This window comes from Puma concolor, chromosome B2 (assembly GCF_028749965.1).
Source record: "Puma concolor isolate L17-30 chromosome B2, mPumCon1.1.hap2, whole genome shotgun sequence".
NCBI classification, from domain to species: domain Eukaryota; kingdom Metazoa; phylum Chordata; class Mammalia; order Carnivora; family Felidae; genus Puma; species Puma concolor.
This window is the reverse complement of record NC_141671.1, coordinates 120,259,763-120,548,120: the sequence shown is the minus strand read 5'-3', so window position 1 is coordinate 120,548,120 and position 288,358 is coordinate 120,259,763. Positions and strand designations below refer to the sequence as shown.

At 39.8% G+C, this 288,358-nt stretch overlaps 2 protein-coding genes and 1 pseudogene across 30 annotated transcripts in view; 1 reads left to right on the top strand and 2 right to left on the bottom strand.

Moving 5' to 3' along the window:
- Positions 1-72,904: 72,904 nt before the first annotated feature.
- Positions 72,905-226,365, bottom strand: AKAP7 (A-kinase anchoring protein 7). Of its 10 annotated transcripts, none has more exons than XM_086707850.1 (9): positions 226,094-226,364; positions 219,840-219,977; positions 203,977-204,116; positions 190,904-191,040; positions 184,521-184,681; positions 167,548-167,660; positions 138,280-138,427; positions 112,930-112,998; positions 72,905-74,044 (listed from the first exon to the last, which is right to left on the bottom strand). In XM_086707850.1, exons 1-9 carry the CDS (start codon positions 226,347-226,349, stop codon positions 73,839-73,841), a joined length of 1,368 nt encoding a protein of 455 aa, XP_086563976.1. In that variant the 5' UTR covers positions 226,350-226,364; the 3' UTR covers positions 72,905-73,838. The 10 variants fall into 10 exon arrangements, with proteins under 10 accessions (XP_086563976.1, XP_086563980.1, XP_086563978.1 ...); XM_086707854.1 differs by lacking the exon at positions 226,094-226,364 and adding an exon at positions 221,641-221,810; XM_086707851.1 differs by having other exon boundaries at positions 73,905-74,928.
- A 42,149-nt stretch (positions 226,366-268,514) lies between these two features.
- Positions 268,515-288,358, top strand: part of EPB41L2 (erythrocyte membrane protein band 4.1 like 2) — a 221,547-nt gene continuing 201,703 nt past the window's right edge. For 18 of the 20 annotated variants that reach the window (XM_086707835.1, XM_086707848.1, XM_086707847.1 and 15 more), the window contains exon 1: positions 268,515-268,666. The gene's annotated coding sequence lies outside the window, so the exon portion shown is untranslated. Of the gene's footprint in view, positions 268,667-269,402; positions 269,523-288,358 lie in introns of those variants that run through there. The other 2 variants (XM_086707826.1, XM_086707830.1) reach the window with 2 other exon arrangements.
- On the bottom strand, positions 274,525-274,652 carry LOC147581206 (U4 spliceosomal RNA; annotated as a pseudogene).

Sequence of the window (288,358 nt, the reverse complement as noted above, 5' to 3'; positions counted from 1 at the left end):
GAAAATAAGTCAGAGAGAGACATCAGGCTGTCCTCGAACCAGTTTGGCTCTTCCTTCCCCTAGTGGGTGTTCTTTTCCAAGAGGACCTGCGGTCCCCCTGGTCAAATACACTCCCAAAGATCCCACTGCACTAGGCTTACATAGACGTTCCCAAGGATGGAATGGAGGGGACAAAGGAAAGCCATGGGACAGTGGCATGCCACCCACAGCAGTGATAGGTGATGCAGCATGTGCCGTGGACTGGGAGTGTGGGCTCCAGACTTGGCTGGCTGAGCTCTGATCCTGAGGTGCCACTTAACAGCTCTGCAGCAAGTTATATGATCTTTCTATGCCTCAGTTTCCTCATCTGTAAAACCAGCATAACAATAGCACCTACCGTGCAGGGTTGCTGCAAGAGCCAAATGACTTGAGGGGCGCCTGGGTGGCTCAATCGGCTACGCATCTGACTCGGGATTTCGGTTCAGGTCATGACCTCACAGTTCATGAGATGGAGCAAAAACAATCATAAAGGAAAATTTTAAACATCCAAAAAGATACAGAACGAAGAGAACCATCCATTTTCCCTAGTCTCCGGCCAGGGAGATCTCCCCAGATGCCGTGTTACCGGTTGCCGGTGCACCCTCCTGGGTACACTGTGTGAATACATGCATCTGTGAGATTATGCAGTGCAGGTTTCACTTGTTAGCGGATTCCAGCTTTAGAAAGGTGACGGCCAGGACAGTGACCAGCACTGCTACAACCAGCCCTGAGGGAACTGGCCATCTGGGGGACGAACAGATTAACAACAAAACGCAAGGGAAGAATTCTACTCTGGGGAGCCCAGAGAAAGTGAAGTGGAGGGAAGCAGAAGGAATTCTGCCTGGGTGAAACAGCTAGCGGGCATTACGGCAGAGGCTCAAAGAGCAATTTGGAGCCTCTTATCTGTGCATCCGTACTTCTGATGACTCTAATTCTAAAGGTGTAAACTTTGCAAAGACACTTTAGGTAACCAGGATGATTCTGCTCTATAATGTTGGATATGTGCCAATCTCATTATTTTCTTTTTCTAAACTAAATTAAATTGAGCTTTGAGCCTGGAGGATGATGCCGGAGATCTGTCATTGTCACAAGACCCTTCTTCACAGAATGCTTGACAATACTCGACAAAGACTTTCTGGTCTTCAGGCTGCCATGGCCCCATGGGGCTGCTCTCTGTCCTAGCCCATTAGTCCATGTACCTAGGGCAACCCTGCTCCTTCCAGGCCCTGGCCATAAGGATCTTGTTCAAGTACATAGACTGACTGAGGACTTAGTGCTCAGGACCCAAGCCTTCCCATCCGGGGTTCTCCCTGCACACAGAACGTGAGTCCCCCCACCTACACACACACTAAAACCTTCTGTCCCTTCCAGTGAAGGGTTGCATCTCCAGTGTTGGCTCCTTGCAACTGTTCTCCCCACAGGAGCCAGAATGAGCCTTCTCATTTTTGTTCGTCGTTTGTTTGCTCTTTACCAACATATATATATACATATATAACCATGCTTTCAGAAAAACATCCATGTTGGTTAATTCAATGCAATTTATTTTAACTTACCCTTTGCAAATTTGAACCAAAAGTTGTCCAGAACTTAAGTTTAAAATAAATAAACAAGGGGCATCTGGTGGTCCAGTCAGTTAAACGTCAGACTTCGGCTCAGGTCATGATCTCTCGGTTGGACGGTCCAAGGGTTCAAGCCCCGCATGGGGCTCTGTGCTGGCAGCTCAGAACCTGGAGCCTGCTTCACATTCTGTGCCTCCCTCTCTCTCTGCCCCTCCCCTGCTCATGCTCTGTCTCTCTCTCCAAAACAAATAAGCATTAAATTTTTTTTTAATAAAATAAAATAAATAAACAAGATTTATTTTGCTTTTAAAAATCTATTACAATAGATTAAAATCTAAGTATTATTTTATGCTGCTAAAGCAGGCAGCAAGAACCATGAGCATTTACTGTTGGTTTACCTTTTTGAAAAATGGGAAAAGAAAACCAAGTGCAAAACTTGGTGCAACAAAGCACTTTTGTAATGTGTCAGCGCCAGCTGGAAATTTTTCAGGAACCACAGTATAATTTGGGAGGGTAGGAAGCCTGTTTGCACCCATGTATTAGTTTCCTAGGGCTGTCATAACAAATTACCACAAAATGGGTGGTTTAAAACAGCAGAAATGTATTCTCTCACAATTCTGGAGGCCAAGTGTCCAAGATCAAGGTGTTGGCAGGTCTTCTGCCCCCCGAAAGGCTCTAGAGGAGGCTCTTTCCTTACCTCCTTCAGCTTCTGGAACCTTCTGGCATTTCTTGGCTTGTGGCAACCTAACGTCTGCCTCTGTCTTTGCATGCCCTTCTTTTTTCTGTGTCTCTGTAGCTGAATCTCCCTTTCCTTTCTCCCTCTCTCTCTTTTTTTTTTTCCAAGTTTATTTATTTTGAGAGAGAGAGAGAGCGTGTGCGCAAGCATGAGCACAAGAACGGGAGGAACAGAGAGAAAGGGAGAGACAGAATCCTAAGCAGGCTCTGCCCTGCCAGCCCAGAGCCCTCCTGGTGCAGAGACCAGTGCAGGGCTTGAACCCACCAACCATGAGATCATGACCTGAGCCAAGATCAAGAGTTGCACGCTTAACCTGCTGAGCCACCTAGCCACCCCATCCCTTTACTCTCTGTTAAAAGACACCAATCCCTGGATTTCAGTCCCCCTTAAACCCAGGATGATTTCGTCTGGAGATCCTTAAATATATCTGCAAAGATTCTATTTCCATTAAGGTCACATTCTGAGGTTCTGGGTAGACATGAATGCTGGGAGGACACTGCTCAACCCACTACAACCCATGAAACACCTTCATTAGTTTGTGTATTTAGTTATTATGGCCTGTAGAGTATAAACATACACAAACCAAGATCCAAGTAATTTCCTGAATCTGAGTTAACAGCTTCATTCATCTGCTGAGATTAACAAGAGAACTCGACTTATTGGCTGATTTTTATTTTTAAAAGGACATTTGTGGGGCGCCTGGGTGGCGCAGTCGGTTAAGCGTCCGACTTCAGCCAGGTCACGATCTCGCGGTCCGGGAGTTCGAGCCCCGCGTCGGGCTCTGGGCTGATGGCTCAGAGCCTGGAGCCTGTTTCCGATTCTGTGTCTCCCTCTCTCTCTGCCCCTCCCCCGTTCATGCTCTGTCTCTCTCTGTCCCCAAAATAAATAAACGTTGAAAAAAAAAAAAATTAAAAAAAAAAAAAAGGACATTTGTACCATACTTTTCCCAAGTCCAGGGAGGTAAATTAACTATAGCTTTAATAAGAACGCCAGAATGCATTCTGCATTCAAGCATGAGTCAGATAGCATGCTGCGAAATCTACCTGGGTTTCAGTTCATAAGCACGAAGTGATCAAAAACAAATCTGATTTTATCACATACTTAGTAAACCCATCGGTAATACGCTCATTACTCATAGACAAAGACCTAACACTAAATGCAAACTTCTGTTGTCTAACCCCTGTTGTGGCCAAATACCCAACAAGGCCCTCCTGCAGTTCCATGACCCCCCCTTTTATGGCCCCCTCACCCCTTACACCTATTTTAATGATTATCTAAATAATGCCAGTGAGCCCAACGTAGGTGGATATGAAGTCTATTTGCCATTGTGTCTCCAGCATCCAACACAGAGTACGGCATGGAATCGATATTCAGTATACGTATTTGTTAAACGAGTTACCAAATGAAGTTATGACCTTGACCATCTGTACATTCTCATCCTTCTTTGTTGGGTGGTATAAATATATACAATCCCGGCAGACCCGAATTAAAGTCAGAGCAAAAATCCCTCGGTAATCAGCAGCCTCGTTCCCTTTGAGAAAATGATAAAGCTGAACAAAAGCTAAGGCTGGAGGAGCGAGAACAAACACTGCTTTCACACAGTCAACAGAGATTTTCACAGCATGCTATCACTTTTTCCCCTTTGGAAAATTAGCCATCTTCTATTGCCTGAGCAGGAGGTGTGCAGTGGAGAGAATCGACCGGGAACTGGGCAGGGGACCCCGCGGAGTAGCAGCGTATGATATCAGTTGACAATTGGGGAGCCCATCCTCGGGGTCCCCCTGCCAGGTTGTATTTGAGGTGGTCACATCTTCCCCGAGAGCAGGTGCCCCCTCCTGTGGGAGAAGCTGACAGCCTGGTGCTCTACACCTGCCTGCCAACTCCCGCCGGAGGCTTTGTTGGCCGAAGCACCAGGGAATTTGGTCTCTTAAAGGCAAGCGACCCACTGTTTAAATTTATGTTGGCCTTCACCTGCCACAAAGAAAATCTGCTGAAAAGTTTATGTCAAGTTGAAATGAAAAGGAAACATCTTAAATGAATCCAGCTGTTTGTTTCAGGAATCCTTTTTAACTAGTGGAGCCAACCACATTGATTTTCAAGGGGGAAAAGGGCTGCAGATGTGTATCAGCCCAGGGTATTGATTTGCACAGGAGGGAGATTCAGTCAAATAACCCAAACGGCATTTCTGGGTAAGAGTCTCCATCTTTTTGGATTTTAATTGGGAAACAATGAAACCCTCCTCCTGACTGAGGAGGAAATGGGAAATGATTTTCCTCCTTCTCATGAGCAAGTGGTGGTCCATTAGAAACTGGATGGAGAGAAACCCCCGAGGGAAACATGTTTTTAAGGACATCCTTCTGTATAGCTGTCACAAAGCTTCCCCAAACTTGTTTATGTCATGGCACACATTAACAATGATCGCCATTGCACAACACACTGTAATAAACAGAAGGGGTCATTTTCTTTTTTTTTTTTTTTTTAATTTTTTAAAAAATGTTTTTTATTTTTGAGAGACAGAGCATGAGTGGGGGAGGGGCAGAGAGAGAGAGGGGGGAACACAGAATCTGAGGCAGGCTCCAGGTTCTGAGCTGTCAGCACAGAGCCCGATGCGGGACTCGAACTCACGAACCACGAAATCATGACCTGAGTCATGATGTTTAACCAACTGAGCCACCCAGGCACCCCGAAAGGGGTCATTTTCTGAGGTTAACTGAAGTAAAAAGAAAAAGAAAGTTCCTGATTATCACAGTAAATTTTACTAATAATTAACTGAATTCTCCAGAGAATGAAGCAAATATGGACTTTGCTAGAGACTAGGGAGCTACCCACTTTGCCACCTACTCCCTCAAAGGCATCTACACCCACAACCACCACCACCCAAGTTCTCCAAAATTACTGGGTGATTCTTCACTAGGGCAGGGTGGACTGGGGGTGGATCCCCCAGCAGAGGTGATAGCCAATGAACTATATGTAGACCAAGAGCCCCTTCATATCACTGTACATCATGATTCTCAACCAGAAGTGATTTTGTTCCTCCACCCCCAACCCATGCCAGGGGGACATTTGGCAATGTCTGGAGACATTTTGACCGTTCCCAGTAATTTAGTAAAGACCAAAGGTGCTATTAAACATCCTACCGTGTACAGACCAACACCCCACAAGTAAAAATTATCTGGTACAAATGGCCATCATAAAAGGTTGAGAAACTCTGCCTTCCCTAAACATGGAGGAGAGAGATGTCCAAAAGAATGGTCTGTTTCTGTGAATGACCATGTCTGGCCAAAGAGACCATGCTTTGTTAAGAAGTCTGCAAAGCAGTACACATGCACCGATACTTACATAGTGGGTCAAGTTTAATGCTGCTGTTAATTGTTTGGACCTCTATGTGGGTGATTCTGACGATCTAACTGCAGACCATCCCCACCAGGACCTGGGAACATCAGCCCTTAGCACACAACGCAGAACCACAGAAGCAAGAGGTAGTAGTGGAATGACTGGGTTTTGTTTTTTTGTTTTTTGAAACAGCAGCATTTTGCCTTTCATAGGAAATAAGCACTAAATCTGGTTGGACAAAAATGTATTATTTTTTCCCATTTTATTGAGATACAATTGTATAATTGACATATTGTGTTAGTTGAAGGTGTAGAACATAATGATTTGACACACGTATACACTGCAGAGTGGTCACCACAATGTCTAGTTAACGTCCATCACCACATTATAGTTAACACATTTTTTTTTTTACCTTGTGATGAGACCTTCTAATATCTACCCCCTAAACAACTTTCAAATGTGCAATGCAGTATTGTTGACCCTCGTCTCCATGGTGTACATTACACCGTCAGGATTTACTTATCTCACAACTGGAAGTTGGTACGTTTTGACCACCTCCACCCATTTTACCCACCCCCATTCACCCCATCTGCCCCCCACCTCTGGCAACCACCAATCTGTTCTCTGTTTCTATGGGTTTGTTTTTCTAGATTCCATGTATAATTGAGGCGATACAGTATTTGTCTTAAGGATGTGTGTTCCTTACACAGGCTTAACACCTAAAAATTTTTCCATGCTAGTTGATGCTTCTGAAGGACATTATGAAATTCCTTACTTTCAGAGTGAAGAGATAATGTCCTCAAAATAAATTTGTAAAAGAAGACCCTAGTTGCTAACTAAATTCACTAACAAAAAGAGAAAGGGATTTTGGGGCCCCTGGGTGGCTCAGCTGGTTGAGTGTTCAACTCTTGATTTTGGCTCGGGTCATGATTCCAAGGTCATGGGATTGAGCCCCATGTCGGGCTCTACACTGAGCTTGGAGCCTGCTTGGGATTCTCTCTTTCTCTCCCTCTGTCTTTCCCTCTCATACTCTCTCTCTTTCTCTCTCTCAAATAAAAAATAAAAAAGAAACCAGAAATGTATTTTCACAAGGGAAAGCAAAAGCATTCAGTTACACTTACAATTTCCAAATCTACATCTCCACCTCTGACCCCCTGTGTATCTTCTGGGTCCTTCTGTCCCTCTGGAGTCCTCAATTTTGGGGACAGTAGCAAATTCCCAGCCAGGCCTCTCTCCCTTGGCAACTCAAGGCACTCAGGGTTGTCAAACGAGGTCCCTTCATCTGCTTAACCATGCCCTGCACCCAGGTTTTGATAGGACTACTCAGGATGGGGCTGGGCCAGCTCAGGGGACACTGCCTTCCAGTCTGAACACAAAGGAGGCAGAAGACCTCTGTTGTTGAATTTATGCCTGAGAAGGTGAAAAAAGAAAACTAAAACTCTGCATCTGCTCTTTTCCTCCCCTTTCATTCCCTGTTATTACCCTTCACACCAGGAGTTTCCAGCTGCACTTTTCCTTCCCAGTTCATGGATAGGTTCTTCCTCTATCAGGCTCACAGCCCCAAGGATAGGCTGTGGCCCTTCCTTCTTCTTCCCCACCCCAGCCTCAAGGCTAAACTAAAAGAGGTCTGGAGAGAGGCAGAGGGAACCCATAAGAGAACATAAGAAGAGAGGCGATATTAGCATTATTCCATTACATTAGATACGATTATTGCTTCTTTACATCTGAGAAAAGGAGGGTCAAAAGGATATGGTTACAGAGTTAGTGGGCGGTAGAGTTAAGATTCAAATTCAGTTCTCTCTCAGAGAATATGTGCTTCTCTGGTAATATCTATAACAAAACATAGTGAGCCCACCTCTAGTGAGCTCTGTGATCTCTTTGTGCCTCAGTTTTCTTATCCATAAAAATGTTGGTGATTACAATAACGCCCGCTTTCTGGGAATGTGATAAAGATCAACTGAGAACTGAGTTAATATATGACAGCATAAAGCATGAGGCAGGTGTCAGAAGGAGTTATTGTTGTGATTAATGCCTCACCCACCACGATGGTGATAAGAGAGTTGGCTCTCAAAAACAGGTAACGCTGGTGTTCTGCTCCTCCATTGTTTGCAGAAATTAGGTTGCATAATTAACATCTCCATTCACTGTATGAGTGATTAGTCTCTGAAGTCATTATCTAAAGAGATGCTGCTATTAGAGCTCTACCTTTTAGACTCCAGACTAAGTGACCGTTCAGAAGCATAATCTCATTCCTAAGAGCTGCAAGTTGGGCTGGTCTAGTCACTGAAATTACTCCTAAAAGCATACGTCATAAAAATTTATTTGTCTCTTTGAGTATAGTGTGAGTTTTCTTAAAAGGAGATTTACTTTCCAATTAGACCTGGTTTAGTCTATTATTAACAGAATTGTATATTACCCCAGCATGTGTCATCCCCTGTCTTCTCAGAGAAACTTGTACTAGGAGCCCCATTATTATTCCTTTCTCTCCTTCTGTATTTATCATCTATATTACATGGTTAATACCCAGGTCACTGGCACTACCTCCCACAGTGGTCACGTGATGAGCATCCTCCCTCCCCCTTCTGCCAATACTTCAACCATTAACGGGACACCTCTTCACTAAGAGTGAAGCACTAAGGGTGCTTTTCACGTGGCCGGGATGGTATTGAACCTCCGACAAGCCAGATTCCCTTACAACATTGACTGGCTCAGGGACAGGCACACGGTAGAGCCTGGACAATCAGGGTCTTCCCAGGGTCTTTTCTGCTAGAGATTTCCAAGGAAACACCTCCAGGGGGTTCCTAAACAGTAGGTGTGAGCCTTGATTTCTGGCAGCCATTTTGCCACTTATCTGGGGAACACCTGCCCAAGGAATGAATCCAAGCAGGGACAAAGGGAAAAATAGACTGAATAAGCCTTGAAAATATCTGAGTTCTTAGAACCTGGCCAATCTTAAAGCCTGCTACACCCCAGTTATGTTTCACTAAATTCCTTCTCGGGGCACCTGGGTGGCTCAGTCGGTTAAGGGTCCCATTTCAGCTCAGGTCAGGATCTTGCAGTTCGTGAGTTCGAGTCCCATGTTGGGCTCTGTGCTGACAGCTCAGAGCCTGGAGACTGCTTAGGATTCTGTGTCCCTCTCTCTCTCTCTCTCTCTCTCTCTCTCTGCCCTACTCCCACTTGTGCTCTGTCTCTGTCTCTCTCTCTCAAAAATAAACAAACAGTAAACAAAAATTTTAATAAAAATAAATAAATAAATTCCTCCTCTACTTCTACTTTATTTATTTTGTTGTGAGTTGAGTTGGGTCCCTGTCAGCTGCAATTGAAAACATCCTAATTCTCAGCCCAACTGACCAATCATCATAAGGTCAGCAGTAGCCTAACATTGCACCGTAGCACCTACATCATTGCACCCCTTCATCTCATCATGTAGGCATTCGTGATACTAGAAAAATCACTTCTCATTTAGCTTCTTTTCCTTCATGTGTCAAATCAGAGTGATGGACTAATCTCAGAACATCACTATTACTCTTATGAAATCGCTATGACTCTTATGTCTTGCTTGTTCCCTACATTTGGCTCATTCTCCCACAGAAATCATAAGCTCTTTCTGTACAGAAATAACACTTGCAACTTCTTTTGTGTCCTCAGCATGTGTGGTTTATATCATTCAGAATATTTTGGTTGGCCAGATGGAAATTTTTTGAAATAAAATTACTCCTTTGTTGTTTTTTTTTTTACTTAACAAAGCAAATGAAAATAGAGTAGTGAGAAAGTAGAGCGGTCTTTCAGTTCTCTGAGAAAAGGGGGATGAGGACCTCAGAAGCTTCATTATTAGAGTAAAATCTCCCAGATTGACCAATAGTTGGAGCAGAGACTCTGCCAAAAATATAAAAGCATAAACTGCAGAATGATAATCAGAGATAGTAACTTCTCAGCACAAGATCACTTAATATAAATCTTATTACAACAGTTTTTCCTCATTACAGAGTTAAGTTCTGGAAATTTATTTCAGAAAGAAAACTTTTTTTGTAATAATTTCATCCATAAAATAATACAATATTATAACTTGATCTATTCTTTTTGGTCTTTTGGGGAAGGACTATTATTTTTTTTTTCAGCCCCAAATAGGGAGCAAATGGCATGCCCTGCAATTTTTTTCACTTAATATTATGAACACTTTTTCATATCATTTGTTTTGAAGTCATTTTTGATGGTTACAAAATATTCCGCCCTGTGGTCAGACCGTAGTTTGGTTTTCCCCACCATTGAGAGACATTCAGAGTCATTTCTGGTTTTTTCTTATGAAAAATAATACCTCAATGAGCATTCTAGAGTGTAAATCTTCATAAATATCTCTTATTTCCTTAGTTGGTATTAATTAATTAATTAACTCATAACGTAATGCCCGTGATCATCATGGATGATAATGAACGAATTGATTTATTCATATGGAAAAAAAAATGAGATATTTAGGTTCTTGAAAAGGGTTTCCCAGCAAATGCAGAAGCAGTTTTTATGCTGCTTCTTGTAGGGACCCTACAATTTAAAGCTGAGTGTAGAACATTCACGTGCAATGTGGCTCAGGCAATTTTGAGAGAGGCATCAGTGATGAATCCCTTGTCATATACCTGCAGAATCTGGCAGAAATATCCTCAAGATTAAATCTCAGGATGCCCCTGATGCTCAGAAGTGTGCTGTCCACCCAATATCCACCCTCACCAGAGTTTCATCATCTGGTGTTATTATCATGTGACATTAATAATATTTCACATCTACATTTTGCTGCACAATTTACCAGGCACTTTCACAGACACCATTTGATTCCTACAATACATGTTATATCAGGAATACTTCACCTTGTTCCTAGGTGAAGAAAAAGAGGATCAGCATTCTCTCTTACAAAAATAAATCTATGTCAAGCTCCATTTCTCTCTTTTTGAAAGTCTCTGTGATGGGACGTTGTATTACATATATTTTTACTTTCATGGTAGAATCCTCCATGGTAGAAGTACTCCTCGATGTGTGGCCTAAGACCCTTCCACGCCGACCCCAGTCTCCCTCTCCACCCTCTTTTCCCACCTCATCTTCTCTCCTGACCCACCATGGTCTCTGCACACCTCCCCATGGACGCTTCCCCATCCTTTGAAGCCTCTCCCTCCATTGCCTGATAAACCACTCTCATCCTCATAGACCACTTCAAATGGTACTTTTTCAAGAACTTCTTTTGAACTCTTGAAGATACAAGTTTTTTATTTAGAGCCCAGAGTCCTGTATTAGAGCACTTATTGTCTCATCTTTGTATTGTGTCTGATTACATGTGCTTTTCTCCAATAAATGAAACCCCTTTTGCAAAAAATAATTTCTTATTTACCTCTGTAATTCCAGTACCTGGCATCCTGCCCAGCACACACTGGGTGCCTTGTTGAATAAATGAGTTTGGGGACTGGACCTCGGATGCTCAGTGTGCACTGATGTGGTCTAGGAATCCCACGGAGGCTCCCAAATCACCACAAGAACAAAAATGTTTGGAAAAGCAGTGATGTACGAATACAAGCATCTGAGTTCTGTTGGTATGTTCCTGCCCTCCATCAAAAGTTTTATAATTTGGAGCAAAACTGAATTTTTATAAAGCGAATTCTTAACGGAATAAAGGAAAAAGCTAAAAGTATTGAGGAATAATTTCATGTGGCGTGTGATAGAAAGAGTCCCGGGCAGGAAGCCATGATGCTTGGTTTTTGTCTTGATCTGGCCACTGTCTAGCGATTAATGAATTAATTGGCAAGCATAGTACTTTTCTAGGCTCAGTTTCATCATCTAAGAACAAAGAGACCAGATTAGGTGACTCTAACACGCTCCCAAGTCTATTAACGAACTGTGAAAACACTCTGATGTGTTCCACGTAAAATTGATTAGTTTATATTATTTTATGATTTGGTTTTCTAATAATTTTTTGTCACTGTCAATTTTCACTGAAATTACCTAATCTATGTTTGTTAAAGGTTTTTCTATATCTGAGAGGAAAACATAAAGTATTGTTTCTCAGTGTCTCCTTCTGAATTCTCTAAAGCATTTCCTTCTGCCCAGGCCAGGAGTTTAGATGTGTAAGAAATGGATCAGATAAGGCTGGAGTTCAGAGACCCTCCTCCTCAGAGAAAGCACAGACCATCTTTCAGGCAAGAATCACCTTTCCCTGTATTTTAGCCAGACTTGCCAACCTAGTATATTGTAACAAAGTCCAGTTGCTGGCCATGGGGACGCTGCCCAGGACACTGATCTATAAATGACATTAAATCATTGCAAAATCACTTTCAATATGCATTGCCAATCACCTCAGCCTCCACACATGCCTCCCCGAATACCTGAAGAAATGAACATTGGCTCCATCAGAACTGAAGCGGACGGTGCATTTATGTGAGGACAAAGAAAATCGCACATCGGGTATCTTTGCACTGTGTCCGAGAGACAAGCTGTGGCCCCACCATCACACTAAGCCAACCAGTCAACACTTAAGTGACATCAGCAGAGCTAGATGGTTGAACTTCTCAAAGATAATACCACATGATGTGGTACTGTTTGTGGAAATGAATCACGTATTTTAATATTCCAACTTTGGACAATTTACCATGCCCCCAAGAAGTTGCCTGGTTTAGAAGAATTGCTTAGAAACCCTGCCTGAGTTTCCAGCCTGCAGATTTTAGACTCGAGACTGCAATCCCAACTCTTTGAATTTCCAACCTACCGGCTTGCTTTACAGATTTCAGACTTGCCAGCTCCCACATTAGCCCGAGCCAATTACTGAAAATAAATCTCTCTCTCCTTCATATAAATGTGTGTGTGTGTGTGTATACACACACATATATAAAATGTGTTTTTATATATAATGTATATATAATGTGTGTATGTATATGTGAAGTACTGTGAGATTTATATACAGATATAGATAGGTATAGATATGTAGATACAGATATATAGATATAGATGATATAGATATAGATAAATATATATATACACAGTGTATGTATATTGTATTATATGCACTGTGTTGTATATATACAATAATGCATCCTACTGGTTCTGTTTCTCTGGAGAAACCTAAATACACTATACCACTGCCAAATTCAATTTGAACTAATATTCAAAGAGTGCCTGCCTTCCAGGACATTAAGGAAGGCCCTGTGCCACTGGAAGAGTGTGGGGTGCAAGGTGGCGAAGGCAAGATTTGAAAGCAGCAACTATACTAGAGGATCAGGGACCAAGGTGAATTTTCTTGAGAAGAGGTAGCTCCTAGGTACAGCCCCAGCAACAAGGTAATCTGTACATCTGTGTCCAACAAATAACTACAATCCCTGCTGAGCGCTTTTCCAAGGCCAGGCACAGTTCTAAGCTCTTTACATATAATAAATCATTCATCAGAACAGCACCTCTAATGGAGGTAGGCAATTGTGTTATCTTAGGACACAGATGAGGAAAGTGAGCTTCTAGGAGACCAAGTAAATTGCCGCCTAATTGTGGGCCCAGGGTCTAGACCTAGACCGCCTGACTCCAGAAATTAGCTTCTTAACCATGATGCTAAAACTCTCCCCAGAAGGAAAGAATGTCTGCCGAAAAATCAGGTGTAAGAAAATAAACATTTTAAGTGCAAAGAAATTAGAAAGCCGTAACGGATCTTCTGGTATTTGGGGCCAAAGCTCGGCTAATCTTGTCCAAAGAAAGGCTTTTACATTCTGAGCTTACTGAAGCTCATGAGCTTCTCATTGGTTGAGAGGGCTCAAGGGTATGGAAGAAAAAGAAAATAACATATACTGAGTACCTGCTCTGTGCTAAGTGCCTTACATATATTTTCTCGTTAAATCCTGACAATAGTTCCCTGGGGCTTCGGGAGGCATATTATTATCCCATTTTTTCAGATAACAGATCTGAAATTCAAAGAGATTCAGTAATTTGTTCCAGGATGAACGTGTTGGAGTAGCAGATCCTAGGTTCAAACCCCAGTCCCCTGACTTTACACATTTTCTAAACATTACAATGCTCCCCAACTACAAAAGGACACCATCCATCATCTACTAGTTGTAGTTATGATTCAGATGTCTGACTATGACTTGGTGTGTATTTCTTTGAGTTTAGCCTGCTTGAAGTTTACTCAGTTTCTGAAACCTATAGAGTTATGCCTTTTACCAAATATGGGGACTTTTCAGCCATTATTTCTTTGAGTATTATTCTGACCCCACTTTCTCCTCTTCTTCCTGACTTCTAAGGAAACAAATGTTAAGTCTTTTGTTCTAGTCCCACAGGTGCCTGAGGAATATTTTGTTTTTTCCAGTCTATTTTTTCTCTGTCATTCAGATTAGGTAATTTCTATTGTTCTGTCTTCCAGTTCATGAGATTCGTTCTTCTGTGCCCTCCGTTCTGCTGATGAACTCATCTGCTGAGTTTTCATTTTGTTTATTATATTTTTCAGTTCTATAGTTTTCAGCTGGTTCTTCTTTATATCCCCTAAAAGCTTTGCTGAGACTTTTATTTCTTTGCTGAGACTTTTTTTCATTCGTTTCAAGTGTGTTCATAATTTCTCACTGGAGCACTTTTATGATGCTACATTATAATTTTTGTCAATAATTCTAAGATTTCTGACATCTTGATGTTGACGTTTATTATGGGGCGAGTTGTATCCCCCCCCCTCAAATTGATTTATTGAAGTCCCAACTTCCAAAACTTCAGAATATAACCATATTTGGAAATAAGTCCCTTAAGGAGGTAATTAAGGTTGAATGAAGTCATATGGGTGGGGCCTGATTTATGTGACTATGGAGCCTTCAAAGCAGTGATTAAGTCAAAATAAGGCTACTAGGATGGGACCCTGATCCAATATGATGGTGTCTTTGAAAGAGGAGAAAGAGATACCCAGCATGCGGATGCACAGAGGAAAGGCTGTATGAGAGAGGCCTCAGTGAGAGGGTATCCAACTGCAAGCCAAAGAGGGAGGCCTCAGGAGAAACCAAACCTACCAACACCTTGACCATGGACTATCAGTCTCCAGAACTTTGAGAAATAAATTTTCTTTGTGCAAGCCATCCACTGTCTAGAGTTTTGTTGTGGCAGCTCTAACATACCAAATACAGCATCTATTGTTGTCTTTTTTCATTAAGTTTGAGGTCTTCCTAGTTCTTAGTATAATGAGCGAATATCAGTTAAAACCTATACATTTTAGAAGTTATGTTATGAGACTCTAGAAATTATTTAAACTTTCTGTTTTAGCTGGCTTTTCAGACACCACTCCAATATGGGAAAGGAAGGCACCACCTTATTACTGCAGGTCGGGGAATAAGTCCAAGTTTTCCATTTGGCTTCCATTGATACCTGAGGTATCTTCTTCACTACTATTCACTACTTCACTGCTACTGGCCGGGGTTGGGAGATCCAGCTCCTCACTAGGCGTCCACTAATACTTCCCCAGTTGGTAGGGTCAGAATGTCTTGTTATTACTCCCCACGCAGCTGGACAGTAGTAAAGGCCTGCCTCTCCATTAGGTCTCCTCTGTCACCATTCTAGCATGGAGAGGGTAGAGTGGGTCTTCACTACTGGGTTTGGGTGGAAATCTAGGCTCTCCGCATGGTCTTCGCAGAAACCATGGGAGGAGTCGTTCTTGTTAGCAACCAGTGGGGATGAAAGCCTTAGTGTCCTAATCAGCATTTTCTGACACCATCTTGGTGAGGAGATTTGGGTGTTATAGCCTATCAAGGGTGAATGTCTAGACTTCCCACTCAAACTGCAGGATGGGCCAGGGTGAGGCTATAGCACAGAAATTATTGCCTAAAACTTTTCTGTTTTGCTAGGCTGCCCCTTTCCTGGTTCGTGGACTAGAGAGAGCAGGCTTTCATCAGGGTTGCTTTTTTGTTGTTTTTTTCTTTTTTTGTTGTTGTTGTTGTTTGTTTGTTTGTTTGTACTCACGGACATTCCAGGGTGATGGCTTCTTCAGCTCCCAGTCCTGGGTATAAGCTAAAAGAAAACTCAAAGAACTCACCACTGTATCTATTGTGCCTTGTGTTCTGAAGTCTCCAAGAAGTCTGCTTTCTTCTCTCCACCTCTCAGGGTCTGCTTATATTGTTGTTGTTGTTTAATGTTATTTAGTTTTGAAAGAGGAGAGACAGAGAGAAGGAGGGAGGGGTCAGAGAGCTAGGGGGACAGAGGATCCAAAGTGGGCTCTCTGCACTGACAGCAGTGAGCCCAATGTGGGGCTCAAACACAAATCATGAGATCATGACCCGAGCGGAAATCAGATGCTCAACCGACCGAGCCACCCAGGCACCCCTCCTTGTATTTATTTTATATATAATGTCCAGAGCTTTTAGTTGTACTTAGCAGGAGGAATAGGAGGAAATGTGTTCACACCATCCTCCTGGAAATAAAAGGTTTGACCCATTTTGAGTACTCAGAAAGCCAATTTGTCAAACCATTTTATAAAGAATCTTAAGTGGAAGAGTTGTCTCCACAAGTTTCAAAAATATTTTCAACTCCTTGGTGGGCATTTTCACATAATCTAGTCTCAGCCTAAAACCATCTTTTTTTTTTTAAATTTCTCTTTCCCTTTCCCCTTTTCAGTTACAGAAAATTCAACAAATTATCTTGCCCACCTTTCCCTGAAATCTTTATAGTCTGTTGTGTGTCCATTATAGTCTGTTGTGTGTGATTATTTCAAACTCATTTCACATTATCTTCTAAAACGTGTCCATTTTTGAAGAAGACACTCTAAAAGATTAGCCACTCAAAGTCATCTTTAGAAAAATAGCAACAGAATGAGATAAAGGTCTTCAGATTTGTGCTTGGTGCCTGCTTTGCTTAAGTACTGTAATTGAACTAATGGATTAAACTTTGAAATCCTCAATAATACATCTTGTTACTGAAAGTCATGGCTATTAGTACCTTTTAATCTATTTGGAACATATTTAATATATTTTTCCTCTAAAATAAGTAGAGAAGCTGGCATAACAGTGATTAAATCTATAATAGAATCTTCTAAATTATATATTTATTATATATATAAATTACATAATACTTCTGCATCATTTCTTATGTACCACAAGGAGGGTTGTCTCGTTTTTAAAATAACAAATTCAGAAAGATGTATTTGGTGAAACTCAAGAGCCAATATTCAAGTCCTTACATTTGGGCATTTTAAAAAGAAAAACACTTCAGAATTCTTACATGAAAAAATCAAATAAGAGTTTTAGAAAACAAGTGATTAAGTACCCTTTAAAAACAATTGAGGTAAAAGTGTAAAGCATTTCAATTAAATTTCCCATAAAGAGAGGTCAATTTGGGAAGTGAGGGAAATAGGAAGTGAAATGTACTTGCAGAAATTCTGGATGTTATATGTTTTAAAATCTCAGTCCAACGTGTGCAAACAAGTGTTCCTGGGTGGTCTCCTCAGTGCCAGCCCAGTATTACCAGGACAGAGAGCTCCTGCCTTGATAGTGGGGAAGACTGAAGATACACATATAAACAAATAAGTAAGATCATTTCAAGCATTGCTAAGTACTATGAAGAAAATAAAAGAGAGTGGTGTTTTGGAGCACAACTAGAGGGAGAGAGGCACCTTCAGAGAGGGTGGTCAGGGAAGGCATCTTGGAGGAGGTGGCTTCAAAGCTGGGGCCTGAGGGGTGTGATAACTCTTCCAAGCAGAGGGAGGAGCAGGTACAGGGCCTTTGGAAGGAACAAGCATGACATGTTTGGGAACCTGAAAGATACCAGTGCCCTAGAGCCTAATGAGAGAGGTAGGAGTAAAAGAAGATGGTCGAGAGAGGGGAGCAGGTGAGAATGACTCTTCACACAACAGCAAGTACTTTGCATATCATACCGCACACCAATAAGAATACACTGGGAATTGGGGCACCTGGGTGCTTCAGTCACCTGAGCGTCTGACTCTTGATTTCATCTCAGATCATGATCCTAGGGTCATGTGATCGAGCCCCATGTCAGGCTTTGTGCTGGGCCTGGAGCCTGCTTAAGATTCTCTCTCTCCCATTCTGCCCCTCTCCCTCCCTTGTGCTCTCTCTTTCTCTCTCTCAACTAACAATAAAGGGGTGCCTGGGTGGCTCAGTCAGTTAAGCATCGGACTTTAGCTCAGGTCTTGATCTCACAGTTCATAAGTTCAAACCCTACTTCTGGTGAGCTTGAACCCTGCTCCAGGTGAGCCCCACTTCTCTCATTCTCTCTCTCTCTCTCTCTCTCTCTCTCTCTCTCCCTCCCTCCCTCTCTGTCCCTCATGGGATCTTCTCTCTCTCTCCCATTCTCTCTGCCTCTCACTCACTTGAGCACTCTCTCTCTAAAAAAAATTAATTTAGTTTAATAATTTAATTCAATAATTTAAAAATACACCAGGAATAACTTGGAGAGAAACAGGTTAAAGAGATTCCAAGCTTTCTGGTATCCCCTGTTCAGGTTGAACTGTTTGTAAGCATTTAAATACACATTCAATCAGGAAGTTGGTTACATGAATCAGGAGTTCAGTGGAGAAGTCTGGGCTGGAGACACTGATCAGTGACCTGCGTATATAGTTCCTACTTGTCTTAAGGTAGGTTCTGCCAGAAATAGACCCTGAGACAGGCACTTGGATACAAATAGATTATTTGGGAAGTTCAGGAAAGAGTAGTAGGGAAAGTGTGAAGTGGTTTAGGCAAGGGAAGGTAGCCCCTCAAAAAGGCGGTAGTGGGGCACCTGGGTGTGTTTGACTCTTGATTTCAGCTCAGGTCATGATCTCATGGTTTGTGAGTTTGAGCCCTGAGTCGGACTCTGAGCTGACAGCGTGGAGCCTGCTTGAGATTCTCTCTCTCCTTGTCTCTCTGCCCCTCCCCTGACTCAAAATAAATAAATAAACTTAAAAGAGAGAGAGAGAGAGAGAGACAGTAGTAGGCCAGTTACCCAAGTCAGTGGTGACAAGGAAAGTCTGTGTAAAAGTTCAAAACAGTGCCCAGAATTCTCCCATCTAAAGGCTAATTCCCAAAAGTCATTGGTCAAGGATATCCTCCCGGTCTGCTACATGCATAAGGAGAACAGACTTCATGGTGTAAGACCCGAAGTTGCAGGTACTGGCAGGTGGAAGGTGGCCAAGCTTTGCTAAAAGGTTCAAGGAATGTAGGAGGATCAGTGACAATTCCTGCAACATCCTTTTAAGACCATGGAAGCTGGAGCATCCACACGTTAATCCCAGCTTTACCACTTACCACTTACGTGACCTCAGACACGGTCACATGTAACTGAATCTCTCTGAGCTTCCTCATCTGTCATATTGGAATTGTATTACCCAGGGCTCGCCAAAACACCAGAACCAATAAGAGAGAGAGAGAGAGGGAGAGAGAGATGATAGGTAGATAGATAGATAGATAGATAGATAGATAGATAATAGGTGATAGATAGATAATAGGTGATAGATAGATGATAGATAGATAGATAGATAAGAGAGAGAGATTATGAATAATTGGCTCACATGGTTATGGAGACCAAAAAGTCCCAGGATCTGCCAGATGCAAGCTGAAGATCCAGAAAAGCCAGTGGTGTGATATAGTCCAAGGGCATAGGCCTGAGAACCAGAGTTGCTAATGGTATAATTCCCAGTCCAAGGATAGGAGAAGACCAATGTCCCAGCTCAAGCAAGCAGACAGGAAGAAAAAATGGGGCAAATTCTTCTTTCCTCCTCCTTTTGTTCTATTCAGGACCTCAACAAATTGGATGATGCCCACCATGCCTCACCATGATGCCTCACCACGTGTGTGGCCCACATGGGGGCGGGCCCTCTGCTTTACTGAGTCCACCAATCCAAATGCTAACCTTGTCCAGAAACACCCTCATGGACACACCCAGAAATAATGTTTAATCAGGGTATCCCATGGCCAGTCAAGCTGACACAAAATTAACCATCACAAGGATAAAAGTACCTACCTCACAGGGGCTGTGGTATATTAAATTACTTAATATAGAGAGAGTGCTTACAACAGTACTTAGCATATAATGCTAGAAAAGTATTTTCTATCATTATCACGACCATCTTCATTATCATTGCTATTACTACTACATTATTTATGATTTGGGGATTGATTAAGATTACCCAGATCATTCATTTGAGAACATAAATAAAGATGAAGGCTCAGGTATGAGAGCACTTCAACACTTAGAAGAGCAAAAGCTACAAAGAAGAGTGAGAAAGAGGGAATGTGAAAGAATGAGAAAGAGGGAGAAACCAGACAGGTCTGAAGACATGACCCATGGGAAAAACAGCTTTTCAAGAATGAGCAAGATTCCCACATGCTGAATGATGCTGAGAGTTGAAGCAACATGAGGACGGAGATGTGGACACCAGAACTTAGACTGAATGCTTGTACACTAGGAGCAGCAGGCTTCCATCTGCTGTGGAAGTGTAAACCTTACTTTAAAATATCTCTGTTAGTTGACAAGATCTTGTGTAGATACCTCCTGCTTTCAACTGTCTGGTGTCCCTTCTTCTTTCTTCTGGTACCAGCATCCTACTCTTCTTGTGAGATTCACATGCCAAACTTAGTATATGGGCCATTATGGTGCTCTACCCTCTTCCACCAAAGATGTGGCCCAGCTCAACAGAATCCTCCCCAGAGTGGTCTATTTCAGAGTTGGGGGGATATACTGTACTTTTGTTGTTATGCCAGTAGGATCTTAGTCTGGGGTTATCCACAGACAACGATCTTAGCTGGCAAATGGAGAGACCCACTAAGGGAGACAAAGGCAGAGCCCTGATTACACTGTTGGAGTGTAATACTACATATTATATGTTATATATATACATATATATATATGTATGTATATATGTGTATATATATATATATATATATGTATATATATATAGGTAACACTACCTTAAGACTGGATCAAGTGGATCATAGGCTCATTAAGAAGGAATGAAAATACAGGTTAAAGACTTAGCATAGTGTCTGGCACACAGTAATGCTCCATACATTGTAGCTGCTATTGTTATCAGAACTGGATTAGAAATCCAGAGAATGACTTACAGCAAGAGTGATATGATGTCCGTAGTCTCTTGAGCTGTTTATTGAATTAGAATTTTGTAAAAGCCTCTGAGGGAGAATAGGATTGATGCCAGATCTTGAAGCAAGGTTGAGCTGCATCTGCTGGTAGACAACTGCAATTCCCTCATCCTTGCCTTCCACCTCCCAACCAGAAGGCAAAAACTTCTTGTTATGAGTTTAACTGTCCTCCTTAGGGTGAGGACGTCCATATGTTGAAGCCCTCACCCCCAGCACCTCAGAGTGTGCCTGTGTTTGGAGACGGGGCCTTCAAAGTAGTGATTAAGGTAAAATGAGGTCATTTGGTCATTAGGGTGGGCTCTAATCCAATAGCATTGAAAGAAGAAGAAATTAGGTCATGGGAAGACAGGTATAGACAGTGAAGCACATCAAGGCATCCATCTACAATCCAAGGAAAAAGACCCTCAGAAGAAACTAACCCTATCAACACCTTGACCTTGGACTTCTGGCCTCCAGAACCACGAGGAAATAAGTTTCTGTTGCTTACACCATCCATCTTGGTACTTTCTTATGGCAGCCGTAACAAACTAATACACCTCTGAATCGACATCAAAGTTCAGCGCATCATCAGCGAGCTACCGTTGTACTTGGTGTGTGAGCTAATGAGCCAGAGTGCAGGAGGTCAGTCAGTCCTGGAGATATTATCCATGCCAGTAAGGAAATGATCTTCTGGAAACTGTGAAATGATAGAAATGAGTTTGGCAATGCTCACAGATAATCATAATCACCGAACAATATTAAAATTTATGATGCAGAGAGTACATCCTTTTTTTAAGTTATTAAACAAGAATTAATCATAGCCAATACCTACTGAAGGTGCTGTTATTTTGCTATATTAAACACATTTAATGCTGACAACAACCTTATCAATATTAAAATATAAAAAAATGCATTGTTAATATGAATATAAACAGCATTCTAATTATATCCTTAACATAAAACCCCTTGCACATGGGGCAACTGGGTGGCTCAGCTGGTTGAGTGTCTGACTTTTGACTTCAGCTCAGGTCATGATCCCAGGGTCATGAAATCAAGCCCTACATCAGGCTGTGCTGAGTGTGGAGCCCAGTTGATATTCTGTGTGTGTGTGTGTGTGTGTGTGTGTCCCTCTCCCCTGCTCACACACACTATCTCTCAAACAAAATAAAACAATTAAGAAGAAAACCCTTGCACAGATAAATAGATGAGGCACAGGAGGCAAGGTAATTTTCCCAAGGCCACACAGCCAGTAACTGTCAGATTTAGAACTATGAATCCTGCTCCCACATCTGCTCTCTTACCCATCATTCCACACCGCCTTGCCATACAATGTGTTTATCACAAAATATTTAGAAAACACTGAGAAAAACATTTTAAAAAGTGAAAAGTATTAAGAGAGTCTCTGAGTACGTATGTGTATACTTGAGGAATCTTGGTAAATGGAAGTAAACCTCCTACCTTCTGCCACTTGAATTCTTTACCAATCACAAGTCCATCTTTTGCCCTAATTAATATCAATGTGACTTTTGTTTGACCAAAAAGACGTTGACGTGACTATTCCTTTCAAGAATGGTCGATGGTCAGGAAAGAGAAATCATCCTGTGCTGAGTTTCAGTGACCCTCCCACATAATCAACTTCTTGGTCATCCTTTCCTCAATATTAAAATCTTCATCATTAACGTGACTATGATTAACATTCTAATTATGTATTTACATAAAGACTCCATTTTTCCTTTTTTTTTTCCCCTATCCCCAGTTTTCAGTATTTGGCAGTCTTGGTGCTGAGGGTCAAGGTTTGAAAGCTGCTCTGGGCCCCCCACCAGCTTTATTTACAACCTCACACAGTTCCCACATAACTATACATGGGTCCTTAGGCCCTAGTCTAGCACAGATTTCTTTCTGTAATGCATGAGGAGTGACCCAGATTTTTTAAATGCTTACAATCTCTTCTGAAATAGCAGCTGCTTCAAAGGAAGCATTTATTATAAGGAATACAAACAAACTATTTCAGCTGGGAACTACTCAGAGATTTTATAATTTGCCATTAAATGAGATTCTTTGCATTGGCAACTAGAAGGCATTCCACCAACAGTGAACCATTTCAATTGATCAGAGCCACTGTCACATGGCTAAGAAGGTAGAAATAATCTAACTGTCCAATCTAGCTAAGCAGATCAGCCAGAACACTTTATGATTACAACTCCAGACTGCTAAGCAGGCTGTGATAGAAGATAAGGCCCTGGTACCAACCGAAAACACTTAATTTTTCCAAGTCCAAGCTTGGTCAAATCATTATTTTCCAGGCACTGTCTTAGAGCAAAAGCCCTATTTCTAAATTTCTTCCAAAGTGTGATATAAAAAATACCCATCTTACTGGAAATTTCCAGAACACTGATTTACAACAGTGCAATATACCTCTAAGACAAATCAAATTGATAGATTATGACTTTTTCACCTTTATCTACACAACTGTATTGGAAATGAAAGCTCAAATTCATTTTGATTTCAAATTAAAGTTCACAAATTCCTCATGCATCCCATGCAAACCTGTCTACGCCATAATACTTGCCTATTAAATATTTACACTGTGATTGCTGGGAATCACAAGAGGCAAGGTTGTTGCTCTTGACTACTACAGGCTTTTAAAGTGAAAAACATATTCCCTTTCTGGAACCCAAGTTCACTGTTGGTATACAGACTACATTAAAATCAACATCAGAACCATCTTTAGTGTAAGCACCTTCAAATTGTATTTCGTATTTTACATAACTTTCAATGTTCCTGACAGTTTCACTGGGGGAAAAAAATCTTTCCCATGATCTGGCAGCAGCAGATATAAACATCTGAAAGATGCTTTTGAGATGTCTCCCGCCTGACTCTGCCTTAGAATTCTGCTATGTGAACACAGTGCCTACATCTCCCACTCAGCCTGGCCTTCTCCTTCCTGGCTCCCTCCTTAGCTTGGCATTTCCCCCACCTGCCCTCCCTCCCCACCTCCCTAAGCTAGGCTTAGCCTGGCTCACATCATAAGCCTCTGGTAGGAATATGCAGGCAACCTCTATACCCCAACCTCTAAACCCCAACAGTCCCTGTGAGAATTCTCTGCCCTTTCCCGCTCAGCACGACTGCCTCCGCTGCCCTCTCCCAGGTCCCCCTCCTCATGCTGTCAACCTTCCACTGAGGAGACAAAAGTCTTGGAGACCAACAAAGGAGCACTTTGTAAATTATTTTTAATGTTTATTCATTTTTGAGAGAGAGAGAGAGCACGAGCAAGGGAGGGGCAGAAAAAGATCGTGACACAGAATCCAAAGTGGGCTCCAGGCTCTGAGCTGTCAGCACAGAGCTTGATGCAGGGCTTGAACCCACGAAGTGTGAGATCATAACCTGAGCCGAAGCCAGACACCTAACTGATTGAGCCACCCAGGCGTCCCTCAAGACTTTGGATTAGAGAAGGAGATGATCAGAAATCACCGGTGTACATTTTGTGACTTGGGCATCAGGGGCGAGTTGTTGAATCATTCATATTCCACAGTTCATGGTACAACCATCTATACAAGGGTCCCCTAACATATTGTTTAAAACAATTAATTAAATCATGACACACCTGAGTAGCTTAGTCAGTTGAGTGTCCAACTCTTGACTTCAGCTCAGGTCATGATCTCACTGTCATGGGATCGAGCTCCGTGTTGGGATCCATGCTAGATATGGAGCCTACTTGGGATTCTCTCCTTCCCTCTCTCTCTGCCCCTGCCCCACTCATGCATGTTTCCTCACACTCTTTCTCAAAATAAACAAATAAACTTTAAAAATTTTTAATTGAATCATTTATTTATTTTTTTATTTTATCTTTTTTTTTTTTTTTTTTTTACTGTCTTATTCTCAAAACCAATTCCACTTCCTGGACGCCCCTCTATAAAACTATTCTGATATGTTTGTGTATATTATTTTGATTAAGCGTGTTGCTATAAAATGCTCATTGGTCGGGGTGTGTGTGTGTGTGTGTGTGTTACAGATCTCATTGTGTTTGTCCTCTCACTCTGGATTATTCTGAAGATTCATGATGTAGCTGTATAACCCAATCTGTTATTTTTAACTACTGCGTAATATTCCCTGTGCCCATTCTCCACATTGTGTCTATTTACTCTCCTAGTGATTATCTCTAACTTGCCCAGAACTTCCTGACATCACAATTAATGTTGCAAAAGAACATTCTCATACATGCTTCCTCTGGAACTTTGTGATCAGTCCTTTAGGCTTATACTTGGGAATGGAATTTTGAGTCATCCTCATGACAGCCTCTATGAGTGCCATACCCGTATCTCCTTGGCCTTACCATTGTGTTTGCACACACACACACACACACACACACACACACAGGCCCACTGCCAGCATCTGCATCAACCTGCCTGTGAGCTCTTTCAGCAGCCCTCAACCAAGTGAAATCCCTCAGGTGGGCAAACTGTGAGGCTCTTATTCTACACTGGCTCCTGGAATCCCCCAGTCAAGCTCCGTTAACCCTGTGTGGTAACTTGCTTAAAAACATACCCTTTATTGAGTGCCTGCTCTATCTTACTTCTCCCCTCCCCTACCAGGGTTTCCTGGGCTCATCTCTCACATAAACCACGTCGCTTCGAATCCTTATCTTGGCATCTGTTTCTGGAAGAACCCAAGCTAAGACATAGTGGGGGGGAGTGTTTATTTACCTTGACTAAGTAGTGGCTAGTTGCTCACCAGAATGACTGCACAGCTCTCACTCCCAACAGCCGTGGTGAGGGTGGTACCCATGTTCTGTGTCTTCCCCAACACTGGCCTTACCCAGCTCTCTCATTTGTGCTTGTCTAATTTGTTTAAAGTCATATCTTGTTGTTATTTTCATTTCTAGTTCTCTGGCTATAAATCTTTGCGAGCTGTTCTTTATTTGGGGTATTTCCATCTCTAACTTGTCTTCACCTCTGCAACAAAGATTAATGATACAGCTAACTCTGGATCATCTGTGCATATTCTGAGGCCACATTTCAAGAACTCTCTGTATATTAAATCACTAAATCATGACACCAACCCTAGATACTGTTCTTGCCACCTGCATTTTGAAGATAAACCAAAACACAGAGATGTTAAGTAACTTTCCCAAGGTCACATAGCTAGTAGGTAATCAAGTCTGAGTTTAAAGCCAGACTCAGGCTGAGAATCTGTGCTGTTAATTTCCTTACTCTGCTGCCTTTCCTCCTTCAACATTTCAAGAAACCTTCCCCCCTTCCATTCTACAGAGTTTCCTCTGAGTCCCCTTCCAAGCAAGTCAATAATGCAGGGACTGAGTCTTAGAAATGGTGGGGATTCACTATGTGAAGAACTGTACACGAAGCATCTTCAATGGCACTGTTCAAAGAACACTTGGTGAGCACAATCATTACAAAGTGAAATATTCTACTTAATAAAATAGTCCGGTCAACTGAGGATGATACGGCCACCACATTAAAATATTCAAAAATAAGGGGCACCTGGGTGGCTCAGCCAGTTAAGTGTCCGACTTCGGCTCAGGTCATGATCTCACGGTTCGTGAGTTTGAGCCCCGTGTCCGGCTCTGGGCTGACAGCTTGGAGCCTGGAGCCTGCTTTAGATTCTGTCTCTCCCTCCCTCTCTCTGCCTCCACCCCCACTGCTCACACTGTCTCTCTCTGCCTCTCAAAAATAAATGAACATTTAAAAAATGAATTAAAAAAAATAAAAATAAAGAATATTTAAAAATAGTACCCTAAAATGATACCATTTAGTTTGCAGCTGTAAAAATTACCACAAACTTAGTGGCTTCTAGCAATGCACATGTACTATCCCACCCTTGCTTAGGCCAGTTCACATGAGTTCAACTGGTTCCTCTGCTCTGGATCCCTGAAGGCCAGCCCAAGCACTCATCCGAAGCTCTCACCTGAAACTCCCTGAATTAGAAGGAGAACCTGCCTCCAGACTCGCCCAGGTAGGTGGCATAGTTCTTTCTATTCCTTGTGGCTGCAGGTCTGAGTTTCTAGTTACTTCACTCGTCGTCAACTGGGAGCCCCTTTCAGCAACGTAAGGCCAGCTGCATTACTCATGCGGCGACCTCCATCCTAGGACCAGCAACTCTGTGCAAGTCCCCCTCCTGCTTCTCATCCCTGACTTCTTCTTCTGCATCCCTTTGCCTCAGTCAGAGAAAGTTCTTTGCTTGTAAGAGCTGATAGGGATAGATTGGACCCACGTCAAAAATCCAGGATAGACACTCAACTTTAAAGTCTATAATGTTAATTACGTGTACAAAGACCCTTTGCTATGCAATATAACATTTTCCTAGGTTTCAGGGAGTTGGGCATGGGCATCTTTTGAAGGAGTGGTCTTGGTCACAAGATTCTAGCGGGAACCTGGGGTACCATTCCAAATTTCAATGTGCGAAAGAGCAATCCCAACTTTACAAGGTGATCGTGAGAATTAAATGAGTTAATATTTGAGAAGGGCTTAGAACAGTATCTGGAAAGTGCTATATAAGCACTTGCTGAACAAACCAATGAATGAATGAATGAATGAATGAATGAAATAAAATTCTGACTGCACTTGAAAGATTGGAAGTTATTGGTGGGTGGGAGGGGCGGGAAGGAAGACTTTAAAAATCCCTGCTGGCAGCTTTGTTTCATTGCCATTTGCAATAGGCAATAGTAGCTGTTATTTGGGATATTCCGGTTATATGAGAGGTTACTGAGAAGGTAAAAAGGTGAATACGGGTCCTTATATGACTATTTTATTTTAAGACCAGTTAGTCAAAAAAATCTCTGCCCTGGCTGGGTCTTGACAACAGACAATCCTATGTGTTGCATCACACCCTGTGATGTTGTTAGAGAGCCCCGACGCCCTTGCCTTGGTATCCCTAGAAACACAGATTTCCCGGCACAAGACCATCACCCTGGAAGTTGAGAAGTAAATACAGGCTTTTTCCTACACTCAATGGCACCTCTTAATCTCCATATTGCCATTACTCTCTCCAGTCCCTTTTGCTGTACCCAGGATATGAGTAAAGAACAGAGACCATTTGGAGTAATAAACACTTGGGTATTCTCCAATTCAAAATGGGTTCATTAACTAAAGAACCAGTGTGATATGGTGGAGTGGAATCTTAGCTCTGCTATTTATGGACTAAGTTTGGAAATTTGATTTTGGAAAACTTCCACATCCTAGATGCAAAGTGGGGTTAGTAATTACTGCCTTCAGCCACTGTTAGGATGATAGTCAGTGTAACTGAAGTACCTAGAAGTGCCCACCACATGAAAAGCGGTGATCAAATGGCTACTACCATCACATATTATTTCTAGGAATGACAGAAAAATATAGGATGCCAGGTGAATTTTAATTTCAGATAAGTAATAAATAATGTTTTAGTATTAGCATGTTCCAAATATTGCATGGGCACAATTGTATTGGCATTATTTTTATTTGCTAAATCTGGAGACCCTCGTTATATCATTTGATCCTAGGACAACCATCAAAGTAGACATTGTTTCCATTTTGCAGGTGAGAAAACTGAGGCTCAGAAAAAGTAATTGATGTGAAAGGACCACAAGCAAATTAAATGGTAGAGCTTATCTTATCTTTAACACAGGTTTGGGTGGTTTTATTTTCTCTCTCTCTCTCTCTCTCAAAAAGAACGCTCTTTTGTGTCTATTACTTTCTTTTCTCTTTACTCTCATCTCGCTCCCCAAATGCTTACCACAGTCACCTCAACATGGGTGCTCCATGCACGGGCTGTTGACATGAACGGAGAATAAGGGCTGGCGTAGAATTGCTGTGCTGAGTACACGTGGGTCCTCTCTCACTCCAAACAGGAGAACGGACTTTATTTTTTTTATTTTTTTTTTACGTTTATTTATTTTTGAGACAGAGAGAGACAGAGCATGAATGGGGGAGGGTCAGAGAGAGGGAGCAGAGAATCTGAAACAGACTCCAGGCTCTGAGCCATCACCCCAGAGCCCGACACGGGGCTCGAACTCACGGACTGCGAGATCATGACCTGAGCCGAAGTCGGCCGCCTAACTGACTGAGCCTCCCAGGCGCTCCTGGGAGAACTGACTTTAAACACATGGATTGAGATGAGATGGATTAAAAGGAAAGATGGATAGTAAGTCTATTACTACTTACTACTGATAGAGTACATTTGACTTCCAGGCAATATTTAGTAAGGGTCTACTATGTGTACCCAGCAACAAGCTCAGTGTGGATATGAAGTGGGATGATGGGGAAATACCTTAGGTACATCATTAAGATCCTCAAGGTCAAAAAATAGGATTTTTTTGTATCTTATCCACCCACCTCTTTTTAGTTGTAGCTTGTTCCTCAGGGCTTATCAGCATCCTCATCAAAGAGTGAATAGAGAAGATAAAGTTCAAACTAGCTATTGACTGTTAACAAGTCAATACAGCTTAGGTCTAGGTGTCTGTGAGATTTTACTAAGCCAGATGAGAGTTGATCTTCCAGTAACCATTAAGAGTTGGTGTTCCAAAAAAAAAAAAACAAAAGAGTTGGTGTTCCAGTAATGATATTGATACCGGATGGTGGGTTATTGACTCCTCAGGCCATGTCTTCTCAAAGGAAAAAATTCAGCTGAGAGGCTCCATAGAGAGTTAAAGTAGCAAAGTGTTTTTATTTAGCAAAAAGGGACACTACACTCCAGAGACAGAGGAGAGGCCGACGGGAAGATGGGTGGAAGGCCACTGAGTTTCCACTGTGTTCCTTTAAGGGGGGTTATTGGGTCTCCTCCCATCTTATTATAGCTCCACACTTGGATCCTTGGTTTCTTCCCCTCCAACCCTTTACACAAGTTTGTGTTAGTCATCGTCCCATGAGTGCCTAAGTACAACCCAACCAACCCACGGAGGGCCCAAACCACAATGCAAGTAGCATTATAATGATATTAAAATAGCCTTGGGGTTTCTAGCAGACACAGTGTTTCTTAAGTGCACATGCTGCAAAGTTGGGGACGTCCCTGTACCGTGATCTTCTATTTATCAGTCTGTGCTAAACCGCAAGACGGGTTGGTTGGTGTAAGGGACGTGGGGCCGTCTCTGGGCAGAGAGCGGGTAGTCCCCAGCAATTGTCCACCTTATCCCTTCTCCTCACCTGCTCATGTCTTAACTGCTTACTCTAACAATATTAGAAGGAGGGGAGAGAAGAGCTTTAAAATCAGGTGTAAATTGCCTTGCTTTGGGGACATGCCATTTTGAAAACATTCGCCATAAACCCAGAGGCGAGAACACATCTCCTTGATTCCCATTGTAGGGAAGCTGCAGAAGTATGATGAAAAATATTCTGCCTCGGATCCTTTTATCTTCTCTTCAGAAGAGCTAGAATTTCTTATTTCTGCAAGCACACCAAAGAACTTTTCTCTTGATTTTAAGTACATACTCGGAAGAAAATGAGCACACTAGTACTTATATATGGTGTTAACCCGAGTGGCTAAAACAGGAATTTACCTGTGGAGAAAACGGAGTCCTATGGACCTTCGGATTACCCCTGTGCCTAGAAGGTTGACCCTTCTTTTTCTACAGTGCACTTTGCTGACATTATCATTATTCCCAAAGCCTCTTTTTACTGTACAGTGGTAATCTTTTCTGCCTCCTTTAGATTTTATTTTCATCGGTTTACTCGGTTTGGTAGAGAGACTAAACTTGGCGCATTATTTTTAATGTGCATGAAAAATTCTCCTTTTTTCCCTTTCCATATTTATACCAGTCTGATTTAGCATCTCCAAGAAGGAAACCACTAGAGGGGATGAAAACTTCTTACAGCAGCCTGAAGAGTGACAGGCCAACCGGGCCAAAAAACAAAAAACAACCTGCTTCTTGACAGCACCCATATCCCAGCTCATTTCTACACACATAGACTGGCAATATCTGCCATGAAATGCCCATTGTTTACTCTCTAATAAATCTGCAAGTTGCTTAGCTTAGGAACCAGAGTTTCCTTAAAGCACCATGTCTCAAATTATGGGCCATGGACCACCTGTATTGGATTCACTTGAGATTCTGGTGTAAAAGGCTAATTTCTGGGTCCCACTGCAGACCTACTACTGAATTGAAATCTATAATTAACAACTGTGGGTCTTTAAGACCTTGCCTTAGAGGATGGATAAATGTAATTCACATTGAACTCTATGACTTCTTTCCTCAACTGATTAACTAACGTGGTCTGGCTAATAACCGCCTGTGATTTCATCCCTTTCCTATATTCTCTGCCCCAGGCACCTAGGTCAAGAATGGACGAGGCAGCTTCCCAGTGAGCGAACGCATTTGAGGACTACTGGGCAGTGCTGAGGACCCAGTTTGGGTGAGGCCAGAGGACTGTGGTAGCACCGATGTGCATGATTCTGTGATTTCTCTATAATGAGTTCAGTATCTGCAGGACATTCTCAACTGAGAGCCTCCATTTGATCTCCTTCTGAGGAGGGAGATACAAAGGCATAATTCCACACAAAAATGGAGAATTACATAAAGCTCATTTGAAGAGTAACCCAAGCATGAATATATATGCTAATATATTAAAACTACAGATTAAATACCCCGTGGTTTTTCTATTAACTTTTAATCCCTTCTCACTGGGAATCAGGAAAATCAGTAGTCTGATACGGTTAACGGAATTATCCTTCTTCTGGTCTGATCTGGATGGTTTTTCTTTGTCTGGCAATTGCATTGTGCCCTGTCCATCTTCCCGTTTAGGCTGGTCTCATCGGAATGGTCATTTCCTCATTATAGAACGCTTGAACGTTTTCAGGCGTCCTGTACTTGCCCCAAGTCTGGATCTTACACACCGAAACTGCATCATTGGATTTCTGCACTCCAGCTCACTCCCTAATTACACAGAATTCGAGTAGTCCCCTCTGGGCTGCAACCTCTCTGAAAAACGTCTGTCCCCAGAGAAGAATGTGCCGTTCACACTCTGCCCCTTGGCTCTGAGCCTCCTACGGGCTGCCTGTCACTGTCACGAGAGGGCTGCACGTCTCCTCATTCTGGCAGGTGTGAAGACCTTCTAAATTAAGCCCCTCTCGGGGCGCCTGGGGGGCTCAGTCAGTTGAGCCTCCGACTTTGGCTCAGGTCATGATCTCACGGTCCGTGAGTTCGAGCCCCGCGTCGGGCTCTGTGCTGGCAGCTCAGAGCCTGCAGCCTGTTTCAGATTCTGTGTTGCCTTCTCTTGCTACCCCTCCCCTGTTCATGCTCTGTCTCTCTCTGTCTCAAAAATAAATAAACGTTAAAAAAAATTTTTTTTAATAAAAACAAATTTAAAGATAAATAAATTAAGCCCTTCTCCCTGGAAACATTCCCTATCTACACACAAAAACCTTGCATTTTATCATATGTCCTGTTACCAAACCCTCTCTAAGCCACCAGAGTTACACGACTGTGGCCTGCATGACCCTCTCAACCAGTCTGCAAGTGGGAGAAGAGAGTGAACCCTCTCTACCCTAAGGGTCACAGGCTTTTTGCAGCAGACCCAGACCAGGACAGGTACACAGAAATGGGGAAGCAGAAGTTTATGGGATGTTTCTTCGGTGGGTTCTGCCTTCACGGAGCAGCCTAGGAGAAGAGGCACAGATTCTGCTCCTTGCTGGGCGAGTGATAAAGAACTCATGATCCGGGGACATTAGTAATAGGCACTGTGGGTGCATAAGGAAGAGGCAATGATGTTGAAGGAGGCACCCTGCCCCTCCTCCCTTAAGAATGAGTATAGTTAGGGTGCCTGTGTGGCTCAGTCAGTTAAGCTTCCCACTTAAGCTCAGGTCATCATCTCACTGCTCTTGGGTTCAAGCCCCGCGTTGGGCTCTGTGCTGACAACTCAGAGCCTGGAGCCTGCTTCAGATTCTGTCTCTTTCTCTCTGCCCCTCCCCCTGCTCTCTCTCTCTCTCTCTAATATAAAACAAAACACTAAAAAAATAATAATGAGTATAGTTAGTAACCACCAGATAATAAAGATAATCAAGGTGGGTGGAAAAAACTAAATTTTTCATCAAAAACTCAACCATTGTTGTAATCAGATGATAAAAATAACACAATGAGTAGAAACATAGACTTTTACTGGGTACATGGTAAGTATTGATGGATCCTCCAAAGCAGGAAATTGAATTTTAAACTGTTCTTGGAATTTGTTCGAATTCAATTTTCAAAAAAGATGAGGTGGTATAATTTTTTTAATCACTGCAGAAAATTAGGCTTTCTCAAAAATGGTCTATTCCTTAAGGAAAACATTCTATAATGAAAAGCAATAAAGATCTATAATTGCATGAAATGAGAATTTTCTAGTTAATCTGAGCAGACAACTGAATCAGGTTGAAAAATCTATGCCACAAATCTTTGATTGTCTAAATACAGGAGCAGCAGAGCCATTTACATTTATTCTCTGTGTTTTTTGTTTTGCTAGAATGATTTTGACAATACTACATAGGCCTGAATTGTCAAAATAGAAACTCGATTTACTGGAATAAACTTCCTCATGGGAAGAACAGAAAGTATTGTCACTATGATTTAAAAAAAAAAAAAAAAGGATTTAAATGTAGAAATTCCAGGCTCCCTCTAAGCAGGAAACAGACTTACATAAGTGAAAGGATGGGTCCAAGATATTCATTTATTCATTCAACAGATATTTATTTGCACCAGGAGCTAAGTTAGCCAACACGTGTCATGGCCATTCCTTTCCTTTAGTCTTTTGGATCCGACAGCAATACATGCTTCCAGAGACATTTCCAAAGATAAAGATGTTTATAAAGGAAAATTGTTTTCCTTCCTGTCTCCCTAAATGGGCGTTAACAAGCCTTTGTTAATCCCACTAACAATTTTAAATGAGTCCCTTTATACATCCTTTTTAAAAAATGTTTTAATGTTTGTTTATTTTTAAGAGAGACAGAGACATAGAGCAAATGGGGGAGGGGCAGAGAGAGAGAGGGAGACACAGAATCTGAAGCAGGCTCCAGGCTCTGAGTTGTCAGCACAGAGCCCGACCCAGGGCTCGAGATCATGACCTGAGCCAAAGTCGGATGCTTAACCAACTGAGCCACCCAGGTGCCCCTTTATACATCCTTTATTTAATTAATCATATTCACATATATTTATCATTTTCTTTACACTGTGCATGTTACAAACTAAAGAACAGATATACACATCATATTACTCTGTAACTTTTTTACTTTATGATATGCATATATGTTTAAGACATACATAGAGATACGCCTCATTATTTTACTTGATTGCATAGTAGTTTATAGACTACAATTCCAAAATTTAAAAAATCCAATCACTGCCTTATTGACAAGCCTTCAGTTTTTTTCTAGTTTTTATAAATAAGAAAATTGTCATACTAAACATTCCTTAAATATATATTAAATTTAAGATGTAAATACTTTTTTCTGCTGAATGTATTCTCAAAGGTGTACATCGCTGTGTTAAAGATACACGCATTTTCTTTTCAAATTTAATAAAAATACTCAGGACACCTGAGTGGCTTAGTCAGTTAAAGTGTCTGACTCTTGATTGCAGCTCAGGTCATGATCTCAGGGTTCATGTGTTCAAGCCCCTCATAGGGCTCTGCCCCGATGGTGCAGAACCTGCTTGGGACTCTCTCCGTTGCTCACTCTGCCCATCCCCTGTTTTCTCTCTCTCTCTCAAAATATAAACTTTAAGAAATAATTTTAAAAATACCGGATTACTTTTGTACAAGTTCTGGCAATTCATAATCACACCAAAAATGCATGTGAGTTCCTCACACTCTAGCCAGCACTTGCTACTGTCATTATTATTTAATTTTGGAATCTAATCGTTGAAAATGGTAGCTCATCTTTGTTTTAATTTGTATTTCCCCAGATGACAAAGTTTCATACGTTTGTTGTAATATAAATATCTTTCCTTTTCTTTTCTGTGGACTGCCTGTTGATACCTAGGCCATATTTTTGCTGGATTGTTTATAATCTGCCTACACATTTGCTAGAAGCTCTTTGAAATATAATCCTTTGTTATGTGTACCGCATTTTTTCTCCAGCCTGTTTGATTTTCTTTCGACTTTTTAATGTTTACTTTGGTCATACTTCAGTTTTGAATTTCTGTAGAAAGAAGGCCTCTCAAATTGTGTTATTCTTTTCCCCTGTCTAAGAAGTTTACCCCCACTGTCATCTGCACCCCAAACGTATACAGATAGTCTCTGCATTTTGTAACCTTGCCACTGTAGGTTCCTATGACATCTTGAAGAGCCAGACTTTGGCTATTGTTTTTTCCCAAAACATTTTCTCCATCTTTCTACCTACTCTCTTCCTATGCTCCATTCTCTAAGTCACCCTGGATTTTGTGGGGAGTTTGTTCTGTTTTTGTCTTTTTTGTTTGCACACTTGATCTGTTTTGTCAAAGAAGAAAATACTATGGGAATTTTATTAGCAAGGGCACTTTTGTTTTACAAAAGAGCTAGAGAGAAGAAAGGGCATAATGCAGGGAGGGCAAATCCATGACACCGGCCCAAAGGCTCCCCCGCTCCTGCCACACACACCCACTGCCACACCTTCCAGCACGCCAGCTCTCCCAAGCACCATGCGCGTGGCCTGGAATTCTTCTCAATAAAACACCTTCGGTAGGTGGTGTTTCTCAAAGATGGCCACAACTGTATCTTTCTTCCCAGGAGCCTTCCTTCTAGCACCTTGTTGCTCTCCAACAGAGAGGTGGAGGCTAATTTCCCTCCTCTTGAGTCGGGACAGATTTGTGGCTCACTGGTAACCGACAGAACGTAGCAGACGCAACTGCACTGGCCTTTCAAGGTTAAGTCATTAGAGATGATGCAGCTTCTGCCTTCTTAGCAGAAATGCTAGGCGTGAAAGGGGAAATACCTGTCCTTGAAGTCTGCAGCCATTCAATTACCCTGAGGCCACCATGCTGCAAGGAAGCCTTGCCGAGAGACTATCTATGGATAAATCAGTTGGTCAATCGATAGGCATAGACAGATATATAAAGAGAGATCTGTGGCCTGTAAGTCCACAGCCACTCCAGGTCCCAGCTGCCCCAGTCACTGTCTGTCCTTTATGGAAGACACTCACATGAGCCCTTCCTGAATTCCTGACCTACAGAAACCAAGTCATAATAAAATGTCTATTGTTGTTTTAAGCCACTAAATTCTGGAATGGTTTAGTATACAGCAATAAATAATTATAATGGCACACTAGACAGAGACAACCAATGGAATGGAGATGCCCATGAATTGAAACCTATTTACTATCCCTGACCTAGCAAAAAGTGAAATTTTGGGCATTTACAAGGAATTTTTTTTTTTATGTTTTATTTATTTTTGAGAGAGAGAGGGAGGGAGGGTGGGAGGAGGGGCAGAGAGAGAGAGAATGAGGATCCGAAGCAGCGAGCCCAATGCAAGGCTAGAACTCGTGAACTGTGATATCATGACCTGAGTTGAAGTCAGAAGCTCAACTGACTGAGCCAATCAAGCACCCACAAGTTAAGTTTTTTGGTTTTGTTTTGTTTTTTTTTTCTTTTTGAGAGACAGAAAGGGCACAAGGGAGCACGGAGCAGAGCAGAGAAAGAGAGTGAGAGGAAGAAAGAGAGAGATAGAGAGGGAGGGAGAAAGGGGGTGGGGAGAGGGAGAGAAGCTGGGTTTACCTGAAGCAGGGCTCAAGCTCACCCAGAATGAGGCTCCAACTCACGAACTGTGAGATCATAACCTGAGCCGAAGTCCAATGCTTAACGCAGTGAGCCACCCAGGTGCCCCACATGTAAGATGTTTTTAAACAGAGAGCTTATATAGGTTCCTCAAATCACTCAGTGCTGTTTCTTTGTTTTCACCTTTAGGTATAATCCTGGCCCAGCTACCTTTCCAGGAAATTACCTCACCAAGGTTTCCCTATCTTACCATCATGCCCCACCCCACCCCCAACCCCCTAGAAAAAGCGTAAGAAAACTGTGGGAAAAGAATCTACAACCGAGTACTGGGGCAGCCTTAGAACAGCCTACCTACCGTCCCCCTGGTCTGTATCAGCCCGCACTTGACATGCCCAGGCACAACACCTTTCAGCAAGTGCAAGTGCTAAGTAAGCCCCTCCAAAGTCTGAAGGAGAGTTCATTGCTTCCTACATCTTTTTATACTCTTAGAGACATTCAAATCTGTGATCACATACATGCTTCATCTTATTTTTTCTTGGCTCCCAAGTGCCTCTCTCCTCTCCCCCCCCCCCCACACCCCATCTCCAAGGTAACCCCTGTTAACTGCTTACATGTATCCAAGCATCCTTCCATATTTCCATCTGTGCTCAAATAACACTATAGGGCCAGAAGCACATGTACATTACCATATAGAAAGCTAATGCTTTAAACTTGTTAGTCACACAGGCTGTAACTGCCACATAGCCAACGGCAAGCCACACCTCCATGCCTTTTTCTCTTCCTCATTTACCCTTTGATGCAATCCCACTCCCTTTCTCTCCCTGTCAGAGGGCTTACTTAAATTCAGATCATTTGGAAAAGCCATGACAATGCTACTTATGTTTTCATCTCTCCGTTCCTCTTTCTTTCTTTCCAGCATGCTCTCCCTAGCAAGGCTTGTTGTTATTCTTTTCATTTCTTCTCAAGGAATTCGGGCAGTAAACCAGGTGAAATGCTGGTCACTTAAGCAGAAACTGGAGAGGAATGGTTAGCAGAGGTTCTTGTCCTTCCTGATCTGGAGAAGAGACAATGCTCCCTGGATGGTCTCATCACTGACCTCGCCCTTCAGGAATGCTTTGCTGCTGCTTTCGTGTCTGCTACACATTCCAGAAGGCAAGTTAGAAAAACACCATTAGCTTTTCCAGCTATCACTGTCCTATTGTCACCATAGCGACAGATGTTTTGTGAAATCCACCCCTTTATTGTGAAAACAATGTAGGTTGAAAACTAGCCTTGGGGAAGTTACAAAGAACTTGAGATTTAATCTGATCTACTCCCCTGTGGGCTCTTTCCTATATTAGCTTTTCTTTTAAATAAACTTTATTGCACAACAATAATGTAAACTAAAGTGAAAAGTCAAAGGGTCATCTTTTGAATTTCTACAATGACTATTTGATTCAGTCGTATGAGAACGGATCTTGGTGGCAGACACAAAAGCAAAATCAAATATGTACAAATCTGAAGAACTTCAAAGCAGCCAAAGAAACCGTAATGGTTCATGTGTCATGTACTGAACATTGGCTGAAGTCATTTTATTCTTCTGAACATTAAATTCTATTTCTGGACCAAAATTAGGAATAAACATACATACACTTGTAATTTGATACCGTCCAATTAACTAATTAGAATCCTGATTCATCACAAATGAGGTCATTCAGAATCCAAATGGCTGCTGATAAATCAAACTAAATCATGGCACAATCAAATTTTTAATCCCAAAGAAGATACATCCATACACAGGATGGAATAATGGAATGGGGTGAAAAGCAAAGAGTAAGAAAGCCGTGTTATCCTCATCTGTTTGTGCCAACAATGAATTCAGGAGGCATATTATCTAAAGAGCATGTTTCTGCAACTGGTTGGGGCGTGTCATGCATTGAATAAGCCATCAAGATCAGAAGGACTTTGTTTTTTTTTTTTTTTAATTTTTTTTTTTCAACGTTTATTTATTTTTGGGAGAGAGAGAGACAGAGCATGAACGGGGGAGGGGCAGAGAGAGAGGGAGACACAGAATCGGAAACAGGCTCCAGGCTCCGAGCCATCAGCCCAGAGCCCGACGCGGGGCTCGAACTCACGGACCGCGAGATCGTGACCTGGCTGAAGTCGGACGCTTAACCGACTGCGCCACCCAGGCGCCCCGAGATCAGAAGGACTTTGAACTAGATCTTACTTCAACGACATGAAAAATGCCTGGGTTTTTGCACAAAATTACCCAGGAAAAAGTTAGGCATGAGACAAAGATACTTATACCATCTGGAAATGTGGCATTAGAAAACAAATTAATTAGGTAGTAGGTAGACACAAGTATAATTTCAGTATCTATTCATGCTGTTACAACCACAAATTCGAATTTAGGTATATTGTGGGGCAGCTGGGTGGCTCAGCTGGTTGAGTCCAGCATCAGCTCAGGTCATGATCTACCGGTTCATGAGTTCGAGCCCTGCATCCCACTCTGTGCTGACAGCTCAGAGCCTGGAGCCTGCTTCTGATTCTGTGTCTCCCTCTCTCTGCCCCTCCCCCTCCACTCGCACTATGTCTCTCTCTCTCTCTCTCAAAAATAAATATTAAAAAAAAAAGAATTTACGTTTATTGCAAAGACAAATTTTATGAACTTCTTTCCAGTCTTTTTTTAAGTTATTTATTTATTTGCAATCTCTACACCCAGTGTGGGACCCCAACTTATAACCCCGAGATCAAGAGTCACATCTCTTCAGACTAAGCCACGCAGAAGCCCCTTCCTGAACTTCTTTAAACAGTTACAGATAGGTTGAGCACTCACACCACCTATCAGCATATTTCCTTGACGCTAAATAGCATCACATACGGGAATTCGTAGATACAAAATTTCAAAGTTAGAAATCAAAAAATGTTGAAAACCAAAGAAGGAGATCTAATGAATCTGAAGGAAAGGTAGGACTACGTTTCCATATGTAGGATAAGGAGACTTTCTAGGAGTATGAGGCATTGGTACCAAAACCTGAGTCCAGACCTTGAATCTGCTCCCTATTAGATGAGTGATTGAGATAAATTGCTTAATTTCTAAACATCAGTTTCCGTACTTGTAACACCCACTTCCCAGTGCATTGTAGGGATTATATTAAAGAATGCTTGCAAAGAGCTTATTCTAACTCAGAACTTTTAATTGTTATTGTTGGCATTCAGCTGTGCAATCTACCTAACAATTTCAATAGCTTTTTTCAAACCTTAGGGGCTCATAGCTAATAATGTACATTTTAAAGCTAACTTTATTAGGGTTTTCTTTGGAAACGGCATAAAAGACGTGTCCGCTGGTCTTCACATTTACATATGGTGCCAAACAGGGCCTGAAACCTATATATTTCATCTGGTATTTCAGACCAGAATTAGAAATCATCACAGAAAACACAAATCTGAAAAGAGTTTTTTTTAAGAAGTCTGCAATAACCTGGAGATACCAGACTAAAAATAAGAAATGATGAGAAGAAAGGACATTGGAAATAAGCCCATGTGCTTGAAATACTTATTTCCATGATAAATAGTAGCCTTACATTTGCAGTATCATATTAAAAGAATATAAATGTCAATTTATTTGGAAACTAGGTTGCCTAGGATTTAGATCAACAAGCTAATGTCATGGATAAGTGTGCTCCTTCAGCCGTCAGAGGCAGAAGAAGAAACAGGAAATAGTGAAGAATTATGCAATTATATTACATTTGCTTAATTTGTGAAGCTGACAGACAGCTATTTACCTCCGAAATTGGTTTCTGAGAAATGAAAAGAACACAGGAATTTGCAGAAAAATCAAATTAGGTTCAGTTAAGAGCTTTTCAAAAGGCAGGGTACTTCTATTCAGAAAGCCTTTCCTACCCTGAGCCTTGTTATTGCCCAACCATGACTTGCAGGATCCCAAGTAACATGATTTGGAAACAGTGGGTCTCAGGCTTTTTAAATATCAGTTTTCTAAAGATGTCCCCAAATGTCCTCTGGATCCAGCCCTCCACTCATGAGAAAACATTTTGACACTCTCTTCTGATTCTCACATCAGATCTTAGAAGTTTGAAGAGAAGACGTTGGTCCGGAGATGAAGGTCTGTCTCCAGTTCCTGTTACCGGAGATTCATGGCTGCCTCTGCAGGTCATGGAGTGAGGTCAACTTCACCTGCTGGCACTGACCCGGAGCGCTCTTCTGTGACTCCTGAGGACTCTCGAGCGCCCACACCCCTCAGCCAGAGTGCTCTTCTCCAGCAGTCCCAATCAGAAAAGTGCCATGTACCTCCCAGTTTCCATCCTCACACTTGTCTTCTCTATTACCCGAGAGGCAGAAAAGTGTAATGCAACCATGAAATTAAGTAATTGTCCAACTGTCTAAGGGTGAAGTTAAATCTGATGTCTGACCTAGGAGAACGCATACTCAGATACTTGTTTTGAAACAAACCATCTCAACTTTTACCACCTCGCTCACAGAACTAAATCCTGCTCTTAACTAATCCTGGGACAAATAACTATTATTTCCAATACCCACAGGGTACAAACACATTATGATTTCAGGAGTCTGGATTGGCCCATTGTTTCCTCTAAAGTGTCTCTTCTTGGGGTGCCTGGCTGGCTCCGTCAATAGAGCGCGTGACTCTTGAATTCAGGGTTGTGAGTTCAAGCCCCACATTGGGTGTAAAGATTACTTAAAAATAAAATCTTAAAAAAAAATAAACGGTGTCTTTTCTCATGGCTATCCTACAATTCTGCTTCAGCCTGGTACAATAGCAATACCCAGCAGATCCCAAACTGTGGCAGCTCTAGGATTTCTCTGGGCCCTCCAAGGCTTGTCATACCTGGACTGGAACACAAGACTGGTCTTTGGGCGTAGAGAAGCAAGGAGTGTCATATCAGGCAGATTCTGGTGAACACTGAACTTCACAGAAAACAGATTTCCCCAAAGACATCAGCCAGAGAAGCTTGGGGAAACCATTAGACTATACCCTCTTTCTTCAGTGAAAACATTTTTCATGGGACTATAGTCATGCAGGGTACTTGCAATTAGCATATCGTAGAAAGTATGAATTCTAAAGATCAATGCATATTTATCACTGACATAGTCTGTTCATTGCATTAAAGCTACTCTTGGGGCGCCTGGGTGGCGCAGTCGGTTAAGCGTCCGACTTCAGCCAGGTCACGATCTCGCGGTCCGTGAGTTCGAGCCCCGCGTCGGGCTCTGGGCTGATGGCTCAGAGCCTGGAGCCTGTTTCTGATTCTGTGTCTCCCTCTCTCTCTGCCCCTCCCCCGTTCATGCTCTGTCTCTCTCTGTCCCAAAAATAAATAAAAAACTTTGAAAAAAAAAAAAAAAAGCTACTCTCATGTGTCCTAAAACTATATTCTAGAGTTGGCAGAAAAACTCAATGTTTCAAATTCCACCCTTGCTCTGGACTCCATTTTAATTTGTCTTTTTATCTTGAAAATGTCTCAGTTAGAAATCAGTCTTTAATTTCTCAGGCCTGAGGTCTGGTCCTTTTGTCAAAGAGGATATTCTTGAACTAATTTCCAAGAAAGCCTTTCTAGCAACACCCATAACCTGTGCCAGAGTGGTCTGGCTCATTAGCAACATTTTCTGGTAAACATCCCCCCACATCTGGATAGTTGATCACAGAGGTTAACAACTTTGGCAACCCTTTTGTTGTTTTTCACCTCAATGGCTATGAAAACCTGGGCGGTATTTAAGGACCAGAAAGGGATAAGTGCTTTCAGCGGAAATTCAGTAAACACACAAAAGAAGAATAACATGTAGTTCCTGGAATAACATGCTGAGAATGGTTTTTTCAAACTCAGGCCTGGTACCAGGTTAGCAATTTGGTGAGATGTGAGCACTGTTCCCTGTAATCTCTGATTCTCAAGTGATCACCTGCTTGTCTTCTCCTCCTCTTTCTGCATGGTTCTTGCCTCCCTGGGGAATCTCAGAGACTAGGGCAAAGGCTGTCTACTTTACCATCAGACTCTCAGGTTTGCTCATGTTCAAGCTCGAGTCTATCAATGACTTTAAATTAGTTAATATATATATATTTCCCTCCCAACTCCAGACTACTCTGGGGATAAATGGGAAGCTGTGAGGTGCTCAAGACAAATTGCCAATGCTTTCACTCTATTAGAAGTTCTTTGGGGGGCGCCTGGGTGGCTCAGTCAGTTGAGCATCCGACTTTGGCTGAGGTCATGAGCCCGCATCGGGCTCTGTGCTGACAGCTCAGAGCCTGGAGCCCACTTCAGATTCTGTGTCTACCTCTCTCTCTGCCCCTCTCCTGCTCATGTTCTGTCTCTTTCTGTCTCAAAAATAAATTAAAACATTTTTTAAAAATTAAAAAAAAAAAAGAAATTCTTTGGTAGCAAGAAAACAACACATTTAACTTGTTTCTGGAAGCACTGGATTATCTTCCTTGCATCTGCCCCTATTCCTCCTCTGAGTCCTTTGAGCCCTAAATAGATTTCCAGCAACCCGCTCTGTGTCTGGGCTTAGTGACATCACTCACTAAATATTAAAACAAATATTCATGAAGCACTGAAAGTTTGCAAAACGAGTAGTAGTGAGAGCAATATTATGATGATGGGACTTGCTCTCACAGTTAACTTTAAGAAACCACAAGGTTAAAGAATTTACATTTCTGATGTCTTGAAAATAGACAAGTTCTCAATAGATAAGATAGTGGAAATTGCCATGTTTTATATCCTTCAAAACATGTATGTACTAAAATCTTTTTAAAATGCTTAGTTTTTTTTCCTTTTTATTTAACTTGAGGAAATAAGTTTTAACTTCCACTATAAAAATAGATTACACTTATGGGAAGGAAACAGTATGGCTTAAAGTTAGGTATTCTCTAGGTTATTTGGACAAGGCCATACATAATTAGGGGTTCACACTGAAATTACTGTTGTCCTACTCCATATAAAAATTTGCTTTTATTACCCATTGTTTTGTAGAGCATCTAGATATGTTTTGTGGGGGGCGGGGGAGGAAGAGAGGGAGGGAGGGAGGGAGGGAGGGAGGGAGGGAGGGAGGGAGGGAGGGAAAGAAGGAAGAGAAAATAAAGGAGAGAGGAAAAGAAGATTCTGTCTATAAATAATCCATTGCCCTATTTCCAGGCAGCCATCTAGGTACATAACTTACATATTGTCAAACCTACTCCGTTGATTCTCAAATCATAGAATTTGCCCTTAATGCATAATGCAGCAAATTGTCCCCAACTTTAAGTCTTCTTTCTTCAAAATGTTAGTCATACATTTTCATCAATCCCTGCTTTTTTATTACATGTATGAGTCACTCCTGTTGGGAATCATTAGGGAAAAAGAGATGTGCAAAATGAAAGTGGATATTTTCATATTTTGTTGAAATATAAACTGGCGCAAACTCTCTGGAAGGCAACTGAATACTGTGTGCCAGAAGTCCTTAAAATGTGGATAATGTGGGCCTAGAAATTTCATTTGTACAGTTGTAAGTGAACAAATGCAAATGTTTAGCCACTAAATGTTTAATATATATATTTTTTCTTTTTTCTTTTTTTTTTTAGCATTTTTTTTCTTAAAAGGAAAAATATTAGAAGCAACTTCTGTACCCTACAATGGGAGAATCCATTAAATAAATTGGTTGAAGTCCACAATCATCAAGAAGTTAGAATGCAACACACCCAGGGCTGAGAGTAGGATTTTCAAAGGGTTAAAAAAGTGATTATGTCACGGGTTTTATTTAAATCATTAGTTAATGAAGAAACAGTAAGATGATAAAACTGGTCCAGGGGCTTAGTCAGTTAAGTGTCCAAGTTCGGTAGCAAGCTGTGAGTTCAAGCCCCACATAGGGTGGGGTCATGATTTCACCATTTGTGGGTTCGAGCCCCTCGTCGGGCTCTGTGCTGACAGCTCAGTCCGGAGCCTGCTTTGGATTCTGTGCTTCCCTCTCTCTGCTGCTCTCTGCCTCTCCCTCTCTCTCACGCACACTCTCTCTCTCAAAAATAAATAAACATTCAAAAAAATTTTAAAAACTAGTCCAAAAAACATTTGAGAAGGTAAGGATTTATAGGCAATGCAGTAAACAAATGTCCAGATAAGAATGCGGGGCTAGAAACAAAATTAGTTAATGTCCAAGAGGGCAATGAACCATAACCTTTGGGATCACCACTCAGCCCCTCCACCGGCCCACCACCCAACAAGCCAATATAAATTCTTTGCATCTCATCACAAATCTACAAGTTAACCTCTGCCTCCACAGAGTTGTAAAATAGTCCGTCCAGACAATAGAAAATCAAGACAAGTTGCAAGCCCAGTAATGCCCTGGAAAGACACTTACTTAACTCTTTCCCTGTTTCTAGGTTTCAGGTAATGTTCTTGACACTACCTTGACCTTGACATGAGAATTGCACGTGTTCATACATGCAAAGGACAGAGAGAAGTGCCTGGCACAGAGGAATCATCAGCTACCATCATCATCATCACCATCATCACCATCACAGCTGTACTTATGGATTTTATTCCTTAATTACAAACCATTGCTTATAAAAGGAAAGGAGACAAAGTAGATGTCAGAGTAGGAGTTTGCTAATGAAACCGTATATGAGACATTGAGCGGTGTCTTAAGGGGTGCTATTTCACTCCATTTGTCTCTAGAACATCGTGGGCCTGGGAGGTGGAAATCAACATCTTCTAGTGACAAAACATAAAAGGTCTTGAATATTTGGACCAAGAATGAAACAAACTAGGCAGTAGGAGGCAGGGAAGAGGAGGGTTTTTTAGAATACATATTATCAGCAGCAAAGCAAAATGAGTTTGAAAGCAACCCCATGGGGGCTGATGAATAAGTTCTGCAGAGTTAGGAATGGTAAATGGGAATTAATTTTATAATGCCTATCATTAACTCTTTTAGGATTTATGAAATGTCTCTCTTGCTTGCTTTATTTAATATGTTGCCCCATTTATGTTGGCTTAGCAGGTTGACAGCCTATTTAACAGCTTTCAGGACTTTACTTGTATCCTCAATTTCCTCCCAACTCTGTTCTCCCTTCAACTCTTGGGTTCCTCAATCACGAATCCTTCTACCACCAAGATTCCAAGAGGCCTCACAGTTTGGCAAGTCTCATTTGCACCTCAGGGTCTGTGCAAGAGATCACAGCCTTACCATCTCTATTTCTTAGTAAAAACAACAGTTCCAAGAAATAATCCTCGTGGAGGGTTGGCTAAAGTCTAGGAAAGTTATTTACTCCGTTTGCTCTTATTTCAGAAAAATAGACTCCTAAAAATGTGATCAGAGTTTTGGGCCTCCTCCCCAGAAAAGAAATGCACGTATGTTCATATAGACAACATTTTGTACATAAACCCAGGAGGGTTATTGAGCCACTGAAATCCCTCAATGGGTTAGTTGAGCCTATATTAAGAGCTACTGTTTTAAGTTTGTTTAATCTTTTCTTATAGAGATAGGCAAACACACAAGAATAGACAAGAATAGACAGAAGAGCATAAGGCACCTAAGTGTACATATCACCTGATCCAGCAGCCATTGGTCCCAGGACAATGCTGTGCCGCTTTAATCTTAATCTGTCTTTAAATCAAGCTAGACCATCAGATTAACCTTACATCTGAGATAGATGATTAGCTTCTAGACTGCTTTCACCAAATCACCCTTAGGCATGGTTATAACTTTGGAATCCCTTGATAAATACTCAAAGTGACCCCTAGAAAACATCTGCTTTTGCACCTCTCATAAATTCACGTTAAGGAAGTTATACACTCCTTACACACCCACTCCCTTCCTAGGGCTCATTACTGGAACAATCGGTTCTTCTCCTAGACTGTTTCTTTGGGGTTATTTTATGAACACTATGAATCTTACAACTAATCATTTTCTGGTGTGTAGTTTAGGTATTGGTTGCAGTTATGAGTGCCACTTCTTTTTTCGCTATATTTAAACTCATTTCTGACTTAAAGGTTGATTCTTGGTGTAATTATCATGTATCCTGCCATTTCAATGAACTTTATGATTAGTTTCTAGAAATTTTCTGCCAAGTCTTTTGAATTGTCTATGTACAATGATGCATAATAAGCAAATGATAATGTCAAAAAATAATCATGTTGACACTTCCTTTCTAATATATCTTTCTATTAATCCAGTTTTATATCCTATAGCACCGACCAGAAATGCTATAGTTATTAAATAATAATAATGATGATAAAAGATCACCTAATATATTTCTGATTTTAAAGGGAATGTGATTGAGTTTCAGAACTAAATAGGTTCAAGGTTGTTGATTTCAAATTGATATGCTTTATCAATTCAGGGAATGCTTTTCCCATTTTTACATCATAAAGAGGTTTGTTTTATTTTAAAAATGAGAGGATTCTTTAAAATACTTATAGAACCTACTTTGAGATTAACATAGTCCATTTTTAACTTATTCATTAATATTATGTCAGTAAGTTTCCTAATATTAGATTTAACTGCCATTGTATTCCTAAAATAAACTCCATTGTACATGATAGGATATTATCTTACATACTACTGAATTCTATTTGATCTTTTGTTTATAAATTTTCACGTATAAATCACTAAGTAAGATTGACTATGGCACCTTGTCCGTGTCAATTTGATATTGGAGTTGCATTTATTTCACAAAATAAAGTAAGCAATATTTAATATTTTTCTTTATTCCAAATTCATTTCTATAACCGAGGAATTAGTTGATCCTGGAAAGTAGGAAGCAGTATTCCTATTAATCAATCCAAGTTTAAAGTTTTTGGAGGAATACAGACAGCTTTCTCAATTTATTCCACACTTATGTTTTGTGCAATTAAAAAAGGTTAATAAGTGTTTTTACTTTTTAACTTATTTTCATTTTTGTTAAAACATAAAGACTTAAACTCTGCCCTTAACATGGGTGAATTTTACAATTCGTAAATTATACTTTGATTTAAAAAGTGAGTTGAGGAGGGGGAAGCATAGAAGGAAATATCTGAACTCTTTTGAAATTCCTAATGCTTACAAAAATTTTAAGGATTTAAATTTAAATGTAGTCTGATGATACAGATATTTCATATTTATATTTACAGATATTTGTTTTTCTTCTGTGATTATAAGCAGAAACAACTGGGGAAAAAAAGAAGAAACCACTGGGAAGATTGTGGTTTAAGATAGTAATAATAAATTGCACGGTAAAAAAGCCAATGTGTCTTGTACAATGAAAATGAAAGCAGCATAGAGACTGGAATATACAGGTGGCCAAACTTTCACTGTCATTTGTCAATAACTATAGCATGGAAGAAACCTAAATTTGGTGCTCAGTTCTAGTACTAATCCTTTTGAGTCTGTGCCAACATATATTATATTAAAATCCATGGCACTAGTATATATTCAGTGATTGTGAATTGTATTCAGTCATTCATGTAATTTTGGTGTCCTACTGAGGAAACTGTTGTCAAAATATTCAGAAGTTTGTCAAAGGAAATGAAAAAACTATTTGCTTCCTTTGGTAAACACAGTGTGAATCACTCAGAGAAGGAGGACATCTGAATTTTCTCTTTCCATTGTTAATACCAAATCTTGAAAAAGAGAATTGATAACCCGATTGGACAGACCGCAGAATCCTAAGTAAAAGAAATTATATTAACTGTGTGCCTGGTGCAGAATTTCATATCCAGTCTCTGACAAATCTAATAAAATCCAGATTTAAGGAGTCAGTGGAGAGAGTTAAGAAAACATTTGGAAGACCCTTGTGGCCTTCCAAGGACTGGTCAGAGATGATCTTCACCGTCACCCAGCTATTGAGGAATGGCTGCTACCAATTCACTCTTGGTCACTGAATCACTATGGAAAACATATACTCTATAAGAGATGTAGATGTCACCAAAGCTTTGTGATATCCTTTAGAAGGTTTCTGATGACAAAGAAAATTTTGCCTCCCTACTATTTTATAACTAATATTAACGGCAGACAGGATTACCCAGTTCGCTGAAAATCATTGAATATCTTAGCACAGACTGGGCTAGATCTAAGAATAAGATGAACTGATATCAAAGTTATTAGCCCAAGGATCTGGAAAAGTAGGACCCAACAGAGACCTGTATCCAAAGGGAACAGGAAAGAGCATCTCTGAGAAAGGGAAAATGGGGTGGGGGTAGGAGCATCCAGTGGAAATGGGGAAATTTGCAGAAAGATGATCTTTGAAACTCAGTACACCTTCTTCAACTCATCACAGGATATAGACCTGTAATCTCTACACTGAAGGCCTCTCTTACAAGTTACCTGAGTTTTGACAGTTCTCTTGGCTTGAGACTAGGTCATCAGTAACCACATCTTACTACAGAACCTACTGCAAATTCTCTGTCCACCATGTATTAGTCTCCAGACTAGTGGAGACTGATAACTAACAAAACATTATATGTTCTGCAGAAGAAAAACTATGTCAAACCTAGATTGCAGCTTCTCAGAGTATCACATAGCTATTTCCCAACATTCCTTGCAGTGTGGACTCAGAGACTCTCTGGCATAATCTCACACTTCTTGGTTGGTTTGATGAGTCATTGCAGACCACGCAGTTCCTCACTGGCATCTAGGGAACCCATTTCTCCTGGGTATCTAGGAAAACGTCAGAACCCCATCCCCTCCCCTTCATCTGGCCAGGTTTTACAATAGAAGAGTGTGCCCTTTCATCTAAGGTAAATTCTCCAGGTGTTTCATATCCTGTATCTCAACAAGCAAGGGTCCCATCCCTTCTCCTTCCTGTGTCTTCAACTTCTGCCTGCCCATTCTGTCTTCTCTCATTAAAAACAAGCAAACAAACAAACAAATCAACCAGGTCTGCAAACCCCCCTTATCTATGTTTTTTTCTCTCTCTCTCCTCCTTTTCATAACCAGATTTCTCAAAATGGTGCACATTCTCACTACTTCTGTGGCTTCATCTCCTGGACCATCTTCCACCTGCTCTGTTGGGGCTACCACCCCACCATTCCTCCAGAAGGACCTTACTCAAGCTCTGCAATGTTGCTAAACCCCAAGAACAGCTTCAGACTGTACTTACTTGTCCTTTGAGCTGCAATCAGGTCTCTCAGCCCCATCGTACATGCCCCTCCTCATCACTGTCCCCAACCAATCACACTGACTTCTTTCAGTTTCTCCTGCTCTAGACGCTGTCCTTCCTTAAACAAGGGGGGCTTATCACTAATATATGATAACTTTTCATGCAAACCTGTTTTGTTCATCCCATACCCCCAGGGCCTAGCACACCAGAGGCATTCAGTATACATTTGTTGAATAAATATTTTAAGTTCCAGCACTCTGGGCAGGAGGCATTATTCTAGCATTATTTCTTTGAGCACTTTCTTTGTTTTTGGATCTTGGATCTCCACAAGCCCACCACCATAATTGCCTGGGAAATCTGAAAAAAAAAAAAAATGTTCTTTGAGCAATTGAAAAGAGAATGGTGGTTATGCATGGTAAAATAACATTTTAAAAACCCTATTGACCATCTAACACAACCCACACCCCACACAAACATCATTGGTCAGCTATGGAGAACACTGAAGTCTGGAAATTTCACTAGATTACATAAGGTCTGATTGATATTGGATGGTAGAGCTGAGGCTGGAACCCAGTTGTCCATCCAAGGCTGGATGGTCCCAACATGCACATACATGATGACAACTTCTCGGGGACAGACCTCTAGGACTGGATAATGGCACCAACATCGCATTTCCTGGTACAGTGCCTTTTTTTTTTCTTTTGAATGCTTGGATTCAAATTTTCATCAGCCTTCAATTTGATATGGAAATGGAATTCCAAATATGGAAATCAACCAAGTCATCCACAAAACAAAAGACAGGCAAGAGGTCTAAATCTGGTTCTCTGGTGCCGCTTGTTAGGACTTTTTCATCTCAAGATTTTGCTATTAAGCTGAGCAGCACTGGGTTTGCCGTCTCCAGATCTGCAGACAAGAGCCTTAATTCGGCTTTTGCTTTACTCTGTTCTCTCTGTGTGATCTTAGGCATATTACGACAGTTTTCATTCTCCCATTCATTCTTCCATTCGGTTGTTCACTTAATAGCCCTCTTTAGGGCACTTTGTATTTGCAGGACATCCTGTTGGGTGCAATGATGTGTGAGATGCAGTCTAGTCCTCAACAAACTTGTAAAAGAAATGAGAGAGGGAAAAAGCAATTAGCACGCTTCAGGATGTAAATGAGCATGTAATCTAAAGATCTGCAGGAGAAGAGTGAAGCCTAAAGGAGAGGAAATCCTAAGAATGAAGGCAAAACTACACCCTGAAATTTATTCATCCTAAATGGGTCGTTACTCCCAAGGACTGGGTCCTGGTGCTGTATCTGAGTGTGATCAATGTAGAAAGAGCGTGAGAAGATGGAGTTCCACTTTGCCACACCCTTCCTTTGCATCCTTTAGGCCAGTCACTTAGCCTCTCTGAGCCTCCCTTTCCTCTTCTGTAAAACATGGTTAGTAATAAGCTATTTTATAGGATCGCTCTAATGTATGTAAAGTGGTCTTGACATTCTAAAAAGCACATTCATGTATTATTTCACACTCTATCTTGCTTTCCCCCATAGAATATTGTTAGAACCAGCTTGTGAAGATTCTGCTAACTATCAGTCAGGGACAACTCTTACAGGACAATCTAGGTTGAGTTTCGGGAGACAGTGCATTCATTTTTCATTTATTATCGATGAGGCCTTACTTTGTGTAAGGCACTAGAGTCTATGCACCTCTGTTCTTTCATCTGAAAAATCCGTAATAATGCTTATGCCCACAGACTCATGAGGTCGGCATGAGAATCAAGAAAAGTAATATTTGGAATGCTTTAAAATGGAATAGAACTGTTAGGGAACAAAAGGAAATTCACCTGCCTTTAAAAGGAGAAATGTTTTACTTCTGGGTCTACTCTTTTCCCTTGGCCAACCCCATGAAAGAGCGCCATTAACATTTTGATGGCCATCCTTGCAATGAATCTCTTTACACCTACAAAGCCCTTCACACACCCCCTCCACACACATACATAGTATTTCACATGAATGGACTTTAACAATATATGGTTTTTGAAAAACACAATCACCTTCCTTCATCTTTGACCCCTCGCCAAAGCTTTTTTCAAGTCAACTCATGCTGTATCTCCTTTTTCGAGCCCCTCCTAAACACTGCCTCCTCAAGGTGGAAATTCTCCTTAGGTCTTGGACCCCTCAATGCCTCAGTCACAGCACCCAACGCATTATGGCACTTCCTTCCTTCCCACCTCTTACCTTCCTGAAATTGGGGACTGTGTTTTATCCCCATTTCATAACACTGGCATTTAGTACAGTACCTGGTACACCATAGGCACTGAATAGATAATCAAGGAATAAATGAAAGAACAAATGGATGGATGAATGAATGTGAGTGAACTGCTACCTAAGATGGACACGAAAAAATTGTTTAATGGTTTCTTTCTAAATTAGGAAGCAAATCATAAAACTGTTTTCATCATCTGTATCATCAGACCTCATTGAAGCATATATAATTTTAAATTACATATATAGTCAAATCCAAAATATAATACTTGTGAAAGTTCTGATACATTATTTGAGAATAATTTTTATGTTTAAAATCTTTTTTTTTCATGATTCCATTTATATGAGGTAGCTAAAATAGGTAAAGTCATAGAAACAAAGTAGAATGGTAGTTGCCAGGGTCGGGGGGGGGGGGGGGGGGGGAAGGAAAATGGGGAGTTGCCATACAAATTGTATAAAGTTTTAGTTTTACAAAATGAGTAAATTCTAGAGTTCCACTGTACAATATTGTGCCTATAGTTAACAATGCTGTATTGTACACTTAAAAATGTGTTAAGAGGGTAGATCTCACATTAAGTGTTCTTACTACAATAATAAAAAAAGAGGAGCCATCACCACATAATATATAATTAGATTATTCCATTTACTCAAAGCTTTACATCTCTTCCTTTGATGTTTAATAATCTGCTAAACTACAGTCGGCCAACTCTTTTTTAATCTCATTTTGCCTTTGTTTAGCTCTTTGTTATACTTTATCCATAAAGAAGCTCAAATTTTTTTAAAAATTAAAAATAAATCTAAAGCCTACAGGTGAATCAAGAGAAATTATGAAGCCCACAGCATTTAGTCAGCCCTTAAAAGCCTGTCTCAAATGTCACCTCTGCTGCAAAGTATTCCCTAAACCCCAAAGCAGGATGAATCTCTCCTTCCTCTCTATTCTTATGGCTCTGTGACTCTGGGTTATGTTAGCATTAATATACTAAAGTATTACATTTCTAACTCCACAAAGGGAGGAAATGTGTTATAACCAGCCTTGTGTCTGAGCCTAGCATACCTGGCAAACAGTAGGTGCTCAGTAAATGTTTGATTCCTGAATGAAGGTAAACACTTTTAGAGGTGCTTGGAAACTGTGTTATTTTGTATATAAAGCAGCATCTTTCAGCTGATTAAGTAGCAACCGAAACTGACAAATCCATAAAGATTAGGCAATGGCTGATTGCTAATTAGAAGTCTGCTCTAATAGACCTTGTATTTTTTGGTTACTTGGCACACATTTTTCAGAAAAATTCACAAGTGATTTTTGAAGTCATTGACATTATCCTTTCAATGTATTTCTCCATGGGTTTTTAGAAACCCCACCCACACCAACAATCTTGGGGAATCTACTAAAGTGTTTCTCATTTTAATTCCTACAGTACTTGACAGATTAAAGCATTTCATAATTCTCATTTTCTGTTGCATGAAGCAATCTAAGTATTTGTGTTTAGCTTTTCAATTCAAAATCTTGTCAGAGAGGGGTGCCTGGGTGGCTCAGTCGGTTGAGCGTCCGACTTCAGCTCAGGTCACGATCTCATGGTTCGTGGGTTCGAGCCCCACATCGGGCTCTGTGCTGAGAGCTCAGAGCCTGGAGCTTGCTTTGGATTGTGTCTCCCTCTCTCTCTGCCCTTCCCCTGCTCATGTTCTGTCTCTGTCTCAAAAATAAATAAAAACACTAAAAAAAAAAATCTTGTCAGAGAATATAGTGAATCAAGGTTATTAGAGATTTCATGTATTAAGTTTGAGGAGAACAGCTGTCCCAGTGAGATTATAATATTGGTGGTATCCCTGCTATTTCTTTCCTCTCTAGGATAAAATGTGCCAGCTCAGGTTAGATGGGGGTTTTGTAAAGGAGAACAAGTGCGTAGCACTTCGAACATTTTAATTTACACGGGAATCATCTTATAAATCATCTTATGAATCATGTTAACATGCAGATTCTCATTAAATCTATCCTGGTGGGGTCTAAGCTTCTGCATTTCTAAAATACATCCTGGGGTTGTCCCTTTTCTTGGCTCATGGACTGCCCTTTAAGAAGTAAGGTAATACAGAATAAGAAAAAGTAATTGACAGTATCCTTGGTCTTAAATCACTATGAACTTAACCACTGCCAACTGAGACCCCAGTTATTGGACTTGTTTTATGAAAAGGAGAATACTTATTACTAGTTCACTCACACTTTGTTATTTCTTGAATGGTTTCTGTGGAGAAATAATTTAAAACCAGAAAATCTTACAAAATTTAAACGCTTCCAACATATTATCACCTGTGCTACCAGAGAAAATATTCCATCCGCTGAAGCATATTTCCAAGATACCAAATTTAATGGAAGAACGAGTAAAAAATATATCATGTTCTACATGCAGCAAAACTCCAGAGACTCTGAGCTCAGCACTGGCATTCAGCTCAGGAGAACACATGGATGAACCATCTCAAAGGGAAAACTTCCCTACCTAAAGCGAAAGCAAATGCTACCTAAAAAGATTGTGTTGAATCCGTAGATCAATGTGGGAGAACTGACATCTGAACAATATTAAGTCTTCTGATTCATAAACATGGTATATCTCTGAATTTACTCAGGTCTTCTTTAATTGCTCTCAGTTTTGTAGTTTGCACTATACTGATCTTAGACATATTTTATAAAACTTATCGCTACGTATTTCGCGTTTGGGGATGCCATTGTAAATGCCTTTTTAAAATTTCAGTATCTAATTGTCATTGCTAATATATTAAATGCAATTATATTTTGTGTATTGGCTTTGCATCTTCTATGACCTTGCTAAGCTCACATTTTAGTTCTTCTAGCTTTTTAGTACATTCCATGGGAATTTCTATGTATGTAATTATTTCATATGTGAATTAAAACTGTTTTAATTTTTCCTTTCACATTTGTATTCCTTTCATTTTTTTTTTCTTTGCTTTGTTGCATAGGCTAGAAGCCCTAATACACAATGAATAGAAATCATCATGACAGTAGGCATGCTTACCTTATTTCTGATCCTATGGGGAAAGCATAGTTACTGATAGTTTTTTCTTTTTTCAAGTTTTAATTTAAGTTCCAGTTAGTTAGCATACAGTTTAATATTAGTTTCAGGTGTAGAATTTAGTGATTTATCACTTACACACAACATCCAGTGCTCATCAGTGATAGTTTTTTTAATAAATACCCTTTATCAGAAAGCTTTTTATTTTCCTAATTTACTGAGAGGCTTTTCTTTTTTTAATAATGACATGGTGTTGAATTTTGCCGAGTGCCTTTTCTGCATCTCTTGAAATAATTATATGTATTTCTCCTTTATTTTATTAATGTTGTAAGTTACATTGATTTTCAAATATTAAATCAACCTTTCAATCATAAGGTGAGCCATACTTGGTCATACTTGGTACACACACACACACATAGACACACAAACACAGCTGGATTTTATTTGCTAGGTTTTTGTTACTTATTATTGTGTCTGTTCATGAGTAATATTGGTCTGTAGTGTATTTTTCTTCTTGTATTTTCTTTGGTTTTCGAATCGAAGTTATTCAGGATTCATAAAATGAGTTTCAGAATGTTCCCTCTCTCCCATTATTTGGAAGTATTGTGTAAAATTTGTATGACTTGTTTCTTAAATATTTGTTGGAATTTGGTGGTGAAGCAATCTGAGCCTGGAGTCTTCTTTGTGGGAAAGATTTTAAGTATGAATTTAATTTCATTAATAGCTATGGTACTGTTCAATTTTCTATTTTTTTCTTGAGTCAGTGCTGGTAATGTGCATCTTTCAAGAAATTTGTCCATTTCATTTAAGTTTTTTTCTTTATTGGCATACATTTTTAGTTTCCTTTATTGCCCTTTTGATATCAATAAAATCTGTAAAGATACCACTCTTTTCACTCCTGGTATTGACAATTTTGCATCTTCTTTCTATTTTCTTAATGGTTTGGCAACAGCCTTGTTTCTTTACTTGTTTTTTTTTTCCCATAAAATAAGGATTTGTTATCCTTTAAAATGTTCTCAATTATTTCTCTATTTTCTATTTCATTGATTTCTGCTGTTTTATTATTTCCTTCTTATTTACTTTGATTTAATTTCTGCCCTTTTTTCTAGCTTCTTAAGGTGGAATCTTAGGTCATTGATTTGAGACCTTTCATTTTTCTACTGTAACATTTAAAACTATGGATTTTCCTCTAATCTCTATTTGAGCTGTATCCACAACTTTTAATAAGCTTTGTTTTTCCTTTCATTCAGTTTGAAATAATTTATAATTGCCTTTGTAACTTCTCTGATCCATGGATTACTTGCAAATTTGTTGCATAGTTCCAAATACTTAAGCATTTACCAGAAATCTTTCTCTTACTTCTTCCTACCTTAATTTCTCTATGGTCAGAGCATATGATCTATAATATTTCAATCCTTTTCAATTTATTGAGACTTGTTTTTATGGCCCAGAATATGGTTTATTTTGGTGAATCTTTCATGTATACATGAAAAGAATGTTGATTTGAGTGGAATATTCTATAAAAGTCAATTAGGTCAAGTTGGTTGACAGTGTTACTTTATTCCTCTTCATTTTTGATTCATGCACTTTGGAACTGTGTTAGGGGCTTATACATATTTATTATTAGTTTGTCCTCTGGATGAATTTTCTCCTTTATTGTTATGAAATAACCAGCCTTATCCCTGACAGTCTTCTTTCTGAAGTCAACGTTGTCTGATATTAACATATCCATGCCAGCTTTCTTATATGTAGTATTTGCATAGTGTATATTTTCTCATCCTTTTACTTTTAATGTATGTCTTTATAATTAAACTGTGCTTCCTGTATGTAGCATACAATTGAGTCTTATTATTTATCCATTTTAAGAATGCTCACCTTTTAAGTAGAAAAATTAATTTTTATGTTTATGTAAAAATTAGCTTTTATGTATTAGTATCATTTTCCTTCCACCTGAAAAATTTTCTTCAACATTCCTTGTAAGGAAAGTGTGCGGGCCACTAAGTTTCTCAGGTTTTGTCTCTGACAAAATTTCTTTGTACCTTAATTTTTGAAGAATTTTTTGCTGGTTATATAATTCTAGGTTAATATAATTTTCTTTTGGCACTTTAAAGGTGGCTTATACAGTTTTTGCTGAAAAATCCGTTGTCTTTCTTATCTTGTAACCAATTTTCAGAAATTTATGACTTGATGGGGGCTTGAGTATATGGAAGTGTGGATATGTGTGTGTTTATCCTTGTTTAGATTTATTGAGCTTCTTGGATTTGGGGATTTACAGTTTTTATCAAATTTGGAAATTTTTTAGGCATCATGTCTTCAATCATTTTTTTCTATCCCTCATTCAACTGTAATACCTACTTGGAATCCAATTATAAGAATACCAGGCTCTTTCATATTGTCTCATAGGTCACTAAGGCTCTGTTTATTTTATTCCCATTGTTTTTCTCTATTTCATGCTGGGTGATTTTATTGCTGTCTTCAGTCTCATTAATCTTTTCTTCTTCAGTGTCTAATCTGCTCTTAATCCTATCCTGTGAAAGTTTCATTTCAGATATTTTATTTTCAATCTCTGGAAGTTCCATTTTTAGTCTTTCCCCTCTCTTCTCATTATGTTATGTTTTCTTTTACATATTTTACATAGTTATCATTCCTGTTCTAACAATCTGATCTACTCATTTCATTAGTTTGGTGTCTATTTCTCTTGACAACTTTTCTCCTTGTCATGGACCACATTTCCTGCTTCTCTATCTAGTAGTTTTTTTATCAGATGCAGGACTTTGCCATTATGAGGTGTTGAGTATCTGGAGTTTGTTGCCTTCAGTTAAAGATCAATGGTCTTTGTTTTTAGATAGTAGACTACTTTGATCCCTTGGATCAAAAACAACCTGTTTTAAGCTTTGCTAGAATGGTGTTAGTGTAACCTTCATTCAAGGGATAGTCCAGCTCTACTACTAAGACATCATCACTCCAAGATCACCAGATGTGGAGTGATCACTGAGGAATCTTCAATTTGCCTGGATGGTTGAAACATCTCCCTGTCCTGAGTGAAATCTGGGAATTGTCCTGCTTATAACACCGTGGCTTTCTTTGCCTGGTAGTTTCATGTGCTACAAGTGTGGCTTAGCACTTAGCAGTGACCCAAAAGGACCCCCATACAGATTCCTGGAAATCTTATGTGCAGTCCCCTTTTTTCCAAAACTCTGACCCACAACTTCCAGCCATCACAGCTTCCCTGAACATTGATCTCTACATTCAACTCTGTAAGGCTATCGGTGTTTTGGGGTGGGGAGTTCCCTTCCCAGTCTGAAATTTGCCTCTGGGTGAAAGCTGAGACATGTAGGGCTTGTGTTTCTTCTCTCAAGGATGACAACATTATGCTGCTTCTTTTCTAATGTCTGAACACGGTTGTGTTACATATTTTGTCCAATTTTCAAGTTGTTTGTGGGAGAAAGTTATCTCCGGTCATTGACATTGTATCATGGCCAAAAGTAGAAGTTTGCAGTAGTTTTTCATAAGTGACATTGTGAAACTAGGCAATGTGTTTAAAAGTCCAGATGATAAAGTGTGACATGTTACCGAGGTGAGGGTAATACTCTCCATCTCTGTGAGGAACAATCATGGCTTTATTCAGTAAGGGCTGAAGGGAAGGCAGTACCACTTTGTCACCTTAATTTTTCCACCTTTGGGATGGAATAAACAACACTACCCTGCTCATAGCAGCATTCCTCCAGAGAGGCAACAGAAGCATGGGTGGCAGAGCATAGGGAGTGAACGACAAAAGTTCAGAAGCTGATGTTAGGACAGCCCTTTGGTAGAAGAGTGGCAGTAAACAGCACCTAGGACAGAAAATACTTGATGAGTCTTCTCAGATATTCTTACAATACAGGGAGGAATCACTTGGAAAATGACTGACTTATTTTTATGGAAAATTAGATCTCCAAACCCTTCATTTCCAAAGACATAGTATATTGGCTTTTAGATCTAGAAACCATGGAAAAACTATAATTCTCAGTATGTAAATATTTATTTAAAAATATTTGTTGAGGGGGCACCTGGGTGGCTCAGTCAGTTAAGCATCCAACTCTTGATTTCGGCTCGTGTCATGATCTCACGGTTGGGTTTGAGCCCCTCACTGTCAGTGTAGAGCCTGTTCGGGGTTCTCTTTCTCTCTGTCTTTCTCTGCCCTCCCCTGCTTGTGTGCATTCTCTGTCTCTCTCTCTCTCAAAAGTAAATAAACATTTAAATATAGATGTTTATTGAGACTTCATATGTACAAAGAAAAAGTTCCTGTTATTGAAGTCCTCTGAGACACCTGAAGGAAAGACAGATGCATTCAGCCAATAATTATAAGAGTATGTTCAAGGTGTAATGAGAGTACAAAGAAAAAGCATTTACTACTGTTTGGATGACAGCCAACCGTATACAATTCAAAAGAGATTTTTTCATTATGGCATTCCTGAATTGAAAAGAGGGTAACCCAGCCAGAAGACATGTAGTCAATTTGATTTTCCCAATGAAGTATATATAAACAATGGTCTCCTAATTTTTTAGGCTTTAATATAGTACTTTATCTTTCTCTAGTGTGAAAGACAAATCAGTGAAGTGTCTCCCAGTCTGATCAGCACAATAATGGTGATATAAATAGAAGTATTTCAGGGGGTGCCTGGGTGGCTCCGTTGGTTAAGCGTCCAATTCTTCATTTCAGCTCAGGTCATGATCTCACAGGTTCGTGAGTTCTAGCCCCACATCAGGCTCCATGCTGACAGTGTGGAGCTGGCTTGGGTGTCTCTTTCCCTCTCTGTGTGTCCCTCTTCTGCTCATGTGTGTCCACACTCCTTCTCTCTCTCTCTCTCTTTCTCTCTCCAAATAAATAAATAAACTTTAAAAGAATAGAAATATTTCAATGCTGTGCTTGGTTATTGAACTACTCTGTTTCTTGTTCACCAACTTAATTTTAAACATGAAGTTTTAAACAAACAGAGAACAGCCAACCTCAAAGGAAATGCAGTCGAAAATTAAAATGGAAAATAAATCCATTTGTAATTATAACACATTTTAAAGAAAACCCTAGGAAGTACAGAGTTCATTGGAAAAGATCAATTAAAATGGCCTGATATTAACCATTTGAAGAAATCAAGCAAGTTTTCATATAGCCATTCTCTAGGCTCTATTCCACCTTATACATCCCACAACATATCTGCTTCTTCTTGGCAATGTATCATTAAAAACACAACGGCAAACCAGTCTGCAATGTAGATTATTCCCGAAAGCCACCGCTCCCACCCCCCACAACACATACGAGTGTGAGTGTGTGTGTGCGTGTGTGTATGCGAGGATAGTTGGAAACGTAGGTTGCTGCTTTTAATTACTCAGCAGGTACTGAACTCTATCTCTGCTAAATATGTTCATCTCAATGGGAATTCCAAAACACGTTATTAATTCCCTCCCTAAATAATGGTTCCCATCATATGAAAGAGCAGCACTCAGCAGCAAGAAAGAACGTATTGCTTATAATGGAAGTGGGAGCACATCCGTAGAAGCTGGAAATGCCCCTCAGGCAGGAAAATGCAAGCCTTGGCTCTTCTCACCTCTTATAGATCCAACTCAATTCTGCGTTGCACATAATTGTGCTGTGCTGTGCTGCACAGCCTGTGCTGAATAAGCCTATGACAGCTTGGAAGGTCAGCAGTTTTCCAGGGAACGAGGAAATGCGCTGCTAAGGATTATCTCACCAGCGATGGAATAAGTTCAAGTGCCCAGCTAACTAAAAAATTTAATTAAAAACTCAGTAATTATGTGTCCACATGCAGAGATTAAGGGAAGTCTGCAGGGAGGTGAGTTTTCTTCCATCATGCCTCTAGAGGACGTGTATTTGAACATGCCCGAAATAGAAAAGGCAAATTAGAATACATATGCTTTAAATAGATGGAGTTCTTGCTACATAGGAAGGAAAACAGTGTTTCAGCAGTGTCAGTGACTTCTCCATTTCTTTTAAGATGTCAAGACACAATCCATGGAAGTTCTACAGTAACTGAGTCTTTCCTGTATTCTTTTATCTTATATTCAGCAAAAATAAACATCTTTCAAAAATAAAAAAAAAATTATGTATTATATTCAGTGAAAGAACTCAGCCTCAAATGGGTACCTGCTGTATACTTCCATTTGTGTGACATTTTGGAAAAGGCAAACGCGTAGGAACAATGAACAGGTAAGAGGTTGCCAGGGGCTCAGGGCGGCGGGAGGGTCGGAACACAAAGGGGCAGCTTCGAAGTATTCTTCAGGATATGAAAATTTTTCAGGATCTTGTCTGTGGAGGTGGTTCCAAGAATCCAAAAACTCATAAAACTGTACACCAAAAAAAAAAAAAAAAAGAAAAAAGAATTTTGCTGCATAGAAATGTTTGAATTGGTTTAGAAATTACTTGAGGGCTTATTTTGTACCACGCAACAATGAGGCTCTCCTGGTTATAATAATAATGCTGGGTGTTGGGCGTAGCACTTACCGTCTTCATCAGCGCCTATAGTCTTCTTCCTTGAGTATCATTAACATGTCATTACAGCATTCTTATCTCCAGCATCATGACAATAGCGATGCATCAGCGTCACCTAAGCATCTAAGGTGATGAAACTCAGACACAAGTCAATGGTGGGAGTGAAGCACCCGCTTCCATTTCCCCGACTTCTACTTTGTGTCTTTAGCTCTGGGCACTGTTTTTATTCGAAAATAATTTTTTTATAGCAAATGTTTTTTTATGTTTATTTACTTGAGAGAGAGAGAGAGAGAGAGAGAGAGAGAGCACACATGCGTGTGCATGAGCAGGGAGGGGCAGAGAGGTTGGGAGGGAGAGAATCCCAGGCAGGCTCTGTGCTCTCTGGGCAGAGTCCCCCCCACCAGGGCTCAGTCTGTGAACCGTGAGATCATGACACAAGTTGAAATCCAGAGTCAGTCGCTTCACCAACGGAGTCACCCACATGCCTCTCTGGGTGCTATTGTTAAAGACACAACTAGCAAGACAGGTTAACTGGTGAGAAAAATAAAGAACAGGATGTTTTTGTTATACCGTAAAGTTGTGCCTCACCACAAATTCTCATTTTTTCCCTTACTCGCTTTCTTCTTTAAAAGAATAACCAGAAATTATAAGAAAATTTTACTAGTTGCACATTTTTGAAAAGAGGTTTGTTCTGTAACTGGGTGTCGGTGATGCCATGACATATGAACCAGAAGGTTCATTATGTTAAGCGAAATAAGCCAGGCTGAGAAAGACAAAACTGTATGTTACCGCTTATATGTGGAATCTCTTGTTTTTAAAAGCCAATTTCATAAAAACGAAGAATAGAATGGTAGTTGCCAGGGACTTGGAGTTGGGGGGGATGGGTAGATGTGGGTCAAAAGGTACAAACTTCCAGATTTAAGAATACATTCTGAGGATCTAACATATACCACTGTGACCATAGTTAATGATACAACATCGTATACTTGAAATTTGCTCTGAGCAGATCTTAAGCATTGTCACGCTCACATACACAAAAGATTAGTTATGTGAGGTGATGAATGTGTTAATTATCTTGATGTTGGTAATCGCTCCACAATGAAAATGTGTATCAAATCACCACACTGTGCACCTTAAATACAAACAATTATATTTGCCCATTATTCCTCAAAAAACTTGGAAAAAATAAAATCGGCCTTTCAAGTTAAAAAAAAAAACAATGATGCTATGAACAGAGTTCAAATGAGATTCATCTATCGTTCCTGTCCTCATTCTCTGGTTTCCTTCCCCCCTTTGTCATTTTCGAGTTGCTTATGAAACCTAGCGTGGTACCTCATGACTGAACACACACAATTGCCATATAGTATTGTCTTCAAACCCAGATTCAGAATCAGAGGCAAAAGACTTACCAATTCAGTTGAGTGTGGATTCAGATATCCACACTCTGTCTAACGCCTCCACCTGAAAACCCTTCCTGGGAAACAGGAATGTCCATGCCATCTCTTCTATTTACATGCCAAAGCCTTTTAGGTCCCTTACCAATAGCAAATCCCTGAGATAAACCTTAGGAGGAGAAACTCTCCTCTCACGGTGTGTCTTAGGGTGTCACTGAATTTGGACACCTACCATCACTGGCTCTTCGTGCTTAATATCTGCAAATCTGCCCTTGAGAACACTGTATTCCTACCTCTTCCCACTTACCCTCCATCCTTACTATCTTGTCCTTGCCCATCAGGTGACTCCATTTATTCCCTACATCAGTGACTGACCTTTTCTGGAAGGCTTCCCTCTTCGGAATTCTGTCTTCCAGTTTCATAGTCCCTGACATCAGTTGAGTCCCTTGGTCTAAGACTTGCTAACATTTCCCAGTGTTCACTGATGGAAAGTGAATCCCAGTGCTCTTTCAGATCTTGTCATAATTTCCAAAGAAGGCATCTTCAATCATTTCTTGGGTATCCTTCCAGAACTTCCCTGTACATATAATATGCTCTACACACACACACACACACACACACACACACACACACACCCTTTTGAAAAAAACACGAATAGGAAGAATATATTATTAGTATTGCCTTGTACTTTGCATTTTGCTTAATGTACTTACTTATCTTTATATTTCAAAATAGCTATATCCATTTTATTCTTTTTACCAGTGGCATGATTGGTGCATACCACAACTTATTATCAGACCTATATTAATTGAGTTTGTGATATTATCTTTGTTTTTGCGGTGGTTGCCATCATAAGCTATGTATGGTACAATCAACATCCTTGTACTTATATTTTGCAAACATAGGCAAATATAATTATAGAAAAAATTTTTAAGTGGAACTAATTTCTGGGTTAACATTTTCAGTTTATTCGTCTTCATAAATTTCACCAAATTGTCCTTCCAAAATGTTGCATCTGTTCATATTCTCACCAAAACAATTCAAGAGTTCCTGATTCATACAACTTCACCAACTTCATATATTATCAAACTTTTACATCTTTACTTAACTCTGTATGCTCTGATAGGTTTTAAAAAAGCAACTCATTATTGTTTTGACTTGGTTTATTTCATTATTAGTGAGGTCCATATATTTGTATATGATATACAGTCTTGCCAATTACATGTTTTTCTGTGAACTATGGTTTTGCCTGTTGAGGGATAGGCGAAGACCTCTGGTGGCTTTCTGAGTCCTCAGAAAATTCATCACGCAGTGGAGGCAAGTGCTCTCTTTCTCCTCCTCTGGCCCAAATAAGCTCCAGCACCTTTCCTATTCTTACAGATGATCTCCGGGACAGCAGCCAGAGCGTCACTTCTAACCTTGGCTGGCCACTTCTCTGGCACTTCCACCAGAAAAGCAGCAAAGAAACTCCCTACTCTGGGATTCCCCAAACTCAGATGTGGGAGGGGTTCTAGCCTCACCCAACCAACTGTCCAGGGCAACACAGGGAGGCATGGGGGACACCAGCCCAGCCACCCCCTCCATGACGTCCTATTCTGCCTGCCCCCCATCATTCCCAGACTCGATGCTCTTATGTGGCCCAGGCAGAGGCGATGGGAGTCTGATTCATCATCTTGCTGCAACCAGCTTGTTGAACAAATGGGACTCGTGACATTATCCAAATATAGCTTTGTTTTTGCTTCCCTGTCCCTTTAAACTTTATTTGATGCAGGTAATCTTCTCCTTCACCAGGATGAAAATCCTGGCAGTCCTTTGGATTTTGTGTTTTCTCATTTGCATAATATATATTCCACCAGTCACTTTAAGTGGCACACACATCTCTCTTCAGCTGTCAGAGTGTCCAGACCTGTGAGAGCCCGGCCATGACTTTTCGCCTGCCCGTGCTCCTTAGGGCAAGAACACACAGTGGCCGGGGGGGGGGGGGGGGGGGGGGGGGGGGGGGGAGGGGGGGGAGGGGGAAGGGTCCCTCCTGCCCTGCCTTCACTCACTGCCCTTTCCCTCCCACAATGGAAGGTCAGGCCAGGAGACATGAGGGGAGGGGACAGTACTTTGGCTGGGTGGCTTCATGCTCTCAGGACCTGAGGCTTGGTTCACACAGGCATTTGCAAGGTTCAAAACAAGATGGAAGTTTCCTCTTTCTTTGTGGGCTGTTGGGGGTTCCTGCTAGGCCCTCCCTTGACCCAGGGGATACAGCTGTGCTCTGAGTGGGGCGTTCTCCTTCCCCAGCCTCCCACCTCTCCTCGCCAAGGCCTTCTCCTCTCCCCAGACCCACAGCAAGCCCACCTGCCCCTTGACCTGTGGGGACCAGGTCAGCACCTGTCTGAGAGCCAGGTGCCCCCTCATCCTCTGGATTTCCCATGGTAGGCTTTGGTCATCTCAGGTGCCTGAAATGAGGTGGGTGATGAGGGGAAACAGGGATTATAGAGAAAGGAAAAAATACATCATTCCAATAGGTGGGTCTTTCACCTACCAAGCACTCAGCCCAGTATTTGGCCCATAGGAAATGCACAATGAATGAATGGATGAATGAATGCATGAATCGGCCTGATTTCTGAGTAATGTCATCTGTATGTAGCACTTCTTTAGGGCTGCAATGCAAGAGACTGTCTGATAGCTGAATAGATTATAAATAGATTCTTTTAAAGCAGCATTTAAGATTTTATTTACAGGAATAAATGTTTCTTGTATGACATTTTGAAAATACCAAAATGCACAAAATAGGAAGTGAACTCACTTGTAATCCCACCACTCAGAACTCATCACTGTTAATACTTTGTATTCATATATAAACGTATTGTGTATGTTATTTGAAAGCAAAAATAGTAAATGATATCATATGAAATTATGTGACATGGAATTCATAGAGCCCCAAAATGATACATCCTGCTTGGATACTATGACATTTGGGGGGGAGGGGGGGGAGGGTATAATTTTGCTCAAGTTTTCTGTTGTGTTTCAGTTTGACTTGTAGGTCCCACCCTAGTCAGCTACTGCCACAATAATGCTGTATAACAAGAAACCAGGTGGCATAGAACAATAAGCATCTCTTTCTCACCCACATGTCTGCAGGGACACAACTGTTCATGGCTGGGCTTGGCTCCAGGCTGAAAGATTGGTTCAGCTTTGCTCTGCAGATCTCCAAATTTCAAGCCTTTGCTTGCTTCACATCCACGTACAACCCATTGGTCAAAACAAGTCACATGGCCACGCCGCCATCAACAGGGCCCGAGAAATAACACTGCTTTCGATGGGATTAACTGTAAAGTCACACAAACCAGGCAGTCACATGGAAAAGGATAAAGGGAGGGGTGAAGAATTGGCAACAGTAATCCAATCCACCCAGGCCTAGGCATCCTAATTCATACCATTTTCTTCTAGGTAGATCTCAGAGAGTAACTGAGTTTTTAAAAATACTTCATTGTGGAAAGCAACAAACTATAGGCTTTATTTATCATAAGCATAAAAGGCAGACATTCTGAATGCAATAAAGACTGGTCATTTCTCTTAAAACATAAAGTTTGAATCCTCTACAATCTATAGTTAATGTGATGTCCTCATTCTCTTTTATTTATTACATTCCTCTTCTGGGAATGCTCGATTTAACTCTTCTCTATATTTCCACGCATGTCACTTGACTCAGAGAGCCACCTTTCTTTGGGTTTTCAGTGAAGCCCCATAGGAAGAGCTCTTTCCCGTTTTAATTTTTTTTTTTTTTCAACGTTTTTATTTATTTTTGGGACAGAGAGAGACAGAGCATGAATGGGGGAGGGGCAGAGAGAGAGAGAGACACAGAATCGGAAACAGGCTCCAGGCTCCGAGCCATCAGCCCAAAGCCTGACGCGGGGCTCGAACTCACGGACCGCGAGATCGTGACCTGGCTGAAGTCGGACGCTTAACCGACTGCGCCACCCAGGCACCCCTCTTTCCCGTTTTTATGGCTAAAATCTTTCTAGCATGCCTCTCAGGGAAAATTAATATTTTCATATATTAAAGCATTTCTATTCTTCTAACATAGCTCTAATTTACTACATTAAAATATCCCTGTATCTGTTTATTATACACTTTTCCTCTTAAGCACATAATGTAAAATATTTAACTTATGTTTTCATGAAATGAATAAGAAATAGCCCTGTTGTTATATTCCCCATCATGTGATACTACTTTAGAATTTGGAGGTCATCTTTTTTCAATTTCTAAGTTGGCCCCCCAATTTATATAAACCATCAAAATTCTTTCAACAATGACACCATTACCATCACAATTGAACCTTCCAGCCATTTTCCATGTACAGTAAGTAGGCATTTTGATCTGTGTTGCATAAAATGTGTAGGTGGTTTTGTTTTTCTGTTTCCATCCAGATACCTGACAAAGTGTGGACAGAGCCCCACTGAGCATTGGTTCAAGGTCCAAATTACTTGCTGTAAAAATGGCCATGAAAGGGAGCACGGACTCTTTTTTTTTTTTTTAATGCTTATTAAAATTTATTTTTGAGAGAGAGATAGAGCATGTAAGAGCCGGGGAGGGGCAGAGAGAGAGAGAGAGAGGGAGACAGAGGATTGAAGCGGGCTCCCCACTGACAGCAGAGAGCCAGATGAGGGCTCAAACCCACCAACTGAACTGTGAGATCATGACCCGTGTTGAAGTCGACGCCTAAGCCACTGAGCCACCCAGATGCCCTGGAGCATTAACTCTTTTATGTGGCTAGGAAAGCACTACTCAGTAGTGTGTCCCCCAACTGGAGGTTATGTTGCCCCTCTGGTGGGGATTTGGGAAATGTATGGGGCACATTAAGTTGGCACAATAATTGAAGTCTGCTACTGACGTTTACTGGCTGGAAACCAGGAATGGCAACTTCCCACTCTACAGAGAAGTGTCTGATTCAAAATGCCAGCTGTGCTTTGTGCTGAAACACTGATTGAGTGGAGCGTAGCTGGTATTAATCAGGATTTTTAGTTGCAAGCAACAGAACCAACTCTAGCCAGTTTAAGTGGAAAAGGAGCTTTATAGCAAAAGATATTCAATAGCTCACAGAATCCCCAGAAAGTCCTGCAAATCAGGCTGGGTGGCCAAGCAGCAGGAATGATGCTCCATTACACCACCAGCTGCTCCAGGGGAACCCTGTCGCCAACTCTGGCACTGTATACTACCTACACAGGGTGTGGGGTCCCCCAGATAGCACTTTTCCCACTACTGTTTCTGAGAGCTGGATATCTCTCCAACAATCTCACCAGAATAGATTGATTCCATGTGCAGTCACCCTCTTGCTCTGCGGAGCCCAGGTCACATGTCTGAACCCATGACAAAGAAGGCTGAGGAGTTGAGTTCCTGACCTCTACCTCAGGGCCTCTACTCTGGGGAAACGGGGCTCACAAGGTAGGAAGTTCCCCCCAAATTAGGAAGGTGTTCAGAAGATGCTGGGAAGTCACTAGGTATGACAAATATCCATGAAATCATCAAAAGCCCTTATCATATGCCCCTCCATAAAGATATTTCTCAAGCATGAACCTGACAAAAATAGCTTCCAGATACGCCTTCCAGAGTCTTAAAAAGATATACTTAGTTTCTCCGCACTGTTACATATTCATTCTATTTTCTCTGCCTCAATTACCATATCAGATATTTTTTTGGACTGGTGCATACATATCACTTTTGTCTCCTTTCTCAGCACAGTAATTCCTGTCCAGTTATAAGACTTATTCTTTGTTCTCTCACCGCCTACAGCTTTATATATCCCACATGAGCATTTACAGAAAAAAAAAACAAAAACCTTTTTTTTAATTATGGATAAGGTACCATATATGTGGTTTAAAAACAAGCAAAGAAAGGACAGTGCACTTTGATTCAAAGACATTATCATGGTCACTCTGTGCCACATGGTTTTTGGCAGGAAGTGTGGGGAGTAAACTGAAGAGTTGTGCCAATTTGCTATAAGGTTACTTAAGAACAAGAGCCCCATATGTCATATCACTGCTTAAGTTGACAGGACTCCAAGCAGATGGGTCAGAGAATAGTGTAGAACACATAAATATATAGGGTAGTGTCACAGGATAGTGGTTTTTCAGAAATAACTTGAACCACTAAAGGGAAAGTAACATAAGCTTACTAGAAAGCATGAATTGATTTCTCAGTTGTATTATTCCTATCTTTGATGATATAACAGAACTTAATGATCTTTCAATAAGTGACTAATAACTGAATACGTAGAGGAATAACTACTGCATTTACATTTTTTAAAAAATTTTTTTAGCGTTTCATTTATTTTTGAGACAGAGAGAGACACAGCATGAACAGGGGAGGGGCAGAAAGAGAGGGAGACATGGAATCGGAAGCAGGCTCCAGGCTCTGAGCCATCAACCCAGAGCCCGACGCGGGGCTCAAACTCACTGACCGCGAGATTGTGATCTGAGCTGAAGTCAGACGCTTAACCGACTGAGCCACCCAGGCGCCCCCTACTGCATTTACATTTTAAGATCATCCCAATATGCTTAAATTTATCACTTGCACTTAATAGATGCAAATAAGTAGTTTTGAGTGTATTACACTAGTGATGATTATACTACCTTCCATCAGCTCTCAAATTACCTTTTTATTCCTGGAACAGGGATCCAGGGGAAAAGTGCTGTAGCTACTATCAGAATTTTAAATTCACTGAGTCAAAGTGAATTTCTCTAGTGTGCATTTTCGGTGTGAATGAAATAATCCAAGGCTTTGTCTTGTTTGCATGTGTCTGCCACCAAATTCATGTAGGGACTTGGAAACTTTTTTTTTTAAGTACACTGGGTCTATTTATTTTTTATGTGGATTATCTTTACATGGAAAAAATTGGAATTCAGAAATGCATCTAAAATTTTTTCATTATTACAGAAGAGTTTTGAACATGATGAAAACAATGGATGACAATAGATTACCCATTCAATTTATGTTTGGAGATTCTACAAGTTTGTTGACCCTAATTATATAATGAAATAAATCTTAATTTGTTACATAATGTGGTAGCTGGTTTATACGTCTGTGATAAAGTGCAGAAGTGTAAGTCATAGGTCTGAAATGATGTCTAGATATGAAGTCAAGACTGCTTTATTCACCTCCTTAGGAGAACATCTGGCTGATAGAACACCTGGGTGAGGCACATTTGGGGTTTTGGAGTGAACAGTTTGAATCTTAAGTATGCTTTCTATATAAATCTAGTATATCTCAAAGGGCTTCAGTTACTCTAGACTAAGAAATAGATTAATACAATAATATGGTTCTATAAACAGGACCATGTTCAAAGCTGATAGAATCTTATCCTGCTAGTGAAAATAATTATTTTGGGGCACCTGGGTGGCTCAGTTGGTTAAGTGTCTGATTCTCGATTTTGGCTCAGGTCATAATCTCCTGGTTCATGGGATTGAGCCCCGAGTCAGGTTCTGTGCTGACAGCGTGGAGACTGCTTGGGATTTTCTCTCTCCCTCTCTCCCTGCCCCTCCCCCACTCACACACATGCACGTGCTGTCTCTCTTTCAAAATAAACATTTAAAAAAATATTATTTTGGGGGTGCCTGGGTTGCTCAGTCGGTTAAGCATCCAAATTCAGCTCAGGTCGTGATCTCTTGGTCTGTGAGTTCGAGCCCCGCATTGGGCTCTCTGCTGACAGGTCAAAGCCTGGAGCCTGCTTCAAATTCTGTGTCTCCCTCTCTCTGCCTGTCCCCTGCTCACACTCTGTCTCTCTCAGAAATAAGCATTAAAAAAATTTTTTTTTAAATATTATTTTGGAGACACCTGGGTGGCTCAGTCAGTTAAGCATCCAACTTCGGCTTAGGTCATGATCTCGAGGTTCATGAGTTCAAGCCCTGAGTCGGGCTCTGTGCTGACAGCTCAGAGCCTGGAGCCTGCTTTGGATTGTCTCCCTCTCTCTTTGCCCCTCCCCTGCTCACGCTCTTTCGAAAAAATAAATAAGCATGAAACATATGTGTGTGTGTGTGTGTGTGTGTGTGTGTGTGTGTGTGTGTGTATTATTTTTAACATCCCTTTAACATTCATATAGGATCTGCTATTCTTCCAGTGATTGTAGAATATTGGAATTTTGTTATAAATGTGAGTGTGTGCCCTTGCAGTTTCCCTACCTCAAGTTGAGAACCAACACAAAGGGAACAGAATGTAACACTAAGCATCTTACTGACACTGGATGCACTCAGAGTCACAAAGGGCTCACACGTGGGTGGCCCGCCGAGACAGTGGAGCTAGCATGAGCAGCACTGTGGGGCAGTCACAGAGTCTAGGATCCCTGGAAGTCACCCGGCCAAACTATGTCCGATTCTAATTTGGCAACAGAGACTCATATAAGTGAGCTGGTTTGCTCGAGATTGCTTCTCAGTGGTGGAAGGTCTAGAAGCCACAATCCACCTCCTGGACCAAACTGAGACTCTGACCACCCATGCAGCCTCCCTGTCAGAAGCCAAGGCTACATAACATATACTACCATTTTAGGACAACATATTCTGGCGATGAGACCCAGCGAGGGATTATTCTAGGAGTTTGAACAGTGGCAGAAGGGTCTTTTGAGTATTTCAGATCCCAAATTTAGACTTTTGCCAATTCTTATTTGGTTGTTAGAATGGAATCATGAAGAAAATATATTTTATTGTATATTTCCCATGATCTCTGTAAACCTGATTAAATGAAGATTTCACTGATAAGGATTAGAACCTTTAATCTCTAAATTAACTATCTGGGGTCTTTTCCCCCCCTCCAGTTCCATCACATCAGCTGACAGCTCTCGTGTACATTCATATAACTTCAGAGTTACAAGGGAGCTGGCTGAGTCAAAAGAAAGTGACCCATCCTTAACTTGTGAAATGTATTGTACTTGGTAGAGAGAGGAAGTGTTGCATTGTGGAAAGACTATGGCTTTGAAGTAGAAGACCCTAGTCTAAATTTAGCCCTACCTTTTATTAGCTTTATAAATAGCCATTCAGCTTCATAGCCATTTAACCATTTACAGCTCCAGTTTCCTAGTTTCCTTAAAGGACTTTTTTTTTTTTTTTAATTTTTTTTTTCAACGTTTATTTATTTTAGGGACAGAGAGAGACAGAGCATGAACGGGGGAGGGGCAGAGAGAGAGGGAGACACAGAATCCGAAACAGGCTCCAGGCTCTGAGCCATCAGCCCAGAGCCCGACGCGGGGCTCGAACTCACGGACTGCGAGATCGTGACCTGGCTGAAGTCGGACGCTTAACCGACTGCGCCACCCAGGCGCCCCAAAGGACTTTTTTTTTTAATGTTCACTTATTTTTGAGAGAGAGAGAGAGAGTCAGAGCACAAGTGGGGGAGGGGCAGAGAGAGAGGGGGAGACACAGAGGCTCCAGGCTCTGAGCTGTCAGCACAAAGCCTGAAGCCGGGCTCAAACCCAAGGACCACAAGATTGTGACCTGAGCCGAAGTTGGACACTTTGCAGACTGAGCCGCCTAGGCGCCCGAGTTTCCTAGTTTTCCAAGCTGTAAAACAGTCCTAGTAACTTCCTAGGAGGGTCACTGAAGGGAAGACATGTAATAGTGTGCCTCAATCACCTGGCACAGAGGTATCTAACCAATGAAAGCAACAATTCTTAACTAAAGTAAGACCTGTAACCCCAGATTGCAAAGAAGACACTATTTGAGACTTTCAGATTGTTTGGAAAGATTGGAACAGCTCCTTGAGAATGAAGATATTTATGGAAATAGGCTGAGAAGATCTAATTCTCCTAAAGTACTGTTAACCTAGATTAATGGAACAGTGAAAATAGCTCTGGAATGTTGAGATGGAGCCCTTGGGTGTAGTTCAAGGCCAGTTCCCTAATAGCAATGGCCTTGGAAAAGGCACTCACAGCCTCCTCAAGTCTGTTTCTTCATTTGAAAAACAAGGCAAGTCCCAAAATATCTTTGCTTCCTATCTTAAAGGTTTATTTAGGGAAAGCCCTCTACACCACCAAGGGATTTCACGGTAAGCAGCTCCCTGTCTTTGCATCTGGAAGGTTCTGCTCCTTTCATCTTCACTCCTGCTGTCACTTCACTGACACATAATTAGCAGTTTGTGAGATGCTATTTAGATTTTCTTTGCATTTCACGTTCTGTTGTTAATTCTCTGTGAGGCTGACTGATTTGAGGTGATTTAAAAATCTAAAGCAGAAGATGCTCTGCAACAGTGCTATCTTAGCATGAAGGATAAGGACATAAATAAAGGTGAAAAAACACTAAAGCGATCAGAGCTCCTGCTGATGACTTCATTCTACCAACACAGATACATACAACTTCCAAGAATCAGGAAAAAAAAAGGGAGAGGCAAAAAGGGAAAAACAATACATTTATTAAGAGGCATGAAAATGCATAAACTCATTTATAAATAAATGTAGAATTTACCCAGTGAAAAAATAGCTAAAATCCATGAGTAAGCTGGATTTTGTATCTGAAATGATTACATATTTGATCTCCAATAATTTCCTCTCCAACATGATCTCTTAGTAGCAGCCATTTTGCAATGACCATAGAAAAAGCTGTTACCAAAGATTATCACGTGGGGGGAAATTTTTCAAGAATTTTCTTTAAAAATGAACCAGTGCAAACAAATTCAGATTATAAGGGATACAGTAAGACCTAGGGCTTATCTTCAGAAAAGTAGAAAATAAAAATCCCAAACATTTATTCATTAAGAAATGAAAAAGCAAACTACATTTTGATCATTGAAAAATAATACATATGGATATTATAAAACATTCTTAACCAGTAATTGTAATAATTACACTTATAAATGTTCATTCAAGTACTAATGTTCAATAAACATTCAAATCCCCATTAAAAGTAACACTAGATACAGACATATGTGGACAATACTACTTCTGATTTAACGACAACAAAAATCACATCAACAGAAGGCAAGTGATCCTTAAAACACTGTATTTTTTTTTGTATGTAAATGATTTTTCACAGTCTGTGTATTTTATCTGTGAGAACCCAAGGAACATCTCACAACAGCTAATTAAGAAGTCCTTTCTATAAAGTAACTTTTGATAGTACAGAAACAAACATACCAGAACACAAGTTGAGTTTAAAACATAACAGGGCAGAATCTGTTTTCTTTGGCAGGAAATTATTCATTCCTTACCAAATGTTGGTTTGCTGTTGTGTGGACACTATGAAAACACTTTTTGGTATTTACCAAAGACCTATGAAATCATCTGAAAAGGTTTCATTAACTATGGTACCGTGATAACAGCATAGCGCTTACGTCAAAGTTGCGCCGAAATCAACCTGGTTTCCTTGATTACTGTTGTTAACAGATCTTCCTTCAAAAAGCTCCCTCCTAATCCTGGCCTGAGTCTCAGGTTTTAATAAAAGTTCCTTTATCTGTTTCACTTTGGACTTCAGACCCATCCTTTCTCGACGCAAAGCTTCATTAATTAAGTCCCGGAATCCAATAGGTTTCTTGCCTAGGGAAAAAAAAAATTATATAATACATTTTACATACAAATGCCAGTGAAAGACATTAAATATGGCACACTGACTTATCAAAAGAAGGCTAAAAGAAACCTTTACAATGTTGCCCACATGTTATAGAAAAGGTTGCATTTTGCCAAAAATATATAATTTGCATGAAACGAATTTACGGTAAATAAAAATCACTGCATAGCCACAGCAGACACAGGACAAGTGTGAGACATTATGGACTGACAGTATGGAAAACGATTTCAACAGTGATTATTTTAAACTTAGCACTTGTTAGCTGTGTGTGTGTTTTGGCCTCAGGTAAAGTGGTCAAATGCCCTGCTAAGCAATATAAATGGCAGTATTCCATTTATGGCAAGGCCCCTTCCAAGGCCTTTAATTTGAGTCCATGAGGCATAACCCAAAGTCCCCTCTCCCTTGGCCATGGCTGAGGGTAAGTGAAACTTGGGCCATTCTTTCATAAGTGAGTTTCCTCTGCTAGCCACGGCACTCCATTCTCTTCTGTCGTGCTTCAGAAATGCAAACACATTGATCACGAAAGTATTAGGCGATCTCCACAGCTTGGACAAGAGACATTTAAACAGCACAATGCAAAGTAGTCCGTTGACTCAGCAGAGGGGAGCCGGATGCTTCTCACGGAGCAGCGGGGGGGGCCTGCCTGCATTGGGGTCTCATTTCCTGTTGTTGTCACTGTCAGTGCCATTCCTATCAGCCTCTTGAGTTTTCACAGAGCTCCCATCCCCTGGCTTGCTTTTGTTCTGTGTTTCTTCCAGATACTGCTGGACAGCCTTGAGCACCGCGTTCTCCACCAGCCTCTTACTGAGCCTTACCAGTTCAGCATCATCAGGCTCACCTCCATTCTTATCACCTACATTCCACAATAGAGAAGAGAGATCACTGAGGTCATATTGCCATAGAAACTTGGCATGCAGGGGCCGGCTAGTTCAGTTAGTTAAAAAGAGCAAGTGTCCTTCAATCTGGCAAATTGGATCCGTAAATCCAAGAACACTGGTGTGGCTTTTCATTAGGTATTTGCAGAAACAGGAGACTGCCTATGCCTGAAGATGTCAGGTTGAAAAGCAGTTCTTTAACCCCACTCCAAAAATATTCCACCTAGCAATGCTGGAAGCTTCCTATTTCTACATGGAATTTTTGTCCTTCTCTCATCCATGGCTATTTGCTACTGTTAAAGTCCACGCGCCCACCACCTGGAGCCTCAGACATGTGAATTCACCAACCAGATCTGCATCTGCTTTTCCTTCGCCACTGATAAATGTCAGGTGATCAAGATTTCCCAATCAACTAACTACTTGGGATCACTAGTTGTTTAAATGATTGGCCCATAGATTGGTTGTTAATAAACTCTCAGCAATTCCATGAACACAAAGGCAGTTATTCCTGCTAGGAACAGGTTTAAAATAAACTTGTAAAATTAATATTCTATGTAATCTCGGTGCTATCACTGCAATTTCAGAAATAAGAAACTCTTCAAGAGTTAGGATGATGATAGTAAATTACTAGATGTTAATATTTTATAGCCATTTTATTTCCCTGCTAGTGATGATCAAGGTTTAATTATTCTACCTTTCATTTCACCTTAAAAGGGCTGGTTCTCATCTATTCCTATGCTACACATTTCCCACTCACTCTCTTCCATGTCTCCATTAACTGGGGAAAAAGAGCAAGGGACTCATCTCTCATGCCCATTCATTCCCTAATCTTCTTCCATGAGCTGTGGACCCAAGAAGGCAGATGAGTGGAGGCAAAGACAATGCAGCACCTAAATATGGTAAACAAATACTAACAGATCTCAAGGGAGTGACAGACAGCAATATAATAATAGTAGGGGACTTCAGTATTCCACTTTCAACAATGAATAGATCATCCAGATAGAAAAACAGAAAGGAAGCATTGGATTTGAACTATACTTTAGACCAAATGGACCTAAGAGACATATACAGAACATCCAGCAGTAATCAAAACAGTATGGTATTAGCATAAAAACAGACACATAGACCAACTGAACAGAATCTAGAGCCCATAAGTAAACTCATGCATAGATGGTCAACTAATGTTTGACAATGGAGCCAAGAAAACACAATGCAGAAAGGACAGCCTCTTCAATAAATGGTGCTGGGAAAAGTGACATCGACATGCAAAAGAATGAATGAAATTGGACCCCTATCTTACACACACTCACAAAAATTAATAAGGAATGGAATAAGGACATAAACATAAGACCCGAAACCAAAAAACTCTTGAGAAGAAACCAAAGGAAAAAAAGTTCCTTGACACTGGTCTTGGGAATGATTTTTTCTGGAGATGACACCAAAGAACAAACAATGAAAGTAAAAATCAGCAAGCGAGACTATATCAAATTAAAAAATCTTCTGCACAGCAAAAGAAACAAACAACAAAATGAAAGGACAATCTACAGAATGGGAGGAAATATTTGCAAGTCATATATTTGATAAGGGGTTAATATTCAAAATATATAAGGAACTCCTACAACTCAATAGCAAAAACACAAACAATCCAATTTAAAAATGGGAAGAGGACCTGAATAGATATTTTTTCCAAATAAGACATACAAAAATGTCTAATAAGTACCTGAAATGGTGCTCAATATCACTAATCATCAGGGACATGCAAATCAAAACCCCAGTGAGATATCACCCCACAACTGTTAAAATGGTTATTATCAAAAAAACAAGAGATAACAAATGCTGGCGAGGATGTGGAGAAAAGGGAACCCTTGTGCACTGTTGATGGGAAAGTAAATTGGTGCAGCCATTGTGGAAGATAGTATGGAGGTTCCTCAAAAACTTAAAATTGGTGGGGCGCTTGGGTGGCGCAGTCGGTTAAGCGTCCGACTTCAGCCAGGTCACGATCTCGCGGTCCGTGAGTTCGAGCCCCGCGTCAGGCTCTGGGCTGATGGCTCGGAGCCTGGAGCCTGTTTCTGTCTGTGTCTCCCTCTCTCTCTGCCCCTCCCCCGTTCATGCTCTGTCTCTCTCTGTCCCAAAAATAAATAAACATTGAAAAAACTTAAAATTGGAATTACCATATGATCCAGCAATCCCACCCACTTCTAGGTATATATCTGAAGAAGGTGAAATCACAATCTCAGAGAGATATCTGTACTCCTATGTTCACTGAAATGTATTTCACAATAGCCAAGACATGAAAAAAACCTGTGTACAATGATGAATGGATAAAGAAAATGTGGTATTTATATAAGATGAAATATTATTCAGCCATAAAAAGAAGGCAATCCTGCCATTTGTGACAATATGGTAGAAGTTTAGGGCATTGTGCTAAGTGAAAGATGGCAGACAGAGAAAGAAATACGTGTGATCTCATTTACATGTGGAATCTAAAATCACTGGACTCAAAAAAACAGAGAATCAAACCGTGGTTTAAGCAGGGGCAGAAAAATGAGGAATCCCGGTCAAAGACTTTTAGTTACAAGATGAGTAAGTTCTGAGGATCTAACGGAAGCACAGTAACTACATTACCAATACTGTATCATATACATGAATATTTGCTATGAGAGTAGAGCTTTAATGCTCTCACTACAACAACAACCAAATATAATTAGGTAAAGGTAAAGGATGTGTTAACTAAAGTCTCTGTGGCAAATATTTTGCAATAAATATGTATATCAAATCATCACATTCTATACCCTAAACTTACACAATGTTGTATGTCAATTATATCTCAATAAGCTGGGGAGGAAAAATAAAAACTAGAATGCTCACTACATTAAAATCAGCTCATTTTTGGAATATTACCCCTGGCCTCCAGGAGGCAAAAGCCAAGTGTTACACTTGCATCCTTAGGTCTGGGATAGGTAAATACTGAGGGTCTGAGCTGGAAGATGGATATTGTTTTCTATGCTTATATGTAACAGGGATTGAAATACAAAAGCACATATGCTAAGGGACAGAATTGGCCTGAAGACCTCCTTCTGAGCCCCACTTCTATTTAACACACGTCCAGGACCAACTCTGCTTATAACCATCATTCCTAGCACCCTCCAAGCAGATGAGAGATAGCTTAAAGACCCACCTAGATTTTCTACCAGTGCAAGGCCTTAGCAATTGCTTTCCCTTAAAAAGTGGCAATGTGGCACCCCAGATGACCAAAAGTTCTAGGTAGAACCTTTGAAGTGCAAAATATGCTTAGAATTGAGTAAGCTTCAACTCTGTGATATCTACATAGAAGTAATTCAATGTAAATACGTCAGGATATTATTAAAATAAAGATAAAGAAATTAATACCACATTTGGGGCAATTTAAGACTATTTTTATCAGTAAGAATAAATGAGTATATTGTGTAATACTTACAGGATTTTAGCTTAATCTTACAAGACAGTGTTTATATAACCGATACCTCCAAATGTGTTACCTACCTGGAACTATTTGTATAATGGCTCTTCAAACTTAAAAGAGAAAAAGTCACACTGCAAATGAAGGGACACTTTTTAAGTACCCCCAAAACACTGGGAATGACTGCAGCTGCTACCCTACTGTGCTCGGCGCCCAGGCCAGAGGTGCATTCCTCCGGGCTATTCCTTACTCTGGTCAGCTTTCAGGTAACATCAGTCATCATATCACTGATACTCACTAGTTGTACTTGATCCTAGTCTTTACTCACTCCCTAAGATGCCTCAGGTCACATCATCTGTGTTTCTGAGATTTCTCTCGGCCTGCTACGAAGTGCTCTTGTTACTTCAAACACTCAGAGATTGAAAACACAAAAGTTTTCCCACGAAAAGTTAATTTTCCCTTCTGATTTCCCATTTGTGATTATGCTTTTATTATTATTTTATTATCCAAGTCAACCAAGCTCAAAACAAGACGGACACTGTCTGATTCCTGCATTTCCCTCATTAACTCCTTTACTGGCCAAGCCCCATGAATGTGCTTTTCACAATTTGTCTTCTCCTCAATGCATTTGGTATAACACCTTTAGCTTAATATTTATAAACTGTCCCTTTTAGTGTCCATTGTCTCTACAGAAAAATTTAAACTAGTCTTCCTAAGCTTTCTAAAGTTGACCGTTGGTGATCACCCACCAGCACTGTGCTCCCGCTGTCAGCTTCCAACATCTCCTCAGGTGCCTCCACATCATCCTCTACTTCTAGATGGCCCTCCCTTTCTCTAATTAAAATCCCACTACTACAAGAAGCCTTCCCTGACTAACCCAGATGGAAGTGATGTGCTTCCACTGGATTCCAATAATTTTGGCTACACAGATAGTACATGGTCATTTGGTCATTCATTCACATATGCACTGAGGACCTACGATACACCTGGCTATTCCAGCCAATGGGGATACAGCAGAGAAAAAAACAAAGCCCTACTGGTTTTCCTTTCTTAGTTTCTTTACAAATCAAGAGCCTTATTTATTTATTATTTACTTGATTTATTATTCAACAACTACTGATTGAGTATCTGCTCTGCTAAAGACACAGTCTTGAGTATAGAAACCATGTCCTAGGTTCTCAGTTATCTTCTACTCTGTTAATGTGTGGCACAGCTTATTGAATACAATAAGAGCTTGATAAATATTTGTCAGTCCAGTGAATTGTTGATTAAAGTCCTTGAAGGGAGTACAACATTTAAAAATGTTCCCATCCAAAGGCTTTGGGATGCAGTGAAGGCAGTCCTGAGAGGAAAGTACATTGCAATCCAGGCGTATCTCAAGAAACAGGAAAAATCCCAAATACAAAATCTAACAGCACAACAGAAGCAGAATAGCAAAGACATCCTACACCCAGCAGAAGAAGAGAAATAATAAAGATCAGAGCAGAAATAAACAATATAGAATCTAAAAAACTGTAGAGCAGATCAATGAAATCAAGAGTTGCTTTTTTGAAAAAATAAATAGAATTGATAAACCTCTAGCCAGGCTTCTCAAAAAGAAAAGGGAGATGACCCAAATAGATAAAATCATGAATGAAAATGGAATTATTACAACCAATCCCTCAGAAATACAAGCAATTATCAGGGGATATTATGAAAAATTATATGCTAACAAACTGGACAACCTGGAAGAAATGGACAAATTCCTAAGCACCCACACACTTCCAAAACTCAAAGAGGAAGAAATAGAAAACTTGAACACACCCATAACCAGCAAAGAAATTGAATCAGTTTTCAAAAATCTCCCAGGAAATAAGAGTCCAGGACTAGATGGCTTCCCTGGGGAATTCTACCAGACATTTAAAACAGAGATAATACCTATCCTTCTCAAGCTGTTCCAAAAAATAGAAAGGGAAGGAAACTTCCAGGTTCATTCTATGAAGCCAGCATTACTTTGATTCCCAAACCAGACAGAGACCCAGCAAATAAAGAGAACTACAGGCCAATATCCCTGATGAATATGGAAGCAAAAATTCTCAACAAAATACTAGCAAATCGAATTCAACAGCATATAAAAAGAACTATTCACCATGATCAAGTGGGATTCATTCCTGGGATGCATGGTGATACAAATCAATGTGATACATCACATTAATAAAAGAAAAAATAAGAACAATATGATCCTGTCAATCAATGCAGAAAAAGCATTTGCCAAAATTCAGAATCCTTTCTTTTTTTTTTTTAAATTTTTTTTCAACGTTTTTAATTTATTTTTGGGACAGAGAGAGACAGAGCATGAACGGGGGAGGGGCAGAGAGAGAGGGAGACACAGAATCGGAAACAGGCTCCAGGCTCCAAGCCATCAGCCCAGAGCCCGACGCGGGGCTCGAACTCACGGACCGCGAGATCGTGACCTGGCTGAAGTCGGACGCTTAACTGACTGCGCCACCCAGGCGCCCCCAGAATCCTTTCTTAATAAAAACTCTCGAGAAAGTCGGGATAGAAGGAACATACTTAAACATCATAAAAGCCATTTATGAAAAGCCCACAGCTAATATCATCCTCGATGGGGAAAAACTGAGAGCTTTCCCCCTGAGATCAGGAACACGACAGGGATGTCCACTCTCACCGCTGTTGTTTAACAAAGTGTTGAAAGTGCTAGCATCAGCAATCAGACAACAAAAGGAAATCAAAGGCATCAAAATTGGCAAAGATGACGTCAAACTTTCACTTTTTGCAGATGACATGACATTATACATGGAAAACCCAGGAGACTACCAAAAGTCTGCTAGAACTGAAACATAAATTCAGCAAAGTCACAGGATACAAAATATACAGAAATCAGTTGCATTCTTATACACTAATAATGAAGCAACAGAAAGACAAATAAAGAAACTGATCCCATTCACAATTGCACCAAGAAGCATAAAATACCTAGGAATGAATCTAACCAAAGGTGTAAAAGATCTGTATGCTGAAAATAATAGAAAGCTTATGAAGGAAATTGAAGAAGATACAAAGAAATGGAAAAACATGCCATGCTCATGGATTGGAAGAATAAATATTGTTAAAATGTCAATACTACCCAAAGCAATCTACACATTCAATGCAATCCCAATCAAAATTGCACCAGCATTCTTCTCAAAGCTAGAACAAGCAATCCTAAAATTTGTATGGAACCACCAAAGACCCCAAATAGCCAAAGTAATATTGAAGAGTAAGACCAAAGTGGGAGGCATCACAATCCCAGACTTTAGCGTCTACTACAAAGCTGTAATCATCAAGACAGCATGGTATTGGCACAAAAACAGACACACAGACCAATGGAATAGAATAGAGACTCCAGAATTGGACCCACAAAAGTATAGCCAACTAATCTATGACAAAGCAGGAAAGAATATCCAATGGAAAAAAGTCCCTTTAACAAATGGTGCTGGGAGAACTGGACAGCAACATGCAGAAGAATGAAACTAGACCACTTTCTTACGCCATTCACAAAAATAAACTCAAAATGGATGAAGGACCTGAATGTGAGACAGGAAACCATCAAAACCCTAGAGGAGAAAGCAAGAAAAAAACCTCTCTGACCTCAGCCACAACAATTTCTTAGTTGACATATCTCCAAAGGCAAGGGAATTAAAAGCAAAAATGAACTATTGGGGCCGCATGAAGATAAAAAGCTTCTACACTGCAAAGGAAACAATCAACAAAACTAAAAGGCAACCGACAGAATGGGAAAAGATATTTGCAAATGATATATCAGACAAAGGGCTAGTATCCAAAATCTATAAAGAGCTCACCAACCTCCACACCCGAAAAACAAATAATCCAGTGAAGAAATGGGCAGAAGACATGAATAGACACTTCTCTAAAGAAGACATCCAGATGGCCAACAGGCACATGAAAAGATACTCAATGTCACTCCTCATCAGGGAAATACAAATCAAAACCACACTCAGATATCACCTCACACCAGTCAGAGTGGCCAAAATGAACAAATCAGGAGACTATAGATGCTGGAGAGGATGTGGAGAAACGGGAACCCTCTTGCACTGTTGGTGGGAATGCAAACTGGTACAGCTGCTCTGGAAAACAGTGTGGAGGTTCCTCAAAAAATTAAAAATAGATCTATCCTATGACCCAGCAATAGCACTGCTAGGAATTTATCCAAGGGATACAGGAGTGCTGATGCATAGGGGCACTTGTACCCCAATGTTTATAGCAGCACTTTCAACAATAGCCAAATTATGGGAAGAGCCTAAATGTCCATCAATTGATGAATGGATAAAGAAATTATGGCTTATATACACGATGGAATATTACTCGGCAATGAGAAAGAATGAAATCTGGCCATTTGTAGCAACATGGATGGAACTGGAGAGTGTTAAGTGAAATAAGTCATACAGAGAAAGAGATACCATATGTTTTCACTCTTCTATGGATCCTGAGAAACTTAACAGAAGACTGTGTGGGAGGGGGAGGGGAAAAAAGTTAGAGAGGGAGGGAGGCAAACCATAAGAGACTCTTAAAAACTGAGAATAAACTGAAAGTTGATGGGGGGTGGGAGGGAAGGGAAAGTGGGTGATGGGCATTGAGGACACCTGTTGGGATGAGCACTGGGTGTTGTATGGAAACCAATTTGACAATAAATTTCATCTTAAAAAAAAATGTTCCTATCTTGCTATAAGCATATCACACCCTGGCCAGAGATTTAAATTTAATAAATTTAAAGCAAGAGCAGAGAATTCCAGAATAATCCAAATAGTCATATAAAAAATATCCAACCACTTTGCTTGATAAACCTGGTCAATGACAAAATATCCAGTCTATGTGACAAATAATATTAACCATCTACAATTACTAACCAATCAACCAAAAAAGGAAAGAAATTTATAAATCAATCTTCCAGATCTGTCCTGAATTCTTGCCTCTACCTTACGATTTCCACAAAGCATCCTCAGACTATCCATGTCAGTTCAAGGAAGACCCGACTAGAAGGTTCATCACAGAGCCCTGCAAGTATGTAGCAATTCAAAAAACGTGTGTCTTCATTCCAGTAAGACCTTATTCATATTCCCACTTTCAACAGGCTTAATTTAACTTAATTAATAGGAGGCATCTTAAGATTCAAGTTATACTGTATTTTTCTTCTGCCTATGACTTGAATGAATGTATCTGTCTCCATAGTGACCTCTAAGATAAATGGCTAGCTTCCTTTTACCTGAAGCATAGTTAAAAATGGCAGTTCAACATGCCACTGCAAGGTACACAAACTATCTTTGGATATTTCAACAAAGGTACACACGAAAGATATTCCCAATGTGTAAAGCAAAATCTTGATAAAATTTTCTTTCTTGGTTTACTTGGGTTATTTAATATCATACCTACTTAAAGTGACAGATTAACCTTTGTCTTTGACACTGTTATTTTAGAAATCTCCCCAGAATATCTTCAATCAATTTCTTAGGATAGTACTAAAAATACAAAAGAAAGGCAAGGAGAAATTCTGTTAGGCCCACCAAATACAGTACTGTCCCTAAAAGGAAAGACTTAAATTTTCAACAAATTTCAAGTAAGTGATTCCACACTCTAAGAATTGTAACACCATTAATCCACTGTATGTACCCATGATTCTGTTTGTGTTTATATTACCTGAGATCTCTGATACCAACCCAATGTAGAGATAAAATTTATTTTTGTGGTCAAAAAAAGAAGTTCCTTTGTGGCAACAAAAATATTTTCTACCAACTAGAATAATTTAAGATCAACATTAATATGGTTCAGCTGTTCTTATGTGTGAGCTAATTGCTTATTTGATGTCATACAATGGGTTCCAGAAACCATCACCATCCCCCACCTACCACAAATATCTAGGTACCTATTTGTGTTGACAAGAATAAATCATGCTAATATTTTTTAAAAGTGAACAAAAGAAATTTTTTCTTACAATGCCATGTAAGACCAAGGAAGAAAGTACAACTACATTAAAAGTACTTAATTGTCCCAATCAAAATCCCAGCAAATTATTTTGTGGGCATCAGTGAAATGATTCTAAAGTTTCTATGGAGAGGAAAAAAATAACAGAATAGCCAATGCATGTTGCCAGTGCAATATTAGAGGAGGAGAATAAAGTTGGAGGACTTACACTATCCAACTTCGAGACTAACTGTAAAGCCATAATAATCAAGACAGTCTGGTATTGACAAAAGAATAGACAAATATATTACTGGAGCAGAACAGAGAGAGCCCAGAAATGGATCCACCCCAAAACAGTCAACTGATCTTCGAAAAAGGAGCAAAAGAAATACAATCAACCAAATGGGGGCAAAGACAGTCTCTTTAACAAATGATGGAACAATTGGACATCCACATCCATGCACATTAGTGAATCTAGACAGAGACCTCATGCCCTTCCCAAAAATTAACTTAAATGCATCACAGACCTAAATATAAAATGCAAAACAATAAAACTCTTAGAAGATAACATAGAAAATCTAGATGACCTTGGGTATGACAATTACTTTTTAGGTAACACCAAAGATACAACCCATGAATGAAATAACTGATAAGCTAGACTTCAATGAAATTAAAACCTCTGCTCTGTGAAAACAAAGGAAAATGTCAAGTGAATGGGAATACAGGCCACAGACTGGGAGAAAATATTTTTAAAAATAACTGTAGTCCAAAATATGCAAAGAACTCTTAGAACTCAACAATAAGAAAACAAACAACTCAGTTTAAAAAGTTGGCCAAAGATCTTACTAGAAACCTCACCAAAGAAGGTATATAGATGACCAAGAAACATATAAAAATATGTTGCATGTCATATGCCATCAGGGGAATGCAAATTAAAACAACAATGATACATCACTACACACCTATTAGAATGGCCAAAATTCAAAACAATGACCACACCAAATGCTGACAAAGATACAGGGCAACAGAAACTCTCATTCATTACTGGTGGGAATGCAAAGTGTTTCAGCCACTTTGGAAGACAGTGTGTGTTTTTTTGTAAAACTAAACATATTCTTATCATACAATCCAGCAATCATGCTTAGTATTTACCCAAGGCAGCTAAAAATTTATGTACACACAAAAACCTACATGTGGATGATAACAGCATCTTTCTTTCATGTTAACTTAGTTCAATTTTTAATTTCTTTCTGTTTAAAGCCTCTTTTTCATAGTTGTCAAAATTTGGAAGAAACCAAGATGTCCTCCAGTAGGTGATAGATAGATAGATAGATAGATAGATAGATAGATAGACAGACAGACAGACATGTCCAGATAATGGAATACTATTTGGTGCCAAAAAGAAATGAGTTATCAAGCCATAAAACGACATGAAAGAACCTTAAATGCATATTACTAAGTGAAAGAAGCCAACCTGAAAAGACTACATACTGTATGATTCCAACCACATGACACTCTGGAAAAGGCAAAACTATGGACACAGTATAGAAAGATCAGTGGTTGCCAGGGGTAGGGAAGGAGAGAGATTATTAAGCAGAACACAGAGGATTCTTAGGGCAGTGACAATACTCTGTATTATACCATAATGATGGATACATGACACTTGTCCAAATCTACAGCATGTACAACACCAAGAGTGAACTATAAAGTAAACTGTAGGCTCTGGGTGATAGTGACCAGTCAATGCAGATTCACCAATTGTAACAAAGTATCACTCTGGTGGTAGATATTGGTGGGGGTGGGGGAGGTTATGCATACATCGGGGGCAGAGGGTATCCGGGAAATCTCTGTAGCTTCCTCTCAATTTTTCTGTGAACCTAAAACTGCTCTTAAAAAAATACTGAAATCTTAATTAAAAAAAAAAAGTTCTCATTTGCTCACATCCCAACTATCCAGGACGTCCCATGCTATCTGGACAAAGGCTTCCCAAGCATCTTCCCTTTACTTGTACCATTTTGCCCTCCACATTCCTTCCACATAACTGTGCCCTCCTTAGCAGCAGATTTTTTTGACTGAGCTCACCTTCTCTTTCATCCACCCAGATAAAAAGAAACATTAATGTAGATCTGTAGGCTATTCAAAAAATTGGGGTGACACATCCAATTTCTTTGCATACCACCTACAACTCATCTATGATGAGGGACAGATCAAGAATTGTCCCCAAGTGCATATTTAAACTCACATTGTCCTTGGGCATTCTTCTGCCCAATGTATTAGCTGCAACACCCCAGGAAATAGAGTTCCTGTAAACAGAGCTCCTCTCCTCTTGCCAAATACCAAGATTCCTTCCCACCCCCAATACACACACACACACACACACACACACACACACACACACACACCCCAGAAAATTTTAGAACTAAAACACCAAGGCCATATTTTAAATATTTTCTAGAATATAAATTTAAAAAGGAAAAAAAAATCATTCCTCTGTAAGTTTTATTCCAGATTCAGTAGCACAGAATACATAGGAAAATGATTATGCTTTATGTGAATAAGGGACAATCCCCCCATCCTCCAAGGGATTCTGGAGATCACTATACTATATGTCCCTCCACCCACCCCACTCTCACCATTTTTAAACTGGAGTTGGAGGAGGGGTACCATGCAGTTATACTGAATATCACTAATAGCTTTGAGGGGAAACAGGGGAGATAAAGTCCCAACAGGCAGTCGCCCTGCAACCTAAATGGGCTGGGCATGACCCATCCACACAGCCTTGGCCAAAGCTGTCATGATGACAAACAGTTATGGGCCCCTCCGGCTTTTTGTTAGCACACCCGGTGCTGGCACCTCCAGAGTCTTCACTTCCCCCCATTTTTCCCCAAGTCACAGCCTGAAGCAACCCCCCAATCCACATATCCTTGTAGGAACCTTGTAGGATCCTTGCAAACACTCCAAATCACATGGCTTAGGATGCTTTCTATGACTTGTGTCCTCAAGACTTCTCCTTGTACAGTCATATCAGAGAAGGAACAAGACATATTTGCTGGATGTTTGTAGGTCAAACAGCCTACCAAAGGAATCTTTCCAGACATCACATAACAGCCTCGTAGAGACTTCTCTTTTTCATCTATCTGTAGCATTAGTTTTCTGAGTCCACATTATAATCCACACCGTTCTCTATATAATCTCTGCCGTAATGTTGTCATTTCTTCTTGGAAGCTTTGGTGATGAGCTAGAACTACAGGTGGTGATAAGACAGAACTCCTAATATGTGTGTGCAGAGGGAAAAATATATATGTAAGAGTTTGAAATCCAATTCTGCTATGTCTGCACAGCCTTATTCACAATCTCCCGAAACCTAAATTTCCCTTTACTAGGCCACTCATGAGGATAATACACATTGCATTGTTGTTTTAAGCATTAAAGATAAGGTATGGACAGTGCCTAACATTGTACCTGGAACATAGTAGGTTCTCAAAACATGGTAGCTATTTTATTAGTACACTTTATACATGTATTATGAATAGATCTGTGTTCAATTCATTTTAAGAAGAATGAGTTCAAGGCCTACTATAAGCCAGTCACTAATTTACCCATTCTATTAAGTGCCCACTATGTGCCATTTCCAAGTATTTAAAAATAAATAAAATCTAGTCTCTGACCACACAGAAGTCACCCTAGGAAGATGACCAAGAACGGATGATTGCAAAACACTAGGTTAAGTGCTGTAACAAAATATGTTCAAGGTCCAGTGGAATTGGGACAGGATAACAAGGTTAATTTTCATAAAGGAGATATTTCGGCTCAGTGAATAGAAGTTTTCAGGCAGGGGGTAGAGGGAGTAGGAAGGTTTTTCCAGACATGACAAAGGCATGAATGTGTGTTCAGAAGAAGGAAAATGCATGACGCATTTCAAGAACCAGAGGCACTTCCATGGTACTGGAGTAAAGAGTTCAGAGGGTCATGGGTTAGGGTGGGGGTGGTGCAGGAGGCAAGAAGGCCTGGACAGCAGGTATAGATGAAGGGTCCTATGTACCATACCACGCAGTCTAATTTCATTCTATAGGCAACAGGCAATCACTGAAGAATTTCAAGCATAGCCATTTTTAGCAAATTCACTGTAACAGCCATGTGGGAAATGGAAGGAGGATTTGAGAGGGGCAAAACTAGAGACAGGTTTTTACAGTAGACAAAAAGAGAAACAATGAGGCCCTGAACTATGGTAGATGCAATAGAAAAGTAAGAGACACATTACAGAAAGAGTTAAGAAACAGGAATATTACAAGACAGCCAATTTAATTAGAAGAAGGCTTTAAGGAAAGAGGAAGGGGAAAAAATATGAAAAAAAGAGTGAAAAAAATATGAAGAAATATGGCCAAAAATGTTTGAAATTCAATAAGAACTTCAACTCTAAATTCAAGAAGCTCAAAAATATCAAGCTTAAGAAATGTGAAGAAAATCACACCAAAGAACATCATGATCAAGCTGCTAAAACCAATATTAAGAGAAAATCATCAAAGCAGCCAAAAGAAAAGGGATGCATTATACACAGAGGAACAAAGACAAGAGGATAGCAGATTTACTCGTCAGAAACAATGCAAGCCACAAGACAATAGCACAACATCTTTAAACTGCTAAAAGAAAAAGAAAAGGCAATATAGAATTCTTATTCCAGACACATTATCTTTCAAAAATGAGGGTGAAAGATTTTTTTCAGACACATAAATGCTGAGTTAATAATCAGCCAACAAGTGCTGGAAGAAATGTTAAAGGAAAAACCTGAAGCAGCAAAAAAAAAAAAAAAATGATACCAGATGGAAATCTGGATCTACTCAAAGACATGAAAAAAACTAAAACCTGTACATACGTAGGTAAAAATTAAAGACTTTCTCTTTCTTAATCTCTTTAAAAGACAACTATTTTAAATGGAGTTTATAAAGTATGTAGAAATAAAGTATATGGCAACAATAGCACCAAGACTGAGTGGGAAACAGAAACAACTGTTCAAAGGTTCTTATGTTAAGCGTGAAGTGGCGTATTATTTGAAGGCACACCATCATAAGTTAAGAACATAGATTTTAAAATTCTAGAGCAACCACTAAAGTAAAAATGAAAAAGAGGCATAACTAATAAGCCAATGATAAACATAATATGGAATCCTAAATACTTAGTACAAAATTAAGGCAGTAAAAGAGGAGAAAAAAGAACAAAGAGAAGATAGGCCAAGAAGCAGCAAGGTGGGAGATTTAAACTCAGAAATGAGTTTGAACACAGAATGGGCTGAACAGTCCAATAAGGTGTTAAAAATTGTTAATATGGATGAAAGATAAGAATCAACTATGATGTCTGCCAAAAATCTACTTCAAATATAAAAACACAAAAAGGTTAAAGGTAAAAGGATGGAAAATGATGTATCTATCACGCTAACGCTAGTCAAAAGAAAGCTAGAGAGTAAATAGCACACAAAGCAGATTTCAGAAAAAAGAGCATTCCCTGAGATAAAGAGACATTTTATAATCTTATGGAAATCAGTTCATCAAGAGGATATAAAAACCCTAAATGTGTATGCACCTAATAGCAAGAGCTTCAAAGTATCTGAAATAAAAACCAATGGAACTGAAAGGATAATAGGTTATCCACAATTAGAGTTTGAGATTTCAAGACCCGTCTTGTAGTTGACAGAACAAAGAAAGAGAAATACAGTAAAAATATATAAGACTTGAACACTAGTAACCAAATCACCAAACTGACAATTTATAGAACACTCCACCCAATAACCACAGAACACACATTCTTTTTAGTATACAGAAACCTTTACAAAAGGAGATCAGGTTCTGAGCCATAAAACAAGTCTCAATGAATTTAAAATTCTCAAACTCATCCAATGCATGTTCTCAAACCATGGTGGAACCAAATAACAAACCAATAATAGAAAGATGGAAAACCCCCCAATTATTTAGAAATTGAACAACACAATTCTAAATAATCCATGCTTTAAAGAAGAAATCAAAAGAAAATCAGAAAATATTTTGAACTGAATGAAAATTAAAACACAACACATCAAATTTGTAAAATACTGCTAAAGCTATACTTAGAGGGAGATTTATACCATTTTATGTTATATTAGAAAATAAGAAAGGACTGAAATCAGGTTATCAAAGCTGCCACATTAAAAACATAGGAAAAGAGAAGAAATTAATCTCAAAGTAAACAGAGAGAAGGAAATAATAAAGATAATAGCAGAATGAAACAGAAAACAAATACACAATAGAGAAAAACCAACAAACCAAAGGTTAGTTCTTTGGGGGAAAAATTAATAAAATTGATTAATCTCTATCCAAATGAATCAGGAACAAAAAACAGGAGATACATATTACCAATATCAGGAAAGGGAAAGAGGACATCTCCATCAATTTATAAACATTAAGAGGATAATAAGGAAATATTATAAACAATTTTATGCCAATAGATGCAACAAACTAGATGAAATGAGCAATTTCCTTAAAAGAAACAAACTACCCAAATGTTCAAGAAGAAATTAATAATTTAAATAGCCATATTAAAGAAACTGAAATTATAGTAAAAAAAATATCTTTCAACAGATAGCTTCATTATTGGTAAATTCTATCAAGTATTTTACAAAGACATTTTACCAATTCACAAAATCTTCTGGAAAATAGAAGAGAGAACACTTCCCAATTCATTCTATGACACCCAAGCCAGACAAACTGTGAAAACAAATCTATAGAACAATATCCCTCACAAATAGAGACACAAAAACTCTTAAGAAAATACTGCCAAATCAAATATAGCAATGCATGAAAAAGATAATACATCATAACTAAGAGGAGTTTGTTTATTCCAGAAATGCAAAATTGAGTTAACATTTGAATATCAGTATAATTCACCATACTAACAGATTAAATAAAGAAATACAATCATCTCAATATTTTCAGAAAAAGAATTTGACAAAATTTAATACTCATTCATGATAAACATGCTTAGCAAACTAAAAATAGAAGGAAACATCCTTAGGCTTTAAAGGACTTCTATGAAAATCTACAGCAATGTCATACTTACTAGTAAAAGATGATTTTCCCCTGAGGTCAGAACAAGATAAAGATTGGCTCTTACCACTACTCCTCAGTGCTGTACTACAAGTCCTAGCCGATGCAATTAGACAATCAATCAATCAATCAATCAATAGTAAAAAATAAAAAAAAAACCCTTGATTGAAAAAGAAATAGTAAAATTGTCTTCATTCATGGTATATATGATTATCTATCTAGAAATCCTAAAGAATCTACAAAAATATGTTCAGCAGGGTCACAGAATACAAGGACTATATACTTTTTTAATAATTTTTTTTAAAGATTTTATTTAAAAAAAATTTTTTTTTAATGTTTATTTATTTTTGAGACAGAGAGAGACAGAGCATGAACAGGGGAGGGTCAGAGAGAGAGGGAGACACAGAATCTGAAACAGGCTCCGGGCTCCGAGCTGTCAGTACAGAGCCCGATGCGGGGCTCGAACCCACGGACCGCAAGATCATGACCTGGGCTGAAGTCGGAGGCTCAACCGACGGAGCCACCCAGGCGCCCCTAAAGATTTTATTTTTAAGTAATCTTTATACCCAGTGCGGGACTTGAACTCACAACCTCGAGATCAAGAATCACATGCTCCACTGACTGAGCTAGCCAGGCACCCCACAAAGATTATATTTTTAAAAGTCAATTGTATTTCTATATACCAGCCACAAACAACTGGAAATGGAAAACTGAAAATACATTCTTTTTAATAGCATAAAATGTAAAATACTTAGGGACAATTCAACAAAATATATGCAACACCTGTACACTGATAACTACAAACTTCCTGAAATTAAGTAGGATCTAAATAAATGGAGAGATAAACTATACTCATTGATCAAAGGGCTCAGTGGTGTCCAGCTGTCAATTCTCCTCAATTGTTCTACAGATGCAAAACTACATCAATTACAACACCACCAGGCTTTTTCATAGAAACTGGCAAGGTAATTCTAAAATGTATATGAACATGTACTAGGAAAATGTACAAAGTACTAGAACACCCAAAACATTGTTTTTTTAAAAACAGCAAAGTTTTTTCAGACTTTTTATGAAGCTATAGAAATAGAGACAGTGTGGGTATTGGCATAAAAATAAATATACAGATCAATGAAACAGAACAGAAAATCCAGAAATAGACTCACAAACATATGGACAACTGGTTTTCTTCTTTTTTTTTTTTTAATGCTTTTAAATGCTTATTTATATTTGAGGATGGGGGAGGGGCAGAGAGACAGAGACTGAATCTGAAGCAGGCCCCAGGCTCTGAGCTGCTAGTTGTCAGCAGCAGCTCAAACTCACGGGCAGTGAGATCATGACCTGAGCTGAGGTTGGACGTTTAACCGACTGAGCCACCCAGGTGCCCCCCAATGGATTTTCAACATAGGTGCCAAGATAATTCAACACAGAATAATCTTTTTAAAAAATAGTGCTAGGACCATGGTATAGACATATGTAAAATAGAACCATGGCCCTTATCTCACACCATATATAAAAATGGAATCATAATGGATCATAGACCTAATATAAGAGCTAAGAGTATAAAGTGTATAGAAGAAAAAATAGAATTTTTTAGTGACCTTGGGTTAGGCTAAGATTCATAAATAGGATCCCAAAAGCACAGTCTACCAAAAAGAAAAAAAAAAAAAGGATAAATTGGATTTCATCAAAATGTAAAACTTTTAAGACGCTGTACACTGTTAAGGAGGATGGGAAAAATATTTGCCAGACATGGCCATTAAAGAATGTGTATCCAGGGGGTGCCTGGGTGGCGCAGTCGGTTAAGCGTCCGACTTCAGCCAGGTGACGATCTCGCGGTCCGTGAGTTCGAGCCCCGTGTCGGGCTCTGGGCTGATGGCTCAGAGCCTGGAGCCTGTTTCTGATTCTGTGTCTCCCTCTCTCTCTGCCCCTCCCCCGTTCATGCTCTGTCTCTCTCTGTCCCAAAAATAAATAAACGTTGAAAAAAAAAAAAAAAAAAAGAATGTGTATCCAGAATACAAAAAGAACTCCCACAACTTAGTAAAAGACAAAGAAACAAAGAAAAAAAATGAAAATGGCCAAAAGAATCAAAGGGTTACTTCACAAAAGATATACAGATGGCCAATAAACATGTGAAAAATGCTCAACATCATTAGCTATCAGGGAAATGCAAATTAAAATCACAGTGAGATACCATCATTCACCCACTAAATTCAAAACTTAAAACACTGACAATATCAAGTGTTGGTGAGTATGTGAAGCAACTGGAACTCCTTCTTGGTGGAAATGCAAAATGGTATAGCCAGTTTGTAAAAACAGGTTGGAAATTTCTTATCAAAGTTGTTCCTATGAAAGTTGGCCATATTCTCGCCATGTGACTAGCAATCTCATTTCTAGTTAGAATTGAAAACAAGTGCGATGAGAGCATATGGTCACACAAAAACCTACACATAAATGTTTGTACTAGCTTTATTCATAATTTCCCCAACCTTCAACTGGTGAATGAATCAACAGGCTGTGGTACATCCACACAACAGAACGGTACTCAGCAATATGAAGGAATGAATTCTCATACATCAGCAACACAGGTGAATCTGGAATGTCTAATACTAAGTGAAATAAGCTCCAGTCAAAAGACTGTATAATGTGTCATTTCACTTTTATGAAATTCTGGAAAAGGCAGAACTATCAGTCCTGAAACAGACCAGTGGTTGCCAGGGGCTAGGGACAGGAGCAGGGGTTGACTTTAAAGTGACATAAGAGGATTGGGGGGGAGGGGGATAATGAAACACTTCAGTCTTGATTGTGATGGTGGTTACATGACCCTACATGCTGATTAAAACTCCCAAAAGAGTGAATTCTACTGTATGTCAATTACACCTCAATTTAAAAAAATACTGAGAACAATTTCTTCCTCATGATGAGTGACAACGTCAGGGTCTACTGGGGCAACACGTAGACTTGTGGATTGGAAGTCCCTAGTGCCCTGTCATTCTTTGCAGTTAGCATGTGGCTGATGACAAAGATGATTCCCTCAGCTCCTCTCTCTGTTCTAAAACAACACATCTCAACTGCAATCTCTCAGTCTCTCACAGCTGTAGGCTTCAGATTGTTGGTTGCTTTTCTTTGGAATCATATTCTTCTGTTGTGCTCAGCATAAAAATTTGAAAAAATAATTTCCAGTGTAACAGGGGTGGTTTCTGAGCACAAATGAAACCCAAAGCATTTTAATTTTCCCCTTCAGGGTACAAAACATGTATCATTTGTCCCAATCTGCTCAAAAAGAGAAAACTGAATTGGTAGGGCAGTACCTGAATGACAAGTGGCCAGCACCGGCCCGTTGTTGAAATCTACTTCCAAGGGGCACTGTACTCCCTGTGGGTTGCTTTACTCACTTGTTTTGCCTTGTATTGTTTGTAGGCTGTTTCCTATCATAAAATGCTCTCTGTTCTACAGAGCCCATGGTTTCTTTCTCCCTGAATTTTGATTCTTATAGTTGCCCAGGTTGGAATGTAAGAAGTTCTCAATATCCCTGTTTGCTCAGGACGACTTTACATCATTTTGTACAAAAGTGATTGGGAGTTGCCATTTGAGCAGTAATAAAAGCAGCAGAGATTTCCAACACGAGCCCTGGTACAAAGGAGTATTGACGGAAGTCTGGTTACCCTTGGAAAATTATTCTTGTGACAAAGAGGAAATAAATGTAGTTTCAACCATGTCAAAAGCATCAATTTTTAAAATAATCATGATCAACTTAGCACGGGTAGGGGGCTAGAAAATGAGCACTGCTTTGAATGGAAAAACTTACTATGTTCATGTAATTTTTTATCATCTACTTAAGAGAGTTACACATAAACCTTAAAAGCGCAACTAGCTGGAATTAATTTTCACTTGTATGAAAATGCTCACAGTAACATACTTTTCTTCCTAGGCTGATATTCCCAGCTAGGAGTTGCTTCAAGCAAAAATAAAGGTCACCTTCCTGATCTGAAGGCAACCAACGTTCACCAAGGTTAGATCAGCAGCATAAATGCTGCCATCCATCTAATCTGGTGATATAAATCATTTTTCCTCTTTTACAAGCAATAAGGACACACCCTGGTCAAAAGGTTCCGCCGGCTGAGAAAATTCCCATTGGTGCCAGGTCACTAACAGCCATTACAGAAATACTTCCTTCCATTCATTTAGGTAACACTTCACACTTTTCAAAGTGCTTTCAGAAACATTGCATCTGGTCCTCCAAGAAGCCTCTTGAGGTAAAATAAGTGTTATTTTTCCCACATTACAAGTAAGAACAAGGAGACACAAGGGATTACACAAACTGTCTAAGATCACATAGAAGTGATGAAAATCTGGAGTTCTCACTCAAAATCAGGTAGATGAGTTCATCCAGGACACTCGCCCCCAGGCAGATACACCACAGCTCTCTGGTGCACCCGCACCCTGGGGAAGTGAAAGGTATACAGGAGAGCACATAAATTGGGGGTTGGTTAATTGGGGGGAAAATAAGAAATTCAGTAAGTTTTGCTCTCAGGTTAACATTTTTAAACTAAACAATGGATATTGGTGGGGCGCCTAGGTGGCTCAGTCGGTTAAACATCCGACTCTTGATTTCGGCTCAGGTCATGATCTCAAGGTTTGTGAGTTTAAGCCCTGTGTTGGGCTCGGTGCTAACTGCATGGCCTGCTTGGGATTCTCGCTCTCGCTCTCTCTGTCCCCCTCCCAGCTCACATCCTCTCTCAAAATAAATAAATAAACTTTAAAAAAAAAAAAAAAAAGAAAAAGAAAAGCTAAGTAATGGATATTGATTAGGGTAGTATAATCCCTTCCCTCCATCTCCAAACTTTCCTTCTTCCCTCCTTTCATGTCTCTTTCCACACATTCAGCGAGCACCCTCTGTGTGATAAGCACTGCTATGCATACAGAAATGAATCCGATATGGGCCCTGCCTTCAGGACACCTGCAATTTAGCACAGGTAGAAACACGTGTTAAGAGAGAAATAAGAGATCGTGAACGCTCAGAAGGAAAGATGTACAATATAGAGTAGGTACACAAAGGACAGAATGGTCAATTCTACCTAGGGGAAAATATCAGAAGAAAGCCTCCTGTAGGAAGTGAGGCTTGAGCTGGATCTTCTAAGTGTTTCTCAGGGGGACCGGGGTAGAAATGATATGACAAGTGGAAGGGGCGAGACCAGACAGCTTGCTCAGGTAACTGCAGAACTCAGACTAGTATCAACTGGGTGGTTAGTAGGAGGGATCGAGAATGATGAGACTGGAAACGTTCTCAGGGGAGACACCGTGAAGACTCCTGTAGGACATACCAAGTAATGTGCACATTCTTTCTTTCTTTTTTTTTTTTAATTTATTTATTTTTGAGAGAGACAGAGACAGAGAGCGAGCCGGGGAGGGCAGAGAGTGAGAGGGAGACACAGAATTCAAAGCAGGCTCCAGGCTCTCAGCTGGCTGCACAGAGCTCTAGGCAGGGCTTGAACCCACAGACCGCCAAGATCATGACCTGAGCTGAAGTCAGACGTTTAACCGACTGAGCCACTCAGGCTCCCCACCCATAAACCTAATTTTTAAAGTCTGACCAGCGAAAATCCAGGGACACAGAACTATTTGGTCTGTGTATTCTGCTTGTGAATAGTGATCAATCTGTGGACCATATCTATCAGGCAATAAGAGTGGGTCAAACAGAGAATGTGTGATGTTAACGAAAACTTGATTATGATAAATCATTAAAATAAAACCAAGAGGAAATACAGTTTAAGGTCATCCTTGGCCATTCTTCAGGCCATGTAATAAAAATGAATACAGAAACTGAGTACACTTCTGAGCACTGGAACCAGTTTCTCCAGCTGTAAAAGGGGACAGTCATCCTGCTCTGCTGTCCCTATAGACCACTGAGAGTCTCCAAGGGGGACAGTGTCAGTCCCTGAAGAGGGGAGAAGTGCCGAGAGGTTATATCTCCACTCCCCCTCACCACCCCCACTTCCTGACACAGTCCTCGCCTGTACTGCCAACTTGTGTTCATTAAACACAGTCTCATTACTCATTTAAAAAACAAGACAAAACTGAAGCGTGGTGAATTCCTACATTTATTGCATTAGCCTCAGGAAGAATGACTGAAGAGGGTAACTTAGGATATACCTTTCTCTTCTCAATGACCTATGACTAGCAATTTACCAGAGGCTTTCAGAAAGCATTCAGACAAAAATCAAATGATTTTAAAGTTCCCTTTGGTGACATCCACTGCTCATTAAAGTTCTCTGAATATGTGAATTGTTACAATAGGAAATTCAACTAGCATAGAATGCGCTGATGGTACATAAACATTAATTCATTTCTTGGGTCAGTTGATGTTTGCTTCCCAAGCTCTTGATCTCCAAGTATGAAAAACTGCTCCCAGCAAATAAGTCTCAGGTACGGGTTGGAAACCCGCTATATTTACCAGGGTGGACAAACAACAGTGTCACACTGGGTTCCTCTCCAGGCCACCCTAACGGCAAGCCTGATGTCACTGGGGAAAGCGGGGCACGGAGAAGATGGTTAGAAGAAGGAGATCAGAGAGGACCTTGGTCATGTCCACCACTGCATGTCTGTCTCTGCAGAATAAGCCAGAGCCTGTCCCTACGTACAGCTGCTTAGAATCTCTTCCCAGGAGCCTCAGAGGCTAAGGAGCCATGTTCCTTCATCACCAGCTTCTTCAAAGATCTAGGATACTACACACTGAGCCCCAAGCCTCTACGTATCAATGTTTTCATAGCACCTGACATTACTTTACTTAGCTGTAATCATCATACCTGTGGGACCTTTTGATAATAATAAATCTACTTAATATTAAGTACCTATTATGTGCCTGGCTTTTTTCCCCACACGTTTAAATCAAAAACTTACATTCTTATCACTCTTTTACCTATGAGAAAACCAAGGGTCAGAAAAGCCAAGAGACTTGCCCAAGTCTATACACCTAAATATGGCAAAGCTGGGACTCAAACCACACTCTTGCCATTATACAAGGATGCTGCTCCTTACCTGTCAACTGGAAATGTATTTTTATGATACTTTCTATATCTTTAGCACTAAAGTGAGACTTCCAAGCAGAAAATATTTCTAATGCTTCCTGTTAAGTTATAGGGTCAGAATGCCAATACTAGAATCTTGGCTCCCCATTCACTAGCTTCGTATCCCTGTGAAATGTGCTTACCCCCTCTGAGGTACATGTTCTTTATCTGCAAACTCGGGTTAACAGTAGTTCTATACCATTGGGCTGTTGTGAAGATTAAGGAAGATAATAATACAAAGCACTCTGTATACTTCCCTGCTCATAGCAAATATTTATTACTGTTTTAGGTGAAAGGGATATTAAGAGCCTCTTTCAACTCATAAGGCTACAAGGCTATTTGTTTATGATTTCCCTGCTACACATCTCTATAGCAAACATGGTAAGAGTAACTTTCTCACTTTATACTATATATATATGTATATGTATATATATATATATATATATATATACATATACATATATATAGTATATACTTTATATACTATATACTATATAGTATATATAGTATATAAAGTATACACACACACATATACATATATATATGTATATTTTAAATGTTTATTTATTTATTTATGAGAGAGAGACAGACAGAGTGCAAGCTGAGGAAGGCAGAGAGAGAGGGAGACACAGAGTCCGAAGCAGGCTCCAGGTTCCGAGCTGTCAGCACAGAGCCCAACATGAGGCTCAAACTCACGAACTGTGAGATCATGACCTGAGCCAGTTGGACACTTAACTGACTGAGACACCCAGGCGCCCCTATACTATATATTTTTTAAAACAATGTTGGGGTGATTGCAAACAATACATTTATGCATTGTTCCTTATGGCTTGCATTCACATTCTTTTGCAACTAAATGACATTCCTTCTTAGGTACAAAGAAGAACTGCTACTTAATCTTACAAAAGGCCTTTCAGCAGACAAACGAACAGATCACAGCTGAAACAGTGAGGGGCAGATGGTTTTAGGTTTCTAGATGTACCACACTGAATGCGAGGCATTGAAACAGTTATTTTCTGAAAATCCCAATTGATAAAAATAATCACATAAGTCTAGTTTCTATGCAACCTTCCAGGAGCATGTCTACTTCAGAACGTGTATGATGCACGTGTGGTGGATGTGACAATTTTCGCAGCCTCAGCTTTGCTCTTGTTTTCCTAGTAGGGCCATTCCGTATCTTCTTCAGCCACATGCTTCTTTCCATCATTCATCTGTTCATCATCCCGTCTCAAGAAGATTTGAGATAATTAGTGGCAAAAAATATATATAGTAACAAGTACACTATAAGTAAAAAGTAAAAATCGGCACCAAGAAAAAACATAAATTGTCACAGCAAGAAAAGAACAGAGGGAAGTATAGATCACAGAAGTGCAGATCATGAGATCTGGGAGTTGGATTCTGAGCTTCCCAATATTTAGAATGAAAGGGGATGCACAGTGGTTCTTGTCAGGAACCGGAAGAGCACACACAGCACGGTTCCTTCGGGATCAGTGACTGCTCCATTGCTGACCACCCCCACAGGGTTCCGGGCCACACGGACTTCATAATGATTGGCCCCCAATCCTTTCCTCAACTACCTTCCACCCTTCCTGATAAGAGCCGCCCACTTAACTTCTCCCCTTTGGATCACTGCTCATCTCACATTCCACAGGACTCCAGTGGGGCTGCTGGTCTACCAGAGCAACCACTGGTTCATACGGCGCCTGGTGTAAATGTTTTTAAGTGTCCCTTCCTCAAGACACTTAATTTCTAACTCTGGGAAATTTTTCATAATATACAGCTTTTATTAGGGCATGAAAGTACTTTATGCCATAATATATAAATTACAACACCTTGGATACGTATGATACCGTCCAAGGGTGTGTAGTTTATAACCTGCACCTTCCCTCAGATTTTATATATGGGGAGTAGGAAAGAGAACACATTCTTCTCAAATGCTGAACAGGAAAAATGTTCTCAAGAGCTGCTGGAAGTCACAGAGCTTGAGAGGGTGAGAACACAGAAGCTGCTGGAAGAGACAGATATGGAGGGCTATAATGCCTGTCAGTCAGCCTCAAGGTCAATTCTATCTACCCTACTCTTGTTGTTTGCAAGTGTGTGTCAGTAAGTTCTCCCTTTTAATAAAAAAAAGAGTAAATTTGCCTTGATGTATGTGACTTTCTGGCATCTGACCTCTCACTGCTTTGACTCTTCTGACTGACCTTTTCTATTTCTGTTCTGACTGACTGATTCCCAGATCCTTTTAAGAATTCCTCAGACTTTTCAGAACATTCCACAGACAGCTTTGACCTCCTGGCCTTCGTTTTTCCCTTTAATTTCCAAAGCTGGGAGACCACAGCTTCTCATTCCAAACATAATTTCCACCTGGCTGCAGGTGTAATTCCCCCCACACCTAATTCACCAACCTGTCCCTCTATCATGCGCTGACAGTGAACATCATTCATTTGGAATGAGAGAATTGGTGTAAAAAAATATTCACCAAAATTATATGTCGATTGTGTCTCAATAAAACTGGGGAAAAAAAGAAATATTCACACAAAAAATCATAAGATTGGTAAGGTTGCAGAACACATAAACTTTAAAAGATAAATTATTTTTTTTTTCAACGTTTTTATTTATTTTTGGGACAGAGAGAGACAGAGCATGAACGGGGGGGGGGGGGCAGAGAGAGAGGGAGACACAGAATCGGAAACAGGCTCCAGGCTCTGAGCCATCAGCCCAGAGCCCGATGCGGGGCTCGAACTCACGGACCGCAAGATCGTGACCTGGCTGAAGTCGGACGCCTAACCAACTGCGCCACCCAGGCGCCCCAAAAGATAAATTATTTTTAAAGAATTTCATAAACGATGAGTTAGTTTAAAAATAATTTTGTTCTAAGTTTATTAAATTGATCTGGGTGATGGATTTTGTTAGAAAGATCTTAACAATCAGTTTCATTACTACTACCTATTTTTAAACTGTATTTCTTTTTGAAATAATGTTAAAACACAGCCAACCACTGTGTGCCAGTTACTAAACTATATGGCCCCTCAGCTCTGAACTCACTTTCTTTATTCAGCTTTATGATACTGGTGCTGGGAGCCAGCAAACGTATTCCTCCTTTGCCAGCTAGGTCTTTGATATGATTAGTACCCTCCAGGGTTGTATAGTTTACAACCTGTACCTGCCACAGCTTTTACTTATGGTTCTGCCAGGAAGAAGCTCCAGAGGGAAACTGGACAGCTGTACAAGGGGGAAAGGAACTCGCCTTTTGTGGGTTGCTCATTGTTCCTGGCAGTGTTGCCCCAGCTACAGCTCAGCCCCCGATAGTGGCTGCTCACCCCAGTTGGTTCCAGTTTTCACGTATTTTCCCACTTCTGGAACCAGCCTCACTGTATTCCCTCAGAGAGAAAAGCAAAGCAGGCCAGTGTCTGCCCCTTCAAGGCTAGAATCCCAGCTTTCCAGGGCCCATTTCTGAGTTCTGGGGCACCTCCTGGGAGTCAGCAACCCCTCCTCAAAGGTCTGAGTCTCAGATCCATGAGATCCTTCCCCACAGTACCCCAGACTGAAAGTCACTGCCTATGTTTTTTCTCAGTATTGCCTATGCAATACTTTATGCCTCCAAAATTTGTTTCATTAATTCCCTATGTGAAATCCTCTGTTAAAAATAACCAGTGTGGGGCGCCTGGGTGGCTCAGTCGGTTGGGCGGTCGACTTCAGCTCAGGTCATGATCTCACAGTCTGTGGCCTTGAGTCCTACGTCAGGCTCTATGCTGGCAACTCAGAGGCTGGAGCCTGCTTCCGATTCTGTGTCTCCCTCTCTCTCTGCCCCTCCCCTGCGTGCTCTCTGTCTCTTTCTCAAATAATAAACATTAAAAAAAATTAAAAAAAAAAACAAAACAGTGTAATTCTAATTTGCTTGACCAGATCCTAAATGACACAAACTGTTTCTTTATCTTCCCCACACAAGGTTGTATTTCCCAAAGACTAAGACATGAATGATTAAAAAACAAACAGTACAAAGTCAGGAGCAGCTGAAAGGCTATTTTTTTTTTTTTTTTTTTTTTTTAGAAAAACTGCATGTTTTATGAACATGCTTCTTATAAAACAATTTATTACGCCTTTTAATATTTAAATTTCATATCGTTTCACATATACATCTTTTAGGTTCTATAAAACCTACAAATCTGCAAATTTAATTTTATAGAGAAGATTAGTGTATACTATACAGTATACAAATAGCATCACATTGAATTGTTACCTTAAATTTACTATACCCATATTAGGAAAATTAATTTAAATAAACCTAAATTTGGAAAAATATTTTCATAAATTATGAAATTATAAAGACAATAGGCAACACACCTGAGCTTGTTATCTCTAGGGTTTATTGGTACCAACTCCCATTGTTACTACCGAATTCAATGATCAACATTTAATGTGGTGCATAAGTGCAACAGGATACCTAGACAAGAGCCCAAAGGTGTATATTACCTTTCTGTTTTAAAGCAAAGTTGTTGATTCTAAAGAAATTAGTTTAAAATAGTTGTTTAATGGTTATTATAAAATAAAAAATAGAGAGGCACACTTTTTTTTTCATAAAAACTTTTGTCCTCCATTTAAGGTGGCTTAAAACTAAGAATTATTAATGTAAATTTGACTATGATAATTTCTCTCTGCTTTAGGACTCCATTTCAGTATCTTCATTATTTAAAACAAGAATTATTACAAACATAATTAACATACTACTGGGTTTTATATATCTAAAATCACCAAAAGACAATGTGTAAAAACTCACACTCACTGTCCTAATTCTGCCCCACCGGAACCGTACAGAATAACTCTTCTTTCCCTTCCATGTTAAAACGTCCTCCAAATATTTCAAGACAACTAATTCATCTGCCTTATTTCCTCCTAGTTCAGCAGCTATAATCCCTCAGCCTTCTTTTTTAAATTTTTTTGAATGTTTATTTATTTTTGAGAGACAGAGCATGAGTGGGGGAGGGGCAGAGAGAGAGGAGGACACAGGATCTGAGGCAGGCTCCAGGCTCTGAGCTGCCAGCACTGAGCCTGACGGGGGGCTCGAAATCATGAGCTGTGAGATCATCCCCTGAGCCGAAGTCGGACGCTTAACCTACTGAGCCACCCAGGCGCCCCTCTCGGCCTTCCTCTGATGATGTGGTTTCCAGGCTCACCATCCTGGCCTCCCTCCACGGGACACACTCCCGCTTGTCAGAATTCTAAATAAGGTCTGACGGCTATAGACCTACATAGAAAGTCTTAGACTAACAGATCATCTGCTGCCATTTTATTAGCTATCATAAACATCAATCAAAACTCTGAAAAAGCTGAGCTTCACAGCTAACTTGAGCTGAATCTTTTAAATGTTTAGAAAGTGTTAATTTTATTTTTTGCTCCAACAGTCAGATGTGAGACATCAAATTAACTTACGTGGCAAATGCCAACACCAACATTCTAACCACAAAGACAAAGGGGAGGTGAGGGGAGGGGCTGTGGAAACATGTAAAAAAGTAGGTCACCCTTTTCCAACAGATTCCTTCTTCCCTCTCCCATCAGCATTACCAACTAGGTGAGCTCTGTCTCTCTTGGGAATGTGAAACCTCTCTATCTACTCCAAGCATCCTGTTTTCACAACACTTTCTCTCAGGCACTGTAATTTTTCTGTATATATATCTTAGGCTTACAAATGTCCTTGAATAAACTCACAAGTTTTGGGGGCAGTGTGTAGAAACAGAAAATTATAAACCTCACATACCTTTGACTCAGCCTTTGGTAAAATTAGTATCATGTATATCCTAGTTTACCACAAACTTTTAGGTTAAAACTATACTTGTTCTTTATATTTTCATCACAGAGTTCAGTTCTTGTCTATGCCTACTTGCCAAGGACAAAGAACGTGACTGTACAATGGAAAGGTTGCTTTCAATAGTTCTGAGTTCTGTTAACTTGTATCTTTGACATTATAAGTGTTTGCTGTAGGAAACTTTATTTGCTAAACTGTTTGTTGTAGAAACGGGGTTTGCCTGCGTCAGGCTGTAACCACTACCTGTGATGGGAGTCTGAGGCAACTTCCACTCTCAGTGGTAATTAACTCACTCTTGCTGGACTTGGCTCACGTAGCCGTGTAACTTCCCTGCTATGGAAGGGGTGTGGCTTTGTTCATTCCACTGAGAACACCAAGATCTTTCATCTTGGCTTTTTCCGCTCAGGGCATAATAAACACTGGGAAACAGCACATCTCTTTTTAAAAAGTCATGGTAAATTAAAAAGAAGTCCTCCAACAATAGGGACTGTGTGTCATCATCACCGCACCTTGCATGACACCTGGCTCAGAGCTTTCCAAATGTATGGTGCTCAACAATACTAGTTAAAGTGCACGGAATACCTCCTTAAAACAGTTCTCACTTAAAGCTAAATTTCATTGCCACCAAAATGGAACATGAAGGTTCAGAAGAAATCAGAGTTTTCACTGTTTTTTTTTTTTTTGAGAGGTTTCACTTCTTTGACAGGTTTGTAAATATTTGTTCCAGAACGGGTCCTACTCTTACAGATACCGAGTGTCCTCTGTAATAGTATCTGAAGCCTTCTGGTTGCAGGTGACAAAAACTTAAGCCAGTTTAAGCAAAGAAAAAGGGGAGGATTTACTGCTTTACGTAATAAAGAAGGTCTTCATCATGGCTGAACTCAGAGGTTCAGATACTATCATCAGGATTGACTCTTTCTCTCTCCTTCTCTGGTCTCCTTTCTGTGCTGGTTTCATTCTCAGGAAGACTCCCACTGACTCCCTATCAACGAGCAGTCTTACGTTTACATTCTTTCCATGCACAACCCAAAAGGAAAATAGACCCTCTATCATATCTTAGGGAAGACCCTCAGTTAACTCTGCTTGAACCACATGTCTCTCCTAGGGTAGGGAAGTAAGGCATCCTGCCAGACAGACCCCCGGGAGAAGGGGAGGGAGGGCCTCAAAGGAAAAAATGCTACACAAAGTCTACTCAATAATTCAAGGTCTGGAATTTGTAAGACCCCTTTCTCCCCTTCTGGGGATGACAGAAATAAAACCATAGTTCTGCCAAGCTGATTTTTAAGGTGACTACAATTATGTTGACTGGGTCTATTACATGCCCATCACAGTGTCAAGCATTTTACAGACATTAGCTTATTTAATTCCCATAATAAGTAGATATTTAAGATAAGAGTACAGAGGCTTAGAGAAGTTATATAGTAAATATTAGAACCAAAGATGTAAGCTGAGTCTGTCTCCAAAATCCCTCGCTTTCAGCACTGAGTTTTAGTGCTCTTCTAAGTTTCTTTTCAAAAATCTGTGGATGAAAGCTCAAAGACTTACATATTAGGACCAAGTTAATTAACAAGAAGGCAATTATCTACAGAAAGTGATTTATCAGATGCCCTGAAAGAGTTTTACTGGTTGCCCAAAATTCCTCCACTAGAGATTATTTTGAACTAAGTCATTACTGCTGCTTAATTTATTTCATTATTTTACTACAAATACTTCCCAAGAGCCCTTGGGATAATAAGCCTCGTTAAAATGCAAATGCCCCAGGAAGGGGTAATACAGGAAGCTTTCTTCCATTAGCCAAAACCTTTATGTTCATCAGATTCTCCACTCCTTCTTCACATGGCCCTCACCCAGGAAAGAAGACACAGGGACAGGTCACATCACATTGCTCGACAGGGCATCTGGGTAGAGCTCACAGCAGCCAGTGACTGCACTAGAGGCTGGAAAAAAATTCTACAACCTTTGTGCTCCCAATGAAAATTACTCAGTATTTGATCAGACGATCCAGGGAAACTGTAAAAATGGTCTGAGAACAGCAACAAAAAGAAATATAGTTCCTCTATAGCCAATGAATTAGCAAAGGGAATCAGGGAGTTAAGACAGGAATAGTAACTATGAGAATTTGCACTAATGTTCCTATACTTAATTTTAGAAACATAAATCTCTTGGGTATACATTATTTAGCAAAGGAAAAGAAAAATCTAGTCTTTAGTGACTATGGTTAAATTCTTTAGATCACACATTACAGGTGTTACCACAATATTATCCACAGGGATCTTATTCAAAGTGTAGTCTCAGGTTACACAGAGCACCACTGGCTTCTCTGTGCTTCACTGCTTCAGAAAGGGGGCAGAGGATACTGAACTTCCTGGAGTCCCAGCCTCCTCCCAGCTTGTGGCCCCACGCACCCCTAGAGGACTGTGACAGAGAACTCCTCCGAACTCCTGGCTTTGAGCCACGTCCCCTCTCAACTGGGACGCTTTGGAAGCATTTAGTTTTCAATGGTTTCACTTCATAAGCAGTTTTCCAAACGATCCTCATGTAGTACCTGACACAGAAAGCATTCAATACGTGAAAAAGAAGAGGGGGGGGTGGACAAGAAGGAGGAGGAGAAGGAGAAAGAGGAGAAGGAGGAGTGTGGAAGAGTGGGAAGAAGAAAGAACTGTATTCTATCTATACTATGTATTTCCTAGCCTCTTAGTTCTACAGGACAAATGGGGAGAAGCTGAATAAACTTTCAAGACCATGGTAGTTCAACCCTTTCCTAAATATGAGGAAGTGGGGTCCAGAGAGGTTAGTAACATCCCCAGTGTCAGACAGGATGTTGGTAGCAGAGCTGAAGTTCTCGCCCACATCTCCTTACTCCCAGTCCTGTGCTCTTTCTACAGGAAAAATTTCACACCAAGGGACGGGCCATATGTTTTCAATAGGCAACAGCAGAAGCAGAGCTTTGCTGTGTCCCTGTGTACAAAACATTTCTACAGGCAAGGAAGGAAAATGAATGTTGTTGTCCACGGATGGGAGGCTCCCTATCACACATTTCCTGGGACACATGCTGTGCCATCTAAGTGAGACCATATTAAAATGCTTCTAGCACATTCAGTAACCAAGTTCTTTATAGGTTATAGCATTAACCAGCGTCATTTCAAATTCTGTACTCTGACAGACTGATTTATACTCAAGTTTTCTCAGACTCGTAACAGGAAATGTGTATCATTCTTGTCATTAAAACATTTAGAACATGCCTCCTCTGGGTAACACACTATGTTAACCTCAGGGGCTATAAAGAGAGGTATGTGACAGGGGCCCTGAATACGTGGTACTTTAAATCTGTGAGGCGGTGGAATACACACACGAAACATAACCTCAAAGTTGGTGCATCTCAGTGCAAAGAAGAAGAGCAAAGGATAAGCCTGTAAGGTTTCTAGGAAGCCGTCCAGAGATTTTGGAAAGTCTAAATACAGACTTCCCTTAGTGTCACTGAACAACATCCACGCTGGCAATTAAGGCTCAAAAATATAAGTATTCCAAGACATGAAATGAACACTGTTTACCTCATTAAATATTAATGTAATATCATCAAATTCCAAATCATCAGAAACAAACTATCTTGAAATCTGGCTCACATGTAGGAAACAAATACTATCCTGGTAATTCATGCCAAACAGAAAAACTATATTGAGAAATATTTCATATATAAAAGCAAAATATGTATGCACTGTTTTCTTGTTTTTTTTTTTTTTTAATTTTTTTAACGTTTATTCATTTTTGAGAGACAGAGAGGGACAAGACTGTGAGTGCGGGAGGGACAGAGAGAGAGGGAAACAGAATCAGAAGCAGGCTCCAGGCTCTGAGCTGTCAGCACAGAGCCTGAGGCGGGACTCGAACTCATGAACCGTGAGATAGTGACCTGAGCCGAAGTTGGACACTTAACCAACTGAGCCACCCAGGCGCCCCATACGCACTGTTAAAACATATAACCTCCCAACAAAAAAGGGTTAGGGCTGGATGGCTTCACTGGTGAATTCTACCAAACATTCAAAGAAGATTTAATACCTACTCTTCTCAAATTCTTCCAAAAAACTGAGGAGAAAGGAATGCTTGCAAACTGATTTTATGAGGCTGCCATTACCCTGAGGCCAAAGCCAGGCAAGAACACCATAAAAACAGAAAATTACAGGCCAATACCCCTGATGAACATAGATGCAAAAATCCTCAACAGAGTATTAACAAACCAATTCACAAATCCATTAAAAGGATAATATACCATCATTAAGTCAGATTTATTTCAGGGATGCATGGATAGTTCAACATCAATCAATGTGACATTAACAAAATGAAAGGTAAAAATCGTATGATCATCTCAGTAGATGCAGGAAAAGCATTTGACAAAATTCAACATCCATTTATGATAAAAACTCAATGGGTATAGAAGAAATGTACCTTGACATAATAAAGGTTATATACATGACAAACCTACAGCCTTTAAAACCAGAAACAAGACTAGGATGCCAACTTCCCCCACTTTTATTCAGCACAGTGTTGGAAGTCCTAGCCAAAGCAATCAGACAAGACAAAGCAATAAATGGTATCCAAACTGGTAAGAAAAAAGTAAAATTGTCACTATTTGCAGATGACATGACATTTTATAGAGAAAACCCTTAAAATTCTACCCAACATTATTAAAACTAATAAATGAATTCAATAAAGTTGCAGTACACAAAATTAAAATACAAAAATCTGGGGGGCCTGGGTGGCTCAGTTGGTTAAATGTCTGACTCTTGGTTTTGGCTTAGGTCATGATCTCATGATTAGTGAGTTTAAGCTCTGTGTCAGGCTCTGCACTGAGAATGCTTGGAATCCTCTCTCTCCCTCTTTCTCTGCCCCTTCCCTGTTTGTGTTCTCTCTCTCTCTCTCTTTCTCTCTCTGTCTCTTTCTGTCTCTCCAAATAAATAAATGAACTTTAAATAAAATAAAATACAAAAATCTGTTGCATTTCTATACACTAATAACAAACTATCAGAAAGAGAAATCAAGACAAAAATCTCATTCATAATTCCATCAAAAAATATCTAAAAATAAACTTAATCAAGAAGGTGAAAGACCGACCTGTACAGTGAAAACTGTAAGTCATTGATGAAAAAACTAAAGAAGACACAAATAAATTTAAAGATATTCCACACTCATACACTGGAAGAATTAATATTGTTAAAATGCCCAAATACCCAAAGCAATCTACAGATTCAATGAAATCCCTATCAAAATTCCAATGGCATTTTTCACAAACCAGAACAAATACTTCTAATGACTGTTAGAACCATAAAAGACCACAAATAGCCAAAGCAATCTTAGGACAAAAGAATAAAGTTAGAGGTATCACACGCCCTGATTTCAAACTATACTACAAAACTATAGTGACCAAAACAGTATGATATTGGCATAAAAGCAGATACATAGATTAACAGAACAGAATGGAAATAAACCCATGCAAACAAAGTCAATCAGTATATGACAAAGGAGACAAGAGCATATAATGCAGAAAGGACAGTATCACCAATAAATGGTGTTAAAAAAACTGGGCAGCTAAATGCAAAAGAAAGGAACTGAACCACTATATAAAAATTAGCTCAAGGATTAGACTTGAATGTGAGACCTAAAACCATAAAACTCCTAGAAGAAAAGACAGGTGGTAAGCTCCTTGACAAGTGTCTTAAAGATTTGGTTTTAGATCTGTCTCCAAAGGCAAGGGAAATTAAAACAAAAATAAACAAGTGGAACTACACCAAACTTAAAAAGCTTCTGGGGAAAAAAACAAAAACAAACAAACAAACAAACTCCTGAACAGTGAAGGAAACCATCAACAAAATTAAAAGTAATCTATTAAATAGGAGAAGACCTCTGCTAATTATATATCCCATAGAGGCTAATATCCAAAATATATAAAGAACGCAGACAACTCAATGGCAACAACAAGATCTGATTTAAAAATGGGCAGAGGGGGGCGCCTGGGTGGCTCAGTCGGTTAAGCGGCCGACTTCAGCTCAGGTCACGATCTCGCAGTCCGTGAGTTCAAGCCCCGCGTCGGGCTCTGGGCTGATGGCTCAGAGCCTGGAGCCTGCTTCCCATTCTGTGTCTCCCTCTCTCTCTGCCCCTCCCCCATTCATGCTCTGTCTCTCTCTGTCTCAAAAATAAATAAACGTTAAAAAAAAAAAATTAACAAAAATGGGCAGAGGATCTGAATAGACATTTTTCCAAGGAAGACATACAGATGGTCAACAGACACATGAAAGATGCTCAACATCACTCATCATCAGGGGAATGCAAATCAAAACCACAATGAGATACTACCTCACACCTGCCAAAATGGCTATTATCAAAAAGACAAGAAATAACTAGTGTAGGTGAGGATGTGGAGAAAAAGGAATTCTCATGCACAGTTGGTGGGAATGTAAGTTGGTGCAGCCACTATGGAAAACAATAGAAAGTTCCTCAAAAAATTAAAAAATAGAACTACCATATGATCCAGAAATTTCACTTTTGGTTATCTATCAAAATAAACAAAATCACTAATTTTGAAAACATACATGCACACTTATATTCATTGCAATATTATTTATAATAGCCAAGATTTGGAAACAACCTAAATATCCATTGAGATGAATGGATAAAGAAGATGTGGAATACACACACACACACACACACACACACACACACACACACACACAATACCAGACTACTACTCAGCCACAAAAAAAGAACGAAAGATAACCATGTTACAACAACATGAGGGTATTATGCCATGTGAAATAAGCCAGACAGGGGCGCCTGGGTGGCGCAGTCGGTTAAGCATCCGACTTCAGCCAGGTCACGATCTCACGGTCCGTGGGTTCGAGCCCCGCGTCGGGCTCTGGGCTGATGGCTCAGAGCCTGGAGCCTGTTTCCGATTCTGTGTCTCCCTCTCTCTCTGCCCCTCCCCCGTTCATGCTCTGTCTCTCTCTGTCCCAAAAATAAATAAACGTTGAAAAAAAAAAAGAAATAAGCCAGACAGAGAAAGAGAAATATTGCATGATTTTACTTATATGTGGAAGCTAAAACAAACAAAACAAAACCCAGACTCATAGATAACAGAGAACAGACTGGTGATTGCCAGAGGGGAAGGAATAGGGAAGTGAAATGGGTGAAGGGTAACAAGAGGTACCAAATTCCAGCTATGATATAAATAAGTCAAGGAAATATAATATACAGCATGGGGAATACATATGGTATTAACTTTGTACGGCAACAGACTATAATTATCAGTCCCCAATGTATACACATGTCGAATCACAATGTTGTACACATGAAATTAATTAATATAATATTTTAGGTCAATTATACCACAATAAAAAGACACATACTTGTAAAATTAAAATGTGTCTTGTTGAAATACATACTGTTTTATTTTCAGTATCACAGAATATCAGGGTTACAAAGTAACCAAGTTGCCAATATATCCAGTTATTAGCTCTTCTGTTCACCCTTCACAACATTCCTAGAATGGCTTCTCATCCTATGTTGAATACCTCCAGTGACAGTGACTACTAGCTTATGAGGCAGTATGGTTCATCTTTGAACATACATCTATTTCATTCTACATAAAATCAATGTACTTCAAAATGGGAAAATCTGCAATAGGGAAAGAGCAAGTAGAGTGTTTTCTAATTAGTTACGGAAGTGTCTGCCTTTAGTTATTAAGTTTTCCTTTGAAGTCTACTTAATGAGATTATCAAGTACAGTGGTCAGTAAGGCTGTACAATAACATTCCTATTCATGGACATCCCCTTCAGGAAACTCACTATGAGAAACTAGGCAATTCAGAGAAAATAGGAGTTATTATAAGAATTCAGCAAAAACTACTAGATTGAGAGTATATACAACATCTGTTCATCCTACAATATCTACAGTATGTTTAATGTTAAGTATGTTCCCGTATAGCAACAGAAAGAATTGGTCTTGCAATGAATGCATTTGTTAATCTTGTAAGAAGCATGCATTTATTATCAGTACATGCTATTCATTATGGCCCAAAAGTATACAGTTTAAGAAAATGTTCATTGCTGGGATTTAAACAAAAATGGTGTAGTTGCTTTGTGCTGCATTAATTGAAAAATAACCCATTTTGGGTTCTACCGTACTTGACTATTCACCCCATTACCAAGATTTCTGACTATGTACACAGTTAACTCCACACAAACTTAGGTCCCTGCACAACTAGTTGATTAAACAATCATTTTGTTTGCTATCAATAGATTAAAATAGCACTAACAAACTAATTATTTTTTTTTTCATTTTCTTTTTTTTTGAACGTTTATTTATTTTTGGGACAGAGAGAGACAGAGCATGAACGGGGGAGGGGCAGAGAGAGAGGGAGACACAGAATCGGAAACAGGCTCCAGGCTCTGAGCCATCAGCCCAGAGCCTGACGCGGGGCTCGAACTCACGGACCACGAGATCGTGACCTGGCTGAAGTCGGGCGCTTAACCGACTGCGCCACCCAGGCGCCCCAACAAACAAATTAAATGGGAATACTTTTTATGCACCACCACCACCAAGGGTAAAAGCAGGCTAAAGCAGCAGTGGGAGGGGGAAGGGGGTCATTTGAATCTTACCACTTGGCCAGCTGGGTATATCCTTTCTGTACCTCTGCAGGACGGTAGAGGACGGGCTTTCCAACTCACCTGTGTTTTGAGAATGACATCCACAAATTTAAACTTTCACCAAGACCTCGTTCAATTCTCCATAATTTGAGCTGCCCTAAGGAGGTATATTCCAGAGCCATCATCCTTTACAGCAGAACTGAAGGATGTGGGCATTTGCATTTTTCTGCTGTGTCCCTAGTAGGTCCCCACTGAGTTTGTTGGCTCAGCGCAGGCTAACAAGGCTACTAGGTGGGGACACAAGAATGATTAAGACCCAGGAGGTTACTATACAATCAGAAAAATGATGGGCCCTCCCAAATGTCTATTGAGGATTCTTTTACATGTTATCAACACAACTTATGGACTGGCTATCTACAGTTAGTGCTAATTTACTTGTTTCTTGAGGCATGCTGGCTAATGAATTCTCTAAAACACTTTTTTTTTTCCAAGTCCCCTTCGTAAGTACTGTTAGACATGTGTTACCAGCAGCACAGCAGTGCCTGGCAGAGAAGCTTCTCTTTAGACCATCCTGTAGCAGACAAATTAAACATGGCGTCAGAAAACAGCTGATGGGATGTGTGATGATGGAGTGTGGAGCAGATCGTGAGGAGAAAAAACAGTGAAGCAATGTCAAAATCAAAGACAACTGCAAGAATGGTGGGGGGGGGGGCAAAAGGTCAGCAGCAGCGGTGAGGGCAGAGGAGAGAAAAGGGGTGCAAATGCATTGATCCCAGACGTAATCTGCACTTCTGAACTAGAACTTCACTTCAGACAGTGTCCTGTCCTCATTTTCTTTTTATAATTTTGGAAGTTGAGGAAGTAACCCCCAAAAGCAGTATATACCACTTCCTATCAAGCTACATTAAGCACTTACATAAAATACAAGACTCTGCACCCCACAATTCCAGATGCAAAAGACAGAGAAGACCAAATGAGGTGAAAGTTGACTTCTGTTAGCACCAAGAAGACTGCTTGCCCAGGGGGAAGAAGAGAAACCAAATAGAAGGAAAGCAGGTGTCGAGGGAATATGTGGAGCAGTGGAATAGGAAGTGGGGAAAGGTAAAGAAGGATAGGGGAGAATTCACTGTCCCTACATCTGTCCACACCACAGTGTTTCAGATGCGGGTGCTGTTTAAGCAATCAGTCAATCAACCATAACCCTTGCGAACTACAAATAAATCATTCTGACAACTACCTGGAAAGTTTCAGGCTGTCACACTAATGCCAGTGCTCATTGTTAAAAAATGAACAATTCTGTTGTAGACTCATCTCGGGTTTTTAAATCAGGTACCATACGATGTCATTCTCACAGGTAAAATTTGCAGCACACCTATTGGCTCTTGTTAATAATCAAATGCTCCAAAGTCTCCCAACATTTATTCCAAAGCAGTCCCAGAAGATTTCTTGTAAAAACAGGCTTATTTCTCAAGTGAACAGGTACAGGATGCATATTAATTTTTTTTTTCAAAACCTGTCCCTGGCTGGTTTCCAGAACAAGCAGCAGGACATATAAGCCAGATGTGGACCTTTGAGTATCTGAACCAGGTATCAGGAGATTCTATAGACTTACTTAAATCTATTTAAGCAAAGCACTGATGTGACAGAAATATGGCTGCAAATTTGGTAAGTATGACCACAAATAGAACTACAAATTCAGTATTGGGGGGGCAACTAGTGTAAGCCAAATCCTATTCAGCACACTAAGTAAGCCAAAACGTAAGGGAGTATGCACAACCCAGTGAGGAAAAAGCAACTATGCAAGTGTCATCACTTTAAGTTCTGTTTTCTAAACCATAAGCAGATGTTGAATCTGCCTGACACTGGCTTAAAAACATTCGTGAGGTTCTTGCTGGGAAGCAAAGCCGCATCACTTGCTTGGAGTGGCCTCCCAGTTACACCTGAATCCCCCTCCACGGAGAACAAAGCGGAGGACACGGGAAAATAGCTGCAAATGTGTAATATACGTCATTTTAGACCCAGCTTTACTTCTCTGTCTGCTGTTATCGAGCACCGCTCCCAAAATATCCCAATTTCAGATAAGAAAAATGAAGTCTGGCTCATACAAATATATAGAATCACAAGGCAGTGATTTAAAAAAAGTCAAAACTCAACTCTGACTCTAGATAGTGTGATGAGAATGAGCTGTGGGATTCATCGAACCGCCGAAAATAAAAAAGGAGTTTTCACTATTTTGTATTTTTAACGTAGCCATTTGTAAATGTACTTTTGTCAGTTAATTATCAACTACATACCTACCCACCCTTTTCAGAAACGCACTTGAAAAACCACAGTTATTCTGTTACCTTTCCCATAAGAAAAAAACAAAAAAACAAAAAAACCCCAAACTACCACTAGAAGACAACCACACAAAACAGGCACTCAGGATTCTGCACGGCACAGTCACCACACTTACTGATTTTTGCCTCCTCTCTTGAGAAAGGAAAGCAGCAAAGCTGACCCATGGCACTGGTGCTGTCTTTCCTTCCCGGTGCTCTTCTCCCTGGGTCCCCCAAATAGAAACTGCAGTTTGGACCGCGGTCTGCGAGCACGCCCTGCCTATTCCACTCCGAGGAACGGCACGCGTGGCACGGAGAGCCAATGCACAGCCGGCAGAGAGAAAGCAGAAGGCAAGTCGCTGCGGCGGTGAGCAGGCAGGCTCCACCTCCCGGTCCCCAGCCAGAGGCGGCTGCTCCGGGACCGGGACCCGCGTTCGCTGAACCAAGGGGCCATATGCTCCCCCGATTCTCACACAACTGAGAGCTCCCAGCTGCCCAGCCTTAGATGAGAGCCGCCAGCACTGTCTGCGTAACCGTGTCTTTAAGAAAGATAATCAAGGACAAACCACGCCGAGTCGTCCTCCTGCACACAGAGTAATTACACAGAGAAATGCAAAGACAAAAAAAAAAAAAAAAAAAAAAAACAACAACAACAACCCAATCCCTTCACTTTCTGTCTGCTATTTAAGGAGGAAGAGCTTTCTTTTATCCCCAGGAGATTTTTGTTTCTTTGTTTTATGAATAAGGAACCTGACGTTGCACAACACTGAAAACCCAACTTGAATGAAGTACCACTAACTACCCCACAAACTGCACAAACTGGAGAAATGACGGGGAAAATGGGGGTAAAAGAAGATACCAATGGTTGCCTGCACTTGACAGCGTTATCTTTTAAGCATCTGCCTTCTGAAATACAGCTTTGTTTTTCTATTAAGGCAGGAAATCAACATTATGAGTTTTGAAATCAGAGCATCAAATATTCAATAGCCCAGAAAATTCCTCAAACCTAGAAGCATCACTGAGAAAAAGATCACGAGGTGCGTAAGCAAATTCGGGGACAGCACGACTAGTTTTGAACTTCATGACATGAGATAACCGATTTCAAGTAACAGCTCCAAATCTGTTCCCTCGAGTAGGGAACAGCCTTACTGTATGACACTACAGGAATAAAAGGCTGTTCTTAGTGCCAGAAATACCATGCAAATCCCTGCTTTCCTGCTCTACTTCCTGGCAAGGCACATACACCCATTTACCAGGAGGTGGAAAGAGAGGGCTCGGGATGATCATGAAAACCCCCCATGTCTCTGAATGCAGGATATCTGCTTTCACACTCCTCCAAACAAAAAGAGTGCACAGTTTGGAAAAATAAAACCTGTCAATTTTTTATGTGAAATACTACTTTGTGCATTAAAGAAAGATCTGTAGTGAACACTCTTCATTGAAAAAAATGAGTGAGTCCTGGCATTCCCTAATCACCAACGTTGCTGTAGCCATAAAACCTTTAGAAGTAGAAAGCCAGAGCTTTGAATCCCAGGTCTGTCAGGTATGAACAGTGATGAAATTCTGACCTGTTGTCAGAGTTTTGGATATCTTCCTCTGTGAGATCTGCAAATCAGGTAAGTTTATTATAAAGTTTTCATTTGTAGTTAAGTGCGTGGGAGGAAGGGAAGAAGCAGAGAACAGATAGGGTACTATATCTATTTGCACCTCAGTCTTTCTAGCACCAGCCTGCAGTCTCTCCTCCACCTCTTCCAATTTCCTGCCCTGCTGGCTGCCATCTTAAGTTACTGCTTACATATGTGGACTCCAACCAAAAAGCCCCCTCACTCAAATGCAGCATTCAGGGGAGAATACTCTGTGATGAACCCCACACTGACTCTACTTTATTAATCCATTCCTATTGGTACTACTTCTAACAACATGCAATTAAGAATAAAATAGGGGCGCGTGGGTGGCCCAGTTGGTTAAGGGTCCGACTTCAGCTCAGGTCATGATCTCCCACTCCGTGGGTTCGAGCCCCGCATCGGGCTCTGTGCTGACAGCTCAGAGCCCGGAGCCTGCTTCAGATTCTGTGTCTCCCTCTCCCTCTGCCCTTCCTCTGCCCACTGCTTGCTCGCTCTCTCTCTCTCTCGAAAAAAAAAAATAATAATAATTAAAACATTAAAAACAAATTTAAAAAAAGAATAAAATATATAAAGTGTGTCATTACCTAAGTAACAGTATTTACCTCAGAATATTCTGCAATCTCAGGGGGAAATATATATATTAGAGATTTTTTTCATAAGCATTAAGAGTGAATCAACCATAATAAAAGCCTAGAAAACAACTGAAAAATCCAAGACAGGAATTTTTAAAATTGGTTTTAATTGTGTAAATAATTAGCACATTTAAACTCACAGAGCAGATGGAGTCTGGTTTCCTATCACTAAGGTGTCTCTCCATTCTGGAAAGCTCTAGTTTCATACCATAGGCTAAGGCTACTCTTAGCCCAGGATTTCCAGGAATGGTCTTCATATTGCATTCTTTGCTGTTTTTTTTTTTTATAATAAATATGATTCGTTAATTATACAATTAAATCTAATTTCACTACTATAGATTTCCAAAGAGTTTCCATATACTCAAATTTTCAACTCGAAATCATGGACACATTCATGTGTTCAGATGTTTGTTTGTTCATTTGTTTGAAACACAACCATACATATGTTAGGAATACTGGTGAAAAAGCTGACTTTCTTCCCCACCATCATATGCCCCTCCTCAAATGTGAATAGCTACCATACAGAAGGACCCAGAGAGTAGCCATCACCTACCCAATTGTTTGGGAATACAACAGTATGTAACTGACTTGAATTGTAGAAGATATAAGCCCCTCCTCGCCCTTCCCTGTGTCACAAAAACAACCGAGTAGTAGGCTGAACAAGAACAAACACTAAGATATCCTGGACACTCGCTATATGCCAGGCCCTTGCTAAATAAGTGTTTTACATTTACCCATTCATTTCATCCCTTCCACAGTCCTGTGAAGTAGGGAGTATTACTATCCCCTTTTTACAGATGGAAAAGCTGAGCTCAGAAAAATAACTAGGCCAAAATCTCTTAGAGAATGTGGGACCATAATGGGATCTGAACTCAACATGTCTGGCTACACAGACCCTGAGCAGCTCTCCCGAGAACTCTGTATCATTAAGCGCAATTTGTGTGTGGTTATCAGGTATATACCTTACGAGGCAGCTCACTACAGTTTCAGAATAATGTGCAGCAAAATAGCTATTTAGCCAAGCTCAGTGGTAGTATGTTTAAATGTCTTGGTTTCTCATGTCTTGTCAGGAAATCCCTCTATTAATGGGGCAAGAGTAATACAATCTTCTTCTAAGGCAGATCGCTTATTGGAGCTGGAGCCTAGTTCTACTGCCTGTCACGCTGTGAAGAGATGATCTATCCAGAGCACAGAGATACCAGAATGGCCCCTGAAAGCACTCACCTTCCAGGAAAAATAGCAACTTATACCAGTCACGAGTAATCCCTGAGAATATTAATGGCATTCTATTAGAGGGCTAACAGACTCTTTTCAGTAATACAGAGAGATCTACAAAAAGAAATTAGCCTCAAGGAGAAAAAAATATCTGATATGGTGTCATGTTCCTAACTTTAAAGCTATAACCTTTGCTCACAGGCCTGGCTTGAACAAATCATGGTTAGGACAGTTCTCTGCCTGCTATAGTTGTTTGGATTCTTGTTCTAACCGCTAAACCAGTAGGGAGGAAACGAAACAGTATGAGGGGTGGCAGCCGCCTCTTCTCCACGTGCTGTGAAATATAAGCTCTGACAATATTGTCTCTAATGTGAAAAGATAATTCTTAACTGTGACCAGCTCTATTCTCTGTATCACTGGTTGGCATTATTTTCCATTGGAAAACATGTATATTGGATTTCTGTGCAACCTCACTATATAAAAGTTGGACTCGAACAAATCTCACTATAAGATTCTGAATCTATAAAACTTTACAGATCCCACCTCTTTTGAAACCTCCAATTCATTAGTTAAAGGAAAGCTGAGTTTGACAACTTACAGAAACACATGAGAAAGAAAAGAAAAAAGCATATATTCCTTTATTGCAAAGAGAAAAGAGAAAGAGGGCATTAAATTGTGAAGTGTAAAGGTTGGGGGTAGGGGGGAATGCTTCATCCCTCCAAACTCTGGAACCAAGCGTTAGGAGACATTCCTTTAGGCACAAAGAAACACTTCAGGAAGATTTCATTACACAGCAGGTGGCACACTTATGGAAACTGTTAATGCCAAGAAATGTCACAGTTTCAGCAAAAATGTACGTAAGTTCAAGAAATGCTTGACGATTCATGAAAACACAACTCATAAAAATTGGGATCTTTTGGAACACATTCCAGTTTTTTATGTTGATACCGGGGTGCCAAAAGATAAAAACTATTAATCTGGGCCTTACAAAGGTTGGATGGACATATTCAATATTGTATTCTGTTTTTCTATGTTCCTGGAAAACCAAATTTCAATTCTCAAGAATCAATCCACAAAACATATGTCACCCAGACCCAACAGATATTCCTCTACTCTTTAGCCACTGCGACATCCTTGCAGCCATTTTGTGACCAAAGGGCAAGGTTCCGAAGCTACATGATTAAATACTGATCTTTGAAAGTGGTTCTGACAAATGTCTGTCTACACGGAAGAGAGGCTGAAAAAGTTATAACTGAAAAACTTTAAGGATTACTTGTTAATCTCACTGGTAAAGTCCTGTCTTTAATTAGCAGACAAAAGAATCTTGATCTAACTGTGAAATTTGGGAGCCAAGAATATATTTTTACCATTACTCCCATGTTAGTCCTATTTTCTTTTTTTTTTTTTTTAATTTTTTTTTTCAACGTTTGTTTTATTTTTGGGACAGAGAGAGACAGAGCATGAACGGGGGAGGGGCAGAGAGAGAGGGAGACACAGAATCGGAAACAGGCTCCAGGCCATCAGCCCAGAGCCCGACGCGGGGCTCAAACTCACGGACCGCGAGATCGTGACCTGGCTGAAGTCGGGCGCTTAACCGACTGCGCCACCCAGGCGCCCCGTTAGTCCTATTTTCAACAAAGACTTTTTCTTTCTCTTTCCAGTGTTTTAGTTGTTTTTCTCTAAAACTGAAAGTTATAGGTAGTTGAATTTGCAATTGCCATATGCTATAGAATTTCAGTATGTAATTGAAGAGAAAATATGCTTTTTTAAAACACAAGCAGAAAAACATAATGTACCATATACAGCATATGTGCACTTAGGAAAGGGAGGGAGGCAAGCAGATAACTAGAGTTAGAGAAGAAGTCCTTCTCCTTTACCAATCCGGAAGAATCATGGTCAAATCTTGGCTGCTGCGGGCCGATTTAGTGCTGATTTTCAAATGCCTCCTCCATGCTTATTATGCTGTACTTTTCTATGTGTGTGGCCTAACTTTAAACAGTGTATGTAGTTGAGGCCCTTCCCTTAACTGGTAAGAAATAAATTGGGTTGGGGTGCCTGGATGGCTCAGTCAGTTAAGCATCCGACTTCCACTCAGGTCATGATCTCACGGTTCGTGGGTTCGAGCCCCACGTGGGGCTCTGTGCTGACAGCTCAGAGCCTGGAGCCTGCTTTTGGATTCTGTGTCTCCCTCTCTCGCTGCCCCTCCCCTGCTCATGTGCTCAATTTAATTTGATTCCAGCCACTATTTATTAAACACTTAGTATGGCTAATATGATAATCACATTGGCTCTTGAGGTGAAGTTAACTTTTGAAACAAGGGGTACAACCAAAATAAGTGAGAGAGAAGGCCACGGCCAGGCCAAATAGAGTAGGAGGCAGAAATCTGTACACATGAGCCAGAGGGAGCAGGGGGGGCATTTGCATTGTGGTAAATCCCATTGGACAGTTTTATTAAGGAAATGCAGTAAGAACGAAGGCCGGTAACAGGTCATCTATTCTGGTTAGCTGCTGTCCAGTCCCGCTTTTACAGTCTGTCCTTCTTTTCAGGCATTAACAACAAACTCACAAAAACTGACATGAGTTACTTAACTCAAGGACAAGTTCAATGACTGGATGTCAAAACTTGTTTTTTAAACAAAAAGAAAAAAAAGGAAAAGCAAAGACATTTAATCTGCTGGCCAGTATTTGTATTATCTGCTTTCTTATTCAACTGCTTTTAATCCTTTAATGCCCTAAGGCTTTCAGAGAGAAAGCAACACCCTTCACAGCAAGAAAAAATGTATTTTAAAAAAGCCAAGAGGACCCAAATGAATAGATTTTATTTGCAATTTAACAATGTAAACAAAAATTTGGTTTTAGTTTCTAATTTACTGGGTTTTTTTTCACAGGTGCTACTTATCCTTTCTATGGAATATCCTCAGTCTGCATTTAGCTCTGAACGTGCTCCCCCAGTTGACCTTGAGCAGTTACATTCCCTGCTATATAAAGGATTTGAAGACTTCAAATAAAAGGTGCTTTCATAACTCAATGCATTGTTATTAAAGTTTTTTTTTTTTCTGTAATAGCAGTGAAATCGATAGGGAAGAATGAAAGTAAATCCACAAAATAATAAAAAGAAAATCCACTTCTACTAGATGAAAGGCAGTTAAATCAAGATTGGTTTTGGCAGGTCTCGGGATCTGTCATGATCTACCGTGGCTCAGGGTAACATTCATCTGATACACTATGTCAGTATTCACTCTGTTTTTAGACACTTCTAACAGCATTTGATAACTGTTGTTTAAGTACCCATAAAATTGGGGCCCCTGGCTGGCTAAGTTGAAAGAGCAAGCAACTCTCAACCCTGGGGTCTTGAGTTCAAGCCCCATGTTGGATGCTTAAATAAATTAACAAACTTAAAAAAAAAAAAAAAAGTTTAAGTACCCATAAAACTAAAATATTGATGATGTGGACAACAAAAGCAAAAGAAATGTAGATAATATTAAATGTCCTCACACCTTGCAGCCTACTGACAAGTACTTGAAACAGGCAGAGCAACAGTCCTCAAGGAACTCACAACTGCCTTAATGTTAATGCTTTGCTACAGGCAAAAAGCAACCTTAGCTTGATTTTAGCCAGGCCTCCAGGAACCTGTAAGTCTTCTTTAACATCCTTTTGGAAACTTCCTTTATCTCTGCCCCTCACAACTAAAAAGTATATAATCAATAGCGCCTTACAATCCCAGTGCAGATCTTTCTGCCCATGGATCCTGTCCCTGTGCTTTAATAAAACCACCTTTTGGGGGACTCCTGGATGGCTCAGTCTTGGTTAAGCGTCTGACTCCTGATTTTGGCTCAGGTCATTATCTCATGGTTTGTGAGATGGAACCTCGCATCTGGCTCTGTGCTGACAGGATGCAGCCTGCTTGGGATTCTCTCATTCCCTCTCTCTATCTCTGTCCCTCCCCTGTTTGCACGTGCATACACCCGTGTACGTTCTCTCTCTCTCTCTCTCTCTCTCTCTCTCAAAAATAAATAAAAACTTAAAAAAAAAAAACACCTTTTGCACCAAAAATGTCTCAAGAATTCTTTCTTGACTGTTCAATCCTGAACTCCAACATTTTCCGTTAATACATCTCTTATTTCATATCCAATATGTATTGAATGCATTCAGCTGCAAGTAACAAAAACCTCTTGATTCAAATGGTTAAAAAGTAAAGAAACTCATTATCTCCTAGAATCAGAGATGGAGTTGCCTTAGGGTTGGTAATTCAGTAATTTAACAAGATCATCAAGAGTCACTTTTCCAGTCTTCCATACACAGTACACATGCTTGTAGTCATCTAGTGTCCCCATGGTTAAGGTGGCTGCTAAGTCCTGACATCACATGTATAACCAACAATTCCCGATAAAAAAATGACGTTCTCTTCCCTTAGAATCTCTAGGTCTCAGCAAACAAACAAACAGACAAGCAAAACTATTCTCTGAGGTCTCAAGTAGACTTCCCCTCACATATCAGAATTGGGTCACAGGCCACTTCCTAAACTAATCACTGGCAAGAAGAATGGACCCAGTCATCAGCAGGACTAAAGCCAGGCCCATGTGCTCTGAAGTTCACCACCATCCAGGGAAAGTGGGGCTCTGCCAACAGGGAAGAAGGGGAAGAAAATGGACCAATAACAGGCAAAGCACTAGTGTCTGCTATTGGTCAATTATAATTAGTAAAGTTACTAAAAAAAATTTTTAATCCGTATTTATTTTTGAGAGAGAGAGAGACAGAGTGCGAGTGGGGAGGAACAGAAAGAGAGGGAGACACAGAATCTGAAGCAGGCTCCAGGCTCCAAGCTGTCAGTACAGAGCCTGATGTGGGGCTCGATCTCAGGAACCCTGAGATCATGACCTGAGCCAAAGAGGGATGCTTACCCCAGGCACCCCAATAATCACTAAAGTTATTGAAAGGGTTGATAAATAATTTTGCCTAGCAAAAACAGGAAAAAGCCCTAAAAAGTAAATCATTGAAAAAGAGTGCCATGCTAGTAAAATATATACCCCCCCAAAACACAAAACAAACAAACAAAAAAACAAAAATGGGGGAGCCTGGGTGGCTCAGTCGGTTAAGCACCCGACTTTGGCTCAGGTCATGATCTCACAGTTCGTGAGTTCAAGCCCCGTGTCGGGCTCTGTGCTGACAGCTCAGAGCCTGGAGCCTGCTTCAGATTCTGTGTCTCCCTCTCTCTCTCTCTCTCTCTCTACCCCTCCCCTGCTCATGTGCTCTCTCTTCTTCAAAAATAAATAAATAAAACGATCATATATGGATGAATATATGCCACACTTACATACTGAATTCTTGCTGAATGCATAGTTGGAGAACAAGTATCAAAAATATTAACTTTCTCCTAAACCTTATTGTGCTAAGATTGACTTCTTAAATAAAAGCTATTGCTTTGATCAGAGCTGTCAGCAATGAAAATATTTTTGGCAGCTATGAATCCCTGGTATGAAATACAAAAGTTATGATTATCAAATTCAGTTTCCTTTACTCATAATCAGAAGCAAGACAAAATATTCACTTGAATATCCTCATCAGTAGAAGATCAAATAGAACCACAATGAATGAATTGACAAAATGTTGTTCTCTCAGCCACTGTTACGTGTTCTAGGAATTTCATATAAAATATTTTCAAGTCATATAAAATAGTAAAGGATCTTTATGGGTTAATGAAAAAAAAAAAACAGAATTTAATCTTCATAAAGAGAAATGAGTATACTCAGTTTCTTTAACCCTCATGATCCCTGTTTTTACCAGAACAAGTTTCTCTGTAAAAGAAGCAAACTTGAGGGGCGCCTGGGTGGCTCAGTCAGTTAAGTGTCTGACTTTGGCTCAGTCATGATCTCACGGTTCTTGAGTTTGAGCCCTGAATCAGGTTCTGCACTGGTGATGCAGAGCCTGCTTGGGATTCTCCCTCTCTCCTTCCCTCTCTCTGCCCCTTCCCCACTTGCGCTCTCCCCCCCCCTCTAAAAATAAGTAGACTTTAGGGGCGCCTGGGTGGCGCAGTCAGTTAAGCGTCCGACTTCAGCCAGGTCACGATCTCGCGGTCCGTGAGTTCGAGCCCCGCATCGGGCTCTGGGCTGATGGCTCAGAGCCTGGAGCCTGTTTCCGATTCTGTGTCTCCCTCTCTCTCTGCCCCTCCCCCGTTCATGCTCTGTCTCTCTCTGTCCCAAAAATAAATAAACGTTGAAAAAAAAAATTTTTTTTTAAAAATAAGTAGACTTTAAAACATGTTTTTTTAAAAATTAAAAAAAAGAGAAGCAAATTTGCATAGTGAAGGGGCATCTTTATGCCATTGCTGTCCAGACCCTATAGACCAAGAAGAAACAATAAACAGATCTGTCATATTTGTTTAACCAATTTCTACCACCTTTTATTTTAGCTCTTGATTTTAGATCTCCTTCCTTCCTCTACAATAGTTATCTCAGGTAACTAGCTACAAAACTAGTCTGAAGTCCCAGGTTTCCCAGGTAACCCCCAGCTACTTCATTCATACCCACAGCTTTAACTGCCAACTTAATGCCACTGAATCCCAAATCGATCTCTTGGATAGATCGTCCTCCGTGTCCCAGACCTCCCTCTGGGATGTGTCCCTTGACTGGGCCACAGGTGTTTTAATATGTCTAAAATCAAACTCATCTTCTTGTCACCAAAATCTGTTTGTCTTTTATCCCCTACATTGGTGTAGGGCACTGCCGTCAACCCAGCTGTCAAACCCCAAATCTGAGAGCCATCCTAGACCCATCCCCTACGATGATCTGCTGTAAACCTGAAAAGAGTGATTCTCCCGCCTGCCTAGATCTACAATGGACCCCTCCTTCTCTGTCTCTGCTGCAAATCTGCTCACTGCAGACGATCGTTAGGACCTCCCTAGGCTACCACCCTAGTCTCCTAATCATCTTGCTGATTGAGTCTCCTGTTCTGTCATATCCAGCTTTTATGCTACTGGTAGACTGGACTTTCTAAAGCACAAATCTGAGCATGTTACTCTGAACTCCAAATTTTTGAAGGCTCCCATCCCCTACAAAATAAGATCTGAATTAAGATAAGATCTGAAGGGTAGAGAATTCACGTGCAGAATGCATTACTAACCCTCCTCAGGAAGTTACTCAGCCTGGAAAACACCCTCCCTTTCACTTGTCCTTCCCACATGCTCTCGCTGCAGCTCAAACCTGCCCTCTTCTGTGCAGCCTTCCCCGACAATCCCAGGCTGAATTACGAGTACACTCGGTGGCTTCCCATTAACTTCAGGCAGTCGTTATCTCTTTAAATTGTAATTGTTTGCATGACTTGGCTCAGAGCAGAGGCTGTGTTGGCCCACCTTTGATATTTAATACACAACATAATTCTTGGCACTTAGTAGGTTCCATAACTATCTGTTCAACAAATTGCACAAGTAAAATACAACAAAATGTGTTTATATGCACAGCTAGCAGCTCTTCAAATGCCCCGAGGGAGGTAAGCCGGATAGCTCAGGCCAAACAGCTGAGTCCCAATATCACTGTAACAGTAGTGTGGCAGCCACGGGCCATTTACTCACTAGGGTCATGGTCCCTATTCCGATTCCTATTTTAAGAGTGAATCTAAAACAGAAGAAGAATATGGTGGAACTGGATTTTCAGGCAGAGCTGGACAATGAGAATATTATTGTCTTTCAATTAACCAGATACAATGACATCAAAATGTAGCTCTGGCAAAAACTAAAGTACAACAGCTTAACACAAAACAAAGAATTTGTGAATTGTAACGATGGAAGAAACTTCATGAAGTCCCTCAGGCCTCCGGGTTATATGACCCACAAATGGTACTCTCTCTTCCCCCTTAAAAGATGGTCAGTAAAGACATTTAACAAATCCCTTAACACATTTGTCCTAGTGTTTAACAATCAATCTTTTAGAGTCCACAGTTGTTCCTAATTCCTAAAATAGTATATTCCCAGTAAAGATTAAAAAGAAAATGACTTTTGGGGTGCCCGTGTGGCTCAGTTGGTGAAGCATCCAACTTCAACTCGGGTCACGATTCACTCGCAGTTTGTGGGTTCGAGCCCCACATCGGGCTCTGTGCTGACGGCTCAGAGCCTGGAGCCTCCTTCGGATTCTGTGTCTCCCTCGCTCTCTGCCCCTCCCCCACTCCTGCTCTGTCTCTCTCCCCAAAATAAACATCCAAGAAAAATTTAAAAAGAAAAAAGAAAGAAAATGACTTTCCCCCCCTTTTTTTTTTCAACGTTTATTTATTTTTGGGACAGAGAGAGACAGAGCATGAACGGGGGAGGGGCAGAGAGAGAGGGAGACACAGAATCGGAAACAGGCTCCAGGCTCCGAGCCATCAGCCCAGAGCCCGACGCGGGGCTCGAACCCACGGACTGCGAGATCGTGACCTGGCTGAAGTCTGATGCTTAACCGACTGCGCCACCCAGGTGCCCCCTTTTTCCCCTTATACTAACTCTTCCTTCTCTGTCCTGGGTTTAAGAATTGTACACATACTTTGTCATAAACACAGCAATAATGATGGGCACAAGTGAGTGAGCACTGAGTATGCGTCAGGCACGATGCTAAGTGCCTTTCACGCATTATCTCATTCAGTCCTCACAACATCCTCATGAGGCAACCATCATTATTAACCCCATGTTATAGATGGGTTTAGGGTCAGTAAGTAATGCATGCAAGGTTGCCTCGCTGGGAAGTAGCAGTGGCCATTACAACAAGGTCTGCCTGCCTCTCAGAACTCCTGGGTCAGCCACCGCATAGCACATACTCGGCCTCTCCACTATTCTGCATCCTCTGGAATTCCTTAGTGCTTCGCTAAAAGGGGCATGAACTTCATGAGTTTTACATATTTGTCTCCTGTGATTGCATCACATTATCAAATTGCTTTTTTTTTTTTAACAACGTGACATTAAAGAAGATAGACCGACAACTTTGTTGTGTTTCCCAGAGCCAGGAAAAAACACAGTGAAGTTTTTATCCTCGCATTGTACTTATATATATATAAATTATATATAAGTATATATGCAATATAAAATATTACACAAATACATAAGTTAAAACACCTGATATATATCTATGCATTTTTATTTTTTAAATGCACCGATGTTAATCACAGGCCAATTTAAGGAAAGCATTAAGAATAATGCAAATCTATAATAACCTGAAATGGATGTTCTGATGTTAGAACAGTAAGAACACTGTTACTGTAAGTATTCTAATATGACTAGTATGGCTATTAATATCAATAACTAACATTTTTACATTATATGTCAGGCACTATGCTAAGCACCTTTAGAGCGTTAATTAATGTGATGAAAAAGAGTATTCAGAGGCAATTAGGCAATGCGATGGGCTAGTTAGCCATAACTTTCGGCAACTGGAAAGGTCTCCTAACACTAGTTTACTACACATCTTAATATCTTTGATCACAGACTCTGCACCCCAATATCATTCATGTAGCTTTTTTCTTTTTATTTGAAATTCAATATTTACTTTCATATTTGCTAAAATACACTTAAAATCAAAGGCTCTGCAAATAAATCATAAAACAACATAAGTTACTCTTGTATCATTCTAGCATTAATGTTTAATTTGTCAGATCGTTACATTTACCACAGAGCACTGCTCCTTTAATACGCAGGGTTCCTACGGCATCTGATATAAATCATAAGGTTTGAAACCAGGCCAACAGATGGTTTCATTTTCAAAATAGCCTGAGCCACAGCTGCCACTTTGTGTTAGCATCCAGATTAATAGCTGATAAATCAGTTAAAATACAGTGAGCCATCACAAAGATTCATTTTTTTTTCAGTTACTTAATCCCTGTCTTCCTCTAACTCAAGCAAATGTAAGGAAATAAGCCGAGCGTTCTAATGATCAGTTGCTTTTCATTTTTACTAAGGGCATATAACCATAAAATTTCAAATGCTTTCTTTTTAGAAGACATGTTGCATCAAAGAAATATTTAAGAAGAGGACAATTAGATTACAAAAAGGAATAACATGGGCATTTGAGAAATTTTACTATGTTAAAGGTTCTGCTTTTTCAGGAGCATTCTGCTTTCTAGGCAGAATGACTCAGTTCCAGTTAAATCTGGACAGTCTTGGCTTTCTTTTTTTATCCCAGCCTAGTACACTTACAAGGGAACATTTAAATGATAAATTATACGGTCACTCATTTCTGTGTCAGAAATTAAATGATTAAATACTCTGTACTCAGCTCTTATTAATTTACTTGATAATTTTCAACGGAGAAAATTTCCAACTGCTAAGTTTTCAAGTGGAAAAAATGCACAGTCTCCTCAGATGATAAACTGTCTTTTCACTTCTCCCTCTCCTAACATACTCGAAATACACTCATCTTAATTGGTCTAAGTAGAGATGAAATTTTCTAAATCATCTTCCCTGTCAGACTGTGCAAAAGAAAACAAGACAAACTTTTTGGGCCTGCCCACAGCAAAATGGACATTCTATATTATACAGTGTCAGCATCACATAAGAATGATTTTTAAATGAGGCATTCATATAGACACGGTACTGGCACTCTGGGATATTTTCGTTCTTGATACATTTTTATCACAGAATGCTTAAATGGAAATTAAAAAGGAATGGAGGAAAAAATTCGATAGCTAGGTAGCCATCCAAATTAATTTGTTGGAAGAAAAGGTTGGAAATATTGATCAAAGTTAAGGTTGGAGAGTTGTCTGAGGCTTAAGTTTTTTCATGGTTTTCTTGGACCATGAACTGAAGCAGCAATTCTTAAACGTATTGGCTTCAGGACCACTTTACACTCTTAAAAATTACTGACAATCTCCCCATCTTCCTTCCCACTCAAAGAGCTTTTGCTCATGTGGGTGATTATTTATCAGTATTTACTGTATTTGAAATGAAAACAGAATTTTTTGAAAATTTTTTATTTCAAAATATCTTTTTTAAAAATTTTGTTAAATGTTTATTTATTATTGAGAGACAGAGAGAGACAGAGCATAAGCAGGGGAGGGGCAGAGAGAGGAGGAGACACAGAATCACAAGCAGGCTCCAGGCTCTGAGTTGTCAGCACAGAGCCCAACGTGGGGCTCAAACTCACGAACCATGAGATCATGACCTGAGCCAAAGTCAGACGCTTAACCAACTGAGCCACCCAGGTGCCCCTCAAAATATCTTAAATATTATCATTATGAGTCTTTTTATGAAAAACAACTGTATTTTTAATTAAAAGTTTTTACAGTGAGAAGAACAGCATTCATTTACATTTCTGCAATTTTCCTTAATGTCTGGCATAATCAAAGACAGCTTTATCCTCAGGTCTGATTCTGCATTCAGTCTGTTGCAACAGATGGTTTCATTTGGAGCCTAAGAAAAATCCAGCCTCACATACATACAAATTTTCAAAAGGGAGGAGAATAATAGCTTTTTCAGATAATCATGAATATTCCTCTTTGATACTATACCAAAACTCAACAAGTTGCAGTTTCTTGAAGTTTAGTTGCAATGTGGAATCTTAAAACTTCTGAACTCCTCTTACTCTTTATAGTCAAATCTTCTGGTATCTTGAATTTTCAATGGATCCTTTATCTATGCATATGTCTTTGTAACAAATATTGGTCATTTAAGAAATATTGATTGAGTTATGCAGATCTTCCATATTTTGACCCACTTCATTATACAACATCAAAAAGCAAAACCCACATTGGACAATCATTAATATCACCCCATGGATTGCAAAAGGCCACTAGTAAACTTCTGATGGTGATGGAAATGTTCAGTATCTTGATGGTGATAATGGTTTCACAGTTGTATCTGTACGTTAAAAACTCATCAAATTGTACACTTTAAATTATGTGCAGTCTGGGGGTGCCTAGGAAGCTCAGTCAGCTGAACGTCTGACTTCGGATCAGGTCAAGATCTTGTGGCTTATGAGTTCGAGCCCCACATTGAGCTCTGTGCTGACAGCTCAGAGCCTGGAGCCTGCTTCCCATTCTGGGTCTCTCTCTCTCTCTCTCTCTCTCTCTCTCAAAGGTAAACATTACAAAAAAATTTTTTTTAATTATGTGCAGTAAAATAAAAATAGTGTGACAGAGGGGGAAAAACTGGGAAAACAGAGTTCATTATTCTACTGTGTGCTATTTAGTTTTGTTGATGACATTTTCCATAATAGAAAGTGGGAAAAAGTCTTTAAGTTTTAGGAAGCTGTTAAACTCATGGTAATAAAGTTTTCCAAAATTCTTATTTTTGCCTGAGAGCTTGAATTTTATCATAGTAGTAAATCATGTCAGATACCCCTGATGTGACAAGTTTATTTTAAAGAAAATGCCTGCCAAATGCCCAGATGTGAAAATGATAGTTTGTGAGTCATGTTTCAACAAAAATGACGTTTCAGAAAAGGAAGTCACTACTTTAGCTCGTAGTTTAAATAATGATACAAGTGCCCTTCCTGAGTCAACCTCCTGCTTCAATATGCTGCTGAGGTACTTTAGGAACACTTCTAATTTATGTTAATAGAATATGAAAAAAGACACACATATAGAGATAAATTAAACACAATTAATTACTTTTACTACTCAGCAAAAGCATTCTTACATGAAATTGGCTTTTTTAGCTTTTTATTTATTTTTGAGAGACAGCACAAGTGACAAGAGGGGCCAATGGAGAGACAGAGAATCCCAAGCAGGCTCCATGTCCTGTCAGCACAGAGCCTGACGTGGGGCTCCATCCCACAAACCTTGAGATCGTGACCTGAGCCAAAACCAAGAGTTAAACGCTCAACCAACTGAACCACCCAGGTACTCTGAAATTGGCTTTTTTTTTTTTTTTAATGTTTTTAAGGGCGTGTGGATGGCCTTGGATAGAATAAATTCATTGATTCACATCACTTGGAATCCTCACTGTGTTTCAGCCCATAAAGTCGGAGTCTGGTATCTTGCTGGTCTGACCTGTTGGGCACTGGATATAGGCTGAGTTGACTATAACTGAGTCGGCTCTAACTTACCTATGACCCCCTTCATCTTCTACAACTGTAACTGTGCACACCTGTATGCTTCTATTTGAGCCCACGGATGGCCCAATCCTAACCCTCTCATTGCCTCTGTGCTATAGTCTGAAACTAACTTAAAGTCTTAACTTCAGGATCCAATCTTGTGTTATTGCAGGAAGTATTAAATTTCACCCTCTTTTTATCCCACGTCTATCTGCTCAGTCTTTTTATTACACATCCTCTGTCTCAATATGTATGACTGTGCGTATCTCCTTTCCTACCTCTTTCACCTACTTCTACGCCCAAACCTAGCAAGCTCCTTGCCACACCTTCCTTAGCTAACTAGATTACAGGTTCAATCGTTAGTCTTTGCAGTGTGTCTATCACTAATATTGCCTCTTCACTGCTTCCCAACCCATCGCTTCCCTCCCCTGTAAATCATAACTGCTGCTCCTAGAAGGTGTCCTTTTGCTACTCTCCATCTGTCTATTCAGTCTTATCCTATTCTTTTGACCTCTGCCACTCCTTACTCCCACACTCTCTGAGAAGATAAAATCATAAGCTTCTTCCACTGTGTCCTAACATAGCCCACTATTGTCATGGGCAAAACCCTATTCATCTATTCCTCATTCCTCCCCATTTCTCATTGCCCAGTGACTATCACACTTAAGGACTGTCTTATAGTTCTCCATACCTCATTATAGCAAAGAGAGGCATATACACATTGTAATTTTTTTTAATGTTTTATTTTTGAGAGACAGAGAGAGACTGAGCATGAGCGGGGGAGGGGCAGAGAGAGAAAGAGAGGGAGACACAGAATCCGAAACAGGCTCCAGGCTGTCAGCACAGAGCCTGATGCAGGGCTGGAACCCACGAGCCGTGAGATCATGCCCTGAGCCGAAGTTGGACACTCAACCAACTGAGCCACACAGGAGCCCCAAGGCATATATGCATTGTATATGCTCAATAACATTCATTAAGTTAATGATGACTAATTATCATGAAACCAAAAAACAGTCAGGATCCCAGAAAATTATGGTTTCCACATCTACTTGCGAAAGTTATAAAGAAATACACTGGCCTGCCAAAAACAACAACAACAACAACAACAACAACGTCTAGACCTTTCAAATTCCCCATTGCCTCCTATAAGGTATGTCTGAGAGCTGAAAGTAAACTAGTCTTTGCAATCATTAAATTGCTCATCAATCTTACAAAGGGTGTCATTTAGTCAATTACCTCCCCTAAGGAAATATAAATGGAATATAGCTGCCTGAGAAAAATTAATTCACCCAACTGTTAAGTAGCTCACTGAGAACAGCTTCCACCATGCTAGGATACCTGAGCCATATTTCATTCCTGGTTTCACCACAAAAAAATTTTTTTTTACCTTTTTTTAAAAAAAAGTCTTATTTTGAGAGAGAGAAAGCATAAGCATATGCAAGAGGGGAAGGGGCGGAGAGAGAGGAAGAGAGAGAGAATCCCAAGCAGGCTCCATGCTGTCAGCACAGAGCCTATGTGGGGCTTGAACCTATGAACCAAGAGATCACGATCTGAGCCGAAATCAAGAGTTTGATGCTTTACCGACTGAGTCACCCAGGCGCTCCTTTTTTTTTCCTTTTTGGATTTGAATTTTAGCTGATTATTGCAGTTAGGTTTGTAAGGAGTTGCAGCCCAATATTAAGTAGGCATACTATTACCCAAAGTTTTGATGATGAGAGAACTAAGAGATATAACCTTTTTTTGTATCTGAAAATATGAATGATGTCTCCATATTCTACCAAACTCCCCTAACACTCACATCGAGGTATATGATGGCTAAAGACAGAGGAAAATGCTCAGCATTGAAATGTAAAGCAGGCACAGGAAACAGCAATAGCTGGCAGGGGGATCCAAATTCAGAGGGCTTCAGGAGCCAAGCACAGAGTGAGAACAAGTTCAGCAAGTTTATGGTAACAACAACAGAATACGGGGGATAATGAAAAGCAGCTACTTCTAAGGTCAGTGTGCCTACTACCCTATCTAGAAAATCGCTACCATGCAAGAATGGAGAACCAGTATCACATTTTCTGATTTTTCAGAAGGCAGCAGAAACCCAGATTTTTTACATAAATCACCCCAATACTGGCAAATTACTAAAATTAGAAAACAAACAAACAAACAAACCCTGTGCCAGTGAAGTACAAAATGGAAGATGCTAATTTGTGATCTTGGAACATACAGTTGGGGTATAAAAAATATTATAAAAATATATTCCTAAAGCTAAATCCCTACTTCACACTCACTTTTAGCAACTGGATTTCTGCATTAATCCTCTGTGTCCGAGTACTTGTATAAATGATCATACCAGGTAGATTAAAAGCTCAAATGCAAAAGCAATAACAAAAAAACTGGAAGACATAAATGAATACGTATCAAATCTTTGATTTGGAGATGACTAATAATGGAAGAAATCACAGGAGAACATTCCATCTATAATTTAACAAAAATTAAAAACATTTAATGTGAAAATTGCCTTGTGACCAAAATTAAATGTAAAATAAAACCTGGTAAATATTTGGACCAATATGGCAAAGGGCTAATTGTCTTTACTATAAAAACAAAACCCAAAACAAAACCAAACAACACATCTCACAAATCGATAAGAGACACGAAAAGAATAGATTCCAACTCCTTATGGACAAGCACGGTTTGCTGTTGCCAGTTCGACTGCCAAACCACACATGTACAACACAATGGCTCTCAAAAACCTAAAAAGCATCAGAAGAAAGGAAGTGCCACAAAAGATCCAACAAATAGAAGAATTCACACCCACAGAACTAGAGATTTAAAAAATATGGGAAGTCTTGTTTGGAGAAATGTCTACTTTGCTCTTCTACCCATTTTTAAATCCGATTATTTGTTTTTTTGTTCAAAATGGCCAACAGACACATGAAAAGATGCTAAGCATCACTAATCATCAGGGAAATGCAAGTCAAACCACAATACAATGTCATCTGACACTTGTTAGAATGGCTATCAACAAAAAGACAAGAACCAATAGGTGCCAGCAAAGACATGGCGAAAACAGAACCCTTATGCGCTTTTGGTGGGAAAGTAAATTGGCTCAAAGACTATAAGAAAAAGTACGCAGAGTCCCCCAAAAAATTAAAAATAGAAACACCATATGATCCAGTAGATCTGGATATAAACCTAAAGCAATGAGAATAGGATTTCAACCAGATATGAACTTCCATGTTTATCACAGTGTTATTCACAATATCCAAAATATGGATAAAAAGATGTCATATGTACACACAATGGAATATTATTCAGCCATGAGAAAGGAGGATATCCTCCCACTTGCAACAACATGGATGGACCTTGAGCACATTATGCTAAGCAAGATAAGTCAAAGAAAGACAAGTACTGTATGATATCATTTATAAGTGGAATCTAGGAAATTAAATCTGTAAAAAAAATAATAAAATCATGATTACCAGAAAACTGGGGGTTGGGGAAGTAAGAGTAATGGTGTTTTAAATTTTTTTTCAACGTTTATTTATTTTTTGGGGGGACAGAGAGAGACAGAGCATGAACGGGGGAGGGGCAGAGAGAGAGGGAGACACAGAATCGGCAACAAGCTCCAGGCTCTGAGCCATCAGCCCAGAGCCTGACGCGGGGCTCGAACTCACAGACTGCGAGATCGTGACCTGGCTGAAGTCGGACGCTTAACCGACTGCGCCACCCAGGCGCCCCTAGAGTAATGGTGTTTTAAAGTGTACAAACTTATAACAAGTAGCAAATAAGTCATAAAGATCTAGTATACAATATACTTAATATAAACATAAATATTGTACAGTTATATAATGTGATAAATATCACTACATTGGCAATTAAAGCATAATACATAAATATATCAAAGTAAAAACTTGTACTCCTTAAGTTTATACAATGTTACACATTAAATTCACTCAATAAAAAAGAAAAACTAAAATACTTTTAAATATATAAAAAGAACATTAATAATTAATTATATTGAAATCCTCAAAGAGCTGAATGAAGCAATAGCATCCACAAAGCAAAGAACAGAAGAGGAAAATATGAAAAAGAATCAACTGGAAATCTTAGAAATGAAGCATATAGTCATTGATATTTTTTAAATAATAATGATAAGATACCCTAAATGGCATAATTGAGACAGCTGAAAAGAAAATCCATGACTTGGAATCTAGTACTCTCCAAGAATGCCTCATTACCAAATTAAGACATAGGAAATATGCCAATCTGAAGAATTCCCTCCCTAGAGAAATTCACTTATGTACCTACATACAAAGTTTTATAAAAAATTCCAAGTCTTTGAACCCAACTTCTTACCCTAGAAATTCTGAATGCAAAATATGTTAAGAAATTAAATTTGTCCCATTCTATAAATGCATACAATAAAATATTGGTTCAAGGTACAGGAAACAGGCTTTAAATTTGAGTCAGGATCAAATCAAAAAGAAGTCAGTTAAATCTGATCAAGAAATGAAACTCACAAAGAAAGTATCCTGAATCTTCCTAAATACTCTCTATTACAAAACTCAGATAAGATTAAGATTGAGAAAATCAATAACTAGCCATAGCAAATAAAGGAATTCTAGTGTGTATTAATTATAACACAATAATTATTATACTGGATGCAGATATTATTTTAAAATCTTTTTTTTTAGTTTATTTATTTTTAGAGAGAGAGAGTGTGTATGAGCAGGGGAGGAGCAGAGAAAGACACAGAGAGAGAGAGAATGCCAAGCAGGCTCCACACTGTCAGCACAGAGCCCAAAGCAGGCCTCGAACTCAAACTGTGAGATCATGACCTGAGCCGAAACCAAGAGTCAGACGCTTAACAGACTGAGCCACCCAGGAGCCTCAACGAGGCAGATATAATTTTAAAGTTCATTTTGGCATCACAAAATGTGACGGAAAAGGTAGAGTATTTGTAATAGGCAAAATCCATTTTTTAAAATAAATGTTAAATGATCAGTATGGGGATACAAGATTGGCGGAGCTTAAAAGAAGCTAAATTGCTTTGAGTTAGAAAAAGATGAGAGATAAAGAAGCCTGAGGGGAAAATCTAGAGATATTGCCTGGAATAAGGGGAGTTTTGAAGACTAAGCTGAAAAGAACAATAAAATAAAAAATTCAATGGTTGATGTATTGTGATTTGGGATGAGCTGAACACAGCTGTCTAATGGCAATGTCAGTGATACATGCCAATCCCACAGTATCTTCAGGAAATTCTACAGATTGCTCAGGGGGTTTTGTTTGCTTTTTAAATGGGAGTGGGAGAGGCAATGAAGCACTGAGCTCTCCTTCAAGGTTGGCCTAAAGTAATCACAGAGAAGATATGGCAAGCTAGCCAAAATCTGTGTTCCACAAGAAAATTGTACATTTGCCATTTGCAATGAACTTAAAAGGAAATGTTTAGCCCTCATCAAAACTTCATGGAAGACAGCACTCCAGCAAAACTCCTGAAAACACAAAAGTCTTCCTTAAAAATCGACTTGAAATGTTTCAGAACATAAATTCAAACAACATATTGAATATCTTCTGTTTAAGATAGCTAAGATCTTTGGAAGATAAGATGACGACCGCTCTGAAGATACCTAGTGAGAATTTGGAAATAAAATTGTGTCTCTGGAACATTTCCTTAATGCATTAAAAAGACTTCAGTATTAAGATTCTTTCAGGATGTATACTTCCATGGGTTTTCTTCAAGCTGATGTGGAGAGAAATTATCTTGGTTGAAGACCTTGAAATATTTAGATATGGGTATTTATCTTCTTCGAATATTTTCATGTTACTTCAAAAGTATACAAATCAGGTTGTCTTGAAGTTCACCATTTTATAAGAATGATGCCTGGATTTGAAATAGCACATGTGAATCACATGTGAACAAATTCCTTTGAATACATTCACACTGCAGAACAGCCCTGCTCTGGCTTAAAAAAAAAAAAAATCTTCATTTGGTTTATACATTTTTCACTTGGAAACGTAATTGTGTATGAGTCTGTCTTAATCACATGCCATCTCCCTGATAAGATGAGAGAAGTATTCATGCGTGAATCTGTTTCCCCACAAAACATGTTTCCTTTGGGGAAGAAATTGAAGAACACATTTTCAATCTTTGCAGGCCACCTAGACTTTATCTTCTCAGAATGAAACGTTCTGACCTGGAATATTCTATTCCTAATTAAAAGCAGCAAACATGAAAATGCCTTGTGTGGAATGGTGCGTTCATACAGGTCCTCACTGGAGAAAATGTTTTCTTCATATTCATGAAATAAAATTAAACTGGAATGAATTTCGAATCAACATTTCAAGACTTCATTATATTTAAAGCGCAAAAGTATATAAAAACCAAAGGTACTAAAATCTTGACCGATAAACATGAACCATGTGTATGTTTTACAAAATTTCCAATGTATTATCGCCAAAACATAATGTTTACAAAAATACATCGCTGAAAAGAACATATACAACTAGCCCTAAGTATCTGCCAAAAAGAAACAATATTAACAAAATCAAAATTAAAGATAATAAGTAATTTTTAAATGGCACTCACCAATCACAATTGAAGACTCACAGTGATAATAACCATTACTTTGTTTTTTCTTTAGCATGGAGCAAAGATCTATGCGATGTACCATTTCTTCTCCAAATCTGTGACTGATAAATTTTTCATAGAATTCGGGGTCTATTTTTTTCACTCCCTTGAAATGACAAAACAAAATCACATCACTCAATCATTCCACTGAGGCAGGGCAGCTACTTCATATTTATATCCCTTTCTTGGAACCTGATATCACACTTCGGTACACAATACAGCCTACTGGCATTTGAAAATGGATACCACAAAATGGTTTTAAAGTTGTTTTTAAAGTCTCCCTGTCTAGGATGAGTTGTATTTAAAAAAAAAAAAAAATCATTGAAGAATGTTGGGTTTAAAATTGGCAGCATTCAGAACTTCACATGCTTCAAGCTTCTGAAATAATAAAGTATATCAAGTTGAAATTTGAGGTATAAAAAAAACAGTAATTGTCTTCAACAGAGAAATGGATGAATTTTTAAAAGTGATACAAATTTTAACATTTTATACTGTATAAAATGTTTTAATAACATGAATACAATTTTTTTTTTTTAAACGTTTATTTTTGAGAGACACAGAGACAGAGTGAGAGTGGGGGAGGGGCAGAGAGAGAGGGAAACAGAATCTGAAGCAGACTCCAGGCTCTGGGCTGTCCGCACAGAGCCCAACATAGGGTTCGAACCCATGAACTGTGAGATCATGACCTGAGCCGAAGTCAGACACTTAAACGACTGAGCCACCCAGGCACACCAGATGAATGCAATTTTTAAACTCCTTATGTAAGAATCATTTAAAAAAAATTTTTTTTAACGTTTATTTATTTTTGAGACAGAGAGAGACAGAGCATGAATGGGGGAGGGTCAGAGAGAGCGGGAGACACAGAATCTGAAACAGGCTCCAGGCTCTGAGCCGCCAGCACAGGGCCCGACGTGGGGCTCAAACTCACGGACCGCGAGATCATGACCTGAGCCGAAGTCGGCCGCTTAATCGACTGAGCCACCCAGGCGCCCCTGTAAGAATCATTTTAAAACAGGGGCACCGGAGTGGCTCAGTTAAATCCGACTCAATTTCAGCTCAGATCACGATCTCACAATTGTGAGATCGAGCCCTGTGTCAGGCTGTGTGCTCAGCATGGAGCCTACTTGGGATTCTCTCTCTTCCTCTCTCTCTCTCTCTCTGCCTGCCCCCCAAAATAAATACATATATTTTTTTAAAAGAACCATTTGAAGACAAAGGTTATTTGAATTGGAAGAGGAAGTCATCGGATCTTCCAAGTTGTTCTCTACCTGCCTCTCATTATTCTCAGTGCCTTTCATATCAAGAAGAAGGCTGGCTGGTGAACTCACAGTGGAAGCCCTTGTTACCTGTGTAGTTTCCCCAAACAAGGGAAGGAATGTCTTCCTCTCCCCTTCCTATGCAATGGTCCTGCAGCCAGCCTCACAGTCCCAAAACACAGTCCACAAGATGAAGGTACAATACTTTCCAGGTCAAGTTTACTGGCTATGTGTGAATTTTTCCTTTTAATTTATAACTTAAAAAAATTTTACCCTGTCAATACTTGTCATCTATTTAAAAATTAGAAAAAACGAAAAATCGGAAAGAGAAGAAAAATAATTCATGTCCTTTCCAACACATTAACAGTGTGGGTATACCCTTCAAGTCTTTTTCTATGCATATATATATATATATATATATATATATATAATATTCAGATTATATTTATATAAATCTTATTAAAGTACAGTTAGAATACATATTTTCCCTTTTTATTCACAAAAAAATTATGACAAACATTTCAAAAAGATATAAAAACAAAAAATTAAAATGAAATCACCCCACACTGAAACTACTACAATTTTGTTATGTATTTTATTTCTCCTGTGCAAAATAAAGTACTTTTTTTTCTTTTTTATAGGAACGTGGTTGAGCCATGAGTGCTATTTGGCAATCAGCTTTTTTTCCCAGTTAGTATGTCAATAAGTAATATACAGATGTGCAAGATATTTTTAATATTTTTGTTGCCACAGTACTCCACTATATGGGGGCATCATTAATTTATGCATCCAACTATTTATTGTTAGACATTTAAATTGCCCTTAATTTTTAATATTATATTTAACATGTTTTTGTTGATCTATGTTCTTGTTCTGTATCCAAGCTGAGCTGCTGCCCTTTCCTAACTGCTCCACTCACAGACTTTCCTACCTCCGTTAATAGTAAATGTTCTAGCTGACCAGGTGGAAAGCCCTGGGGTCACCCTGAATTTGCCTCTTTCTTTCAGTGTTGCCTCCAATCCAATCTTGTTGGCTCTCCCTTCAACACACGACTAATTCTCACTACTGCCTTGCTACCTTGGTCCCGTCTTTCACCCAGATTATCCTGATAGCCTCCTGTTTTCTCACCCTTGCCTCCTCTACAGCCAGAGTGATCCTATCAAAACATACATCACATCAGGTCACCCCTCTGCTGAAAATTCTCCAGAGGTCCCCACTTTTCTCAAAAGTAGAGCCAGCTTCCCCAGAACAGCCCACAAGTTCCTGCTCTGCCCTCTCAGTAATTTCTAGGCCGTGTCTCCTGCTCATCCCCCTTCCTGCTTCCTCTCCTGGCAATGTTCCTCCAGATACCCTCATGGCCAGTCTCCCATCCTGCCATCCTGGGAGACTGCCTGCCTTCCAATTTTTTCTTTCTTTCTTTGTGTCTTTGTTTCTTCGTTTGTTTGTTTCTTTCTTTCTATCTTATCTTTCTTTTCATCTGAAAGAGAGAGTGCACATGCACAGAGACAGGAAGAAAGAGAGGCGGGGCGGGGGGGGGGGGGGGCGGGCAGTGGAATCTTAAGTAGGCTCACGCTCAGCACAGAGCCTGATCCAGGGTTCAATCTTACAACCCTGAGATCATGACCTGAGCCAAAATCAAGAGTCCTATGCTTAACCAGGCGCCCCTCAAATTTTATTTTCTTAACAGAATTTTACCTGACCACACTCTTTAATTTGCACTCCCAAATCCTTTCTACGCTTCTCTCTTCATAAATATCTATGTACGTTCTTCCACAGCACCTACCACCTCCTACCATACTGTGTAATTTACTTTGCTGTGTTCATTTTTCACGGCCTGTCATTATCTCTCTCCCCATTAGAATGCATGTTCCCCAAAGACAAAGACTTTTGTCTGACTTTCATTCACTGAAATGTCCCCAGTGCCTAGCACACTGCTTGTCAAGGAACAGTGCTTAATAAATAATTGTCACAAATGTCATATGACTTCACTCATATGTGGAATTTAAGAGACAAAACAGATGAACATAAGGGAAGGGAAGCAAAAATAATATAAAAACAAGGAGGGGGACAAAACATAAGAGACTCTTAAATACAGAGAACAAACTGAGGGGTGCTTAAAGGGTTGTGGGGGGGGATGGGCTAAATGGGTAGGGGCATTAAGGAGGACACTTGTTGCGATGAGCACTGGCTGTTATATGTAGGGGATGAATCACTGGATTCTACTCCTGAAATCGTTATCGCACTGTATACTAGCTAACTTTGATATGAATTAAAAACAAAAACACCGAAGTGAAAAAAATCATAATTGTCACAAATTCAGAGGATAGAGTTTCAAAAGAAGGGCAGTTGACAGCATCAAATGCTGTTCATTCTAAATTCAGTAAGAGTGAAACCAAGTGGACTTCTTTTGGTTTGGTGGGTAGGGGGCCCTGAGAAAGCAGCACATGGTACTGAGGGGCAATCGAAATGCGGGAGTTCAAACGAGCTCTGCTACTTTTCAAGATGTGGTTTGGCCTCAGTTTCCTCATCGATAAAATGAGGTTAACAAGTGAACCTACTTCAAAGTGTTATATGGACTAAATAAGTGAACTTCTAAAATGTTTAAAACAGGGAAATAGAGTAAATGCTATCATATTTACATGACAAATGCTATTAAATATATACAACACTCTTATATATTGTCATTAGTGAACTTAGAGGAATAACTTCAATAGAGGTAAGGTTGCAGAAAAAGTTCTTAAAGGTTCTGAGTAAATGGAAACTGACCGTGCTTACTTGTCTTTTAAATGCTTTTTCACTTGTGCATGGGTGCTGGTTGGGAGCGGGAAGGCAAGGCAGGCTGGTGTCATCCCCTTAGACCAGGCACAAGATGACCAGTCATAACTTAGGGAAAAAAAGGAACTTCAGTTTTCAAGGACCAACGCCAGCACTGGCTAGCCACCATAATCTCCATTTCAGTTTTGTAAGATATCATTATTTTTTTTTAAGTAAGAAATAAGGGAAACATTAGAAACATCGTTAAGCTAATTAATTTAATTTTAGCAAAAAAGTAAGAACCGATTATTTTTGTAGTTCTTCACAGATGACTTCCAACATGAGTCTTCAAGGAATGAATTTTTACTAGAGAGTGGAACGGAATTAATTCTTTAACTCATAATTTACAGAGAGAACTGTGGCTCAAAATGCATGCCTTAGGAGGCACTGAAATTATATGCCCTGAACAGAAAGCATCTTTAATAATAAAGAATCTAGAAACAGGTAAGAATCTGCTTTGTCTGATATATAATATTAACATGGTCTTTGTTCTCTAGAGAATTTTTTGGCAATATATTTCTTTTTTTTTTTTTTCAGGCACTTTTCCCCATAGCAATATACATCTTCTCTAATAAAATGTATCTGAATTGGTCTCCCCACAGCTGCAGCAGGTGGTGTTTTTTTCCATAATAAAATAAAGGACAATCATTCTAAAAAAATAAATGAGTATATCAAAGTTGAATATCAGTCAGGGTAAGGCTAAAAAGGTTCCTATTTTCTGAATGGATCCACTGGGTTGCCAAAACAGTCCCAGAGATATCACCCTAAAAGGTTCTAGTTCAAAGCTAAGAAGTCTGGGGTAGCATTATTTTTAGGTTTTAGACGCCCCCCCCCCCCATTATGCCCTGTTTCCCTTCTTCATAGGCCAGGCTCTTTCCAAGGTACCTTGTCATTTAAGGATTGGTGGAAGTATATCACATTAGGAGAGCTCAAAGAAAATTATAAAAATGGTTAAAGCCAGAAAAATTTGACCTATAAAGGCCAAGAGAGTTGGGATTATTTCAACTGGAGAGAAACAACGTGTAGAGTATCTTCAACAAGACCATGTCAAGGGAGTTGCAACCCTGCAGTGGTGGATAGGCTTGGTGACTGTCTAATGCTACACCTGAATCTTATTTTTGCCTTGAACCTAGCAGGCACAGGGGATATTTTCAAGGGCTTCACATTTATCATTTTACCTAATATAAGTGGCATATCAATTATACAACATAACACTGAAGGAAGTCAAATACAAGATAGAAGACTTTGAAACAATAAATTAGTAGCAAGAAACATCAAACAGAAAAACTTTTCAAGACTATCTTAATTAAGCATTAGAAAGGACTAAAGTTTTACTTTCCTTTAGCCTAGTTTCAGGCACGGTTTAGGGAGAATTATCAGTGACATTCAAAGCCACTTGATAACCTTTGATACGTTGTACCGTGAATCCCTCAGAACTTCATTCTCGATTGCAATTGGCACCCAAAGAGCCAATACGGGAAAAATGCCACTGAGACCATGATGAGTATTTTTAGAATCATCCAAGGCGGCATCTGCTAAATAATGTAACCTATTTACTCGGGAAGCACTCACCAACCATATCACTTACATTTAGCTAAATGATGTGTCTAATTTAATATGTGCCAAAGAGGCCTCAGACTGATGTTACTATGCACCCAACTTTATTTCGATATAGAAGTAAAGACAGCCATGAAATATGAAAATTCACTTTAGTTCACAATCTGAATATGAAAATCATTCTAAGGTTCTGAAAGATAAAATTTAATTTCTGTAAGAAGGTTACTGTGATCAGAAGAACAATGGAATACCAGCTTCATTAAAAAGGTTAAGATTTTTTTACGATAGCAGATAATTTCTTATTGAGACTTGTTATCTTATGCTAATCACGACTTCCATGATGAAAACATAAATAGGCTATATATCAGATGAAGAAATGATGTGTCCTGCTGATATTCCTGGAGCTCTGCTGTGTTTTCTAATACTTTATTCCTGTTATGCAGTAGCTATAAAGAAATGTATGTTTCATGTGATAATGACCTGAAAGCAAAATTCAGAATGTAAATTAAAAGCCAAACCAAACTGGTTTATCATTTTGGGGATTTGATGGTCAAAGAAGAATGGCAATCTTTTATACTCATTTTCATAACTGGGAAAAGTTTACATGTCTGTAGTAGTACGGCATTAGTTAAAAAACTAAAATATTTTTTAATGGCCACTGCCCCTAATGAAAAGTTACATATTGGCAATTCAAAGTTATAGAGAGAATGTGTATATTGACATGGGATTTCTCTGAGGCAGATCTTACTTTATAATTCTTAACAACTCCTTCCTTCATCTCTTGGCATAACTACACTTTTCATTATTTGCACGGTCTCATTTCCACCTTCCTCCTGATACAGACCCTTCAATTACTTTCTTGTGAGCCACAGCCTCCCGCAGCCCCTCTCGGCCTGGGTAAGGGAGGCCCTTCCCGTTCAGGCTCAGTTCCATCCAAGCCCGTTCCTGACAGGGACGAAAGCAGGCAAAGGCACCTCACCACACCAGCTAATGGGCTTAGATGAGCATGGTGATTTCGGATCCAGCACTGGCACCCTGGGTGAGAACTGCCTGGCAGCCTCCCCGTCCCCTCTTCTGCCCCTCTGGACCATCTGTTGGCGCTGGGCTCTACCTTGGTCCCCCTGCCCAAGCATGCTCGTTTGCTGCCTGGGTGAGGCCCTGATACCCTGCCTCATGCCTGTCATTAGCTTTAGAGGTGAAAAAGCAAGAGTGATGGAAAATAGAAAAGACAATGGTACTTTGCTTATTGTTTCGAGCCAATCTTAAACAAACAAACAAACAAAATGACGCTCTGTCATCTATCTGTATAACAACAGTAAGAGAAAACTTACACAGGTACGTATATATGTACATACTTACATACTATGTACGGGCACTGTTCTAAAACCTTTTACTAACTCACTTAGTAATCACAATAGCCCTGTAAGATTGGTACTGTTATTATCCCCAGAGAAGGAAAGTGAATCACAGAGAAATTAGGTCACTTACCAAAGGACACATACTACTAAGAGGCAGAGTGTGGATTCACATTCAAAATAAGCAGAAAGCAGAGACAAATTGAAAAGAATAGAATGATAACATTCAAGCTCATCACTATTTCCTTTAAAATATTAAAATTCTAATAGTATTAATCATCCTTAATATATAATCATATATAATATACTACCATATTTCTAAAACCAATGTGAAAATTACTTTGGGAATCTCTAGCATTCTAAAAATACCTGCCTTTAACATGCTGCATTAATATTAATAAGTCAAGTGATAATTATATGTCCATAACAAATGAATTTCATAGAGGAAAAAGAGAAATAATTCATAGATGTTACTTAGACATGGAAAAAATTATCCAAATAATCTTTATAAAAAGAGCTCTTCTTCTACTGTTAATACCCAAATAATGGAGTAAAATATTGGCGGAGATTGTCTGCATTTTCCAAACCATCTGTTTGAATATACAGTATTTCTCAATTACTTTAAAAATTTTTTTTTAATTTTAAAGAGAGAGAGAGAGAGAGAGAGAGAGAGAGGAGATTGCTAGAAACAGAGAGGAAGAATCTCAGGCAGGCTCCACACTCAGCGTGGACATGGGGCTAAATCCCACAACCATGAGATCATCACCTGAGCTGAAGTCAAGAGCTGGACGCTTAACCAGCTGGGCCACCCAGACATCCCCATTTCTCAATTCTTCATTTTATTTTATGATAGAGCATCTATTACTTTACCATGGGGTTTTTAGATAGGTCTTCTCTTCAATCCCTCTATTTATAAATTTGTGTTGAGCACGACTGCGTTGTTTAATCTTAAGCCTTTAGGGAAAGAAACAGAAACTCTTGGGGCGCCTGGGTGGCTCAGTCGGTTGGGCGTCCGACTTCGGCTCAGGTCACGATCTCGCAGTTTGGGAGTTCGAGCCCCGCGTCGGGCTCTGTGCTGACAGCTCAGAGCCTGGAGCCTGCTTCAGATTCTGTGTCTCCCTCTCTCTCTGCCCCTCCCCTACTCACACTCTGTGTGTGTGTGTGTCTCTCTCTCTCCCAAAAATAAATAAACATTAAAAAATTTCTTTAAAAGAAACAGAAACTCTTCACTCTAGCACTGTATCTAATATTTATAATACCTTTCAGCAAGTAATAAGTAGAAATACAGCTGCTAGAATTCTATGTTTTTAATCTACTGTTGACACCTCCTTCTACCTATACTAACGCTTTGAGAGCAGCTGAATGCTCTTTAGGGATATCAAGTGGCAAGGAAAGCTGCCACATAGTAAAGATGATGTGTGACTCCTAATACCGCAAGCCACTTCACAAAATCACCAAGAAAATATGAGCTGTATTGCTTCCTGCAGTTTCTTTCCGTGAAGTGCTGCCATCAGAGAGAAGAAGAAACATGGCTTCCACCTGTATTTAGTTCATTTATACTAATGACATATTAACTAGAGAGGTAACATTTTGATGATATCCAGGGCATTCTCAAGGTCACTAGCTCAATGGAAAACTACAACACCTTTATTTTTATTTTTTTCATCCTTATTATTTTTGAAAAAGAGAGAGCGAAAGCAAGTGGTAGGGGCAAAGAGAAAGGAAGACAGAGGATCTGAAGGGGGCTCTGCACTGAGAGCAGGTGGAGAGTCTGATGTGGGGCTCAAACTCACAAACCATGAGATCATGACCTGAGCCAAAGTCAGATATGTAACTGAGCCGCCCAGGCGCCCTTATGGCACTTCTATTTACAACAGTCTGCTGCCATATAGGTTCATTCTTTGTCTACTTAGCAAAACTCTTCCCAGTTCCTCCTTAAGTTTTCTTGAGGACAGCATGAGAGAGCATATGCTGTTTGGCCATGTAACTATTATATTTGCCTTGGCTTTTTTCATTACACTGGAACAAAGAAAGAACCTGGTCAGTGAGGCATCCAAGACTGCTTCCTATACAGTTCAGTCTCACTTGGATTCTCAATTCCCCGAGATCCAACCCCAGCTGTGTTCTTGGCTCATCACAGTTTTGTGGTCACTCAGACGCAAACAAGCTGCAGCCTACTCCTCCCTATCACATCTGTTTTCCTAATATTTTGCTGTTTGGAACAAATAACAACATGTTCTCCCGAATTCACCAACTTAGCCATTTATTTCCATAAACTAAAGATAAAACATAAAATATCCCCACATCAAAGTATCTTGCCATATGTGGTCTATTCATTCACAACTTAATCTAAAATGTTTTCCTCCTTCAATCGATACCTTTCCCTTCTAATCAACCTTTCCCAACATGATATAATGCCAGCAAATAGGTGTAAAAACTTCCCAAGGTCTCAACAACGAAAACAGGAGAGTAAAGCTGTTCTGCAGAAGATCATTCAGAAACAATTTCACAGAAAAATCCTAATAATTTTTAACTTGTCCTATAACACCAGCTTATATACTGCAACATACTTCTATTGTGGTTGAACGTGTTCTGCTTTTATAACCTAAAGGTCAAAAAACATTCACCTCAATTGGTTAGATATCTATAGACAGAATTTCAGACCTAACTGTAGCCACAGGTATGATCCATATGAGAGTTAAATACCTAGAGAGTGTAGACGGGGCCATATATTTGACGAAATATTTTAAATGCATCCACAGACATCACTAATTTTAACCTTGTGGGTTTTTTTTTTTTTTTTTTTTTTTTTTGAGTGAGAGAGAGAGCAGGGAAGGGGCAGAGAGAGAGGGAGAGAAAATCCCAAGCAGGCTCCATACTGTTAGCACAGAGCCCAATGCAGGGCTTGACCCCATGACCATGAGACCATGACCTGAGCCAAAATCAAGAGTCAGTTGCTTAAATGAGCCACCCATAGCCTTGTAATGTTAAGCAAGAGAGACACAGAGTGTTTATATAATTCATCATGCTCCTATGCATCTAGTACTTGTTCTTCTCCCATTTTCTTATAAACTTATCAATTTCCTTGATTTTCCGCCCCTCAACATTCTTCCTTACTCCTCCCTCATCATTCTCGATAGAGCACTTCACTCATTTCTTTCAACTGCCCAGGCATATTCTCTGCACTCTACATAGGACAGAAGACCGTAACAGAGGAAGGTGTCCCAACAAGGGAATGTTATGAGAACTGAGTGAAGGACCAGGAAAGAAGTAACACTAAGATTTACACTGAGTGTGCTATAGGTTAGCAAATGGAACAAGGAAGAAAGGTGCTCAATGATACAGGCCTTTCCACTTTACTTGGTTGAAAACATTCCCTGTATATCATATAAGATAAAAGAGTTTGGTAGAAAAAAAGCAATAGTTACAGGGGCGTCTGGGTGGCTCAGTTGGTTAAGTATCTGACTGGCTCAGGTCATGATCTCACAGTTTGTGGGTTCGAGCCCCACGTTGGGCTCTGTGCTGACAGCTTGGAGCCTGGAGCCTGCTTCGGATTCTGTGCCTCCGTCTCTTTTCCCCTCCCCTGCTCACACTCTGTCTCTCTCTCTCTCAGAAATAAATGAACATTAAAAAAAAAATTTTTTTTAAGAAAAAAAGCAATAGTTACATATGAAACAGTCATTAAAGATATAACTTGGGCATCATGTGCGCCTCTTAAACCAATTCCAAAATTAATGTTTCTCTCCAGATAAAGAAATGTATCCAATGATTTTCTTTTTTAATATGATACACATTGCCATGCAAAATAATTTTATACATAATATACAACTGGAATCTTTCTTTTGTCTTCATTTCAAACTTAATCACATTTAACGTGAAACCTCCCCATGGTACACTCTTAAAATACAGAATTACAGGGATTACATAGTTTCCCCACTGGACTCGGTGTCAGTATATATCTATGAATATGAGATGACATGTTGCTTCCAAAAAAGTACAGAGATAAACAAATTAGCCAGTTAATTTTCACACAACTTTCTCTTTTAGAAAATTTTTAAATAAGTATATTTTCACAATTTCAGGAAGCACTTCTAGATTAGTAAAATAAGCAGTAGGTTTGGTTGGGGAAAAGATTTTAATGGAAAAGTTAAGAAACAAGGGATTTCCATCTTAGGATAATAGTATGCAAAAAATTAAATGAACTGGCCTATTTTTCTTTTGCTATACCTGGACTATCACAGTGGGATGGGCCTCAGGAAAGCTAGACTGGCCAAATCCAACACCATCCCTTCCATATCCACCCTACCTATCAAATATCTACCTCTTTCTATCACACATATCTCTACCAGCAGGGATTACAATTTCGGCACCTGCCATTAGGGATATGTGTGATAGAAGGTTACAACCCACTGAGATGGATATCTGACATGATTTCCATATGCATTCAGTTTTTTCACAGGTGACCACTTCCCTCCCAACACACACACACACACACACACACACACACACACACACACTTAATTTCACTGAATTAAGTCCTAGCAATGTTTGTGCTAGAAGTCCAAGAGTACAAAGTACTCTATCTACCATTTTCTGATTATCAGGGTAGGTCAGGGCGGGGGAGAAGTAAGAATACAAGACAACCAAATCACGAAAAATGGAATGCGTATGAATAAGGAGGGATGTGGCTAAAAGCGCAGGACCACCAGAGGGAGTCAGAATATTCTCCCAGCTAACAGCTCAGTAAGATCTCACAGTAGTACTGGAGGCCAAACATGAAATTACTGTGAAAGAAATGTTCTGGTCTAAATAAAGTTATGTAACAAATTATTATATAATCAAATTCATCTGTGGGGGAGGCAAGAGCTAAAGAGGGAAGAGAAGTACTTTCATACTCTGGTCACTACTTAAGGGCAGGGTACAGTTACAGTTGTACTTCAAAGGCCCTAAAGATGGGCCTCCAAAATGGTATCACAAATTCTGGCAACAATTAAAAATGTTGCCACCAGGTAGGTTTTAGAGAAAGAACACTTACTGCAGAAACTAAGCTAGAGTTCCTGTAGTCAAGGGTGGCTAGTCCCATAGGTGATACGAGCAAGTTTTGTTAGGTCTTCAACTACATATAATATGAAGTCTGTCCCTGGCGAAGAGGCCAGTAATAAAAAAAGTTTATTCTTTAACTTATTGGAGTAACCAATAGAGAGTCAACTGAGCAATTTAGTAATTCATACTAGTACTGCTCTGTTTTTAAGTTACCTTTCCTTGAAAGAATAATATTCTAATGAATGGCCAAAAACAATCAGTTCATATTTAGGAATAGAAGTATAATTCCAATAGAAAATAGTTACAGTTCTGGATTGCAACCTTAGTTTCCCCTCAAATCTAAATGGGGCTCCCTAGAAAAATTATAGCTTTACCTTCTTTTATTATGTAGTTAATTCTTTTTTTTTAAATTTTTTTAGGGGCGCCTGGGTGGCGCAGTCGGTTAGGCGTCCGACTTCAGCCAGGTCACGATCTCGCGGTCCGTGAGTTCGAGCCCCGCGTCAGGCTCTGGGCTGATGGCTCAGAGCCTGGAGCCTGTTTCCAATTCTGTGTCTCCCTCTCTCTCTGCCCCTCCCCCGTTCATGCTCTGTCTCTCTCTGTCCCAAAAATAAATAAACGTTGAAAAAAAAATTTAAATTTTTTTAATGTTTATTTTTGAGAGAGAGAGAGCATGAGCAGGGGAGGGGCAGAGAGAGAGAGGGAGACACATTAGGATTCTATAAACAGGGGAGACCAGAGTCGGAAATTTCGCAGCTCAATACCTGACAGTGCTCTGGCAGGAAGGATGAATCCCCAGGAGCAGGCAGTGAGATTCAAGGGGTCCATGGGCCTCATGGGGTTCCCCTGCTATGAGGGCATTTGGTAGAGGCCCTACAGCCTCCCCACAGGCAAAGGTCCCAGCGGACCCCAGAGAACATGATTGCTGGTATTGGAATGAAGATGCCAGGGTGCGGTGAAACCTGGGAGCCAGTTGTGTGTTGTGATTTACCATAATCCCTGAACTGCCACCCAATCGCATGAACTTATTCTGGGGCAAGCCAGCAGTCAGTAACAGTCTTTGAGCCTTGGCAGTGTGATTGGACAAACGTTCCTGGGGACAATCCAGCACCTGGCCATTACTGGGTGAGACCCACTCCCCCTCCCCACCAGAAGGTCTGAGTGGGTCCAAGCCACAGGGCCCTCAGAAGTGAGGGGTTTGGAAACGCAGCCCCATCTGGAATAAAATTCAGAGGGAGGTGCCACCTGGCAGACTGACGGCTTATACACAGATAGTGCAGAAGTGGGGAGTAGAAGGAAGCCGGAGACAAAGGAGGGGTGTTTGATTGCTGGTCGGTGAGAGCACAGAGTTCTGGTGCTAGAGACTGGGAGGCTGGGTGATGCCATTTCCACTTATCCCTTCACACACATGCCACACTGATCTACACCAGTAAGCTAAGCAGCACCACCTAGTGGAGAATGGAACAATTACACCAAACCTCATCCAACTGGGCCAACCAAGCCCTAGAGGAACAACACTCCTGCTTGGTTTACAGACTATAAAGTGCTTCATAGTTTGACTTCTAGGGGAAACTGGATGTAATTCATTTGGGTTTCATTCTGTTCACTGGTCTATCCATTTTTTTTCTTTTTAAAAAAATTTTTTAATGTTTATTTTTGAGAGAGAGAGGGAAAGAGAGGGAACAGAGGAGGAGCAGAAAGAGAGGGAGGCACAGAATCCAAAGCAGGCTCCAGGTTCTGAGCTGTCAGCACAGAGCCCTACACAGGGCTCAAACTCACAAACCACGAGATCATGACCTGAGCCAAAGTCGGAGGTTTAAGTGAATTAGCCACCCAGGGGCCCCTTTCTTTTTCTTTTCTTATTCTTGGATACAAAAAGAGGAAAAAGTTGTTTTTATTTTCTGTTTTTATAATTTTTTTTTTATTTTTTTACTATATTTTTTATTGTAATTTTTAATTCTATTTTACTTTCTTCATTTCATTTTATATTTTATTATATACATTTCTTAAATTTTTAAATGTTTTCTTACTTTTTTTTTCTTTTCTTTTCTTTCCCTTTTTTCTCTATTCTACAAGCTTCTCTCAACAATCAGACCAAAAACACCAAGGATCTAGATTCCTTTATTTGATTGCTTGTGTTGTTTTTAATTTTATTAATTCTTTTTCTTCCTCCAAAATGATGAAATGAAGGAATTCACCCCAAAAGAAAGAGCAGGAAAAAATGACAGGGACTTAATCAACACAGATATAAGCAAGATTTCTGAACTAGAATTTAGAATCACGATAATAAGAATACTAGCTGGGGTTGGAAAAAGCATAAACTCCCTTTCTGTGGAGATAAAAGAAGTAAAATCTAGTCAGGATGAATTAAAAATGCTATACTGAGATGCAATCTCAAATGAATGCCACAGCGGCAAGGATGGACAAAACAGATCAGTGAATCAGCAATATAGAAGGCAAAATTATGGAGAGTTATGAAGCAGAAAAAATGAGGGAAACTAAGGCATAATATAAGAATTAGAGCACTCAGGGGCGCCTGGGTGGCGCAGTCGGTTAAGCGTCCGACTTCAGCCAGGTCACGATCTCGCGGTCCGTGGGTTCGAGCCCCGCGTCAGGCTCTGGGCTGATGGCTCAGAGCCTAGAGCCTGTTTCCGATTCTGTGTCTCCCTCTCTCTCTCTGCCCCTCTCCCGTTCATGCTCTGTCTCTCTCTGTCCCAAAAATAAAAACGTTGAAAAAAAAAATTAAAAAAAAAAAAAAAAAGAATTAGAGCACTCAGTGATCCATTAAAAAAGAATAGTATCCGAATCGTAAGAGTCCCAAAAGATGAAGACAGAGAAAAAGGGACAGAAGTTTTATGTAAGCAAATCAGATCAGAAAACTCTTCTAACCTGGGGAAAGGCACAGACACCAAAATCCAAGAAGCACAGAGTATTCCCATTAGGTTCAACAAAAACTGACCATCAACAAGGCATATCATAGTCAAATTCACAAAATACACTGACAAGAATTACGAAAGGAGCAAGGGGAAAAAAGTCCTTAACCTGTAAGGGAAGACAGATAAATTTTGCAGCAGATCTATCCACAGAAATGTGGCAGGCCAGAAGGATCAGCAGGATATATTCAACATGCTGAATCAGAAAAATATGCAGCCAACCAGCAAGGTTGTCATTCAAAATAGAAGGAGAGATAAAGAGTTTCCCAAACAAAAACTAAAGGAGTTCATGACAACCAAACCAGCCCTGCAAGAAAGTTTAAGGGGGGGGGCACTCTCTGTAGGGAGAAAAGATGAAACAAAACAAAAAAGACCAAAAGCAACAAAGACTAGAAAGGACCAGAGAACACTACCAGAAAATCCAATTCTACAAGCAACAGAATACAATAAATTCATATCTTTCAGTACTCATTCTAAATGCCAATGGACTAAATGCTCCAATAAAAATACAGGGAGTAACAGAATGGATAAGAAAACAAGATCTTATATGCTGTTTACAAAAGCCCCATTTAGACCTAAAGACAGATTGAAAGTAAGGGGATAGAGAATCATCTATCATGCTAATGGTCACCAAAAGAAAGCTGGAGTAGCCATTCTTATATCAGACAATCTAGATTTTAAAGTAAAGACTGCAACAAGAGATGAAGAAGGGTATTATATCATAATTAAGGGATCTATCCACCAAATAGCTAACAATTATAAACATTTGTGCCCCCAACATGAGAGAAGCCACATATATAAATCTATTAAAAACATAAATAAACTCATTAATAATAATACCATAATAGCAGGGGACTTCAACACCCCACTTATAGCAATGGACAGATCATCTAAGCAGAAAATCAAAAAGGAAACAATGGCTTTGAATGACACACTGGACCCGATGGACTTAACAGATATATTCGGAACATTTCATCCTAAAGCAGCAGAATACACATTCTTCTCCAGTGCACATGGAACATTCTCCAGAATAAACCACATACTAGGACACAAATCAGCCCTCAACAAGTACAAAAAGATCAAGATCACACCGTGCATATTTTCAGACCACAGCCCTATGGTCTCGAAATCAACCACAAGAAAAAAAGTTGGAAAGACAACAAATACTTGGAGATTAAATAACATCCTACTAAAGAATGAATGGGTTAGCCAAGAAATTAAAGAGGCAGTTAAAAAATACATGGAAGCCAATGAAAATGATAATACCACATCCCAAAACCTCTGGGATGCAGCAAAGGCGGTCATAAGAAGGAAGTCTATAGCAATCCAGGCCTTCCAAAGAAGGAAGAAAGGTCTCAGATATACAACCTAACCTTACACCTTAAAGAGCTGGAAAAAGAACAGCAAATAAAACCCCAAACCAGCAGAAGATAAGAAATAAAAAAAAAATAGAGTAGAAATCAATGCTATTGAAATCAAACAAACAGTAGAACAGATACATGAAACCAGGAGCTGGTTCTTTGAAATAAATGACAAAATTGATAAACCCACAGCCAGTTTGATCAAGAAGAAAAAGGAAAGGACCCAAATAGAGAGGAGAGATCACAACCAATACTGCAGAAATTTATAAGCAATTATATGCCAATAAATTGGGCAATCTGGAAGAAATGGACAAATTCCTAGAAACATATAAACTACCAAAATTGAAACAAGAAGAAATAGAAAATTTGAATAGGACCATAACCAGTAAAGAAATTGAATTAGTAACCAAAAATCTCTCAAAAAACAAGAGTCCAGGGCCAAATGGCTTTCTAGGGTAATTCTACCAAACATTTAAAGAAGAGTTAACACCTATTCTTTTGAAGCTGTTTCAAAAAATACAAGTGGAAGGAAAACTTCCAAACTCATTCTATGAGGCCAGCATTACCTTGATTCCAAAACCAGACAAAGACCCCACAAAAAATAAGAACTATAGACCAATTTCCCTGATGAACATAGATACAAAAATTCTCAACAAAATACTAACCAAAGAGATTCAACAATACATTAAAAGAATTATTCACCACAATCAAGTGGGATTTATACCTGGGATGCAGGGCTGGCTCAGTATCTGCAAATCAATGTGGTACACCACATTAATAAAAGAAAGAACAAGAACCATATGATCCTCTCAATAGATGCAGAGAAAGCATTTGATAAAATACAGCATCCTTTCTTGATAAATACCCTCAAGAAAGTAGGAATGGAAGCATCATACCTTAAGATCATAAAAGCCATATACAAAAGATCCACCACTAATATAATCCTTAATGAGGAAAAACTGAGCTTTTCCCCTATGATCAGGAACATGACAGTGATGTCTACTCTCACCACTGTTATTCAACTTAGTATTGAAGTCTTAGCCTCAGCCATCAGACAATACAAAGAAATAAAAGGCATCCAAATTGGTAAGGAGAAGTCAAACTTTCACTCTTTGCAGATGACATGATACTCTATATGGAAAACCCAGAATATTCTACCAAAAAACTCCTAGAACTGATCCATGAATTCAGCAAATTCACAGGATATAAAATCAATGCACAGAAATCAGTTGCATTCCTATACACCAATAATGAAGTAGCAGAAAGGGAAATCAAGGAATCAATCCATTTAAAATTGTACCAAAAACCATAAAATACCTAGGAATGAACCTAACCAAAGAGGTGAAAAATCTATATGGTGAAAACTATAGAAAGTTTATGAAAGAAACTGAAGAAGACACAAAAAAAATGGAAAATTATTCCATACTCATGGATTGGAAGAACAAATATTGTTAAAATGTCAATACTACCCAAAGCAATCTACATATTCAGTGCAATCCCTATCAAAATAACACCAGCATTCTTCACAGAGCTAAACACACAATCCTAAAATTTGTATGGAACCACAAAAGACTCTGAATCGCCAAAGCAATCCTGAAAAAGAAAAACAAAGCTGGAAGCATCACAATCCTGGACTTCAAAATGTATTATAAAGCTGTAATCATCAAGACACACAACACACAGATCACAAAACAGACACACAGATCAGTGGAACACAATAGAGAACCCAGAAACGGACCCACAAAAATATGGCCAGCTAATCTTTGACAAAGCAGGAAAGAATATTCAATGGAATAAAGACAGTCTCTTCAGCAAATGGTGCTGGGAAAACTGGACAGCGACATGCAGAAGAATGAACCTGGACCACTTTCTTACACCATACACAAAAATAAACTCAAAACGGGTGAAAGACCTAAATGTAAGACAGGAAGCCATCAAAATCCTAGAGGAGAAAACAGGCAAAACCCTCTTTGACCTCAGCCATAGCAACTCCTTATTCAACATTGACTTCAGAGGCAAGAGAAACAAATGAAAAAATGAACTACTGGGATCTCATCAAGATAAAAAGTTTCTGCACGGTGAAGGAAATAATCAGCAAAACTAAAAGGCAATCAATGGAATGGGAGAAGGTATTTGCAAATGACGTATCAGATAAAGGGTGACTATCCAAAATCTATAAAGAACTTATCAAACTCAACACCCAAAAAACAAATAATCAAGTGAAGAAATAGGCAAAAGACATGAATGGACATTTCTCCAAAGAAGACATCCAGATGGCTAACAGACACGTGAAAAAATGCTCAACATCACTCATTATCAAAGAAATATAAATCAAAACCACAATGAGATACCACCAGTCACAGCAGTCAGAATAGCTAAAATCAGCAACTAAGGGAACAACAGATGTTGGCAAGGATGTGAAGGAAGAGAATCTCTTTTGCACTGCTGGTGGCAATGCAAACGGGTGCAGCCACTGTGGAAAACAGTATGGAGGTTCCTCAAAAAATTAAAAATAGAACTACCCAATGACCCAGCAATTGCACTACTAGGTATTTATCCAAACGATACAGTTGTGCTGTTTCAAAGGAGCACATACACCCCAATGTTTATAGCAGTGCTATCAACAATAGCCAAAGTATGGAAGGAACCCAAGTGTCCATCAATAGATGAATGGATAAAGAAGATGTGGTATATATATACAATGGAGTATTACTCGGCAATCAAAAAGAATGAAATCTTGCCATTTGCAACAACATGGATGGAACTACATTGTATTATGCTAGGTGAAATTAGTCAGAGAAAGATAAATATCATCTGACTTCATTCATATGTGGAATTTAAGATACAAAACAGATGAACATAGGGGAAGGGAAGCAAAAATAATATAAAAACAGGGAGGAGGACAAAACATAAGAGACTTTTAAATATAGAGAACAAACTGAGGGTTGCTGGAGGGGTTGTGGTGGGGGGGATGGGCTAAATGGGCAAGGGGCATTAAGGAAGACACTTTTGGGGATGAACACTGGGTGTTATATGTAGAGGATGAATCACTGGATTCTACTCCTGAAATCATTATTCCACTATATGCTAACTTAAATATAAATTTAAAAATAAATAGTATAAAAAAATTTTAAATAAAAGGTTTTTTTCCAACACTAACAGTAATAGTTGAGATAGACAGAACATTTATATTTTAATGTAGTGAAGCTAAACCCATGCAATTCTAATTACCTTGAATACTTTGTTATTGCATATTTTAATACCAGTTCTAAAACTCTGTTTCTTAAATTATAATTAAATCAGAACTTTGTCTATGAATACAAATGCAAGAAAATAAGTAAAAATGCCCACTGAATCTGGATGTTCGAAGCAAAAATATCATTTAGGCCTAAATTATCAAGACCAACATTTCCTAAACCCATGTTCTGCCAAACACAAGTGTCACAAGATGGCCAATGAAAAAAAAAAAAACTTGCTAGTCAAGTACATTTGGGAAACAATGCTGATATTCACTGCCCCTCCTTGTGGTGTCCTTTCCTGAATGTACATTATACATCCTGCTTTGTTGAACTCAGAAGGGATCATGTGACTTGCTTTGGCCAATAAGATATGAGCAGAAATGATGTGCGTCACTTCTGAGCTTTAAAAATTGGCCTATGGGGTGCCTGGGTGGCTCATCCGACTTTGGCTCAGGTCATGATCTCACAGCTCGTGAGTTCGAGCCCCACATCAGGCTCTGTGCTGACAGCTCGGAGCCTGGAGCCTGCTTTGGATTCTGTGTCCCTCTCTCACTCTGTCCCTCCCCTGCTCATGCTCTGTCTCTCTCTGTCTCTGTCTCTGTCTCTGTCTCTCTCTCTCTCTAAAGAATAAATAAACATTAAAAAAAATTTTTAATAAAAATCAGCCTATGATTTGGCATCTCCTGTTTCCTTCTGCCAAAAGACCAGCAAGTCCTACACGGAGGCTGCCCAGCCAAGGTCCTCTGTAAAGACGCCGTGGAGTAGAGCCACACCTGACCCATGTTTCTGAGCAGAAAACAACGCTTTGTTGCTGTAAGCTCTTGAGCTTCACAATAAATGTTGCCAGTTTAAAAATCCTAAGAAGTGGTGGAATAAGGAATCAGATTAACTGTATTTAACCCCTCACTTCTAACATTGACTTCAAGACAGAATCGTTGCCTCACACAAAACCCTGGGGGATATTCTGAGAGAACAATTTCAAGAAATGTTCATGGAAATACTTCCTTCAAATCTCCATTCCACTTTGCACAGACTTAAAACTAGGTTGACTATATCATTTCTTCTAGAGTTCTCAACGTTTTCAAAATCTTTAACAGAATTAGGATCAATCAGGTATATCATTTATTACTCTGACATTAGTCAATTCCTAGAATCCTTCCTTAAAATAATTCAGCTTTCTGTCTGTAATTTTCTATATATTTCAACCTTAAAGATGTATAAAGTGCTAAACAGTTTCAAATGAACATTCAGTTTACCTGTGTAGGTATCATTTTCGGTTGTTAAATAATTGCAAACTTATTTAGGGGTTTTTTTCAATATATGGAAAGAGACAACACAACAGCATGAAGTTGAAAAATGTCATCAGAAACATAAATGAAGTCATTTGCTATAAATAGTGCTCTTGGACACACTGTAGATGACACAGTTGACTAATGGCACCTAGAATATCTCAGAAGAAATTCTAATTCCATCTCAGTAGATTTCACTGAATTTTTAGTTTTAAAAAACCATGAAAAAAAAAGAGGTATGTTGCTATGTTTTGTTTATTTACTGATTTTTAATTAAGAAAATTCTAAGAATTCTACATGAGCCTTAGGTCTAAGTGCACCTGATGTACAAAGAAATTCAAAACCAACTAAAACTCACGAGTAATTAAGTCATTTGGCATTGGGAGATTCAGGAATTGGTTACTGAAGAAATCTGCTTTACCTTGTACCAAGGACATTTTTGTTTTAAATACGAAATTTATTGTCAAATTGGTTTCCATATGACACCCAGTGCTCATCCCAACAGGTGCCCTCCTCAATACCCATCACCCATCCTCCCCTCCCTCCGACCCGCATCAACCCTCAGTTTGTTCTCAGTTTTTAAGAGTCTCTTAGGTTTGGGTCCCTCCCTCTCTAACTTTTTTTTTTTTCCTTCCCCTCCCCCATGGTCTTCTGTTAAGTTTCTCAGGATCCACATAAGAGTGAAAACCTATGGTCTTTCTCTGTATGACTTATTTCACTTAGCATAACACTCTCCAGTTCCATCCACGTGGCTACAAAAGGCCATATTTCATTCTTTCTCATTGCCACGTAGTATTCCATGGACATTTTAAGACAAGCTTTTGTCTGGAATGACAAAGGGTTGCTGATCCCTGCAGTCTTGCAGTCTTTCAGGGACAAGGTGACGGGAGTGGCAGGGCAGTTTTGCAGGCTCCCATGCTCAGGGCTTCCTCCTCTTCTGAGACAGGGATGGACTATTGTGAGGATGGGCCTGTCCGCCTCCCTGCTGCCAGCCCTGAGCTCCTTGGCTGCTGCTGGAGGGACTCCCCCCAACCCCCACCTTTGGAAGGCGACGCTTCCTGAGAGTCACCTCCTCTGGGCCCCCTTCCACATCTTCTATGCCTTCTTACAGTGGAGCCCTCACCCTCTGGGAGTGACCATTTGCTGATCATTTCTGAGATCCGTCAGCCATAGGCCTGCCTCTCCCTCTACCATCTCCCCCACCTGAAGCAGCTTCTCATGAAAGCCCCGCTAGTTCCAGTTGCTTCTGGACATATTTGCACATCTGTTGCTTTTTACAGATTCCTCTTTCACTGAAGATGCAGTTCATGATATTTTTGCCGTCATCTTTATTGTTCTGTATGGTTCCAAGAGGAGAAATGGGGAGATCCAAATCTAAATTGCCGCCACCTTCCTACACTTAAAGACCTTTCTCCTTTCTGCGTAGGAGAAAGCCTCCCTCCATGAATATAAGAAAATCTATCTGAGGTTTTAAAAAAAACAAAACAAAGCAAAAACATCTCCATTTGAAGCCAAATTCACCTCTTTGGGCAAAATGCTTACTATATAGACATTTCAGAATAGCACAGGAGTCAAGAACCATTAAGACTAATGAGTTGCATTGTAACTCTATGAGTCAGCAAAGGTCAAGAAAGACTATAAGAGTTGTCCAGAGCTAAACAACAAAGGTAACACAAGAAAACTTGTGCTGTTCCAAATTTATTATAGAGACTCCCTTGAGAAGGAACAGTCTAGCACTCCTGAGTTTTGAAATGGTTTATAAAGGCACATCATTGTGCAGAACCAGGAAAGTCAGTGGCAGCTACATTATACCAGCCACTTAACAAAATCCTGAGAAAATGTGCTACCTGCTAGATACATAAGAGTAAATAATGGCAGTAGGTGAGGAAAGACAACGGCAGAAGGTCCTGGCAGAGGAAGGCTGGGACTCAGCCAACCTAGCATAGAAATTCTGTACTACAACTGGTCCTATATATTGAATCAGGGACTGGGTTTTCCCCCTTAATTGTGCCACCATCATCCATACGCTCTTCTTTTCCACTTCCCATTGCCATCTCTACTGATGACTGACCTGTATTCTCCTCCCTGCTTCCCCCACCCAGCCTCATCATCTTATGGTCCGATAACCACTTCTTTGCCCATGCTTTCTGCATATCAAATCCTGCACTCAAAACAAACCAGTCTAAGTGACATTTGTAGCTAACAACTTCAAAGGAGACCATTTCTTTCCTTCTAAAGTTCTCTCACTGTCTAACTCTGTGAAAAGTTGCTACAAGGAAGTGCCAACTAACAAACTATAGCTTTGTTGGTTTAGTGCTACCTTAGTAATTTGAAAGAGTCATAGGCCAGGAAAAGGATCTAAAAAGGCCAGAAAATAATTAATGCTTAAAAACAACGGATTTATCCATGAAAAGATCACATTTATTTCTTAAGGAATCTAGATCTGCATTAAGATACTTTTTGATTTGAAACTGGTCTTCTTCTGCCACCAAGTGTTAGCACACATTTCTAACCAGCCAGTTTTTGCAATGGTTAAATCACAGGAGTACGAGGTCCCGCAGTGAGAAAAATATATCCAAAAGAAGGCATATAAAAAGCATGGACTTAAAAGCATGGATAAAAAGCATATAAAAAGTTGCAGACTAACCACATAAAACAAATATATTCCAAGAAAACTACACAGAGAACTTGAATTTTAGTTACTATTTCAGACACATGGCAACTTAATAAGATTTTCTAAGGCTCCATTCATTTAATGAAAGAAACTACAACTCTCAAAGCACAATGATAATCAAACTACCTTTAAAATATACAGTAACTATTTTCAATAGTCTCTAATGCAATATACCCTACTAGAATTTCATGAAACTAAGAATATGCAAAACTAACACATTGACTAAATGCCTCCTACTGTTAGAAAAACATATAATGCCAAGGGAAATCTTAAGTTTCTCAGATTCTAAATTAAGAGAACTCACTTCTGAGCTTGGGAACCAGAAAGCTATGCTGTAGCTGAGGAAGTTCCAACCAGGAAATTTGAAAAGGAGTTTCTGTATTTTCAAAATGCTGATCACAATCTACAGAACTTCTGGTTATCCCACTGGACTTTTGGTTAATTCTACTAAGTGGTATTACCTACAAATAGGTGCCTATCAGAGGATGGCACCCCACAGCCTAGGAATTCTGCAGCCAACACTAAACACCACTGGGAAATCCTCATAGCAGATCCTATGACCATTCCAGTGGTGGTAAACATTCATCCCCTGCACCAGAGATCTGTTCATATCTTTTACACCAGTGACACATGTTATCTTCACGAACAGACAATTATGGCTTCAGCTTTAAATCTTTATACACACACACACACACACACACACACACACACACACACACACTGGCATGGATTAACAGCTTTTTATTTTTTTTATTTTTATTTTTTTTTTTTAATTTTTTTTTTCAACGTTTATTTTTGGGACAGAGAGAGACAGAGCATGAACGGGGGAGGGGCAGAGAGAGAGGGAGACACAGAATCGGAAACAGGCTCCAGGCTCTGAGCCATCAGCCCAGAGCCTGACGCGGGGCTCGAACTCACGGACCGCGAGATCGTGACCTGGCTGAAGTCGGACGCTTAACCGACTGCGCCACCCAGGCGCCCCCAGCTTTTTAAATCGTTAAAAATGATTCAGTATACGGTGAAAAAAAATACCAGTTGAAGTACTATTACAGAATAATTGGTTATACTTCCTATCGATAATAATGAATGGATAATCTTAATTACCTCAGAATCTGCCTATAATGATGCAGAGCACCCATCCACCCAGAACACTTTTTACCAATAATTACCATGTCTACAGTAATAACAGCGGTATCTCAGGAGTATATCAGTATCTACTCACTACACAAAGTGATTTCCGGATGACCTTCTAGCAGGTCACACTGAAATATAAAGAGTACACCAACCTTCAGAACAGCATCTTGGTGGGAGATACTATTAGCTCTTTTCTAGATACTTTCGCTACATACCACCTATCCATACCAGAAACAACACTCCTCAGGATGATGGAAAACCTTCAAGTTTTCTGCATTTGGTGGCTTCGCCTTACCCTTCATTGTCATGAGACATCTAACTTGCCCATCACCATTTCTATGATCAGCCCACTAAGGCTCCACTCTTCCTCAGAACCTCAGCAAACTCCCAACCAACCACAAGAGAAATCCTGTGTGTGTCAAGGGAAATTTACTATATTCCAGGTGACGTTAAGATCAGAGGTATTCACTGACCTACCAGAAGAATTATGGGCTAAAAGAGCAATTGCAGGAACCCACATTTTACTGTCAAAATACAAGGAAGTCACATTAAGCTGTGTTTAAGGCAAACCCAAGGAACTACTTTATACAACCTTAATCATAGTTTACATTCTACATGTTATTTACCTTTTTTGTGCTATTAACACAGTCCTTATAAGTATCTATTTTAATAGCTTCTTAAATCATTGATATACCATAACTGACTTAAAAATTCCCTCCCTGTAATGGAAGCTTTTTCTAATTTTTCTCTATTACAGATAGTGGTTCAGTAAACATCTTTACACATAAAGAATTTCTTCTTTTAAATTGTTTCTTAGTTATAAAATAAGTAAGTCCTACGGATATAATGTACAACATGGTGATAATACTTAAAAATAACTATATTGTTAAAAAATACTACATTATATATTTCGGAATTACTAAGAGAGTAGTAAAAGTTCTCACAACAACCAAAAATGGTAACTATATGAAGTGATGGATGTGTTAACTAACCTTATTACGGTAATCATTTTGTAATATATTCATATACTAAATCATTAGGTTGTACACTTGAAACTTACACAATGCTATATATCTATTTTATCTAAATAAAAATTATTTGTTTAGGATAATTTCAGAAGCATGAACCTCTTAAAGAATATAAATATTTTAACTTTTTATAGGAATCGCTCAATGTATAGCTCAAAGGGCCATACCAAGCCACCATTCAAATCCCTGATGGTCCTTCTACCTCAAGCATACACTAACAAATGTTCCTCTAATACAAAATGGTTGGAAGTATAAATTAGGACCACTGTTTGTGGTGTTTCTAAAAAGTTAAAATGTACAATGCCCTTTGACCTTGACATTCCATTTCAAAAAACTGGTTCTTTGAAATAATGGCATATTTACCCAAAGAAAAATGAACAAGGATGCTCACTGCAGCACTGTTTGTGCTAAAAAAACAAAACAAAACAAAACAAAAAAAACAAAAAAAACAAAACACCCAGACATTAATGTAACTATTCATTAAGGGGAGAATAAATTTTGATAAATCAAAATAATGTATATTTATTTCTGTTTTAAAGAAACTATATGCAGGTTATTTGCACCTATCTATCTATGCATTTGCAGTGTATAGAGAAAAAGTCAAGAGGATATACCACTAGTAGTGGTAACCTACAGAGAAATTGGGGAAAAGGGGGTGATGGGATAGTGATGAAAGAAAAATTATATATTTCACTCCATAGGTTTGCATGTGTTTGGACTGTTTACAGTGACCAAATATTCATCTAATACTTTTACAATTAAAATAACTTGTAAAATAAAAGAAAGTACTTGAAATAAGACAAACTTCGTAACACTTGAGTGATTGAAACCTATTATTTCCTACCTCTCTCTCTCTTCCTCCTTTTATTCTTTATCAATCTAAATAACACTGAACACTAGCAATGCTTTCCATTACTGATTTTATCAACGTCCATTGCCTTGTAAATGAGTGAAGCAGAATAAAAACCAGGTAGAGAATTGGTGCTGAGAAAGGAGAATAGATGTTTGGAAATGTAAAAAAATTAAGAAGAAAGAGACTGAAGAACCACATATTTTCAAATAATCTGTATTCCAAACCACAAAGCATAATAAAAGTGTACTTTTATGCACGCTACCTTTTCATACTGGCTTTAACTTTTACAGTGGAACAAACGATTTGCTGCATTAAAAAATGCTGGATATTTATTTAAACCTGCAGGTCTCAGACTAAACCACTCTGCAGACCGTCTGATTAGAATCACCTGTGGTACTGCCTGACCATCAAAAGCAAAGTCTTTAGGTACAACTCCAGATCTGAAGCTAGAGGGTGGATATCTTCAAGCTTCAAGGTTGACATATGAATCCCACAGTTTAAAATATACATTCTTAAGCATTCAGGAACACTGGGCATCATAGTAGTACACAGGAACAGAGTCATTCCATTATTGAAAAGAAAAAAATCTCATTTGGCTGTCTGAAAGACAGTAAAGTCATAATTTATTTTCTAGGGGCACCTGGGTGTCTCAGTCAGGTTGGGCATCCGACTTCGGCTCAGGTCACGATCTCGCGGTTTTTGAGTTCAAGCCCTGTGTCGGGCTCTGTGCTACAGCTCAGAGCCTGGATCCTGCTTTGGATTCTCTGTCTCCTTCTCTCTCTCCTTCTCTCTCTGCCCCTCCTACTTGTGCTCTGTCTCTCTCTGTCTCTCAAAAATAAATAACTGTAAGAAAAAAAAATTTTAATAATAATAATTTATTTTCTAAAGATTACACTTTCTAATCTAGACAAAATACAATCCGATTTAGATTTTATATACCATTCAGGCAGGGACTGTTTCTATTTTGATCATAACTCTGAGCCCAGCACCAATGTCTGGCATGTACTAGGCACTCAGTAAATATCTGCTGACTTAATAGGATTTGGACCAGGGAGCTCCTCACGTAAACACAAAAATTAATTTGGATGAACTGGATGTGGCCAGTGGGGGCAGAGAATATGAGCCTGGGAAAGAGATAAGATGGATTCCATGCAGGGCTCTGCAAATGGAGGAACAGGATCTCATTCAGCCACTTAACATTTGTTAGTCTCATATCCCTTTTCTATAAAATAAGGGAGCAGATTTGGGGAAATTAACTGCCAAGGAATCATTTAAATTTAGCCTCAAACATTGAAATTGAGATTCTAGAGTAGCTGAAACACTCCTTTGATAAATGTCCTTGTGTGCTCTCATGTAAAAGCTAAAACTGTAAAGACAAAGAAACATTTTGAAATGATGGATATTACCTTCACCACTGATTTGTCATTCTGTGATTAAGTGTGAAATCACTGGCAAGAGGACAATCCATTTGAAAGCAAAACAAGAAAGATAATGAGTAAAAACAGTAAACCATCAGTCTGCAAGTTTTGACGGTTGTTAGTCCAAATTTCAACATCTGTTACTTAAAATATTTAGGAATGGTACCTGATATAGTTATTATTGAATGTGGGGCATAGTCACCAAAAGAAAAAAAAAACATCTTTTTGAGAAAGTATTCACAATAGCTTGTAAAAAACTCACAACCACAGGATGGTCAATCACCCAAACAGAGGTTCTAAAAGACTGAAAAGACCTTCTGAGCGAAAAGACGTTAAATACAATATGTGCCAAATTTAGAAAAGAGATCTACTTACTAATAAACATGACCTTCATTTATAAAGCTGCAAATCAGTCTTAACTGCAGCAAAGGGTCAGGGAGAGTAGGAACGAATATTAATCTGCATGGCCATCTCCAGAACTCTGGTATGTTAGAGCAGGTCAGATGTCTAAATGTGCATAAGACGCTCCCTAGGCTGAAATGGGAAAAACAACGAAGGGTGCCCTTAGGATTCCAGGAGAAAAACTCATGAATCCTGAAGAAAACCAAAAGTTACTGCAACCTGTGAGAAGGCAGAAAGTCACCCTAAGATGTGGGAGGTCAAGAGACCGGTCCCTCAGCTCGTGTCAGGAAAAAGTACTTTTAAGTGATGGGAGGATGGGGGCTCCTCAGTTACCCTCTTGCCCAGTCCGTGGAACACCTGTTCCAAGCCCTAATGGCAACAACTGCTCAACGCACAAGGTCGTCTACTGGAGCCCTTGAAAGAGATGCGTAAAGGGGCGTAAAAAGCTTGTCCCACCTTGAAGAACCCAGTTCCAGTGAGCAGCACCAGGGCATGCAGGCCAGAGGAAGAAGCTTTGAGGGCAGCAGGCTGTGAACAACCATAAGCAAAGAAAGCAGTAAAATGGGGCTCCAGCCCTGCTTCAACACCGTTCAACGGAGCAGATGTGGCAACAGACGAAGCAGCAGGAAACGTGGGTCAGAGTATACAACTAACAGCCACAGAGGCAAAAGAGGGCACAGGGGTAATGGCCTGCATGGAGTCTCGTGAGCCAGCTCAGCATCCCTGGGAACTGGAAACAATCTCACTTGGAATCCCAGGACCAAGAGTAGTAGGGGGTCAAAAACGACTGCAAATGTCACTCATGCCCCAACCATGCTTATTAAGGCTGGTGTAGCGGGCAAAACAAGGCTTAGGATAAAACTGTCCACTCACCTTCTTCCGGAGCCATGGTGCTTTGGACAATTTCATAAAAGTCAAATGAGGCTTAAAACCCCTGTTTTCTCCTGCCAAGATGCCCTTTTCTTGAAACGTCCTTTTTGCAGTCTCTAAAGAAAATAAAAACCAAAAAAATGCTACTGCAACACATAGCTACCTTTCATTATAAAAATGGCAGTTCAAAAAATAACAAATTACTCTATAATGAAGATTAAATACCTGTATGAGATATTATTTTTTAAGAGAGGAAAAACCACAATGTGTATAACAAGTATATTATTAAATTTGCAGAGATTTCAAATTTTAAGCACGCAAAAGCAACAATTTGAAAAGGAAACATTTAATAAAACAAAAAAAATTTGTCTGATATGTTGATTTTCACTGAATATCCCAGTGGTATCCATACTCATAAAGAAGGACCAGCTTATCTGTAACCCATAATATCTAAAGACCAAGATGGAATAAAAGAAATCAGATTCACCCTCCCATCTGAAACAATAAAAGGACAAGGTACATAAAACAATGGTTTGCAAGACACTGTATGTATTGGGCAAAAACAGGTCAGTGATCTCTTAGAGATAAAAAACAAGGTAAGCCCCTTAGGGTTAGAGTTAGGGGTTAAGGGTTAGGGTTTGGGGTTAGGGTTAGAAATAGTGTTAGGGGTTAGTGTTAGGGTTAGGGGTTAAGGGTTAGGACTTGGGGTTAGGGGTTGCTCCTCATCATGGAAATACAAATCAAAACCACACTCAGATATCACCTCACGTCAGTCAGAGTGGCCAAAATGAAAAAATCAGGAGATTACAGATGCTGGCGAGGATGTGGAGAAACAGGAACTCTCTTGCACTGTTGGTGGGAATGCAAATTGGTGCAGCCACTCTGGAAAACAGTGTAGAGGTTCCTTAAAAAATTAAAAACAGACCTACCCTATGACCCAGCAATAGCACTGCTAGGAATTTACCCAAGGGATACAGGAGTACTGATGCCTAGGGGCACTTGTACCCCAATGTTTATAGCAGCACTCTCAACAATAGCCAAATTATGGAAAGAGCCTAAATGTCCATCAACTGATGAATGGATAAAGAAATTGTGATTTATATACACAATGGAGTACTAATATGGCCCTTTGTAGCAACATGGGAGGGGAGGTTGGGTGATGGGTATTGAGGAGGGCACCTTTTGGGATGAGCACTGGGTGTTGTATGGAAACCAATTTGAAAATAAACTTCATATAATGAAAAAAAAAAAGAAATAGTGTTAGGGTTAGGGGTTAAGGGTTAGGGCTTGGGGTTAGGGTAAGAAATAGTGTTAGGGGTTAGTGTTAGGGTTAGGGTTAGAAGTAGCGTTAGGATTCGTATCAAGCTTTGCTAAGTGGTAAAAAATGGGTTTAGAGAGGTGGGCAGGAGCATTAGAGACATGGTAAAATCTTCAGATTGTATTCTCAGTATGGCGGGAAATCCTGGCGGTTTTAAGCAAGGGAAATGTACGTGTGAGAATAACTTTCTTTATTCATCTCTATTTCAACTACAATGTACACTTCTTCCTCTGGAAGAAATTTAATCTCAGACAATCCAATGCTCCCCTCTTTTTGTAGGACTGTAGTTTAGCTGAATAGAAGGTAGCTAATGGGGTGTCATACATTTTAGGAGGGGATGTAGCATCTGGCTCTTGGGTCATCATCCGCAACTCTTGAGACACGCACCATGCTTGGTTTTTGTAGTGGACCCTCCCTCATCCCTATATAATGACTGCAACTTCCCTTCCACCTCTGGTGTGCAAGATTTCATTCTGTTGGTCACCATACCCTGGCAAGCAGGAGTTCACTGAACCTGTCTGAGCCCCTTTCCCACTTTCTTGCTATTCTTGAGCACGCAAAAATAGCATAATTCCCCAGGACCAAGGAGGAAAGGGCCGAAACCCTGTAAGACCACCCATTCACACAATACCACCCTCACTTCACCTCCACCACCCCTCTAGAAGCACAGGGGCTTCTTCCTTGCCACACCTATAGGCACACTTCAGGAGCAAAGCACAGGGTCACCCCTGCTCTCAGACTCATGTGAGTTTCTGCTCTTCCAGTTAGGATGATAGAGGGGCAAGAACTCACACTCTACCTTGGGCTCTAACTCTCTTCTTTGCCTGACCCTGGGAGTCTTTTCTAGCATCAAAGCAGGAAAAACTTACCATTATGTTTAGGTGTTGAACTCCCAAAGCCTTTCCTCAATTTTTCTTGCTATATTCTATTCTGTGAAAATGGGTGCCACTGTCGGGGTGGGGGGAGGTGGGGAGAATAGGCACAGAACAAGGCATATAAGAAATACAAGGAGAGGGACGCCTGTGTGGCTCATTCAGTTAAGCCTCTGACTTTGGCTTGGGTCATGATCTCACGGTTCATGAGTTTGAACCCCACATCAGGCTCTGCACTAACAGTGTGGTACCTGCTTGGGATTCTCTCTCTCTCTCCCTCTCTCTCTGCCCCTATCCCCACCTTGCTCTCTCTCAAAAATAAATAAATAAACTTAAAAAGAAACAGACTTAGAGTTAAAATATTAAGCCAACTCATACACAACTGCCATTTTTATGGGTCAAAAATAGTCAAATATTGGCAGTGTCTGATAGCTTAACACATACCATGGTGGACTAACTTATTAAGTTTCTAGGATCGGACTGAAGGGATTAGGATGTATTTCCTAAGTCTTCAAGTATTTGAAGAATTAGCACGTAGAAGAGTTACTGGTAGCAACTCGGCAACATGTTCGTATCAACCCAGAAAACAGACATGGCATGAAGGTGCGAAAGCAAAAATTCATTTGTTCATTTATTTACTGAGCACTTCCCAAGTATGTCAGGCACACTATCTGCTTGAGACAGCAAACGTGTCCCTGCTTTCAGAGAGCTTACAGTCTCAGGGGACAGATTTGGGTCCAGTAAAGAGAAGGACTTAACAATGTTCAGAATTATCAAAAACTACAAAAGATATAAAGAAAGGAGTTTTGTGAAGAGAAATTAAAAGAGTAGGCATCTCTACTGTTCATTACTATCTATATTAATTTACACTTATGTATTTTACTTGATGTAACAATCTTATTATCAACTGATTCTAAAGATAGAACATTTTCCTATTTACTGGTCTCAGTTACATTAAATTTTGACCCAACAGTTTTCATTATTCACTGGGCGTAATTTTTTTTTTTTTTTCAGAGACAGAGAGACAGAGACAGAGAAAGCATGAGCTGAGCTGGGGAGGGCAGAGAGAGAGGGAGACAGAATCCCAAGCAGGCTCCTCACTGTCAGTGCAGAGTCTGATGAGGGGCTCAAAGCATGAACCATAAGATCATGATCTGAGCCGAAATCAAGAGTCAGACACTCAACCAACTGAGCCACCAAGGTGCCCTAGGCCTTAAATTTTTGATGATAGGTATCTATTTACAATACTGTTTTAAATAATATGTCACAAAGCACATATAATTTGTTACTGTGTTTTGTTCAGTACAGTATATCCTCTAGGTAGACAGAAATAAGAAAAAAAAGAAATTGTTGTCTTCTTTTTGAAAAGTATTTCTTAGTGTTGGTGTTTTGCTCCTAATAGCAGTATAATCTATTGCTTAGCTAGACTACAGGGTAATGGTTATAGATATATCATTCTTGAGGGACACCTGGGTGGCTCAGTCGGTTAAGCATCTGACTCTTGATCTCTCAGTTAGCGAATCTGAGCCCAACGTCAGGCTTTGCTGACAGCACAAAGCCTGCTTAGGATTCTCTCTCTTCCTATCTCTCTGCCCCTCCCCTGTTCGTACACGCTCTCAAAATAAACAAACATTTTTTTGAAAGGTCATTCTTGAGATGAGAAGAGTTTTTGCCAGTGTGAAAACCACGTGTCATTTTTCATCTACGCCAACTCACATTCTGAAGAGAAGCTTATGAATAATTTAAGAGATTGTTCAATTCCTCCTAGTCCACAGCCATTCCTCCAAGCACTAAATAGAAAATCACAGAGCAAATATATCAGACACCCTTCAAAAGCCAACTAAGAACACTTCCTAAATAATACGACATGCCTCATAGCTAAAGGTGCAAAATGTCCGAAGAACAATTTCTTAAAATGTATTTAAACACTAGGAGACTTCACTATATAAAAGAAAACTGAAATGATATTTCATTAAAGAAACAATATTTTGTAATCCTAACAAATACAGTTTTCTCTATTTGGGGGAGGGGGTTGTTTTATTCAACAAACATTTATTGAGTATGCTAAGCACTAGGAAGTTTTATCTGTTTTTTAATTTTTTATATATATTTATTTTTATATAGGACATTTTATTCAAATGAACTCTTAAGTATGTAGCAACAATAAATTTATAGCTAAAATGTAAAGAAATTGCTAAAGTTGTCTCAAAGTAAATGTTGCAACAGACCAATTTTAATAAAATCATGTCTTTTTAACTAAATACACCTTCTTGTAAATTTTTTTCCTTTTTTCCTCTTTTGCTGTTTTTACCCTTTTGCTAACATTGTAAGGGATATTTATATGATAGCATGATCTATAATTTGAGAATAATCACAAAGAGGTTTATTTTTTTATTGAGGTATACAAAAAGTTTACTAATAAGAGTAGTCTAGGGGCGGCTGGTGGCTCAGTTAAGCGTCCAAGTCTTGATTTTCGTTCAGGTCATGATCTCACATTCCGTGAGACTGAGTCCCGTGTTGGGCTCCATGCTGACAGCGCAGAGCCTCCTTGGGATTCCCTCTCTCTCCCTCTCTCTCTGCCCCTCCCATGCGTTCACGCAGCACACGTGCACTCTCTCTCTCAAAATAAAAAGAATAATTTAGAATACTAAATGTAAATTACATAGTCCTAATAAATTCTTAAGTTTTAATATTCTATTTCAGATACAACAGAAATAAGTAGTTGGATTTCAGCTTTAAGAAGACTGATTTGTAATTAGACAATACACAATACAATCGGGGGTGATAAAGTCTCTCCATGCTTTCTAATTGGAAGATACTTTCTTACACTATTTTAAGTTACAGTAAATCTATGTCACATATAGTATGAAAAATCTCAATAAAATTTTAGAATCGCTGTTTAGCCATCTAAACTTGAATGAAATAAAAGCCATACAACTGTTTTTGTTGTTCCTATGTTATTACTATTTGAAGGATTCTTGTTTCCATATATATGCTACTTAAACTGTTTCATTTTAGATTTAGTAAGTCATTTGAACTGTATATACACTTCAACATAAAGGCTGCCATAATATGAACTTCAATTAAAAAATTTTATACTCATCATTTTAAGCAGATATTTCCAATTCATTACTATGTAAAACTGTCCAACAGAATTTTAAAACATTTCATTCTTGAAAGCAAGTCTTTAAAATTATACCTTGATGCCACAGGAATCATATTCATTCCACTGCAGTTGAGGAAAGAGACCCAGATTGAGCACTCTAACACTGGCTCAGTTCTCTTATTATTCAATTTGTGTCCTTGGACAGATTCCTTAAACTTGACAGTAAAAGTGATGAGGCCATTACAAATGATCTCTCAGGTCCCTCTTCTCATCCCCACAACCAGCCAGTCCAAGTGAGCGGTCAGAGAATGCTGGTACATTATCTATCAGGGATTCTAGACACCAGGACTGGATTTTACGTTCATGCAGAGATTTAGACATAAATATAAATAAGAAAAGAGAAACTATGTTCATTCAGTTACACTTTTATGCTTACATCATACATTTTTCATTGACTTCTACATCTCTTTAAAAGACAGTTATTGAATATCTATTAAATAGCAGGCTCTGGGGACCCAAAGATGAAAGATTCCCTCCAAAAGCTTTCACTCTAGTTGAGAAACATCGATTTTAAACAATCAAATTCAATAAACTACTGTAGTTTCTACAGTAGATAAGCATTTATATACAGAATATAGGGAAGGTTAGAGAAGAAAGTGGTCATTTCTATTTTGAAGAAATCAGAAAAGCCTTCATTTTGGAAATGACATTTGAAATGAGTCCTATAAAAGATCAATTATACAGTCTGAAAAAGAAATTAAGAATAAATTCAATTCCATTTACAATAGTATCAAAAATAATACAATACTTAGGAATAAACTTTACCAAGGAGGCAAAAGACTGACAACTACAAAATGGTACTGAAAGAAACGGAAGAAGAAACAAAGTAAATGGAAGACATCTCATGTTCATGGACTGGAAGCCTTAATACTGTGAAGATGTCAATACTACCCAACGTGATCTACAGACAATGCAATTCCTATCAAAGTTCCAATGACGTTTTGTGCAGAAATAGAAAACAACATCCTAAAATTGATATGAAATCTCAAGGGACCCTAGCCAAAAATTCTTAATAAAGAAGAACAAAGCTACAAGTCTCACATTTCCTTGTTTCAAAATTTACTACAAGGCTACAGTAATCAAAACAGTGTGCTCACACCTGTCAGAATGGTTAAAATCAAAACAGAAGAAACAAGTGTTGGTAAGGGTGTGAAGGAAAAGGAACCCTCTTGCACTGCTGGTGGGAATGCAAGCAGGTACAGCCATTGTGGAAGACAGAGAGGTTCCTCATAAAGTTCAAAATAGAACTACCCTATGACCTAGTAATCACACTACTGGGTATTTATTCAAAAAAGACAAAAACACTAATTCAAAGGGATACATGTATCCCCATGTTTATTGCAACATAATTTACAATAGTCAAGATATGGAAGCAGCCCAAGTGTCCATCGACAGATAAATGGATAAAGAAGATGTGGTGTACATATACAATGGAATATTATTCAGCCATTAAAAAAGAATGAAATACTACCATTTGCAACAATATGGATAGAACTAGGGAATATAATGCGAAGCAAAGTGAGTCAGGAAAGACCAATACCATACGGTTTCACTCATATGTGGAATTTAAGAAACAAATGAACAAAGGAAAAAGACATAGAGGCGAACTAAGAAAAAGACACTAACTCTAGAGAACAAACTGATGGTTACCAGAGGGGAGGTGGTGGGGGGATGGGGGAAATAGGTGATGGGGATTAAAGAGTACAGTTATCATGATGAGCACTGAGTAATGTACAGAACTGCTGAATCACTATATTGTACACCTAAACTAATACAACACTGCATGTTAATTATACTGGGGTAAAACAGTGTGGCACTGCTAAAAACACAAACCTCCAAAACCAATGGAATAGAAAAGACTGCCCAGAAATCAACCCTCTTGTATATCGTCAAATGGTTTCCAACAAGAATGCCAAGACCATTCAATGGGGAAAGGATAGTCTTCTCAACAAGTAGTAGGAAAAACCAGGTATCCACATTGCAAAAGAATGAAGTGAAACCCTTGCCTTATACCATATACAAAATACTAAAGTTGGGGCAATGAACCAGTGAAAAAAAAGGTAGAAAACACAGAAGTACAGAAGAGAGAGGAAGGAACCAGTAAAGCAATATCCAGACTGAAGTGTCAGATCAAGAACACAGCTGAAGACATTAGTCTTAAATAGACCGAAGATACATCTTTTCCTAAAACTATATGGGGCTTAAAAAGCCAAACACAGCAGCAGGTTTACTAAGTACAGGGAACAAATGAAGTAGGTCCCAGCCTCAGTTTTGTCTGTGGAGGGAAGGGCAGAAGGCTAAGGGAACTTAACAGAACCCTGGAGCAGTGACAGGGGACAAGAGAAAGAGAGGCAGGAGAAGTGGCCTGTCAACAGGACGCTGCTGAGTCTTGAAAACTTACATTTGCAGGAGAACCAATATACATGACATGAAAATGTTTTCTTCATTTTCCCATGCCTGTGATAACTACTCATTAACACCTGTTATGAGTCACACTTTCTAGAAGGTATGAGGTAAATAACCGTCAACAGAATAGTCATGGTCCTTGCCATCATGGAGCTTAACCCAGGGAAGACTGTCAAACAAAATTACACTGTTATAACCGGTGATGAGATCTGCGAAGGAGACACACCAGGTACAATGACAGAGAATTACTCATGAGGAGACTCTCTTTACAGAGGAAAGGGAAATGGTCTCTGAGGTGGTGACATTTGAGCTAAACAATGAAAAGGTCCAAATGGAGGGTTAACTCATATATTTGCAAAAGTTCCATGGCAAGAAAGAACTCGTTGAGTCCCAGTACTGGAGAGAAAGCAGCATAACCACGTGAGCACGGTAGGCAAGATGAGAGAACCACAACAAGACAGGAGACAGGACACCAGCACAGAGACACTGTGGACCCAAGCAAGGAGTCGGGATTTTATTTTATTTTTAAATTTTTTATTTTAATGTTTGTTTATTTCTGAGACAGCGTGACCACACATGCGAGCGGGGGAAGGGGGAGGGGGTGGAGAAGCGGGGACAGAGGATCCGAAGCAGGCTCTGCACTGACAGCACAGAGCCCGATGAAGGGCTTGAACTCGAGAACTGTGATATCATGACCTGAGCCAAAGTTGGATACTTAACTGACTGAGCTACCCAGGTGCCCCAAGGAGTCTGGATTTTAATTTGCCCAGGTTGTTGGGGTAAAAAAGCAAATGACTGAACTGATCTACCATTGGTATTTGCCAGACCGGTCACAAAACAGAAGAACAAGAAGACAGGGCACCTGAAAGAGCCACCAACAGAGTAATGCACCAGGAAGCCATGACCAGTTTAAGAAGGAATAAAACATGTTGGCCAGGAAGAGGAAACAAGAGGGCTCAGTGAGGTCCCACAGCATGAGTAAAAATGGAGAGAAAGTGAAATAGCATGAAGGGTGGGAAGTTAGGGTGACAGACAGCTCTGTCCAAGTTACGGTCTTAGAGTAGTTCTGGCAGGTGAATAGCCAAAGGTTTCACTATACTTATGAACTTGCTGGAGCACAGTATGAGTGTAGGAGGCTACCTTCAAAGAAGTCACGGGATTTTAAGAAAAGTAATAGTGATGGTAGCAGGGGGGTGGAGGGGTAGGACTTATCATTATTAGTAATGATAACAGCCACCATCTATTTACCGCTGTATATGTGCCAAACTGCGCTAAGCACTTCATGTACGTTATCCTATTTTGAGAACAGTTACTATCATGCTCATCTGGGGCGCCTGGGTGGCGCAGTCGGTTGAGCGTCCGACTTCAACCAGGTCACGATCTCACGGTCCGTGAGTTCGAGCCCCGCGTCGGGCTCTGGGCTGATGGCTCAGAGCCTGGAGCCTGTTTCCGATTCTGTGTCTCCCTCTCTCTCTGCCCCTCGCCCGTTCATGCTCTGTCTCTCTCTGTCCCAAAAATAAATAAACGTTGAAAAAAAAAATTTATCATGCTCATCTTACAAATAAGGAAACTGAATGCAAAGTCAGTCCCAACAGACTCCACTTCCACAGCTCACTCTGAGCCAGGATGGTTAGATGGTTGTGCTCATGGTGCTGCAAGAAAGGGTCGCAGTGTGAGGTAGGAAACAAAGTGCTCAACAAGTGAGAGGAAATATTTGGACAACAGCAAGAATGAGAGGTAGAGGGTGACAAAACTCCACAGCATGAACCACCAATAAGGATTGTGCGTGAGGGCAGATTGGGAACAAAGCAACAGAGACCGAAGAGAAAATGGATGACCTCTGGGCCTCATGGTGTGAGGCATGTGGTGGAAGGAGCAGCCTCCACCCAGAGGAAGCTGTGATCTCAGATTAGCAAATCTCAGATCAGCTAAGGCAAGAAGGTCAAGGGGATGCTACTGCAAACTAGGAGTCCACTTGCTAATTTACAGTGTAACTAGCACAGTGATGAAGAACACAGACTCTGGTGCAGGGTGGACAAAATGAGGACAGGGAATCAAAAGTACAAATTTCCAGTTATTATATAAATAAGTCAGGGGATGTAAGGTACAACATGGTTTCTATACTTAATAATACCATATTGGTATTTGAAGGTTGCTAAGGGAGTAAATAAAAGTCCTCACCACAAGAAAAAAATCTGTTACTATGTGAGGTGATGAATATTAACTAGACTTTCTGTCTAGTCATTTCACAGTAGACATGTACATAACAAATCATTATGTTGTAAACCCTGAAACTAATATAATCTCATATGTCAATTATTCTTCAATAAAAGAGGATGTCTAACAACAGGGGAACAGTAAAATAAATTAGGATGCAATGACATATTATACAATCATTTAAAAATACAATTACACAGGGGTGCCTGGGTGCTCGGTCGGTTAAGCGTACGACTTCGGCTCAGGTCATGATCTCACTGTTCTAGAGTTCGAGCCCCGCGTCGGGCTCTGTGCTGACAGCTCAGAGCCTGGAGCCTGTTTCAGATTCTGTGTCTCCGTCTCTTTCTGCCCCTCCCCTGTTCATGCTCTGTCTCTCTCTGTCTCAAAAATAAATAAACGTTAAAATAAATAAATAAGTAAATAAATAAATAAATAAAATAAAAATACAGTTACACAATAAAAAAATGCTTTTGGAAACTATGCTGTGATGTTGATAATGGTAACTAACATTTCTTGAGTGAGCATTTGTTCTGTACCAAATACTCTTCTTAATGTTTATTTATTGTTGAGAGAGAGAGACAGAATGTGAGTGGGTTAGGGGCAGAGAGAGAGGGAGACACAGAATCCAAAGCAGGTTCCGGGCTCTGAGCTGTCAGCACAGAGCCCAACGTGGGGCTCGAACTCACAAGCTGTGAGATCATGACCTGAGCCTAAGTTGGACACTCAACACACTGAGCCACCCAGGTGCCCCCAAATACTCTTCTTCATGGACATTATATATCACACATATATTATAATGAATAAGAATAACAATAATAGTAACAGTTTTTTTTTTTAAAATAGACTGCCTGGATTTGAGTCCTGGCTATACCACTTACTAACGAATTATTTAGCTGCTTTATGCCTCAGTTTCCCTACCTATAAAGATGGGGATGATAATAGTGGTCCCTCTCTCATAGAGTTGTTAAAATTAAATGAACTAATGTCTGTAAAATGATTAGAATAATTGCACAAAGTAAATCCATTTAAGTGTTTGAAAGAAAATCAAGTAAAATAAAAGAGGAGATGGAGGGAACCAGAATACACCACCCCAAAATTTGCTACTTTGGCATAAGAACTTTGAGCTGGAGGCAAAGAAGACTCAGCATATGTAGAAAGAAACCTTCCCAGAGCCTCTCTTATCTAAGAGCTGACACTTCTAAAAAGTGAAACTGCCCCAAATCCCCTCTCCCAGGAAAGTTTTATGGTCAAGCCGGACCTCTACAAACACACCTTACTTCATGAGAGTCTCCCACATACTTACCTTCCCACAATTTGCCACTCTGGAAAGCCTAAAACCTCTTCCTTTATCTTATCACTTCTCTACAAAGTAACTGTTCTTCCGTTAAGATGCTCTAGTGCCCAAGTTCTAACCACCCTTTTTTTTTAAGGTTTATTTATTTTGGAAAGAGAGAGAGAAAGACAGTGTGTGAGCATGGGAGAGGCAGAGAGAGACGAAGACACAGAATCCGAAGCAGGCTCCAGTCTCTGAGCTGTCAACACAGAGCCCGACGTGGGGCTCAAACTCATGAACCATGAGATCATGACCTGAGCTGAAGTCAGATGCTTAACCGACTGAGCCACTCAGGTGCCCCAACCACCCTTTTGAGCTACTCTTCATTGAGGCTTCTCCACTGGATATGTACTGCACACATTAATAAACTCCTTGTTTTTTTCTTGTTAACCTTTTGTCAGTCTAATTTTATGGGTCCTTGGAGGACAATCCGGGGGGCAGGAGGAAAAACACTCTCCCTCCCCTGCGGGGACAGTGGAAACGGGTAAAAGAGCAATGAGAAGGGGCAGGAAGTGTGGGGGGACTGTACCTACAGAAGCCTGCGCATGAGGTGGGGCATGCAACAGAGGCTCTGAAGGTCGTCAGTGGTGCAGGGTTGTCATTCATCCTGACTGGGGAGAAAAGTTGGTCTTTGCTTCTTCTTTTTTTTTTAAATTTTTTTTTTCAATGTTTATTTATTTTTGGGACAGAGAGAGACAGAGCATGAACGGGGGAGGGGCAGAGAGAGAGGGAGACACAGAATCGGAAACAGGCTCCAGGCTCTGAGCCATCAGCCCAGAGCCTGACGCGGGGCTCGAACTCACGGACCGCGAGATCGTGACCTGGCTGAAGTCGGACGCTTAACCGACTGCGCCACCCAGGCGCCCCGGTCTTTGCTTCTTCTAAATGAAGTGTGGCTAAGGTGTTCTGATGTTTTTGAAGACAGCCTAACCCAGGCCATGAAGGGGAAGGATGCCCACTGCCTGTGGTGGTTAGAAGTTCAAGATTTCATGTGGTCATAGAGCAGCCTAGAAAGGCTCAAAGATGCCAGCAACCAAACGGAATCCCCACAGGGAGCAGAAAACACAGGGCGTATGCTCTCCATCTTTTGGGGGAAGTGACAACATAAGAGAAAGCGTAACATTCAAATGAATATCCTTAAAACCTTTCACTCGTCCTTATATGAGATAAATACACTTGGAGTCTTTTCATATGCTAACCAGGGGCACTTTCCTCATTAAAAAAAAAAAAAAAGAGAGAGAGATTTGCAAAAACTCTTATAATTCTAGCAGGCTACATTTTTAGCAATCTCTCAATCTAATACATATCTTAACAAAATTACATTTTGCTGAAATAAATTAATAAAATCACATATTCACTTCCACACAAAAAGCTTTTCGGTGCAATTTCAGCATTGTAAGATGTGGAGAAGTGCCACAAAAATGCATAATTTTCAGTATCTTCTTAACTCTATGAGCTACCGTGTCCTGCTAAGAAAGGAGAAGGTGCTGTTTTATTCTGGAAAAACAGGACTTCTCAAGGTCCAGATAGGAAGCTGACACTCAGAGCTCTGATGCCACACGTCTTACCAGCTTCCTCAAGCAGCTATAGCCAGAAACCTACAAGGACACAGTGTGCAAACATAGGCTTGGTCTTTCAGCCCACTAGGCGGCTCACAGAAATAACGGGTAGTAGCCAGCAGATCCAGGGGTGTAATTCAAGTACTGATGGCAAAAGCACATATATTCAGATTGTATTAATTCAAAATGTACAGTAATTTTCTTCAATTCCACACACTGAAAATTCTAAATTATTCTTTATCTTGCAAAATTTTCAGCAATGAGTTCAAGTGTTAGTGTCTAAAATTCAGTCCTCTTTTTTATAACAACTATGTAATATTTTAAGAATTTGTTCTTTTAACTTGTAAATTTTAAAACTCTATGAAAATCAGGTAAATCACGCTATTCATGAATTACAATTTTGAACTACTTGTCAAGTTGGTTTTACTTCAGAACATGTACTTAAACTTTATTATCAATACTTTAATAATTAAATTTCTCTAAAAATTCTCCTGCTTTCTATTAAGGGCATCTAGCTCTGTATTCTGAACAAAAAAGATTTTAAAACTCCTGTATAGGCATATACATATGCATAGTTTAGCACAGTGTTAAGAAATGTAATGGCCTGGTCAATGGAATATATTCTTTTAAAAGTTGGAATGTATTATTTGGATAAATCGTCTATAAAATATGACACAAAGACAAATATTACATTATTTACTGATACTGTTGGACTAAAACAATACTAATCCTGAGGAATTCTTGTCAAAATAAATCTAATGGGGGCGCCTGGGTGGCGCAGTCGGTTAAGCGTCCGACTTCAGCCAGGTCACGATCTCACGGTCCGTGAGTTCAAGCCCCGCGTCAGGCTCTGGGCTGATGGCTCAGAGCCTGGAGCCTGTTTCCAATTCTGTGTCTCCCTCTCTCTCTGCCCCTCCCCCATTCATGCTCTGTCTCTCTCTGTCCCAAAAAATAAATAAACATTGAAAAAAAAATTTTTTTTTAAATAAATAAAAAAAATAAATCTAATGAAGTGAAATACTGACAAAAATTTCATGTATTGAACAGTCTATCTGAACACTGTATATATAGAGTGCTCCAACTAAAAACTTCAATGAAAATTTTCCATACACATATTTAAGTATTTAGACTTCTTATACCAGTGCATACAAACTATAATCAAAAGCAACAGTAAATATATATGCACAAGAGATTAAAAGCAAGTATAACAAACATTGATTACATGAGGACAGAATGCTATTCCCCCTCTATTTTCCATTTTTGTAATGTTTTGTTTAAATTTTGGAAAAGTATATACATTTTCAAGCAACAGTCTCTCCCATCGAGAAAGGAATTACAGGGGCAGTGGCCTTTCCTAAAATGACAAACCAATACCCTTCGGCTCATACTCATACTAAAGCTGGCAAGATTTCACATTCCTCAGCACACAATGGATCTTTCACCAATACTGGAAACCGCCTTTGTGAGAGTATTTGCTAAGAATGGATGGAATTCTCAATGTTGCAAGCACCCATTGAATTATTTAAAAGAACAATGAATGAATGACTAGTTAGAAATGTTTCTTGAGCTCAGAGAAATTTATATTACAAAAGAAAACACCTAAATCTAGCATTTTCTCCAGAGCAGTTAGGAAGAACAGATTAAGTTGCTAACTGTGGACAGTGGTTCCCAAATGCTTTATGCTATAAAAACTGTCAGAGTTGCCTTCTCCTTGACCAACTAATAATTTTAAGTCCTTCTTGACTCATAAATATTGTTTGCATGTTTGTTTATATGTACTTTGCTTCACAAAAGAAAACTTAACCAACAATGAAATGAAACTTAATCCTCAATGCCTCCCTTAACCCTAAAAGAGATGTACTTCTGTTTTTTGTGGGGTTTTTTTTGGGGGGGAGGGAGGTATTTAGGTTTTTTGTATTATTTATTTATTTAAGTAATCTCTATAACCAACATGGGGCTCCAACTCATGACCCTGAGATAAAGAGTCACGTGCTCTTCAGACTGAGCCAGCCAGGCACCCCAAGAAATGCACTTTTGAATAGGCAACTATAAAACTGCATAACGGCAATATAATATTAAGTAAAAAAAAAAAAGTATGTCTCAAAAAATCATATACATGATAACCTTTTTATAAGGTTAAAACCACTTGAAAATACATACACTTTGGGAGAATATAAGGACATAATAAACACCAACTTCAGCTTCAGGATGATGGTTAGCTTAAATGAAGGACAATCATGGGATGCGTTGACAAAAAGGATAATACAATTAGATTACTGCCAATGTCCTAGCATTTGTTTTATGGATTTTGTTTTGTGCTTTTTGTTTGGTGGTGGATTCCCATGTGATTATGATACCATTTTAAAATAGATGGATGAAGGGGCGGTTCAGCTGGTTAAGCATTCAACTTCAGCTCAGGTCACAACATCACGGTTCCTGAGTTTGATCCCCACATACAGTTCTCTGCTGTCAGCATGGAGCACGCTTCAGGTCCTCTGTCCCCCTCTCTCTCTGCCCCTCCCCTGCTAGTACTCTCTCTCTCTCAAAAATCAGCATTTTAAATTAATTAATTAATTAAATAGATGGATGGATGGATGGATGGATGGATGGATGGATGGTAGATAGATGACAGATGGATAGATAGGTATACCGAGCAAAACAAGCATGGACCAATGATGAGTGTGTTACGAACCAAAAATCACTAAACCTGAAATGAAATGACGTGAAGTGATCTGACGGAATATGCAAATAAAAAATTTTTAAAGCATGTAGACTAACACCCAAACTACAATCTCTGTATCAACTCAAAAGTCATCCATCCAGATTTTGTAATTTTCTGCTTATACTTCCCTAAACACTTCAATTGTGCTGTAGTAAGCAACTTGTTCTCAACGGATAGGAGACCTTCTAACATCACCAATGGACCTGCTCAGAGAGTAGAACCTTCAGGAAGGGGGGAAAAGTGGTACAAAGGAAAAAGGTGCTGACTCTCTGGAATAAGGCTGACAATGCCCACAAGCCTCTGAATAGGCAATTGGTGATTCTTATTCACACGGTTGGTACTTATTAAATGCCAAGTGTATGTCAAATGTCATGAAAAGCACTGGAACCCTTCAGACTTATGATTAGGACCGTCCTAGCAGGTCCTTGAGTCCAACCCACCACCTTCTAGATAGCCAAGAATCAACATATCCTCAGGTCAAAGAATCAAGATAGTACAATCACTCTGGAAAACAGTATGGAAGTTCCTCAAAAAATTAAAAATAGAAACACCATATGATTCAATAATTCCACTCTTGAGTATTAACCCCAAAACAACAACACTAATTCAAAAAGATACATGCATCCCTATGTTTATTACAGCATGATTTACAATAGCCAAAATATGAAGCAACCTAAGTGTCCATCAGTAGACAAACAGAGAAGAAAGGCTGGTATATATACAATAGAATATTACACAGGCACAAAAAAAGGATGAGATTCTGCCATTTGAGACAACATGGATGGACTTAAAGGGTATTATGCTAAGTGAAAAAAATCAGACAGAGAAAGACAAATACCATACGATTCTATTCATAAGTGGAATCCAAAAAACAAAACAAAACAAATGAATACACAAAAAGCAGAATCAGACCTACAAATAGAGACAAAAATGATGGTTGCCAGAGGGAAAAGTGGTAGGGCGTTGAGCAAAATGAGTGAAGGTGAGTAGGAGATAGACTTCCAGTTATTCATGGGACTAAAATGCACTGCATAAGGAATACAGTCAATGATACTGTAATAGCGATGTATTGGGTCAGATGGTAGCTACAGCTATGCGGTTAACAGAGCATAATGTATAAACTTGTCAAATCACTATGTTGTACACCTGAAACAAATGGAACACTGTATGTCAACTATACTTAAAAAAAAAAAATCAAGATAACTTTCAGGTGTTTTATTTGGCTCGTAACTACACAAGCAGATACTGAAGCGTTTCACTTATAAAGTAAGGTTACAATGGCTCCCCAAAGTTAAAATCTCTATTATAAGAATTGGGGATGGGGAGAAGATTGCTTCTTTAAACAGATGAGATTTCAAATGGATGTGTTGCTGTTCATTTTACCTGCTATCTCCAAAAGTGGGTTTATGTGATCTCCTTCTGCCAGCTTCACAAATCCAACCTGATTTCCAAAAGTGTCAATCCCTTGAAAAGGCAAAATCAACTGTTTTCCTTGGAGGATTTCTTCTATGAATGGTTTTAATTCCAAAAGAGCACCAATACCACTGGTAAGAGATAATACAATTTTCAGTAATAAATTAGGTAATAAGATATACAAAACCAAACAAGAAATAATCAGTTTTTAGAAAGATAAGTTAATTTTGATATTTGTTCTAAATATTTTAGAGCTCAAAAATAACTTCAAAATCTAATCTGTATGATTAAAATACAACTAATATTAATTTTTAAATAAAAACTATGGAAGAAGTGAATTACATCTTTACTTAATTATAATTTATATTAAAGACATGAAAGAAAATACTATTTTATTGTTCACCAAGAAGTTTTTAATCAAGGAAACACTGCAGGGACAACTCAAAAACATTACTGATAATATATTCCAAAAAAAAGTACTAATACAGTATTTACTATTTGCAAGGCACTCTACTAAAACTTCATTATCTCTTAAACTACAATAGCCTCCGTAATAAGATAATACTGTAACTGGATTAAACAAAAATAAAAGGTTATATTTGCCAACTGCAACCACATAAGTTTGTTATTTCTGTTTAACCTATGTGATCACAGGGCTACTCTGTGTTTCAAATGCTTTATTTTTCTTTATAAAACAAGTGTTTACTATATTAATGAATTAAACATCATCAGGTTTAGAATATTTTGAAAATTAGGATGAATTATTTCCATCTTAAAGAGAATTCTGATGTAGATATGTTGTTATGAGAAAAAAATTAAAATCTCACTAGAGGGCAGCAATTACTCCAAAAAGAAATAAGCACAATCTTATATAATAGGGCTTTAAAACACCCTTCTCGTGAAACATCATTAAACTATCTTGATCATTCACTAGTAATTATAAGTTAAATGTGTGAAGAGAAATTTAAGTATTTTTCTAGTTCTTTCATATTTCTAAATTACCTTCCATATAAAGTTTTTAACTGACTTCATAAATAAATTCATACTGAGTCTCAATTCTTATCTATGTCATAACATAATATACAATTGTTCAAAATAGCTTTGGAAGGGGCACCTGGGGGGCTCAGTTGGTTAAACATCCAACTCTTGATTTTGGCTCAGGTCATGATCTCATGTTTCATGGGTTCGAGCCCCCCATCGGGCTCTACACCAGCAGTGCAGAGCCTTCTTGAGATTCCCCAGCCTCTGCCCCTCCTCTCACAAATAAGTAAAAATTTAAAAAATAGCTTTGGAAATGTCCACATTTCTCATTGTACCTCCAAATCCACATCCTAAACCCAATCCCTCCTAACCTTATTTGTGTCCATCCTAAAAGACAGTGTCCATACTTTTACTGCGGCACGGTCCTTCACTGTGTGCCGTGAGCTAGAACACGTGAAAACAGAACAGCCATTTCTGGCTCATCTTGCATAAACTGGGGGAAATCAAGATACTTATTTTAATTATAACTATATACTAAAGCAGGCCATGCTAAAGGTTAGGGCTTTTCAGAGACCGTGAATTCTATATCCCATTTTTCATCAAAGAAATATAGATGATTTAAACTCAGCCCGGTTTTTTCAGTTCTCCAGGAGCAAAAATCAATAAATAAGTCCCAGTGAGATGTCACTGATCGCAGAGTGAGAAAAAGTCATAGTGTCTGTTGGTAAGTATCACTAACTTTCAAATTCTTTTAAATAGAATACCTTTCGAAGAGTGGTTTATGGAAAGACTTCTTTATGGTAAAATAAGTAAAAAGTATATGTGTATAGAAAAAAAGAACTCTCAAACTAGAGTTCAGACCAAAAGGAGTATTTGAAATTAAGAAGGACAGTCTTCTTTTCAACTCAGCAGCTAGGTGTGGTTGGCCTTACAAATTTCTATGCCTTTCTTCTACCCTGTAAGGGCAAAGGACCTTACACCTAAAGTCCTTTGTGAAGAAATTCATGATTTTTTAAAAATTTTTAAGTAATCTCCACACCCAACATGGGGCTCAAACTCATAACCCCATGATCAAGAGTCACATGCTTTACTGACTAAGTCAGCCAGGCACCCATGAAGAAATTCATGATTTCATGAAAATGCTTCTGCATACTCCACACCCAACCCATTGATCAATACATCATTAAACACCTAAAATATGATGCTAGATTTTGAAAAGTAAGAACACAGAACAAGAAACCGACAACACAGATGTCAGCATATTATACAGTACAGGATGAAAGGTAAAATGAAAAGATTAGAGACTTAGAAAATCCTTCATATAAATAACATCTTACCAGAAAACCCAATTCATTTCTCTCTCACGATATAGCAACACAAAGCGAAGCCACGCCTTGATTCTGTTCCTCCCTTAAAAGTTCATACTGCCACAGACACTTCCCTGGTTTCCCAAACTAGTAGTAAATCTTTTCTCCTTTGAAATTCCATTAATATTTTATATTTCATGAAACACACCACGTTTTACATTTTTATATTATAATTTTTGAGTTCACATGGTATCCAGTCAACTTAACTGTATAATACATAAGCATAAGAGCCATTCCTGACTCGTCTTTATTTTCCCCAAAGCACTGAACTCAGTATCTTGCACATGGCTGATAATCCTGGTTGAGTTGTAAAACACTATCTTGTCTGTATAGCAAACCTTATTTATTTCTTAGATTTTATTATAACTTAGTCAAGAGCAGGGCACCTAGGTGGCTCAGTTGGTTAAGCATCCGACTTCAGCTCAGGTCATGATCTCGCAGTATGTGAGTTCGAACCCTGCATCGGGCTCTGGGCTGACAGCTCAGAGCCTGGAGCCTGATTCTGATTCTGTGTCTCTCTCTGTCTCTAACCCTCCCCTGCTTGCACTCTGTCTCTCTCTCTCTCTCTCTCTCTCTCTCAATAATAAACAATAAACATAAAAAAAATTAACTTAGTCAAGAGGAATTACTGAATTGCAATATCTGGTCATCATCTTCTAGTAGAGATAATATTTCCAGTATCATAAAGTTGCATAAGGATGCCACTTTAACTCTTCAAATACAAAGCAGACTTGCTAAACATTTAGGGTTTTTTTCCCACAAAACTGAAAGTATTTGCAAAATGACATGGTGAAACACAGGGATGAATGATGCAGACCGTCACCATGCTCTGTACGGTAATTCTTCAATGAGTGATGCCATGATTTAGGGCAAGAAAACGCTTCCTAGTTCCAGACTCTCCCATGCACCGCAGGTGGTTTAGCCACCCTCGCTCCTGCCCATCAGATGCCCACATTACTCCTCAGTAATGGTGATGACCAAAAATACCCCCCAAATATTTCTAAAAGTCTCTTAGGACTTAGAGGCAGTCCCACCTCCACTGAGAAATGTAAACAGTACAATACATCAGGAGGCATACCTGCCCCCTCACCCTAACCCCACTGCACACCACGTGCTCATCAGTAGAGACCACTGAGATACAGGAGGCCCTTCATACCTATGCAGACTAATCCTCCCCACTGCTTTCATGCCCTTGTGCTCATCCTCTCCTTTGTCTCCATCCTACCCCCTCTCTCTCCGCCTCCCCATCTTTCACAGACACACCCCATGGAATAATAAGAGAACGGACTAGTTCTGGCTTCTCTACTAACCAGCATTTGCTTAATTCCTAGGGCTCTTGCTTCCCCATATGTATAAGAGAGATGACATTTCTGTGCTGCCTCACAATACTGTTAAGAGAATAAGGCAGAATATTTGTATGGGAGGTGGAGGCTGAGGAACAGGACTGATACACAGATGCCATTTGCCACGGCCAAGATCTACTTCTGATGACAGAGATAAACCTAAACCTACTGGTCAACGGGGATCTTTGCTGGTTTCAAAAGGTCTCTTTGGAGTACAATTATTCAGTTAATTCAAACCTCCTCTCAGGAGTTTTTCCCTTCCCTCTCCTCTTCCTTCCCAAGGAATCCAGCATATTCTTCCTTTTTTAAAGAAAACATACTCATTTATTTTTGAGAGACAGAGCACAAGTTGGGGAGGGGTATAGAGACAATGAGACACAGAATCTGAAGCAGGCTCCAGGCTCCGAGCTGTCAGCACAGAGCCTGACGGGGGGCTTGAACCCACAAACAGTGAGATCATGACCTGAGCCGAAGTCGGATGCTTAACCTACTGAGCCACCCAGGCGCCCCTCCAGCATACTCTTCTAAGAGGACTGACGGAGGTCTCTAGACTGCCTGCTGTTTGAGTCCTCAGAGATTCCCATTTTGGGGGGACTGGTCTGGCTATATCCTTGGGTGTCCCATATCAGGGACCATGAGAACATGCTTATTCTTTCTGGGCTTTGTACCAGCACATACTGCAGAAGCACGACCCTGCCAGAGTCTCTCATCAAGAAACATGGATGTTCAGCAGTGTGCCCTTGTCTCTTATCCAGTTCTTTCTGACCCACCAATTTTTTCTGAGTTGGGCTTCCACATCAACCCACCATGGCACAAGAAATTTCTGGATTCATCTATATGTCTTGATAGGAGATGGGGAATTGAAGAAACTACCTCAGGTATATCTGTTGGAAATCTTCCTCAACTCTAATCTACCACCTATGTGACACCACATTCTTGTAGCATTAGTGAACAGGAACTTCTCCAAAGAGCTTGAGCTTTCCCCAGCTTCACCCTGAGAACCCCAAACCAATGTGAATGTCTCTATCATTCCTAGTTCTCTGTTCCAACACCGGTGAGGGCCAGGTTTGGAAAAAACATTCAGCCCCGAAAGGAGAGCCAGGACATTGTATCTGGTTCCATACTTCTTCCTCTGCCGTTGCTTACTCCACCTAGCACTGGAAGGGCTCTCTACTCCCTCCCACCCTGGACAATAAGCCTCAGAGCAGCCACCTACAACCCTCCTCAAAGCTGTCTGTGTTTTCACTGACCACACTGAAGGTCTTTTGAATTTATTGCTGGCTCCGTGTCTCCTACTTGCCACCCTTCACGCCAGCTTACCGAAACACTGAGGTCCCCCAAGAGAGAAGGAATTCTGCCTCCAGACTGCCTTTGGACTTGAGAACACAGCAACTCTTCCCTGGGTCTCTAGCCTGCCCTGCAAACTTTGTACTTGCCAGGCTCCACAGTCACATGAGCTAATCCTTTAAAATAAATTCTGTATGTAGTCACAGATACAGATATATTGAGATATCAATATATCTAGATATTCATACAGATATACATCCTGTTGGTTGTGTGTCTCTGGAGAACCCGGACTAATTCACCACTCTAACACACACAGGACACTTCTCTCAGGCTTTCGGCTCCTCATGTCACATCTTCTTTGGCTCTTTTTCCCTTAAGAGCATCACAGTATTTATTTTGTCTTCTGACTGGCAAAGTGAACAGTGAAAGCAAGCCAAATAAAATCTTCTAGTCCTCTCTGCAAATGCAAGGTGCTCCAGACCTGCTCTTGGGTAGATCAGGTTGGAATAGAATGGAAAACTGATCTCTAAACACATGAGGGTCTACTGTTTAAAAGACATAACTACAAGAATCATAATTTGGCTTCATATTTTGAATCACTAGTTTCATGTTTTCTACCTTTTCCTCACCCCTTCCCAATTCAAGCCTTGTTCTTCATTCCCTCAGAAGTAACCTGCAATACATTCTGGCTCTGGTTTTCCAAAGAGCTAAAGCTTAAGCTCAATCTGGAGAGCTATACAGGTAGTAACAGGGAAAGGAGCACCCCAGGGAATTGGGGGAAGACCAAGGGTTCTCCACTCCAAGCAGCAATCAATGACTTATATACTTAAACTTTATGGCACAACTCTGGAATTAGGAGTGGGTAGTATATAGGTACTCAAGAATGAGTAAGGTAAAATTGTAACTATCTACTGGAATAGAGGACAGCTCTAATAACAATAACATCAGTCACCTACTGTGGGCCAGGGCTGTACAAAGAGTCTTTACATGTATTGAAACTATTATTTGTTTCCATTTACATAAAAAGTAAACAATTTGCCCAAAATTAGGCAGCTATTCAGAAATGGTTGTGTCACAGTTCCACAATCTTTACCAAGAATCCTAACCTAAATGGTCGGCCTCTAGAGTGCTGACATAATTAACATGGGGAAAACAACTACATAACCAAGGGCAACTATTTGATAACAATAACAATTTAAAGTCTCGATTAGGAGGAATATTTATATTGCTAATTCTGTACATTGACTATTAACCGGAACAAATTATAACAAAGAATACTTCCTTACAATTTCAGTGCCTCTTTGGGTTCTACTATGTTTACTCATATTAAAGCAATAATTTGGAAAATGATATTCAAGGAAGACATATTACTCACATGTTTACTTCCTCTTCATTTAATAACTGCATCACTAGCAGGGTAATATGAAAGGAGCCGTCACTGATCATTGCTTTGGCCAGTTGTTTGTCTTGTTGTATTATTGCATTTTGTAGGATCTTAATTCCTCTTGTAATCTAATCACACACACACACACACACACACACACACACACACACACACACAAAATAGAGATTAGGTAAGCAATATTTCTTTATGGCAAAATGTAAATCAAGAAGAAAAATAAGCAACAACCAAAATTAGAACAACGTCAAGATTCTTCAACCGAACAATGCTTAATCGCCTACTTGTTCTCAAATACCCTGGATAAAATGACTTGGGAAGCTTAATATGAGGTATGAGTTTTTTTAAATCATATAATTCTTGTCCATCTTGAAAACGTCAAACCTAATACCCTTGTTTTACACACTGGGTCACTGGTTGAACCCACTGGTTGAAAATCTCTCAGTGACCATGCATCTTTTCAGAAACTTGCAGTATGACTCATGATAATTATGATCTTTCCTAAAATTAAAAAAAAAAAAGTTTTTCTTGCCACAGAAAGGTCAAACCAGCAGACAACATTCCATTCCTATTGGAAGTATTATTTATTTGTCCCCAAGTGAATGTGTCTGAGAACCCATTCTTCATGGCCTTTAAAATTTTTTAGGACAGCAATAATCTCAACAGGAGTGGCTACTGTCATTTTTCCAGATGTGTGAGGAGGGGCATAAGGATGGAGAGAGAGTTGCAAAGACGTCCAATTGTGTATGTTAGAAAAACAATTACAGTCGCAGAGACATGCAACCCCTCCTCTTCCATCAGACTTCCCCTCTCCGTCCCTGCTCTGAAACAAAAAGGGGAACAATGTTCTTCCCTCCTCCATTTCCAGTCAGATACAATTCTAGTCAACTTGTACATGTGACTAGAAAAGTGTATCGGAAAATGGTTTGAATATGAAATAGCAAACCGAGCAATACTCAGAGAAAAGAGAGCACATAGAAGTCCTGAGGCAGCAGAATTAGTCAGAGAGAAAAGGGGAAGGAGAGGAGGCTGACAATAGAAACAGAGTCCATTAAAAAAAAAAAAAAAAAAAAAAAAAAACAGCAGAGATAAGAAAAAACTGAATCATGAGCACAGCAGACTGTTCTGATACTAGAGTAGCTGTTTTATCCTGAACAATGTTCCCATTATCTGCAGAATGTGACTGGACAAATCATGAGATGCCATCCTGGGATCTGACTTCCCACGTGTCTTTATGATAAATCCGCATCACCCAAAATAACCTCAGCCTTTCTCTATTCCTTGCAATATGGAAGAAGGCGACACAGGAAATGGTGTTTTCCTGGGAGGAAGTTATGCAGTAACACCTAACATAATATTTCCCAAGGCAAGAGATCACTTCTGTGAAACCCAGCAAAAGAATACTGATCTCCTGGTAAATAAAATGCTCTTGATGTAATAGTACACAAAGATCTTATAGAGTCACTTTCTTCTACTCTATATCAATAAAACTAAATTATAAACTCCTCGAGGGTAATGTTTATTTCTTCTAACCACCATCTCACCACAGTGACCAGTAATAATAATAAAAACAATACTTAAAATACACCTGAAACTAATATAGCACTGTATATTAATGATACTAGAAATTTAAAAAAGTAATAAAACAAAATAAAATAGAATAAAGTAAAATAAAATAACTGGCATGAGGACACATCAGTAAATGTCAGTTCACATTATTCTAAAATGTGCTTTTTCGGAGGCGGTGGCTCAGTTGGACGAAGTAAGCGTCCAACTTTGGCTCAGGTCATGCTCACTGTTCTAGAGTTCGAGCCCTGTGTCAGGCTCTGTGCTGACAGTTCAGAGCCTGCAGCCTGTTTCAGATTCTGTGTCTCCCTCCCTCCCTCCCTCCCTCTCTTTCTCTCTCTCTCTCTCTCTCTCTCTCTGCCCCGCCCCCCCCCCACTAGCACTCTTTCTCTCTCAAAAATAAACATTTAAAAATAAATAAATAATAAAATGTGCTTTTTCACCTAAAAAGGATTAGACATTTTCCATATCATTAAATATATAATGTCTTCACTTTTTTAATGGAATAGGGTCCCATTGTACAGATGTCCCATAATTTAGTTACCTAATCACTTACCGAAATAAAGTTTTTTCTCAAAAAAAGTTTTTAATTAATAAAAAATAAAGCAACAATATTTAAAAAACAATAGCAGTAACTAACCTTTATTGTGTGATCACTAGGTTCTAGATACTAAAGTGAGCATTTTATATATATTAGTTCACTGAAGCCTCTGAACAACCCTATAAGGTAGATATTGGCATTAACTCTATTAAAATAAATTGAAAAACAGAAGATTTAAAAAAAAAATCTCTTCAAAATCATACACCCAAAACAGCAAAGGAATGTAAGTAAAGGATAAATTACAATACATGAGAAAAAACGCAACAGTGACAACGAATTGGTTTGTTTTCAGAGGGGACAAAGAGGGGGCAGAGATGTGGGTACTGACTTAAGAAATGAAACCCTGAGGGGAAAAAGGAATTCAAAGGAGATTTTTAGAAAGTCTTACTGAATACTGCGTAACAGAATACACTGGCCCTCTCAGAAAGACCTTTATTATAAAACTGTATTGCTCACAAATGATTTTAAGTTTGAATTTTTGAGTTTTTCCAGGTACAATGAAGTGCTGAGATTGGCTCATGGCATAACAAAGCAGCTCAAGAGGGTCGAGGTTCATATGCTAACAGCCTGGTCCAGCGTTAAGGATATTAAAGGTGCTCAAAAATGTTAGACCTCTGGACACATATATCAATGGAACAGAAATCCCAAAAGGAAAAATACTCTTATATGGCCAACTAATCTATGACAAAGGAGGCAAGAATACATAATGGGGAAAAGACAGACTCTTCAACAAATGACATTGGGAAAACTGGACCGCCACATGCAGAAGAATAAAACTGGACCACTTTCTAACCCATACACAAAAATAAACTCAAAACAGAATAAAAGGCCCAAATGTGAGAAATGAAACCATAAAGCTCCTAGAAGAAAACAAAGGCCGTATCTCTTTGACATTGGCCTTAGCAAAATTTGTCTACATACGTCTCCTCAGGCAAGAAAAACAAAGCAAAAATAAACTATTGGGACTACACGAAAATATACCTTGCAAGGCCAAGGAAACAATCAACAAAGGAAAAGGCAACCTACTGAATGGGAGAAGATATTCATAAAAGACATATCCACTAAAGGATTAATATTCAAAACATATAAAACTTATACAACTTGACACCAAAAAACAAAACAACAACAAAAAAAAACCAATCTGATTAAAATGTAGGGAAAGGACCTAAAGAGACATTTTTTCAAAGAAAACATCCAGATGGCCAACAGACACATGAAAAGATGCTCAACATCACTAATTATCAGAGAAATGCAAATCAAAACCACAATAAGATATCACCTTACATCTGTCAGAAGGGCTAGAATGAAAAAGACAACAAAATAAAATAAAATGAAATACATGTTAGTGAGGATATAGAACAGAAGGTACCCTCGTGCACTGTTGAAGAGAATGTAAACTGGTACAGCTCCTATGGGAAACAGTATAGAATGTCCTCAAAAAATTAAAAATAGAGGGGTGCCTAGGTGGTTCAGTGGGTTGGGTGTCAACTCTTGATTTTGGCTCAGGTCATGATTTCACGGTTTGTGGGATCAAGCCCCATGACAGGTGCTGACGGTGTAGAGCTTGCTTAGGTTCTCTCTCTCCCTCTCTGTCTCCCCCTCCCCCCCTCAAAATAAATAAACTTAAAAAAATAAATAAAAGTAGAAACACTATATGACCCAGTAATTCCACTACCAGGTATTTACCCAAGGAAAACAAAAACACTAAAAAGATGTATGAACCTCTATGTTTATTGCAGCATTGTTTACAATAGCTAAATTACGCAAGCAACCCCACTGTCCACTGATAAATGGGTAAATTGTGTGTGTGTGTGTGCACATAAAATGTGTATAAAATGGAATGTTACTCAGACATAAAAAGGAATGAGGTCTTCACATTTGCAAAAACATGGGTGGACCCAGAAGGTATTATGCTACGTGAAATAGGTCAGACTGACAAATACTGTATGATTTCACATATATGTGGAATCTAAAAATCAAAGCAAATAAACAAACACCAGAAACAGACCCAAAGATACAGAGAACAAGTTGATGATTACCAGAGGGGTAGGTGGTGGAAAGATAGGCAAAATGGGTTAAGGAGAGTGGGAAATACAGACTTCCAGTTATGGAATGAGTAAGTCATGGAGATGAAAGGTACAGAATAGGGAATATCATCACTGGTATTATAACAGCACTGCATGGTGACAGATGGTACCTACACTGGTGGTGAGCATAGCAAAACACACAGACTTGTCAAATCACTATGTTGCATACCTGAATCTAATATAACACTGTGTGTCAACTAGACATCAATTAAAAAAAAAAAAAAGTCATACCTCTAAACAATATAATTACATCTACAAATCAATGATAATATTGTTTTAACTGCACATGAAAAGTATCTTACGATGAGAACTCTGTTTTACAATCAGAGTAATACAAATTAAGGATGCTGGACTTGGCTCAGAAATTCTGGATTTTTTTTTTCAGTTTATTTATTTATTTATTTATTTTTGAGAGAGAGACAAAGACAGCGCAAATGAGGGAGGAGGGAGAGAGAGAGAGAGACAGAGAATCCGAAACAGGCTCCACACTGTCAGCACAGAGCACGATGCATAGCTCGAACTCAAGAAACTGTGAGATCATGACCTGAGTGGAAAACAAGAGTTGGATGCTTAACCAACTGGGCCACCCAGGCTCCCCAAAATTCTGGATTTTAATTCCAGGTCTACCACAGGTGTGACCCCACACCTGTCACCTCTTCTCACTAAATCTTGGCTTCTTCAGTTGTAAAATAGGAATGATAAAATCTGCACTGCCAAACTTAGAGCATTGTGTTACAGATCACAGTAGGCAAGCTACATGAAAATACTTCACAAGCTCTACACCATTTGCCTAATATAAAGCATACAACACTGCCAAAATTAAATTCAGTGGTTCTCTACCCTATGTAGTTCTGCTTCCCAAGTACCATTTGGCAATGTTTGGAGGCATTTTTGTCATAACTGGGGACTTGCCACTTGCACTTAGTGGGTAGAGTACCTGCATTTTCACAAAAATATACTCTTGATTCTGGGCTCAAACACTAATTATGTATAAAGTCAGGGAAATGCTCAAAGAATTCCACTCATTTGTGTATCCAGCATTTTAGTGCAATGCTCTGCATAGTAAAATAGTTTTAGACCATTCCTCTTTTTAATTATCTGGAAGCATGTAAACTGCAAATTAAAAACTATAAAATACTTGGAAGACTAATTCTCTGATGTCACACAGTACTTATGATGCAGGATTAACCTCAATCTAGGAAAATTCTACAGATAATCTAACCAAGAGATGTATTTCTAGCTATGCTTTGATGCTCCAGATTAATTTATATATTCCTTGATATCATCTTAAAGAGCGTTTTTAAATGCTTTTTTATTCCTAATTACATTCTTATAAAAGAAAAGGGAAGGGGCGCCTGGGTGGCGCAGTCGGTTAAGCGTCCGACTTCAGCCAGGTCACGATCTCGTGGTCCGTGAGCTCGAGCCCCGCGTCGGGCTCTGGGCTGATGGCTCAGAGCCTGGAGCCTGTTTCCGATTCTGTGTCTCCCTCTCTCTCTGCCCCTCCCCCGTTCATGCTCTGTCTCTCTCTGTCCCAAAAATAAATAAACGTTGAAAAAAAAAAAAATTAAAAAAAAAAAAAAAAAAAGAAAAGGGAAAAATACTTGACTCTTCTCTGTATTGCATTTTAAGAACTACCAGTGTCATTACAGGCCAAAGGAAACTAATTTTTAGAGCTGCTGTTTAAAATTCAATAAAATCATTAAAGCTTATCTGTCACCATAATCCCAGCTATTGACACTACTGCATAGGCACATTTTAAAAACCTAATACTATAGAGTCACAAGTAAATATTATATTCAAAGAAACTTTCAAAAATAAAAGCATTATTAAAATCTTAAATATTTCACTGAGTATTATCTTTGTGTCTAGAAAATAAAAACAAACATCCATCTGTTAAACCTCAGCACTAAGCGATATTTTACATGCCTAAAAATAATGCAATAAGAAAATACATGTTTATATCTTTTAAGTTTTCTAATTGACTCGAAGCATATATATATATGAGTGCAGATAAAAACCCTTAACATCATGTACCTCTGCAAGAGGGAGAGAAGTTGCATTCTAGCACAGAGTACGAGAATGTCTTTGACCTCAACTTTTGACATTATTTTCAGAATTTTTCTAAGCTGTTAACTTATATTGTTCCTAAATTTGCTGCCTCGTTAATATTTACCAGAATTATCACTTCAATTTGCTACATAATTTTTCTTCAGTGCTGAATACTTTCATTTTTCTCGCTTGTCTAGAACTTGAAAAATTGATAACATAGCAAAACTGGAGTAAAAGTAAAAAGTCCTTCCGAAATAGGAGAATTTTCTATGTCTACCAAATGCTCAACATATACACCATGATAGCAAATACTTTTACAATTACATTTCCCAGACAAGAATTGAATGACTGAATGCACAAATCTACTTTTATTATTTTATAAGACCAGCAATTTTCACATTACTAAATGATGAAATATGGAATTAAAGGTTACAAATGCCTTTTAAAACACCCAGAGAAAAATCATATCTTTCCAATAGTATAAAAAAAATTATCTGGGGTGCCTGGGTGGCTCAGTCGATTAAGCATCCAACTTTGACTCCGTTTCTCACAGTTCATGAGTTTTAGCCCTATGTCGGGCTCCAGGCTGACAGCTCAGAGGCCTGCAACCTGCTTCAGATTCTGTGTCTCCCTCTCTCTCTAACCCTACCCAGCTCATACTCTGTCTCTCTCTCTCTGTCTCTCAAAAATAAAATATTTTTTAAAAATTAAAAAAAAGTATCTTCTAAAAAATTAATATACTCCTGAATTCAATCAATTTCTAATTGTTCCCTTATACGTCAATGTTGATTTACCTTATATTTATTACTAGTCATAAAGAAAGCCCATAAAACCAACATGAGTAATCCAACTAGAACTAATTAAACAATTCTAAGCATTTAAGAAACATATAGGATTTATTATAACTCCATTAGATTCTTTTATTCTTTATTTTTATTTTTAAACTAATGTATAATTGCAGGTAATGGAGAAACACATCCTTTCACATACTTGCAACTTGGATATTTTATATTTTCCAATTCTATTTCTTAAAACTATGAAATTATGGGGGTGCCTGGGTGGCTCAGTCGGTTGAGCGTCTGACTTCGGCTCAGGTCATGATGTCACAGTTCATGAGTTTGAGCCCTGCACTGGGCTCTGTGCTGACAGCTCAAAGCCTGGAGTCTGCTTTGGATTCTGTGTCTCCCTCTCTCTCTGCCCCTCCCCCACTCACCCTCTGTCTCTCTCTGCCTCTCAAAAAAATAAAGAAACGTAATAAGAAAATGTTTTGAAGTATGAAATTATGATTTTCCATTAATGAAGAACTTCAAACATCTAAGAATGTGTTTAAAAATCAAAGGCCCATGTCAGTCTGAACACTTTCTTCTTTAAAACTAGATGCCAACAAGTAGAGGCCAAAAGTAGAGCAACTCATTGTGAGTGTGCTAGCTTCCAAAGGCTTGTTTGCAGGTCACTTAATTGGAACTTGGAATACAGTCTCCCATTGAAACAATGTTATAAATGCTGCTTCTTTTCCCAGGCCTTCCCACAAAAGCTCATAAGTAGTTTAAAAAAGAAAATTAACATTTGATACTTTAAAACAAACAAACAAAAAGGATGTTCATAGAAAAGATGTAAAATGCACCTCCTAATCTCCTCCCACCCTACCTCTTCTCTCTGTATTTGTATGTACACCTCCTACTAAGTACAAATAAGTCTCTTGAGAGGGAAACATTAAATTATTTAGTTTCCAGGTCACTTGACACCCGCATTCCCCACTACTATGAGTCACGGGACCCTCAAAGGATGGCTGTTGAACCTGTATTATGAAACCAACATTGTAACACTGTATTTCTTATTTGTGAATTATTGTAAATGTTCTGGTTGCAACTTGGTATGCCACGAATACGTCTTCAGCCCTGAAATGACAGTATTTTGTGTGTGTGTATTTCTGCTCCTGCCAAGCTCTGCTCTAGGTACTGGGAATGAGCTGAAGACTTTGTGAGGAAGACAAACAAGTTCCAACTGCAAGAATGACAGATCACAAAAGGAAAGCTATGAGACCTTGGAGGTGGCAAACTAGGGGGTGACCAAGGCAGGTGGTCACAGGTAAAGAGGTTTGAGCTGAGATTTTGACATTAACAAAACCAAGAGGGGATGAAAGAAAACTCCTAGACAGAAAAGGTTTTCTCTGGGGGGAGAGGGCCCCTGGCAAGTTCAAGGCCAGAGGGACTCAAGCAGAAGGAACAAGTGCCAAAGTGGAGAAGGTTGAACCATGTAGAACCTCACAGGACATGGTAGAGTCTTTGTCTTTACCTAATACCAACAGGAAAAGAGTGAAGTATATAAGTGGGTGACATGTCCAGATTTGGGTTTAGAAAATAATCATTATCACCTCCATTTTACACCTAAAGAAATGGAAGCTACGGAAATTAAGTAACTTGACCGACATCCACAGAGGAGTTTGTAGCCCAGATGGTACTCAAACAAGACCTGTAGGACTCCAAAGTCGCACTCTTCCTGGTCCCACACCACCTCCCAGAAGGTAAGCAGCAGACACGATGGCTACGGCAGCTGATGGGTGAAAACTAAGAGCTGCAGACCGTTCTCTCCCATCCCCTTCCTCTGGTCACTTTAGTGGCCCAAATTCTGAACTAAGCCTCAGAAAGAAAGAACTTCTCCAGCGCCTTTCCTCTCCAACCCCTCTCCTTGCCCTTCCCCACCAGTCACCCCATTGATCTTCACAGTCAGAACAAGGCTAGGAGAGGAAGGACAGGCATGAAAGGGACACAGAGCTGCTGTTCAGACTACCAAGGGCGCCAAGAATGAAGGTGTGAAGGGGCGCCTGGATGGCTCAGTCGGTTAAGCGTCTGACTTTGCCTCAGGTCATGATCTCACAGTTCACAGGTTCGAGCGCCGCGTCAGGCTCTGTGCTGAAAGCTCAGAGCCTGGAGCCTGCTTTGGATTCTGTGTCTCTCCCTCTCTGCCACACCCCTGCTCATGCTCTGTCTCTCTCTGTCTCTCAATAATAAATAAACGTTTAAAAAAATTTTTTTAAAGAATGAAGGTGTGAAGGGAGACGGACTCCATGAAGGGCCTCATAAAAGCAACTTATAGAAGTGCTTCCCAAACTTTTATAGTTGACAGAGTGCAGTGGAAAAATCTCTAAGCAGCGAATCAAAATAAGGAACCCGGGGTCTTGTTCAGTCCCCACGTCCTTGGGGAAGTCGCTTTGCCTATTTCACATTCTGGGTCCTGAGGATCTGGCTTGAGACTTCTCACTTCAGCAGCACCACCTTTGACTTCTGGCTTTCTTCTAACTCCCACATGTACATATAACCCTAAATTTCAAAGAAAACCTGCCCAAATAAATCAAGGTATTTTATTATTTTTTTTTATTTTTTTTTTCAATGTTTACTTATTTTGGGGACAGAGAGAGACAGAGCATGAATGGGGGAGGGGCAGAGAGAGAGGGAGACACAGAATCGGAAACAGGCTCCAGGCTCTGAGCCATCAGCCCAGAGCCCGACGCGGGGCTCGAACTCACGGAGTGTGAGATCGTGACCTGGCTGAAGTCGGACGCTTAACCGACTGCGCCACCCAGGCGCCCCAAGGTATTTTAATATAATTAATATACAATTGCTAATGACATTAAAGTTTGTATCACCTCGGGGCACCTGGGTGGCTCAGTCAGTTGGGCATCCGACTTCAGCTCAGGTCATGATCGCACGGTTTGTGGGTTTGAGCCCCGCATCGGGCTCTGTGCTGACAGCTCAGAGCCTGGAGCCTGCCTCGAGTTCTGCGTCTCCCTCTCTCTCTGCCCCACCCCCGCTCACGTTCTGTCTCTCTCTCAAAAATAAACAAACATTAAAAATAAATAAATAAAAAATAAAAAAATAAAGTTTGTATCACCTAAACACTTTTAAGGATTATAATGGTTTTTACTGGCATGTACCAGTAAAATCAGAATCTAATTCTTTACTGCATTAAACTCTAAAACCTTGCATTGCTAGGTTATACAAATTTCTCTTCTTATGTATCTTCTTTCCCCAGCTAAACTGTATCTCACGGACTAGAAATTTCTTGGAATGCCTCAATAAAATTTATTTTTTTTCTTTTGATATTTATTTCTTTGATTTCAACTTCATTTGCTTTGATTTTTAAAAATTCATTAGCATTCCCTAGAAACATTCCAGTTAAATAAGGGGAGAAACAAACTTAAAATGTGCCTCCTGTTAAAAAGAAAACCACAGGCACCTGGGGTGCCTGGGTGGCTTGGTCGGTTTGGCGTCTGACTTCTGCTTGGTCATAACCTCACTGTTCGTGAGTTCGGCCCCGCATCAGGCTCTGTGCTGACAGCTTGGAGACTGCTTCAGATTCTGTGTCTCCCTCTCTCTCTGCCCCTCCCCTGCTCAGGCTCTCTCTCTCTCCATCTCTCAAAAATAAATAAACACTGAAAAAACATTGTTGTTTTTTTTTTTTTTTTTAAAGAAAACCACAGGCCCAAAATGGGCTCTTAACACGTTAAGAGCCTTACGTCAGCAAACCAAGACTTAACACCTAACTTAAGTGCAGTTTCAGCCCCCCAGGGATGTAGCCAGTCAACACACAATTTCCTGGTCAGCACTAGGAAACTTCTGACAGACCCCTTCCATTCTCCTTCAGAGGCTGTCCCCGCCTAACACGATGGATTCTTTGCTAATTGTGTCCTTCCTTCCCCTCTCTCTCTCCCTTTAAAATCCTTTCCTTTTCTGCAGTCTTGGGGAGCACTTTTCTGTCTGCTAGATGGGATGCTGCCCGATTCATGACTCGTTCAACACAGCCAACTGGATCTTCAGATGCACTTGGAATTTCTGTTGTTTTCTGGTAAAAGAGATCATACAGAAATTCAGGTCTGCTTCTCAAATCGGGCCAAGATATGAAAACGGTCGGTCTTCCAAGTAAAGTGTTCTTTCCTCCCTCACTGCTTCACCAGTTTGAATTAGATACTGTAGCTCTCAGCCACATATAAGGGTTTGTTAGTTTGTGCCAACTGGCTGGTCCCATTTCCTATTATTCATACCACATTAATTTTCCAGATTTTTAATAGATTTTTACCCAAGTTTATCATGCAATATTAAACTTGTACAGGGAGTAATTTTTAAAGAAACTATGTCACAATAATCATTACCATACACAGGACTGAGCAGCAAGAAATCCCACTACTTTCCCAGCAGAGATTTCAAATCCCTCTTTTTCTACCTGGCCACTGAAAGGTTCCTCTGTTGTGGTGAACAAACAGAGAGAACCTTGACATGCCATCTGGCAACACACTCAAAATTATTACTTAAATATGACTGTTTAATATTTTTTCTAAATTACTGTTTAAGTACATTTTATTATTTAAATAGGATTATTTATGGGGCACTTGGGTGGCTCAGTCAGTTAAGTGTCTGACTTCAGCTCGTCAGGATCTCATTGTTCATGAGTATGAGCCCTATGTTGGGCTCTGTGCTGACAGCTCAGACCCTGGAGCTTGCTTTGGATTCCATGTCTCCCTCTCTCTCTGCCTCTCCCCCACTCACTCATGTGTGTACTCTCTCTTTCTCTCTCTCTCTCTTAAAAAAAAAAAATCAATAAATATTATTAAAAATTTTTAAATAGGATTATTTCCAAGGAACTACCCTACAACCCAGCAATTGCACTACTAGGTAATTATGCAAAGGATACAGATGTACTGATTCGAAGGGGCACATGCACCCCAATGTTTATAGTAGACTATCAACGATACCCAAAGTATGGAAAGAGCCCAAATGTCCATCTCCTGACAAATAGATAAAGATGTGGTACATATATATACAATGGAATATTACTCAGCCATCACAAAGAATGAAATCTTGCTATTTGCGACAACGTGGATAGATCTAGAGTGTATTATGCTAAGTGAAATAAGTCAGTCAGAGAAAGACAAATATCATATGATCTCACTCACCTGTGGAATGTAAGAAATAAAACAGATGAACATAGGGGAAGGGAAGGAAAAATAAGATAAAAAGAGAGGAAGGCAAACCACAAGAGACTCTTAAATACAGAGAACAAACTGAGGGTTGCTGGCAGGGTATGGGGTGGGGTGAGTGGCATTAAGGAGGACACGTGTTGGGATGAGCACTGGGTGTTATATGGAAGTGATGAATCGCTAAATTCTATTCCTGAAATCATTATTACATTATATGTTAACTAACTTGGATTTAAATTTCAAAAACATGTAAGATGATAGTAAAAGAAAATAAAAATAAATAAATAGGATTGTTTCCTATGGAGCCCACCTAAAATACCACCAAAAACACTTAAGAGCTGAGAGCAAATGGGCTTACAAGCATTTAGTGTAGCTTACATCTAATTTAAAATAAAACTTTATAGTAAAAGTAGTTGTTTTTTTAAATAGCACCTCTAAAATGAATCAATAAACAAACAAAAAGCAGAAACAGAGCCATAAATACAAAGACCTGATGGCTGCCTGAGGGGAAGACTGTGCAGGGAAGGGCTAAAGAGGTAAAGTAGAGTGGGGGACACAGGCTTCCAGGTACAGAACGGAGGAGTCAGGAATTGAAAGGCACAGCACAGGGAATTTGGTCAATGGTACAGTAATAACGCTGTATGGTGACGGATGGTAACTACGCGGGTCGTGAGCACAGCACAATGTAGACTGTCAAAGCACCATGTTGTACAACTGAAACTAATGTAACATTGTGTGTCAACTACACTTCAATTAAAAAAAAAAAAAGCACCTCTTTGTTGGTGATCGGAATGGATAGGAAATAGTTGGGTTGATAATCTTTTTGCTTTTTTTTCTTCTTCTTTATCTGATCTTTACTGATCCGTTCATTTTCTTTACTTCTCTCCAAATTTATGTGAGGTACATCAGTGACTAGAGGGAGAAAGTCAAACAATAATATGTCTAATGGATTTAAACAAAGATAATTTAGTCAAAAAAAAATAAAAAGGAAACAAGCACTACATAAATAGCAATCATTCATAATAGTCATTTTCAAATGTAAAGTAGGAGCTAGCAACTATTCTGTAAAGGACCTCAGAATAAATATTTTAGGCACTGCAGATCATATGGTCTTTGTCAAAACTACCCAAGTCTACTGCAGACAAACGTAGATGAAGAGGTATAGTTGTGTTCCGATAAAACTTAATTTACAAAGCAGATAGTTAGCCAGATTTGGCCCATTATCTAAAGCACAACTAGCAACCATTCTCTCCCCCGTGCCACGAGTTTCATGATACTAGAAAAGATCACTTTCTTCATACATCTTGTAAATGTACATTTGTGACTCCCACAACATAACCACTCATAGCAATGCCACTCAAAGTTTGGTTTGTGGTCAAGGTCATGCTACAAACTTGCAAAAATTTAGATTGCTTTAGAAACTTGCATAGCAAGTAGGCAAAGAAATTCTGTCTACTGAACTTTGGCTTCTATTATGTGTGGGGTTTTTTTCATTTTTCTAATAGTTCATCTTTTACCGTATTTTACACAAGTATCAGTTGGCAACAAATAGGAAATCAAAAACAAAAAAAACTGGTCCTTGACCATAGATAATTGAGAAGTACTTAGCTACTTGTTAAAGTCATCTTCAAAAGACTCGTTTATAACACCCAAAATAGTAATTATGAAGCTATGCCCCCAGAAAGAATTACCAAATCAGTATGAAATGCCATGGTTTCCTTTTTCCGATTTGAGCAGGAGGTCCCCTATGCATGCAAAACTAACATTGATTGAGTTTTCAGGCTGTGTCTTCCCGAACATTAGCTTACTATTCAAAATGGAGTGCCTTATAGAGACTTTGTAAAAATTCAAATGTAATTGTATACCCTGAGGTATCATTCCCGAAAGGGGTGGGAGGAAGAAAACACCTTATTTACATTCAATCCTATGAAGCTGGCTCCATCTTTGGGATCAACTCTTACTGACCCTGGTGATCACCTGCACATAATGCCTTAAAAAGGTCTGTCGGGAAAGTCTGAGCTCAACCAATAATGCAGAGTCTGTGTGTCTATGCGATCCTGATCTAACTCAACTCCTTATTAAATACAAGGAAACAGAAGTGCAAAAAAACTTAAAAACTACTCAATGTCACGGAGTCAAATGTGGCATTTAGACCTTTTAACTCTCTCCACCGAGTGTATTTTCTATTAGATCAAACTGCTTCTCTGTCAAAGTTCTGCAAAACCAAAGAGCAGAAGTAATTTTCCTTATCCTAGTGTTCTATTTTTTTTTCCAACATTTTACTTTTTTAAGTAATCTCTACACCCAACATGGAGCTCGAACTTACAATCCCAAGATCAAGAGTCGCGTGCTCTAAAGAGTGAGCCTGCCCCTACTGTTCTTTAAAATATCAAGAGCAGGGGCACCAAGGCTGCCACAGTCGGAGGAGCATGTGACTCTGGACCTTGGGGTCAGGAGTTCAAGCCTCATATTGGGTGTGGAGATTACTTAAAAATAAGTGGATAAACTTTCAAAAGATTTTTTAAAATAAAAAATAAAATATTAAGGACAATTTTTAAATAAATGTCACAAATAGTGTCTTAATGCTAACTTCTAGAAAATGAGTAGAGTATGTTAAAAATTTAAAAACTCAGGGTTTGTGGAAACATGTGCTTTCTTTCTAGGACTAACACACACTTGTGACATCCAGAAGGTGGGGGTAAATTAAAAGCAAGGGGACCTGGGTAATAAGTCTGACTAAATCATTGAGTTAGGACAAAATTATCTGGTGTCTTTGTGCATCCACTTCCCTACTACTGATGATTTATATGGTTAAAATGATACATCTTCACAGAGAATACATATTTGAAATATAAATTATTACTTTCTTTTACATACATGAGCGTGTCAGAACTTTATAAATCCTATTGCTAAGAAAAAGTTTCCAGCATTCTCATCTGCATTATGAGCATTATCAGAATTGCCTCATGTGATGCCACTGGGTTTTATTCCACATGCAATTCTTTAAATATGGAAAATGACATCAATATGCTGTTGAGCTGCTTGTAATTTTAGACATCTAAGAAACCGTCCTACATTTGACTGTAGTAACACAAACTAAATCTACTAATTTTAAACAGAAGCCACAGAATATGCTAATAAAGTACCACATGTATTTTAAATCCATGCCCAAATACATTTCTAGCCCACCTCCATCTGCTCTTAGTAAAATGGTACATTAGAAATGGAAACCAATTTTAGTATAGTCTAGATCAGAGTTTGTGGGTTAGAATCCTGGCTCCCCTACTTACTGGCTGTGTGATCTCAGATTAGTCACATGAACTCTCTTTACTTCAGTTTCCTCCTAAGTTGAGAATAATAATAATAGCTACCTCACAGGGCCATTTTTGAGTGAGTTAATACATGAAAGCTCTTAAACTACATTCTGGTACAAACTAAGCACTATAATTAGCTATAACTATTAGGTGTTACCCAGATCTCAAAAGAATTAGGGAGATAAATGTGTATCTGCTAAGATCATTTAGAAAACTCCAAAAGTAAACTGACATAAAGTATAAAGTATCCATTGTTTTTCATCATCCAGACCACTTGTATCCCCTATGATTATATAAAATGAAAAATAATCTTAAGCAGTTTTTTAAAAATTAAATATAATACTGCAAAATAGTTCTAAAGTAAAACACCCATTTTTTAAAGTAAAATCACAAACTAATTCTAGATAAGTTCTCAGCATCCTTCTTTTTACATCCCATTGTCCAAATCAGGACACAACCCCAAACAGCTCCGGAAGCCGAGATAGTAAGTATCTGCCAGTTCCCAACCTATGCCTATGTGGAAAAAGAAATCTACAAAAGGAAAAAAGGAGGGGGAACAGAAGTTGGCAAGGCAACTAGCCAGGTCTATTTCAGTCCTGCAGAGGCAGCACTAGATAGTGAAAAGAGCATTAACCCTAAGACTAATCTTCCAACAAGCATCTTCCTATCAAGTCACTTCATTTCTCTATCTGCGAACTCAAAAAGCTGGCCAATCCTTAGAGAAATAGCTTATTCTAGGTCTGAGGCATAAAATATACCAGAGGATCCTGGCTCTTCAAAGACTCCTGGCACCATGTCAGAAGGTCTCTAGAACCAGTTTGAAAGTCCCAACACTGGCCAATGATGGCGCAATTTAAGCATCAAATAAAATCATCACTTCAACACAATGGGAAATTCAGAGCATTTTTGCAGCAGTCTTGCCAATACTCCAAAACTTATTAAGATTCCTTAATCTGGGGTGTCTGGGTGACTCAGTTAAGCGTCTGACTAGAATGTAAAGGGCAGAGGAACACATTAAGTGACCATAATGTAGGTACTTCTATACAACTTCATTTCTTCAAATAACACATACACACACACACACACACACACACACACACACACACACACGAAAGAAAGGAGAACTACAGATGAAAAGAAACTTCTGAAGAGATGTGTCAATCAAATACAATGTGTGGACTTCCTAATTCAAAACAATTTTTTTAATTACGACAGAGAAGTGTGAATACTGACATAATATTTGATGATATTAGAAATTACTCTTATTTTTGGTCATGAGAAGCATATTTTGGATATGCTTTTTGTTAAGTATCCTTATCTTTTGAAGACACATACTGAAGTATTTACAGATAAAATATATCTGGAATATACTTCAAAATAATCTAGTGAGGAAGAGGTGGTATAAATAGATGAGGCTCAGTCTACTATTCTACTTTTGAATATGCTTGAAATTTGCCATAATTATATATATATATATATATATATATATATATATATTTTTTTTTTTTTTTTAAACACCCAGGGGCATAGGAAGGACAACTAGATAATCTCTACCTAGAGTCTCTTCTAGTTATAGTTTTCTGTGATCTGTGATAAAGGTACTAACTTAACACCTATAACAGTTAGGACTCTCATGGTAAAATTCGATCAAGAATGGCGTCCAGCAGCTCCTGGCTGGCTCAGTTGGAAGAGCATGCGACTCTTGATCGGGGTCGTCAGTTCAAGCCACACACTGAGTGTAGAGATTACTAAACAAAAATAAATAACCTTAAAAAAAAGATGTCCAAACTAATAATCCAGCTGATTTTATAACCTCTAGTTCATTTCAAAATTAACATAGTAGAAAGAGAATCCTGAACCCAAAGTCTAGTTTTTCTTGTTGTTTTTTTTTCCAAACTGCTAGTACCAACCCACTACTAGGTTACTAAATCAACATAGAAGATAATATAAAAGTACTTTTTAAAACCTAGAATAGAATGGAATATGGTGGGGTGGAGTGGAATGAAATGGAAGAAAATGTTGTAGACTAGACTAGAATACTACAGAATAGGATAGAATAGAAGTAACATTCCGCCTGCTTATGGCAGGTCTAAGTACTGCTACATGAAATTTGAAGGTTTTTCATACACGTGTGTACTGGATGGCAATATGAATGTATTCCTTACTGTGCACTAAGACACCGAATTGTTTCTGCTATATTTTACTCAATAAGAACAGGCTTAAAAATGTGGTATTTAAGAGACCACTGAGGGGGACCTAGGGGCTCAGTCAGTTAAGCGTCCGACTTCAGTCTAGGTCAAGATCTCACCGTTCCGACTTCAAGCCACGCATAGGGTTCTGTGCTGGCAGCTGGGAGCCTGGAGCCTGTTTCAGATTGTGTGTCTCCCTCTCTCTCTCTGCCCCTCCCCTACATGTGTTTGTTTCTCTCTCTTTCTCTCAAAAATAAATGAACATTAAAAAAATTTTAAAAAAAAGAGAGAGAGAGAGAGACCAGAGACTTTTAGCATTTTCAGTTTTATACCTTATCTGTTCAAAACTAAACTATGCAGCTGCTCTGGAAAACAGTGTGGAGGTTCCTCAAAAAATCAAAAATAGATCTACCCTATGACCCAGCAAGAGCACTGCTAGGAATTTACCCAAGGGATACAGGAGTGCTGATGCATAGGGGCACTTGTACCCCAATGTTTACAGCAGAACTCTCAACAACAGCCACATTATGGGAAGAGCCTAAATGTCCATCAACTGATGAATGGATAAAGAAATTGTGGTTTATATACACAATGGAATACTACGTGGCAATGAGAAAGAATGAAATATGGCCTTTTGTAGCCACGTGAATGAAACTAGAGAGTGTTATGCTAAGTGAAATAAGTCATACAGAGAAAGACAGATACCATAGGTTTTCACTCTTATGGATCCTAAGAAACTTAACAGAAGACCATGGGGGAGGGGAAGGAAAAAAAAAAAAAAGTTAGAGAGGGAGGGAGCCAAACCATAAGAGACTCTTAAAAACTGAGAACAAACTGAGGGTTGATGGGAGGGGTGGGAGTGAGGGGAAGGTGGGTGATGGGGATTGAGGAGGGCACCTGTTGGGATGAGCACTGGGTGTCATATGGAAACCAATTTGACAATAAATTTCATATTAAAAAAAAAAACAACAAAAAAACAAAAACAAAAACTAAACCGTTCTTCCTGTAGCGACTTATTTTTGCCATTTCAAACATTCCATAAGTCCATTCTACAGATATCCAGAGAAGGAAAACCATAACCTTGGAATATAATAGTCATAATTGTATAACAACTCTTTTAAACAATTCTGGTATCATGAGAATGAATTGGGTAAAATCCCAATTCAAAATACCTCTTAAAGGGTCACCTGGGAGGTTCAGTCAGTTGAGCACCCCATGCTGTCAGCACAGAACCTACTTGGGATCCTCTCCCCCTCTCTCTGCCACTCCCGGGCTCAGGTGCACACACGCACTCTCTCTCTCTCTCCCTCAAAAACAGATAAACATTTAAAACAAACAAACAAAAATACCTCTTAAAAACAAACAAACAAAAAAACCTCTTAGTAAAAATAAAGAAGTACAGAGTTTTTCTTTTTTTCTTTTAATTTTTTTTGATGTTTATTTATTTCTGAGATAGAGAGAGACAGAGCATGAGTGGGGGAGGGGCAGAGAGAGAGGGAGACACAGAATCCGAAGCAGGCTCCAGGCTCCAAGCTCCTAGCTGTCAGCACAGAGCCAGGTGCGGGGCTCAAACTCACAAACCGTGAGATCATGACCTGAGGCGAAGTGGGTCGCTCAACCAACTAAGCCACCCAGGTGCCCCAAGAAGTACAGAGTTTTTCTAACTTCCCTTAGCTTTCTCTAATCTTATCCATAACTGTTTAACTTTCTTTCCAACTGGATTATCTAAAATTTTCTTTTATGGGCACCTGTCTGGCCCATTCAGTAGAGCATGTGACTCTTGATCTCACAGTTGTGAGCTGAAGCCCTATGTTGGCATAAAGCTTACTTAAAAAGTAAATAAATAAAAATAAATAAAATTTTCTTTTGTTAGGCATCACTGCCAGGGTAAAGTTGGAAATTATATAACAAGAGCTGGGCAAAAAAGAAAAAGAATCCTGTGACTACTTATTGCTACACCACAGTTATATTTGCCCTTGTAATAAGTTTATTATTTCTATTCTTTAATTCAGTGAGTCCTGCGGATTTATGGTCAGGGTTACACACTGAGCCCAATACCTCTTTTCCCTGGTTTGCATATCTTCTTTGCCTTTTATTTGCAAATTTAATTTGTATGGACAGAACATAAAATCTTCTCTTTCCTTATCTAACTTCATTTTATTTCTAACTTTGAAATCACAATTGAAATTCTAAAGTACAATCTGCAATTATTCTTTTAATTTACTTTATATGAAAATATAATGAGCAAAGTATTCATGTAAAATCTAGTTTACTAATAAAAGCATTAAAGATCAGTGACCACAGAAGCAAAATGGAAAAAGCTTTGGCCATGCACCCTGGGTCTTTCACTGGATTAGAGCTCATAACCTCATCTCATAAATTTAATTCATTACACTGCTAATTTTCATAACGATTTCAGTAGCCATTTCAATGTACTCTAATGAATCTGGTCCTGTTGATAAAGGCTGAAATTCTCTGATCCGTGCATGTGTTTTCTTACCCAAAGCACATGTCATTTTATGCAATTTATCTAGTTTTTCCTTAAGTTTTATTTATTCCCTCCAAAAAAATAAACTACAAGAGAATGAATTATGAGAGAAATTACTTTAATTGCTATTGTTGGTTGATTGTTTTCAGACTTCCTCTTAGCCAAAAGGCTGAAAACAGACTAGATTCTTGTTTGATAATCTTTTCTTTTTTTCTTGTCATATAAGCAATCAAAATCTTTGAAGTAACCATTTTTAAAACTCCTCAATTTATGACTTAGAATATTAACTTCTCTATTTCATAGCATTACTCCCCCTTATTATCTGAGTAATCTTTAGCAAATTACTAAAACTTTCAAAAAAAAAAACTTTACCTCCCTCATTGAGTTTCTCTGAGGATTAAGAAAATACAAAGCATTTAGCGATGTGTTGGACACCCTTGATAACATGATTATAAAATACTGCTCTCAAGATGAATTTTTTTTAAATATTTAATTTAGCAAGTACACTTGGGCAAAAACTTTGCTGAGATTTATAAAATTTTACACGTATTAACAAGTTGAATCCTCTCAACTCCTGAAATAGCTACAGTTATAATGACAATTTTCCAGATAATGAGACTGAGCCTTAGACATTTGCTCAAAGGACACAATAAGGAAGTATAACAGCATGGTGTTGGGATAACTAGACAGCTACATGGCAAAGAATGAAACTGGATCACTTTCTTACACCAGACATAAAAATAAACTCACAAAATAAATGTGAGATCCGAAACCATAAAAGAAAAGGCAGTAATCTCTTTGACAGTTTTCAGCAACATTTTTCTAGATGTCTCCTCAGGCAAGGGGAAAAAGGGCAAAAATAAACCATTGGGACTACACCAAAACAAAAAGCTTTTGCACAGCAAAGGAGACTATCAACAAAAGAAAAAACAACCCACTGAATGGGAAAAGATATTCACAAATAATATATCCAATAAGGGGTTAATATCCAAACTATATATTGAACTTATACAAAACCAAAAAAACAAAAAAACAAAAACAAAAAACAAAAACTTAAAACATGAGCAGAGAACCTGAAGAGGCATTTTTTCCAAAGAAGACATACAGATGGCCAACAGACACGTGAAAAGATGCTCATCAGGAAACTAATTATCCAGAAACTACAGATCAAAACCACAATGAGACATCACCTCACACCTGGCAGAAGGGCTAGACTCAAAATGACAAAAAATAAGCAGCATTGGCAAGGATGTAGAGAAAAAGGATCTCTCATGCTGTTGGTAGAAATGCAGGTTCGTGCAACCACTGTGGAAAACAGTACGGAGGTTCCTTAAAGGGGTGTGTGGATGGCTCAGAAAGTTAAGCATCTGCTTCTTGATTTCAGCTCAGGTCATGATCTCATGGTTTGGGAGTTTGAGCCCCATATCAGGCTCTGTGCTGGTGGCACAGAGCTTGCTTGGGATCTCTCTCACACACACACACTCAAAAATAAACTTTAAAAAATAAAATTTAAAAACAGAAATACCATATGATCCACTAATTCTACTAGTGGGTGGAAAATGAAAATGCTAATTCAAAAAATATATGCACCCCTATGTTTATTGCAGCATTATTTATAATAGCCAAGATATGAAAACAACCCAAGTGCCCATGGATGGACGAATGGATAAAGAAGATGCAGTATATACATGGGAGTATATACACTGTATATACATCATATGTATATATATATATACATATACACACATACACACACACACACAATGGAATATTACCCATAAAGAGAATGAGATCTTGCCATGTGCAACAACATGGATGGAGCTGGAGGGTATTTATGCTAAGTGAAATAAGTCAGACAGAGAGAGATAAATACCATATGATCTTACTTATATGTGTAATTTAAAGAAATAAATAAAAAAACAGACTCTTAAACACAGAGAATAATGGTAAAGGGGATTAAGAGGTACAAACTTTGAGTTATAAAATAAAGTCATAGAGGTAAAAAGTACAACATTGGGAAAACAGCCAAAAATACTGTAATAATGTTGTATGGTGACAGAGGGTGACTACATTTATCATGATGAACAGAGTAATGTACAAAATTGTTGAATCAGTATGTTGTACACCTGAAACAAACATAACATTGTATGTTAATTACACTCCCAAAAATTTTTCTTGCAGGGGGGACGGAGATGGGCAGAGGCAGAGAGGGAGAGAGGGAGAGGGCGAAGGAGAGAGAGAGAGAAAGAGAAAATCTTAAGCAGACTCCATGCAGCCCAATATGGGACTCAATCCCAAGACCTTGGGTGAAATCAAGAGTCAGATGCTCAACTGACTGAGCCACCCAGACACCCCCTGAAAAAAAATGTTTTTAATTTATTTAAGTAGTATCTACACCCAACATGAGGTTTGAACTGACAGCCAGCCAGACACCCTCAAAAAATTTTTTTGAAGAGAAAGTGTAGAGCCCTGTCAGTCTGACTCCACAGCCCTTGCTTATAACCACCACAGTTTAACACTATTAGGAATAATGTTAGTGGACATGATCAAAGAGGAATAAGTTTATCCAACTTTCTATTTAGTGAATCAATGAAGCTTACATTTTTAAAAGCAAGTTTTTAAGCACATTTAAAAATTCTAATTGTAGGGGCGCCTGGGTGGCTCAGTCCATTAAGCTTCTGACTTCGGCTAGAGACATGATCTCACTACTCATGGGTTCTAGCCCTGTGTCCGGCTCTGTGCTGATAGCTTAGAGCCTGGAGCCTGCTTCTGATTCTGTCTCCCCCTCTGCCCCTCCCCCACTCACACTCTGTCTCTGTCTCTCTCTCACACAAAAATAAACACTTAAAAACATTTTTTAAATTCTAATCGTATTTTTTCATAAAAAGAATAAAAACCACTCATAAAAAATTAGCAAAAGGAGCTAAAAAATTGCTCAAAAAACCGCTATCTTAACACAACCACTATGAATTCCGGTGACAGGTCACACAAAGTACTTACACTACTGTAAACAAACAACCCATACTTTTTCCACCTACTTTTTGACTTTGCACTGTAGGTATGAAATATTCCTCCCAACACAGTTTTCAGAAATATTATTTTCATAACAACATGTAATTACATAATGTGTAATTTAAAGCATTAGTATAGCTTAATCACTCTCTAATTTTGGACATTTGGGGTTTTTCCCCCAATATTTCTACTATTTAACAGACACTATAACACATATATTTATGAATAAGACCTTTTTCCACAAGTAAGACTATGTCCTTGCATTGGGAATCCCATGAGTGGATCTATCCCGTGTTTGAACATTGCTGGAGGTCCCAACAAACTCCATTCTAAAAGGACTCAGTACATTGTCACAAGCAAGGTAGACAGGACATTAAAAACACTGCATATTATTTTGAAATTGATATTTTTGAAAAAGATATTGCCAATCTGATAAGTTATAGCCATATTTTAAGGTACATCCTTTAATACATCTGAAGTTGGATAACTCTCCATATATTTATTTACTAATTGAATTTTATCTTCTACTTTGCCCACGACCATTATTACCTGACACACTGCAGGCACTCAATGTGTGTGGAATGAATTAATGTATTTATTGGGATTTTCCAATGTTTTTTGTTGTCTTGTGCGTTTTTCTAAGGGAGAAAGATTAAACCTTTGTAGTATTTGACACAAATATCTGCCTTGAGCCCTTTCATAAAAATTTGGAATGTGTACTCCATGTTTCCCCAATCAATTAGAGATGATACAGAACATAACTGATCCTTTTTTATTTTTTTTAAAGTTTATTATATATTTTTTTAGTAATCTCTATTCCCAAAATGGGGCTCAAACCCATGACCCCAAGATCAAGAGGCAAGAGGCATACACTCTTCTGAATGAGCCAGCCAAGTGCCCCTACTTTATCCTTTTTTAAAATTGACTCAAAAGAGGCCTCTGAGTGGCTCAGTCAGTAAAGCATGCAAATCTTGATCTTGGGGTCGGGAGTTCCAGTCCCATGTTGAGCAGAGATTACTTTAAGAAAAAAAAGAAGTTAAAATTGACTCAGGATAATCACTTACTATACCAGGTGTTAAGATTCCATCTTTATTTGACACAGCATTCTTCTATAAAAAATTTTATTCCAGAAAAGGTAGGTTTCAATCAGTATTTAAAAAAAATTTTTTTTTTCAACGTTTATTTATTTTGGGGACAGAGAGAGACAGAGCATGAACGGGGGAGGGGCAGAGAGAGAGGGAGACACAGAATCGGAAACAGGCTCCAGGCTCTGAGCCATCAGCCCAGAGCCCGACGCGGGGCTGGAACTCACGGACCGCGAGATTGTGACCTGGCTGAAGTCGGACGCTTAACCGACTGCGCCACCCAGGCGCCCCTCAATCAGTATTTTAAAATACTTAAGAGTTGAAGAATTTTTTAAAATACATCTTAATGATACTAGCTAATAAACAAGTAACAAAATAATTTCCCAGATCTTTAAAGTCTCCAATAATTACAAGGTTAGAATTCTGTGTGAGGTAAAATAAAGATAATAACTTTGATATGAGAACTGAATTCTATACTTATGAAAGAAAAAAGGCACTCAAATATTTTATTTTGAATCTCGATTTAAAATGTGGCTTGATAGGTAAGGGCCATGATTCTCTTAAGAGAACTGAGTTGGTTAAACGAAAGCTCTCCACCAATTTACAGTCCATGGGAAGCACACTAAGCTATTGCTTCCAGCAGGAGAATGACTCTTCGTTGCAGACTCTCATTCAACTTTCAGAGGCAAGACTAACAGCAACTCCAAGCATTTTCCAGATGGTTTGCTGGGTTTCTAACCAACTAACCACTGACACTTCCATCTTGCGGAGAGACCAGACCCACCCAGGCCCAGGTCAACAACTCAGTGATGTCATATTTTCTCCCAGAATATGTTCAACCTATAGAGCCAGAAGATGTGACTTAGGTTGTATTGCTTCCTCAATATTTGTAGAAGATTTTCTTTCACACTTACATTTAGATAATTTATTTCCAGTGTGTATATTTATATTCTAATATATATAGTTCTAATACGTTTTATGTTTAATTCAGCATAAAACTCTAATACGTTTTATATTGCAGCATATAGTAAAATAATCTCTTCTCAAAAACAAAACAAACAAAAAATGTAAACACCCATTTTGGCCAACCAGACCACACGACACCTAATCGTGACACAGCACCCACACTCAAGGTAACACAGTTGGAGCCTAAGACCCTCTGAACCAAGCATTTGGGGAGGAGTTTTCTTATTGGCAAGGATTCTCCTTCCCACGATGTTCTTGTTAGCACTACTTTCCTCGTCACCCTGCCAGGGTTTCTATCGGCAAGAATGTCTTGGCAGTTAACTCACACTTTCCACCCACCAAAGGAAACTAAAAGAACCAAAGGCAACAACCAGCAACTTGAGAATTTTAAGGTTGTCGTCTACCACAGGCCAGTAAATTGGTTACATTTCCATGTTAATAAATGTAAGAGAAAAGCCACACGAAGTCCATTCAAGCCACAAGCCAGTTTTGGATACAAACACTATTCCTATAGCTATCTTAAGTTGAAGGGTTGACAACAAAACTCCCAGTTCTTGTGCATTTCTATAAAAATCTCATTTCACAAAAACTAGCTAGTAGTTTCTAGTTTGCAAAGAATTTTAGTATTTGTTTCTAGTGTCTCAGTAAATGCTATTATAAAAGTGAGAGGGAACAAGTTGTCCCCAAATAACTGAGGGATATGTTTCAAAGCTTTTGTAAATAGCATTTGTGCATTATTTTACATCTCTCATGGCCCTCTTGCCCACATTACCTCCTCTGATCTGTAGAGCAACACTGGGAGGAAAACAGTAGGGAATTCCGTACGGTTCACAGTCGAAAAGCCCAGCTCACACAGTTTAAGTGTCCAGGGCTACACGAGTAGAAAATGAAATAACCTAAACTCAAAACCCAAGTTTTCTGTTTCTCTCATACCACACTGACTGTGTGTAACTTGGAGCTTAGAATTTGAAATCTTCCCACAAAAATAATATTGTACATGGTGGTTTGGAGTCTAGACTAACCCACAAAGCCCTCTAACTCACAAAGACTGAACTATCCAAAAGGACTATACAGCTAAAAATGGACTTATGTGTGAGCCTGGGTGGCTTGGTCGGTTGAGCGCATGACCCTGGATTTGGCTCCAGTCATGATCCCAGGGTTGCCGGATGGAGCCCTGCTTCGGGTTCCATGCCGAGCATGAAGCCTGCTTGGGATTCTCTCTCTCCCCCTTTGCTCCTCTCCCCCTATTCACAAGTGCGCTCTTTCCCTCATTAAATAACTTTTTTTTTTAATTTAAAAAAAAAAAAAAGGACTCGGGAGCCTCAGTGGCTCAGTCAGTTAAGCCTCTAAGACTCTTCGGCCCAGGTCATGATCTCACAGTTCGTGAGTTTGAGCCCTGCATTGGGCTCTGTGCTGACAACTCAGAGCCTGGAGCCTGTTTCAGATTCTTTGTCTCCCTCTCTCTCTGCCCCTCTCCCACTCGTGCTCGGTCTCTCTCAAAAAATGAATAAACATTAAAAAATTAAAAAAAAAAAAAAAAAAGGACTTGCATAGACTGACCCAAGCCCCTAACTTACACGCACAACACTTCTTTAGTAATAAATATAACATATACTGCAGGGAAAAGATCCTATCTGTATAAATGATTAGCTAACCTTCCCAATGCCCATCCTCTGAAGAAGTGGCTAGTCCATTCAGAGCAGGAAAGGAGTGCAGAGCCACAAACACATCCCCTTCCTTCTTTCTGGTGCCAGTGGTCATTGTTTCTCCTCACCAGTGGAGATCTAAGAATACAGCAGCTTCAGAAATAGTATTTGCTCTCTGGGATTCTGGCAGTATCTCTCTGTCAGTCCCAAGTAAAAGCTGTTTGTTCAAACAGATAAGCTCCGTGTCAGTTATGTAAAGTCATAAGTACCTAGAGCTGGAAGGGTAAACAAGTCCCTGTCTTGTTCCAGCCTAACTGATGAGCACTCCAGTGGGAATGATTCGAATTGGAACAGGGCTGAGGGGCAAGAAGGGTGGATGGGAGATGCCCATCACAGGCACATAGGCATGGCTACTCAGGAAAATTCTACTTTATTTTACCTCCAAGTTAGAGAAAGTAATGAAATCAGAAAGAAGGGATTGCATTTTTTAGATAATACTCAAGGCATTCGCTCGAAAAGTAGGAAATTAAAAGGAAAACATGATTAAATCCTTGCTATTCTTGCCCCTTGTTTCCAAAGGATACCTTCTTCCATTTAACAGGTATAGTACTTCTTCAAATGAAGGCTCCTTGAACAGCTATAAAACCCCTAAAAGCGGCTCTTCTCTACAGGCTAGCTGTAAAGGATAAGACAGGAAACCGTGCCCTGCCTGAGGAAACACCTCTTTGTCCTTCCTTTTCCCCTTAGATTATGGAATGGAGAAAAAATTACCAGAGATTTAATACATTTTAAGTATCCCTCTCTCCTTCTATCATCCCAAAACATAAATCAGCCTTGCTGGGTAGGAAGACAGTGAGAGAGAGAGCAGTGTGGTTTCTGAGCCTGGATGACCACCAGAATCGCATGGGATGTTTAAAAACAAAAAAGATCCCCTGGCCTAACACAAAGGTGGAAAAGAGGAATCTGTACTTTTTCATCACTCCACAGAAAATCCAGACGATCAGCTAAATCCAAGGACAGTTAATATAAAGGAAAAAACCCTGGATGGTTCATACTTATCCACCAGGCCTGTACTCTTGTCAAACCTCCAGGATGCTTCCCAGGACACCTACTAACCCCACATCCAGGTCAGATGCCTCTCTTGACACACCCTCGCCCCATACACCCCCAAAGCATCCTGCACAGCATTCGTCTCAAGAGATTGTAACTGTTCACCAAAGAAATGACTAACAAATCAGAAATCACAGATTTTGGAAGTATTTATTTTCAACTGTGTGAATTTAGCTAATTAACTTCTCTGAGTATCATTTTTTTTCTTAGAAATGAAGAGATTAAACTAATTCTCTTAATGTTTATTTACTTTGAGAGAGAGAGAGAGAACGCAGGGGTAGGGGGAAAGGGAGACAGAAAATCTTAAACAAGCTCCACGCTGTCAGCACAGAGTCTGACACACAGGGCTCGAACTCATGAACCCCAAGATCATGACCTGAGTAGAAACTAAGAGTCAGACGCTTAACCGACTGAGCCACCCAAGTGCACTCTAATTGTTCTTCCAAACTACCACCTCGATTTGTTGTTCAAATTGCAAGCTAAACACTGAGAGTAAGTAAGGACCCCAAGAAGACAGAGTCCACACCCATGGAGGCAGGAGGGGGCCCAGCCCCTTCTACCACCTAGACAGATGTTCCTTGCAAGGTGGCAAGGAACCCCACAACGGGGGAGAGCCAACTAATTTCTTATGGATCCTCTAGTTATAGAACCTCAGTCAAGATAAAACCGTATCAAATGATAGCCAGGCTCTACAGAAGACAGCAAAGTAAGGGGCACAGAGTATACAGTCAATAAACATTTGTAGACTACATTGGTGCTTTCAGTTGTTTTCTATTCGCAAGTAACCTGGATGGTAGGCAAATCTGTCTCGTTTTCAGTACTTACTTGCACACTCATCTTGAATATCTACGGTGGCAAATGGCATGTCTATCAGAGAATCCATAGCACTAGCTTCAAACTCTTCTTCTTCGAATGCTTCCTTTTCTTTTGACACATTTTCACACTCACTAGACTCCATTCCTCCTGTAACATATCAAAAAGAAAAATGTATTATTTAACTTATTTTTGAACATTGTATCTTACACTACAACAAGTCACCTGAATTCAACATAAATTAACATCTGTTGAGAAATGACACAACTTGTCTTCAAACATACTGTAAACCTATCTAAGTATTATTTGTATCCTATTCTACATTTTTATAATGCACTTTTACATCAAACAGCATTAATAATTTTCTGAAGCACAGTATTCAACTCAGGGTTAGACGGAGACGGAGTTAATCAACAATCCTCAAGATCTTTTGTAGCTATCTCTTCTTCATTCTAAAATTACATTTTTTTCCGCACACTTTTTGAAAACAAACAAACAACGTTTTGTCAGTCTCCTTCGTGTTTATTTTTAACAATATGATTTATGTGTACTCATTTGTACAAGTTCTAACCTTTATTTTTTTTCCAATAAAGACTTTTAAATTTTTTTCTCTCCATTATTATATTCGTATTGGAAATTCAGTTTAAAAGGCAAGGCTCTAAATATGCTTCCTAGAAATTCAGTGATTAAAAAGCAAAAGATCTTATAGCTTCCTTCACAGGCCTCCCAAGGACATTTGCTAGTATTAAAGCCACATTTCACATTTGGTCTTTGTTTTGTTTTCTTGTTATGGATGGAACAGCTATATGTCTCGGGTGGAGGTGAAGGGAAAGAGGGTGTCCGTTCAAGCTGATAAAGTTAACTGCAAAATGTATCAGTAGGTGGTAGTTCCAGTACCATTATTTGCAACACTTTTATTGAAAGAACACAAGTGTGGTTTGAAGTAGGACTGAACAAAATCTTGGGATAATTGTATTTACTAAAGACTAATTTACCATGAAAGGGATTAATGAAGTTATTTATTTCATTTTGTTGTAATCCTCTATTTTCAAATATAATACCTAAAAACCACACTCCATTAAAAATATGGCTTATAATATGGGGCACCTAGGTGGCTCAGTCAGTTGAGCGTTCGACTTCAGCTCAGGTCATGATCTCAACGGTTCATGAGTTCAAGCCCCGCGTCAAGCTCTGTGCTGACGGCTCAGAGCCTAGAGCCTGCTTTGGATTCTGTGTCTTCCTCTCTCTCTGCCCCTGCCCTGCTTGCACTCTCTCTCTCTCTCTCTCTCAAAAATAAACATTAAAAAAAAGAATAATTTAAAAAAGAGGGAGGAAAGAAGGAAAGAATAAAAGAATATGGCTTACAGTATACAACATAACTATCACTGAAGGTCATAGTTAACATATATATCCAAAAAATCTAAATTTTTATTGCAATCTGAGTGGTCTCTATTGTTCCCACATACACACCACACATGCACGTGTGCGCACACACACACTCATCTATTTTCTAGATATAAGGAAAAAAAAACCCACAAAATATTTTTATATAAATTAGTCATGTTAAATACCAAAACAAACAAAAGCATTAGTACATTCTTAATAATGATGCTATTTATCAAGTATGAGTGCCTGGCACTCAAGTGTTCAACAAATATTATCTTAGCATGAGTCTAATCATAAACTTACAACTATTTGAAATATGTGAGAACAAGTAAAGGTTCCCTCTCTATTTTTTACTTGCACTGAAAAATACAAATGCAGTTTATACCGAAACAAAAATTTTAATAATAGATCGACACATATCTAGTACCTTTGGGCACTTGCAGCTACATGTAAAGAATCATTACTGACCCGCTTACACTTGAAAAGGTAGCAGCAAAGAGTATTTGGGCAGTTAAATATGCACAAAGCTGAATGAAAAATCAGAACAAAATGAAACAATCCCAACTTTTGTTTTTCTCTATTGTATCCTTAGCCTAAGAACCTGTTACTAAGCTCTGAAGAACTAATGTACCCCATGGTCACTGTAATTAAATACTGTAGAATATACTTGAAATTTGCTGAGAGACCTTAAGCATTCTCATCCAAAAGAAGTATGTGAGGGGATGGATGTGTCAATTAACTTGACTGTCGTAATCCTCTCACAATACATTATAGAAAATCATCACGCTGTACACTTTAAATATGTACAATTTTATTTGTCAATTACATCTCAATGAAGCTGGGAGGAAAAAAATAACTCAGTGACATGAAATTGGCCATTAGCACTGACAGTTCAATTGTAGCTCTAAAGTCCATGTGCCACTTGGAAATAGACTGGATTCTTGACAATACATGGAATGGCATAAGAGGCTGACTTCTGGGCTCTAATCATACACTTTGAAGGCAAAAGGAAAACTTGAAAAGCATGATGAATTAAATTTTGTCATTTTTTAAATGAAAATAGTTCTTGAAATACTTTAGTTTCTCTCGAGCTCAATTAACCAATAGAGGACAGGGTGATGTGGATCCCTCTAGCTACACCAAAAGCGGACTCAGGAAAGGACAATGGTGAGGTAAAAAGGCGAGGCCAGCTGGCTGCTGTAACAGAAAGGGCCTGCAGGGCTCCTGGGGGGCTCAGTCCATTAAACATCCAACTTAGCTCAGGTCATGATCTCGCGGTTCCTGAGTTCAAGCCCCGAGTTGGGCTCTGTGCTGACAGCTCAGGGCCTGGAGCCTGCTTCGGATTCTGTGTCTCCCTCTCTCTCTGCCCCTCCCCTGCTCACACTTTTCTCTCTCTCTCTCTCTCTCAAAAATAAACACTAAAACAAATTAAAAGAAAAGAAAGAAAGGGCTTGGTACCAGAAATCAGAAGGCTGGCATTCTAGGGTCGTGTTGCTCCCACTCACTAGCCATTGGATCCCAGGCAACTCATACCAACTCTCCAGGCCCGACTATTTATCTCATCTCCTAGATGACATCGTTGTCCTAGTTGAAAAATTCTAAATCCTGGCTGCATTTAGAATCACCTGGAGCTTTTTAAAATTACCAATGTCTCGGTCCCACTCCAGGACAATCAAATCAGAATCTCTGGAGATCAGGACAGCTGCTGGTATTTTCCTAAAGCCTCACAGGGTGATTCTAATATGCAATCGAAGTTTTAAAATCACTGCTCCAAAAGATCCCCTTTCAACTTCTTCCATACCTTGATTCTACACCACACCAGGAGATTATGTTAACAGTTGAAAATAATCAACTTAAAAGTGAAAACTTAGGGGCGCCTGGGTGGATCAGTCGGTTAAGAGTCCGACTTCAGCTCAGGTCATGATCTGGCGGGGAGTTCGAGCCCTGCCTTGGACTCTGTATTAACAGCTCAGAGCCTGGAGCCTGCTTCAGATTCGGTCTCCCTCTGTCTCTGCCCCTCCCCCACCCATTCATTTTTTTTCTCTCTCTCTCGCTCAAAACTAAATAAACATTAAAAAAAAAAAGTAAAAACTCAGATCAGATGTTTACTGTTAGGGAAAACTTTCTTGATCCCCAGCTCAGGGCTGAGTTAGGGAATCCTATCCCCTTCCCAGTACCTAGTGCTTCCTCCAGTCATAGGACAAATACACAATGTGGTAGGTGTCCGTTAGTCTGTCTTCTCCTTTAGACACTAAGCTAAAGTAATCATATATAATTTACCACTCAAACTGGGACACTTTTGAAAGTGAAAGAGGACACTTTTCATAATTACACCCCTACCAATAAGTATGGTCCCCATATAAGTCCCTTAAGTGCCACATCTTCTCACTTGATTCCTCAATGCCTAGTACAATGTTCAGCTCACAACTGGTGACCAATACGTTTGTACTGAATGACCGGATACAGAGAAGCACACACTTGAGAGTAGTTAATAAATCACTCAGTTATACTGCAGTATGGCTACTCAATGCCCAAGAACAAATCATTTCTGGTGCTGAAACAGCAGCTTCAGCACGTCACAGATTCTCCTTTTCACGGGACAATGAAGGAAAGGTACTGCTATCCCAAAATATAAAAGGTAAAGCATATGACCTGCTCCGTATCATTCTCCATCTTGTTAAATAAGGCATATATAAACTCTTGAATGCAATGCTATGTCAAATCAACAGTCCAGAACTTGAAATACAGACATCGTTCCATTAAACTACAGAACAAAAGAAACCATGTTTGTAGATATGAATTAGTAAATAATAGCATTTAAACCATAAACTGATTGTTTTGAGTACTTAAAACTTGGTCTAACTATAGTTAAAATTACCTTTTGCACAAATCCAAGTAAGAATGATGCTAAGTGCATTCGTAACAAAAATGAGATGAAACTGGGAAACTACTCCTACTAAAAACAACAGCTAACACTTGAGCATGTAGTAACGTTAGGCTAAGCTGGAAGCACTTATAGATAATGACTCCTTTAATCCATACAACCATGGTATCGGGGAGGTACCATTAACTTACTGATTTTACAGACTAGCCAGTGAAGTAACTTGCCCAAGGTTACAGTTTAAACATACATAGTTTATGGAGCTGTAAACTCAGGGAATCCTTTCAAAAAACACTCTGGCAATAGATCAGGAGCTATAAAAATGTTCTTCTCGCTAACATATCTGTGTCTATCACATATATTGACAAAGACCACAGCTTTGTTTAAAGAAAAAGTGGAACAACTTTTCAGAGAATAAAGCATACTCACTCTAATGACAACCAAGAATAATGGTTATGAAGACTAGCACAACCAAAAAAGTTTATTACTAATACTGACTTTTTAAAGCAAATACAATATTGTATGTTCTATACAGACAAAGACTAAAGGAAATATAAATCATTTCTAAATGCTGACATAGCCATACTCAATATATTTATATTTCCCCCCTCTGCTATTCAAATATTTTAAATAAAAAATTACTCTTAGAAAAATTTAAGGCGTACATACCGAACTATATCTAAGTATACACTAATATTCAAATATATGTGCACTTCAGCAAGTGACTTTATTAAAGACAGGCCAACAGAGGGGAAAAAGGATAGCCAGTTTTGTCCTTTGCCACAAAAAAGGCAAGTTTCCTACTTGGATAATAAAATGTGATTTCATTAGACAAGATTCTTCTACTCAGTCTTCTGGTTACATTCCCCAAGACCCAATGGAAAGGGTCACTGCTATCCATGCTAGTCCGGGTGTGGCTACTAAAAATAGTAGCATCCTACATCTAGATAAGGGTTGAGCTGTGATAATCCACAAGTCAGCTTTGCTTTCCTCTTCATAAAAAGAGACCAAAAATACAATCCATTACTAGAAAGAAATGAAGAAAATAAGTTAATACTGTGTGAAAAGGAACGTTACTTGGTAAACTCCAGGATCATCTTAAACTTCGCTAGTTTGAGGGAAAGGCCCAGATGCGCCATCAGTATCCAGAACTGCAAGGACACGCACTAAGCAGGGCGCCCGGGGTGTGGGTCTCCTTTCTCCCGGACGATTCCCCACCCACTCGCCCCGCCCTCCGCACCAACCCACAAGGTCATTTCCATAATATCTGTACACAAATTTCTATTAGTTACTGGCTGTCATGTAACACATTTTAACGCTCTTTATATCTTTTTATGCATTTACACTACAAATATCCCGCCGGGGAGCGTCTTTTCTCTGATTGGCTTTTGGTCCCTTTCAACCCAAGTCCAACCCTTCGCTCGCTCTACCCACAAAGTTCAGTTCACAAGAAATGCGGACTTCAACTGGAAATGAATTATGGGCCCTACTACAGATTTGGCGCCAGTTTAAAAGAGGTCATTTCCACACCTAGAATAAAATTCTACGTGAAACAGCGGGATAGCTCGGGTCTTTAATGTCTGCGATAAACAAGGAAAACCGCGATTTTGTGGGTTTCGTTGACCACACAGACACCGTCGGGGGGCTGGAGGGGATGACTTGAAATTTGAACTGAAGGTCACAAGATCAGAAAGGGGGAAACAAAAGTGAAACTTGGGGCAGGTTCACACCCCTCGCCTCCCGCCACACCAACAGCGCCTGCACTGGAACGCTGGGTTCCAAGCAGCAGCCAGCACACTCGGTTGCGCGGGGGGCCTCGGCGCGACCCCGAGTCCCACTGGCACCGACAAGGGACCCCGAGCGCGGCGGGCGTGAGGTCGCGCTCCCCGCGCTGGTGGCGCCGGCGGGGCGGCGAGGCCCGGCCCTCCCCGAGGCCGGGCAATGAGCGGGGCCCACGCCCCCGGCCGCCCACCCGGCCCGCTCGGCAGCCCGGGCTCACCGGCTCCGGGGCGCTCCATGGCGGCGGCGCGTCGGGGCGGCGCGTCCGGGCAGGCGGCGGCGGCGGCCCGGCACTGCGGCCCGGGGCCGAGCGCGAGGCGGAGGCGGAGGCCGGGGCGGAGCCGGGGACTCGCGGGCGGCACGGGGGGGCGGGACTGGAGGAGGCGACGGCGGGGGGCGGCGGGGGCTCGGGCCGCAGCGACCAGGCCGGCGGAGACGCCGAGCCCCCAGAGCCGCAGCGCCCGCGGGAGCCGCATGGTCAGGCCCGGCGCCCGGAGCGGCGGAAGGGGCCGGGCGATTCGCCTGGTGGTACCCGGATTGGGGCGTGCGACGCCGGCCCCGCTCGGGGAGGGCGGAGAGGCCGCCGCGACCGGCGCCCACGGAGATCTGGGGGCGCCTCTGTGCCTCGCGGCGCTGCGTCCCCGTCTGCGCTCCCGAGCCGGCGGCCTCTTGCGGCCTTTGGCAGCCCTCGGTTATTTCCCGTGGCGCGGCCTTTCCCGCCCCAAGCTTTGGGATTAGGGTGAGTTTGGGACCTGCCTCCAAGCATTCCGTGGCCCGTGGCCTCCTGAGGATCCATGTGTTTAGTTTTGCAAAGAGCTTTCAAAAACAGTTCTGATTACAAAAATATTTGCAAAGAACGAGACCATGTCCATCTGTATAATTAGATGTGTTATTGACTTTGCTTTAAAAAACAAAAAAGTCAAATTGTGGCAAAGTCTCTAATTTTTAACAATGGCTTTATGCCTAGAAATGGAAACCGGCTAACTGATTTTTGTAGATTAAAGCATTGGTAAAATGGGAGGAAAAAGCAATTTACTTAATTGGGGGAGAGGAGGGCTTTTGACCTTGGAGCAGAATTCTACTGGACTTTTAAGTGCAAAGAAATCTGCATTTAAGAAAAATTAGACGCACCCCTTAAATTAATGTAGCCTGTTTTGCGGATACCACTTGACTTATCTCAAATGCGTCCTAGAATGGGAATGGAAGCAAAGAAGACCTTGGTACAACCACAATAGTTGACATAAAGATCATACACAGGAAGTAATAAAGCTCGTTACTCTCATTCTAAAATTATTGTAGCAAGTTGAGTATTTGATTTGCACACTCATAACAATCATGGGCTGATTAGAGAGGCCTGACGGATTCCCCTGTCCTGAGGTTGTGCAGGTGAATAAGACATCTTTTTTTAAGGAGCTCATCACCTAATAACAGAGAAAAACACGAGTATCTGCAATAAGTTATACACTAAAAGCTGCAAAAACAAACAGAAAAAACAATCCACACTGCTATTGAAGGGGATAAGAATATGCCACCCCAAAATATGTCACTCTGACATTAAGATTTGGACTGGGGGCAATTGAGAAACTGCAATGAAAGAACTCTGCCTTCCCCCTTTCTATGAAAAGCAGGGTAAGTGTCAGTTTGTGAAGATGACATAATTTCCATTTGTAAAGATTTTCCCCTTTTCAGGAAGAGGGGGGAGTCATACCAGAAGAGAAGAGTAATTCTTACCTGCATAAGGAACCGTACTAAATAACCCTTATTTACCAAACATTTCCTGGTCACCACCTGAAGGCAGAGACAAAGTCTATATTTACAAGTGCATAGAGGTTATTCAATGTATTGTTGAATGAAACTTTTATAAGCATCAGATCTGCTTAAGCAGTCAGATTTGTGAAAAAAAGAAAACAACACACCCAAATAAGTTTCATAAAAAAGAAACAGTATCATAAGTAATAATGTTCTTTTTTATTTAAAAAATTTTTGTTTAATATTTATTTATTTTCGGGAGACAGAGTGCAAGCAAAGGAGGGGCAGAGAGAGAGGGAGACACAGAATCCAAAGCAGGCTCCAGGCTCCAAACTGTCAGCACAGAGCCTGACACGGGGCTCAAACCCACAAAGCGTGGGATCGTGACCTGGGCTGAAGTCAGACGCTTAACCGACTGAGACACCCAGGCACCCCCCTAAGTAATAATGTTCTAAAGCTTCGCCAACCTGAGGCTAAAAAAATAGCTGACATTAACATTAACATCTGATTGTTAATTGCTGCCCCTGCAGAACTCTAGCCCCTGATGAAATACCTCCAAAATACCTTTGGGGTTCTAAATGGTGTCTGACATCGCTAATGAATCTTCCAGGCTGCCATCCTTCCCCAGCCTTTGCCTCACTGAGCCCTTCTGGTTCAGTCTCTTTTCCAGGAAGCCTTCTATCCTCACCAGACATTTGCTGATTGGTGGTTCACCTGGCCACATGGTAACAGTCCTCATGGTTACAATCTCTTGCAAATGAGAAGACTGATTCTTCCCCCCATGCGTTACATTCTGCTTGGTGATGTTGAGAGAGACAGCCAGAGACAACAGATCCAAAATGGAGTCACTTATGCTAAGTCTCACGTCAGTAAACCAGGTCTTGATAGATACCTCATGTAATTACAGTTTCAACTTTTCCCAGCACTGTAATCTTAAACAAGTAAATCTGGAAATTCCTGGTCAGCTCTAGTGAGGTAATCTACCTGTTGCCCCTTTCCAGCCCCCAAAGAAAGATAACAGTCTGCCCTTTCCTTTTCCCTGCCCCCTTTTGCCTATAAAAGTTTCACATTTTGTTCAGATCTTCAGAGCTCCTTTGTATTTGCTAGATGGTATGCTGCCCCTATTCATGAATCATTGAATAAAGTAAATTTGATCTTTACATTTATTCGGTTGTTAACAGTGGATAGGGGGACACACAAGATTGCTTGGACCTCTGAGAGTTAGAGAATTCATTGAGATAGCATGTTCCTTTTGTGAAAAACAAGACAACAGGCCCCAAACAGAGTCACTTATGCTAAGCCCTCCATCACCACACCAAGACTTATAATAGTTTCAACTGTCCTAGAAATGGAACCTTAAACCAGTCAGTCAGGAGTTGCCTGATCAGCATTAGTTAGGGAATCTGCCTGATAGACCCCCACCATCACCCAAAGGAAAGTAACCTTGCAATAGTCCATCCAGTTTTTGATCCTAGTATAACTTCTTTGTTTCCCCTCCCTTCTGCCTATAACAGTCTTTCATTTTGTACAGCTCCCCAGAGCTCTTTTCTGTCTGCTAGGTTGGATGCTACCAGTTTCAAATCAATTTTTGCTCAAATAATTGTTAAAAATTGAATCTGCCTCAGTTTATCTTTTAGCAATTCACACACAGTCTTTTTCTCCCCTGAGGACAACGTACAGTGCCAAGATGACTGTATTGGAAAGATTCCGGTTAAGCTGCAACAACACTCCTGTGCCAGCACCCCCTCTGACCACCCCTCGGGGCCTACTACTGAATTGACTCATTCATGCAGGCAACTCCATTCCACATGGTGAGTTCCCTCTTCAGGTCCCTCGATTCTCTTCTGTGCTGTGGTCCTGTCGCAATGCATTTCTACCAAAACAGTTGTTACTGTTTTAGTTTTTGTCCTAGAAGGTTCTTTGGTCCTCCCAATAAACTACACCTACAAATGGTTATCAAGGAAAATGAAGTCATGCAGTTCAGAAAGACATAGTCAAGTATCAGTGAAAGTCAACTGGAACCCTTGGTCACCCAAGGCAACTCAGGATAACCTTTTATTTTGTTAGACAAGAAATACGTGTTTAACTATAAAATATGTATGCTTTTTTTAAAGAAAAAAAACAGTATATTGGTTTATTTTAAGACAGAGAGAGAGAGAGAGCATGCACAAACAGGGAAGGGGCAGAGAGAGAGGGAGAGAGAATCCCAAGCAGGTTCTGTACTGTCAGCACAGAGCCTGACCCAGGGCTTGAACTCAAACCAACTAAGCCATCCAGGCACCCCAAAACATTTATGCTTTAATGTCTGAGTATAACATTTATTTAAGAAATCACTGTTTTGGAGCACCTGGGTGGCTCAATCAGTTAAGCATCTGACTCTTGATTTCGGCTCAGGTCATGATCTCATGGTTAGTGGAACTGAGCCCTAAATCAGTCTCTGTGCTAAAAGCATGGAGCCGGCTTGGGATTCTTTTCTCTCCCTCTTTCTCTCTCTGCCCACCACCCCCCCGCCCCCACTTGTGTGTGTGCATGCTCTCTCTCTAAATAAATAAATAAATAAACCTTAAAAAAAACTCACTGCACCCATTTAATAATAGCTTTATTTCAGTAGCCAGACACAGTTAAAAGGTCTGAAAATATTAAATATTCAAATGCAATATTTTAAATTTTAAATACTTCTGCCTTCAAATCTCTAATTTCTAACTTATGTAAGTAACCTGTGTTGTTTTATACAATTTTTAAATTCAGAAAAACTCATGGAATAACATTCACAATTATCTATAATACATCAAGCAGAAGTATATCTCCTTAGAAACAGACATACATACACACATGTGCACACACACACGTGCTATAGTATATATTTTATAAAAAAAGAATGATGTGGCATCTGGCCTTGTAACCTACTTTTTTCCTTGCAATATGTTGTGATGAATTTCTCATATCCTTAAATATTCTTGTATACCGTAATTTCAAGGCTGAATTTTATTTTATTTATTGTTTTTTGTTTCTTGCTTTTGTTTCAATGGCTGAATTTTAAATCTTTATATAAATGTGGGTCCTGGAGTATGCAATACTCATTCATCCTGACTCTCTCTGCTGCTCCAGCAGCTCTCCCTGCTTATGTGTGTTGTAAGGATAAGTACTGAGCTTCAAGCAAGGGGCCCAAACTTGGAAGTTTCCCTAAAGCTGCTGACACATACTTGCTCTACTGGAAAGAGGCAGAGACAAGTACTCCTGCCCACAGTGCCTCGTGTACATCCAATGCGTCATGATTATTAGATACTTCTTGTTCTTTCCATCCCTTTTAATATGTATCCACATTTAACATGTACTTGCTTCACTTACTATTGATCTATATGTAATACATCTTAGTTCATTCATTCCCTCTTTTCTTCTATAACAAAAGAAACAATTATAACAGCTTTCTTCTATAACAGATCTGAATATTCTTCTATAACAGATCCAAAGTGTATATTACAAATCTCTGACACAATTCTCTGACTGGCTGATCTGTTGCCATTTTAGCAAACCTTTCTAACCCACCTTGGATTTCAATTTAGCATCAGGAAGTCTGACCTTAACTTTTGGGTTTTATTTATTTCTCCTAGTACTGAATAGCTCCTATTCTGTTTCCAAGGTAACAATAAAAAGAGAAGGTTGTGTACCTGTCTAAATACTCCTCTTAGTTCTAAGATTTGTGCTTTTGCCACCCACTTAGCTCCTTATTAAAACTCCTTTACTTGGAATGTATCTTTGTATTCACCCTTGCTCTTTTTGGCTTTTCTTGATTCCTTCAAAATTAATTAACTTATTTATTTATATTAAATTTATATATAAATTAATTTATGTGTGTGTATACATATGTATAGTGCAAGGAACTGCAGAAATGGATCTCTCTTTGGCTATGTGTTTATCGGAAGGTCTCTGCCCCACTTGGCGTATCCTTAGGGCCAGTAAGTGTCCTCATTCACCTTCCTTTTCCTTCCCTTGAGTTTTTTGTGGACAGCCCTAATATCTGAATTTCCACAGTAGGTATCCACAAAAGGCACTGCCTTCCCTTCCTGCCCGTGAACCCTCACCACCTGCATTACAGGTAGAGTGACCAACTGTCCCGGTTAGCCCAGAACTGTTCAGTTTTAGCACTGAAAGTCCCATGTCCCAAGAAACCCCTCAGTCCCTAACAGAGACAATTTTCACCCTAAAACAGATCAAGAGAAATGAGATAATGTGACCAAAGGATAAAGGTTTCCATGAGCTGAGAGAGCCAAGGAAGGCTTGGCAGAGGAGGTAATATGTTTGAGTAGAACATTTATTTAAGAAACCACTGAAAATGAGTGGATGAAGAAAGCTGGAGCATGGGGGTAACACATTCCAAGCTGGAAGGCAGGACTGTGCAAGTAGACACAAAAGAGGGTCTACCAGTTCGACTGGTTCAAGTGGCAGAGGACTGGGAGATAAGGCTGGAAAATTAGGTTGGGACCAGATTGTAGAAGGTCTTAAATGCCAGGATAAGCAATTGGGACTTTCATTATATAAGAATTGGGATTTGCTAAAGACCTCTGACCTTGGAAGTGACATGATAAATGATGGCTTTAGAAAGACACATCTTTCGGGTCTGTGCGGATTTATTGAAGAAGGCAGAGAGTCAAAGCCCTGAGTCTAGTTAGTTCACTGGGATACTTTAGTCATCAAAGCATGAGGGGCAGAAACATAAACTAAGGTGTTGGCCCAGAAATGAAATGAGAGTGCTAGATTTAAGAGATTGCAAGACGATCAATGGCAAAACTTAGCAAACAATAATGTGGAGAAAGAGAAAATTGATTGGTTGGCGCATTAGAAGTGGTGTGAGATTGGTGTTCCCAGAGCGGTACAGAATGAAGAGGATGAGAAGTGAGAGAGAGGGACAAGTTGAGCAAGCAAGATGACAGGAAGTGTGCACTGGGTAATGTTACCCTTCTCCTCATTCCTCGGGCATCTTGAATAAAGCCAGTAATTAAATTCACCAATTTTAGGTGTGAGTGATTTTGCTGTGAAAACCAAAGACTGAGGAACGTAGAGCATGCAAGAACTCCTGTGGTTAGCAGCTGGGAGGGTCCTATGGTTGTAAGCACCTAAGAATTTGCAGCAATGGTGCATGGGTGGTTGGACTTCTGGTGAATTTGAGCAGTTTCAGTAGCTCTTGAGGGGTGGGAGTGCCATTCAACTGGGTTCCATCTAAATGTCCGCGGAACTCAGTCAGTAGAGCATGCAATTCTTGATCTCAGGGTTGTGAGTTCGAGCCCCACGTTGGGTGTAGAGATTACTTAAAAATAAAATCTTTTAAAAAAAATGCCTATGGAAATGAATTAGTAGAGAGCTAAAGGAGAAAAACTGGTGGAGTAATATTGGGGGTATAACGTCAGAACATGATGATGGCGTTGACCTTAGGTAAGAGGAGTAGGAGGGATTAGTAGGATAGATGAATTCTGTTACATTTTTGGATGGGGTTGTTTAAGGGAGCTACTCTCTAAAGATGTCAGTTTTCTTTTTTCTTTTTTTTTTTTTCAACGTTTATTTATTTTTGGGACAGAGAGAGACAGAGCATGAACGGGGGAGGGGCAGAGAGAGAGGGAGACACAGAATCGGAAACAGGCTCCAGGCTCCGAGCCATCAGCCCAGAGCCCGACGCGGGGCTCGAACTCACGGAGTGTGAGATCGTGACCTGGCCGAAGTTGGACGCTCAACCGACTGCACCACCCAGGCGCCCCAAGATGTCAGTTTTCTTGATGGAAATAGGTGGTGGACTCATTTGCTGGAAGGAGAAGACACTGAAGGAAGAACCCTGGTGATTTAGAAGTTTTATAGATGTACAAGTGTTCATTGAAACTATGGGTTTGTTTGAGAACATCCAGGGAGAGTGGATGGAACACTTTCATCATCTTTGTGATTATAATCTGAATCTTTTTTTTTTTTAATATATTTCATCAGCTTCTTGAATCATTACATACTTACTACATTTCTTCCTTTCTGGGTAAAAATAAGACAATCACTAAGAATATATTCATCAAGAACATGATTCTTTTTCTTCAAACAAAAGGGGATCATTTACTTATTATGAGGAATATGCTAGTTTGTATCATTATTTAGAGATAATAATGTTCTTATATTGTTGGTCTTGAGATGATCTCTATTTTTATGCACTAAAGCAGTTAGTGCTTCTGACCACATTTGGTCACATGCCAAATTGAGAGATTAGGCTTAACAGCTCTAATTAGGCTTCCTGAATTTGATTAGTGCTGGGGATTTGTTTCTCAGTTGATAGTTTATCCTATACGATTTAGCTCAAAACCACATGCTTTCTTAGCTATTTTTTGTATCATATACACCATGTAAACTATCTACTTTCCAACAGACCATTGTGCATCAACGATTTGTTATTGTTACTTTCTGGTAAGATTTGCTGAATACTGAAACGAACTGTGTCAAATTCCACTTTGTGAGTCACAAGGGCTTTTTTTGTTTTTTGTTTTTATATTAAATATAATTTAATGTCAAATTGGTTTCCATACAACACCCAGTGCTCATCCCAACAGGTACCCTCCTACCAGGGCTGTTTTTTACTATTTGTTGGTTTCATTGTCCTCTTAATGTGCTAGAAAGTGTTGGTGTAGTTTATATTTAAATTTCTCATTGTCCATTTTAACTGCATGTTACAATTCTTTTTCAGGGAAATAGTAACAGACTAGATTGATGGGATATTAATGAAAGATATCACACCTTTCCAAATTTAGTAACCTCATAGCTTGCTTGGCATAAGCATTCCCCATTTTTTAGTTGTGAAATTGATATTTAAAACAATATTGCACAAGGTGACACTGGCAAGACTAATCTTATTTGCCCATCAGAATATAATTGATGATTATATTATGTGGTTTTCTTTGAATCATGTATGAATTAGATGATTTAACGAGAGGGAGAAAAATAGAAAAAGTTCAAAATTCCTAGAAAGAAATAGAATCAGAGATGGAGGAAACTTGAATCTATTCTCCTTTACTATGTAAAAGATTTCCTTAGTGATAGTCATCTATATGAATATATTCACTACCTAACCGCTCTTTGCTTAAATATTGAATGTTTTCAAATCAAAGAATATCTTTTAATTTCTGTTGGCCTGGCTATGTAATAAAAGAAAGACATGGGGCGCCTGGGTGGCTCAGTCCATTGAGTGTCTGGCTTCGGCTCAGGTCATGATCTCACAGTTTGTGAGTTCAAGCCCTGCGTCGGGCTCTGTGCTGACAGCTCAGAGCCTGGAGCCTGTTTCAGATTCTGTGTCTCCCTCTCTCTCTGCTCCTCCCCCACTTGTGATCTGTCTCTCTCTCTCAAAAATAAATAAACATTAGAAAAAAAAATTTTTTTTAAAAAGAAAGAAAGACAAAATAATTATAATCAGCAAAAATGCAAAACTCCCCTCATCACAAGGTGTCAATACCCAAGGTCTTCTGACACTTTCAATCTTTATCACATTGTGGTAACACAGTACATTTTCTAGACACAACTTCTGCATGTAACTAAACAATATAATAGTTTATGCCACCTTTTCCTCTAATATATTTTCCAAAATCTATTTCAAATAGGTATTTTTTATATGTAGCCTAATTTGCACTATATTATGATGCTTTGTTGTATTCTGCCATCATTTATTTGACTAGTCCCTAAATCTTGATCATTTTGACAATGATGGCTTCTAGTAGAATGCACTTACAAATATCCTTACAGTTTTTTATTCCCCTTTCATTTGTATTATTTTCTTGATGCATACATCAAAAATAAATTTACCAAGTTAAGAAAAACTTGTTTGATTTTTATGACTTTTCTTAGTAGTATATCACATTGTTCTACAGGGTTTTAAAAACAAAGTGTAAAGGCAAGGTATCTGCTCCCCAAAAGCCTTCACTATATTGGGTTTACTCTTCACTTGTACTTCCTAAGTGTTTACATTGCACTTCTTTTACATCCCAGTCCCCGCCCCCCCCCCCCCCACCTCTTGGTTAAAGTAAATTCTACTCCCAAACGGGACTTGAACTCAAGACCCTCTGAGATAGAGTCACATGCTCCAGCCAGCCAGGTGCTTCTACAGTTGCACCTCAGAAATCATCAGCAATACCGAAATTTTTCTAATAGTCAAATATTTATCAAGTGCCTAATATTTTGCCAAAAAATCACTGGTTCTCATACATAGGCATCATTGTCCATAGATGGCATAGTGGAATGGTTTAAGAGCTTGGACTTTGAAAGCCAGATTGCTATCTGTGATGAGCATTTGAGGCAGGCCTCTCATACAGTTAAGATTACCTACCAAATTAAGGACAAGTTCAGTATGCATTCAAGGCCCACCACCATTCATTTCTACACACTCTTTTTTCAGTGCAATATTTGGGACATGCTTGTAGTAAAAAATTATTCATTGGTTACTTGAAATTCAAGTTTAACTGGCCATCTTCTATTTTTATTTGGTAGATCTGGCAACCCCACACACTGGTAGCTTGAATATGGCTTCAAACCCACATATGGATTTGCTTAAGGTTACAACATCTCAGGGAATTTTTTCCCCATTCTACCAGGGCAAAGGTTGAGACAGATAATTTTGGAAGATCTTCTTCTTTAAGGTAGAGGTATTCTTTTTAAAAAAAAATTTTAATGTTTACTAATTTTGAGAGAGAGAGAGAGAGGAGCGGGGCAGAGAGAGAAGGAGAGAGAGAATCCCAAGCAGGCTCGACACCCAGCACAGAGTCCCATGTTGGGCTCAGTCCCACAGCTGCAATGTCAGGACCTGAGCCAAAATCAAGAGTTGACCACTCAACTGACTGAGTTACTCAGGTGCCCCAGATAGTTGTATTTCTTACTCATTCTTACTTAACACTAAGTAAGTAAGAATCTCAGATCTGTGCAGTGATTTTGCATAGCTCCTTGACAGTATCTGCTGTCCTCTGCATACCATGTAATTTGCAAAATGTACACTCATAAGTCCCTTAGGTTGATCATTAGGGTGAAAATCAGCTTTACAGATCACATACCTTTCAGGACTCTTTTCCTTCTTCTTTTTTGTTTGTTTGTTTGTTTGTTTCCTTAGATCCCTGACTGTTCTGTGAACTCCATGAAACATTTACAAATATTTTTACATAGTTTATCCAGTATTTCTAGTTGTTTTTGGCAGCAGGGATCAAGGAGAAGGTGTTCTGAGGAGAGAGTCATTCAGAGTGTCTCAAATGATATTCTATCAGAACCCGATATCCTTCAATCCTGTGTTCTTGCTAACTCTGAAATCTGGTATGCTCAGTGTCTCTTTCAAGTTTTAATATTCTTTACCAGTCAATAGGTCTAGTCCAGAGTATTTAGTATCATTTGGCTTTGCTTTCACACTCTGTATAGCCTGGTGATCTGTCCAATGACAGACTATGGGAGCTTTCTCTGAGTTACATCTAATGACTTGAGACACTACCACATTTATTTCCTACCGGTGCTCTTTCTCTAAGTTGGAACCCATTTCCCTATGCCCTAATATCTCAAGTGGTATAGAATAAAAGCCAATCTAATGCTGCCACCACCAGTCCCCCAACGTATCTTCTGATTCAGTCCAAAGGAATACCATTCTTGCTGGTGTTTCTGGAACCATACCTGAGACCCTCATGGGATTAGCCTTAGATTAGTTTTCTACTGGCCATTAGAAAGACCAAATTTCAGAGTGAGGTTAGATTCCCCTGGGCACCCCTGCCCAGTGTCTTCCTGGGTGAGTGACCAGTGGCTTCTTTCCCCTATTGGTCCTGATGTCAGAGTTATTCTAGGTCCACCCAGCCCTGTACATTCTTGGTACCAATGGTGTACTAGAGCTGGTTCAAACCAGATTGCAAGAGCCAGTTAAACTTCTAGAACTGAGACCTGGTGAATAAGACCAGCTGTGATTAAAAATTAAATTATGGAGTGGTGCCTAGGGGGCTCAGTCAGTTAAAAGTCCGACTCTTGATTTTGGCTCAGGTCATGATCTCACAGTTGTGAGGCTGAGCCCCACATCGGGCTCTGCACTGAATGTGCAGCATACTTGGGATTGTCTGTCTGTCTCTTTCTCTGCCCCTTTGATGCTCATGCTCACTCTCTTTCTCTCAAAATAAATAAATATTTTAAAAATTAAATTATAGAAACTTATAGTTAAATTACATTAAAAATGATGGTAAATACAAAGTTCTTAGAAGAAAACACAGGAATCAATCTTTTTGTCTTGAGTTAGCAATTCTTTCTTTTTAAAAAAAAAAAAATTTTAATGTTTATTCACTTTTGAGAGACAGAGAGACAGAGCACGAGAAGGGGAGGGGCAGAGAGAGAGGGGGACACAATCCAAAGCAGGCTCCAGGCTCTAAGCACTCAGCCCAGAGCCCGACACAGGGCTCTAACCCACGAACCATGAGATCATGACCTGAGCCGAAGTCGGATGCTCAACCGACTGAGCCACCCAGGCGCCCCAGCAATTGTTTCTTAAATATGACACCAGATGCACAAATGACAAAAATTAAAAAGTAGTTAAACTGGACTGCATCAAAATTTAAAAGTTTCATGCTTCAAAGTACACTACTAAGAAAGTGAAAGTACAGTCCATCCAATGGGACAAAATATTGGCAAATCATGTATCTGGTTAGAGATTTCTATGTAGAATACATTTTTTTAAAACTCCTTTAACTCAATAATACTTTTTTAAAAAATAACCAAATTAAAAGACTAATAACGATTTGAATATTTTACCAAAGATGTCCAAATGGCCAAAAAGCATATGAAAAGATCCTCGACATCATTAGCCATTAAGGAAATGCAAATCAAAATCACAAGGAGGTACGTCATACCCACTAGGATGGCTCTAATCAAAAAGACAGTAACAAATATTGGTGTGGACGGGAAGAAATTAGGAATGTCCAGAATAGGCATATCCATGGAAACAGAAAGTAGATTTGTGGTTTCTCAGTGCTGGAGAGGAAGGGGAGATGTCTGGAATAGTCACAGGTGTAACTGAGCCCAAGGACACGCAGCAAAGCCAATCACTGAGACATTGAGTATGAAGCAAGAGAAAGGGTTATTCAAGCGGCAGCCAAATGAGACAGAAAGGTGGCTCAAATCTGTCTCATCCAACTGAGATTAGAATAAGCTTTTATAATCATAGGGGTTGGGTTGAGATTATATACATATTGAAGAAAAGGGCAGGAAAATGTATAACTGTTGATGAGGAAAGACAGAGCATGTGCATCAAACAAACATATATGTAACACACATCCCATGTTCATTTTAAGGTGGAGACTTAACATTAAAGTAAGGCAAAGTTTCGCATCTGACAGCAGGAGGTCATGTGCAGGATAAGGGGAGGGGCTGTGGGTGTGCTCTGAGAGCTGGTACAAACTGGATGGGGTCTTGGGTTCATTATCTCAGGTAAGGAATGCTTGTTCATGGGCCAGAACCCTATCACTGACCTTCATTTGTGTCAGTCCAGGCCACTGTGGAGATGGCTAGTGGTCTGTTTAGCAGGGTGTGAAAAGAAACAATAGCTGATTAGGGAGACACAGGTCTTTGAAAAACAAGCTTTAAATTTCCCATTGGTCTTAATTTCATTAATCCCATGGGACGCAGTGTCCCAGAGTTTCTTTTTGGAATGTTGAAAATGTTCTAAAATTAGATTGTGGTGATGGTTGCACAACTCTGTAATTATACAAAGAAACCATTGAACTGTGCACCTTTATTTATTTGTTTTTCAACGTTTATTTATTTTTGGGACAGAGAGAGACAGAGTATGAACGGGGGAGGGGCAGAGAGAGAGGGAGACACAGAATTGGAAACAGGCTCCAGGCTCCGAGCCATCAGCCCAGAGCCCGACGCGGGGCTCGAACTCACGGACCGCGAGATCGTGACCTGGCTGAAGTCGGACGCCCAACCGACTGCGCCACCCAGGCGCCCCGAACTGTGCACCTTTAAATGGATGAATTGTATGGTATGTGAATTATATGTCAGTAAGCTGTTGAAAAACAACAAAAAATAAATAGGATAACAAGTAATCAAAGCATACCACTTTCTGATTATTTTACGTTTGACTATTACCTGTGCTCTTGAAGTTATTTACTAAGAGATGGTGCCCAAGTAGCCCCAGAACACAGGATCAAATTGTATATGATATTAAACCAGCAAAAACTGTTTATCTCAACTAATATCTTGTTTATTTCTTCCTATCAGACAGACAGATGGCAGGGAGTGATAATACGCTCTACTAATCCCTTAGGAAGACTCATTTGCTTGAGATTTAGACACAAACAGTAATGATCCACACGATTATAACAAATACAATGTTGCCACAAAGGGCTTCATGACAAAATTATTAGAATATGTGCGCAATGGATCTACTCAGTCATCCTGTGGCACTTCATCAACGGATTTTGTTGAGCATTATAGAAACTGCAAAAATGAATTAGGTCCTGTTTCTGTATTCAGTCAAAGCTCAGTCAGGGAAGTAGAAACTGGGGCGCCTGGTGGCTCAGTCGGTTAAGCGTACAGCTTCGTCTCAGGTCATGATCTCGGGGTTTGTGGGTTTGAACCCCGTGTCAGGCTCTGCTGACAGCTCAGCCTGGAGCCTGCTTCGGATTCTGTGCATGTGTCTCTCTCTGCCGCTCTCCTGCACATGCTCTGTCTCTGTGTGTCTCTCAAAAATAAACAAACGTTAAAAAAAATTTTTTTTAAAAAGAAGAAAGTAGAAACCAATGTAAATATTTAACACTAAAGGCATTTAATACGGAGAAACAGGTACTTTAAACTTTCGAAAGGGCTTAATGAGTGAAAGTTAGGCAGCTGCCCCCAGCTGCCAGATTTACTAAAACTGAATCTGAAACTTCTTGCTTTCATGCACAAATCAGAAAAATGCAAGAGATGGCAATCAGTGATCATGGTTGCCATGCAGCCCTGGGCTGAAAAGCAGGAAGGGAAATGCAGAGGCCCCCTTAGGCAAACAGCCTTGAGCAATGGAAATGTAGAAAGGGCCCACAGCAAACCCCAGGCGGAATACACCTTAAAATATCTATAGACCCTACCTGACCAAAGGGCTACTTACAACCAGGCACAGTTACCAAAAAAGGGAGATTCCATACCTGGCCTTACCTCCTCATCTTCCTGCTTTAAAACCAGCACCCTCCCTAAACTGTCTCCTAGTGCATAGCCTCTCCTCTGCTGTCCTGCCCGAGGCGCCCTTGCAGTGTATTTGGTAAACTTCTACTTCCTTTGATCTGCCTCAGGTGAATTCTTTCACCTCCTGTGCATCCAGCTTCCGGGGAATCGTCACCCCACATTTGGGGGCCCCCAATCCAATTGAGGGACACCCCATTTAGACACCACAGGAAGTGCCTGCAAAAAGTCCTATCTTAGGCTCACATTTCCACCACCACCGCAGGAGAAAGAGGAATGGCTTCTACTTCTCTTCTGCCTTATAACTTATAACCCTTCACGCCTTGTAACTCACGCATGTGTACATCTCATTGGCCCAATCTAAACTGTCCTGGGAACCCTTCCGGCAAGGGGCTGTGGGAAATGTAGTCCTCACTCATCCAGCTCCTCTATTGAAAGGGAGAGTATAAAGGGAATGGAAATGGTACTAAGTACCAACAAATAATATTGGATTCATTACCCTCCACGATAGTCAGGTAATTTTCTGAGACTGTACACAGGATGAGACAGGAATTGTTTCTTAGCAGTAGGGGATGCAAGTTATAGAAATTTAACCTTTCCAATCGGTAACTTGACAGGCCTTGAGCCATTGGATTCCTAAGCAGTTGACCAAATTGGCAAGCCCTGAACTTCTTGGGAGCTTTTCTTCTTATGCCTTAAGAACATGCCTTAAAAATCATAAAGCGAGGGTGCCAGGGTGGCCCAGTTGGTTAAGTGTCTGACTCTTGATTTCTGCTCAGGTCATGATCTCTTGGTTTGGTCTATGAGTTTGAGCCCCTGTGTCAGGCTCCATGCTGACAACGTGGAGCCTGCATGGATTCTCTCTCTCTCTCTCTCTCTCTCTCTCTCTCCCTCTGCTCCCCACCCTGCCCTCTCTCTCCCTCTCTCTCAAAAATAAACAAACTTAAAAACAAAAGAATCATAAAGCGTACTTGCAATCCTCACTTGTTCCAATCTTTACGTCATTAATGTGGAGGGTCAGTATAAAGTCCTATGTGATGGCAGGCTATCAGATTTCCTGGGGATTACATTATGACAGAAAGCTGGAGATCTGATACAGCCCAGGGACAGGACTCGAGTACTGCTACTCTTCTGGGTAAAAGTGAGCTGATTCTGGTGGTCTTTACTTATTTGTAAAGAAGAGGAGTCAGAAAACTAGAGCTTATAGACTGGTCATTTGTTTAAGCAAAGTTTCATGGGATCACAGTCCTGCCCAAATTTCCGTATCATCTATGGCTGCTTTCGTGTTACCAAAGCAAACTGGGTAATGACCTTGCTGAGCAGCCAAAATATTGCCCTCAGACACAAGAGAAATAGAAACAAAACAGTGTCAGGTTTACTTTTAGAACAAAACCATGGGCCCCTTTATGAAAAGGAATCACGAAAGTATATTTATAGGGGCACCTGGCTGGCTCAGTAGTCGGAAGAGTGTGTGACTCTTGATCTCAGGGCTGTGAGTTCAAGCCCCATGTTGGTGGTAGAGATTACTTAGAAATAAATAAAATCTTTAAAATAAATAAATAGGTAGATGGATAGACAGATGTATATTTACAATAGTTAAAACCAAATTTTTTTCCTGAGAATTGAAATAATCAATATGTATTTAAATGAGCTTTCCCCCTCAATCTGCACATTCTAGTATAAAACAGCCAGAGCTGTGCTGCTCTCTTAACCTCTGATTGGAAAAAAAAAAAAAAAAAAAGGCTGTTTAGAAAAAATCTATGTATATTCTTTACACCATTGGGCAAAGCAATTTGCAATATTTGATCGATAATTCATTATTACTTCTAATGAGGCACACTAAAGAAAAATCTTTGTTCTGAAAAACCTCCAAGGCAAATTTCAGCACAAGTCAGGACCCTCAGAATTCACTGAGGGGTTACTGCTGAAGGGTCACATTGACCTAAATGAAGAGAAACTGGCCTACGGTATGGACCCTGAGGTCTGTGTTTATCAAGTAAACGATCTCTCTGCGTTCAAAATCTGGTGGTGGATGGGGAAAAGACAATGTCCAATGTTGAGTCTCTGACCTTTGAACTTGTACTGCCACTCACAGTTTTTCTTATATTTTGAATTCTCATTTCCTTATGATAATTTGCAATTTATATAATGCTTCATAGGCTTAGTGTTTCAAAAAACCTCTCCTATGATTTCTATATCTACCATATCATAGATAAGAAAATTGCTGCTCACAGAGACTCTGTAAATTATCCAGCTTCACAGAGACAAAGACAAAAGAGAGCAAATATTCACCAAGCATCTGCTATATTGTAGGCAACATCTTTTTTTTTTTCTTGCTTTTTTTTTTTTTTGCTCATAGAGTGAGCGGGGAAAAGAGAGAGAAAATTTTTTTGCAATTTTTTTTTTTCTTTGAGAGAGAGAAAGAAAACATGAGCAGGGGAGAGGCAGAGAGTGAGGGGGACAGAGAATCCAAAGCACGCTCTGTGCTGACAGCAGAGAGCCTGCTGTAGGGCTCAAACTCGTGAAGTGTGAGAGCATGACCTGAGCCGAAGTTGGATGCTTAACCAACTGAGCCACCCAGGCGCCCCGAGAAAGAGTGAATCTTAAGCGGGCTCCATGCTCAGTGCAGAGCCTGACGTGGAGCCCAATTTCAGGACCCTGGGATCATGACCTAAGCCAAAATCAAGAGTGGTATGCTCAACCAACTGAGCCATCTAGGCACCCCTGTGGGCAGCATCCTAAGCCAGAACTCACATTTGATTTTGTTTTTTTAATGTTTATTCCTTTTTGAAAGAGAGACAGAGCACAAGCAGGGGTGGGACAGAGAGAGAGGGAGACACAGAATTGGAAACAGGCTCCAGGGTTCGAGCTGTCAGCACAGAGCCCGACATGGGGCTCAAACTCACGGAACTGTGAGATCATGACCTGAGCCGAAGTCGGACACTTAGCTGACTGAGCCACCCAGGCGCCCCTCACATTTGATTTTTAGACTCCAAATCTAATATTCTTACTACCACAGTTTATTGATCCCCATCATTATGAGTACCAGGAATGCCAGAAGTGGTGATAACATTTCAACACATAAAAATATACCAAGCACTGCCCCCAAACTGAGAAATAAGGTGACCAGGAAAAGGGAGACACAACTGTAAAACTTCATGGCAAATGCTATTTATGAAGTTATTGAATGAATGGCCTCGAAAATATGCTTATGTTAAAGCATGAAGAATTAGGCTGAAGAATAGGAAGTAATTTTTAAGAGTTTGGTTGTGACATTCTGAAATATTTAACTGCAAGAAGTTATAAAGTGTCTCCGGATAATTATTATTATTATTAAAGAGCAAGTTTATCTTTTGGGAATGATCCAAACACAGTCCTGCTTAAAGTCAGCAGCTGTATGAAATGTTGCCCTTCTAGACCTATTATTTTATGATACTGTCTCCAGTTAACATGATGTCTCCCCCGCCCCCGACTTTAACGTCCTATAAATCTGTTGCGAAATAGCTGTAATATCAGATATGGAACTGCTTCTTGAAGGATGTGTCTTTGGGCTCTGTGCAAATGTGCAGCAGGCGTAAGTATGTCTTTCTGTAGCTCCATGCTGAGGCCACAGGCTATCAGATTCACAAATTATTTACTTACTAATTTATCTGATAAACATTTACATTTTTTAAATGTTTATTTATTTATTTTTGAGAGAGAGAGAGAGAGAGAGAGCAGGCTCTATGCAGAGCCCGATGTGGGACTCAATCCCACGACCATGAGCTCATGACCTGAGCTGAAGTCAAGAGTCATTCGCTTAACCGACTGAGCCACTCAGGCGCCCCATGATAAACATTTATTATGCACACCCTGTGAACTAGACTTGTAAAGACTATAAAATAGCTTAGTAAAACGTTTTCCTATCTAGTTTTTGAGTGACTTAGTCAAAACCTATGCTAGTGGCATATGTGAATTATTACCTTCATTAGAAAGGTGGGGGGGGGTACCTGGGTGGCTTAGTCAGTTAAGTATCCACCTTCAGCTCAGGACATGATCTCACGTCTCATGGATTGGAGCCCCGCATTGGGCTCTATGCTGTCAGCATAGAACCTGCTTCGGATTCTCTGTCTCCCTCTCTCTCTCTCTGCCCCTCCCCTGTTCATACTCTACCTCTCTCTCTCTCTCTCTCTCTCTCTCTCTCTCTCTCTCTCTCTGTCTCTCTCTTTCAAAATAAATAAATAAACACTAAAAAAAAAAAGAAAAAAAGAAAGGCCAGTTAATACACAAAAGAAACAAAACAAGCATCCTTTTGCTATCTAGGACAGAGGTCAGCAAACTTTTCCTGTAAACAGTTATACTGTAAATATTTTAGGTTTTGCAGGTCCATATAGTCTTCGTTGAAGCTACTTAATGTCCCATCATAGTGCAAAAGTGGCCATAGATCACGTGTAAATGAATAGATGTGACTGTGTTCCTACAAACATATTTATGGACACTGAAATTTGACTTTCTTATGATTTCCACATGTCACAAAACATTATTCTTTTGATTTGTTAAAAAGCATTTAAAATGGGGACGCCTGGGTGGCTCAGTCAGTTAAGTGACCGACTCTTGGTTTCTGCTCAAGTCATGATCTTGCAGTGTGTGGGTTCAAGCCCCGAGCTGGGCTCCGAGCTGCCAGTATGGAACTTGCTTGGGATACTCTCTCTTCTTTTCTCTCTGTCCCTTCACCACCCTCTCTCTTGAAAATAAATAAACTTAAAAAAAAAAGCATTTAAAATGTAAAAGCCATTCCTAGTTTGGCCATACAAAACAGGCCATGGACCATAACTTGTCAATCCCTGATTCATGAAATTGCTGTCTATGAAAGAAAACACAGTAGTAGATAAAAATGAAGGATGCAGGCAATATAATAAAATATTAAAATACATATATAAAACTAAATGATAAATATTTAAAATATTTTCATACCAAGAGTTGGAAAGAGGGTAAAGGGTTATGTGGGTTCTGTATTTAGATGCAGCAGACTTAACTTTCCTTAAATGAGTAATGTTAGCAACTGGTAGAGAGGCGATTCAAATAACTGCATACTAAAAGATGAAAAATAAAGACTTAATACCTTCAGATTTGTTGTAGTTCTTAGCTTTGTGTTGTTGGAAGTTGGAATTGTTTCCCATACAATTCTCTTATATTTTTGTTTTTGTTTTTGGAATAACTGACCTGTGTATTGATCAGGGTTCTCTGGAGAGACAGAACCCAATGGGAGCATATGCATATGATTTCTTTCTTTCTTTTTTTTTTTTAATGAAGGTCTATGGCCAGGCCTGAGATCTTGCATTTCTTTCGTTCTTTTTTTTTTTTTTTTTTGTATGGTAGTTTCCATGCCTAACATGTGGCTTGAACTTACGACCCTGAGATCAAGAGTCACATGCTCTACTGACTGAACCAGCGAGGTGCATTTTTTTTAAAAATTTTTTTCAATGTTTATTATTTTTGAGAGAGAGAGAGAGAAACAGAGCACGAGGAAGAGAGGGGCAGAGAGAGAGGGAGACACAGAATCCAAACAGGCTCCAGGCTCTGAGCTGTCAACACAGAGCCCGACGGTGGGGCTCAAATTCACGAGCTGTGAGATCATGACCCGAGCTGAAGTCGGACACTCAACCAACTGAGCCACCCAAGCGCCCCATATATGTGCAGTTTTTTAATAAGGAACTGGATCGTGTGATTATGGAGGCTGAGAAGTCCCATGACTGTCAGTGAGCAGGCTGGAACCCAGGCGAGACAGTGAGGTAGTTCCAGTCTCAGTCTGAAGACCTAAGAATCAGGAATGCAGTGGGGGAAGTCCCAGTCATGGAGCAGAAGACCAATGTCCCAGCTCAAACAGCCAGGCAGGGAAGGCAAATTCTCCTTTCCTTCACCTTTTAAATTTTATTCAGACCCTTAATGGGACTGTATGATGGCCAACCTATATTGGGGGAGGTGTGATATTGTGATTTATAATAAATACATTTTCCAACAGTGACGACTTTCCCACAAGAACATACCTCTTACAAAAGATCTCCTTCATCCCTCTCCAGAAGAGAAGAGGAAACACAGGAAGTGACTGGTTCCTACTTCATGGATGTGAAATACCCAGGACAGGTTAAAATCACCACCGTCTTAGCCGTGCCCAAACCTGAAGCAGCACCGAAAGCCCCCTGAATCAAGATGAGTGGGAAACTATCCCAATAGACACATTTTGGATTCTGTTTATTTAATTATGTATTTACTTATTCATTTAGTTTTAAAGTTTATTTATTTTGAGAGAGAGAACAGGGGAGGGGCAGAGACAGAGGGAAAGAGAGAATCCCAAGCAAGCTCCTTGAAGTCAGTGCAGAGCCCAACTCTGGGCTGTATCCCACAACGGTGAGATCATGGCCTGAGCCGAAATCAAGAGTCAAATGCTTCAGTGACTGAGCCACCCAGGTGCCCCTGGATTTTAAATGCATGTATGTATATTTGTATGTATACATATTTGCATATTTGCCCTTGTTTCTGGTACAGAGCTCCCAAAACCCTTGGAATTTTCTGAGTAATAAGAGAAATGGGAGGATCTTTTGTTAAAATGTTTGGTCTCTTATATTCTGTCCTGAAGTCACTTAAGAGCCATCCAAGACAAATGGATGCCTTGTATTCATAACAAGCCCTTTTCAACTACAACTGAGTTTGTGAGGTGACTTATAGAAATCCCCTAAAGATGGGGGTGGGGAGTGCTGGTTGTCAGGAGAACTAATCATGTGATACTGGGTTGGAATTTTTCTTTTTAAAAAAAAATTTTTTTTTTAACATTTATTTATTTCTGAGAGATAGAGAGACAGAACGTGATCATGGGAGGGGCTGAGAGAGAGGGAGACACAGAATCCAAAACAGGCTCCAGGCTCCAAGCTGTCAGCACAGAGCCCAACGCGGGGCTCGAACCCACGGACCGCGAGATCATGACCTGAGCTGAAGTCGGCCGCTCAACCGACTGAGCCACCCAGGCACCCCAGTGGGTTGGAATTTTTCAGTCCCACCCCCTGACCTCCAGGGAGAGGAGAGGGACTGCAAATTGAGTTCAATCATCAACAGCAAATGATTTAGTCAACCACACCTATGTAATGAAATATCCATAAAAACCCAAAAGGAGAGGGTTCAGAGAGCTTTCCCGGTTGGTGAACATCAGGTTGGAGATGCCAGGATCGTGGTGCTTCTAGACAGGGCACAAAAGGTCCACGTGCCTTCCCACATACCCTGTCCTATGCATCTCTTCATCTGGTCAGCAAGCTGTATCCTGTAATATCCCTTATAACAAATTGGCCATCAGTACATAAAATGTTCTTCTGACTTCTCTGAGCTGCTCTAGCAAATTAATCAAACCTGAGGAGGAGGTCATAGGGCCCTCGGATCTATAGTGGATTAATCAGAAGCAGGGGTAACAACCTGGGCTTGCGATTGGTGGTTGAAGTAAGAGTTGGGAGCAGTCTTGTAGGATTGAACCCTTAACCTATGGGGTCTGATGTGATCTCAGGGTATGTAGTATAAGAACTGAGTCAAATTGCAAAAGCTACCCAGCTGGTATGGGAATGCTCCCCACCCCTCACGTTGGAATTGGGATCCCTATGAGGAGGACAATCTGTTTTACTCAGTCTACCAATTCAAATGTGAATCTTATCTGGAAACACCCTCACAGACACAGGGCAAAATGGAATTTAATCAAATATCTGGGTACCTCATGACCCAGTCAAGTTGACACATAAAATGAATCATTACACCTGTATTTCCAAAGCTATGTGTCACTCGTGGAGAGTATGCTAGAAAAGTAGATCAGTGGTGTATCGTGAGAGGACCAATCAGTTCTCCTAATAAAATCAAACTCCAGGTCTCAAATTCCAGTTTGGAATTGAGGGAGGGTCTTCAAGTGAAGGCTGCAACTGCACCTTGGAGTGAGTGCTGGAACTCACTGGTTTCACTAGAGTATCCAGAAATTCCCTGCACTGCCCATGTCTTGTTCCCTGCCTCACATCCTTTTGCCCATTTTTTACTCTATTGTTGCAGCAAATAGTGTCACACAGTCATCAGGCGACAGCACCTTGCCTCAGTTGCATTGTTTAACTCCCATTTGTAACCATGACGCTTCCCTGATAGCATAGGGTGGGATGTCTGCGGGAACCTACCTGGCATTCAAGGAAGTGCAGAGTGGAAGTGTGAGGGAATTAATGCCTCGTGGGTGGTGTGGGAAGGAACCAGTGGGTCAAGTGCTCCACACTTCCTTTTCTTAATGGCTATTTCTAAGGCTCCTTAGAAAGCCCTCGCAAGATAGCATCTTTTATTGGTTTCCTCTCCTTTCTTGTTACTCAGGGTCAACGTTGAGGGTGAGTAGGGTACCAACAGTGTCTTAGTCGGTTTGGCTGAGATAATGAAATACCTGACTGGGTGGTTTAAACAACAGAAATGTATTTTCTCACAGTTCTGGAGGCTGGAAGTTCCAGGCCAAAGACTGGTAGGGGTGGTTCCTGGTGAGAGCTCTCTTTCTGCTTGCAGATAGCAACCTCCTTGCTATGCCCTCACATGGCCTTTCCTCAGTGCCTATGCAGAGAGGGAGAGCAAGCTCTTTGGTACCTCTTTTATAAGGGCTACTAATACCATTGGACCAAGCTCTGCCCACATGACCTCATCTAACCCTAATTACCTCCCAGATACCATCACACCAGGGGTTAGGGCTTCACTATATGAATTTGGGGAGGACACAAACATTCAGGCCATAACACAGGGTAAAACATTTACCTCTCCCTTAAAAAAAAAAATCACTGAATTCTTTTTACTAGTCCAATTATCCTGGCTTCAGAGGCCACCACTCATTTTGCAGTGTTCTGATCCAAGCCTGGTGTTGGTAGCCATCATTGGCCAAATGAATCCCTGTATTGACAGCAGTAGGACACGAGTGACACTATTGTTGCTAATTGTAGAGGACCTGGGCTAAAAAATAAGACTTTCTCTATGTTTTCTGAGGGCTCCAGTGGGAACGCGGATGATTGATCCCAGGTTTGTCCTAGATCAGAGGTTCTCAGCCCTGGCTGCATAAGAGAATCACCTGGGTAGGTGGGTGCAGAAAGGAGGGTGAAAAATACCAAAGCCTTCGTCCACCTCCAGATTCTAATTTGGTTGTTCTGGTGCAGGGATTAAAGCTTAGGTGTTCTTTTGTTTCTAATATGCAGCCTCCAAGGTGAAGGCTACTGCCCAACATGGACCAGTGCAAAATTGCCCACGATCTGCTGTGAGTTTTGTCTTTTGATAAGCAGAGACTTTTTTAAATGACTTGCTAAATAATCTTTAATTTTTTTTTTAATTTATTTTTGAGAGAGAGAGCATGAGCGAGCGCGTGAGCAGGAGTGGGGCAGAGAGACAGGGAGACAGAATCCAAAGCAGGCTCCAGGCTCTGAGCTGTCAGCACAGAGCCTGATGCGGGGCTCAAATTCACAAACAGTGAGATCATGACCTGAGCCGAAGTCGGACGCTCAACTGACTGAGCTACCCAGTTGCCCCCTGACTTGCTAAATAATCTTAACTAGAGGTTTAATGTGGGGCTATATTTTACCAAGAGGCCAAACAGTTGATTTAAAAAGTTCTTTGAATCACTTAGGAGAAACTAAACATCATTATATTTAAAAACAAAACATTGTATACCAATGTGCATAGGAGCATTTTTCACAATAGTCAGAAGGTGAAAACAGCCCAAATGTCCATCACCAGACTAATGGATGAACAAACTGTGGTATATACGAACGATGGAGTATTATTCAGCCTTAAGAAACAATGAATTTCTGACACGCTATGACATGATGAACCTTGAAGATATTATGCTGAGTGGAATAAGTCAAACACAAAAAAGGCAAATAATTTACCATTCCACTTATATGAAATATCTAGAATAGGCAAATTCTTAGAGACAGAAAATAGGTTAGAAGTTACCAGGAACTGATGGTCAGGGGGTACAGAGTTTCTGTTAGGGGTGATAGAAAAGTTTTAGATATGAAAAGTGGTGATGATTAGACAACATTGTGAATGTACTTAATGCCGCTGAATTGTGCACTTAAAATGGCAAATTGTGTGTATATTTTACTATCATAAAACAAAACAAAACCTCCTCTTTGTAGGTGTGTTACTTCTGAATGAAGATTTAAGCTGCCCAGTAGTTGTAAAAGTTATCACACCACTAATAATAAAAAGATAAATTGGAAGGGCGCCTGGGTGGCTCAGTCGGTTGAGCTTCCGACTTCGGCTCAGGTCATGCTCTCACGGTCTGTGAGTTCAAGCCCCTCATCGGTCTCTGTGCTGACAGCTCAGAGCCTGGAGCCTGCTTCAGATTCTGTGTCTCCCTCTCTCTCTGCCCCTCCCCCACTCATGCTCTCTCTCTGTCTCAGAAATAAATAAACATTAAGAAAAAAAGATAAATTGGCGACAGTGAAAGGAAATTCCATTTAACAAAGGTTTCTAGAATGTATCAGCAGCCTGAAGTCACTATAAAATGATGTCCTTGCTGTTGTTTTTTTTGGTTTGTTTTTTTGTTTGTTTTTTAATATCAGTAAGTATGTTCAAGTCTTTTAAAGGAAAAGTAATGCTTTCTCTGTTTGGAATTTATTTTTCTGAAAACTTTGAAGTCAAACTTAGTGTCTGAAAATACAAATAATGATCTCATCAACAGCATCTGGTATTATAACTATAGATTTTTGGATACAACGGTAGGAAGTGTGTAATTCTCAGCTTTAAATATTACCCACCAATGATTAACATAATGTTGGAGCAGGTGCCACAGAGGATGGAGCTTATCATGCTCTTGGTATTTCTGACTCATGCTATAGTCTTCCATAAAGAGCAGTATAAAAAAAGGATTTGTTCAGACTGAAGAAAATCACATAATTAGTTCTTCTAGTTCTTCTAGTAGCTGTAAGAAGTGCATGTAGTAAGGTAATTCTAGGCCAAAAGATTTGTAGATGAACTGTCACCAGCTCCCTTATTCCTTCCTGTCAACTTACCCAAGATTTTATTCCTTTTAAATTTGGATAATGCCTCTTTCTTTGCTTGCTATTAACCTGATTAATCTTTCTCACGCCTTCATCGCTCTCACTTTTCTGCCTCTCTCTCATATGAAATCTTCCATGGTAACATATTCTTAGAAGTTATAATGAATGTAGCGAGAAAAAAAGTAACTCATGACTTCAACATTTTCTTTGCAAACAACTCTTTAGTTACAGATGAGCAGTAAAAGCCTGTGGAGTGTCTGTAAATGGCTGGGACACTGGGAAGAGCTTCTCCAAGCTGTTCACCAGACTCTCCATGCAGATAAGATTTATGCTATGTAAAAATTTTAGAGTTGAATGAATGAATAAAGAGAAGATGCAAAAAATAGTCTAAAACATTCAAATTTATAAAGACTTTTACAGAATGTTTTGGAGTCCTGGTGCCCTCCTGTGATGAGATTTCCTTCCACATTTCTCTCCCACATCCATAGTTTGCTCCAGAGTTAAGAGGCTTTGTGAGTGATATTCTCTTTTTGTTCTTTGTTTTCTGATCCCAAAATGCTTGGTTGGCCCAAACAAGGGGTCTCTTCTTCCCCCAATTTATGGCCCTTGCCAACCGATAGCAGCTCTGCTTGTGTGTGTAGAGGGAGGGTTGGCAACAGCATTTCCTCCGTATCTTCTGACTTGACTAAAAATTTCTAGAAGCTTCCTTTTCCTTCCCTGCTTTCTTTGGACCTTGGAGAATCTTCACTCCAGTAGCTGGGGCTACATTTTGGGGAGGTGTTTTCTCATTAGCCAAAATTGAACATCAGAATGAGTTTCCACTTAAAAGCAATGCCATCCAAGGAAGTATGTCCAATAGGTATATGTATAGATACATGGTTGAGCCACATCATGGTTTCCTAATCATTCACTTATTGGTTCAATATGTACTGACATATTTATTTATTGAGCAACTGCTATTTGCCAAGCACTGTTTTACAGGCTAGGTATAAAACAGTTAAGAATCACAGCTTTTGTGGAACTCATATTCTAGTGGGGTTAGTTAAAAAAATAAGGATAAATAACTAAAACATTCAGGATGGTAGATGATGATAGAGCCAAGAAAAAAAAAGTAAAGTGGAGGATGGAGGAAGGAAGAGAGAGGGAAGGAGGGCAAGACGGGAAAGAATGAGGAAGCCTGGGAGGGAAGAGAGGAGGGGAGGGAAGGAGGGAGGGGAGGATGAGAGGAAGGGAAAGAGAGAGGGAGGGAGAGAAAGATGTGCAATATTAGGTAGAGTAATGAAAGAAATACCCTCTGAGGAGGTAACCTCTGAATAAAGATCTGAAGGAGGAGAAAGAGCCAAGCTTGCGACCCTTGGAAAGAAAAACATGCCAGGCAGAGAGCTCAGCAAATGCAAATTACCTATGTGAGGTAGTTGTGCATGTGTGTTCCAGAAAGAGCTGGAGTGGAATAAAAAAATGGGAGAGCCTCAGGGGATGAAGACAGGGAAGAGCAGGCTGGGTCAAATCCTGTGAGTCCTTACAGAGCATTCTAAGGACTCGTTTTTCTCTAAGTAACATTGAAAACTATGGGGAGGGCAGGTGTTAAGCTGATAATTGACATGATCTGACTTTTACTTCAAAAGGCTAGTACTAGATACGACATTGAGAAAAGTATCCGGGGAGCATAGGCAAGAGTAGAAGCATTGAAAGGAGCTAGGAGGCTATTGCCATACCCCAAGAGATTGACGATGGTAGTTTAGACCAAGACAAGAGCAGCAAACGTGCTGAAAGAAAATATGTCTGGAAATATTGTGAAGGTACAGTCAATAAGCCAATACCTATGCATCTAATAAGTCGTAAGTGAAAAAGTGAAGAGCTTAGATGATTTGGTCTGACTGAAGTGTTCTGGATGATACTGACATCTCAGTTTGTCAATCTCCAATTGAAACAGCTATCAAAAATGCCTGTATTTACAGGTGGAAAAAACAAGTTTAGAGAGGTTAGGTAATTTGCTTAAAGTCACACAGTTTGTAACGGGGGAAGAACCAAGGCTTAAACCAGATCTATCTGATCAGAATCCATAATGTTAATCATCATTATTTAGTGACATACTTTCTAGATAAACACAAGGACAATAGTTTAACTTGGCTACTTACCCTAAAAATTTTTATTTTTTTTTAAGTAGCAGGAGTCATTGTAAAGATACACGCAAGAGAAGAACAGCTACATGTACTGAGTTGTGAAATTGATACCTTCTGTTTCCTATCATCATTCATAAAACGAATGTATGATAAAGCCGGCTGATAGGCATGGCTTACAGGGCAGGAACACTCCTTAAAGAACACAGACGTGGCCCGGAGCGGACTTTAAGTAGGAGAGTGTTGCCTTATAAAGTCCAATTTGTCCAGCCTGATTGCTGGTCTTTACAGAGCTCTCCTCAATTTGGAGGGGCTCCACTGTATTCTGGGGGTTTAAATCATGAGTCACCTGGCATCGTCCATCCCACACCCTGTTCTTTGATATATTTTCAACCTCCTTTCAGTACACCCTCCATTTACAGCTCAGCCTAAGCTGATTCAGTTTGCCTTGAATTTGGTACATCCTGGCCTCAGGCCTTGCTCTGATTCTCAGCTATTATTTTCGTCTCTTTTCCACAGTTCAGGCAATCAGCGAACAGTTGCTCAGGCAACACTGCTCTTGATTTATTTATATGCCTTGGGTTTTCCCCTTTCAGTTTTTGTTTTTAAATAGCCCCCTACTCAGACCTGTCCTGGCCTCCTGCATCCATTTGTAAGTCAGCGGTTTAAAACTCAACAGTCATTTTCCTGCTGACACTGTACAAAATCACTTGTCCCTTAGGTGCACGTGTAAAAGCAAATGGGGGCATTTTTGAACAAAAAGAACATGAGCGTTAGAGTCAGACAGGCCTGAGGAGTATGAGGCTAAAAATGAGCCGATATAATAAATCTAAGGTATTGTACGGCTCAGAATAGGGTTCAGTAGATAACGGCGTTTTTTCCTTAATCCATGACCTACTGCCAAACAAAATACTCTCTTAAAGCTTTTCCCCTACACTTCTGTCCCTAAAATAAACACAGAATCCTCTTAAGGATTTCCAGTGTTTGAAGCAGTTGGTAACAATGGAAAAATATAAGGAATACGGGAATTAAAAAAAAAAAAAAAAGCCCAACCTTCATGCACCACCCCCTTAGATCATGAAGTGAAAAGCCAAGGTCACATATTGACACCAACGGTGAAAGGAAGGAAGAAGCAAAATGGAAGGAAAGGGAAAGAAGGAGAAAAGCTTCAAAGAGCATATACTCAATGCTAGGTGCTGTGTTAGACACTTCCAGGTATTAGGTCACTTAATCATCTTGTGTTGTGAGGGTATCTCTATGCCAGACAGAGGAGAACATAATGGTTCTGAGTTGATAAACCTTGCCTGAGTTCATGCAACTAGGAAGCGATGAGCTGGAATTTAAAGCTAAACCTGCTGACCTCTAGAGCTGTCGTATTTTAATATGGCTAATATGCACCAAAATGTATATACATGGCATTTGGCATTACTATTAAAGCCAACATTTGGGGCGCCTGGATGGCTCAGTCAGTTAAGCGGCCGATTTCGGCTCAGGTCATGATCTCGCGGTCCGTGAGTTCAAGCCCCGCGTCGGGCTCTGTGCTGACAGCTCAGAGCCTGGAGCCTGTTTCGGATTCTGTGTCTCCCTCTCTCTGACCCTCCCCCGTTCATGCTCTGTCTCTCTCTGTCTCAAAAATAAATAAACGTTAAAAAAATTAAAAAAAAAAAAGCCAACATTTATATATCTATTGCAGGGTGAGTACTAAGTCATTGTTCTCCCAAAGAGTAAGCTTGTATTTCAATCCTAATATTTTTGGATGTCTAGGCTTAATTCATACGAGAAATCTGAGTAAAGTGGTAATGGTCATTTAGCTTTGTTTTTCACAGACTTACTTTATAAGGAATTTATAATAAAAATACCTTCCTAAATGTAACTGTGGCATAACTTCCTCAGCTCTTTAATAGCTTCCAGATGTTTAGATAATTTTGTTTAGAAACTTTGTAAATTGTCAAAGTCCTTTGCTGATTAAATAAGACTTATAATAAAGTAAGTCTTCTCTGCCCTGTTAGACTCCATGATGTTGAAAACCTTTTTGAAGTCATAACTTCAAAGCAGTTTACATGGTTATAGTCTCATAATAAAGACAGGATTATAGACTTTTCTGTAGGATTATAAAGGAAATGAAACCGAAATCATGACAAACTGATTTCCCATGTTCCTATCTCTTCCTTTAAATGTTTATCAATTCTCCAGCAAACTCGATATACTGAAAATTCTTATTGCCATCAAAGGATACTTTGTCTAGTACATAGGGTCAAGTGCAGTGCCTGGTCAACTCACAGACTACTGGTAAGGGAGTTAGACCATTTAATTGGCCTTGAGATAACGTCAAAATGAATGACAATCTATGCCGGCGGGAGGTAAAAAGGCTAGATTAGCAGATTGGAGACAATGAGAGATGGTCAGATACAATGGTTACACTCCAAATCCTAAGGAGTCTGAAGCTTGGAGAGAGGGATTTGATTTAAAAATAAAAGTGAAAAATATACCAAAAACAAGACTCATGACTGAAAGTGAGAGGGAAATTTTTTTTTAATTTGATTTTTTTTTTTGGTCTTAAAGATAGACCGTATCTTATAGCTGCAGAAAATAAAGAGAATAAAAAGGACAACCTGAAATTTAAATGTGGCATCATAACAGCAGCGAGTCACTTGTTGCCATTGTCATTTAGTGCATGAGCTGAACTCGCCCTCCTACCACACTTTTGGATGGAGCTCTAGTGTCCAGCTTGTGTTCTCTCTTTTGACCATCATCACCCTTTTCATCTGAATTGGTGGAGGTACAAAAACACACATCTCTTTTTCAGAGGGACTTGGAAGACAGCACTAAGCCAGTAAGAATGGTTGAGAACTAAGACTTCAATCCTCTTATAGTAAACTGGCTTTTAGAATATAGCTTAAAGAATTTTAAAGCAGGCAATACATTACTAAATACGTAAGTATAATTGTAGCAGAAAATTCCACCTGCTGAGAATGAAGCCCATTATGTTCCAGACAATTGGTTAATACTCAGGTAGAAGTGGTTTTCTGTTCCTTGTATTACATTGTTTCCTGGGTCTTGTTTATCGTCCTTTCCTTTCCTTCTGCAATTCCCTTTACTAAAATTGTTCTGTGATCTAACAAAAGGCTCATGCTACCAAACTGGGGGGTGGGGGGGGGGGACCTGTTTATTTAGCTTATTGTGTGTTTTTGTGTTTGTTTTTGTTTTGTTTTTTGTCTTGATTTGTCTTCTGTCCTTTCTTGGTTTTGGCTTTGGCTTTGGTTTTTTGACGGATAACAAGGAGGATATAGTAGGGCAAGCCCTCCTTTACCTAGGTGAATTCTCCCAGAAGCTATGCATCCCATATTCTATATTTTTTTAAAAAACGCTTCTCACTTTAGTATATATACGTGATGAATGATGTATGTTGTCAGATGTGCACATGCACGCAAACATAATTATACCACTCTCCTAATTTCTTCATTACTCACAAGAATAATCATATCCAATTCATGTTGATTTGTTGTTTAAAAATAAAGAATAGAGACCTTGGGAGTCGAGCTTATACACAGAGAAATATATTTCCACCACATATTTATTTTAAAGTCAGTAATTGATCTTCCTGAATACAAAGCAAAACTGCTCTCAAGAAATATTAAGTATACTTATTCAAATAAGAAAACAAAGTATCTATAATTTAGAGGGACAAAAGCATATTTCATTTTACTCTCTTTAAAAATTTTTTTCAGAAATAAAAATAAAAGCTGTTACTTAGCAGTAATTAACAGGCTGGAGTTAAGAAGACAAATCAATCCTGTTAAGCTAAATGTTAAGGGTAGAATCTATGCTATTTTAAAACTGGCTTTAATACTTTGAAGACAATTTTAAATATATTCACAGTGTGAGGAGTTATTTCTTTCTGCTATGAAGGCATAAGATAAAAGCAGAGAGACACCACCACTTAGAGATCAAAAGATCTATATTTTTTCTCATCATTTGCTTTTGTTTTGTTTTGTTTTTTAAATCTTTTTGAACATTTTTTTAAACATTTATTCATCTTTGAGAGACAAAGAGAGATAGAGTCTGAGTGGGGGAGGGGCAGCGAGAAAGGGAGAGAAGAGCAGAGAGAGAGAGAGGCAGGTTCCAGACTCTGAGCTGTCATCACAGAGCGGATGAGGGGCTCAAACTCCTAGACAGGAGATCATGACCTGAGCTGAAGTAGGAAGCTAAACCGACTGAGCCACCCAGGCAGCCCTGTTTGGTTTTGTTTTTTAATTAAACTTTTTTTTTTTATTAAAGTAAAACATTCATTCAGAAAAGTGCACAAATCCACTCAATGGATTTTAGCAAAGTTAACACACCTGTGTAATCACTTCCCATATCAGGAGATAGATCATTGCCAGCACCCCAGAACCCTCTCTCAGTCATTACCCCACAGGCAAGATTAACCATCATCCTTGATTGCTATCACCATAGATTTATTGCCTGTTTTTGAACTTCATATAAATAGAATTGCACAGTATACATTCTTTTCTCTGGCTTTTTTCATTCAGCATTACGTTGTTGAGGTAAATCTGTGTTTGTTTATAGCTATAATTGCTTATTTTTATTGTTGTACTATAACTGATTATATGAATATGCCATAATCCTATTGTTTGTGGATATTCTGTTATTTGGGCTGTTACAAAAAAAATGTTGCTATGCACATTTGCATACATTTTCTGGTGCATTTATGTACACATATTTGAATACGAATATATTCTTTGGAATATAAATTTAGAATACAAATGTCCATGTCTTTTGCCCATTTTTCATTGACTTTTTGTCAGAAAAATAAATTCCAAACATTTACTTCTACATTCAGGTTGCCTTTCACTTTCTCTATGGTGTGTCCTGATGAGCAAGCATTTCTAATATTAACAAAGTACAATTGATTAATCTGCTTCTTTATGGTTAGTGTTTTGTGTGTGTGTGTGTGTGTGTGTGTGTGTGTGTGTGTGTGTGTGTGTATGCATGTGTTAATTCTAAGGTATTGTCACCTCCTCCAACATCGCGAAGGCATTCTTTTATACTATCTCGCAGAAAGAAGCTTTATTGTTTTACCATTTACACAGGTCTACCATCTGGTTGCAACTGGTTTTTTTACGTATAGAGGGAAGTGTGGGTCAAGATTCATTCCTCTTCCTGTTCAGTCATCCAATGGACTTAATATTATTTAATGACAGGACATCTTTTCTCCATTTCTCTGCAATGGTATCTTTCTCAAAAGTCAAGTGACCATGTAAGATGTGTGGGTTTGTGCCGGGACATTCTGTTGTGTTCCAGTGGCCTATTTGTGTATCCTTCTAGCAATATCACACATCCTGTAGCTTTACAATAAATCTTGATATCAAATACTGTAAAACACACCTAGATTTTGAATTAAAAATATTTTGAAATATTTAAAAGCTAAAATATTTTTAAATATGTGAAAGCAAAAATATAACATCAACATGTCTGGAATGTTCTGAGAGAATTTTGTAGTGACAAAAGTATATGTTAGAAAAGAAGTATTGAAAATTGATTATCTATGTATCTTTTTCAAAATTTTAGAAGAACAACAGCTAATGAAAGAAGTAACAAAGGGATACCTGAGTGGCTCAGTCGGTTAGGTGTCTGACTTCAGCTCAGGTCATAATCTTGTGGTCTGTGAATTCAAACCCCGCAACTGGCTCTGTGCTGACAGCTCAGTGTTTGCCCCTCCCCGCCTCGTGCTCAGTCTCTCTCTCTCTCTCTCTCTCTCTCTCTTTCTCTGTCTCTCAAAAATGAATAAATGTTAAAAAAAAATTTTTAAAAAGAACTAATAAAGATAAGAGCAGATACTAATTCCATAGAAATCTCTTGTGTAATGGAGAAAAATCAATAACGTTGAAGGATTTTCTTTAAAATAACTAATAAAATTGACAAGTCCCTGGGGAGATGGATCAAGAAAAAAGAGAAGAGAAAAGGCACACGGACCTAGGTCAGGAATGAAGTCAGGGATGTCACTGGAGATACTTTTGACATGAAAAAGAGAATAAGAACATTATGATCAATTAATGTCTACAAATTTGAAAATTCAGAAATAATTAAAGAATTCCTTGAAAAGAATGCAACTTACTGACTTTAATAAAAATATAAACCCATAATTAAACCTTTCCACAAAGAAAACTATAAGCCCAGATGGCTTTATTAATGAATTATTTATACACTCAGGAAAAGTAACTCCAACCTTACACAAACTCTTTCAGAAAGTAGAACATGAGTATAAACTTTCTAGCTTGTTTTATAAGGCCAACATAACCTTGATATCAAAACCTGATAAGGATATTATTAAAAAGTATTATTAAAAAGTATAGTCCAATTACTCTTAAAATTAATTAAATTTTAATTAAGTTAATTAAAATTAATTAAAATGCAAAAAAACTAAATACAATATTAGAAAATTGAATATAGCAGTATATAGAAGACAACATATCACAATCAAGTTGAATTTATTATAGGAGTGTAAAGCTGGTTTAACATTTTAAAATCCATTAATATAATTTGCCTCACAACCAGATAAAGGAAATAAATAATATATTATTATATTAATTAAATTCAATACCTACTCTTGATTAAAAAAAACTCCGCACAATTTAGGAATAGAAAGGAATATTGTTACCTTGATGAAGGATGTTTACAAAAATAGCCTGTCATAACCATCAAACAATGATAAATACGTGAAATCTCTCTGAAACCAGGAATGAGATATGGAGACACACTATCAGCACTTTTATTCATAGCCTGGTGATCCTACCTAGTATAGTAAGTCAAGGAATAAAATAATAAAAAGATTGAGAAGAGAGAAATAAAACTATTATTATTAGCAAATAAAGCATAATTGTGTATATTCTAGTTATCTATTTCTACATAACAAATGACCCCGAAATTAGCAGCTTAATGCAAAAAAGTTTATTGTCTCACAGCTTCTGTGGGCCAGGAGTTTCAGGAGTGGCTTAGCTGGTTGATCTTGGTGTACGATATTTCACAACATCACATAGGGTTGCAGTTCATCCAAAGACTTGACTGGGAGTCTAAGGGCATTTGCTTCCAAGGTTGTTCCTGCACATGATTGTTGGTAGAAGCCTTCCGTTCCATGCTGGCCGCTGGCAGGAAGCCTCACTCGGTCCTTCTCACGTGGATCTTTCCATAGATCTGCTTCATGGTGTTCATGATACGGCAGCTTGCTTCACAGAACAAATGGTCTAAAAGAGAACGAGGTAGAAACCCCAATGCCTCTTCTAACCTTGCCTTGGATGTCACACTCTGTCATTTCTCCCATATTCTATTTTGTTAAAAGCAAGTTACCAAGTACAGTCCACACTCAACGGAGGGAAATTAGGCTCTTCCAAAGAGAGCTGTATCAAAGAGTTTACAGGGAAGATTTTAAAACAACCACAGTGCACATAGAATGTCCAAAAAAAAAAAAAAATCCACAGAAAAACAAATTAAAAAGTGGGTTTATTAAGATAACTGGATATGAGCACACACACTAAAACTGCTCGCATTTATTTATTTAAATTTATTTATTTATTTTGAGAGAGAGAAAGAGAACATGAGCAGGCGAGGGGCAGAGAAAGAGGGAGAGCTACAATTCCAAGCAGGCTCCACACTGCCCGCACAGAGCCCACCGCGGGGCTTGGGCTCCAACTCATGAACTGCGAGATCATGACCTGAGCCGAAGTTGGCCGCTTAACTGGCTGAGTCACCTAGGTGCCCCTAAAGGCTTATTTCTTACTTATTTCTTGCTAACAGTCCAGTATGGATATAAATGAGGCGGGGGAAACATTTGCTCCTCACAGTCATTGAGGGACCCAGGCTTTTTACATTCTAGAGGATCTATCATCCCCCAGGAACTTGGAGTTTTCCTCTGGGTCCTCGGCATCTTGCAAACAAAGGAAGAGAGAGAGTGAAGGATCGTGTAGGAGATATTTTAATAGGGGCCATGCTGGAGACAGTTTATATCAACTCTACCCACATTCCATTGGCTGGAACCCAGTCACATAGCCACAAAGGAGGCTAGAAAATGTGGATAGTTTTGTGCTCCCAGAGGAAAAGAAAATATAGTTTGGTGACCATGTAGCCTTGCCTGTGCCATAATCTGTCCTTCTGATCAGCAAATATCTGTTTTACCATACAAAGAACATATACTGACCTCCCCCCCCCCCCCCCACCAAGGGAAACAACTCAAAGTCCCACCTTGTCAGTGAATTCATTTTAATGTATAGGATTTCTGGGTGATGCATAATCTTTTTCTCATAGGTTCTGGCCTCTTACAATTACTTCCCCTTTTCTATCAGGCTTAGTCCTGTATTTAAAAAATATTTCAAAAAATATTGTATCCATCATTTTAAAGTATATGCTTTGAGAATTTCTCCCCTAAACACTAGATCTGTCAAACTGTGGGAAGAGGTTACCTCATACATTTTCAATTAGGTTCATGCTTTTATTCCTTTAACGATTTACTGAAGAAGGCCTATATGAGCCACTGTTCTTGGAACTAAAATATAATGGTACACAAAACAAAGTCCCTGCCATCATAAAGCATATAGTCCAGTGGTCCGTTGTTATCATTTTCTGGGTGTGTATTTCCAATTTTTTTTAAGTTTATTTATTTATTTTGAGAGAGAGAGTTGGAGGGGGGGTGCAGAAAGAGAGATGGAGAGAGAATTCCAAGCAGGCTTCATGCCATAGGTGCGGAGCTGGACACTGGGCTGGGTCCCACGAACCTTGAGATCATGACCTGAGCCAAAGCTGAGAGGTGGACACTTAACCCACTGAGCCACCCACGTGCCCTGTAGGTGTGCATTTCTTCTCAGTGACTGCACTCTCCACGAGGATAGTCCTCCAGAGAGGGTACGGTCATTGGAAGCAATAGGAATAGGAAGCCATACACATAACCTTAGAATCCCTATCCTTCTAAGCGTTTTCTAATAAGTAGAATACATTTATGTGCCTCAGGGAACCACACAAAACCAAACTGAGGGACAGTATCTTGCTAATACCAATCTTTTACCATACATCTGTTTTGAATAAACTAAGGACCCCTAGGATGGTCCATTTTCCAAGTGGAGGAATTTATTTGCTTAGAAACAGTAACATTCCATTTCCAATCCCACTGTCTCCACTATTTCCAGGGGCTATTTTATAAATTGCTATAGCCAATTTATATTGGCTATAGCCAATCAGATCTGGGTTATGTAAATATCCCAGGCAAAGCCCATGTAATCCAGAGGACTGCTCTTCGAAAATTTTTCTCCTGATGCTTTTATTCAACAGTTTCTTCAACAGCTGTTGTAGCTGTTGGTGGGTTTTTACGACTACCTGTGGAGACCACTTACAAATCATGCTGTATAGGCAGGATTCCTTACAGTGTGCCCAAAGTATTGGTCCCTCACTCTTGTGCCACATCAGAAGTTTTCTTTTTTTTTTTTTTTAATTTTTTTTTTCAACGTTTTATTATTTATTTTTGGGACAGAGAGAGACAGAGCATGAACGGGCGAGGGGCAGAGAGAGAGGGAGACACAGAATCGGAAACAGGCTCCAGGCTCTGAGCCATCAGCCCAGAGCCCGACGCGGGGCTCGAACTCATGGACCGCGAGATTGTGACCTGGCTGAAGTCGGACGCTTAACCGACTGCGCCACCCAGGCGCCCCGGCACATCAGAAGTTTTCTATGGGATTGTGTGGTACCTCTGCCTGTCTAGCAAAGTCCAGTGATGCTTCCAAGGTCATTTTTTTCTCCCCAATCTCCATATCCCCAAGTAAGTGGGTACTGGAAGTGAAGTAACTCCCTTTCATTTGACCAAGTCTTCCCTCCAGTCACTCTCAGGGAAAAAGCTCAGCGATTACATGTCTGTTGACCACAGGGCTGTGGCATGAATCACATGCCAATCCATTTGCACTGAATTTTGGCATCTGTCTCAGACATTTTCTATAGTAGGACATCTTCCTGTTCCCTACAAAATCGGGATCCATGTTCATAAGTTTCTTCCCACTGACTCCTCCTTTCCATAAATATCTACACTTATGTCTGTGAATGAGCCTGGAGCTTTTACTTCTGGCCTCTCTGCCGTTTCCCACTGAAGATCAGGCACATATGGAAGGTTCTATAACCTTCATTTGCTGCTGAAAATCAAAGTGAAATAAAAACTTTCATACACTTGCTCTGTGTTACTGCCTGAATTGAACCGGTATAAAATGGGTCTCAATGATGCTGATATGTTGTTGTAAAAAAAAAAAAAAACATTGTTTTATCCTTATATTTCATGTGTACCTTTTTTTTTTTCAACGTTTATTTATTTTTGGGACAGAGAGAGACAGAGCATGAACGGGGGAGGGGCAGAGAGAGAGGGAGACACAGAATCGGAAACAGGCTCCAGGCTCTGAGCCATCAGCCCAGAGCCCGACGCGGGGCTCGAACTCACGGACCGCGAGATCGTGACCTGGCTGAAGTCGGACGCTTAACCGACTGCGCCACCCAGGCGCCCCTCATGTGTACCTTTAAAAAAAAATTATTGTTTATTTTTGACAGACAGAGAGAGTGAGAGAGAGAGAGAGAGCACATGACCAAGAGAGGGGCAGAGAGAGAGACACACACAGAATCTGAAGCAGGCTCCAGGCTCTGAGCTGTCAGCACAAAGCCCAACACGGGGCTCAGACCCATGAACCGCGATATCATGACCTGAGCCAAAATCAGACACTTAACTGACTGAGCCCCCCAGGTGCCCTTCATGTATACTTTCAGTAAAATGACAGAGAGTCATCCGGCAGAGACTAAATATTGTCTGTTAGGTAGTGAGAACAACTTGAGGGCTCAGATAGGAATCAGAATTCCTGATTCCTTTACCAGCTTTATTATCTACCAGACTGAATTTCACCATAGTGGAGATTGTTATACCACTCATTTTTTTTTTGTATGTCCAGAGGCATGGCATGAGGCCTGGTACATAATGACACTCAGATGGTTAAACTGAAATAATACGTCTTTGTTTCACTCTTTCCAAATGTAGCTTTTGGAGGGATTTTTTTTTTCCTTGGGCCTGTTCTATTTCTGCTTTCAGTTCTAGGGAGCAACTGACCATGAGATCCCAGGGAGAGCAAGTGTGGAGACCGTGCTCCAGCTTAAGGGAATCAGCACATCCAGGCCTCTTTCTCTGTCATTGAGTCGAACGAAGCAGGGGTGTCTGTGGCACAATTCCAATTACATTTAAGAGAATACCTCAGTTTGGCAGGCTTGAGAATATTATACTTGTTATTAGCAATTGTTGGGAGCAGTCTTTCAAAAGGAGATTATCATCAGTCAGTGTGGCTTAGATAAAAAAGAGGATTTGTGATGCTTTTGAGGAAAAACCTGTGGAAAATTTTACTGTAGATGGAAAAGAGAAGGGTTGCTGGAAGGCAGACTCTAATACCAAACTAGAAAAACATGGCCTGTGTGGTGCAATGTTTACCAAGATGGCTGTTAACACTTCTTCCCAACCTTATGCGTATCTTCCACTCATATCAAGTGGCGAAGCCTATGATACCTCTTTTTGAATTGGGGCTGGCTCTTTGACTTACTCTGACCAACAGAATGGGGCATAAATGACACTGTGTGATTTCTGGGCCTAGGCCTTAAAGGCCTTATAGCTTTTGTTTTTATCTGCTCAGAAGCCAGGTGCCACGTAAAGAAGTCCAGCCTATCCTGCTAAGAGGCCACTTGGACAGAGAGAGCTGTAAAAAGAGAACTTCTGTGGAGGAGAAATTATGCTCCTCAGATGACAGGCAGCACCAACTGCCAGACGCGTGAGTGAAGCCATCCTGGATCCTTCATCCACAGTGGAGCCTCCCAGTTGACACCACACAGAGCAGAGGCGAACCATCATGTCAAGCCCTGCTTCAGTGCCGGGAGAATCACAGCAACAAAATGGTCGTCGTTCATTTGGGGGGTTAGGCAGCCACAGGAAAACTGAAACAGCTCCAAAGACTGGCCAGGTGATACACTGACTCCTACTGACATTTTTGTGGTGGCTTTATTGCTTATGGCAGTGCAACTGGGAATACATGCATTTCTGAGATTGCCTCCATCAGACAGAACATGAGAGCACATCGTCAGGTCTTCCTGCCTGTGGACCATGGAAAGGAAGGGCAGGTTCTCAGCTCAGAGCCAGTCCAGTACTTCCACCTGGTTGGGCTTGGCACCCAGCAGCACAAAGATAAAAGAATGAATCACCAGGACTGTGGGATCAAGTTTTCTTAGGGGCATGCCTCCGTGAATGAGTTGGTAAGGAAGGGCTTAAGGAGGTCCTGGGTAAATTTCTAGTTATATTGCGAGAATGGCCGTGCTTATGGACGATGCCTAAGATTGAGGCTGTGTGCTAAATTTGGACGTGGTGATTCTCAGGTCTGGAACCTAGATTCCTGTTCCTGTTCCGCGTCAGTCCCTTGTCTGTTACTCTAGTCTGTCTGTCTAATGGGAAGACCCGGCCTTGCTTTTCTCAGTCTGTTTTCCTGGGGATTAATATTCTGGCTTGAACCACAGCCTGCTGGTCCTGCTGCGTGCTGCCAATGTTCCAGCCGGCCTACATCTCTGAATATCACCTGTTCAGGACTTCAGCCTGCTTGTCTGTCCAAACTCCTCTTCTCTTCCCATTAAGACCTCCCTGCTTGCCTGGAATACCACCTGTTGTTTGTTGACATCTGTATTGTACCAGGTTCCATCTGTTTTCTTCACTTCCTTATAGCTCCTGGAATTTGATTTTTCTGCTTCAGTTCCTTCCAGGTCATCACAGAATCTGCTCCATTCCATTGAAATGTTGTAAGGCTGTATCCACGACACAATGTCTAATTCTTCCACACGATCGCCTTTAGATATTTGATAACAACCTTCCCATGACCTTTGATCATCTCTTTAGCCTAAATCTTGGAGGCTCCCACATTATCAAGGCTACCCATCTATGGATATAATTTAGCTTCTCAATATCCCACTTAAAAGGTAGCTTACTGAAGTGATTCACATGCTTCAACAGAGAACGTAGGGATATCATTTCCTCTGACAAGGGCATTATATTTTATCTGCCATGACTTTATTTATGTTATTATTTTGCGTTAGCATTTTAGAGGGTTTCATCAGGTCTAGATCAAGGTTTTATGGGCTCTAGAGCTTATGTAATTTTAGTGACTCTCTTTAGTAAAAAAATTTTACAAACATACAGTTAGTTTAAAGGTGTGTAGAAATGAGGGATCCTGAAGCTTAGGTTTTGTTAGTTTTGTTGTAAATCTGCCTCCAAATTCCTAATAGTATCGTCTCATAAAATTCCTGGGTCTTTTAATCAGAGCTGCTAATCAGGTTTCCTTTTCATATTAGTGCGACTTATTAAGTTAACTTGAGTACTTAGCATATGGAGGATTCAGTAAGTTCACATACATAAGGGACTTAGAACAATGCCTTGTACATAAAGCACACAATAGATGTTAGCTATTATTATGTTTATTGCTTACTAGCAGGACCTGAGCAAATAGTTTGTCTTCCTGACTCAATTTTCTCTTTGATGTATTGGAAATAATACTTGCCCTATCCGTTTTATAAAGTTATTGTGAGGATCAAACGACAAAATATGTGAACGGGCTGTGTTAACTAAAAAGCACCATGCACACGGAGATATTGTAACTGAAGTTTCATTCGACATTGCTAAGGTTATGTTTAGAAAAGACTTTGGCCGAGGGAGAGTCACTAAAGCCCTCAATAGAAGAGGGAGGAAGCAAAGAACAAGAAGTGCATGTGTGGCAGATGCTGGAGGACATCCTTTTTTGATATGCCAACGTCAAGAAAAGATGAAATATGTAGAAGCTGACAGAAAGTGGTGTAATTATATAAAAGAAAAGAACTGAGAGGTATCGTGTGTGTGTGTGTGTGTGTGTGTGTGTGTGTGTGTGTGTGTCTTTCCACAACTGGCCTCAACCTAGGTCTCCAGCCTCTTCAGCCTTGTCCTGCTCTGCAATCCAGGCTCCCAGCCTCTGCCTGGAGAAATCTTACTCAGACTTTGGGTTCATCTTAAAAGTCCCTCCTCTGTGGGGTTTCCCCAATCCCTCCAGCCTCTCCCACAGGAAGAATAAATGGTTCCTTTCCAATGCTCTTGCTGCGAAAGCATTTCTTCCAGTCTAGACCGAGGGGGCCCCCCTTTTCCTTATTTCCGTGTCTCTAGGCTCTAGGGCCTACCCTTGGGTCTGCTTCCGAATAGATAGATGTTCAACAAAGGGTTAGTCAATGAACGCACTTTGGAGAAATAACTTTTAAAACTTGATAAGAAGGACTTAAGGGCGGGTGAAAGCCTGGCGCACTGGCATTAGCCGTCATTAACCAGGGCAGCTCTGCTGGCGAGACGCGTCTTTCCAGCCCTGGTACCCCGGCCACCGCGCGGGGCGAATCCCGCGGGAAGGGCCGCCCCGGGGGTGTGGCCTGGGGCGGGGGCGTGGCGAGGCCCGCGGGGGTTTCCGCGCCGGGGGCGCGTCCGGCGGGGGCGCAGGAGGGGCTTCCGCCGCGAGGGGGCGGGGCTGGCGCTCCGAGTCCTCTGACGGCCCCAGCCAGGGAATTTCAATTTGAAACCGAGCGGAGGGAGGAGGCGGTTGCGGCGGCCCGGCGGCAGGGGCTGGAGCGGGACCAGTTCCCGCAGCGAGCGAGCCCTGGAGGTGCAGTGTCCGGGTAAGGAGGCTTGCGGGGCTGCAGAATGGCGGGCCCGGGCCGGGGGAACCCGGGCCGAGAGGCTGGTCTCTGCGGAGCTGCAGGGGCGGCTCGGATTTTTCCTCTGGCTGCAGCTGGGAAGCTGATCCCTGGCAGGAAGCGGTGGCGGGACGGTCCCACCGTGGGGGAGGGCGACCGGCTTTGGGATTTTCTGCGGCTACGTCTCTCCTCTCCTCCTCTTCTCTACCGGAGCCCATTCCCGCCTCGAGGTCCGGGTCCTGTTGCTCCAGGCCGGATTCCCGCTTCCCCGCTCCGCTTTGGTCCCCCGTAACTCCCTTCCCGGGAGCCGGGGCCACGTCTGGTCGGAGCCGGGAGAGGGGGGGGGGGCATGGTGAGGACTGCGCCGGTCCCGCCGAGGTGCCGTGCCTCAGGGTCGCGCGTCCAGGGCCCCGCTGAGAGGCTGGAGAAGGAATCCGGCTCCATCCCGGGCGCGGGCCGCGGAGAGGGAGCAGATCCCAGCGTGGAGCACAGCACTGGGGATCCGGGGAGGGGGCGGCGGCGTCCTTTAGGGGGATGATTTGCGGTGAGGAAGCACTGGCTAGGGCGCCGCGCCTTCCCGGACAGGCAGCGCGCGTGGGCTCTGCAGGTTGCTGGGCGAGGGGGGCGCGCCAGCCCCACGCGCCGCGCCGTCCGGCCGGGCGTCCGCCCGCGCGCGCCCCCGTTGCGGTCCCCGAGGAAGCCGGCGGCCGGGGCCGCTGCGGAGAGGGGCGCACGCTTGCGCTCTGGTCCTTACAATTCCTACACGCAGGCGGTCTCTGCACGGATGGCTTGTTTGCCTCTGCCGGGGCTGGGGACACAGGGCTGGGAGCAGTTTTAGGTGAGCTGCCGGGGGAAAGACGGGAAGAACCGAACCGAACGAGGCAGCTGGCTTGTCTGTGGAGGTGGGGGGTGGGGGACATCGGTCTTTACACTTCTCAGGATCGCTCACCTCCCCTGAGGTCAGGGTTTTTGGGAGAGATTAGAAGAGCTCTCGCCTAGTCTATTATTTTTAGGGGAGGTCTCTTGTGGGACCCTAGGATACCTTAAATTGAATTCCCCGTCACCACAACCGCTGCTCCTGTTTTTAAGAGGGAGAGAAGGTGGAACCCTAGAGGAGCGGTGGATGTGTTTTTTTGAGTCACATCTTTCCCTCAGTTTCTTGAACTTCTTGCCTCCGAAATGGTGTCTCTGGGGCGTCGTTGGGCCAGGAGTCTTGTTCTTGGTACTGTTATTTAAGCTTTTTTTTTAAATAATTCTTACAGTTTTCCCTATATTCTTCCATATTCTTCCGTTCCCGCTTTATACCCCCCTCCCCGCTCCCCCCCTTTTCCCCTTCTCTTCCCGGAGTGCATTATTTCTCTATTCCCTAACTGTATATAACGTGAGAATTAGCATTTTAGCCGGCGTTCTGTCACGTTTCACCTTGGGTTTAGCACTTGAGGGAAACCGAGTCAATTTCTTGGCGCGCAGGAGCTGGGATGTAGGATTCTCAGGCTTTGGATAGGTTTTACTGGGAAACGAATAGCACTTAATCCTGTTCAGATTCTGTTTGCAGCCTCGTTGCTGTGAGAAATCACTGGGTTGCCGTTGCAGCGGCTGATGGGGCTGCATTGCAACGCAATCTTGGATTGTGATAAGGGCCACCGACTACGTGAATCGGGCGGACAGAAATTTTAAAGAGCGAAGCTGTGTCACCTGGCAGGGCTTAAGTGATCAGTCCTATAATTCAATTTGAGAACCACTATCAAACCTCAGATAATCTACTCCTTGGAGGTTATTGGAGAACTGTACAAGTGGTAATGACTTGGCACAATGGTGTGGATTTAGGGCTCATTTAATCCTATCCTGTCTTCCTCACTTCTTGGGCAGAATTCCCACTGAAGTCAGTAGTGGTCTTGTGTGCACAAGGACCGCTGAGAACAAGAGGCTGCTCATTTAGAGTAAAGGGAGGAGACAATTTCTTTGCTTCTAAAACACCCTTCTTTAAGAAAGACCTAGTCATAACAGTTCTTAATCTTTTACCTCTAGTCCCAAATAGCGGGAGCACTGTGTGCAAAGACCTACCAGAGAAAATAGGTGGGTGAGTTGAACCCAGCGTCAAAATTGGTATCTAAACGGGACGGGGATTGCTTAAAAGGATTAAATGTGATAATTCAACAAAGTTAGAATTTCAGTGAAATTATTATTAACTTGGGCGAAAAAATTTAAACTGCTGTGGAATATCGTTAACCGGGTATGTATTATAAAATTGGGTATGTATACAGAGCTGGGTGTGTACACTAAAATCAGAAATTCCATTCCAAGTAGAAAGAAGCAAATTTGCCGATTTAGGGGATGCATCAGAAGAGAGGCCCACCAAAAAGTGACTGTGCGAATGTGAGACAAGGAAATTCACATTGGCTCTCACTGTATCTGGAGAGGTAGCTTTTACTACAGTTAGTGTATATACAGGTGTTAGTGACTCTGCGCTTGTCATTAGATTTGTGAGCGCCCGCTGGTTTCCAGTTTAGCTTTGTGCTGATCTGAGTTGGTGAGCTTACTGGGTCCTTTGCTTCTTGACGTAACGTTCCTGTGGTTTACCCTTTCCAAATTACCAGTTCGAAAGAATCGAGTTTAGAAGACCTATCCAGTCACCAGATTTTAAAAATAGATTTTTAAAAATCATAAGCATGTCCATGTGTACTACCCAACCCTTTGCTTTCAACTAAAAATACTTGCCAAGATGACAAAGCAGTCCTCAACCAAAATATTTATTGGTAGAATTACTCTGTAATTAGTAATATTGTGTAGTTATGTTTAACATCAGGTTTTGCTCTGAATCACTACTCTCATATTACTGTGGCTAGAGAACTACAAGCGTTTTTATCTTTACCATTTTATTTAGGAACGTGAGGTTTATATTTTATATAGTAGAATGCTAAATATTTTTAAAGATTTGACTTTGTTTCTGTTTCCACAGGAAGGTATGGGCCTTTTTCTTTGTTGTTTTGAACTGAAGTAGTGTTTTTGAAAGCTCTGTGTGGACTTTTTAGAAGAGCATGCCTTGCTAATATTTTTATAAGGCAATATGGTAATTTATAGGGATCGATATTGCTGAGAGTCAAATTTGCATTTCTAAAATCTGTATTTTTACTGGAGAAAACAAAGGAAATGTGCCTACATCCCCCGCCCCACCTTTATTTAGAAACATTTCCAGTGGCTTGTTTGTTTTTTCAGATTCAGAATTACTGTACCTAACCACTGGGTACCCTTACAGATTTAAAAGCTGTAAGTAAATGTTTATGCTGGCATCAGTAGTCTAGCAAATACTAGCCAAACCCTAATTTACTGCCCTTTTATAGAATCTTGGAATTTCAGGGCTGGACCTTTAGGAGTCAGCAAATCCACTTTCAGACCTTGTCCTTTTCCCCCAACACACAAACATTTCCAGACTCTTTGGAAGGCCTGAGTTAATAGAAGATTTGTATATGAATCCCCCACAGATTCCAGACAGAGCATCCCTTGGGAATGCCATGTTTTGGCACAAACCAGCAACTCAGTATTCATAAGATATCTATCATTCGTCTGACTGGGCAGTGCCCCAGACTAAAATCTCAAATGGAGTCATGGCTGCTGTCATTAGTTGTAGGGGAATGGCCTCCAAATATAAACGCTAGAGTTGTGTAGAAGTTATAGGTAAGCCAACAGGGAAACAAAGGAATCCTCTCTAATAGCTAGAAAGTGAGAACCAGTGCTTTTTAAAGTTTTTCTGTAAAGTGTGTATGTATGTTTATTTTATATGAGAGAGGGAATATATTTATATATATGTATGTGTGTATATATATTTGTTATGTGAAGTGTCTATAACACTGTACTTAATACATTTGAAAATCTGTTCATTGAACCTTTAATATTTTGGAGGTGATTTTAATGAGGATTCTTTGAAAGTTGGAGTTGACATAGAACTTGGTACTAGTTCATGTAGAAATGCCATGTAGGCAATATTTCATATAGGGGATTGGCTTTTCTTGCTAGTGGGTATTGTTTCCCCTTGATCTGTGTTTGGAATGAGACCTGTGTGGGTTTCTTAGATGTGTTTTTCATGTTTAGAAGGGTAGATAATTAATATAAAATTTCTCTAAATACCCAGTGTTTGGGATAGTATTCATTTTAATGAGAATTTTGGTGCTTTTCTCAATTTTCTTATTTTTAAAGTGATGTCTCTTACCTGTTAGTATAAGCACAATAGTTTATGACATACTGCTTCTGGATGTTTTCCCTGAAGATTGAAATTGGGCTAATTTCATATTCTCAGTTACTTTTAAAACAGAAATCGTTTTCATTTCACAGATACCGCTCTATGTATTAGTGTTTTTTCATTTCAGCACATAGAGCCATAAAGGTCTAAATGTATATAGATGGTCCCCCCAAAATGATTTTTATAGTAATACGGGATATGTTTAAGGAATAAGAATTTTTTTTAAATCTTTTTTTTTAATGTTTATTTTTGAGAGAGACAGTACAAGCAGGGGAGGGGCAGAGAGAGAGGGAGACACAGAATCTGAAGCAGATTCCAGGCTCAGTTATCAGCACAGAGCCCGGTGCGGGGCTTGAACTCACAGACTGTGAGATCATGACCTGAGCTGCAGTCGGATGGTTCTAAAAAAAAAAATTTTTTTTAATGTTTATTCATTTTTGAGAAAGAGAGAGAGAGGCAGAGTGTGAGTGGGGGAGGGGCAGAGAGAGAGGGAGACACAGAATCTGAAGCAGGCTCCAGGCTCTGAGCTGTTAGTACAGAGCCCAATGCTGGGCTCACACTCACGAAGTGCGAGATCATGACCTGAGCTGATGCTGGTTGCTTAACTGAGCTACCCAGGAGCATCTTGGGGAATAAGAATTATCTTTTTATTTGCTCTGAGAAATCGCATCAGTAAGATGTTAGGTAGCCAAGTTAATGTTTTGCACGTGTAACTAATTTCAGTGTCATGGGGATGGTTTTTGTTCTTTCTAGGTTAAGAATGGGAGGGCATGGAAATTGCTCAAAGGGATTTGTCTATTCATCTGTAGGATCTTATTGTCCATATCAGGTATGGAAGTTCATTGTATCTAAATTAAGGCTTTCATGCTATAACTGAAAAGTCAGTTTGGTCTTGCGTTCCTCTTTTTATGGCCTCATTATCAACCTCTTTGAAAAGAATTTTCAAATACATAAGGACTTACATTACCTTCCAAATGCCTTATTCCAAGATAACTGTGATTTTGGAAAGTTTTCATATAGGTCTGATTACCAGCTCCCTAATCATCTTTTCTAAGCACTGAATTCAGGTTTCTAGACCTCCTGTTGAGCTGGACCTAACACCGTGATAACAGCACTGCTGAGTTTAATCATATTTTTGAGTTTCTTGTGTATTCTACCAGTATAGATACACATCACAGTATCTTGAAGACATTAAATTAAAATGTAATTTACACTGTGCCACATAATTCTTAGGTTCTTTTATACCTTAGATTCATTCACCTGGAGGACCAGAGAGGAGCGTGGAGATTATTTAGTTGATGTGGAGTGGGTTTAGTGGGGAAGGTACTGCCCAGTGGTTTATGAATTGCCTGAGACTTTAGTAAAGTGTGTGTGTGTGTGTGTGTGTGTGTGTGTGTGTGTGTGTGTGTGTGTGTCTTGAATGTCAGAGAGAGATTTTTGGGAGCAGTTTTTCATTTTTTAAAATTTTTCCTTCTTTTAATGTTTATTCATTTTTTGAGAGAGAGAGACAGAGCACAAGTCAGGGAGAGACACAGATTTGAAGTAGGCTCCAGGCTCTCAACTGACACAGAGCCTGATGTGGGGTTTGAACCCATGAACCACAAGATCATGAACTGAGCCAAAGTTGGACACTTAACTGACTGAGCCACCCGGGCACCCCAGTTTTTCAATTAGCAATAATCACTCCTTGGATAAATCTCATTGGCTATTATGCTGCCACTGCACAAAGCTTTTGAGAGCAGTTTTTGAAAGGTTTTTGGGAAACAGAAGTTCAAAAACTGCTGATTTAGTTCTGTTCTTATTTTTGAGATTAGGAAACTTCCATCCTGCAAGACTGGTTTATTTCTGGAGCTACTGTACAGCTGTATTCTGGGATGTACCTTTGCCTCTCTTCCTGTGCTCCCAGGTTACTGGGCTCCATGTCTCTTTCTTAACTCTTACTTTACATGACTCTATCCTCCAGTAGTTTCCAAGAAAGTGCACGTGGAAGGTGAATTATTTGAAACCTTGCATTAGGTAAGGTTTTTTCCATTCATGAAGTAGCTTTTTTCCATTCATAAAATGCCTTTTTTTTTTTTTTAAAGTAGGCTCCCCACCCAAAAATGGAACTTGAACTCATGACCCTGAGATCAAGAGTTGCATGCTCTACCTAAAATGCCTTTTTGTATTCTTAAGTTGAATGCTTTTATAGTTTGGCTGGGTATAGAATTCTAAGTGAGTGATTACTTAACCTTTGAATTTTGAAGGCATTATTCTGTTGTGTTCTGGTATCCCAGCGCTATCGAGAAGGAGCAGTACAATTCTAATTCCCGCTTCTATGCATGTGGCTGATTTGTTCTCCTCAGAAGTTTTTAGGATTTTCTTTTTGAACTTGGTGTTTTGAAATTTCATAATGGTGTGCCTTGGGTGTGGGAGGTTTTTTTACTCATTGTACTTTCGGGTTGGAAACTCTTGTCCTTTAGAAATATTCCTCCATGGTAATTTCTCCCTCTATGTTCTCCGATCTTTCTGAAACTTATGTTATTTTTGGATGTTGAATTTTCTAGATTGACGCTCCAATTTTATTTATTTATTTATTTATTTATTTATTTATTTATTTATTTAGTCTCATACCTTCTCTTTGTCTTTTTGTTGACTTTTTGGCTTTCTTCAGTGTTTTCTTCTAACTTCTCTACTGAATTTTTTTGTTTTCCTATTTTCTAAGCTGCTCCTTGGTCACTGAATTTTCTTTTTGGCAATGTCCTTTTTTAAATATTTGTAGTATCTCCAATCTTACCCTACTTGGTGGCCCTCTACTTGCTTTCCCTCTGTCTCGAATGCTTTCCCTCAGATACCTACATGGCTTACTCCCATAACTCCTTCAGATCTTTGCTTCCAATGATCATTTATTTGAAACTACAGCCCCACTCCCACACCTGCCCCAGCATCCCTTAAATCTTTCCTTTTCTCTCTTCTACAGTATGTATTATTATCATCTGAGTATAAACTGCAAGTAGACAAATGTTTTTGTCTATTTTGCATTTTGTGAATATGTGTTGACAGTAATTGTGCCTCTTTGTTTTCTGTGTACTTCTCACATCTGCCCTCTATCTCTGGATTCCCTAAACCTGGACACTTTCTTCCTTCAGCTGCTCTAGAGAGTGAACCTCTTCTCCTGTCTTTTGGCTGCAAAAGTTTGGAGAGAACAGGAGAGAGAAGGAGGTGGGTGTTTCAGTGTCCCATGTGCTTCTAGCTGGTCTCCTGTTTTCGGCTCGGTCTCTCACCTCAGCCCTCAGTGGTATCTGGAACCTCCGCTTACTGAGGATCCCAGGGCCTCTTCCAGCACTCGGATTGCTTCTTGCAGGCTCCCACCAGGCCAGGGATTCAGGTTTGGCTTCCTCTCTTTGCTAAGTCAGTTACTTTGTACATCTGTTTTCCATCTTCTAAAATTCTGTTGATATATCTCATTTGCTAGCCTGTCCCCTCCCTTTTTTTGTCCCCCTCCCCCCTTTTTAAAAAATTTCCTTACTGTCATTTTAGTGTGGTTTTGGGAGGGAGCAGAAATTAACTCATGTTCAGTCCACTGACTTAGGGTTTTAAATTGATAAAAATAAAATTCCCAAGATTACTGTGGACTGCAGCCATAATAAAATGGTCCTTTTTTCATGCCAGATGCTGAATTGATCTTCAGTTTTAGTTATGTATGTATGTATGAATGTGTGTGTGTGTGTGTGTGTGTGTGTGTGTGTGTGTGTGTGTGTGTGTAAAGAGAGAGCGATTGGGCCAAGGTCTACCATGGATGGGAATGGATGACTGATAGGTCTTTGTACAAGCAAGTACTTCCTAGGAAGACTTCAGGCAGTGTATTATTTTTTTCCCTGTGGTATTTCAAGAATTAGTTCAGTACAAATGCTTTCAAATCTGACAGTGTAAACTTGAATTAGATTTTAAAATATACAATAAAAACAAATTTGGTGAATACGTATCAAAAATGGCAATGTTATTTTAGTGTTTTCTGAGTAACTTAGTTTATCTTTAGACTGATACGTGGTTCGCATCCAAATACTTAAATATTCTTTGAATATTGATTCTGTGATATAGAGGAACTTTGAACTCGTGGATTCTGTTAAATACTTTCAGGGTGAGAACTTTTATTACTAAACTCACGTAGGGATTTTTGTGTATGGAGTTTGGGGCAACAAAAATGGAGGTTCTGAATGAGGTAGTGGCTGGGAGGTCTGAGGAAGTTCTGGAAGACCCAGAGACTCATATGTGCATGTGGTTAGGGCAGGTTAAATTGTTCAGTGGGTTTTACAGACTTATACATTCAAATACACTACTTTGTTCGTTAACGTAGGTGTTGCGGGCAGTAGATCAGGATAGCGTTTCCCCAAGGTGTGGTGGTACGTTAAAATGAGTTAAGGTGGTATACAGATGAATCTTTTTCTTTTAATGGTTAAATATATATGTCAGCATACATCAGAAAAATAGACAAGTGCCTCAAACCTATGATTTCATTGATGTTAACATAGTATAAGGCTAAAGTAGGTATTTTTTAAGCAACTTGGTTTAAGGATTGAGTATTCAGTAAATAATACGGTTTGGATTTGGCAAAAACTCTGAAGTTGGCATGAGAGTGAAGTTTGAGAAACATTGAATGTGTTCAAAATATGGTTTTCTTCATCAAGGTCATTGGTACATTTTTCCTTTCTCCTAATAGATAACAGCATAAAACTGTATGTGGTGATTGTGGCATAGACTTCTAAGGGTTTTCTTTTCTTTTTTTAATTCTGTTTTAATTTGTAAAGTTTTTTTTTTTTCTCTTTTCCGAGTAAATCATTAGAACATTTTCTCATTTGATTCTTAAAACAATTTCATACCATATGTTCTACAGATAAGAAAAGTGAGTCAGGAAGAGGTTAATCTTACCCAGAGTCATCCAGTTTCATAATAGAGGCACAGCCAAAGCCTCCTTGTGTCCAGAGTTGTTCCCTCTGCTCTGTGCTCTTCTGCAGCTAATGGAGTTGCCAATTGAATTTTTCTTGGAGAACTCAGGAAGCCTGCCCAGTTTTGTAGCTAGAGGTCTGTCCTGTAGCTCACATCTATTTGTATCTTGAGCCCTGAAGGTAGACAGAGCTAGATCTTCCAAAAATAGTTCAATAAATGTGTCAACATTTTGAGATACTGTTGAAAAAACAGGGAAGTAGAAGTCCTATGGGATTATTGGAAAATGGTGCCAAATGCCTTCCTTTAGTATTTGAAAAGCAAATGTGGCAGGGTCATCTGCTAGCCAGTGGTGCATATTCACCCTTTGTTTTTGGAGCCCACATTCACTCTGATAATCCTTCACTTTTCCCCAGTGTGCTCTGTTGAATTGCTTTTGGACTTTGGTAGAAAAGCTGCTGAATGAACACCTTCCTTGAAAAAAAAAAAAAAATTAATCCACTTCTCTTAAGGAGAAAAAGGAAACCTCTTGTTTTTCTTAATTACATAAATAAAAAAAATTGTGTGTGGGAAAGGTTAAAATGTCATGAAAAGAGTTGAGTCTGTCCACTGACAAAGGAATCAAGAGTTTATCCATGAGCTTGTAACTAGAACTGTTTTTGGATCTTAGCCACTAAAATCAACATCGGTAAAGCCTATGTCTTAATTTCCTTAATGCCAAGATTGTCTGTTTTACATTACACACATATGGGAATATGAATACATTTGTCCTACTCCCCCCCCCACCCCCCTCAAACAGACACATAAAGGTATGTTGAAGATACTCTTAGCTTTTGCGGCTCTGCAGTGAAGAGCTGTGGATGTGGGCAGCATGTGTAGTGCAGATGTGGCTCCAGCTTTTCTCCTAATTGCAGCCAGTTCACTTTCATCCCTAGCGCTGCGAGCTTTAATGGAAAGACTTGAGGGCAGAGATTCGAGCATTCTGTAGATCCGTGATCTATGTGTTACTTGCTCTGTCTGGCACACATGATAGCAGTGAAGGATGATGTGGCTCTTTTCTTAAGGACCTTTTTTGTTGTTAGATTTGTTTTTCATGGTTTTACTGTTTTTCATGTTTTTACCATATCTGATTATCTGTTGAAGTGGTTTTTGGCAGAAGGAATGTACCATTGTCAGTTACAGAGAAGTGTCCTTTTTAAACTTTTTATTATGGAAAGTTTAACATATTCACAGGTAGAGAGAATAGTAGTGTAATGAACCCCAGGTACCCTCACCCAGTTTTGACGGTTACCGGGATGCAGCCAGTCATGTTTCATCTATATTTCCCTTCCGCTCCTGATACTACCCTCCCCCCCCGCCCCCAGGATTATTTCAAAGCAAATTCTAGACATCGTATAGTTTCATTTGTATATAGGTAAGATATTTCCTCCTGCCCCTTCTTTTTGGCATGCGCTTTCTAGTTCCAGAGTAAAGTTCATGTTCATTGCTGCATTTGTAGGATTATAGAAATTAGTTCATTTGCCACATGTATAGTTGTCATGTTTTTGGAATAAATATCTGAATATTGTTTTGATCAATGAAAGCAGTTTCATGTGAATGTAGCATTGTGGACATGGGAAATGCTTTAGCGAGTGCTAAAAAAACCCTAACAATTTCTAAACCAAATCAGAGCTGATCTTCACACACTAATATATTCTCAAGGTAATGTTGCTCTTCTGCACATTTTTTTCCAGGGCTCCTATGTTTATACCAGACTTCAATGATTGTAGATTTTTCTTTTTTCTCCTTTCCTACCTCCCATGCTCCCTCTCTTTCTCTTTCTTTCATTCTTTCGCTTAGCATAGTTTAGTTGGCAATATGTTGGAAGTAGACCAAGCGAAACATTGTTTTTTTCAGCTGACTGAATTTTAATGGGACTACAGTTATTGTAAAATCAGATCAACCTGCCATGTGTATGGTCTGTCTCACAGTGTAGAGGGGAAAGTGCCTCAAACATGGGTCATACATTAGTTTATGAATCCTGTTTATAAATCAAAAGGTTGGCATTATAGCTGAAGTTGATAATCACTTAATAGTTCAAGTGCTTTTCCTAACTAATAAAGGCAGGATTTCTACAGGAGAGGTAGTTTATTTTATGTTTTACTTTTTACTTTTTTTTTTTTTAATGTTTTTATTTTTGAGACAGAGAGAGACAGAGCATGAGCAGGGGAGGGGCAGAGAGAGAGAGAGCGAGACACAGAATCCGAAGCAGGCCCCAGGCTCCGAGCTGTCAGCACAGAGCCCGACGTGGGGCTTGAACTCATGGACCGTGAGATCATGACCTGAGCCAAAGTTGTACGCTTAACCGACTGAGCCACCCAGGCGCCCCTAATTTTTACTTTTAATTAAAATACAGCTTAGTGTATTTTCCTTGTAAAGTCATTACGTATTGAATTAGTTTAATAGGTACTTATTGAAATGTAGTTTAATTATTTTCTTTGTAAAGACATTACATATTGAATTCAAAAATATTGATAATAATAGGTAACATTTCTTGAATACTTAATGTGTATCAGATACTGTTCTGTGAGCACTTTTGCTTAATTTTTTCAGTGAATCCCCACAGTAACCCAGTCTGGTAGGTACTGTTTTTCTAGGTTTACCTGTAAAAAAAACTGAGTCATCACAAAGTTAAATAACTTGCTCGGGTTCATTCAGCTAATTAATGGCAGAGTGGGCAGTTGAACCCAGGTGGTCTGGTTCCAGACCCTACAGTCATAACTGCTGTCCTGTATTATCCCTAAATCCCTTCTTCATACCCTAGTCCTACTTGCATTCTCCTCCCCAGGGAGGAGACCCACAGCCAGTACTACACTAGTGCATTAGTGTATTAATTTTAATTTGATCACAAAGGGTAGATTTCATTCAGAAACTGGAAAGCAGTTAATGAGAATGACACTTGTTCCTTTGCTGGCTTTAGTTATAAAGGAGAAAGGGGGGGAAAGTGGAAGCATACAGAAAGTAAGATGGTGACTACTGAGGTCTGTCTTACTTGTCCCCCGCTGTTTTTTTTAAATGGAAATTTGAGTCCAACTGGAATGTTGACAAGTCATAGAGGAGTTGCTAAAGTCAGTAGTTCACAGTACCACTGAACGATCAAAATTCTTGTCTTCACTTGAGTACCTTGGAAGTGTCAGGTGGAGTGGAACTTCGGCCATCATTGATCTGTCCTGAAAAGAATAAACTTTTGTGGGAGTTTGTCTTGGGTCTTTAGTGACTGGAATTTTAACAAACCAGGTAACTGATACTTTTTTTTTTTTCTTCCTTTTTTCCTGAAAGGAGCAGAGGGTATAAAGAAAATTGTAGTGCCAAGTCCCAGTTCACCAATTCCTAAGTGTGACATTGGGGAAATGATACTGCTTCTTATGTTTGTTTCTTTAATGGTTCAGGTGCCCTGAATTAAGTCCTGATCCAGTGAAGTGTTGTCTGTGGCTCATTCATTTGTCTCGATGGAGAAGGTAATTTAAAGTGCCCTTAGGGGCGCCTGGGTGGCTCAGTCCCTTGGGCGTCCAACTTTGGCTCCTATCATGATCTCACTGTGAGTTCAAGCCCCGTGTTGGGCTCTGTGCTGACAGCTCAGAGCCTAGAGGCTGCTTCAAATTCAGTGTCTCGTTTTCTTTCTCTGCCCCTCCTCCGCTTGTCCTCTGTCTCTCTCTCTCTCTCAAAAATAAATAAACGTTAAAAAAAATTAAAAATTATAATAAAGTGCCCTTTCTAAGAGGAAAAACATAGACATACGATTTTGGCAAAACATTTGATGAAGCTTTCATGGTATCTTTGTAGCAGTTTTGGGAGGAAACTGTTCTGTGGTGGGAAGTCTGTGGTGGTGATTGTCACTGAAATTTTAGCCTTGGTCATCTCCTATCTAAAGTATTTTTTGCGAGTGCTTTTTATGATGACAGACAAGGACTGCCGATCAGATTTACAGATTCCATGGGCATTTGCAGGGAAACCTAATGAGCTGTATGCAAATTGTCTTGTTAGTTACAAAACTGGTTGAAGTAAATAACATGAAAGTTTTTGGAAATAAAGTTAAGTCTGCTTAATCATAAGCTCCTTGAAAGAGTTCTAAAACAGCGCAGTCTTGGCCTTCTTTTCAATGTGCATGAAGCTTTATTAAAAAGTAGTAGATGCGTTTGTATTCCTCAGTGCGAGGCTCGTTGACATGGAGTCTTACCACTCCTCTGAAATTGCTCTTTTCCAGGTAGTAGATGACCCTGTTGTCAAATCTATTGAATGCTTTCTTCCCCTGTGTTACTTCTGATACTCTTGACCCAGCATTGTCTTTGAAATTCTCTCCTGACATGTTGCAGTGCTTTGTTCTACTTCTTCTGTTCTTTGAAGACTTCTCTGACCCTTCAGCTTTTCCCTGTATCCTGGGGTTCTGTCCTTTGACTCTCCTCTCTAATTTTATGTCACCCAAGACTTCTTCTGCCATCATAATCTGTTGACTCAACTCTCTAGGCTTACTCGTTTCCACTTAGCGGATGTCTCTACCGGTATCTCAAAGGATGTTTTTAAATGAATATGTGAAATATTTAAGGCGGAATGTGGGCTGTAATTGATTATTCTGTTTTGACTTGGAATATATTGTTAATTTTTAGGTACTGCATTTTTAGGGCTGTGTAGTATGGACTAAGTATATATTTGTTCGATAAAAACCAGTGGAAGATTAGACAAACTGAAGCCTTGTGCCTGGAAGGCTGCCTGGGATGTTGAGGTTAGGAGAAACTATAGCAACATGAGGCACTGGCTGTTGGAGATAACCGAAGGGCTAGGGCTTGCTGGGGTGGGCAACTTGTTGAGGTGTTTTGAGAGCTATCGTTTGAGCACTGCTTTCTTTCTAACTTTTTTTTTTCCTTGACAAAAGGTACCATAAGACACAGATTGGATATCTTGGCTCTTTTATCAGTATGGAAGTCTATGTGTGTTTTTTAGATGTGTGTGTACATAAAGAACAGAAACAAGCTTCATAAATTAGATCTTGAGCTTTACTACGTGCAGTTCACTCTGAGATTTTCTTTTCTGCGTAATAATAACAACAACAATAATAAAAATGCCAGTCAACAATTTACCAGCTTGATTTCACAGCTCATGAATGTGTTTGAAAAACCCTTTTTCCACGGGTAGAACTGAAATCTAGAGAAGGGAAATCTCCTTTTTGGTATGAGAGGAACTTTTTGACAGTTGGAGTAGGCAGAGGATGGAGTGGGCTGTCTTGGAAGGAAGTGACTTTCTCAAGGCTTGAAGGACCTCTGCCAGAGGCTGGTAACTGCCTGCTGGGAGCGGGGAGGAAGATTCACGGGGCGAGAGCTTGGACTTTGGGGCCATCACGGTGTCCTCCAGGTCTTAGATTTTATGATTCTCATTTTCTGACTTGCTGAAATTTTTAGACAATTTCAAGATGGAAAAATACTAATTCTAAATTTATTTGTTAATATTCTACTTTAGGTAGAAAATGTATCACTGTTCTTTTTTTAGATGTTACAGTGTTTTAAAAAGTTAAAAAATTCATAAGCTAACTTTGTCATTTCCTTTCTTTTAATGAAAAAGCTTTATTTGGAAAGTTTTAAATATGTACAAAAGTAAATCGAGGGGCACCTGGGTGGCTCAGTCAATCGAGCGTCTGACTCTTGATTTAGGCTCAGGTCATGATCCCAGGGTCATGGGATCAAGCCCCATGTCGGGTTCCATGCTGAGCTTGCTTGAGAGTCTCTCTCTCTCTCAAAGAAAAAAAAATTGAATAGTATGATGATGACCCTTCCCACCCAGTACTTCCCCATCTCCCAGCTTTAACAGTGATCAACTCGTGGCTAACCTTGCTTTTATCCATATCTCTGTTTACTTTACCTGCAACTGTATCATTTTGAAGCACATCCTAGGCATCTTGTTCCATCTACATATATTTATTTTTTTTTAATTTATTTACTTATTTTGAGAGCATGGGAAAGGGGCAAAGAGAGAGAGAGAGAATCCCAAGCAGGCTCTGCATGCGCAGAGCCCCACATGGGGCTTGAACCCACCAACCATGAAATCATAACCTGAGCTGAAATCAAGAGGCAGATGCTTAAACCAACTGAGCCACCCAGGTGCCCCTGTATGTATTTCGGTATGTATTCCTAAAAGCTAAGACTCTTGAAAAACGTCACAATACCATTATCACACCTAAACAAATTAAGTTAACTTTTAATATCATCAAATATTCACTGTATTCAGATTTCCAGTTTTTGTTTTCTTTCAGTTTTTTGTTTGAATCCGTATCCAAATTAGGTGCACACATTGTAATTAGTGATTCTCTTTATAGGTTCTGTCTCCTTTTCTCTTTTATATTTACTTGTAGTTTATTTATTTTTTAAGAAATTGGATTGTTCTATATCATTCCTATTTTTTATTTTGCTGATTTTATCCCTGTGGCATAGTTTTTTGTTTGTTTGTTTTTGTTTTGTTTTTTTTTTGTTTTGTTTTTTGTTTTGAGAGAAAGGACACATGCATGTGTGGGAGGGGCAGGGAGAGAGAGGATCCCCTCAGCTGTGCTGAGAGCACAGAGCCCCACATTCAGGCTCCAACTCACGTGAATCGTGAGATCATGACCTGAACTGAAATCAAGAGTCTGACACTTAGACACTTACCTGATCCAGCTACCCAGGTTCTCCCCCCAGTCCCCAGCCATGGCATAGTTTTAACCTGTTCCTGTTTTGTAAATTGACAGTTATGTACAGAGGCTTTTTATCAGCTCCACGTTCAATTAAAAAACACTTTTTTCCCCAATGAATGTTTCATTCGTTCTGTTACTTCTTAACCACTCAATTAATATACGAGGACTAATTGTAAAGGCGATTGGATTCCTTACTTGGGTCTTCATTTTCTAAAGTTGTTCTAAGCCAAATTTCCCATAAAAACAGATGGAACCACTTAGAAATTTGGGAAGATCATAATCCTCTGCAAACACCACATCCAAATACAAATTACACAAGAGTCTTTAGTCCAGCTTCCTTTCCAAAAAAGAAAGGGAAAAAGCACATGCCTTCGTAATTTCCACAGACCACAAACCAGGTTTTCAGTTGGAGTGAGACATTTTACAGTAAAACCAGTCTTGATTTTTCTAGCGCAATATGGAAACATTTCAGTTTTGCTAGTTAAATTTCCCACCCAGTAAGCAAGTATTGTTGGTGACTCCTCTCCCCTGCCCCCTCCCTTGGCGGTTGTGGGTAAAAGGATAAAAGTGGGAAGACAGCAAGTCAGAAAGCGACTGATATATGCGGAAAATCAAGTAAATGTGTTCTGTGGTCATCACTTTTTATCATGGGAACTTAAGATGTACAAATAGGGAACACAGTGTAAGGAACACCCATGACCCCCAACCCAGTTTTTCCCCTTCATGTTCAGTGCACTTTGTAAAAGTTGGGTTTGGGCTCACACTGCTGTTCACCAGAATCTTCTCACGTTGTGAGGCTTGTGGCGGAGGCCTTACAGACTTTCTCTTGTCAGTGTTATTTTACTTTACTTTGGTTGGTATTTATTATTTGAGGTGGTAGGTGAAAAAGGTTCTGTAATTAGGTGAAGATGCTTCATTCCCTGCTTTTTTTTTTTTTAATTTTTATTAGAAGTGTATACAGACATAAAGTAGAATAGTGAATCTCCATGTACCCATCTTATAGCTAATTACTAACATATGGTTAATTTTGTGTCCTTTTTTGTGCCACTAAACAGCCTGTCCCCCTACCCTGTACCTTGCTGGATTGTTTTAAAGCAAGTCCCAGATATTGTATCACTTCACCTGTAAATACTTTTTTATATATCTGTAGTGGGTAAGCATTTAGAAAAAACAATACCACACATCCAATGTCGCATCTCACAATTCCATATCTCCTTAATAGCAAATATTCAGTGAGTGTTCCCATTTGTTTTATAAATGTTTTTGTGGTTGGTTTGTTCAAGTCAGGACCAAATGAGGTCACATTTCATTTGGTTGGTATGTCTCTTAAATATCTTAATATGTAGTTTCTTTTCTTTTCTTTTCTTTTCTTTTCTTTTCTTTTCTTTTCTTTTCTTTTCTTTTCTTTTCTTTTCTTTTTTTCCCCTCCTTTTCTTTAAGTTTCCTTATTGAAAAAACTGTGTTGTTTCTTTAGAATTTCCCACATTTGTTGATTGCATCCCTTTGGTGATGGTTAATATGTTTCTCTTTTTGAATATCCTCTTACATTGGTAGGTAGATCTGAGGCTTAATCAGATTCAAGGTTGATTATTATTATTTTTTTTTAGTTAACTTATTTATTTTGAGATAGAACCAGGAGGGAGGGGGCAGAGAGAGAGGCGGGGGTGGGGGGGATGGGGGATCCAAAGCAGGTGTGCTGACAGCAGAGAGCCTGATGTAGGGCTCAAACCCATGAACCATGAGATCATGACCTGAGCTGAAGTTGAATGCTTAACTTCCTGAACTACCCAGGTGCTCCTCAAGGTTAATTCTGATGGTGGTGGTGGTTTGGAGAATCCTTCATGCTAGTTTCTGTTGATTTCTTACTGCATTTCTTCAAGAGACATAGTGAATGGTTGGCTGTCTTCTTGGGATTAAGTTTGATCCATGGGTTTAGGTATTGCCAGTCAGCTTGGTTTTTAGCAGCTGTTGATGATCATTGCCTAGATACTTTTTTCATTACATTAACTTTTTACCATGTATTTTTTTCTCTGAAGTAATGTAAAATAAATTATGGAACTCATGACATTTCACTCCAATTTCTTTATTCTGTATTTGTAAAAAAATTTGGCCATTTTCCCATCTAACCAGAACACTGTTGTTATATAGCTATCAGTTGGCAGCAATTTTCTAATATTATCTAATATCTAGTCTGTATTAAAATCTCTTCAGTCATCCCTGTGACATCCTGTATAGCTTATTTATTGAACCAGGATCCTATCAGGGAGCATATTCTGCATTTGGTTATTGGCTCTGTCACTTTAAGTCTTTTGTAACCTAAAATAGCCCTCTTCCCATCCCTTGCCTTTTCATGACAGTGACCTGTGGGAGAGATACAAGCAGAGGCCTAATACCTAGTAGACTCTTTCTTTTTTCCGGGTTTGTCTGATTGTCTCCATGTGTGGTATTCAAATTAGTCTTCCATACTCTTTATTTAATATAAAGTAAAATTTAGAGCTATGTGCTTGGTTAATTAAGAATAAACATTTTTGGTAAGAGTATTTAATAGCCAAGGTGTATGTTTCATATTACATCTTATCAGGAGCCATATAATGCTTTCTTTCTATTGTAGCTGAGATCGATTAAGATGAAGACTGATCTTGGGGCACCTGAGTGGCTCCGTTGGTTAAGTGTCGACTCTTGATTTAGGCTCAGGTCATGATCTCATGGTTTGTGAGATCAAATCCCAAGTCAGGCTCTGGGCTGACAGTGTGGAACCTGCCTGGGATTCTCTCTTTCCCTCTCTCAATGCCCCTTCCCTACTCATGTGGGTGCACGTGCTCACTCTTTCAATTTCCTGTCTCAAAAAAAAAAAAAAAAAAAAAACCATAAAAAAAAAAAGATGATGACTGACCTCCTCATTATAAAATTATATTTTTCCATTTGAGTATAGCATATAATCCAGGAGATGTGAGACTTTGGCACCATACAAACATCAACTTCCTTTCCAGCCTTTCATCCTAATGTTAGAATCTATTGGTGACTCTCCTCTGGATCAATTCTCTCATAGGGATGGCAAAATGATGATAAAATGGGATTTAAAAAAATTGTGATCAAATACACATAACTAAAATTTACCATCTTAACCATTAAAAAAAAATTTTTTTTTTAATGTTTATTTTTGAGAGAGACTGAGTGCAAGCGAGGGAGGGGCAGAGAGAGAGAGGGAGACACAGAATCAGAAGCAGGCTCCAGGCTCTGAGCTGTCAGCACAGAGCCCGAGGCAGGGCTCAAACCCATGAACTGTGAGATCATGACCTGAGCCACAGTCGGACACTCAACTGACTGAGCCACCCAGGCGCCTTCATCTTAACCATTTTTAAGTGTTCAGTGACAAGTGCTGTTCAGCTAATCTCCACAAGTCTTCATTTTGCAAAACTAAAACTCTGTATCCTAAAATGAGACTTTTAAGTTTTATCATTACTTCAACTTCATAGGCTTGCAAATTTCTGTGCAAAATGACTTTCCTTCTTCAATTGTGGGCTATTTGATTACTGTGAAATACAATTTTTATTTGAAGTGCAGGATAAACAACTGAATTTCTCCCTTTACCACATTTCAGAATAGCCATTAGTATAATACTTAACTCATGTTTGTTGTTTGCCTGACTTTCTTTTTTTTTGAGTGTCATTGTTGGCTTGTGGATTTTTATATATTCCTTGTATTTCAATCGAGCACACTCAATTCAGTTATTGTTTTAATGTTCAAATTGTCCCAGCCTTGGCCAATGGGAGCCCCTTTGAGTTGGCTCATGAGTCCATTTGACATGATCCTATCAGAC

What these genes read in the sequence shown, in the direction of transcription:
- AKAP7 (XM_086707850.1), bottom strand. Translation starts at nt 226,349, where the DNA reads ATGCGGCTCCCGCGGGCGCTGCGGCTCTGGGGGCTCGGCGTCTCCGCC. An exon ending in CATGGAGCGCCCCGGAGCCG is followed by an intron (nt 219,978 to 226,093) that starts GTGAGCCCGGGC and finishes GATATGTTACAG; the next exon opens with GAGGAATGGAGTCTAGTGAG. An exon ending in TATTCAAGATGAGTGTGCAA is followed by an intron (nt 204,117 to 219,839) that starts GTAAGTACTGAA and finishes TTCTCCCTCTAG; the next exon opens with TCACTGATGTACCTCACATA.